Source organism: Dipodomys spectabilis, unplaced genomic scaffold (genome assembly GCF_019054845.1).
Source record: "Dipodomys spectabilis isolate Male_0828 unplaced genomic scaffold, ASM1905484v1 ptg000136l, whole genome shotgun sequence".
Lineage (NCBI taxonomy): Eukaryota > Metazoa > Chordata > Mammalia > Rodentia > Heteromyidae > Dipodomys > Dipodomys spectabilis.
Genome location: NW_024870813.1, coordinates 1,101,102 through 1,323,188, shown reverse-complemented (window position 1 = coordinate 1,323,188; position 222,087 = coordinate 1,101,102). Strand labels below are relative to the sequence as shown.

Sequence of the window (222,087 nt, the reverse complement as noted above, 5' to 3'; positions counted from 1 at the left end):
GTCACAGCTTTCTAGGTTTCTTCTGAAATCTCTTTAAGCAAATGACCAGAAGAGTTTATATAGGAATATTCTCTGATTGCAGTCTACCTTACCATCTTAATTTGCAACATTTCAGCAATACTTAGCACCCACAGGAGTCTTTTGAAATGAGGGGAGAAGGAGGGAGCTATCCCAAACTCATTCTACGAAGCCAATATCACACTCATCCCCAAACCAGGCAAAGACCCAACCAAAAAGGAGAATTACAGGCCAATTTCCTTGATGAACACAGATGCAAAGATCCTTAACAAGATTCTAGCTAACAGAATCCAGAAACACATAAAAAAAATAATACACTGTGATCAGGTAGGCTTCATCCCAGAGACACAGGGATGGTTTAACATACGTAAGTCAATAAATGTAATCCAGCATATCAACAGAGCCAAGGTCAAGAATCACATGATTATCGCCACAGATGCAGAAAAGGCCTTTGATAAAATTCAACATTCATTCATGCTAAAAGCTCTGGAGAAAATAGGAATAGAAGGAACATTTCTAAAAACAATAAAAGCCATTTATGACAGACCAATAGCCAATATTATACTTAATGGGGAAAAGCTACAACCAATCCTCCTAAAAACAGGAACAAGGCAAGGATGTCCACTGTCTCCACTCCTCTTCAACATAGTCCTAGAACCCTTAGCCAGGGCAATAAGGCAAGAAAAAGACATTAAAGGGATCCGCATAGGGAAAGAAGAAGTGAAACTATCCCTTTTTGCAGATGACATGATACTATACCTCCACGATCCCAAAAACTCCATCCCCAAACTTTTAGAAATCATAAGTCACTTCGGCAAAATAGCAGGATACAAAATAAACCCACAAAAATCAGTTGCCTTCCTATACACTGATAACACACAGGAAGAGAGGGAAATAAAGGGAGCAACCCCATTCACAATAACCTCCCAAAAAATAAAATATTTAGGAATTAACCTAACCAAAGATGTAAAAGAACTATTTAATGAGAACTATAAAAAGTTAAAGAAAGAAATTGCAGAAGACACTAGGAAATGGAAAGACCTCCCATGCTCCTGGATAGGCCGACTTAATATAGTAAAGATGGTGATACTTCCAAAACTAATATACAAATTCAATGCAATTCCTATTAAAATCCCAATGACGTACATCACTGAAATACAGAAAACAGTCCAAAAACTTGTATGGAACAACAAAAGACCTAGAATAGCCAAAACAATTCTAGGGGATAAAGACAATATGGGAGGGCTATCCATGCCGAACTTCAAACTCTACTACAGAGCTATAATCACAAAGACAGCATGGTACTGGCACAAAAACAGACCCGAAGACCAATGGAACAGAATAGAAGATCCAGATATAAATCCACAGGCCTACAGCCAGCTGATATTTGACAAAGGAGCCAAAGACATACAATGGAAGAAACACAGCCTCTTCAACCGCTGGTGCTGGGAAAACTGGGCAGCCACATGCAGAAAACTAAAAGTGGACCCCAGCCTATCACCATGCACCAACATCAACTCAAAATGGATTAAAGACCTTAACATTAAACCTGAATCTCTGAAACTACTGCAGGACAGAGTAGGAGAGACACTTGAACTAATAGGCACAGGAAGGAACTTCCTGAACAGAGTCCCAGGGTCACAACAAGTTGGAGAGAGACTCGACAAATGGGACTACCTTAAAATAAAAAGCTTCTGCACAGCTAAATCTATCGCAACTAAGCTAGAAAGACAACCAACTAATTGGGAAAAAATATTTACCAGCAATATATCAGACAAGGGGTTAACATCCTGTATATACAGGGAACTCAAGAAACTAATCCCTCCCAAACCTAACAAACCAATTACTAAATGGGCAAGGGAGCTAAAGAGGGACTTCTCAAATGAAGAAATAAAAATGGCAAAGAAACACATGAGGAAATGTTCATCATCCCTGGTGGTGAAGGAAATGCAAATAAAGACAACCCTGAGATACCACCTTACCCCAGTCAGAATGTCCCACATCCACAAATCAGCCAACGACAAATGCTGGAGGGGATGTGGAGAAAGAGGAACCCTATTACACTGCTGGTGGGAATGTACACTTATACAACCACTTTGGAAAGCAGTCTGGAGGGTCCTTAGAAAGCTAAAGATTGACCTCCCTTACGACCCAGTCATACCACTTCTAGGCATCTACCCTGAACAACAGGAACCAATATACAAGGACACGTGCATCTCCATGTTTATTGCAGCACTGTTCGCAATAGCTAGGATATGGAAACAACCTAGGTGCCCCACCACAGATGAATGGATCCAAAAATTGTGGTATCTATACACAATGGAATATTATGCAGCCATTAGAAATGACAAAATAATGGCATTTGCAGGGAAATGGATGGAGCTAGAAGGAATCATGTTGAGCGAGGTAAGCCAAGAACGAAGAGACAAACGGTACATGGTCTCCCTCATAAGTGGATGCTAAATCCAAAAGGTTAGGTGATACGACAAAACTAACAGGACTTAAGAAACAAAGAACTCCCGCTCATCTGGTTGAACCACTACTAAATATCCTCATGCTGCTGATCACAAATATGGTATATAACATGTGAACACTGTTATATATTACAGACTGTGGTAGACAATTTGCTCCAGGGAAGTTAGAATGAACTTGTGACTTTGAAATTATGTAATCATTTAATCACAATCAAAAAAAAAAAGAACCTCAGGGAAAGGAGGGAGGGAGGGGATGGTAGGGGGAAAACAAAAAAAAAAAAAAAAAAAAAGATAATCTATAATTTACCATATTAAAGATCACTTGAAATAAAAAAAAAAAAAAAAAAAAAGAAATGAGGGGCCTTGAAGCTTATTAGCTTCTTTCTTTTCTTCCTCTTTCTTTTCTTCTTTCTTTCTCTTTCTTTCTTTCTTTCTCTCTCTCTTTCTTTCTTTCTCTCTCCCTCTCTTTTCCTTCCTTCCTTCCTTTCTTTCTTTCCTTCTTTCTTTTTTTTTTTCTTTCTTTTTTGTTGGCTGTGGAGCCAGAACTCTGGGCCTGGGCACTGTCCCTCAGCTCTTCAGGTCAAGGCTAGTGCTCTACCATTTGAGTCACAGGGCTCACAAGCTCTACCATTTGAGCCACAGTGCTCATAAGCACTGCTTATGTGGTGCTGAGGAATTGAACCCAGGGCCTCATGAATGCAAGCAAACACTCGACCACTGAGCCACCTTCCCAGCCCCTTATTAGTTTCTTGATAAAGCTACTCTGAATCCAGAAAAGTAGCACGAAGGACACAACTACTTTGAGGACCTGATTCTCTGGTTCATGCTGCTAGAATCTGGCAACATTTGTTCAGGGCTGACCCAGCATCAGGACTAATACATACCCTGGAGTTGAGAGGGACAGCACACACTAGGCTCCCACTACCTAGCAAGTACCATTCTCTACCTTCTAGATGATGTATTCCTATCTTACAAACTCAGGTATGGTGTGAGAGTAACTCTAACAATAAGTAACTGTTGTATTATATGGTAATATCACTTGGAGGTTTAAGAGGCAGAACAAGTATGTAGTGGAAGCCCCAGGCAGTAGCTCAACTCTGAACTACACAAAGCAGGTCCTTGCTGAGTTTCTGGGGATGACTAAAATGGCTAGAAGCATCTCATAGGTTGTAGGTCCAGAACCACAAAGTGACTTCAGAGGAAAAGAAACAAGTGTCTTATTTATTTGCTTGTTTATTTAATTTTCAAGAGAAGGTATTGCTATGTCATCAACCTGGCTTCAGGCTCCTATACTTAAGCAGTCCTCCCACCTCAGCTTGTCTAGTAGCTGAGACTATAGACACATATCACTGTGTCCAGCTGAGTGAAATCAATGATTTTGTTCAGGGTTAGGCTTTATTTATTTAATTTTGTCGGTCTGTGGGGCTTGAACTCTGGACCTGGGTGCTGTACCTCAGCTCTTCAGCTCAAGTCTAGTGCTCTACCATTTGAGCCACAGTGCCACTTCGGGTTTTCTAGTGGTTTACAGGAGATAAGTTTCACAGACGTTTCCTTCCTGGGCTGGCTTTGAACTGCGATCCTCAGCTCTCAGCCTCCTGAGTAGCTAGGATTACAGGCATGAGCCACCAGTGCCTGGCTTAGGCTTTATTTTTATATTTGAACTGAGACCTAGGCAGTCCCTGGGCCTTTTTTTTTTTTTGTCATAGGGCTTGAACTCTGGGCCTGGGCACTGCCCTCAGTTCTTCACTCAAGGCTAGTGCTCTACCTTTTGAGCCACAGTATCACTTCTGGTTTTCTGGTTGTTTATTGGAGATAAGAGTCTCATGGACTTTCCTGTCTGGGCTGGCTTTGAACCGTGATCCTCAGATCTCAGCTACCACAGCCTGGTTTCCTGAGCTTTTTTTTTTTTTTTTTTTTTTTTTAACTCATGGCTAGTACTCTACCATTTGAGCCACATTTCTACTTCTAGCTTTTGGTGGTTAGTTGGATATGAGTCTCACAGACTTTCCTGCCCCAGCTGGCTTTGAACTGTATCCCTCAGATCCCAGCTTCCAGAGCAGCTAGCATTACAAGTGTGATACACCAGCACCTGGCTTACTTTATTTTGTGCCAATACTGTGGCTTGTGCTTTTATTTAACTTTTTGCTTGAGGCTGGCACTATACCACTTGAATCATATCTCCACTTTCACTTTTTTGGTGGTTAATTGGGGATATTTTGTTTCGTGTCTGCCTAGGTGACTTTGAATGGGGATCCTCATATCTCAGCCTCCTGAGTAGCAGAAGTTAGAATTATAGGTGTGAGCACTCGGTGCCTGGCTTGCTTTGTTTTGAGGAAAGATTTTACTATGTCTGGCCTGGGAATGTGGCTCAGTGATAGAGTGCTCGTCTAGCATCCATGAAGCCTGGGTCTGATTCCTCAGTACCACATAAACAGAAAAAGCCACAAGTGGTGCTGTGGTTCAAGTGGTGGAGTGCTAGCCTTGAGCAAAAGAAGCCCAGGGACAGTGAGCTCCAGGACTGGCAAAAATAAAAATAAAAAAAGCATGAAAATAACTATTATATATATATATATATATATATATATATTTTTTTTTTTTTTGTCAGTAGTGGGGCTTGAACTCTGGGCTTGGGCACTGTCTCCCAGCTCTTCAGCTCAAGGCGAGTGCTCTACCGCTTGAGCCACAGCCACTTCTGGTTTACTGGAGATAAGAGTCTCACGGACTTTCCTGCCCGGGCTGGCTTTGAACCTTGATCCTCAAATCTCAGCCTCTTGAGTAGCTAGGATTACAGGCGTGAGCCATCGGCCCCTGGCTAACTATATATATATATATATATATATATATATATATATATATATATATTTTTTTTTTTTTTTTTTTTTTTTTTTTTTTTGTCGGTCATGGGGCTTGAACTCTTGGCCTGGGCACTGTCCCTCAGCTCTTCAGCTCAAGGCGAGCGCTCTACCACTTGAGCTACAGCGCCACTTCCGGTTTTCTGGTGGTTTATTGGAGATAGGAGTCTCACGGTCTTTCCTGCCCGGGCTGGCTTTGAACCGCGATCCTCAGATCTCAGCCTCCTGAGTAGCTAGGATTACAGGCGTGAGCCACCAGTGCCCGGCTAACTATATTTTTTTTAAAAAAGATTTTACTATGTCCAAGCAGAACTTGAAGTAAAAAATCCTCCTGCCTTTGTCTCCCAAGTGCTGAGATCATAGGCCAGGGGTTGGCACTTTATATGTTTTTTCTCTTGGAATCTCTATCAGCCAACCAGGTAGGAAAGCAATGTTCAGACAGGTTTAATATCTCTCCCTAAACTACTTCTCTCCATTAGGTACTCAAACTGAAGTCCTGTAACCAGTTCTTCTCCAGGAAGGAAAGAAAGAAGAAAGGGAGGAAGGAAGGAAAGATAGGAGAGAGGAAGGGAGAGAAGGAAAGGAGAAGGTAGGGAGGCAGAGGAGGGAAGGGAAAGGGACAACTCATAGAACCTTTACTATTGAAGTAGGACTTATGATTAGTAGCCAATGCATGGGAATGCAGCTCAGTGGCATAACATTTGCTTAGCATGCACAAGAACCTGGGTTCAATCCCTAGCATTAAAAAGAAAGAAAACAAACAAACAGAAAAGGTCAGGATAAGAGGCTGAATATTGTGAATCTGAAATGAATGAGACACAAGCCCTGCCTCATAAAACTCATACTCTGATAAAGAAAATAAAGTTATTGCATAATTTAATTATCAAATGGCAACAAATAGTTCTCCAACTTTTTACTAAATGCAAGACAGTGACATGCTTTTTTTTAAAAAAATGCCTTACTGTTTTAAGTAAAACAAAACAAAATGCTTTTTATGTTACTTACTATTGAAAAAAGTTTTGTTTTGTAGGTGTTCTGTAATATTGTACTCTGTGCTCAATGTTAGGTACCCTGGTTTGTATAGCAGGCCAGGTGAGTGCTGCTAGTCAGGAAGGCCTCAAAGCCAGCCTAGGAATAAGCAGCCAAAGTTTTCTAGAGAAGGAAATTCCAAACCCAAGAACGGGAGCCTGGGCTACGCTGAAACAGAAGTCATATACTAATTACTTCACTGTTCTGTGCTGTATTTGAAGTAAGGCTCATTAAGAGTTTCATAGTTGTTTTCTCTTCTCTTCAATATAAACACTAAAGGACGAATAACTTTCTAGAAGGCAAAAGGAAGATAGCTAAAATTGAGCACTGACTCTGCTAATCACTTTGTATATATACCCTGAGTTATTCTGTTTTTTTTTTTGTTTTTTTTTTTTTCTGGTCCTGGGGCCTGAACTCTATCCCTCAGCTATTCAGCTCAAGGCTAGTGCTCTACCACTTGAGCCACAGCACCACTTCCAGCTTTTTCTGCTTATGTGATGATGAGGAATCAAACCTAGGGCCTCATGCATGTGAGGCAAGCACTCTACCACTGAGGCACCTTCCCAGCCTCCCTGAGTTAATTCTTACATCTGTTCTATTAGATGGTATTATTTATTTCTTTTTCATAGATGTAGCAACTGGGATTCTGTGAGGTTGAGAAACTTTGTCTAAGGTCAGCAGCTAGGACATACAGCCAAGATTTTGAGTCCACAAAGTTTATATTCTTTCCACAACATTATGCTTCTAAGCCTGTTTCTGGACAGTCTCTTTGCTGGAAGGAAGCAGAAACAGAAAAGAAAATGGGGGATTGGCTTCAGATTTCAAGGAAGTAAGAAAGGAAAAACAGGAGAACTTTTCATGAGCTCGTTGGCCACGTCTTTGGGTCTTAGAAAGCTCTGGAAAAAAATTTCTGGGATGCTCCTTTGGCTGGCACCACAGCACCCTAGCCCCACTAAGCCAAATCTGCTGAATCTGAACTAGGAAAGGGAAGGGTTCATGGGACATCCGTTGGGAGTGTCCACTGAGGTCTGCTTTATACAGTTTATAATTTGCTGTAAACAGCTTGCAGTTCCTAATTAAACCTGTATGATCATGTCTGAACTTTTAGGAAACAGGATTTCTCAGTGGTAAAACCAGAGCCCTCTTCAAACCCTATGGGTCTTTCTTTTCTTCTTCTTCTTTTTTTTTTTTAAGGCCAGCCCTGGAGCTTAGACTCAGGGCCTGGTCACTATCTTTAGTGCTAGTGTTCTACTACCTAAGACACAGCTCCACTTCCAGCTTTTTCATAGCTAATTGGAAATAAGAGTAGAATGGATTTTGCTGTCTGGCTGGCAGACAGCTACTTAGCCTCCTGAGTAGCTAGGATTACAGGTGTGACCTACTGGCACTGGGCTTCCATGGGTCTTTTTTTTCCCCCCACTGTTGGCCCTTTACTCTGAGACTCAACTGTATTCTAGAAATAGTTGTGTTGTATTTTGACAATACACCTGTTAAATACCTTGGCTAGGGGACTGCTAGCAATTATATACCAGCTTTTCCAGAAGGTAGTTTTTTATTCTATTTAGCAGTGCTCTAAGACACCCCAAATACACTTCTCTGGTGTTGTTCATGCTAAGATGAAAGAAAGTTCATCTCTTTCAACTAAAAGGTACTTTTGAGACTAGTTTTTGAAGAAACCGGAGGTCAGAATGAAGTCATTCCACTTAGAGAAAGAGGCTGGATGTAACCACTCAGGTCTGGATTTGGGAATAAAAGAAATAAATGACTTTAGGTACCTTTAATTTTTACTCATTGAGAAAGAGATATGTGCTTATTATTAAATTCTGAAAAACATGTAAGCAGAAAGAAGATAAAAATGATCACAGATCATTTCTCTGCTAGCTAGAGACAACTACAATTTAGCATTTGGGCAGTTTTCTATTATTAACAAATGTGGTGGCTGAATACCAGTAGCTCATGCCTGTAATCCTAGCTACTCAGGAGGCTAAGATCTGAGGATCATGGTTTGAAGCCATGGGCAGAAAAGTCCATGAAACTCTGATTCCAATCAATTAGCAAAAAGCAAGAAGTGGAGGTGTGGCTCAAATGAGTCAGGCTTACGAAAAAAAAAAAAAAAAGAAGCAGAAGGACCTGAGTTCAAGCTCCAAAAACAAATTATTGAAAAAGACTCTCAGGCCTGAGCCACTGGCACCTGGCTTAAACTGAGGATTTTTTTTTTTGGCCAGTCCTGGGCATTGTCCTGAGCTTCTTTTGCTCAATGCTAACTACTCTACCATTTGAACCACGGTGCCACTTTTCTGTTTATATGGTACTGAGGAATCAAACCCAGGGCTTCATGCATGCTAGGCAAGCACTCTACCACTGACCCACATTCCCAGCCCTATCTCCCTTTTTTTTAAAAACATGAGTTTTTGTTGTTGTTTTGCCAGTCCCTGAGCTTCTTTTGCTCTCTACCACTTGACCTATAGCACCACTTCCAGCTTTTTGTGTTTATGTGGTACTGAGGAATTGAACCCAGGACTTCATGCATGCTAGGCAAGCACTTTACAACTAAGCCACATTCCTAGCCCAACACTGAGGATTTTTGGAAGAGTTAGTTGCAGATCTCTAAATATATATTGTTGGCAAGGATTGAAAGCTGTGATTGAAAATGCAGCAAGGTGTTGGTGGCTGATGCCTGTAATCCTAGCTACTCAGTAGGCTGAGATCTGAGGATTGTGGTGCATAGCTAACCTGGCAGGAAAGTCTGAGACTCTTGTTTCCAATTAACCCCTGAAATCTGTAAGTAGAGCTATGGTTCAAGTGGTACAGCACCAGCCTTGAGTGAAAAAACTAAGAGACAGTGCCTGGGCCCTGAGTTCAAGCCCCAGGACTGTCACTAAAAAGTAAAAAGAAGGAAAGAAAGAAAGAGAATGAAAGAAAGAGAAAAGAAAGAACGAAGATGCAGCATCTGTCATTTCAAATAGTGAGGGAACCTGGAATATTTCACAGCAATGAGAAATGCCACTCCAGGAAAAAAAATGTGGAGATGGATTCACAATTAGCCTCTGAAAAGGAAGTCAGTCATTAGTCACCTTCTGACATCCTAGCAATTAGCCAGGCTTGGGAGAAGAGCAGGTATCTCCAGAGGTGCCAAATAAATAGGAGATAAGAGACTATAAAAATGAAAAGCCTTGTGGTCTTTCATCACAGGATAATCCAATGCATGTGAATTAATGGCAAAAGGCTCAGTAATAGCCTTTGTAAGGAAATAGAAGCTGTGTAGCAGGATATCCTTTTTCCGCACTAAAGCACCCAATTCTTTCAATTTTATATACAGCGGAAGCAATTAATTGTACTAGAAAGAAATCCACAGCTGGCTTTTCCTGATGGCCCCATAAGCAACAAGCACTATTGTTCAGCTTCCGGGACAGAGTAAAGGCATTCTACTGTGACATAGATTTTTTTTCTTTCTGACTATTTAGTTTTACTTTTCCAAAGATAAAAACATGCGATAACATCTAAAATTTAATCCTTGTTATCACATTATTTTTACTGTAGGCCACTGTTAAAAAGTTAAATTTTTAAAATTCAATATAATCCAAACATGTGACAATTTCTTCTAAGTGTTATGTGACTGAATCATAAGTTATTCACTTTTCTTTGTTTTCTATGTTTATATACAGCTGAATTGTGCTGCCTTTGCTTTTGTGGCTAACATTCATAGTGTGGCTATCCAGGGATCTTGCTAAACAAATAAAATTATACACTAAGATAGTAGATACTCAACATTTCAAACTATGTCCTGAATGACATCCTTTTGTCTTGCATTGAAACACACTATATTTTATCAGTTTGTAGATTCACATTTTCTTTGACATTTTAACTGGTCTGAAACTATGATGTCTTAGATATGATAATCTGCACAGTTTGTTGATGTTTTTCTTTCTTAGTTGTATCTAAAATAATGCAGCATCCTATAATCAACTTTGTTCTAGTTTTGATGAAATATATTATCTATAGTTAAAATCCGATTAGTATGGTGCACTATTGCAAGCATAACAAGAGTAACTTTGGTTATAAAGAAAAACATCAATTATCTAAATGAAAATTTCAATTACACATCTTATATGGGATTCTAATTGACTTCATTCTGACCAAAATGCATCTTGCCATTTTCATTTTCCTCCCCAATATCTCTCTTCTCTCTCTTTCTCTCTCTCTCTCTCTCTCTGTCTATCTCCAATACTAGAGTTGAACTCAGGGCCTGTGTGCATGCAAGGCAAGTACTATACCACCTGTACTATTCCCTAACCATTTGTGTGTGAGTGTGTGTGTGTGTGCGTGCGTGTGCGCCCACGCGCACTGCTACCAGGGCTTGAACTCAAGTTTTTATACTCTTGTTTAGTTCATATGTGCAAGGCTGGCAGTCTAACACTTCAGCAACAGCTCAACTTCTGGATTTTTGGTGGTTAATTGGAGTTAAATAGTCTCTTAGATTTATCTCCTTGGCTGGCTTTGAACCCAGAACCTCAGATCTCAGCCTCCTGAGTAGCTAGGATTACACATGTGTGCCACCAGTACCTAGCAGCATTTTGTTTTTCAAACAGAATGTTGCTGCTACCCTTGCCTCGGGCACCTTTGAGTATCCACTCTTCTATCTGTTTGTGGAATTATAGGCCTAGACCTAGGCCTCAAGTCTTGGCTTCTCCCCAGTCTTTCAATCCACTAATCAATCAATCAGTTTTCTTTTCTTTTTTAAGTAACCTTGAATTCTTTTCTCAGTGATTCTGGGGATAAAAACCAGGGTCTTGTTGGGTAATGGTGGCTCATACTTGAAATCCTAGCTACTCAGGAGGCTGAGAGCTGAGCACTATAGTTCAAAGTTCATGACATTCTCATCTCCAATTAGCAAAAAGCTGAAAGTAGAGCTGTAGTTCAAGTGGTAGAGCACCAGCTTTTAGCAAAAAAGCTAAAGGACTAAGCCCTAGGACAGAAGAAAGAAAAGAAAGAGAAAGAGAGAGACGGAGGGAGGGAGGGAGGAAGGAAGGAGGGAAGAAGGTAGAAAGGAAGGAAAGAAGGAGGGTAGGAAGGGAGGGAGGGAAGTAGGAAGGGAGGGAGGGAAGTAGGAAGGGAGGGAGGGAAGGAGGAAGAGAAGAAAAGAAAGGGAAAGAACAGCAAAGAAAACCAGGGTCTTTCTGGACTAGAGGTGTGGCTCAAGTGAAAGAGCACCTGTCTATCAATGGTGAGGCACTGAGTTCAAGTCTAGAACTACCAAAAAAAAAAAAAAAAGGAAAAAAAAGATAAATATATTTGTGCACTTGCACGTGTGTGCACAAGCACATACACACACAAACAGGGCTTTGTACAATCTATGCAAATACTTCACCGGAGTGAGCTACACTCCCAGCTCCAGTTTTTCTGGTTATAAAGCAATATTATGCTGGGTGTGGTGGCATATGCCTGTAATTCCAGCACATAGAGGTTGAAGGAGGCTAGCCTGGGCTACATAAAGAAACTGGTCTCAAAACAAATGAATAAAAAACAACAAAAAGCCTTGTGTGGAGGTGAAGCTTATAGAACAATAGTCATTAGGGTACCACTTGAAATATTGCCAACATTTGGTCTCTAGCTTCTTTTGCTCTATTTATTTATATCTATACATATTTTGTAATACAGAATTAACAAATAATTATATCTTCCCAATGCCCTAAAAGGTACAAAATGTGGGCTGGGAAAGTGGCTCAGTGGTAGAGTGCTTACCTTGTATGAATGAGGCCCTGGGTTCAATTCCTTAGCATCACATAAGCAAAAAAAGCTGGAAGTGGCACTGTGGCTCTAGTGGTAGAGTGCTAGCCTTGAGCTGAAGAGCTCCAGGACAGTGCCCAGGCCCAGAGTTCAGGCCCCACCAGTAAAAATTGGTTATGCTGGGCGCTGGTGACTCATAACTATAATCCTAGCTCCTTAGGAGGCTGAGATCTGAGGTTCAAAGCCAGCATAGACAAGAAAGTCTTAAGCAACTCATCGCCAAGTAACCACCAAAAAAGCCTTGAGCAAAAAAAGCTCAGGGAAAGCACCCAGGACCTATGTTCAAGCCCCAGTACCAGCATAAAATAAAAGTTGGTTATATGTAATAATTGCACATACTTATGGGGTACAATATAGTATCTCAATACATGAATACAATACATACTGATTAGATTAGGGTAACCAGATCAGGGTAATCACTGTTTGAAAACTTCCAGCAATTTTCTTCAAGTTCATAAAACACATAGGTAGGTTCCACATATACATACATTCCCCAACATCACATATGCACACACACAAATATACTCAAACATCATAGGTAACTGTTAGTTATGGTCACCTTACTATGTTGTAGAATGCTAGAATTCAAAGGGTTGGTTCTTTAAGCAAGCCAGGGATTAGGCTCTCTGTAACTATACTAGCACTCTGGTGATGTTTGGTAGGATACAAAGTACCACTCCATTGAGTACCAATTACACCAAGCAGGACACAAATGAGGCCCCACCCCTTGAGTTGTAACCTACCAACCTTGGTGTTCAGCATAGTAGCAAGTGAGGGAAGGAGTAGATATGAGGGAGGACAGGACAGTATAACAGATACATCTTTGTGATTACACCCCTTCTCCAGGGAACCTTGAAAACACTGAATTAGCAGAGGCAAGTATTTTGATATCATGTGTACTTTGATACTCCTTAACTGTCCTTCTGCAGTAGGGAAGGCTAAGAAACTTCTATTCATGTGTAAGTGAATAAAGACACAAAATCTATTTCAGAGGAAAATAAAGGAACAGCTAATCTATACAAAAAAAAGGTCAAGGATATAGATTATAGAAGAGCTAAGGAGTGTAGGATGGAGAAGTGAAAAAACGACTTCCTGGCAAAGCGGTACTGGGGCACTGCAGGCAGGTAAATGGCATTAAAAGGAGAATGAGCCTGGTGCTAGTGGCTCAAACCTGCAAATCCTAGCTACTCAGGAGTATGAGATCTGAAGATAGTGGTTTGAAGCTAGCCAGGGAAGGAAAGTCCATGAGGCTTTTATCTCACCACAAAAGTGCAAAGTGGTAGAGCACTAGTCTTGAGCAAAAGAGCTCAGGAACAATACCCAGGCCCTGAGTTTAAGCCCCAAGACCAACAAAAACAAAAAACAAAAGGCAAAATACCAAGGATTATGAGCCAGATGCCGTGTCTCACTCCTTTATTCCCAGCTACTAGGAAGGCACAGATTGGGAGATTCCTGGTTCAAGGCCAGCCCAGACAAAAAAAAAAAAAATTAGACTTTATCTCAAACAGTAAGTGTTGGTAACTGAGACAGTTCATGCCTGTGATTTCAGCTACAGCAGAGGAGTTGCAGGTAGGAGTGTGGTTTCAGGCAAAATGTGAAACCTTATCTAACAAATAACCTAAAGCAAAAAGGGCTAGAAGTATGACTCAAAAGGTAAAACATTTGCTTAGCAAGTATAAGGCCCTGAATTGAAATCCCAGTACTGGGGTGGATGGTGGGGGAGGAAAATGAACGTGATCCTTTCTCAGAAACCAGAGAGATCAGTCTAACAGACCACTGCCATATGGCAGCAGTTTCTAGACATGATGGAAGTGGTGTTTTATTAAGGGAAACCTGGAAAAACCGGGCAAGATTATTTGAAATAAGGAATGACTAGTTAGGAGAGCTAGTACAACCTAGGTAGGTATACAGTGTGGAATATAGCTTTAAGGCAGAAAAGAAATCAAATGAAAGCTAATCTGTACTTTAAAAGAAATATTGGGGCTGGGAATGTGCCTTAGTGGTAAAGTGCTTGTCTAGCATGCATGAAATCCTGGGTTCGATTCCTCAGTACCACATAAACAGAAAGAGCCCAGGGACAGTGCTGAGCCCCTGAGTTCAAGGCCCACAACCAGCAAAAATAAAAATAAAAAATAAAAGAAATATTTACAGATATGGGTTACTGGTTAAACATATGCTTATATTTCTCTGTGAAAAGAGTGAGGAAGTTGTTTTAAAGAACAAATGGAACCTTGTGTGTTCTTTGTTGGAAATGAGCTGTTAGAGTTTAGTGAATGATAGTTTTTATCCAGGGGTGGGGAATGTCCAGCCTATGGGCTGTAAAAGGATCACAAAATCATTCTGTAATTTGGGTCAGACACATAAAGCTTCTCATCATCTGCCTGTGGCCTGTCTGTATTGATAATTTTGTATGAATTATAACAATGTTCAAAATATCCATATGACTCCTGGCAGAAAAATGATTCCCCATCCTTGGATTTGTTAGTAGATTCTCAAAATCAGTGAGATTGAAAGTCTCACTTAATGAGTATTTTTTTTTTTTTGGTTGTGGGGCTTGAACTCAGGGCCTGGCTGTCCCTGAGCTCTTTTGCTCAAGGTGAGTGCTCTACTACTTTGAGCCACAGTGCCACTTCCTGAAGGTCTCATTTAAGTGGTAGATTCAAGGTAGGTGTGTTGTCAGTAATATACCAAACAAACAAACAAACAGAAACAATGCAAACACTGCATTGTCTGATGGACATTTAAAGAAATGAGCAAAGATGGGAGATCAACAGGGAGCAGAATGGAAGTTGAACCCGGGTCTCACATGTGTTAGAATAATAGTCTACTACTGAGCTATATTTGTATCCTGCAACTACTTTAATCAATAAATCTTAACTCCAAATCAGACTATCTAATACAGGAATCATAAACTAGCTTTAAGAAAGAGAGGAGAGAGACATCGCCCCATTTGTTAGGAAATGGAAAGACTTAGAAAAAATTATAATAAGCAAGCCAGGTCCAAAGAAACATAGGTCCCATGGTTTCCCTTATTTGCAAACAAGTAGTATAAGTCTAGGACAAGCAGAAAAGGTCAAAAGCTATGTACTTATGACCATTTAAGATGATGTTAAGTGAAATGAACCCTAAGATGATAGGGACACAACTTGGTTTTTTTTTCTTGCTATTGTTTTTAACATATTTAAAATGTACCATGTGATTTTTTTGTTTCTTTTATATGTTCTTCTCTCATGGTATAACCCCTGTTTTCACTGTATTTGATGTTGGTGCCTTGCATCTTGTATACACATTTTTCTAATTTGGGCAGGGGAAGAAAATAACAAAATGCTGATATAAGGATATAGGTTACCCATTGTAACAATAAGATGTACAAGACACTATGTTGAAAATGAACTTTACAACTTGGGGGGGCGGTGGTGGGGAGGGATGGGATAGTAGGGGAAAAACAAAGGAGGAGGTAACAATGCTCAATAGGAAATGTACTCATTACCTTGCTCATGTAACTGTAACCTCTCTGTACACTATTTTTACAATAAAAAACATAATAACAAAAAAAGAAAGAGGAGAGAAGGGAGAGGGGAGAGAGAAGAGGGAGAGAGGGAGAGGGAAAGGAAGAGTGAGAGGGGGAGAGAGAGAAGGGGGAGGGAGAGTGAAAGGAAGAGTGAGAGGGCAGAGAGAGAGAGAGAGAAAGAGAGAGAGAACAGACAGACAGACAGACAGACAGACAGAGGAGGGAGAGATACTTCCTAGTATCCTAGTATCCTATGAACTTGGGACACGTCCTATGAAACTTGAGACTCCAGTCCAAGGACAGGCACTGTCAATATATCTTGTAGCTATACTAGATTCTTGGTCACAGTGACATTACTACCACAACAAGGAACAACGTGGGTCCATTCGCAGTAAGCACAGCGTGGTTGATAATAGTTCTCCTCTCCTGATCTAGGATTTTATCTCACATTATCTCAACCTGAATCTTTATCATGGACCTAGTCTTGCTATGACTAGCCACTCATCAGGTAGTCACACTGAGGCCCAGATGCTAGGATTACTAGACTATCACCTCCAAAGTAGTACTACTAGTACACACTGAGCAGAGTTAGTGTTTAGTAATAGTATGTGGAATCAGATATGGGTCTTTCATGTCTGCAAAATTATATACATCTATTATATAGTTAAATATAATATATATATAGCTATATATAATATTTTAAAAGAATATACTGGGAATCTTTTCAAATGTGTTTATTACAATTGATGCTTACTTTTCTTTGGTTCTGGGGACTGAACCCAGTTTCTCAATCATGCTAAACACACATGCTACTACTGAGCTACATACTGGTCTAGGAATATCTTTTCATCAGATAAAAACTATTTATAAAATTATTATATATTTATTACACACACACATATATATATATAATTTTATGCAGTGCTAGAGACTGAATCCAGTATCTTGGTAGGCAATCACTCTAGCATTGAGCTATATTACCAACCTCACACACATCTTTTCTCTATATAAAATTTTATACTTCAGATTATTATATATAATAGTTATATATCATATGTATGTGCATTGTGTATTATAGTTTTTTCTGTTTAAAAATGATCCAAGGGCTGGGAAGATGGCTCAGTGGTAGAGCACTTGCCTTGCATGCCAGAGGCCCTGGGTTCAATTCCTCAGCACCACATAAGCAAAAAGAAAAAAGCCGGAAGTGGCACTGTGGCTCAAGTGGTAGAGCGCTAGCCTTGAGCTGAAGAGCTGAGGGACAGTGCCCAGGCCCAGAGTTCAGGCCCCATGACCGGACCCAAAAAAAAAAAAAAAAGATCCAAGTGTAATAGATTATAAACTCACTGCTCTCCGAACAAGGAAAGATGGAGCCATGAGCTAGAGTATGATGAAAAACAAGATTTACCCTAGGCTGAGTAGGTGCTGGGATGGAAGGAAGTACAGTCTTCTAGGCAGTGCATGATAAGCCAGAGTGTCAGCAAACAACAGAACAGGTGGTTAGTTAGTCCAGGAGAACAATAGGCATCAGGATGTGCAGCCTGAAATAATGGAGACAAGGAGTGCTAGTAGGTGGGTAGAATATACAGGTATAGGTGATGTACAGCAAGGAGCTGGCAGTATGTTAGACAGGTATGATGGTATATGCCTGTAGTTCCAGCACCAGGAAGGATGATGTAGGAGAAGAGTTCAGGGTCAGATTTGGTTTATGATGGGAGGTGGGGGTGTGAAGAACTGAAGGCAAAACACTGTGGTCAGTCTGTGCCGCAGGGGCTAAGTCTACATAATAGATAGGAGAAAATTCAATTGTAGATTAACAAGGCCAGGTTTTAACTAAGAAAATATAAAAGGGTTGCAGGTCAGTTCTTAGAAAGGGGTCAAGGTTAAGGCTTACCCTAACCAGTAAAGGCATAGGTCTAGCCTTGGGCTTGAGACTGAAGCTCTATGAATTGTTCTGTCTCAGGACCCAGGAAAGAACTCGCTTCTGCGGGAAGGAAACCAAGGACCATGTAGGACCAAATGATGGCTATATTATAACAATAGTCCCAGAAGCCAGTCTTCAATCTTAGTAAACAGGTGCTTTGAAGCAAAGCAAAATTAAAATGAAGAGAAGGGAAGGAAAAGGTTGTGTGATTATAAATAACAAATTCAGGTTTTCAAGTTTTTCTCTATTTTGTGCAATGAATTATTCTTATATTCATTCTTCTTTCCTCATCCTCCCCCTCCACCCTCTTTCCTTTCCCCCTGCCCTCCTGTTGCTGCTTGAACTGAGGGCCTGGGCACTGTCCCCAACCTTCTTTTGCTCAAGGATAGCCACTCCACCACTTGAACCACAGTGCCTCTTCTGGTCTTTTCTGTTTATGTGGTACTGAGGATTCCGGAACCCAGGGCTTCATGCATGCTAGGCAAGCACTCTACCACTAAACCACATTCTCAGCCCTCCATCCTTTAAAACACAATTTCTGTCCTGGCTGGGTCCTAAACCTTGGTGGAGTGCCATTAAGCAATAAAATGAAACAATAATGTGCATGCTGAAAAAGGAAGCTATTTCCTCCACTTTACACACAGTGCTTTTAGTCACTTAATATTGGGAATAAAACCAACCAAAGTGTCACCTACTAAGGACATCCTTTCACTAGTCCTTACTGAGCTCTAACTTATCTCATACCCACAAAGACTCAGTGCTTTCTTTTGCCTCATAAAATCTTTACAACAGGAAAATGACTTTGGACGGATTAACTTGGATTAATCTATTGAACTTGGATCCCTGAAGGCAGACGTCCCCATTTGACTGAAGATGATGTAATCCACAAATTTCCTGGCCAGTCCTCATCCTTTCCCATATCACTGTGCTACTTTCTAACATTGGAAGGGTCTTAGTGACAAGGTTCAGAAATGCTCAGGGGAAATTCTAGGCTTATCTAGGTCATTCACTTAGCAAATACTGAGCACTTGTTGCCAAGCACTCTGAGAGAGTGGAGAAGAGACTGACTGAGTATTGCTCTATTGAGTTTACATTGTAGTGAGGCAGTGAGGCTCAGATTATAAATTAAATAATTTCAGACAATGAAAAGTAGTATGGCCAACTGCTGGTGGCTCAGGCCTGTAATCTGAGCTACACACAAAGAAGGCTGAGCTCTGAGGATGGAAGTTCAAAGCCAGCCCTTGCAGAAAGGTTCATGAGATGCTTATCTCCAATTAACCACCAAAAAACTAGAAGGCGAGATGTGGCTCAAATGGTAGAGTGGAATCTTGAGTAAAAAAATTAAGGGACAGCACCCAGGCCTTGAATTCAAGACTTACTACCAGTAGGCATAAATGCATGCACGTGCGTACACACAGACAGACAGACAGACAGACACACACACACACACACACACACACACACACACGAAATTGGCTGTGATGGGCTGTTAATATAAGATAGGTCATTAAGGAAAGTGTCCTTGATGAGCTGAGAACTGTAAAGGTCATTTCCATTCCAAATGAATGCTTTGTGATTTGGACATGAAGTAACCAACATTTTCGGGACTGGAGTTAAAACTGTGCAAAGAAAAAGGTTCATTTCCAGTTCTATAAACCTACTACCACATCACAGAATGTTAAATGGGACTTTGAGGTGTTGCCTTTGACTTTGGGGGCCAGACTATACGTGCCCAGATGTCTCCTTGGGCGTTCTAGCTGTTCTGTTCATTTAGTGGGCAGGCAAACCGGAGAAACAGGCTGGCATGCACATACATGCCAGGAACCAGAGACAACACCATAGCCAGCTCAACTCAGTTCAGTTGTCTGGAAGCAGGTTGCCTACTGTGATACACTAAGGATTTATGTCTGTGCAGAAAGTAGGCCTTATCAAAGAAGAGCAAAAGGATGTCAGTTTATATTCTCAAATATTTAAAAGGAGATCTTTTGGCAGAAACTCAAACATACAGCTTCAAATTTGATATTTCATTTTGTTCTCCCTTCAATGGCATCTAACATAAGCCAAGCAACACGTTTGTACATTTCAAAAACCTGAGGCTGCATTAAAGTTCTAATCTGAGATTCTTGGCTATTTTATAGACTGATTCATTAAAACAAAATCCAACTAGGCTGCAGAGGTGATGATAAACCACATGCTTTTCTCTGTTTAGCATAGGATCTTGGGCCAGTAAATCTGATTGTCTTTGAGGAAAACTAGCTCACGGTTTACCTAAAATTTAAGCAGAATAATATGTAGGAAACTCGAGAAAGAATAGTGACAGATTTGAATTGATGCAAAAAGTCTCTGGTATCATATTCCTGGGCCAGGGCAAGATACTATTATAGATGACACTCAAATCTGAGACAATTAAGGAGCTCAGAAAAAAAGTTCAGCATAGAAAGCAGAACTGAAAAACAATTTGGAATTACCAAGGGTATCTGTGGCTCTTAAAGACAAAGGTGAAAGGGGGGACAAAAATAAAAGAATATAAGGGAATTTAAATATGTACACCAAAATTATTATTAGAGAATACTTTGGAATCTAGACATCTCTTTGGGGCAAAATGTGTGTAAATACAACTTACCAGCACTTGGCACATTCTTTTTTTTTTAAACCGTTTTAATATTGATATTTTACAAAGAGACTTGAATTACCTTATGTAAAGTGACTTAATTGTTGACATAATTATGAACGAGGTTGTTAAGGTCACATTTGGTTAAAAGGGGAGGGCCCGTCTCTTTCTTCTTTTACGTACAGGCCATCTTAGACTTTGTACAGTATTTTGCACATACCTTCAGGAGAAATGGAAGCCAAGAGAGGTACTGACAATTATCTGCATTTTTTCCAAATGGAAGGACTGATACTCAGGAGGGTATTCGAGGTCACTTGGAGAGAGGGAGCCCACGGTAGATTGAGAGCAGTATTTATAGAGCGCTGACTTCAGTTCCGCTGGGCTCCCGCCGTTCGTTCCTTTCTTATCTTATGCCTCTGGAATTCACAGGATCGCAGATCACAGCAATCAGTGCGCGCCCGGGATCTGCCGCAGCGACCGGGAAACGCCTAGCTTTTCCCTGCATCCCTCCCTGCGCGCCCTCCACCTCCACCTCCCAGACTGCGCCTCCTCCGCTCGCTGGCCCGGAGCCCAGCGCCAGAACCCGGGAGCGGTGGGTGGGTGCACAATGAATGCGGCGTGACTACATTTTTCTATCCTTTGTCGTGACGACTACTACCACGACGGGGCCGTTCCCCACCTTGGTGCCGTCTAGAGGCTCCGGTGGCTCGGACCCGCTACCTGGCGCTGAGGCGGAGAGTGAGCATGGACAAGAAGGGTCCGAGGGTCCCAGGGTCGGGGCTGGGCGTGAGGCGAGGGGGGGGGGGGAGAGGGCCCCGGCCACACCCCGTCGTCGGCGCTCCGCGTCCGCCTGCCCGACTCGCCTTCCTTAGAGAGGGCCTACCACCATGAGAGGGGCCGGAGGGCCGGCGCAGAGGAGAAGCCCCCCTCCTCACAGCCGCCCGGCGCCCCCTTGCCGGCGACTGGCTCTTTTCCCCGGCAGCGGGGCGCCGGGCTTCGTGGATGCCCTCCTCCCGCTCACCACCCCCCCCTCACCTTCGGGAGCTTCCGCCGCACGCTCGGCTCCTTTCGCGTCCGGGGAGAGGTGGGGGCGGGGCGGAGCCGGCGCGCGAGTCGGGAGCGCGCGTGCGCGCGGCGCGTGCGGGCGCCCATCTCCGCGCGCGCGCTCGCGCGCGCGGGCCGCGCCGACTCTCCTCAGAGGCCGCCCCTCCCCCCGGCCCCTGCACCCGCGCGGCCCCTCCCCCGCGTGCGAGCGTCGGCGGCGGCTGAGGCGGCGACGGCTGCCGAGATTGGAACCCGTCGGCCGGCCTAGTGCAGGAGGAGGAGGAGGAGGAGGAGGAGGAGGAGAGGGAGGAGAGTGAGGAGGAGGAGGAGGAGGAGGAGGAGGACGGGCTGGCAGCAAGGCTTCGGCTCCTGCGCTTCGGGCCGCGCGAGACGAGGATCGCACGGCCTCGCGAGGGGCGACCGGGCCACTGCACGCTGAGGGCGGAGGCCGAGCCGGGGCCCCCGCCGCGCCCCCGAGGCTCGCCGCGCCCGCCCGTCCGGTGCCGAGGGCTGGAGGATGAGTTCCCCGGGTTCCCGGTGAGTTGGGCGGTCGGAAAGTGCGTGCGTGAGGCGAGGCCGGCCGCGGCGGGGCGGCAGGCCGGAGCGGGTCGGGGAAGTTTCGAGAAGGGGGCAAAGCGGGCCGGCCCGTGAGGCCGCGCGATCCCGGCGCCCGGCGTCGATCGGGTCCCGCCGCTCGGCCCCTCTTTGTTTCCTCGCCTGGTCCTGGGGCTCGGCCGAGTTTGGGGAAAGGCGGTGGAGGGCGAAAGCCGCTCCATGGACGCTTCTGGAATCCTGCCATGGGAAGGGCGCCCCACAGCCGCGAGCCTGGTAGTCGGGACTTGTCTCGGGGTGCTTTGGCAAGAAAGGAAAAGGAACGGAGTGTGCGGCGTGCGGTGGTCGGGCCGGAGCTGTCTCCGGTCCGCCCTCCGGGTTGGCCCCGGGGACCGTGCCGGGCTTCTCCCGAGGTCCCCGAGTGTCGGCTCACCTGTTGTCCGGCGCGGCCTCCGCTGCCATGTCTGTCTGTTGTGATTCTGCACTTCAGTTTCGGAAAACTTTGTGTGCTCGGTTGCATGTCCCCCTTCCTCCCCCCCCCCCCCCACCCCCTTTCCAGACTCCTAGTGGAAAGGTTTGGCATGAAAAAAAAATGCACTTGCGTCAGGAAAGAAAAATAATACGCTATGTGTTAGGGTCTGGCGTTCTGTGATTTGCACCATTTCGAGTTTTAATCTGGTTCAAGTGCGGTAGGTTTTTTGTTTGTTTGCTTGCTTTTTTTTTTTTTTAATAAAGGGTTAACCAACTGTCCTGAGTACCTCAATACGAAGTTGACACCTGTGTCACGTCATTTACCAATCCTGGTTATTTGCATTCCTCGTTGTTTTAAGAAGAGTAAACCAGAGAGGTTAAATCACATAGATCAGTGAGCTGGGATTTGAACCCAGAACATCGTAGTCATGAGTGTTTTCAAACAAGCAAACTCTGCAAAGGAGTGATTTCCAGTGATTCTAACTTGAACTATTCTATTGCTTGAAAACTCCGTGGTGTGTTTACTTGTGAGAAGAGATTAACTTTGAATTAAAAGAAGGTAACTTAATGCTTATCATTGTTTTCAGTTGAAATAAAAACAGATGGTGAACCAGAATTATTTAGAATTTTAAGTTTAAAGCTACAGTATGGGCAGTAGAGAATAGGCTGAGAATATAAAAAGCTGATTGAAATTTGGAATGCATTTTTAAAAGAACCAGTACTTTTTTTTGTTTTTTACTCAACATTTTTTCCTATTCACAGTCTCTCTGGAGTCCATTTCAAACCTTTTTAACTTTCTTCACTTAACTCTCACCCTTTATTGAAAATATTAAAGTATCCAGTGGGGGTTTCTTTTACTGAATTCCTTTTTCCATCTGCTTCTTTACTTTCAGGGAAAGAGACACACAATTCATACATAATAGAAAATATAAAAATATAATATATAACATATTTGGTCCACTTATTACCTAACACCTTGCTTCATTTTTTTTCTGCTTTCCTCACTACGTGGAACCTTATTCTCTATTCTCTTTGGCTTCTGTCAGTTACAAATATACTTAAGATTTTTTTCAGTTTACAAAAAACCTTACCTTAAGTTTTGTTATTCTCTCAAGTTGTGTTGCTTTTTCTTTTCAAATCATATTAACATTTTAAAAAGTTTTTATTTCCTTATAAAAGTAATTCATGGTCAATAAAGAAAAATCGCAAAGTAGAAGAGTTGAAATAAAATTAAAAATTAAATAAGTAAAAATTAAATAAAATTAAAAACATTAAAATTCATTCATATCCTTTCTGTACAGACTGTCAAAGTACTTTTCCTCTCTGAACTAGGTGGCCATCTATTGGCTTCTTATTTGTTGATTGAAGTCATCTTCATAAAGGAAATATATTCTAATTAACATCCTTTCTCAGTTCTCTTATTGAACTGTGTGATATAACAGTTTTCAGTCCTCTGGCCAAACTCTTCGTCTGTGTATGGAAGGTAGTGGTGTTGGTGGTGGTTGAGATTGAACCCAGGGCCTTGAACATACTAAACACTCACTGTACTACAGTGCATTCCTAGCCAGACCTCACATTCTTGAAGTACTTTTCCTTGGCTTTCATTTATGTATACGTTTCATTTGAGGAATACTTGCTGAATTCCAACACACTGTGCAAAGCCTAAGGATGCTTTTACAGATATTGTTCTTGCCTTCATGGAGCTTAAAGTCTAATCTGGGAGACATATGGAAGACAAGTAGCGTAGATAGGGGAAATGGGAGCATTTGTGTTTTGTTAAGTTTATTCTTCAACCCTTTCCAGCCTTCTGTTCTTCCCTCTTAAGAGTTTTTTTTTTTTTAATGGCTTTGTTTTTATTTATTTTTATGATTTTTTAATGGTGAAAATACTGTACAGAGGAGTTACAATTACATGGGCAAGATAATGAGTACATTTCTTATCAAGCATTGTTGCCTCCTTCTTTGTTTCCCCTTCCTATCCCTTCCCATCTCCTCCTCCCCCTTGAGTTTTTTAAGTTTCACTTTTCAGGTTACTTTTTTTTTTTTTTTAAATGTCTCTAGGCCCTTGAGATTATTGATCAGATCTTTCTTTCTGAATATTTCTCTAAGAGCTCTGTTTTTTATTTTCTTTCTGTATATGAGTCTTACTTTTCAGTTGCTTTCTGGGTAACTACTTGGTTTTTCTAGTTCTGACTGAGCGCTTTCTTACCAGATTGGCTTCTCTGATGTTTCTATTTCTGTTGATGTTGTACCAAACCCAAACTTTTCCCCATTCCATCATGACTTGTCTGCAGCCAGCATCTGTTGATTCTGCTTTAAAATATTGTAACTCTTCTTTATTCCTGCTGATTCTGGGACAGTATTTGTGTTGGTAGCAGTTTATAACAGAATCATAAAATGAGTTGGGCAACTTTCCTTTTCTTCTTTTCAAAAGCAGTTGAGATTGGTTTGCAGGCTTTATTCATAACAACATTTAGGCCTAGATTTTTCTGGAGAGGATTTTTAATGTCGTTTCAATGTATTTAATAAAGTATTGTGGCCTCCTTCCTGTGCCACGAACACTCTGGCAATGTAAATGTATGCCATTTTCAATTAATTTATATACATTGTAAGTTAGCAGTAGAAAATGGTATTGGAAGAGCAATGCAAAGCCAGTTGTCTTCTAATGAGAACTGGTTTAGCAAATCCTAGACAAATGTATAGTGAGGAATACAAGCTACTAAACATGTGGTAATTCTCAATAAAAATAGACAAAAATGTCACTGCTAAAAAAATTATTGTAAGTTTTCTGTTTTTTGGTCTGAATTTTAATGTTATTTTTTTTCTAGAAATTTATTTCTTATATTTTCTTACAATTTTGAGTTTGATTTTCAGATTTTTTTTCTTTAATTTCTACAATTTTAGGGTTCCCCCCCCCCCCCTCCATCTCTCATTTTCTCTTATTTTTGTGCTGCTCCTGGGGCTTGAATTCAGGGCCTGAACATTGTTCCTGAGCTTTTTTATTGTTATTGTTGTTCAGAGCTAGCACTCTACCATTTGAGGCTCAGCTCCATTTCTGGCTTTTTTTGGATACTAACTGGAGGTTATGAGTCTCATGGACTTTGCTGCCCAAGCTGGCTTCAAACTGCGATCCTCAGATCTCATCCTCCTGAGTAGCTAGTATTACAGGTGTGAACCACCGGCACCTAGCTATAGTTTTCTTTTTAACGTAGTATTGTTAAACTTATTTGCCTTTGGAAAAGTCAACTTTGTTGAGGTATAATTTATGTACAATAATAGGTGCAAGTTAAGTGTGCAGTCTCTGAGTCATTTAGTTTTTTTTTTTTATAGCAGTTTTTATACAAATATTAGTTCCACTACTAGATCCAAGTCAGGTCTGCAACTGACTTTGTTGTGTATTAAAATATATACATGAGAAAAGCAACTATTCTAGCAGTGCTGTTGCACTGTTTTGACCTGACTTCTGGATCTTTGGAGTAGGGAAGCTGTGGAGAGAAAGGAAAATGGCTTTTGTCTGAATTTAGAAGTAGAAACCCTTTACTTTCCTTTTACTGATCTTGTGTTTTTATAATGCCTTCTTTAATATTGCAAGCCTTGTATTTACAAGGTCAGTTCTACTCTTAAAATTTAGAAGATTAAGCAAGGTGCTGTTGGCTCATGCCTGTAATCCTAGCTACTCAGGAGGCTGAGAGCTGAGAATTGCAGTTCAAAGCCAACCTGGGAAAGTCCAAGAGATTCTTAATCTCCAATTAATCACATAATAGCCAGAAGTAAAGCCGTGGCCCAACTGGTAGAGTCCCAGCCAAAAACCTCAGGGATAGCACCCAACCCTGAGTTCAAGCCCCAGGACTGCCACCAAAACAAAAAAAAGTTTCTAGCTATAAAGAGTCATGTGTTGTAAGGTGCATCTTAATTTTAGAGATGTTAATGAAAAATATAAGCATCTTAGAGTTGATGACTAAAGGTTTCTCTTCCTAAACCCAAACTCTTGTCCTTTAGGTGTTGGAGAGAATTTAAACTCATGAGCAAGTGACTTAGATCTCTGCTGTTACTGTGAAAAGTTATTTAATTTTTAAAATGTTATTTTTACTGGGATTTGAGCTCAGGCCCTCAGGCTCCACGAGTTGAGCTAGCCTCTGGCCCTGCCTGTTGCTAGTTACTTTTGCGGTATGTTTTCATTCCTGCTGGGGGGCATGTCTTTGCTGAAATCTGCTTACTTTAGATTTGATTGTATCATGGGCATGCACGATCATACCTGGTTTCTCTCTGTGTGGTTGGATCCTTTTGGGTTTTTCTGCCAAGGCTAGCCTGACAACTAAGCTCTTCCCAATCTCAGACCACTGGTGCTCAGCTAAAAAGTTATTAAAAATTTTTTTAAATCTCTTTAACAAATGAAAAGTATTAGGCAGTACAGTGGAATATTGTTTTTGAATGGAGTCTCTCATCACAACTTAGTAGGCAAGTCTGGTTGGAATGTACTTGATCCTTACCTCTTTTATATTTCCCTCCTAATTACTTTTGCTTGCTTTCTTAAACATTTTGAAAGAGCTGGTAATTTTCATAAAATGGCAGAGACTATGTATGTAAGGGTAGAATTTTGGGAGAGGTGTGATGGCCAGTTGAACAGATTATTTAAAAATTGAAGGAGTTGGGAAGGTGGCTCAGTGGTAGAGTGTTTGCCTAGCATTCATGAAGCCCTGGGTTAGCATTCATGAAGCCCTGGGTTCGATTGTTCATACACAGTAAAAACCAGAAGTGGAGTTGTGGATCAAGTGGCAGAGTGCTAGCCATGAGTAAAAGAAGCTCGGGGACAGTGCCCCAGGACCTGAGTTCAGCCCCAAGACTGGCCAAAAAAACATTTTTTTTTTTTTTTTTGCAGTGGCTAATGCCTGTGGCCCTAGCTACTCAGGATGATTGCAGTTGGAAGCCAACCTAGGCAGGAAGGTCTGTGAGACTCTTTTATCTTTAGTTAACCACTAACTAAATAAATAAAGCTGGAAATAGAGTTATGGCCCATGTAGTAGAACACTAGCCTTGAGGACAAAAGCCCAGAGATAGCATCCAAGCCCTGAGTTCAAGCCCCAGGACCAGAACAACAACAATAAAAATTTTTAGTAGTTATATATTATCATTAATATTAATAATTGTGATAAATGTTCCTCCATGGGGATTGGTTCCAGGATCCTAGTGGATACCAAAATTTTGGGATACACATGTTGCTTGTATTTGGCCTCATATTTTGAATATGACCTTTGTACATGTTGTATACTTGTCATGTCTAGATTACTTACACTAATGCAATGTAAATAGTATGTAAGTGGCTGTTATACTGTATTGTTTAGAGGATTGCTTTTAAGTCCATATGTATTCGATACTGTTTCCCTCTCCCCCCGCCCCCCAATACTTTTTACCCATAGATGATGGATGGGTAGTGGTATCCCAGATTGGGAGAATTGACTATTTATTTTAAATGTGTTTATTTTTGTGCATCTGATAATATAAAATGTTTATCCAAATGAACGCCAAGAAGTGGAAACAAGAGGTTTTTCTTTGTTGTTTTTATTTTTTCTTTTTGTCTTGTTTGTTTGCTTATTTTGGGGAGGATAAGAGGGCATAGAAATGGAGCAAAGAGTAAACAAATGCAACAGTGGTACTCACTAAACATTATGTTGAAAACCAGCTATAGAACTTGTGGGTTGTGATGGGAGGGAAAAACAGAGAGCAAGGAAAGGGATCACATTGTCCAAAAAGAAATGTACTCTTGCTGGATACTGGTGGCTTACACCTGAAATCCTAGCTGATAATCAGGAGAATGAGATCTGAGGATCACAGTTTGAACCCAGCCTAGGCAGGAAAGTTCATGAGACTTATTTCTAGTTCCACCTGAAAACTGGAAGTAGAGCTGTGGCTCAAAGTGGTAGAGTGTTAGCCTTGAGAAAAAAAACAAAAACAACAAAAAACAAACAAACAAAAAAAACTTCAGGCAAAAAGCAGCCAGGCCCTGAGTTCAAGCCCCAGGACTGACTCCCCTTCCCCCACCCAAAAAAGGTACTTTTTACCTGACTTATGTAGTCTTTTAAAGAGATGAGGTCTTGCTATGTTGCCTATTCTGGTCCCATTTTTTTTTTTTTTTTTGGTTGGTCATGGGGCTTGGGTGCTCAATCCCTAAGCTCTTCAGCTCAAAGTGAGTGCTCTACTGCTTGAGCCACAGCGCCACTTCCGGTTTTCCGGTGGTTAATTGGAGAGTCCCACAGACTTTCCTGCTCGGGCTGGCTTTGAACCTTGATCCTCAGATCTTAGCTTTCTGAGTAGCTAGCATTACAGGCAAGAACCTTTGGCACCCAGCTGGCTCTGATTTTTTTGTCTCAGTATCCCAAGTAGCTGTGAAAACAGGCTCAATGTCACTACATCCAGCTTGTGTTTTAAACTCAGGGCTTCTGAGCTTGTTTTGTTCAAGGCTAGTGCTTTACTACTTGAGCCACAGCTCCACTTCCAGCTTTTTGCTGGTTAATTGAAGGTATGAGTCTTATGGACTTTCTTGACTGAGCTGGCTTCGAACTGTGATCCTCAGATTTCAGTCTCCTAGTTGCTAGGATTACTGATGTGAGCCACCAGCACCCAGCTAAAGTGATATGCAGGAAATACTTTTTTTTTTTTTAAGTAAATACAAAGCAGATGTGTGTTTGAATATTTTAGTAAATCAGTATTTTAAAGACTCCTCTTTCTTAAAAATAAAAGCAGGTGTATGTACACCTGTAATCTATAATTCTAGCATTTGGGAAGTTGTGCCTGAGGGATTGAATCTGAGGCCAGCCTGGGCTACTGAGACCTTAGTTATTTATTTAAAAATCTGTCTTCCCAGTTCTTTCTTTTTTTCTCATGTGTAGCCATTTTCCAAGCCTTGTCCATTCCAGGTCCTAATTCTCTTTAACCATTCTAGTGGAATGAGCCTCCCACAAATGATTTTCTCAGAGGTCCTGGAGAAATGTTTTTTGAGGAGTACTGTAGTTATGGGCTTAAGAAGATAGGTTGTCTGTGGAATTCATCTAAGCTGGACTTAGTTAAGTTCCTAAACCAAGTTTGTCTGGTCAGTTGTAGAACTAATGAATAGACATTGGATAGGTATGAAGTTATTTTTGAGTGTCTTATTTTTTTTAATGTTGTGGACTTTGTTACTCTTCATTTTATATGTTTGTGCATCTGATGAATCTTATTTTCTTATTATGTAAGTTTGTTGTACTAGTAATGTCTGAGTGAAGCTTGGCTGTTACATAATTGCTGTTGGTGAATGTATACCAGGTGTACAAATAATATTACATGTGCAGTTTGGGAGATTAGATATTGCAGAAACATTTTGAAGGAAGCAGATTGAAAATACTGGAACTTTTAGGGAGTCTTTTCTATCTTGGCTCAGAGTAGGATGATAGAAGATACGGAGGGCCTGGAATGGACTTGGTACTACATAGGAAATAAGAAGGAACCTGTTGGTAAGAATGACTCCTGGGCTGCTTCTTGGGAAACAGGGTAGGTGCATGTTATTGACTGAGGTGTGAAAGATGGAGATGTTGACTGATTTATGGAAGAAAATAGTATTTTGTTGTTGTTGCTGCATTTCTGAGGTATGAACTCAGGGTATAGCACTTGCTTGATTTGCTTGCTTGGTTGGCACTGTACCACTTGAGCCTGGCAGGCAGCCGACTTTTTGCTGTTTATTTTGGAAATTGAGTCTCAAGGATTTTTGTGCTTGAACTGTTTTCAAGTCTCGATCCTCTAGATCTTAGCCTCTTGTGTAGTTAGAATTACAGATGTGAGTAATTGGTCCCTGGCCGTAGTATGGTTTTAATTGTAAGGAATTTGAAGTGTCCCTGAAACAACCACATAGAGATTTTGGGGGCTGAGTATTTCAGTGGTGGAGTGTGTATTTAGTATGCATAAGGCCCTGTGTTCTGTCCCTAGCCTAGCATCCAAAACAAAACAAGACAAAACAACAACAAAAAGAAAGAAAAAACACCTTCCAGAACAAGATTTCTATTTGACAATTGTTTATATGGATCTGGAGTTAGACCAGAGGTCTTGGCTGGAGGAATTCATTTGGGTGTGGTTTCCATATAGGCTGTGCATTTGAACAATGGAAATTGGATTGTACTATGGATCTCTTGTCAGAAACTCCTGGTATGTTCAACCAGAAGCCTAGAACAGATCACACCAAACCCCCAATTTCGGGCTTGGGTAAAGATAGATAAACTAGACATTAAACAATGATCTAATTGTAGTTAGGTTAAATTCTACATAATGGAAATTCAGGGAACTTTTAAGAGTATGTGATGTGATAAGAGAACCTGGCCTGTCTAGGATATGAGACTTAAGGCAAGCAAGGAAAAGGAGAATGTTGTGCTAGAAGAATTACATATATAGTGCCTGTCCAGGGCTTGGATGCTGTTCCTGAAATACTATTTTGCTTAAGGCTAGTGCACTACCACTTGAGTCAGTGCTCCACTTCCAGCTGTTTTTGGTATTTAACTGGAGATAAGAGTCCACGGACTTTACTTGCCCAGGCTGGCTGGATTTGAACCGTGATACTTATATCCTCGATATGCAATTCTTGTATCTCAACCTCCTGAGTAGCTAGCCACAAGCAATTATCAGTATTTAATAGTTTACAAGCTAACATTTTTAACCTACATTTTAAAAATAGTAAAAGTAATACACATACATATTGTGGATAATTTGAGAATAATTACAGAGAAACAACAGCATGATTAAGCTTAGCTTCTAGTTTTATTTTTAAAAGTCTAGTGCTAGTTCCACTACAAAGTAGATGTGCAGTCTTGGTTACCACACAAAAACCCATCTAGAGCTTCGCTATTTGTCATAAAAAGTAAAGGGGAATTGGTTAACTTTAATATTTTTTTCTGCTAAAAAAATTCATTAATGTGAAGCAGTTGCTGAAATTGCAGGACATTTTATGCTTTTGGTCCTGATGACATCACTGAATTTCTGACTTTTGGCTGAGAAGTCACTCTTCCAGACTTGGCAGTCCTAGCAAGGAACAAAGAGACTGGATCATGACCAGTGGGGTTCTTCTTCTGCCCTGCTTTCTTGTTTCCTTTTTTGAGCAATTTTTTTTTAAGGCTTACATAGAATATCTGAAATGTTGCAAGTATAGACATTTTTGTTAATACTGGGGAACAAAAGTAGAGTTTAAGTTTTGAAGTTAGGAGTTCATACTTGTGATACTGTTGCATGTGTGTTAAATTTTTTTAGTAGTTTTTTAGCAATTGAAACTCTGTACTATGCTTTCGGAATATACAGACAAGTTGTTGTTGTTTTTAATAAAAAGGTTAGTTCCAGAAACTTAGTTTCTATTTAAAAAATATACTAAAGCATAAGCTACACAAATTTGGGGTGAGCATAGTTATAATAGAGTATTTTAAGTTTGTATTGAATTGAAATATTTTAGATTTCTAGCTGAAGGAAGTTCTTGGGTAGAAATGATAAAAGATTGCTATTTTTTTCTGGTTATTAATGTGTTTCCTCTAAAGGGGGAAATTTTGGTAAAGTTCTTAATGTGTGTACATTTTTAAAAAGGGTTAGGCAATAAAACGCTATGAAGAACTGTTGCCAATGGCTCACACCTGTAATCTTACCTTCCTCAGTAGGCTAAGATCTGAGGATCACTGTTCAGAGCCAGCCACCTGGGCAGAAAAGTCTTTGAGACTCTTATCTCCAGTTAGCCACCAGAAAACTGGAAATGGCACTGTGGCTCAAAGTGGTAGAGTGCTAGCCTTGAGAAAAAAAAGCTCAAGGACAGTGCCCAGGCCCTGAGTTCAGCCCAGAACTGGCCAAAAATAAATAAATAAAAATAACTAGAGGAAACTCTGTGTGTGTGTGTGTGTGTGTGTGTGTGTGTGTGTGTGTGTGTGTCTGTCTGTCTGTCTGTCTGTCTGTCTGTCTGTCTGTCAGTTGGTCGTGGGGCCTTCAGCTCAAGGCTAGTACTCTACCACTTGAGCCACAGCACCACTTCTGGCTTTTTCTGCTTATGTGGTTCTGAGGAATCGAACACGGGGCCTCATGCATGCAAGGCAGCACTGAGCCACCATCCCAGTCTCTAGAAGAATCTTAAATATACAACAAATTAACAAATTATTCACTTGATGATTTCTTTTTTTGTACAACAGACCTGCCTTATTTGTGGATTTATATTACACATTTTTTTTGACAAAGTATGGAAATAAGTATATAAAAATTAAAAAAAAAACATTTTAAATCCCTGTGCCTGAATTATGCAACTTAGTTAATGGGGTTTTCAGTCCCATGTTATCACTTTTGTTTAAATTGTTGTATGATCTGTTTACTAACTTTAATTTTGTGAAAATATGCCCCCCCCCAAACAACTGGTACCCAAAAAAGCAAGGTAAAAGTTAATGTGCTTAATTGAAGTGATAAAGTGAAAAATTTGGATTTGTTGAAAGACAACATTGTGGGAAAAATGAACCAAACACCTTCAGTACCGTGCTGAATAGTATGCATTCTGAACATTTGTTGTTTCCTTGGTGGTGATCTTCTTGGAACCTTATACCCATGGATCCCAAGTGTTTGTCTTATTTATTTATTTACTTACCTACCTATTACCTACTTACTTATTTTTCTCCATCGTGGGAGTTTGAACTCAGGGCCTAGGCACTGTCCCTAAACTTTTCACTCAAGGCTAATGCACTTTGAGCCAAAGTGCCATTTTGTTTTTCTAGTGGCTAATTGGAGATGAGTCTTATGGACTTTCCTGCCTGAGCTGGGTTAAAACTGATCCTCAGATCTCAACCTCCTGAGTAGCTGGATTACAGGTGTGAGCCACTGGTGCCTAGCTAAGCCTTCATTTGTTTTAAGGCTATTCTATTTTTTTTTTTTTTTTGTAGCATCTTATTAATTTGCATGGAAAATAGTTTGTACAGGTTCTTCTGGGCACATCATTGAGGAGAAATGTTGAGATAAAAGTCATTCATTTAGCACTGATGGCTCATGCCTGTGATCCTAGCTACTCAGGAGGCTGAGAGCTTGAGGATCAAGGTTTGAAGCTAGCCTGTGCAGAAAAGTTCATGAGACTCATATCTCCAATAAACTACTCAGAAAAAGCTGGAAAGTGGTGCTGTGGCTCAAGTGGTAGAGTGCTAGCGTTGAGCACAAAGAGGCTCAGGGACAGTGTCCAGTCCAAGTTTAAATCCCAGGACTGGAAAAAAAGTAACTTAAGTTAATTTTTATACGAAGAGGTACACATTTCTTATTTTTCTTTTTTTGCCAGTCCTAGGGCTTCAACTCAGGACCTGGGCACTGTCCCCTGCACTTCTTTTGCTCAGGGATAGTACTATACCACTTAAGCCACAATGCCACTTCTGGCTTTTTCCATGTATGTGATACTGAGGAATTGAATCCAGGGCTTCATGCATGCTAGGCAAGCACTCTACCACTAAGCCACATTCCCAGGTCTTATTTTATTTTTCTATACAAGTTCTAGGGCTTGAACTCAGGGCCTAGGCACCCACTCTGTGCTTTTATAAAGTCTGGGCTCTTACCACTTGTGTGATGAGATATTTGGAGAGTAATTGGAAATAAGAGTTTCAGGGACTTCCCTGTAAGGGCTAGTTTCTAACCATGATTCTTAGATCTCAGCCCTCTATTTAGGTAGGATTACAGGTATGAGTCACTGGTCCCTGGCTGTTTACTCATTTCTTAAAAGAATAAAGAAATCCTAGTAATGATTGAAGTGATTTTCCATTAATCTGGATATGAAATACCTAAAAGGGTTAATTAAATCTTGGCTATTTGTGTTTTGTCTACTATATGCTTACTGTACTATGTACCTTGTACTGTTTACTAGGTTTGTGACTTTCAACAGAGTAAACTCTAAACTTCATTTCTGATATGGAAATGGGGATAATAATGGTCCTCTTTCACAGGGCACTCTGAGTAGAAGAGTGAGTGTAGTTGAGCGTTTAACAGTGCTTGCTATGTAATAGCTTAATGCTAGTTATAACAGATGCTTATGATAGAAATAGCTTGGGTAGAGTTTTATCCTTAAAATTTAAACTTCTTCTAAAATGTGCATCACTTTTGTTTACATTATTAATAATCTATTTGCAAAGTACTTTTAGTATATTATCAAGCACTGGCAACTTGACATAAAGTATTTTGTTGCTTGTCCTATTTTGTACACCAAGTTTCTGAGTCTAATGAAGGTTGTCTTACCAGGTCAAGTATAAGAAGTAAACAGATTTCATTTATTACCTCAGAATGGGTGACTAGGACCTCAAAGGAAAGTATAAAGTGAAGTACATGAGTCCATATCCTAAAGAAAGCCCCTGTCATTTAGTGGGCAGAATGCTTTTCAGAGCTTAGTTAGTAAGGTGGCAGAATCACCGTACAGTGGCTGGTTTGCCTGATGGAAAGTGATACAGATACTTCTCCCTTTTCTTGCCCTTGGGGGCAAAAGATTCCCTTAGAATCTCGGTGTGAGAAGATGTAAGAAAGCCCCAGTCCTGGAGGACTAGCAAAAAATGAAGTGGGACATCTTGTTACCATTCCAATAATCACTGTGCTGCTGACTGGTTTGTGTCTGTTTGAGCAAGAAACAAAAGAAACTAGATAGAAATGTGAGTGTAGACAGGGAATGGTAGTGGATAGCAATATGTATTTCGTTTGAATTTCATTTAGTTCAGAAACAGGCTTTAGCCTCTTGAGGATCCCTCTATTGGAAAAGGGAGCAAAAAATAGAAGAGGTTGAAACTGACACCATTGGCTCAGGTCTGTAGTTTCTAGTGACTCCAGAGGCTGAGAGCTGAAGCACCACACTTTGAAGCTAGCTAAGGCAGATAACTCCCTCTCCAAAAACCAGCAACAAACTTGGTTGGAAGTGTGGGTCAAGTGGTAGAGCACCAGCTGAGTGAGCAGGCCCAACAAGAGTGAAACTCTGAGTTCAAACCCTGTACTGGCAAAATAAATAAATAGGAGGGAGGATTGAGCTGAAGAAAATATTTTTGTTGTTGTTGTTGTGTTTTTGTTGTTTTTTTTTTTGCCGGTCCCTTGGGCTTGAACTCAGGGCCTGGGCACTGTCCTCGGGCCTCTCTTTGTTCAAAACAAGCGCTCTACCACTTGAGACGACGCCACTTCTAACTTTTTCTTTTTAGTGTGTGTGGTACTTAGGAATCAAACTCAGGGTCTCATGCATGCTAGGCAAGCACTCTACCACTAAGTCACATTCCCAGCCTGCTGAAGAAGATCTTTAGGTGGAGAAAATGGCAGTGGCCCATGCCTCTCAGTTATTAAAGAACTGTTCTAATCTCCAGAAGAAAAGCCATCATCTGGTTGTCTTTAACACTGAAAATAGAGTCAGTATTACCCAGGAAAGTGGCAACAACCACAAGGAAAAAGTGCTTGGCTGTTAAGACAGCTCATTGTAGTCTCCCTCATCCCTCCCTTGGACCTGGTGAGCTCCCTTGGACCATAGACCAAGCCTGATCATATTTTATATATTTATGTATGTATATATATATGTATATATATAGTCCTCAGAAATATTCAGTGTAGATGGGCACCAGTTGCTCATGCCTGTAATCCTAGCTACTCAGGAAGCTGAGATCTGAGGATTGCAGTTTGAAGCCACCTGGGATAGGAAAGTTCCTGAGACTTTATCTCCAATAAATTATGAAAAAATGAAGCTAACCTGGAACAAAAGAAGCTCAGGGATAGTGCTCAGGCCCTGAGTTCAAGCCCCAGTACCTGCATCAAAAAACAACAAAAACAACTCACCAAAGAAAGAAATAGTGATATAGGTACTGTTATCAGTTCTTTTTTACACATGAGGTAACAGGTTAGGTAGCTTGTCAACAGTTGTACAGCTAGACAGTCAGTGATAGAGCTGGAATTCAAATGCAGGCCAACCCATTTTAGAGTCTATGCTCTTAACCATTGAATTACATTAGTTCTCAAATGAAATAAGGTAATTTTAAGATGAAAATGCATACTACATTCACGTATATATTTTTCTTTACTTTTGCCTGTTCTTATTGCGTGTTTTTTACATAGAGTAAGGCAACTTGCTTGTGTTAGCTGGAGTATCTAAGGTACTTGGTAAAACATCGTCACTCAGTTTAAATGTATATGATGGGAGGGCTGGGAAGGTGGCTCAGTGGTAGAGTGCTTGCCTTGTATGCATGAGGCCCTGGGTTCAATTCCTCAGCACCACATAAGTAAAAATATGCTGGATGTGGCTCAAGTGGTAGAATGCTAGCCTTGAGCTGAAGAGCTAAGGGACAGCATTCAGGACCCATGACTGACAAAAAACAAAACAAAACCCGGATTTCTTTTTGATAATTAACTCCCATTTTTCAAATATTTTAGAATGTACTGGAATGTTTTTGTAGGTAACTTTTTTGATTGATATTTAGAATGTATTAGAATGTTTTAGTAACTGTATTTCTTTTGTTGTTGTTGTTAGTCGTGGGACTTGAACTCAGAGGGCCTGGGTGCTGTTCCTGAGCTCTGTTTGCTCTAGGCTAGCCATCTACCACTTTGAGCCACAGCTCCACTTACGGTTTTCTGGTGGTTAAAGAGATAAAGAGTCTCACAGACTTTCCTGCCTGGGCTGTCTTTGAACAGCAGTCCTCACATCTCAGCCTCCTGAGTAGCTAGGATTACAGGCATGAGCCATCAGTACTCAGCTTTTGTAGCTAACTTTTTGATTGGTATTCTTTTTTTTTTTTCTTCTTTACATCAATACTTGCATTTTTAAGAGTTAAGGTGTTTTTCTTAAACTCTTTCTGTTTTTTATAGTTTTAAAAATAGTTTAAAAAGTTTTATGAATTTGTTCCTGAGCTCTATATATATTTAGTTTTTATTTTTTGTTGTTGGTCATGGGGCTTGAATCAGGGCTTGGTGTATATGTTCAGTTGATGGTGATCATGTAGACAGGCATTTTCCTGCAACTTTATCATGAATATCTATTCAATACTCAATTACTCAATATTACTTAATATTACTCAATATTACTGGGTAGATGTTTATATAACATGTTATTTGTATTGTTTTTAAAATATGCACTTAAAATATACTCTGAGAGAGCACAAGAAAATGAAAGAGCACCACTGAAAATGAAGTGATTAAGCCCATTTATGGGCAGTTTTTAGAGTGAGATAGATTGAAGAATGGAGCCTGATTTTTTTTCTTATTATTGATGTTGAATGCATATTTGGATATTGTAAATTATTTGTTTTATAAAAGCTGCTAAAAACTTTTTTCATGTAGGCATTTAAAAATCACTCTTAGTTTTGGAAAGTTTTTCTCCTCAAAAGTCAAGCTGGGCACCACATGTCTCATATCTATAACCCTAGCCACTCAGGAGGCTAAAACCTGGAGGAACAGTGTTTAAAACCAGCTGCAAAATGACAGGACTAAGGGTGAATAATGCAGCAGTGGTACTCACTAGATACTATTTTGAAAATTAACTATATAATTTGTGGGAATAAGAGGGAAAAATTGGGTTGGGGAAATGGCTCAGTGGTAGAGTGTTTGCCTTGCATGCATGGGGCCCTGGATTCGATTCCTCAGCACCACATAAACAGAAAAAGCTAGAAGTGGCACTGTGGCTCAAGTGGTAGAGTGCTAGCCTTGAGCTGAAGAGCTGAGGGATAGCGCCCAGGCCCAGAGTTTAAGCCCTATGACCCGTGGGGGTCAAAAAAAAAAAAAAAAAAAGAGGGAAAAATTGTGAGAGAGCAACAGAAGCGGTACCATTGTCTAAAAAGAAATGTATTTTTTGCCTGACTTTCATATAACCCCTTTGTATAGTAGCTTTATAATAACAATTTTTTTTTTTTAAGTAAAGAAAAAAGACAACAAAAACAACAACAAAACCAGCCCAGGCAGAAAAGTGTGAGACTCCATTTCCAGTTAACGAGCAAAATGCTGACTGAAAATCAAGTGATAAAAGTACTAACCTTAGCCGGCACTGGTAGCTCATTCGTGTAATCCTGGCTTCTCAGGAGCCGAGATCTGAGGATTGAAGTTTGAAGCCAGCCCAGGCAGAAAAGTCTTGTCGAGACTTTTTATTTTTTTTAAGTAATTTTTTTAATTGAGATTAAGTGATTATGTAAGTTTCACAAATTTCACAGTATTGTGGGATAGTGATACTTGAAGTCACAAACACATTTTAACTTTCACAAGGCAAATTGTCATCATATTCTATAAAGTTTGTGAATGAATTCTATGAGCTTTGACAATACAACTATTACTCCATATAGGGTGATATGCAAATTTCTTCCCTTGTGTTTAGTGTAAGCTGTTCCCTTGCCCTCTCATTACCTCTGTCCCATCGCTGCCCTTGAGGCGGTGAGACTCAACTCCAATTAACCTCTCAAAAACCAGAAGTGGCGTTTTGCCTTAAGTGGTAGAACGCTAGCTTTGAGTACAAAGAGGCTCAGGGTCAGCGCTCAGGCCCTGTTCAAGCTCCAACACCAACCAAAAAAAAAAAAAAAATTACCTTTAGTACTAACAAGAGGAAGAGTCCCTGAATTCAAGTCCCAGTACTGGTATAAAAGAGAAAAAAATGTTTTCTGGTAACAGAACAAATTGAAAACAATCAAATCCCAAGGAAAAAGTAAAATCCCTCATACACTACTTAAAAATACATCTGTAAATACTTCAGTAAAAACAAGTTTTTTAAAAACTTTTTAAAAATGTTTCTACTGCTAGATAAGAATTTGAGAAAATAAGGTGAGTAAAGCTGAACGTTTATTCACACATTATGTCTGAATATCTGACATGTAAGAAACTTGAATTAAGAAACTTGAAATTAAGGGATATTGTCTAAATAGAAAAATTTCAAACTGTGGGTGCCAGTTCTACTTAGCCAGTGGGTTTTTTTTTAACCCCCCCCCCCCCAACTTATGTGCCTTCTTCCTTTCCTTCTCAGATGTGCAAGTTTCAGGAGTTAAGTAAGATGTTTCAGATTTGATGTGTTGTTATGTAATAATGGTCTAAAATGGAATAAGATGTGGTGGGACTAGAACCTGAGCTGATGAAGGTCAACAACCAGATGGAAATGAAAATCTAAAACCTTTAGCAAAAGGAAACTAGAAAGAGGAAATTCTACATACTGAAATAATACATCTGCTAGGCAGCTGTGCATTTCTTACTCATAAGTTCTGTTGCAGAAATAGCAAAAGGAAAACATTTTTAAATGAATTGAGCATCTGTTCTAATCAATAATTATATGTACATTTTAAATTGTGTAATACGCATTTGATTCATATTTTAAATGTATTCCCATTTCCTAGGAGCTTCTCAGCTTCTTTGTTGAAAATAACATCCTTTTTTGGGGTTATATTTAGATTTCCAGTTTATATCTTCAAAGCTGAATCAATATCTTATTAAATTATACATCAGAAGTGGTAGTAGTAAAAGTGGTAGTAAAACGTGTGATGCTGTTGCTGTAGCAGCAGTGTCATTGCTTTCATCTTTGTCAGTATTACGTGATCATCAGCCGTTGGCCTAGACTGATTGTCAGTAGAAGTGGAAAAGCTTTAGTTTACCAAGTAGTTGGTAAAGAAGTAGAAAAAAAATGGTCAAAGGTAACCCTTTAAAAGGGCCAGTTGTGGGGTTGGAAAAGTGGCTCAGTGGTAGAGTACTTGCCTTGCATGCCTGAGGCCCTGGGTTTGATTCCTCAGCACCACATAAGCAAAAAGAAAAAAGCTGGAAGTGGCACTGTGGCTCAAGTGGTAGAGTACTAGCCTTGAGCTGAAGAGCTGAGGGACAGTGCCCAGGCCCAGAGTTCAGGCCCCATGACCGGACACCCCCCCCCCCCCCCAAAAAAAAAAAAAAAAAGGGCCAGTTGTTTTTATAAGAATTTAAAATAATGGGTGTTTCTTATCTCACACAGATTTGCAAAGGAAAGAAAGATTTTTTTCTTTTATTGTGAAAATACCTACAGAGGGGTTACAATTACATGGGCAAGGTACTGAGTACATTTCTTATCAAGTATTGTTGCCTCCTCCTTTGGAAAGATGTTTTTTGAAGCTAGTGATAATCATTCTGGTAAAATCAGATCAGGAGAGCATTCCCACCTTCCTCCCCCCACTAAAAAAATAAACAACCAACTAAACAAGAGAAAAGAAAACATGTTATTTTTATTTATTATCTAATTTTAAAATCCAAAGTAAGATATTGCAAGTTTAATCAAATAATTTTTTTTTTTTTTTTTGTCGGCCGTGGGGCTTGAACTCTGGGCCTGGGCGCTGTCCCTCAGCTCTTCAGCTCAAGGCAAGCGCTCTACCACTTGAGCTACAGCGCCACTTCCAGTTTTCTGGTGGTTTATTGGAGATAGGAGTCTCACGGTCTCTCCTGCCCGGGCTGGCTTTGAACCGCGATCCTCAGATCTCAGCCTCCTGAGTAGCTAGGATTACAGGCGTGAGCCACCAGCGCCCGGCTCAAATAATTTTTAAACTAAGCTTACTTAGAGTTTTAAGGATGATTTGATCTTCAGAAACCTATATTAAGTTAGGAAAAGAAAAAAGAAAACTTTCTTACTTTATTAACCTGATAAAATGTGCCCCCTAAATGGTAACACAAACCCAACTAGTAAAATATTTCCCATGACTAAAAGAAAAATACTAGCTGGGCACCAGGTGCTCACACCTGTAATCCTGTCTACTCAGGAGACTGATATCTGTGGATCATGGTTCAAAGCCATCCCAGGCAGGAAAGTTGGGAGACTCTTATCTCCAGTTAATCAGCAAAAAAAAAAAACAAAAAAACGTGAAGTGGAATTGTGGCTCAAGTGGTATAGAGCTAGCCTTGAGCAAAAAAAGTTCAGAGACTTCACTTAGGCTCTGGAATCAAGCCCCAGGATCAGGATACACACACAAAAAATTTACCCATTAGATGATGCCTCTAGTTTTCTTCATACTTCAAAAGTCCAATTTCTGAAGTGGTAAGATTTTGTCCCCCCTCGTCTCCCCCCCCCCCCCCCCCCAGGTTTCATACTTGCTAAGCAGGTGCTTGTACTGCTTATCTCCTCCAGCCCCAAGGTGTTTTTTGTGATATACTGAGGATTCCAGTTAACATAGGTCAGGTAATGAGTACATTTCTTTCTGAACAGTGTTACCTCTTCCCCTCCCAATTTTTTCCCTTTCAAACCCCCTCTCCAAGTTGTATAGCTCATTTTCAATGTAATATCTAGTGAGTATCACTGCTAAATTAGTTTACCTTTTGTTCCATTATTTTTGTGCTTGCTTTTATCCTCCCCCAAACAGATCAATTTATATAGAAGACAAAAAGTACAGAACTCAAAAACAGTGACAAAAGGGGAAAAACAAAAACAAATTACAAAAAGTAAAATAAAAGTCCTCTTGTTTCCATTTTTTGGAGTTCATTTTGATAACATCATTTTATATGATTATATACAAATAGCTATTGAGCCTTTGTGCTCCTCTCCGGAAGACTATCCTCCTTTGGTCTCACTGTGTGAATTTTGAGTCCTGTTTAACTTATTTCAACGTGTAATTTTTTTTGTCTTTTACCATCCATTGTGTTTACTTGTAAATTTATAGGCACAGTCTAATTGCTACAAATGAGGGAAACCGTGCACCCTATGTTTCTTTGGGCCTGGTTTTCTTCACTTAATATAATTTTTTCCAAGTCTTTCCATTTCCTTACAAATGGGTCAGTATCATTCTTTCAGATAGGAGTATAGAATTCCACTGTGTATTTATACCACATTTTCTTGATCCATTTGTCCTCTGAGGGGCATCTGGATTAATTCCATATCTTGGCTGTGGTAAAAATACTGCAATGAACATGGTTGTAGTGATAGTTTTAGTGTGGCCTGGTTTGTGGTCAATGGGAAAATGCCCAAGAGTAGAATTGCTGGGTCTTGTGAACCTCCATACTGCTTTCCAGAGTGGTTGAACAAGTGTATATTCCCACTAACAGTGTAGTAGCATTCTCTTTTGGCCACACCCCATCAGCATCTGTTATTGTTAACTGTTTTCTTGATAATGGCCATTCTAACTGGCGTGAGGTGGAATTTTAGTATTGTTTTGATTTGCATTTCTTTTATGGCCAGAGATGTGGAACATCTCTTCATGTGACTATTTGCAATTTTTACTTCTTCTGAGAAGTCTTAAGTCCTTAGCCCATTTATTAATTGGGTTGTTGTTTCTTTGAGGATTTGTTTTTTTGGGGCTTAATTTCTTAAGCTCTAAATATATTTTAGATATGAGATCTTAGTCTGATGCTTAGCTAGTAAAGATCTTCCTCCCATTCTGTGGGCTTTTCTCCCATTCTATTATCTTGCTAGCTATGTCCTTTGCCATGCAGAGACTCTTCAGTTTAATGCAGTCCCATTTATCCAGTCTTTCTTTAAAATTTCAACCTGTGGGGCTGGGAAGGTGACTCAGTGGTAGAGTGCTTGCCTTGCATGCATGAGGCCCTGGGTTCGATTCCCCAGCACCACATAAACAAAAAGAAAAAAAGCTGGAAGTGGCGCTGTGGCTCAAGTGGTAGAGTGCTAGCCTTGAGCTGAAGAGCTGAGGGACAGTGCCCAGGCCCAGAGTTTAGGCCCCACAACCAGACCCTCCCCCCCCCCCAAAAAAAATTCAACCTGTGCCAAGGAGCCTAGTGTTTCCCTTATCCCTTCCTGTGACATTTTCATGGTATTTGGCATTACATTGAGGTTTTTTGATCCGTTTGGAATTGATTCTGGTGCAGGGTGATAGCATCTAAGGCTCTAGCTTCAGTTTTCTGCATCTAGATAGCCAATTCTGCGAGCACCATTTGTTGAAAAGGCTGTCTTTCTTCCATCCTGTGTTTTTGACTCCCTTATCAAATATTAGGTGGCTATAAATCCGTGGGTTCATTTCTGGGTCTTCTATTCCATTGGTCAGGCCTATTTTTGTGCCAGTACCAAACTGTTTTTATTACTACAGTTTTGTAATGGAGTTTGAAGTTTGGTATTGATATTCCTCCAGCATTGTTCTTCCTGCTAAGGATTTTTTGCTATTTGGGGTCTTCTATTATTCCACATGAATGTTTGGATTGCTTCTTCTGTATCTTTAAAGAATGTTGTTGGGATTTTGATGGGTAGTGCATTAAATTTGTAGAAGCTTTGCAGCCCTGAATTTTACAAAGTTTTTTTTGAGTCTTCCTTACTCCTCAGGGTGCTATATTAGGCTTCCCATAGCTAGGATAACAGATGTGTGCCCCTACATTCAGCTCTTTGAGAAGGAGTTTTGTGCCCCCATCCCCACCCTGGCCTTAAAGGGTAATCAGAACAGTCTCAGGTACCCAGGTATCTAGGATTACAGGCAGGATTACTGGCTGTTTCTGAGTGTCCTTAGAATCTAAAACTTCCCTCTGATGCCTCTCTCACTCTTCTATAAGAAACTTATTTTGGACCAGCTAAGGAGGCATAAAATAGGATTTTAGTCAGATCAACCTGGGCAAAAATGTAATTATTCTATTCTGTTCCACTCCTACTCTGACCCCCTACCCGACTCCCACACAATCCATTCACCAGTTGTAAGGCATCTGGTCTATTTCTATAACTTGGATATTGTGAATAGTGATACAAGGAACAGGGATGTAAAGGTAATTTTTATTAAATCCTGTCTTGCAGTCTTTCAGATAAATGCCCAGATGGTAGCTCAATTTTTAGTCTTTTGAGGAATCTCCACACTGGAATATCTGATTTCTTTGGTCACAAAATCACAGGAATTGTTAATGCTATTGTAAACCCTGCCTACTCTCATAATTAAAGAAGTTTAAAGTTTAGTTAAGGTCAGTAAAAGTAAAGATGAATTTTTTTTCCATCTAAGTTTAAGGACCTCCTTGAATTTTTGAGGCCACAGGCCCTAATTAATAATCTCTACCAGGGCACTTGATTCACATAAGAAGATACTAGTTCTTTTGTACTTTAAAGGGTAGGATTTTCCTTCCAAACTCCTTTTTGTTTAGGTCTGGAAGTGCGTTATCTTCCTTTTGCCTCTGTTTTCTACCTTTAGGACACTCCTTTTCACTGTCCTTGGTTTTCAAACAAAAATAGTTTTTTAGTGTCATGCCATCACATAGTAAAAACCAGTTTTTACTTCTTGCAGTTTTTGTGAAACCTTGCTTTACTTATCTCTGTTCTATGAAGATTTTATTTTGTATGGCTCTGTCTTCACTATTACTTTTGTCTGTTTCTTGATTATCTCAGAATATCAACCTCTTCTGATATTTTATACTTTATCTTAGCCACCTGTGGTCTTGCCCTAGATCTATCATGCAATATTATAACTGTAATCTTCCTCCATAATTTTATTTTCAACTATCTTTGATGATCACATTCTGTCTTCTCAGTTTACTCCTTGTAGTATCAACAATATGTTTGCCTTGTTGGATTCTTTTCACTTTTCCCCATCACACTTTCTCTACATTTCCTTACATTCCTATTCAGTTTAATTTCTGTTGTAAGTTATAATTGTGCAGTTACAAGTTCTCTCATCTCCTTTGCCTACAGTTGCTCTATTGCTTAGTTGGGAAACCCTTATATTGGTTAAATCTGTGTGTCTTACTCTCAGCTTTTTAAAAATATGGTAAAAAATTACTGTGTTAACAATTTTAGGTGTACAACACAGTGTTGCTAGTTATATACACATCTTTGTATAACAGATTATAAAATTTTTCATCTTGTCTGACTGAAACTTAGTATCTATTAAATAGTTTTGTATTTCCCTCTCCTCCTTACACCTGGCAGCCACCGTTCTATTTTCTGTGTTTGAGTTTGATTACTTTAGATACCTCGTTTAAGGCCCTCCTGGGTCATCCATGTTGTAGCATATGACAAGATTTTCTTTTTTAAAGACTTGATATTTCTTTATGTGTGCTTATAATTCATTTGTTGATGGGCCTTTATTTTGGTTCTACATCTTCTCTATTGAGCATAATGCTGTACGGAGTACAAATACATCTTTGAGATCCTGTTTTCAATTATCTATTTTTTGGCAGTCCTGGAGTTTGAATTCAGGGTTTTGCTTGCTAGGTAGGCACTCTACCACATGAACATGGCTCCAACCCTCTTCTGCTTTAGTTATTTCTTTCAGGTCGCTAGAGGGCTCAGGTAGTAGAGTACTTGCCTAAGAATTACAAGGTCTTGAGTTCAAACCCCAGTCCTACTAGGAAAACTGATTTACTTTTAGCAGTTCACAGTGGTTCATGGCTATAGCTCTATTCAGGAGGTATGGGTAGGAGGATAGTAGTCCAAGGCCAGCCTCAGGGAAAAATGTGATCAACAGCTTACTATATATCCTTAGAATGACCTCCCCTTGATCAAAAATATTACAAACCAGGAAGGGGAGTGGTGGTGGTGAGAATGTTGAAAGGGGTGACATGATCAACATGCATTGTATTCATAAACTGCTTTATTAAATGGCAACTCCTTTTATAACTGAAGATAATAAAAGAATATTAAAAACCAAGCTGGGTATTAGTGGCTCATATCTATAATCCTAATTGCTCAGGAGATCTGAGAAATATGGTTTGAAGCCACCCTGGGCAGGAAAATCTGTGAGACTCTATCTCCAATTAATCGTCAACAAGTTGGAAGTGGAATTGTGTCTCAAGTGGTAAAGTACTAGTCTTGAACAAGAGAGCTTAGGGACAACTCTGAGGCCCTGAGTTTAAGCCTCAGAACTGGTGAGTGCGCAACCCCCTCCCCCAGAATATTAAAAAACAAAAACAAAAAACGAACTTTCTTTTACTTTGACTATCTTTTTAATCTTCATATGAGTTTTGGTTTAAAGCATGTGATAAGGCTTCCTAAAAGTATTTATATAGTTTCTCAACACTGTTGACCGACAATCAGCTTTTGGTGAATTAAACTGAATGTTAGAATTTAAATGAGGGTCTGGGGAGGTGGTTAAGTGGTAGAATGCTTGCCTTGCATGCATGAGGCCCTGAGTTCAATTCCTCAGCACCACATAAGCAGAAAAAGCTGGAAGTAGCTCTGTGGCTCAAGTGGTAGAGCACTAGCCTTGAGCTCAGGGACAGTGCCAAGGCCCAGAGTTCAGGCCCCACCACAGAGCAAAAAAAAAAAAAAGAACTTAAATGAAATGATTTGCTGTTTGCATTATTGATTTCACCCTTTATTTAAACCATTGTCTCAATTCAGAGCACAATTATGTGAAGTAGAATGGTTGATATTGTATTAAAAGATTTAAGTTGAGTAAGAACATGGGAACAAAGTCAGCCTTTAAATTTGGTGATTAATAGACCAGGGGCTACATAGCAGTGCAGAAAGAGATTACTAATATTGGATACTTAGATTTTAGTTTGAGGAAGAATAAACTTTTACATACAAAAAACAATAAAATAAACATAGAATACAACAACAGAGTGTGAAATATGGCCATATAGATGGCAGCTTTCATCTAAAGTAAAAGTTATATAGTAGAGCAATTATTTAGGAATAAAAGGTAGAAGTAGTAAAATCAAAACATGCAGGAGTGCTCTGTGTATGTAAGCCCAGTTAAAGACATGGAAGCCCTATAGCAGTGCCTCCTTATTATCATTCAGTCAGGAGGCTGAAGTGAGAGAATTGTGAGTTCAAGGCCAGTCTGGGCTGCTTAGTGAGATCCAATCAACAAATAACATGGAAAATATAATCCTCAGGTTATATGGCATATGTACTTACTAACAATATGTGACATGAGGACATTGCACATCTATTTTGCAGGTATTATAAATTGGCTCAATCTTGAGGTAAAAGAATTTGACTGAAAACATTTTAGAGGAAAGTGAAGTACTGTTGGACTAGGAGGGTTGATTTAAAATTTTTTATCCATGGACACACATTGTATTTCTAATCCAGGACTGGTTTAAAGGGAGATAGATATGAGGGAGTACACTAGTGTCCCCAAGGCTAAATGAATACTTTTAATTATTATTCTTGCAGTAAAAGTTTTCAAAGCATTCCATTCTGTTTAAACATATATTGAATTAACTATGCTGTTAAATGAGTTGAAAATGAGTTTTCCTGTTTGGCTAAATGATTCAGGCTGAAAAATCTGTAGGCTTCTTCTTTCCTCCAAATTCATCTTAAGCCTTGTCCCTTTACTTATGCAGTTGAAGTATTAAGAAAAGTTCATAAGTGAAACTCTTCTAGAATTGAGGAAGTAGTGAGTTGAACAGTATTCAACACTTATTCAACACTGGTCTTGGAGCTAGAGAAGAGACAACTCCTAGAAATACATTAGTACACTGGTAGTTTCAAGTAAATTAGTTTTCAGATCCCGAACTTTAACCTGTGCTGTTTCCTAAAATTGTTCTTCCAAGTTTCTCCCGCAATTTCTCATATTGCTTTCCATCATGGCTTTTTACATAATATAGAAAAATGGCATATTTCTCCCCTAGTCTCTGTTCTTAATTGAATGCATTCACATGCTCTGTAGTGAAAAAAAAAATCTCAAGATAAAAAGGGCCTCAAAAACCAAGAGAACAATCCCGGAACAACTGGATATCCAATCGCAAAAGAATTAAGTTGGACTTCTGCCTCATATCAAATAGAAAATGGACCAAAGACCTAAATATAAGAGCTACAACTATAAAACTCATAGCAGAAAAGGGTAGGCATAAATCTTTGTGATCTTGTATTAGTTTCTTAGGTAGGACATCAGAAGCATAAGCCATCAAAGAAGAAAGGATATAAAAAGTGGACTTCATCAAAATTAGAAACTTGTATTCAGCAAAGGACACTTATCAAGATATTCTGACAACTTCCCTCTTGTTTGAACAGTTTTCTCTGTATCATTTGTCTCTGAACAGTTTTATATAAAGTTAGCCACAAATTAGTCATAAGGGTCTTTTCCTGGATTGCCAGAATGGGATGTTCCAATTAGTTTGATTTAATTCCACATTGGAGGAAGAATGACAAACTAGTGGGGTGGGATTCAGTGTCCCACTGAGACCCTTGTGGCCAAATTTAAACAACAAAGTTTAGAAGAAGTTCCTTTTAGGCTGGGCTAACTTGGAGTCCCTTCCCTTCCCTTCCCCTTCCTTCTGTTTGTTCCTTTCTTTGTTCCTTCTTTATTTCTTTCTCTCTCTCTCTCTTTCTTTCTTTCTCTTTCTCTTTCCCTCCCTCCCTTCCCTCCCTCCCTCCCTCCCTCCCTCCCTCCCTCCTTCCTTCCTTCCTCCATCCCTCCCTCCCTCCCTCTCTTCCTCCATCTCTCCCTCCTTCCCTCCCTCCCCCCCCCCCCACTTTCTTTTTTTTTTTGTCGGTCATGGGGCTTGAACTCAGGGCTTGGGCACTGTCCCTGTGCTCTTCAGCTCAAGGCGAGCTACAGCGCCACTTCTGGTTTCTAGTGGTTTATTAGAGATAAGAGTCTCACGGACTTTCCTGCCCACGCTGGCTTTGAACTGATCCTCAGATCTCAGCCTCCTGAGTAGCTAGGATTACAGTTGTGAGCCACCGGCGCCCGGCTCCTTCCTTCCTCCTCCCTCCCTCCCTTCCTTCCTGATTCTGGGTATTGAACTTTGGTGGGCCTGGACACACTGTCCCTGTGCTTTAGTGCTCAAGGCCAGCTCTCTATCACTTGAGCCATAGCTCCATTTCTGGCTTTCTTTTGGGTGGTTAATTGGAGATATCAGCTGGGCGCTGGTGGGTCATGCCTGTAATCCTAGCTACTCAGGAGGCTGAGCTCTGAGGATCACGGTTGAAAGCCAGCCCAGGCAGGAAAGTACCAGTGAGACTCTTTATCTCCAATTAAATTAACCACTCAAAAACTGGAAGTGGAGCTGTGGTTCAAAGTGGTAGAGCACTAGCCTTGAGCAAAAGAGCTCAGGGACAGCACCGAGGGCCTGAGTTCAAGTCCAACAACCAGCAAAGAAATAAAGTCTCACAAACTTTCCTGCCTGGGCTGCTATTGAACTGTCATCTGATCTCGGCCTCCTGAGTAGCTAGGATTATAGGTGTGAGCCACTGGTGCGCCCTCCCCTCCCCCACCCCCCCTCCCCTCCCCCCCAGGTTGGAGTACACTTTTAAATCTATTTTGTGGGTCATCTTCTAGCATGGAAAAATGTTGCTCATGTTGCTATAAGGTTGTATTTACACAAAATGTCAACAGACAACAAAGTTTTACAAAGAAAATATAAAACAAACCCAACAGAAACAAATATTTAAAAGTTCACTTGTTTGAGAAATACTTATAGGAGTCATCTCTATAAGCGGCACGGAAAATACTTCAGAGAGAATCAAAACTGCAGTGACAAAAACCAGAATAGCCTTGTAATATTGAAAAATAATTTAGCAGTCTCAGAAGCTTCTAGTTATCTCTATTGCATATAGCACTTTAGGATAGTAATTATGACTGACCACATTACCAGCACTGTCAACCTCTCCTTGTTACAAATAGGAACACATGTACATAAGCTTGCACTGGGCTAGTGTTATCAGTTTTAATTTTGTGGACACTTGCTTGACGACAAAGTTTTCCAAGCATTCTAACTCAGAAGATTTAAATATTTGGGGGAATCTCCAACCATTAGTATCACAGCTAAACAGATATCATCTATACATACTTAGTTTTTACCTTTGGGATAAAATTTTGACTTTTTGGCTGGGTAAAAAAATAGCTATACAGCTGCTGATTAAAATTAAAACTTTAGATCTTTTACAGGTTAGGAAACAGTGCCTGTGACCCCAATAATACTATTATTATAGTATTATTGCAGTGTATATAATTACTAGTATTATTTCCTTATCTATCTCTCATATAATATATAGTAATTCTTACTTAGGTAAGTTCTGTCAGTGTAAGCCAGTTTTAAATAGCAGGGCTACCCAAATAACAGGTTTGGGGTTTTATTTTATCTAAATGTATTCCTGTTTTGAATTAAAGAGCTAAAAAAGAAGGCTTATTATTTTCTGTAGAACAACAACTGGTGAAGTGAACCAGTTATGAAGCCCAAACATCTGGGTTGAAATATTTGTTTAACTTAATCAATTTATTTAAATTAATTTTGCAGTTACTGGGGATTGAAACTGGGTTGAGTTCTGGCCTTGCCACTTCTTAGCTGTGTGATTTTGCTCAATTATGTAACCATTGTCATGTATTAATGGAATTACAGTAGTACCTAAATCAAGGATTATCATATTCATTAATATTTCATCTAGTTCCTTAGCAAATATTTAAACTACACAGAGTTGCACATTCTGTTCAACAGCCCACTGTGCTTTTACCTTATTTTAAGTATTCTGTCCCTCCTTACTAATTCCATTCTTTTTACTGTAGTCTTTTATCCAGCTGTCTATGTGCTTTCATCTTTCTGTTAATTTATACATACAAACACACAGACATAGACACAGATACCAGTTAGCCAGTTCTGTTTTGGAATTTCAGTGTTTTGTATTTTCATTTGACTTGCTAGAAGAGGGGAAAGGAGAGTTTAAAAAAGCGTAGCAGTGGGCCAGAATATTTTTAAGCAACAAGTCACAATTCAATTATTACAGTGAAAGGTCATCTGTATTTTCATTTTATTTGTATAGGGAACAGGATTTCTAATGTTTGGATTATATATTTTCTTATTGACAGATTGGTTTTTAAATATTGTAGGATAGTAATTAGTTAATTTAAAATAACAAGCAGCAGTCAATTACTTATACAGTTAGTATATGAATTTTCTTCTGCTGCTGTAACAAATTAACACAAACTATAGTGGTTTAAAGAGTACAAATTTATTTCCTTACAGTTTTGCATGTGAGCAGTCCACCAGGATAAGATGAAGGTGTCTTCAGGGCTGCATTCCTTTCTGGAAGTTCCAGGGGACTGTGGTTCTTTGACCTTTTCCACTTTTATAGGTCTGCCACATTCTTGGTTTGTGACCACCTATCTGCTTATCTTCATGGTCAATGAGGTCTTATTTCTGTGACCTTTTGTCACTTCCTTCTCACTCTTTCTCTCTAAACATAGCGGAGAAAAGATCTCTGCTTTTAGAGACTCATTCTGTTAGATTGGGCCCAACAGGATAATAAATCCATCCCAAAATTTGTGCTCTTTATAGTACACGTAGTAATATTTACAAGCTCCTTTTTTTTTTTGCCATTTAAAGTAATAGGTTTACAGGTTCAAGGATAAGAATATGGACAGCTTTGTAGTTACTGTTATACTACCTCTTGTAGGCTTTTAGTCAGCTACATAAGTCTAAACTGTTCATTTTATTTATTTAGATAAATGAAAGGACTAGAATTGGACCAGATTGAATCTTGTTTTGCTGTATATCAGCACTGTGACTTTAGTCAAATTCTCTGAACTCTGATGAAGGGATGATACTGCTTACTGCTGTTTATGGAGATTAATAAATTTAAGGATAAATTAATAAATTTAAGGAAATATCTAGGGCCAGGAGATTTCCAACAGCTGCTTTGTTGTGAAAATCAGATTAAGTCATGCATGAAAAAGTGCTTTGAAATATATAAAAATTATATAAAGTTTTGTTGGTATTTTAGGGTACATTTAAGAATTTTTGTCAGTGGGACAAAGTTCATTATATTCTTCAGTATTTAGCTAAAAATCTGTTCTCTTCCAGATAGTCAGATGAAAATATTTCTTTTAAAAGGGAAAGTGAAAAGATAATATAAGAATTAAAAGTCTTGACTTTCATACAAGAGTTAAATCTTGACGTGACTAGCCACTAGCAATTAGAATTCATATGTGTCTAGATTATTGTTATACTAATTTTTATAACTATCTACTGTCCTTTGTTGTAAATTCAAAATACTAAATCCACCTTGGATTAACAAGGCTAATTTTTATAAAATTTTAGCTGCATTTTATTGAATCTTACTCAGTTCATTTAGAATTGGTTTTGTTTATGTACCCCATGTTTGATACTCTCTTAAAAAATACTACCTAACAAAATAATTTTTTTTTGTTTTAAGTGACTCAATTTCTTTTTTCTTTAATTTTCTTTTCTTTTTTGGGGGGGGCCACGGAGGAGGGAATCATTGCACTATAGTAGTGAATAGATCTTTTTTCCCTGTTAGCATCAGAAAGATGCCATTTTGAGAGGCTAAGAGGAAAGAAGGAAAAGAGATTAAGTTACAAGTTCTTTGTTTCAGAGCCTACTCTTGCACTAGAGGAGTTTTGGAGAGGTTAGCATGTGTATAAGCCACAGTTAATCTTCCACCCTGCCTCCACTTGGGGAACAAGAGACTTAGTTTTTCTAAGTCTAGTTTTTCTGAGTTGGTCCCAAATGAGGGCCATTTAAAATTCAATATTTGTAAAAGTTGCTAAAGACCATTTATATAATTTAACATTTCAAGTAAGCCAAAGATTATTTCTTTGTATACTCAGATGTACTTCTTAAAAATGGTTTTTTGAGAAGTCTAAAAGTTACATTTTAATAATGCAGTTAGATGTAAAAATATCGCTAGTTAATATTGAGTAAATTTAAAGCATTTTAAATTATCTTTTGAAGAAAAAAATGCCATTTGGCATAACATGAAATGCATTAGATTACTTATGTGTTTCAAAACTGATAAAATTCCCTAAAGTGGTTACAGTATTTCCTTTGTTCTATGTCCTTGCTGCTCTTATATAAATTAAGACTTTTAGATAAATACTTTTAGATAAATGAAGAGTTTTCAGCTCTGTGCCTTTGGCTCAAACCTATAATCCTACCTACTTAGGTCTCAGCTCTAAGGATCTGGATTTAGGGTGGGCAGGAAAGTCCATGAGACTCTATCTCCAATTAACCACCAAAAAAACTGTAAATGGAACTGTAACTCAAGTGCTAGTCTTGAACAAAAAAAAAACTCAGGGACAGCCCAGGTCCTGAATTTAAGCCCCAGGACCTGTACCAAAACTTTAAAATTTTCACATAAAGATTTCCATAAAAAGTTGCAATTTCATATATTGTAAATGCTAATTGACTTTCCCCCCCAGGACAGCATTAATTAAAACATGATTTTTTTTTTTTAAATCAGTTATGGGGCTTGAACTCAGGGCCTGGGTGCTGTTTCTGAGTTTTTTTTCACAGGCTAGCACTGTGCCACCTGGAGCCACAGCTGTACTTCAGTTTTTTTTGGTGATTAATTGGAGCTAAGAGTTGCATGGACTTTCCTGCCCAGGTTGGCTTTGAACCGTGATTCTTGGATCTCAGCCTCCTGTGTAGATAGGATTACAAGCCTGAGCCACCAGTGCCCCACTTAAGTTTATACTTTTAGGACAGTTTTTGAAAGGGGTGAGAGAAACAATATGTTAGAGTTTGAAAACATTTTTTTTTCTTCAAGTTGTATAACATAGTCACATACCACACTGGCTTTTCTTCTTTTTTTAAAAAATTTAAATTGTTACTATAAATGTGATATATAGAGGGATTACAGTTACATAAGTTATGTGAAGAACTTATTTCTTTTTGGACAGTGTCACTCCTTCCCTTGCTCTTTCCTAGTTCCCCAGCCACAAGTTGTATAGTTCATTTTCAGCTTAGTACCTAGTAAATACCACTGCTGCATTGTTCATTCGTTGTCCCTCCATTTCTTTTCTTTTTTTTGGGGGGGGGGGGGTTCTGGTCGTGGGGCCTGAACTCTGGGCCTGGGCACTGTCCCTCAGCTCTTCAGCTCAAGGCTAGCGCTCTACCACCTGAGCCACAGCGTCAATTCCGGCTTTTTTTCTTTTTGCTTATGTGGTGCTGAGGAATCGAACCCAGGGCCTCATGCATGCAAGGCAAGCGCTCTACCACTGAGCCACCTTCCCAGCCCTGTCCCTCCATTTCTGTGTCCCACCTTACCCTCCCAAGACAGATCAACAAGGCAAAAAGAAAAGAAAAAGCAGCAACAAAGAAAAAAAACCCACATTTTCATTTTCTGGAGTTCATTTCAATAAATACTATTTTATATGATCAGATATACATAGCCATTGTGTCTTTGTGTTCCTTCCTCTCCCGAGAGTATCCTCCTTTGGTCTGAATATGTGTGAATGCCTAGACCCCTGTAATAATTTATCATGACCCAGTGTATTTTAGATCTAGCTTTTGCGTATGAGAGAAAACAGGTGCTGCTGTGTTTCTGAGCTTGGCTTACCTCACTTAACATTATCACATAACACACTAGCTTTTCTTCTTAATTTATGTGTCTTAATGTGTACTTATTTTAAAAAGATTGATGTGTAGTTCCCTGTCAAAACAAGAAATCTATACACTGTATTATGTAATATTACTGATCAGCAGGTTGAGGTCCTTTTATACTATCCAAATAGGAATTGATCCTGGGCCCATGACAGTTTTTATAATCTTTGTGAGTGGCAGAAACAGTAGTGAACAGTAGCAGGAGGCATCCTATAATGTTATTGCTCTTATAAGAGGCCTGAGTGCTGGGACTTTTAGCTCTACAAACAGGTGTTACAGCTCTCATGCTTGGCATACCTAGAACTTCAGCCCTTGAGAAAGGTGGTGTTAAGTTGGGATCCTCAGCCCTTAACAGTAACAGAGAAAATATTACAGCTCTCAGGCCTTTCCCAGCATTCAGGGCCCTATGGTTTCTCTTCTGTCAGGTTATTTTCAGCCTCTGTCTTACTTTAGCCTCAGAACTGCTTTTTACTGTTGGTCTCTGCTGTTGCTCTATTACCATCCTTAATAGTGCTGGTGTAAGGGCTCTGTTGACCACCATCGTCACTGTTGCTACCATGGCTGTTGCTTCCTCTAGATCAATAGCTACGTTGCTGGCCCAGTGCTGGCTTTACTGCTGCATCTACAGCTGCTGGTTTCACTGTCACTGCTGTTTCTGAGCTGCTGCTACTGTAGGGAGACTACTGCTACCCACTGCTGCTGCTGTTGTTGCTCTGTGCACAGTCTGTGTATGTATATGTGTGTGTGTATGTGTGTGTGTACGTGTATACGTGTATGTGTATAAGTACATGCACACATGCTAGTCCTGGGGCTTGAGTTTCGGGCCTGGCCACTGATCCTGAACTTTCTTTCTTACTTGAGGCTAGTGTTCTACCACAAGAGCAACAGCTTCAGTTTTGGCTCTTTGGTGATTAATGGAAGATGAGTCTCATGGACTTTCCTGCTTGGCTGTCTTCAAACCATGATCTCAGCTGTCAGCCTCCTGAGTAGCTAGGATTACAGGTGTGTGCCACTGGCACCTGGCTTCTTGCTTTCTTTCCCCTTCCCCTTCCCGTCCCTCCTCCCTTTTCCTCTTTTCTTTTCTTTCTCTTTCTTTACCAGATCAGCTGCTCTTGAAAATCAAAACTTGGCAAGAAAAGACAACTTGAGAGAAGTCTATTGGCCTAATATTGCAGTACAGGGTGGGGCGGGGGAGGGTAGCATAGGCAGTGTTTTCCTGATTGGCTTTTAAGTGAGCTGAACAGCTAGAAAGGGTTTGACAAATTTATGTACACCAATTTTGGAAGTCCAAAAAATAAAGAATTGTATTTACACCAGTTACAGAGCTTCTGTTGGGCCAGCAGGGCAACTGCATCCCCTCTGGCCTGGGTGGAAATGGCTGCAGTGTCATTTAGAGTTTGACAAGAACTGTGATGACCAAGTTTGGTGTACGCTATTAATTGGGCAGTGCTTTCCGGGGCCGGCGTTGTGCTTCTGCACTACCAAACTGTGCTTATAGTGTAGCTTCTTTATGGAGTCTGTGTAGTGTGCTAAGCAACTGGTGCTGGTATGAATGCTGTTGGCTGGTTGTATGGCTGATACCTTCATTCAAGGCTGCCAGGGCACCTGGGAAAGGTCTAACATAGGCTTATCAGTGGTATTAACAGTGCTTTAACTATGCTTAACTCCTGTCCTTTCCTGTGATCAGGGAATAGTGGGTCCCTATCATTTTAAACATATATCCTCTTAATCATTTAGGCTGCAATATCCAACAACACAAAACTTATTCTCAATTATCTCCTTCAAATACCTTCTAATGCCAGGCACTGGTGGCTCACACCTGTAATCTTAGCTACTCAGGAGGCTAACATCTGCAGATCATGGTTCAAACCTAGCCTGGATAGTAAAGTTCATGAGACTCTTATGTCCAGTGAACCACTAGAAAACCAGAAGTGGCGCTGTGGCTCAAAGTGGTAGATATATGTTTAAAAATCAAACGTAGGTAAAACTCAAAGACGAATGAGAAAATGGGAAAAATCTCAGGGCTGAATCTTAAATTTTTGGATCTTTAACTTATACTTTGTTCCAAAACTTGGCATGTTTGCTGTTGTTTTGGATTAAAAATTATTACTTGAGCTGGGTTCTGGTGGCTCACGCCTGTGATCCTACCTACTCAGGAGACTGAGATCTGAGGATCACAGTTCAAAACCAGCCCGGGAAGGAACATCCGTGAAACTCTTATCTCCAATTAACCATCAGAAAACTGGAAGTAGCGCTGTGGCTCAAGTGGTAGGGCACTTGCCTTGAGCTGAATTGCTCAGGGACAGTGCTCAGGCAAGTTCAAGCCCTACAACCAACTCCCCCCCCCCCAAAAAAAAATAATTAATTGATAGATTTGAGATACATTTTGTCCACATTACTTGACACATTTTCTTGTTCTTCATTTAAGATCATGTGTGCTTTACATTATATGTAAAGTGCACAAACAGTTTTTGGTAGTAGGAGGATTGAACTTAGGGCTTCATGGTTGCCAGCCAGGTGTTCTGCCATTTGACCCATTCTCCCAGCCCCTTAGTGCCCCTTAGTGCACTCAAGAGAAGGTGTTACTTTATTCCCTGGGTTAGCCTGGGCTAGCCTACTTGTGCTTCCCCATATTGCTGGGGAAGACAGGCACATGTCTTGTACCCAGCCATTAGTTGAGTTGAAGTCTTGAGAACCTTTTATGTCCAAACTGGTTTTGAACCACAATCCACCATACCTTCCTCTCAGGTAGCTAGGATTACAGGCTTGAGGACACCAAGCCTGGGCCTTGTGTAGTGTAATATATTTTTATAATTTCAGATTTTTTTTTTCTGAAGAGCAAACCCTTACTTTGCATTTTTGTAAGATGGTTGTACTTACTCCTGGTTGATACCTGTCAAAAGGTAAGATGAAGCAATGACTTCTGCTGGATTCAGAATGCTAGGAAATAAGAATGGAACTTTGTGAACTCTTGTAAACATTTCTGGGGCTGCCATATAACTTGTAGAGTACTTGTCTAGTAAGTGCAAGGTCATGAAGTTTGATCCTCAGCTAGGTACCACAAAAAAAAAAGGAGGAGTGAGAGAAAGAAGGAAAGGAGAGACAGGAAAGGGAAAAGAGGAAGAAAGAAGCATTTCTACTTGTATCTGTAAGAAGTCATATTTCTTAGGACTTAATTCATAATAGCTATGATTAATGTGATCTATAGAAAATATACGTTATGAAAAACAAACTAAAACAATTTTTTTTTACATGAAACTAAAATAAAATGCTGCTGTGAGAGGGAAAAAAAGCTTTAAACTTCTTGGATATGTTTAAAGAGAAATTTCCAGAGTGTCTGGATAGAATAAGGAAATTCATATATGTTGAATAATTTACAAACACTAGCCTATCTAGAATAATGTTGTGTAAGTGTTTATAGGGATGGCAACTATATAAAAATGTTATTTAATTTCCATTGGTTGATAAAATCTTAGAAATAAATATTACCTGTTAGCTTTGTTTGTTCATGGAATCTATGATAATTTCGACAATTTATTTCGTCTGTTTAGTCTTGCCTGTTCTGTGGTCCACTCCTATCAGTAGTGTCTAATTGAGACCAGCAAGGAAAACAAAGCATTCCTTTACATCAGGCACAGTATTTGAAGACTATGATGTAAAGGAAAGGGAGAAAAAAAATAAGGAATTTGGAATGGAATATCACATTTAAATATAACTTGCCTCCTCTATGTCCTGCAGAATAAACATTAGTTTTTATTAGGTGATTGAACCTGTTAATGTTCAAATATCACAGATCCAGTGGTCCAAGCTTAAGGGAGTTGAAAGAAATTCTTTAAAAAAAATTTTTTTATTGTGAAAATACTGTACAGAGGAGTTACAATTACATGAAAGAAATTCTTATAGTTGCTTCTCATTTCTTAACTTTAATTCCTTATCTTTTAATAAAAATTTTTGTACTTTTTAGGTGGTGTATTGTGTGTGTATACATGTGCATGTGTGCATGCTGTGTACAGGGGCACTGGGGCTTGAACTAAGGGCCTTTCTCACTTGGCTTTTTCACTCAAAGCTTTCTGCCACTTGAGACATACCTTTACTTTGTGAGACTTTAAATTTCTGAATACCAACTTGTCAGAAATTAACTGGATTTTTGACTTTTTTTTTAAATTGCAATTGGAGATAGCAAAAAAAAACGGGAGGGCGAGTTTTTTTATTTTTTAAACCTCAATAATTTCCTAACCATTATAGGAAAAGCCAGTTGTCATATCAGAGTAAAAATTTGTTCTCTTTAAAAATGAAGTCAGATGAGTAGAATAAAATACTGACTTTATTGCTCTAACTGCAAATCAAAAATACAACATGATTATAATAATGTCATAGGCTTAGTAAGAAGAAAATTATATTCAGTGTTAACTTTAATAATAGTTTATATTAGTCTTCAAACTTAGAAATTCAGTCTTCATTTCAAACTTAGAAATTCCTTCTCCATTTCAATACTGCTTTCAAGTTCTTGTGTAATTATACATTTAACTTTTGAATCTTTTATTTATGAGTAGGCTGACCTCTTAGCCTTACCATGGGTAAGATTTGTTTGTGCGCACATGTGCGTGTGCTGATCTGGGGGCTTGAACTCAGGCTCTGGGCACCATCCCTGAGCATTTTTGCTCAATTCTAATGATCTACCACTTGAGCCACAGCTCTACTTGCAACTTTTTGGTGGTTAATTGGAGATAAGAGTGTTGGAGACTTTACTGCATGGGCTGGCTTTGAATCTACATCCTCAGATCTCAGCCTCCGGAGTAGCTAGGATTACAGGCGTGAGACACGAGTGCCCTTAAATGTATCTTAAAACTCTTCTAAGAAGTGATGATACTGTCTAATGTAACTTTCAAAAACACCCTGTTAAACTGTTGGAATAGGAATGGACAGAGTTGACATCCACAAAGAGAAGAAATGATGCTTCTAGATAGAGTATATTAGAATCTTGAAATTTGGTTGGGTATAATGGGTCACACCTGTAACTACAGATACTTGGGAGGAAGAGATGGAAGAATTATAGTTCCAGGCCAGCCTGGGCAAAAAGTGAGACTCAATCTCAAAGAACAAGCCAGGCCTGGTGGTTTATATCTTTAATCCTATTGACTTTGAAGGCTGGGGATTCCAGTCCAAGGCTTATCCCAATCAGAAGTGAATAAAGAAGGCTGAAGTAAATAAGCAAAGCAAAGAGGGCTAAGTAAGGTATGGCTCAAGTGGTAGAACACTTGCCTAAGCAGCACATGGTTGAGTTCAAACCCTAGTTCTGAGAAATAAACAAATCTTTGAACTTACTATAGCTTACTGTAAAACTGGATCAATAATCTTTACAGGAGAGAAGAAATGACTAAAAGGGAGGGGAAAAAAGATGAATTAGCAGTTTAAACTTTTTGTGGGAATATACTGAATGAGAGACAGTTTTTGTACTGTAAGATTTCAAAATGAACTATGTTTGTTTAAGGATCTTTTTTTTTTTTGTCAGTTGTGGGGCTTGAACTCTTGGCCTCAGCTCTTCAGCTCAAAGCAAGCACTCTACCACTTGAGCCACAATGCCACTTCCGGTTTTCTGAGTGGTTTATTGAGATAGGAGTGGTTTATAGAGGTAAGAGTCTCAAGGAGTTTCCTGCATGGGCAGGCTTTGAACTGTGATCCTCAGATCTCAGCCTCCAGAGTAGCTAGGATTACAGGCATGAGCCACTGATGCTTGACTTGTTTAAATATCTTAAAAAGCCTCTTAATAGCTTTATAGATCTTCTGGGAGGTGCTACCTGTGAAAGAGGCATGGAGGCAATTAAGACAGCTGCTAATATACCTACAGGTTGTGCACAGGATGGTTCTTCACATATATATCCAAGAGCCTTCATGTCTAAGTATAGTTAGGAAGAATATCTAACAAAGTAAGGGATACATAAGATAAAGGTGGTGAATCATATAGCAGCATTGAAGTTGAATATATTGAAAACATTACTTGAACTGGTAGCTTAATTAGAAGTCAGTTGGCTAATGAAAACCTCACATTACATCTAAGTGAATATGAAAAACATTTAGCTGATAGTATTGGCAAACTCACCTAAGTTTTGAAATAAAATTATGCTGTTAAATGTATTTCATGAAGTTTAAAATGTATTTATCTGTGTAATCCATAGTATGGAGATGTACTATTTATGAATGATGATGAAAAATGCCAATTAAATAATATGATGCTAATTTTAAGATGCATTCTGACTTTATAGTTGTTAAAATGTTAGTATATCAAGAATTGAATATATTAGGATTGAATTATATTAAGAATCAATAAAGTGGAAAAATGCACCTGTGAGATAGATGAAATGACCATCAAGTACCCACACATATACACACAACTATGTATTACATACACCTAAGTGATTTAATTTTATTTATTTATTTATTTATTTATTTATTTATTTATTTATTTATTTATTTATTTATTTATTTATGCCAATCCTGGGGCTTGAACTCAGTGCCTGAGAACTGTCCCTGAGCTTCTTTTGCTCAAGGCTAGCACTCTATCACTTGAGCCACAGCTCTACTTCTGGCCTTTTCTGTTTATGTCGTACTACGGAATTGAACCTAGGGCTTCACACATGTTAGGAAAGCACTCTACCACTAAGCCATTTGTTTTTTAGAACAGTTTTAAGTTTAAAAGTAAAATTGAACAGCATTGAGTAATACGAAATATCCCCATATATCCAGACTTTCACAAACTCAAATTAGTCTATTATCAACATCTGTACTAGAATGGCATGTTCATTACAATTGATTGTCCTATATTATGGTTTCCTTTTTCTCTACTTTTTCAATCCTCTTTCCTCCCCTCCCAATAGATCCTGCTTTACTTTCCTCTCATTCATTTTTTTTTTTCTTCATTTTGAGGAAGAGTTTCTCTAACTTTTTGCCCAGGCTGTCTCCCAACCACAATCCTATCTGCCTTCTGAGTAGCTGACATCTACCATGATTTCCTGCCCTATAATTCACTCTTAACAATGAACATTCTGTGTATTTTGATAACTATATAAGACACATGTAATTTCACTGTTGTAGTATGTATGATGCAGCATAATTTCAATAGTCTAAAAATTCTCTGGGCTCTGTTGTTCACTCCTTCCTACCTCAGACTTGTAACTTGATCTCTTTTGCTGTGTGCATAATTTTTCTATTTCCAAAATTTCACATAGACTAACACAATATACAGCCTTTTCAAATTGGCTTTTCACATAAAGATATGTATTTAAGTTTCTTCCATGTCTTTTTGTGACTTGATAGTGTGTTTCTTTTTAGTGCTGAATAATATTTCATTGTCTAGATAAATTATAATAACATTGCTGTCTGTGGGCAGGTATTTATATAGTTATTTTCAACTCCTTTATGATAAATATTAAGGAGTGAAATTGCTGGATCAAATGGGAAGAATGTGTTTAGTATTTTAAAACTGTCAAACTGTTCCTTCAAAGTAGCTATACCATTTGCATTCTCCTTTTGTGTCATATTCTTCATTTGGTATTGTCAGTGTTGGGTTTTGGTTATCTGAATATGTGTCTAGTGGTATCTAGTTTTAATTTACACATGATTTATGGAATTTCTTTTCTTTTTTTTTAGGGAACTGATTTATGGTTTATAAAAGCCACATTTTTTATAGCAGTTTTTAAAAATTGTGATTAAGTGAATACATAAATTTCACAATTTTCACAGTATTGTGGGATAGTGATACTTAAAGTCACTAACATATTCTAACCTTCATGCGGCAAATTGTCTTTATCATGGCCCATAAAGTTTGAGTTCTATGAGCTTTAATAACATAGTTATTTCTCCCATATGCTTACTTGCTGTTTGTATATATTCTTTGGCAAAGGGTGTTTTAAGGTTTTGATCCCATGTTTTGTGTTATTTTCTTTGGATGTATATATATATATATATATATATATTTTTTTTTTTTTTTTTTTGGTCAGTCGTGGGACTTGAACTCTAGGCCTGGGGCACTGTCCCTGAGCTCTTCAACTCAAGGCTAGCACTCTACCACTTGAGCCACAGAGCCACTTCAGCCTTTTCTGCTTATGTTGGGCTGAGGAATCAAATGCAGGGCCTCATGCATGCAAAGCAAGCACTCTACCGCTGAGCCACCTTCCCAGCCCGGATGTATAACTTTTTTAAGTCCGGTCGTGGGGCCTGAACTCTGGGCCTGGGCGCTGTCCCTCAGCTCTTCAGCTCAAGGCTAGCACTCTACCGCTTGAGCCACAGCACCACTTCCGGCTTTTTTTTTCTGCTTATGTGGTGCTTAGAAATCGAAACCAGGGCCTCATGCATGTAAGGCAAGCGTTCTACCACTGAGCCACCTTCCCAGCCCCAACATTTTTTTGATTATATCTTTTGAAAATACTTTTTCTGAGTTTGTTGATTGACTTCTCATTCTCTTGAAGGTATCTTTCACAGAACAAAAATTCATAATTTTATTCTACTTGAATTTATCAGTTGTATCTCATGAATTGTGCTTCCCATATATGTATAATCTTTTTACTTCCTTTTATTTTGATTTTTGGTTGTGGTATAGATTTGAACTCAGAACCTCATGCTTGCTAAGCATACACTCTACCACTTGAGCCATGCCTCTAGCCCCTTTTGACCAGATGGGCTGCTATCTGCCTACCTGCACTTTTCCATATTTCTGGAGATGACAGGCACATGCCATATTTCTCAACTATTGGCTGAGATGGAGTCTCTACCTTTTATGTCAAGTCTGGCCTCCAGTTTAGATCCCTTATCTCTGTCTCCCAAGTAGCTATTATAGGTTTGAGACACCATTCTCAACTACTTCCTTTTCTTTTTCAAAGAGTTGTGATACTATATTTAAGACAACATAGAATGGATTTGATGTATGTTAACAAACTATTGTTTTTACAATGTCAAAAAATGTAAAAAAAAATCACAAAGGTATTAGAGCACAGAATCAACGAGAATGTTCTACTACTTTTCTTATTAGCTCAGCCTTACAGTCTGATGTTGGAAAGGAGTGATAAAAGGTGATATCTTTGCCTTGTTCCTGATGTCACTGAAAAGTATTTTAATTTTCCACCATTTTAGTTTGTTAGCTGTGACTTTTTAAAAATTTTTATTTATTTATTTTTTATTGTGAAAATACTGTACAGAGGAGTTACAATTACATAGGCAAGATAATGAGTACATTTCTTATCAAGCATTGTAGCCTCCTCCTTTGTTTCCCCTTCCCATCCCTTCCCATCCTCCCCCCAACCCCCTAGCTGTGGCTTCTTAATAAACATACATTATTTGGTTGAGAAAATTCTCCTCTATAGATAGTTTTCTGTGATTGTTTTCATGAATGGGTGTTGGATTTTATCAAATGCTTTTTTATTTTTTTAACAATATTTTGCTTTGTTGGGTAGGCCTGTCTTGTCAAATGCTTTTTCTGCATCTATTGAGATCATCATGTTTTTATTTTTTAACTTGTTGGTATGTACTGTATTATGTTGATTGGTTTTTGAATGCTGAGCCATCCTTGAAAAATGCGGACAATAGTACTTGATTTTGTTTTACCATTTTTTAAAATAGCTTTTTGGATTTAATTGGCTAATATTTTGTTGAGCATTTTTGCATTTGTAGTCATGAGACAAAGGGTCTCTAATGTTCTTATTTTGGCAGTCTTGATCTGTTTTGGGTATTAGAGTAATGCTGGCCTCATGGAATATGTTAAGTTTTCCTTTTGCTTCTGTCTTCTGAAAGATTAGAGCCTTGGCATAAGTGGTTTGTGCCTGATATCTGTAGGGGGTGAGATTCGGAATTTGAGACAAGGCTGGGTTTACATACATGTATATGAAAAAAAAAGGAGAATTGGCTTAATTTCTCCTTTAAATGTTTGGTAAAATTTACCAGCAGCCCCACCTGACCAGATTGTATATATCTTCTGTGAGTTTTGAGAGTATGTCTATTAAAGAATTATTTCATATCATAAAAAAATTAACAAATTTGTGGGCAGAAGAATTATTCATAGACTGTGATGAATATCATTTATCCAAAGTGCTTGGGACTGAAAGTATTGTGCATTTTAGGATATGTACATATACATAATGAGAGATCTTTAGGATGAGACTGAAGGTTCAACACAGATTTTGTGTTTCATGTGTACTTTCTTACTCTTTTGAATATTTTTGGACTGTGGAATATTTTCATAAATACATGAAATTCATTTGCATTTGTTGAAACACAAAAGATTTTATTTCTTCATGCCTATAATCCTAGCTAGTCAGGAGGCTGAGATTTGATATTCATGGCTCAAAACTGGCCTGGGCAGGAAAGTCCATGAGACGCTTATCTCCAGTTAATCATAGAAAAAGCCAGAAGTGGTGCTGTGGTTCTAGTCGTAGTGTACCAGCCTTGAGTAAAAGGAGCTCAGGAACAGTGCCCAGGTCTAGAGTTGAAGGTATTTGTCTCATGACTACAAATGCAAATATGCTGAAGGTAACTAAACTTTATTGGTGTACATGTATTTTGGTGGTACTTAGGTTTGAACTCAGTGCTTTATATGTTTGTTGGGTAGGCACCACATTGCTTGACTGACATCTTCAGCTCTTTTTGTGTTGCTTAATTTGAAGATAAGGCCTAGTTTTCTTTGCCTGTGCTTGCTTAGACAGAACTCCTGCTGTTTATGCTTCCTTCATAGCTGGGATGACCATCACATTCTGCTTTTTATTTGAAATGGGTTCTCAAAAACTTTCTGGCTGGCAGTGATCTCTCACCTGAGTTCCAGTGGAAATTTTTTCCTTTTCCTTTTTCCTTTCCCTTTTCCCTTTCCCTCTTTCCTTTTACTTTCCCTTTCCACCAGTCATGGGGCTTGAATACAGGGCCTGGGCACTGTCCTTGAGCTTCTTTTGCTCAAGGCTAGTGCTCTACCACTTGAGCCACAGGGCCACTTCTGGCCTTTTCTGTTTATGTGGTACTGAGGAATGGAACCCAGGGCTTCATGCATGCTAAGGCAAGAACTCTACCACTGAGCCACATTCCCAGCCTGGCCAGTGGAATTTTCTACTGTGACATGCCAGCACTGAAAAAATGTCAGATTTGAAGACATTTTATATTTTAAATTTTGGGGCTAGGGGTGCTTAACCTGTTCTGATTTATTATTCTGAAAAATGTACATTTAGAGACGGCCCTTAGTGATGTACCCTTTTTTGAATCACCTTTTTTTCCTTAGTCTAGCTGACCATACAAGCTATCCAAAAGACCAAAAAACAAAAACCAACTAAATTTAGATTTAGGGCTTTAAATCTGTATTAAGATAACAAAAGTAGCTAAAATTCGTTAAAAACATGGCAAAAATAAATCACTCATAATTTCACAGTAAGTGGTTATTTTCATCCAGTCTACTTCAGTGAACATATATATTTTTTAACCTTACCTAGTTTTAATGCATATCATTGATATCTGCTGCATCATATGCTACAAAAATGAAAAGCAAAAAAAAAGATAAATTTTATTGATCATAAGTACCACAAAAAGTAACTAAAAAGCAAAAACAGAATGGGAATGTGGCTGTAGGGTAGGATACCTGCCTAATAAGCAGGAGGCTGTGGGTTCAAACCCCACAACAAAAGCAAACAAAAAGACCTATTTCATAGTTCACAAAAATATCTCTTAATAACACAGTATTCCTAATTCCTTCCTCCCATCTCTATCATTGATGTGGTTCATTTCACCCTGCATTAGTATATGTAATACACTGTTGACATTATTTGGAGATTTTATATTAGATCAATAAAGAATAAAAAATACTTTATTTACCATTAATTCCCTCATTAATGTGTAAATATTTTTAAAAAATGTAAACTTAGCGGCTGAGCCCTTGTGTTTCACCTGTAATTCTAGGAGTCTGAGACCTGGATGATTGAGATTTGAAGGGAGCATGATCACAAAAGTCCATTTTCAGTTAACCAGCAGAATGCCAGAATGGAGGTGTGGCTTAAGTGGTAGAGGGCCACCTCTGAGCAAGCCAATTGATCTAGAGCTCTGTCCCTCACTTCAATGCATACATACATTATATACATACTACTTGACTTTCTATCAGTTCCCTCCTGTATGAATGACTTTTTAAAAAAAGATTCCTTGCATTATTTCCTTAAGTACTTATTTAGGAAGGTTTCCTCCTCCCCACTTCGCTCTTCCCCAATCTCCACTTTGCTCTTCCTTCTCCCTCTCCTCCTCCGACCTTTGGAGACAAGATCTTTTTCTGTAGTCTAGATAAGTAGGCTGACCTTAAACTCACAGACCTCCTGCCTCAGCCTCTTCAGTGCTGAGACAAAAAGCATGTCACAATGCATGGCTTCCACTTTTTTTTTTAAAGGATAATTGGGAGATGTAAGAAGTTTTTCTTTATTTCCCCTTTTTCCTCAATACTTTATGGTGTTTTTTTTTTTTTTTTTTGTCGGTTGTGCGGCTTGAACTCTGGGCTTGAGTGCTGTCCCCCAGCTCTTCAGCTCAAGCGAGCACTCTACTGCTTGAGCCACAGCGCCATTTCCGGTTTTCTAGTGGTTTATTGGAGATAAGAGTCTCACAGATTTTCCTTGCCTGGGCTGGCTTTGAACTGTGATCCTCAGATCTCAGCCTTTTGAGTAGCTAGGATTATAGGCATGAGCCACCAGCGCCCGACTTCCTCAATACTTTAAAATATTGTACCTTACTCTTGTTTCCATGGGTTTTGAGATGATATTGAAAGTATTTCTTATCTTTTTCAATAGTAGGGTGTATTTTCCTCCTTCTATGTACATTTTTTTCCTTCTTCTTCTGCCTGTTTTGAGGCTTGAACTCTGGGCCTTGTTGCTGTCCCTGAGCTCCTTTTGCTTAAGGTTAGCACTCTACTATGTGAGCACAGCGCCACTTCTGGCTTTTTCTGTGATTAATTGGGGCCAAGAGTCTTACTGACTGGGCTGGCTTTGAACTGTGATCCTCAGGTCTCAACCTCCTGAGTAGTTATAATTACAAGTATGAACTACCTACCAGCACCTGGCTTTATCTACCTTTAAGAGAAGTTAATCTTTAATTTCTTTAGATTGAACAGGATATGCTTTGGTGTAATGAAGGGAATTTATCCTGCCTGGTGTTCTTGGATCTGTGGTTTGGTGTCTGATAACAATTTGGGAAATTCTAAGTACTTTTACTTCAAATCTTATGTGTCCCTTTTTTCCTTCTTATTTACATTATGTGTATCTTACATGTGTATAGTGTGCCACTGTTGTAAAGGGAACTCAATCATGAGAAACAGAGAAGCCACCACTTCTGAGATGGAATTGATAGTCTTCATTGGAGAGCCGTGACTCTTGTGTCAAAGACTAGCAGCCGTTAATTCAGCTAGCACAAAGTCTATATAGGTCCAAACCACATTAGGTGTGAGGAATTTATCCTAACAAAGTGCTATATGAGGACACTTAAACTTAATAAAGGTGTTAAAAATAAGCAAAGCAAATCAGATTAGACTCTTAAACTTAATAAAGGTGTTAAATATAAACACAGCAACCCATCTAAGGGAACAATCCAGGGAAATTAAGGGCCAGTTATCTAAGGGAAGTGAGACTTTCCTGGAGTTTAACAACTCAGGATACGTTTGTAATTTGAAGAATGTCCTCTAGTACCTCTAGAGTTTTTCAGAGCTATGTGGAAAGCCCCGCTCTACTCAGCAAAGCACCAAAATGGTTGTAAGGACAGGGCATATTGCTCAGACCCAGTCTCCTTACTTCACAGTACCCAAGAATTTCAGAAATTCTATTCTGTTCAGGTTTTTTTATCCTTTCTTTCCCCCCCAGAATATTTTTATTAGCCTTTCAGTTTGGAATATTTCTTCTTGGAGATAGGCTTGAGCTCAGATGTTATATATAACATTTGTATGAGGCCATCAAAGTTGTTTTTTTTTTTTTAATTTATATTTATTTTTGCCAGTCCTAGGGCTTGAACTCAGGGCCTGAGCACTGTTCCTGAGCTGCTTTTTGCTCAAGGCTAGCCCTCTACCACCTGAGCCACAGCGCCACTTCTAGCCTCTTCTGTTTTTGTGGTACTGAAATCGAACCCAGGGCTTCATGCATGCTAGGCAAACACTGTACCACAAAGCCATATTCCCAGTCCTTATTTTTATTTTTTGTAGGTCGTGGGACTTGAATTCAGGGCCTGGATGTTGTCCCTGAGCTTTTTCACTCAAGACTAGAGCTCTACCACTTGGAGCCACAGAACCACTTCCTGTTCTGTTAGTTTTAATCTTCAGCTTTGCGTGCCTGTGTGTGCGAACGCATGTGTACGTGTTGGTTTCAGGATTTGGGTATGGTCTCTGAGCTTTTTTTGTATTCAAGGCTAGCACTCTACCACTGAACTCCACTTCCAGCTTTTTTGGGCGGAGGTGGGGGGTTGTTAACTGGCGGTAAGAGTCTCATGAACTTTCCTGCCCAGGCTGTCTTTGAACTGTGATCTTTAGATCTCAGCTTCCTGAGTAGGATTATAGGCTTGAACCAGATATCTGCCTGCCCCCCCACCCTTCTGTTGTACAAAGGGATTTTAATTCAACATACCAGTTTAGGAGTACAATGAATCTTGATTAGTGTTGCCCCTCCCATCCTTCTCCTCCATCTCTCCCAACCCTTCAAGTTACCTGGTTCTGTTTTCATATATGTACATAGAATATTATGACTACATTTGCCTACCTTTTTCTCCATTTGCCTGTTTTCCCTCCACGTGACTTCCCTCCCTCTGAGCAACAGATTTCAGCTTCTTCAGCAATTCCTTTTGATTCTCTCTTAAAATTTCTGTTTCTGTTTACAGTTTGCATCTGTTCGTTCTTGTATATTATCTATCCATTAGAGACTTTAGTATGTTGATCATCATGCTTTAAATTCTTGGTCTGATTGTTTCAGCACCTTTGCCAGGTCTGAGTCTGTTTTTGATTTTTTTTTTCCTAATTTGAGTATCTCTTTGAGTTTGCTTTGTAAATTTTTTTGATAGGCAGATAGATACATTGTACCAGGCAAAAGGGATTAATGTAGTTAAGGCCTGTGGGGAAGTCCTGATGAAATCTTTCTGTTTTAGTGAATTTTGTGTCCCTGGACACTGTGCAGTTAAACAGTGCTTCTTAAGTTTTTTGTCCCTCCTCCTACACAGAAGACTGGAGTTGGGTACTTAGTCATGTCTAGAGAAAGCTGGAACTGGCTATTTCCCTTTTTCCAGATCATTTAGACAATACAACCCCCAGTGAGTTAGTCTCTAGCTAAGTAGTTTTCCTGAAGGCAACTCTTATTAAAAGGAAAACAGTGTTTTGGTATGTACAGAATGGTTTCTTTTGTCCCTTTTGGAAGCATAGGATATTTTATAATTCAGATTTCCCTAAGCCAGCACTAATTCCTAAGAACTTTTATTTATGCTTTCTGTTTGATCACCTTTTTACTTAAGTCTAAGTGGTTTCTAAGCAAATTAAATGACTGACTAGATCTCAAAGTTGATGCCTCTCCCTCTCCCTCTCCCTCTCCCTCTCCCTCTCCCTCTCCCTCTCTCCCTCTCCCTCTCTCCTTCTCTCTCCCTCCCCCTCCCCCTCTCCCCCTCCCCCTCCCCCCCTCCCCCTCCCCCACCTGTGATCCTGGGGTTTGAATTCAGGACCTGGAGCTGTACCTGAACTTTTTTTTTTTGGTCCGTCGTGGGCTTGAACTCTGGGCCTGGGCACTGTCCCTCAGCTCTTGAGCTCAAGGCTAGTGCTCTACCACTTGAGCCACAGCGACACTTCCAGCTTTTCCTGTTTATGTGGTGCTGAGGAATTGAATTCAGGGCCTCATGCATGCAAAGCAAGCACTGAGCCACCTTCCCAGTCCCCGTCCCTGAACTTTTTGCTCAAGACTAGAGTTCTGCCACTTGAGCCACAGCTCCACTTCCCGCTTTTTACTAGTTAATTGGAGATAAGAGTCTCAGACATTCCTGATAGGGCTAGCTAGCTTTGACTAGCCATCCTCAGATTTCAGCCTCCTGAGTATAGATAGATTACATGTAAGAGCTACCTATGCCTGGCTTGATCTTTCCTTTCCCTTTCTTTCCTTTTTTCTTTTTAAAAAAATAATTTGTAGTACTTGGAGATTTTATAATAGAAAATTTAAGGCTTTCTCATCAACATCTGTCTTATATTAAGGTTCTTTTATATTTGGAATTGAATTACTGGCTTAAGAGACAGGAATTACTTTGAAAAGTATTTTTTGGATCTAAAACAGATTTTGTCTTGCTTTTTAACAATATTCTGTAGTCAGGTGCTGTTGGCTTAGGCCTGTAATCCTAGGTATTCAGGTGGCTGAGATAGGAGGTTCCAAACTAGCATAGGCAGAAAAGCCAGAGAGACTCTTGCCTACAATTAACCAGAAAAAATAAAAGTTAAAAAAACAAAACACTGGAAGTGGAGGTGTGGCTCAAGTGGTAGAGGGCCAGCCTTTGAAGGGAAGAAAAAAAGCCAAGGTTAAAGTCCCAGTACCAGAACAAAAACAAATAGTATATATGTAATCTGTGGCTGTGTATTGCCATTCAGAAATGTATATATTTTCCCCTATAATGTGCACACGTGCGTGTGTGTGTGTGTGTGCGCGCGCGCACATGTGCGTATGCATGCGCATGCATGCGTGCACCTGTTAGTTCTGAGCTTTCAGGGTCTGGGTGCTGTCCCTGAGCTTCTTTTGCTCAGGGCTAGTGCTCTCCCACTTGAGTCCAAACTTCACTTCCAGCATTTTTAGTAATTATTTGGACTTAAGAGTCTGTTACAGACTTTCTACTTAGGCTGGCTTCCAGCCGAGATCATAAGATCTCAGCCTCCTGAGTAGCTAGGATTATAGGCATGAGCCCCAGCGTCTAGCATTTTCCCTAAAATTTTGATGAAGAATTTCAACATAAAAATTTTTTATCATGAATCCTTTATATTCATCAAATGCTTATCCATCTGTCATCTTTCATTGCTTCATTAATCAGGCTTACTTTTAATTATTTTGCTACCTTGCTAGGCCAGATGAACTCCTAGACACAAGTGAGGCTCCTGCAGTGTTTCCCAAGTTTGCTGGACTATAGGTGTATGCAACTAAGTCTGTGTTGCAAAGTTGCCCCATAGCAGAGCAGTTACCACTAAATACTTCAGCATTCATTAATTGGAGTTCAGTATTTTTTACATCTTTATGGAAGACCCAACTTATTATTTTATAGCTGTTTGGTTAAGTTAAAGAAGGCATGCATTTATTCTTGACATTTTAAAATACATTTTTTATTGTAAAAATACTATACAGAGGTGTTACAGTTACATGAGCAAGGTAGTGAGTACATTTCCCATTAAGCATTGTTATCTCCTCCTTTGTTTTTCCCCTACCCTTCCTTCCCGCCCACCTCCACAACTATACTTCCCCGCTCCCCTCATTCCCTATTTAAGCATTTTGTATTCTTGACATTTTTATTTCCTAGAAAACCAAATAATAGTGGAAATATAAGCATCCCTTTATAAAGTATCCTCTATCTTATTGCTAGATATTTTCCTACTTAAAACTTAGGCTTGCATAAAAACTTAAATGTGGATTTACATTGAGCTTCTATTTACAGTTGTTCCAAACTGGATGTAAGCTGTGTATTTGGTAGGTGAGGAGTTTAAAAAGTGCACATCCATACCATAGAATATTATTTAGCATTAAAATGGAATGAATTATTGGTACTTGTAACAACATGGATGAATTAAAGACATAATGAAGTAGAATTGAGAGTTTAGGGATTTGAAACTACTTAAGTAGTAATGTTCACCATGTTTTCATGTCCTTGTTCATTTGCATATATTTTTGAAGAAGTCTCTTCAGATCCTTTACTCATTCTTTATGTAACCTTTTTACTATTGATCTGTAATGATTCTAATACAGCCCTTATCAGATACATTAGCTGCAAAATTTGTCTTCTGTGGATGTCTTTTCACATTTCCTTTTGGTGGTACTAGGGTTTGAACTCAGGTTTTCATACTTGTTAGGCAGGTGCTGTGCTTCTTGAACCATACCACCAATTCCCCCCCTCGTGTGTGTGTGTGTGTGTGTGTGTGTGTGTGTGTGTGTGTGTGTGTGTGTGTGTGTGTGTGTGTGTGTGTGTGTGTGTGTGTGTGTGTGTGTGTGTGTGTGTGTGTGTGTGTGTGTGTGTGTGTGTGTGTGTGTGTGTGTGTGTGTGTGTTGAGTCTCTCTGTAGTCCAGGCTGGCCTCAGCTCTCAATCATCCTTGCTCAGTCTTCGGTGTGTTGGGATTCCTGGTGTGCAAGATCACAACCACTGATCTTTAAAAAAAAAAATACAACTTGTATTGTTATTAACAAGTTGTAATAGAAGAGTTACATTCCATAAGTCAGGTAATGAGTACTTTTTCTTGGACAGTGTCACGCCTTCCTTTATTTACCCCATTTCGCCCTTTTGCCTCTGCCCACAAGTTGCATAGTTCATTTTTTACATACCATGACTGCATGTGTTGTTCACTCTCCTATTTCTGTGCCCCCTATGACTCCACAAAAAGACAAAAGAAAAAGCAAAGACAAAAACAATACCAAAAATAACAGCAACAACAAAAACTATATTTCCATTTCTTGTAACCATCCATCTTTTTAATGTATTATTTGTATTTTTAATGGTTTATTTTTTAAATCATTATTTAAAAAGTGATATACAGAATGGTTACTTTTTACTTTCTTGATGGTGCTCTTTGGGGGAGAGGGTACTGGTACAGGGCCTTGACTCAGGACCTCTTGCTCAGTTTATTGCTCACAGCTGGTTCTCTACCACTTGAGCAATATCTCCAGTCAGGCTTTTTCTTTTTTTCTGAGCTTGTTAATTGGAGATAGGCTTTCTTGGACTTTTTCTAAAGTGGTTTCAAACTGTGATACTCAGATCTCAGTCTCTTGAGTAGCTGAGATTATAGGTGTATTTTCATGCATTTTTACTTGTCTTTTTATTTCCTTTAACCTACTAATTCTTCTCCCTCATTTTCCATCTCTTCCCACCTCAATTTATTTGTTGTAGAATTGTGTCTGTATGACCTACAGAGTTTCCTGGGTCTAGATTTTTCTGATAATGCTTCCATGATGCATACAGTTCAGTTTTCCCCTCTTCTGTTCTTTTTGCAAATTGGCTTTTAAAGATCACACAAACCATGTTTATGAACTTGCTTGATGAACTTGCATTCTACCACTTAAGCTATACTCCTATCCCTGCTTTTTGATAACTGTTTTGGAGATGGAGGCTCATGGACTTTTTCTGCTTGAGTTGACTTTGAACCTTGACCCTTCTACTCTCAACCTTCTTAGATTATAGGCATGAGCCACTGGCATCTGGCATTGTCTTAACCATTTTTAAATGTACAATTGAGTTGTATTAAATACATTGACAGTGTTTTGCATCCATCTTCAGAAATCTTAATCTTGTAAAACACTATACTCATCAAACAATTACTTCGTCTTTTCCTGGTCTTGACAACCAACTTTGGTCTGTAAATGTCTCATGTTAGTGTAATCATTCAGTAGTTTTTCTTTTGGGGACTGGTTTATTTCACTTGGCATAGACATAATATCTTGTGACTCATTCATGGTGTAGCACATGTCAGGATCTCCTTCATTTTAAAAACTTAATAATACTCCATTCTAACTTTGTTTCACGGTTTGGTTATAGAACTTTTGCTCTTTTGTTGTGTTAATTTTCTTACTATTTGCTTCTTAAATGGGTGGTACATAAATTTCAGGCATTTTGGTTGCTAGAGATTCTACAGTGGAAGTACTGTGAGGTCTTTAATGCTTGTTGAGGAACTGCAGTGAATATGAATGTCTGTTGTGGGCATCAGCCTCAGAGTTGTATTTTCTTACCTGTGCCAAAACATACACTGATGATTCTGTGCCACCAGCTGAGAATCTAGATCCTGAGTGGAATCTATGCTAGTCCTACTCCTACTTCTTGGCCACATTCTTCCCAGTAGAATGTCCATGTTAACCTAAATCACTCCCTCCCTGTATGCTATATCAAATCCTGCCAGTCCTTCAGTCCTTTGAATCACCTTAATTTACTTTTCTGGACTCAACTGAACCGATTATCTTTTTACTTGTAAAAGGTAGTCCTTAACTAATCACCATGTATGGTGATATGATAACCTTTGAATGGTCATCTATTACTACTTAAATATAAAAATATTTCTGTCTTGGTTCCTCATGCTGATTAAATGTTTTTTGCAGGCAGGAAACAATGTCTTAAATGTTTTAAAATTCCCTAGAGTATTCCTGGAAATATTAAATGGTATATATTTCTATTTTAATCTCATTTTCCCATTGCTAAGCTATGCAAATATACAGAGTCACATGTTTTGCCAAAAAGGTGGGTAAAGTTGGGCACTGGTGTCTCACATCTGTAATCCTACCAACTAAGAAGGCTGAGATCTGAGCATCAAGGTTTTTAGCCAGCTGGGGCAGGACTCTTTATTTTCAATAAACTATTCAGAAAAAGGCAGAAGTGGAACTGTGGCTCAAGTGGCTAGCCTTGAGCTCAGGGACAGCACTCAGGCTGAGTTCAAGTCCCAGGACCCACATAAAAAAAAACAAACAAAAAACGGGAGTAGTTCCCAGGCAAACTGATGGATTATGTGCATTTCTTTGGGATAGTTGCTTATAATTGTCTGTCTGAACTGCCTACAGATCTGTTGTTTCCATTTGAAATCTTCCTTGATTGTCCTAGTTGCTGCTTGTCCTGTATACAGGCTCCTCCTCTAGGCAATTGACTCACTGTTTTAAAAGCCAGCACAGTATATTAACTACCTACCTCTCATCACACTGAGATGAGAACTTAAATGTAGGCTTCCCTAACACTTTCTTCCTCAAGTGTTTACTCTTCTATTGAAATGGAACAACACTGTTCCTGACTTGCTTTTCCAGGTCTATTTTCCTGACTGTTTCCTCTTCCCATGCAAGGGATGGGTTTCACATGACAACTATTAACTGAAAATAATTTTAGTTTCTGTAATTTTTAGAATGTTACTAATTTATTGATATGTACATCGCAAAATGGTGACAATTGAATTTTTAATGAAGGTAATTTTAAGTTTTTACTAAGTAATTAGTTGAATTAAAGTAATTGAACTCTGACATAACCAGTATGTCCTTAAGGTGATAGATATTTATCCAGTATTCATGAAGTATAATTAGTCTTTTAGGAAACTATATCTGTGTAAAAGAATTCATCATACCTTTATTATCTTGCTTTGGCAATCTTGAAAAAAATATTTAAACTATAATCTCAGAGTGTGTATCACTAGAGAGTAAATCTATTCTGAAAAGGAAGTGGTTTTTACTTGCTAATCAGGACATGTAGAAATACTGTTTTAATGTGTCAATTTTGTTGTATCTGTTTCAGGACTATCAAATAAAATTTTTATAAGTTAAACAATATAATTGAATTGCAGGAAATGAAATCTTTTTCCTTAGATTGCTTATAATACTCTTTCTGAAACATTAACAGCTTGATGTTTTTGGTAGTATTGGGGTTTGGGCTATGGACCTTGATCTTGCTTGGCAAGTGTTTTACCACTTAAGCTATAATTCCAGCCTATTTTTTACCTTAAAGTAGGTTAATCTTTCTGTGTCCTTATCTACTTCTTTCCCAAACAAGGGAGAGGTCTTGAGCTGAAATCCCAGTATAGCAAAACAGAACAACCAAAAAACAAACAAAAAATTTCCACCAAGGTTTGTAATACAGTGCCCTTAAATTTCAGAATGTAATTTTGTAATGCTTTACTCTAATTTTTTGTGTTTCTTGTTGTTGTTGGTCGTGGGGCTTGACCTCTAGGCTTCGGTGCTGTGAGCACTCTACCACTTGAACCATAATTCTACTTCTAGTTTTCTGGTGTTTAACTGGTGATAAGAGTCTAATGGACTTTCCTGCCTGGGCTGGCTTTGAACTGAGGTCCTCAGATCTCAGCATCCTGAGTAGCTAGGACTACAGGTGTGAGCCACCAGCATGCGGCTTACTCTAAGTTTTTTAGTTGTGAAATGTTCTGATCATTTAAGAGGTGATGAAATAAAACATGTGTGTGCCTCATAACCAGATTTAAAAACTATTACTACTTAACTGTTTTTGTGTCAGATTAAAATAGAACTTTTTTTATTCTAAAAGCTGTACCACATAAAAATGTGTGTGTGTAATAAAGATGTACATTTTAAATAATAACACTAAAAATCTTTCCCAGTCCTCTAAGAAATGTAATGGTAGTCTTAAACCTGCACAGCTCTTTCCTCTGCAGAGGTAACAACCATCCTAAATTTGATGATACTCTCTTTTCCCCCCCACTTTTGCCACACTAATATTGTCCCTTTAATAATAATGGTACAATTATATATGTATTAGTTTTTCCTATGTTTCAGCTATATATGAATTGAAATATGTATATGTATATATACACATCCACACATATTAACATACATATATTACTGAACTTGTTTTACACTCAACATAATTGTGAGATTTTATTTATGTTGATATACTAAAGTTCTTTCACTTCTGTAATGATTCCATTTGTGATTATACTACAGTTTATTTTATTGTTGTTACAGATTTGTGCTTTCTTTGTTTTTGGTATTAAGAAAATACTGCTATAAATATGTGTGCCTGTGGTAGTTATATACACACATTTTTGTAGGTTATAATCTAGCGTTTTTGAGTCTCCAGAAATGTACGAAGACAACTTAGCTTGGGACAGTGTTGTCTCCTCCATGGTGTGTAAGTATATATATGTATATGTATATGTTTTCTTTATTCAGTGGTTATTAAATATTTTTGCTGATTCTACAATTTGGCTATTATGAAAAGGGCTATGATAAACATGGGTATGCAGTATTTTTCTTTCTTTCTTTCTTATTTTTTTTTTTTTGCCAGTCATGGAGCCTGAACTCTGGGTCTGAGCGCTGTCCCTCAGCTCTTCAGCTCAAGGCTAGCGCTCTACCACTGAAGCCACAGCGCCACTTCCGGCTTTTTCTGTTTATGTGGTGCTGAGGAATCGAACCCAGGGCCTCATGCTTGCAAGGCATGCACTCTACCGCTGAGCTACCTTCCCAGCCCCTGCAGTATTTTTCTTATGTATTGATATACAGTCTTTCAGATACATGCCCAAGAGTGGTGTGGCAGAGTCATGCGGTAGCCTTTCTTTTATGGGGGGAACTTGCATCTCCTGTCTCACCATCATTAAAAAAATTTACTGTGTGTGTGTGTGTGTGTGTGTGTGTGTGTGCGCGTGTGTGCGCGCACGTGTGCATGTTCTTGATAATTGCCATTCTAACATTTGTGAGATGGAACCTTAGTATAGTCTTGGTTTCCATTTCCTTTATGGCTAAGGATGTTGAACATTTTTTTTTAATGAGGCATTTGAACAGCTTCTGAGAACTGTTTCATTTTCTTGCCCATTTATTATCTAGATTATGTATTCTTTGGTTGTTTAATCTTTTGAGACCTTTGGATATTCATCCTGTATTTGTTGAATAGCTGGCAAAGATTTTCTCCCATTTTGTGGGTTGTTTCTTTGTTCTGATATGAGTAGAGAAACTCTTTAGTGTTTTCTTTTAGACTGTTACAGATTGAACCAAATAAGGAATTCAGGAGGTGCAGATTTGTGAGAGTATGGAAAGTCAAGAGAAATGAATTCTGTTCTGTGTTCTTTAAGTGTTAACACACTGTTGTAGTGTTGACTAGGCATTTGAGCTGTGTTTGTTTTTTAGCTCCACCTATCTTTGTTTTTTCCTGGGCTGACTCATTCAGGTGTGTCATCTTTCCCTTCTTAAAGTGTGGTATTCTTTTTTGAATTATGCTATCACTGCATAAAAAGTACTTTATCATAATAGTAGTTAAGTTCTTCTGCTCTCAGTCTCAAGCTATCACATGCTATCACCTTTTTTATAGGCCCCAAACCACCTTACTACATTGAGATAGTTTTCTGGTATCCATGGATTGTGTAAATCGTAAGTGGGAAGAGGACGGTGTCATTAGCAAGTGTACACTTTTAGAAAGGTGGAGAAAATATAACCATAAGGATAGAGGTATAGTCTAAAACAAATATATAAGTAAATAGGCAAATAACAGTAGCATTCTTGGAGTCATTTTGAGCTAGAGGACATAGCATTGTTTTCTTTTTGCTATTTGTTTATTAGCTAGGAGTACAGTGAGTTTGCAACATTTCCACATGTATATACAGTGTATCCCAACCAATCATATGTCGTCTATCACTGTCCTCTTCTATTAGTCTTTACCTCTTTATCTTTTGCCTTGCCAAAATAATTTCAACAAGTTTCATTGTTCTATTGTCATATATGCAAACAAACTGCTTAGACCATTTTCATCCTAATACATCTTCCTCATTAGCTCTGGGGAGAGCTGGCCCCCATTCCTTCAACAGAGCCTGCCCCACTTTCTGATGTTTATTAAAAAAATTTTTTTAATAACATGTTTTAATTGCACCAAGAGACTCCACCATGGTGTTTCTGATATGCTTATTTTGGTCAGAACAACAGTCTCAATTTCTTTCTCCCTCTCCACCTTGCTTAAGCCCCTATAAATCAACAACTTCCATTGAAACTCGTCATTGAGACTTCATTTTGAAGTTTTTACGATCTTTTTTTTTCTCTCCCCCCTACTAAACAGTCTCAGAATCAAGATTTCTCTATATGAATGCATATACATATCTGTATTTTAGGTCTAGCTTCCACGTGTTAACAAAAACATATGATATTCAGTTTTTTGGGCTTGTTTTATCTGTCTTAACAGTATGTTCTCCAATACCATTGATTTTCCTGTGAATGACATGATTTTGTTCTTCTTTACAACTGTGTAATATTCCATGGTGTGTGTATGTGTTTATATGTATATGTGTATCTGCTTCATTCATCTGTTATTGGATACCTTGACTGAGTCTGTTCTTTGCTATTATCAACAATGCTGCAATAAACATAGGTATCCTGATGTGGGTTTTTTTTTTTTTTTGTATTTTGATTTATGTTCCTTCAGATATATGCCCAGTAGGTAGGTCTATTTTAGTTTTTTGAGAAACCTTTGTAAGTGATTTCCATAGTGATTATACCAGTTTATGATGTCACAACAGGGTATAAGGATTCATTTTTCCCATTATCCTCACATCATTTTATTGCTTGTTTTCTTGATAATTCCCATTCTTACTGGGGGAAGTGGAATCCTCATATAAGTTTGCATTTCCTTTATTGCTAAGGATGTTAAACATTTTTGCATATATCATCTGAGAACTGTTCAGTTCCCTTGCTCATTTATTAGCTGGATTATTTGTTCTTCAGTTAACTTTTTGAGCTCTTTATATATTGTGGATATTGGTCATTTATTGTTGAATAGCTGGCAAAGATTTTCTCCTATTTCATGGGTCGTCTCTTGGTTCTGGTAATTGTATCTTTTGCAGTGGCAAAACTTTAATTTGATGCAGTTCTATTGGTCAACTCTAGTTCTTGTTTTCTGGGAAGTTGGGAGTACTTACTTGTTCCTGTTACTTCTGGGATATTCCCTCTTTTTGTAATAGATTTAAAGTTTCAGGTCTGTCTTTGAGTTCTTGGATCCATTTGGAGTTGATTTTTGTACACATGAAAAATAGAGGTCAAATTTCAGTGTCCTTAGTATAACCAGTTTTCTTAGTACTGTTGATTGAAGAGACTGACTTTTCTCCAGTGTATATTTTTGGCTCTATTGTCAAAATGTAGGTGGCTATTGCTGTATGATTTTATTTCTGGGTTTTCTGTTTTGTACTATTGGTCTTCATGTCTGTTTTTGTGTCTGCCAGTACCTAACTGTTTTTGTTACTCTGGTTCTGTAATATAAGTTGATGTCTGATATTATGATACCTCCAGTATTGTTCTTTTTGGTATGGATTGCTTTTGCTATTAGGGGCCTGTTAATGCATCCATTTCATTTTTTTATTGTTATTACAAAGGTGATGTACAAAGGGGTTACAATTCCATAAGTCAGGTAAAGAGTACATTTCTTTCTGGACAATGTCACCCCTCCCCCTCATTCTCTCCCTTCCATATCATTTATTATTATTACTAGTATTATTGTTACTGTTATTTATGCTGGTCCTGCCGCTTGAACTCATGGCCTGGGTGATGTCCCTGAGCTTTTGTGTTCAAGGCTGGTGCTCTACTAGTTGAGCTACAGCTCTGCTTCTGATTTTTTTGTGCTTAATTGGAGATAAGAGTCTCACAGACTTTACTGCCCCTTTTTGTGTCAAACTGTAATCCTCAGAGCTTAGCCTCCTGAGTAGCTAGGATTAAAGGCATGAGCCACTGGTACCTGGTACCCATATGGATTTTTAAATTGAAAATTGTCTATTTCTGTGAAGAATGACATTGGCATTTTGATGGGTATTGTATTGAGTCATGTAGATTGCTCTTGGTAGTATGGCCATTTTCACAGTATTAATTCTGCTAATCCATGAGTATGTCTTTCTGTCTAATGCAGTTTCTTTTTTCAAGGTTTCATCATTTTTGTTAATACTGAGGTATTTTATTGTTTGTGAAGATATTGCATGGAATTATTTTCCTTTCTTTATCAGCCTGTTCCTTGTTGGTATGTAGAAAAGCTAGGTTTTTTTTCTTTTGTTTGTTTGTTGCCAGTTCTGGGGTTTGAACTTAGGGGCAGGCACCATCTTGGGACTTTTTTTTTCCTTCTCCAACCTAGTTCTCTAATACTTGAGCCACAGCTTTACTTCTGGCTTTTTGGTGGTTAATTAAAGATGAGTATCTCACTGACTTTCCTACCCAAACTAGCTTTGAACTATGACCCTCAGATCTCAGCCTCCTGAAGCAGCTAAGTTTACCCGTATGAGACATGGTATCTGGCTGAAAAGCTACTGTTCGTTGTTTTTATATCCTGCTACATTTCTTTACCTTCCTTTTTTCTTTTATTATAAAGGTGATGTACAGAAGTGTTACAGTTACATAAGTCAGATGACTACTTACCTTTTATTCTGATACATTTCTGAAGCTATTTATCAGATCTGGTTTTTTGGAGTATCTGTAGTGTCCATTGAGTATAGAATTATACCTGCAAATTAGGATATTTTGACTTCTCCCTTGCCTCTTTGAAGCCCTTCCTTCCCCCCTCTCTTCCTTCTTTCTTTCTTTCTTTCTTTCTTTCTTTCTTTCTTTCTTTCTTTCTTTCTTTCTTTCTTTCTTTCTTTCTTTCTTTCTTTCTTTCTTTCTTTCTTTCTCTCTCTCTCTCTCTTTCCTTCCTTCCTTCCTTCCTTCCTTCCTTCCTTCCTTCCTTCCTTCCTTCCTTCCTACCTACCTACCTACCTTTCTTTCTTTTCTTTCTTCTTTCTTTCCTTTCTTTGTTGTGGGGCCTCAATTCTGGGCCTGGGCACTGTCCCTCAGCTCTTCAGCTCAAGGCTAGCACTCTACCACTTAAGCCACAGTGCCACTTCTGGCTTTTTCTGCTTATGTGGTGCTGAGGAATCGAACCCAGGGCCTCATGCACGCAAGGCAAGCACTCTACCAAAGTGCCACCTTCCCAGCCCTGAAGTCCTTTTTTTTCTTTCTTCTGCCTTATTGCACTGACTAGGGATTACTCTATAGAACCATATTGAATAGGAATGGGGAGAGTGGATACCATTGTCTGGTTCTTAACTTTAGGGGAATGATTTCAGTTATTTCCCACTTAATGTGATGTTGGCTATACATTTGCCTTTATTCAAGCCAGATGCTGGTGTCACATGCCTATAATCTTAGCTACTTAGGAATATGAGATCTGAACATTGTTGTTTGAAGCCAGCCTGGGCAGAAAACTGTGAGACTCTTATCTCCAGTTAGCTAGTGAAAAGTTAGAAATAGAGGCATAGCTCAAGTGGTAGAGAACCAGACTTGAGAGAAAAATCAAAGTTGGAGTTTGAGGCCCTGTGTTAAAGCCTCAGTACCAGCCTCTATTCAATTCATTTTACATTCCCTCCAGTCTTAGTTTTATCAGAGCTTTTATCAAAAAAGATGTTAAATTTTGTCAAGAGTCTTTTCTCTGACAGCTGAGGTGATCATATGATTTTTGTTCTTGATCCTGTTTGTGATGTATTACATTTATTGATTTACCTATGTTGAACCATCCACCTGTCCCTGGGATGAAATCAACATGATCATGGTATATTAGTTTTTTTATATATTGCTAGCCTTAAGTATTAGTTATCCTTGATCAGTTCACTATATTATAGTGAATTGCTGTAGCTAATATTTGCAATGTTGTAATTTTTTAGATGCTGAAAAGATGCAACAATGTGCAATTTAATTAATTAAAATTAATTAATTAATTTATTGTTGGTCCTGGGGCTTGAACTCCAGGCCTGGGCGCTGTCCCTGGGCTCTTTTGCTCAAGGCTAGTGCTCTACCACTTTGAGCCACAGCGCCACTTCTGGTTTTCTGGTGGTTAATTGGAGAAAGAATCACGGACTTTCCTGCCCAGGCTGGCATTAAACCTTAGCCTCCTGAGTAGCTAGGATTACAGGTGTGAGCCAACAGTGCCCAGCTAACAATGTGTATATTAGAAGAATTGCTGAACATTTAGCAATCTAAAATTATTTTCTGACAGTTCCTGATGGTAGAAATTTTACTATTTTTGTAGAAATTATTCAAAATATGATACTCATATTATTTAATACATTTTCCCTTTTCAAGCAAACCTAGCCAACAGAAATAAATGTATTCTTTTTTTTTTTTTTTTTGTGAAAATACCGTACAGAGGGGTTACAATTACATGGGCAAGATAATGAGTACATTTCTTATCAAGCATTGTTGCCTCCTCCTGTTTCCCCTTCCCACCCTCCCCCAATCCCCTCTCCACCAACGTTGTAAATGTATTCTTGTCTTTTCACCTTCTTCACAGTCATTTGCAGAGCAAATATTTTAAATTTTAATTTTCACTGTAATTTGGCTGACCTCCAATCCTACTGCCTCAGCCTTTTGTGCTAGGACTACAGGCATGTACCTCCATATCTACCTTTGAAATGTTGTGCTTTAGTTTTCTTTTTGCTCTCATGAATGATGGCTCTTGGTGTCATTCCCCATTTCCACTCAAACTAGATTGCCACTAACCTTTTTGTTTGTGTAGGTGTATCTTCTTTAGGATATTTCATATAAATGGAGCCATATAATGTGTGGCCCTTTGTGTCTGCTTTCATATAACATGTTTATAAGATTCATCCCTGTGTATCATACACATATCAGTTCTATTTATGGCTTTGCTTATTTTCATTTTTAATACCAATACTGGGAATTGAACTCAGGGCCTCTTGCATAACTTCCCCACTTTTTACCCCAATAGCCGTCACTCTATTATTTGAACCATGCCTCCAGTTCTGGCTTTTTTACTGGCTAATTAGAGGTAAGAGTTTCTTAGATTTGTCTGCCCTGGCTGTCTCTAAACCAAGATCCTCAGATCTCAGCTTCCTAAGTAGCTAGGATCATAGGTATTGAGCCACTGGCTCCTAGCGTATTTTTATTGCCAAATAATACTCCATAGTAATATTATGAATAGACCACTTGTTACTTAACCATTTGTCCGTTTGTCTTTTAGTTGGCATTTGGATTATTTCCACTTTCCTACCAACACCAGAAGAGTTACATCTGTAAACTTCTGTATGTATGTGCCAGTCAGGGCTTGGGAGGCTAGCACTCTACCACTTTAAGCCACAGCTCTACTTCTGGCTTTTTCTGTGGTTAATTGGAGATAAGAGTCTCACAGACTTTACTGCCCTGGAGGGCTTTGAACCTCAGTCCTCAGATCTCATACTCCTGAGTAGCTTGGATTTCAGGTGTGAGCTACCAGTACCCAGCTATCTATAAACTTTTTTTCTCATACATGATGTATGCATGCTTCTGTTTGTGTGTATAGTTTCCTTTTTAAGTACTGTGTTGTATCTCATATTTTAAAATGAGTTTAGTGTTCATTGTGACTAATTGATCTCATACTCATAAATGTTTAAGTGATATTGAATGACTTCTTTTACTGTCTTACAAAACAGTAGGACTAAAGATGCTTTAGTGTCTTTTCTATGTGGAGTTCATTTATTTATTTATTTATTTATTTTTTGTGTGTGTGTCCGGTTGTGGGGCCTGAGCTCTGGGCCTGGGCGCTGTCCCTCAGCTCTTCAGCTCAAGGCGAGCACCCTGCCACTTGAGTCACAGCGCCATTCTGGCTTTTTTTTGTTTTTGCTTATGTGGTGCTGAGGAATCGAACCCAGGGCAAGTACTCTACCCCTGAGCCACCTTCCCAGCTCCTCATTTATTTTTTTTTTCTCCAGTGTTATTCACATTCTTTAAACTGAGTGAGTATAAAAACTAGTAGTATGTTATTACTATTATATTTAAGTTCTATTTATGAAAAAAGATATACATAAATAATTGTATGTCACTGTTGTAAACACACAATGTGTTATTACTTCCTAGAATTCTGTAGACCAAGCAATAGCTTAAAGGAATGGGGAGGATTTGACAAGAGGATTTCTGATAAGACAAATGGAAGTTCAGGAAAAAGATAAAGATAACACATTTTGACTTTTGAATGAGAAAAATATGTAGAAAGGTGGAAGCAATAAATAGCCCGCTAAATTTAGGAAATAGCCAACAGATAGTTTAATACAACCTGCAAGTAGTGATTACTGGTAAGAAAAGGTAGATCAGATAGATTGAAAGCAGATTGCAGTTGTTTGTTCATTTCTCCTAAGGAATCTTGAAATAATGTCATATATAATTGAGAGTCATTTAAAAAGTTTTAAGTATATTTGCTTTTTGTTTGTTTTTTTGTTTTTTGGGGGGGAGGGAGGGTTCCTTGAACTCTGGGCCTGGGTACTGTCCCTGAGCTCTTCAGCTCAAGGCGAGCACTATACTACTTGAGCCACAGCTCCACTTCTGGTTTTCTGGTGGTTAATTGGAGATGGGAATCTTGGGGACTTTGCCGCCCTGGCTGGCTTTGAACTGTGATCCTCAGATCTCAGCCTCCCGAGTAGCTAGGATTACAGGTATGAGCCACCAGTGCCCAGCTATAGATTTGTATTTTTAAAATTTTTGGTAAGTAGAATTGGGCTATGAATATTTTAGTTTACTTCCATCACATCATCCAATCACTGACTTCCATCTTTTGTTCTAAGCAACCATTCCTTGACTTCTTGTCTCTAACTTAGCCTTTTCTAAGTATTTCATATATATGGAATGTGGTATTTTGCATTTGGTTTATTTCACCTAGCATGTTTTTGAAGTTCATTCACATTGTGATATGTGTTAGCATTTTATTCCTTTTTATTGCCATTGTGGTTTATGGCATACTTTGTGTACCCATTCAGCAGGTGATGGACATTTGAATTGTGTCTGGTTTTTGGATATGAAGAATAACACTGAGTGGGAAGGGAAGGGATGATGGGGGGAAAAATGAGGGTAACAATGCTCGATAGGAAATGGACTCATTACTCATGTAACTGTAACCCCTTTGTACAGTATCTTTACAATAAAAAATATATATTAAAAAAAAGAAAACTGCTCTTAGTATTTGTACTACATACATGCACATATATATTTATTTAGGTAGTCCCCATAGAGAAAAAATCTTGACTCATATGAATTTCAGTTTATATTTAAGAAATTGACAAAGTATTTCCTAGTTATTAAATCATTTTACCTTTCATCAATGTATGACAGTTATAATTTCTTCATATCTTAACACTTAAAATTAACTTTTTTATTATAACTATTCTAATGCCTATTGAGTGGCATCTTACTGTTTTAATTTGCTTTTTCTCATAAAGTAAAGTTATATTTGGAAACAAGGAGAGTCCCTAAAAGATGATAGCATGCTCTAGATGATGTGTTGGGGAAGACAGATTTTAATCCACCTGTTATTTAGCCATTGCCTAAATGTAGTACATGAAAGCAGAGAAAGGTTCGACTTAGTGATCCCAAGACTTTAGACCATTGTGGGGCACTGGTTGCTCAGACCTATAATCCTAGCTATTTCTTAGGATCAAGGTTCAAAGCCAGGCTGCATGGAATTAACCATCAAAAAAGCCAGAACTAGAGGTGTAGGTTCAAGTGGTAGAATGCCAGCCTTAAGCAAAAATGGCCAAAGGAGAGTATGAGTCACTGAGTTCAGGTTTCAGTAGCAGCTTGTAGCAGCTCTTGCTCAATGCCTGCGTGCATTCCTGTGCGCGTGTGCTCGTGCACACACCCACCCACCCACACTCAATTTCTAATGTTTGACAGTTGGGTTGATGATGCTAGCATTAGCTTAACAGTGACTGCACATGGCTGGGAAGGTGGCTCAGTGGTAGAGTGCTTGCCTTACATGCATGAGGCCCTGGGTTTGATTCCTCAGCACCACATAAGCAGAAAAAGCTGGAAGTGTCACTGTGGTAGAGTGCTAGCCTTGAGCTGAAGAGCTGAGGGACAGCACCCAGGCCCAGAGTTCAGGCCCCACAACCGGCAAAAATAAAAGTGACTGCACGTGCATTAGCAGTTTTGTACTCATAAATCATGGCTTTTATATTGATCCTGTTCTCTTTATGTTCCATTGGAATAAATATTTAATAGAGTTGTTTGGTAGTTTAGAAACATGTATCTAGTTTGAAAGATAAATCTGAGCTGAGATCTAAATTTAGTAGTTATCATTGAGTAGACAATAATTCATGGAAATAAATGGTTCATCTGTTCCTAAAAGTCTTATCTTTTGGGTTACTTTGAGCAACTAAAAATTGCCTAAACAGTGGAGGGTTTAATATAACATAACAATATAATTTAATATAACATAACAATCCAAGTTAAGATGGCCCTAGGTTATTTAGAATGACATTAAAGACTATTACCAGCTGCCCAGTTCTTTCCATCTTCTAATGTTGCTGCCTTTCTTCACCTGCTGGGTTGTCATTGTAGGTAGTCCCCTTCCTCATGATCCTGTAGTGGCTGCCTTGGATTTTATATTTCTAATCTAGAGTTGTATACAAAGTGGGAGTGAGAGGGGGTTGTTTCTATCTGACTTTTTCCTTTAAGCTAGCAAATCCATTACCAGAAGTTCCCTAGCCAGCATATTCTTGTCTTACTGCAAAAAAATTACAATTAAGCTTTTGCCAATTGGTAGGGGGAATGGAAATTACCCCATTTGGCTAGCCCAAGAATCTTTTTCTGATAATCTCTTCTGGAATAAGCCTTTCTTTCATAGTTTAGATAAGCTAGATTTTCTGAACAACTCAATCTCATATCACTGAGTCATTACCATTTAGTGATCTGAATCCTACTGTAATCTTTATGCTAGATTCTATGATGTACAAATAAATCTTTAAGAACTTAGTTTCAGCTCTGCACCAGGGCTCACATCTGTAATCTTAGCTACTGAGGAGGCTGAGATCTGAGGATCATGGTTTGAAGCCAGCTTACATAGCAAAAGCCATGAGATTCTTAACCTCCAATTAACCACCAAAATGCTGGAAGTGAAGATGTGGCTCAACTGCTAGAGCACTAACCTTGAGCTAAAAAGCTTAGAGACAGAGTGGATGCTGAGTTCAAGCCCCAGAAAGAGCACCCCCCTCCCTCAAAAAAAGTTTGATATGGAGGAAATAACCTTAAACATAATTGTGCACTAAAGTTTGTTTTTTGCATTACTGCAGTTTGAACTTAAGGTTTCTTCAGCCATGTATCCAGCCCCCCCCCCCCCTTTTTTTGCTTTATATCTTGAGTTTTTGCATGGGTTCAGCTTGGACCACAGTCTTTCTGTCTACATTGGTACATACCAGCATACCTAGTATATTTTGTTTAGGGTGGAGTCTTGATAAACTTCTTGCTCTGACTGGCCTTGAACTAGGATCCTTCTTGTTTTCTACCTCCCAAACACCTGGAATTACAGCTGTGAGCCAGTGCACTTGGCTGCATTTTGAGATTCAAAATCAATCTTACATTAAACATAAACTTTTAGAACATTAACACTACAGATTGTTTTGGTGTAGTAAACTAATTTAAATTACATTTTTTTAGTTACTCGTAGTTATGTTTTTCTGTAGCATAATATCTGTTTTAGTATACTGAGAGTTTTTAATAGTACTATCTTTTGATTAAGATCCCAACTAAAATTTCTGAAATTTGGTGTGTGTGTCTGTCTGTCTGTCTGTGTCTGTGTCTGTGTCTGCTGATACTAGCTTGAAATCAGGGCCTGGACACTGTTCTAGAGCTCTTTTTGCTTAAGTGCTCTACCACTTGAGTTGTAGATCCACTTCTAGCTTTTTGGTGGTTAATTGGAGAGCAGAGTCTCCTCAGGTTGGCTTTTGAACTGTGATTCTCAGACCTGAGCCTTCTGAGTGGCTAGGATTACAGACATGTATGGCTCAAGTGTTTGTATATATGAGAGAGAGAGAGTGCACGGGCACATACACGCGCGCGCGCGCGCGAGAGAGAGAGAGAGAGAGAGAGAGAGATTAATCTGGAGTTGTGAACTTAGAGGATTATTTTGGTTATATGCTTTCCTTTTTAAAAATTAACTTTTTGGATTTAGTCTGAAGTTTTTAACCTGTAGAAAGAATAATTACTTTTAGTTTTTTATTTTATTTTATTTTTGTTGGTCATGGGGCTTGAACTCAGGGTCTGGGCCTGGCCTTGATCAAGGTTAGTGCTCTACCACTTTGAGCCACAACTCCATTTCCAGTTTTCTGGTGGTTAATTAGAAATAAGAGTCATAGCCTTTCCTCCCCAGGCAGCTTTGAATTGTGATCCTTGGGTCTTAGCCTCCTGAATAGCTAGGATTACAAGTATGAGCCATCTAGTACTTGGCTCAATAATTACAATTATACTGAACAGTAGTTGAAAATGGTTTATATGTTATTATTTGATCCATTAAAAATATCTGGTAGAATTATATTTTATTATAATAACATATTACACATATTATTATAATATATTATTATTATATTTTAAGAAAAGGAACATTATGGACTTAGATGAACTTGACCTTTATTTTTTTGTTTGGGTTTTTTAAAAACTGTGTATACAATTACACACACACACACACACACACACACACACACACACACACACACACACACACACACACACACACACACACACACACCTTTTCTTTTTTGGTACTGGTGATCGAACCCAGGACATTGCATTTGCTAGGCAAGCACATTGCCACTGAGTTACACACACACACACACACACACACACACACACACACACACACACACACACACACACACACACACACACACACACACACACACACACACACACACACACACACACACACACACACACACACACACACACACACACACCCCTTTTCTTTTTTGGTACTGGTGATCGAACCCAGGACATTGCATTTGCTAGGCAAGCACATTGCCACTGAGTTACAGCCCAGCCCTTGATCTTTACTTAATACTGTAATTGTCTTCTCTCTCTCCTTCCTCATATGCCTCTAGGGAGGAATATTACTGTTGGCAAAGAATGACTTTGGAGGAAAATCTTTAGGCCATCCCTTATGTAGAAAACAATGCGTTTTATCTTTTTATGGCAATTCTTTAAGATTATGAAGGTCTCAAGAAACAATCAAACCTACCATTCTTGCCCTCTTATTTCTCTTAGTGACAATCCGAGATTTATATAATCATAGAAGTTCTGAAAAATATTAGAGACTGGTTAAACAGAAAAAGCACAGCTAATTGCTTTCAAGGTCAGGCTGGCTTTACTTGGACCATGAAAGATTTAGCATGGCCCTGTGGCAGCCTGTTTGCTGAGTGGAGACTTTTGTCTTTTAAGGAAGACTGTATTTGGTATGTTTGACCATTGTAGATTGGCCTTGTTTACATAAATATAGTCATTATTGCCAACACTGTTAAGCCTCAGTGTGACACAAATGATGCTTCTAAATGGTCTTGAAATCAAAGGCATTTAATTGCAATGGAATGAAAATAATATAGCTTTTGAAATTTCCTTTTGAAGTAATAAAAAACATTTCATTATTTGAAATTTCAGCTAAGAATACACTGCAATTATCAGGATCTGTAAACATGACATTTACCTTTAAATTTTATTTTGTTTATTTTTATTTTTTTTTTGTCAGTTGTGGGGCTTGAACTCAGGGCCTGGATGCTATTCCTAAGCCTCAGGCTAGAGCTCTACCTCTTGCGCCCCACAGCTCCACTTCTGGCCTTTTTGATAGTTAATTGGAGATAAAGAGTATCATGGGCATTTCTGCCCAGGCTGGCTTTGAACAGTGATCTTCAGAGCTCAGCCTCCTGAGTAGCTGGGAATACAGGCATAAACTACTAGCACCCAGCTTCAAATATATTTTTGTTCATGTTAAACATACGAATACAGTATAATTGTATAAGTAGTACTTTTCCAGCAGTTCTTATTTTCAAATTAAGATTTTTGATCCTCAAAACCTTAAGCTAACATGGAACATAATAAACAGGGTTTTTCCCCCCACAGAATTAACTTTATAGACTTACTTGGTCATTGGTTAGGAAAATAATAATTAGAATTTTTCATTGACTGTAAAAATACATAACTTTACACAATATATTTTTATTGCTCTTACATGTATTATTTTAACAAATAAAAGTTGTCTTTTTTCTCTTTCCCTGTGAACAGATTTGTGAAAATATGCATTCGTTTAATACTGTCTTGGAATTCATGAGATGGAAGCATAGGTCAAAGCTGTTTGGAGAAAATTGGAAGCTCAGTTTTATCTAGCCACATCTCCAAGGTAAGAAAAACACTTTTAAGAAAATAAAGTATGGGGCTGGGAAGGTGGCTTAGTAGTAGAGTGCTTGCTTTGCATGCATGAAGCCCTGAGTTCGATTCCTCAGCACCACATAAGCAGAAAAACCCGGAAGTGGTGCTGTGGCTCAAGTGGTAGAGCACTAGCCTTGAGCTGAAGAGCTCAGGGACAGTGCCCAGGCCCAGAGTTCAGACCCACAACTGACAAAAAAAAAAAAAAAGAAAATAAAGTATTATGAAAATTGTCCTTTATAGGCCTACATCTTTGAGCTTTTTTTTTTTAACTTCAGTTATCTTAACATAGTTGTACAAAATAGTTAACATTCAGTGAATCAGTTTATGAATAAAATGCCTTTTAATAGATGTCACCCCTTTCATCATTATCTTTCCCAATCCCATCCTTCCCCTCAATTTTCTGATTTTGAAAAGACATGCATTCAATAGTATGACTGCTTTCCTCCCTTCCTCTCTTCATTTATTTATTTCCCTCCCCTTAGTCTCCCACTCCATCTCTATTACTAATTTCCTGGTATTCATTTTATTGGACTGTGAGTTCATTTTTCTATGGAATTACACCATTTTAATTTTTCCATGCAAAAATACTAGAATGGTTCCTAACAGATATTCCCACATCTCAGCCTCTTCATTTGTTAGGATTATAGTGAACCAGTAGTGTCTCACAGTTCTCGTTTAAAAAAAAAAATAACTGGGTGCTAGGGGCTCAACTTTGTAATCCTAGCTACTGAGTATTGCCATCCCAGGCACAAAAGTCCATGAGGATCTTATCTCCAGTTAGCCACCAAAAAGCCAGAAATTGGGCTATGATGACAATGACTTCATCATAGGAAGCTGGTACTCTTCTTTCCTTTCATGTCTTACTTTGTGTCATGGACCAGCAGGCTGCAGTAGCTCAGAAATCACAAACAACAGGTATATATGGGATTTCTAACAACCATCCCCAGTAAAATAAACAGAACCAGAAGCAATGAGTTTAATGTGATATTTTATTCAAGGAAAAAAGTATCCAACATATATCTCTTTGATAGGTTTCAAAAAACTCTTGAGACATTTTATACAATATAGACATGCTGTCTATAAGTCTATATAGGAGGGCTGGGAAGGTGGCTCAGTGGTAGAATGCTTTACATGCATGAGGCCCTGGGTTCGATTCCTCAGCACCACATAAGCAAAAGGAAAAAAGCCGGAAGTGGCGCTGTGGCTCAAGTGGTAGAGTGCTAACCTAGAGCTGAAGGACAGCTCCCAGGCCCAGAGTTCAGGCCCCATGACCAGACCCCCCCAAAAAACACGACCGGACCCCCTCCCCAAAAAAAGTCTATATAGGATTCTTATTTTTGTATTCCATGAAGTTCTATTAGTATATATTTTACAGTTACAGTACACCTCCATCTGGACTATTCACATTTTTACACATTTTTTTTAATGTTTTTTATTGTGAAAATACTGTACAGAGGGGTTATAATTACATGAGCAAGGTAATGAATACATTTCTTATCAGGCATTGTTGCCTCCTTTGTTTTTCCCCTATCATCCCTTCCCTCTCACCTCCACAAGTACATTCCCCCTCTCCCTCCCCCCCCCCCCCTGCCCCTGGCCTAAATTGTAAAGTTCATTTTTCAACATAGTGTCTGTACTTCTCATTGTTACAATGGGTCAACCTGTATCCCCATTTAAACATTTTGTTTTATACATTTTTTTCAATTGAGAAACTGTTTTGTCTGTGTTAAGATTTTATGATGCTTTTTCTCTCTTCAATATGCTTATGACAGTTGAACATAAAAATTATATAATTCAATATTGAAAATGTACATTAATATACAATACTATAGTATAAGCAATGTATATATAACAAATAATGCAAAACTACTGCATAAAGTTAAACATATAACAACATAAAACATTCCAACCCTTCCAGATTTGATTTTAGATTGGCCTTTCCCTTCAAACTTTCATCTTTACTCATTTTTCTGATCTTTACTCATGTTTCAAATGTTATTCTAAAGTCTTTGAACAAACATTGAAACTCATTATTGCATTTCAATGCTTTTTGACCAAGACAGACATATGAATATACTGAAATAGAGTATGAAATACTAAATATTGTAAATATAGTCATGCAAACTACTCTATAAGCTAATAAATTTAATGTGTAAATCTATTCCATAAAATAATTAAAAAACACATCATGAACCTTTGCCATAAAATAATTTGGAAAACAAATTAATAATTTGAAACTATTTCCCCTTCTCCTCCCTCAGTTTCCATTGTATAAAATTTTCTCTTTTGTAGTAACCTTCACTTGGACACATTCCTTCCCTGGCAACCAATGATCTGCTGATGCCACCTCCTAGGAGCCTTTGCCTTCTCAGGCTTGAATTAACTCCCTCCAGCCCCCACCCAGTAATTATAAGGCCTGAGAGAATGCTCTCTGGCTACTGTACCCTAATGTGCATGTAAGAGGAGAGAAGCCCATTAGACTTGCTGTGTCCACTTTGCCTTCTACTGGTTAGGGATTGGGGTGCAGAGAAAGAGGGTCAGGGATAGAGTAGTAAAGACAGGAGTAGCAGGTACAGTGTGGTGCAGAGATTACCTGTCAGGATTGGAGAGGCAAGGACAGGGGGCAGGGACAGAGTAGCCAATTTTAAAGTAGCAGGAGTAGAGGTTACAGCCAGAAGGGTGGGCTAGATCTCTGGTCTCACCTTCCCAAGTTTGTCTGTTGGATCGTTAGGTAACAACTACTACTTGAACGAGTTCATAGGCCTCATTTTTGAGGGAAACAGTGGCTGTTTAAGGCTGCCCGCTGGTGTTCTACCATCTCGGGTAGCACCTCTCACTGAGAGAGTCAGAATCAAATCCCCTCCAAGGCTGTGGGACAGGCTGCACATCCACATAATGAGGGTACCTCACCTCTTTCAGCTCCTTTTTTTGGGGGGAGGGTTTGGTCGGGGGCCTGAACTCTGGGCCTGGGCGCTGTCCCTCAGCTCTTCAGCTCAAGGCTAGCGCTCTTATCACTTGAGCCACAGAGCCACTTCTGGTTTTTTTCTTCTTATGTGGTGCTGAGGAATCGAACCCAGGGCCTCATGCATGCAAGGCAAGCGCTCTACCACCTTAATGCTTCCCTCTCATTGGTCAGTTCAAAAGAAGAAATAAGAAAGGGGTGTGGCCAGCCATCCCCATCCCAGCCCCCAATTTAGGAGGAGTATCTTGGAGTCACAATATAATAACCTGACAATTACTCCTCCAAGGCACTAGCCCTACCCTGTCTGGGTGTGAGGCATTACCAACTCTAGTTGGGAGCAAGCCTGGCTTTCTAGGTAAACTGTCATGGTGAAACTGAAAGGCCTCTCCCAGTCCTGGACTTCTGTGTGCTGCAGACCTCATGACTGGGGTTAAGAACACAACTGTGAACTCAGGAAATGGATTAGAAAGGTGCTGCATGGGGCAGTGTATCACTAAAAGTCTCTTTCCTGATTCCACTTTTCAGCACCTATACTTTCATGTTTTAGCAATTGCCTCCAGGGAAATTTCACATCCAGTCAATCCCTTCTTCTCTCCTCTTTATTCATTTTTCCTCCAGTGTCCCTAATCCTGGTGGAGAATCAGCTTTTCTCCCAGCACCATCCATCTGGGCTCTCCTATTTGCCCAGAGCTGGTGCTCCTGAACTCTGTAAATTAGATCAGCCATTCTCCTGGGATTGCCTTTCTGAACTAAACCAGAAATGAACCTAAGTAGCTATGGGCTTGTGAGACCCAGTAAGTGTGCCTGGACTCTTTCCCCGCCACCCCCCCTGCACCCCTCCTCCTTTCCACACCCTTTCCCCTACTTCTGAGATCTCACTTACAGCCTCCCCATCTCAGCTCTCTTCAAGGTCTTCCTCTAGTATACCCAATATACCAATCCCCTCCTATACATTTTCAGCGATTAATAAGCACATTTGCCTTACTAGTGCCTACACAGTTCAGGACTAGATATTACATTTGTTTTACTTTTAGTGGAAGTTGATAAAGCAGAACTGGCTTGTACCAAGGCGTATATTTTGAGTGGAGTTGCCAGTGTAAATATGGAAATCCATTAAATACTCAGAAAGTACATTAGATGTAATAAAAGCTCACTTAACTTGCTTCTCTTCCATTGTTTATGTGAATTTTGTTGCAGGAATAGGTACTCCTCAGCTTGGTCAAATGAAGTTCCATCTTTCTTGAGCTATTAAGCAAGTTTTTTTTTTTTTTTTTTCTCATCTTCCTGGCATTTCCATTTCTCTGTGTATCTGCTATACTTTCTTTTCCCTACTGGCCAGCATAGCTCATAGGTCTCCATGGCTAACCAAGCCTTTCATTGTGCAAGAAAGTTGAGTTCTTCACATGTTCCAGTCAGCTTCCACCAAACAAAACCAGATTGCCCTAGCATGTGATCACCTAAATATAGGAAATCCCTTTCCTGTGGTTCTCACTATGGTCACATAGATATCAGGTAGGTAAGTGAGTGCTTCCTCCTAGAAAAGTCAGCAAGACAGATACTGATTCTTACTCAGATTCTCTGTTTTCTTCTCTCACTGAGATTTCTAAACTGAGCTCATGGGTCTGAGCCATAAAGAAGGAAAGATTCCTCCCTTGCCTTCCTTTCATGTGACCACCAGGATACCCCACCTGACTTAACAGCAGTACATATGTGATTGTTGAAAGAATATAAGGTAGCAGAACTGCTCAACAGTATAAAGAAAAAACTTGGTATCATCTGTCTGAAATTCAGGAGAATTCCAGATGGGGTGGCTCAGGCCTCCATACTCAGCTACTAGGGAGGCAAAGATGAGAATCCTGCTTTGAGTATACTCAGGGCATTCACATAGAACTAGCAGGGTTGCTGGTGTGGTCTTGTTGTCTCAACTACCTGGGAGGCTGAGAAGGGAAGGATTCCATATCTGAGCCAATCCAGGCTGAAAAATCTGCAAGACTTCACCCAGTGGAAGAAGACTTGTATGGTGACCTACATCTGTCATCCTTAGATGAGAAGTAAACATCAGGAGGAAAAGATATACTACTGTAACCACAACAAGTACAAATAATTCTGGCAAACTGGTCCATGTAGTGATCATCTGCCCAGCATGTCCCATGCACTGAGTTTAAAGCCAATACTCAATTAAGAAATTCTTAAGAAATGTTCTTGACCCACATGTTGTCAAGACAGATTGGTGTAATCACTTCCATTGCCCTTAGTCCCATAAATCATTGTTTGTTTGGTGCCAAGTATTGAATCCAGGGTGTCATGCATACTAAACACACATTCTAGCATTTATTTATACTCCCATGTCCAAGGAGATCTATCTATCTATCTATCTATCTATCTATCTATCTATCTATCTATCTATCTATCTATCTATCTATCTATCTATCTATCTATCTATCTAATCTAATCTATCGTTTATGTGACTTGTTGCATTAGAGTCCATAGTTCTACCTTCAGGCCTAAGGAGCAGAGATCCAAAAGGATCTGCTGTTCTATAAGCTCCAAAGACAGTAAGTTTGAGTAGTTTCTTTTGTTTTCTTTTTGTAGGTCATGGGTTTGAACTCACGGCCTGGGTGTTGTCCCTCAGCTCTTCAACTCAAGGCTAATGCTCTACCACTTGAGCAACAAAGCCACTTCTGTTTTCTGAGTAGTTCATTGGAGATAGAAGTCTCGCAGACTTTACTGCCCAGGCTGGCTTTGAACTGTGATCCTCAGATCTCAGCCTCCTGAGTAGCTATGATTATAGGCATGAGCCACTGGTGCCTGGAAAGTTTGAGTAGTATGATATTTCTCCTGCATTAATATCACATTATACTGCCTCTAGATTTCAGAAGAATTCTTTAGTTCACCTACCTGACTTGTGGAACCTAGAATTTTTCTGGAACTTAACCATGTGTTCTCTGATCTACCCATATATCTCTAGAGTAGGATATATGAAGGAATAAAAGGTTTGGCCACCATCCTCATGACACACCTAATTCAAGAAGGGATCACCAGACTGCCCTGACTTGACATTTCCTATGGGATGGCAAAAGGATTTACCTGGTAATTCTTGTATCATGAATCAGCTCAGACTCCCAGGCACTTGCCGATTCACAACTCAATCAGATAAACCAAAGAGTTGTATGGACAGTAGATCAGTGTTTGCCTTAGGCCAGTGACTGATCCAAGGGGAGAAAAAGGGTTGTCAAAGCTAAAGGATGCTCTATGTAAAGAAGACCTGGATCCTTTTCTGTTTCTGCTTCAACCCTGCCAAGAAATTACTCATCACTTATTTTTCTTTCCTTTCCATTCCCCCCCCTTTCCCTTTCCTTTTCTCTCCTTCCCTCTCCTCTCTCTTCTATCTCTCCCTCTCCTCTCTCTGCTCTCCCCTCTCCTCTCATACTGAGGTTAGAACTCAAGACTTCATGCTTGCTAGGCAGGTGCTCTACCAGTTAGCTACACTGTCAATCCCTTTTTGCACTGGCTGTTTTTTTAAGTAGAGTCTCATTTTAAGCCTAGACTGGCCTGGACTTTGATTCTCTTATTTGTGCCTCTCTGAATTACTGGGATTACAAGTATATGCCAACTTACCCAGCCATTGTGCTGCTCCTGTAGCTTGGATGATAGTCACATATCATTGTGCCCAACCATTGGTTGAAATGGGAGTCTCATGAACTTTTTTCTTTTGCCTTTAAACTTCAGTCCACTGATTCATTTTTGGCTTTCATCTGTTAACTAGGTTCCCAGTTTTTCTTTTTTGTTACGAGTCACCATGAATATACTATGAAGTTATTTGTATGAGCAGAAATAAGACATCAGTGTAATAGGGGTTAGTTACATGAGATTCTGGTTCACCTCCTATGGTTTATTAGTGCTTTGTAGACCTATAAAAGACTATTCTAAACATACTATTTCTGTAAAGTGATTGCTGCTGTGCCTTGTGACTTATGATGGTAACTCCAGTTATAAAATCCTTGATGGTCTGTCTCTATGTGTGTTAGAAGCTCATCTTCATGTGAAGAGGTTCTTTTCCAACAGTACCACAGAAGGTTTAACTTGAGAAAACCTAGAAGTCTGAGCTTCAGTTCTCCCATATGGACAGGCTAGAAAACTCACTCTCATCCCAGTCTAACACTGCCTCTAGTAGTTTTGAGACTGTTGAGCCTGGCTTAATGGAGTTGGGTAGCTTGCTCTAGAACTTGATTTGCTGAGAGCCTCTTTTTTCTTGGTCCTAATTAAAACTGATCAGCTGGTCTCTTGTATTAATTCTGTTTAAGTAATTCTAATTTTAAGCTCACTTTTCTTCTTGGAGTTGGTCTCACACTTAGAGGCATCTCTTGTTCAGCGTTTGAGTCAGCATGGAAGTCAGAATTGTCCCCTGTAGACTGGCAACAAAGGAGAAACTACACAACAGAGTTCTATCTTGTTAACTGTAGTGCGTATTCAAATCATATATATAATTTATGTTCTTTTAATGTATCCTTTCATATTATGTATTAGCTGCTTACATAAAATGGTTAATATTTAAACTTGGAGTTGGAAGCGCTCACTAGGACTGAAGAAAAAATTTTGGTGGGGCTAGGGGAACTAACAAAAAGAGTCATCTCTTGTGATAAGCAACAGTACCCTCAAATTATTATTATCTCAGCCTTTTCAGTATATCCATTGGAAGATACTTCCAGAAGGAGTTAGGAAAAAGTGGTATTCAAAAGAGTCAAATGCTTCTAATGTTTCAAGTTGATTAAATATAAAAAGTAGCCAGAATCTTACCCATAAAAAGTACCCAGAATCTACCCACCCTTCGCCAAATTGTCTGAATCCATTTGATATATCACTTAAAAAGCAACTTGTAGAAGTCTTTTGAAAACAAATTCTGTTATCAAATGTTCCCAGACCCTAGTCAAATAGCAATGGTATTGCAGACATGACTTTTCCATTAAGTACTAATCTACCCATTAATTTTAGCCAATTACATTTAAAGAAATGGTAACTCAAATCAATTACCTATGTTCTAGGTAATAGGAACAATAGGCATTTATTTTAGCATTCCCATTGCTTTATTCACGCATTTTTATAGTAAAAAGATTTACTCAAACAGAATGTTTGGAACAAGAAGATCCTTCAGTAAAATATTTGATTCTAGAAAAATGAAGAGATAGTATAATTTTCAAAGTAACAGAATGTTTGGGAGTTTAGAAAAACAAATGGTGCTTCTCCTTTGGAAATGCCATAAGAAGCTTACAACTGCTAACACTCATATTTTTATTAAAAAAAATTAGAGTTCCGGTAAGCTCTCTAAAGAAAAACTCATTGTAATTTGTTAAAATAATACAAGCTGGACACCAGTGGCTCAAGCCTGTAATCCTAGCTATTCAGGAGGCTGAGATTTGAGGATTGTGGTTCAAAGCCAGCCCAGGCAAGAAAGTCCAGAATATTCTTATCTCCAATTAGCCACCAGAAAACTGGAAGTGGCACTGTGGCTCAAAGTGGTAGAGCACTTGCCTTGAGTTGAAGAGTTCAGGGACAGAACCCACACCTAAAGTTCAAATCCCAAGACCAACAAAAAATAAAATAAAACATGGTACAAAGTATCACTTTAAAGCTTTTGACTATCCAAGAAAAGGAATATGAAGGGATTGTAAATAATGAAATGATAAACCATCATCATCAATTAGAATTAGTGTATAAAATATGGTAATTCGTTGAGTTGTTTCAGTATTTTGTATGCCTTAGATTTCCGTTAAAAACATAATTTTTTGAGCTTGTGGTTTCTTACACATGTAAGTATGTGATTAAGGGATTGTTTATTGTTTCAAATGCTTCAATAAGATATTTACTAGTATTAGATATTTACTCATATTACTAAGAATACACCATTGTGATGTTACTATTTAGATTTTAGGCCTTATCTCCCATTAGAAATAGTTTCTGCACCATATTTAATGAATAAAAGCTGGACCTTTTAGTCAACCCACCTATCCAGTCCTCCAGTGCACACTTACTCAATGCCTGTGAAATTCAGGTATTGATTTTGTTTTCCCCTGAGTCAACTCCTATGTCACAGTAAACCTGAAATTTTGAATCTTGAATGACTCCTTTGCAAATATATATAGTTTTTGTTGTTCTTTGGGTTTGAACTCAGGACCTAGCCACTGTCCCTGAACTTTTGCACTCAAGGCTAGTGCTCTACCACTTTGAGCCACAGTTCTACTTTCAGTTTTCTGGTGGTTAATTGGAGATAAGAGTCTCATGGACTTTGTCCTGCCTGGGCTGGCTTTGAACTATAATTCTCAGATCCCAGCCTTATGAGTAGCTAGGATTACAGGCGTTAGCTACCAGCGCCCAGCTTTTGCAAATAGTTTTTAAAGAAATAGCACATTGAACTGTGCGCAGGTGGCTCACACCTGTAATCCTAGCTACTCAGGAGTCTGAGGTCTGTGAGACTCATCTCCAGTTAATCACAGAAAAAGCTGGAAGTGGCAAGTGGCTCAGGTAGTTAGAGTGCTAGCCTTAAGCAAAAGGAGATCATTGATAATACCTAGGCCCAGAGTTCAAGCCCCAGAACTGGAGGAAAGAAAGGAAAGAGAGAGCAAATTACTTTCAAAACAATTCCTGAATATACATGCAGTAAAGTGAAACCAGTGTGTTTTTGAATTTAAATAACTTTCTTAAAAGCTAAACTTTAAACAACAGTGTTGATTAATGAGACTACTGCAATTTGTGAAGCTAGTTGGAGTTTACCAAAACAAATATATTAAAATACCAGTATCAACTGAAATGTTTCCATTGCATTTCTGTAATTAACATAATGAGTGGACTACTTAAGCCAATAATCCCACTATGAGAACTACAATCTATTCTGATTTTGCTGGACTCTAGTTTCTGAATGAGTCGTTTACCTATATTGACTGTACTGCTTTAATACAGTTCTTTCTCATGAAGCAAGAAAATAAATTGATTTGAAATGACAAAAACAAAACAACAAAATAAGGACATAGCCCATCTTCTGTTAAGCCTGGGATTATGCTACATTGCTGTAGAGCCTTAAAAGGCTGCTATGTCTAGCAAATCTAAGCAGACTTACAGGCAGTCCTCACCAGGCTACACTGCTAAAGAATTTTGCATTGGGAGCAGTGTGGAAACATTGAGGACTCCCAGAGCTTCAAGGAATTGGTTTCTTCTTGAAAATTTAGCCACGTACTTTACTCACTTTTGAAGGTAGCTCAATAGAATATTTACCTTGTGTATGGCCTGGGTTCAATCAAGGAGGGCGAGGGAAAAAAGAAAATGTGATGCTTCTTCTGTTTTTGTTTTGGCAATACTTGAGTTTTCAGCTCAGGTCCTGGTACTTACTAGGCAGGTGCTCTACTTGAGTTACATCCCTAGTCCTTTGTGCTTTTAGTTGGTTTTCACATAAGGCTTATTACATTTTTTGCCCAGGGCTGGCTTAAAACCATGATCCTCCCAATCTTTGCCTCTTGAGTATGTGGGATTACAGATAAAAGCCACTTGGGCTGGGCATGCAATGTATCTTGTTTTTCAGATTTACAAAATGCATAATTAAAAACCTGCCTTACAAAGGTAGTGTGAAGGTGAAGTAAATTAATGTATGTTAAATATTTAGAATAGTTCCAGGTCCAAAGTTAGAACTCTTCATTTTATCTACTATTAATATAATTTTATTATAATTGAATAATAATTATTACTAAGCCTCATACTTAATATTATTTGTTTTTTTTTTATGCAATAAAACTTCCTAGATATATACATCTTTTCAGAGCACAAGCATTTGATTTTATACTTTAACACTACTTTCTGTGGGTATACATTTAATAATTTCTACTTTTAACATTTGTCTTCTACTTTGTTTACTACCCTTTCTTAATTTCCAGCTCTGTAACACACACTTCTTTTTTTTGGTGTGGCATAACAGGCGTTTGAACTCAGCCTTACTTTGCTAAGCAGGCTCTCTACCACTTGGGTCTCTTTACTGGCCACATATACATCCTTTGATAACTAGTTAGTTAGACCTTTTTTTCCTGTGATTAAATAACTAACAAATACCTTAAAGGAGAAAGGATTTATTTTGGTAACGGTTTCAGAGATTTCAGTCCATAGGTCTTAGCTCTGTTGATTCCAGGCCTGTGGTAAGACAAAACCACATGGAGGTTCTTTCCTCATAGCAGGAAGACGAAGGAAGAAGGGACCAGGTTTAATTGCCAAAGGCATACTTCTTGGAACCCACTTCTTCCAGCAGTACTGCTAAAGTTTCTAGAGCCTTCCAAAATAACATCATCAACTGACGAATAGCCTATAAGGGGACATTTTATGTGTCGAAACCATAAGCTTATCTCTGTCATTTCTAGGAATTTTGAATATTAAGTGCATCTTTATTGTTTCAGTCTGATTTAGAACTTCTCATAGGTTTAAAAGCATCTTTCAAATATATCTTTTAATGGTTTATAATCCCTCCAGCAACTGAAAATTTAAGCCTTGGAATTATGTTTTGGTATCTTCATCCATATCTCAAATTTAGATGTTACCTGACCTTGCCACCCACTTCTACAGTAGTTTTCTTATTTCTTTGTTCCTATTGTCTCTCAAGCAGGCTAACTGCTTCTTTTTAAACTATTGTAATTATACTTCAAATTCTGTTTCACTCCACTCCCTTCAAAGCCATAATGAACTTACATCTTTGCTTAAAAACCTGCAGTGATTTCTCGTTGCCCATTGAGTAAAGTTCAGCTACTTTATTCTCCTATTTGAGGATCTCCTTAACTTAATTTCTACCTTATGTTTAATAATTTTTAACCTCTCTGAATTTAAAAGATCATATTTACTAATATAAACCAAATAGAAAATGTTCTGTTATAGTCTTTTCAGTCTTACTGATTTTTCTATATCTTTATCATACTTTTACAAATGAGTCCAGTCTGGAGTGCCTCCTTCACATCCTTTATTCTGAAATATGCCCATTAAGTGTGAGTTTAGATGTCACTGCCTTCATAAATGCTATCTTGGTCCTATCTCCTAGAGTTGATCTTATTTTCCCATGATTTGGGGTTTGAGTTTAGCTCTTGTGCTTTCATACTGAACATAAAACTTTCAACTGTCTACAATAACTTCTAAACCTTAGTTCTCCTTTTATACCCAGTGGCCCATTGAGTTGAAAATTAGTATTTAATATAGTTATTAGCCATAAATACTAGCCATATGATAAGGTGTCAGCAGCTGTATACAGTTACTGGATACCTATTGAATACCCTAGAGACATTTTTATGATTGTGGAAAAGTTATTTTGAGCAGCATCTAGAACACAGCAAATAATAGACACTGGTGGCAATAGTTTCAGAATAACACACCCTGTAGTAGAAATTTACCAGTATTTAACGTTTCACTAGAGTTCCTTAACAGTATACCCCAGGCCATTTAAAAGGTATTAAAAAATATATCTTTATCCCTAAGGATATATTGACACATTATTGATTGGTTGAATGAGTAAATTCTAAGAAATATTCGAAGTGGTATTTCTTGTTCTGTTAGGAGAGTTGGGAAGAGGAAGTAAAAAATGAAAAAAAAATCTCACCATTCAACCACATGCTGTTGGCTCATGCCTGTAATCATACCGACTTGGGAAATTAAGAGTGGAAGGACACAGTTTCAGGCTAGCCCAGGCTGAACAGTTTAAGACCCTATCTTGCAAAACCCAGCAAAAAACAGGGCTGGAGTTACAGCTCAAGTGATGGTAGAGCTCCAACCCAGCAAGCATGTGATCCTGAGTTCAAACCACAGTACCATCAAAAACATCATCACTCAACAAGTGAATGTTTTTAGGATAGTTTAATGAAGTATAGTGTAGATTAAACAAATGAAGATAGAAGACAGTATTCTCATCTAGTAATTCCTAAACTTAATGGACAAACATAACCACCTGAAGTGGTTTTTTGTTGTTTTAAATAAGGTCTAAAGTACAGCCTGAGAGTCTACATCTCTTTTAGGAATCAGCCTGGGTTTGGTTTGAAATGTTATCCTCAGATCTTAGCCTCCTGAGACATTAGGGTTAAAGATGTGAGCCACCAGGACCCAGCTTCAGTAATCATTTTCTTTTTTTCTTGCATGTACATGTGCATGTGCATGCATGCGCTGCTTGGAAGGCTTGAGCGTGGCCTAAGTGGTATAGAGCTCTAGCCTTGAGCACAAAAGCTCAGAGACACTGCCAACATCCTGAGTTCAAGCTCTAGGACTGGCATTTTAAAAATAGAAAAAGAAATTAGGGCTGGAAGTGGTTGTGACACATACCTGCAGTCACAACACCCAAGAGGTGGAGGCAGGAAGGAAAATTGTGAACTTGAGGCAAGTCTATTGCTCCTTAGTGAAATCAAGGCTACCCTGGGCTACATGTATAATACCATTCTGCCTCAAAAAATTCAATTTTAAAAAGAAAAGTTAATAAGTGCTTATGTATCTCAGAAAAAATGAAAAGTTACCTGAACTTACAGAAAGATACTAAAAAGGAAAAAAAGGACAAGGTAATGTCCTGGCCATCCATTGTCACTAAACTGTCATGAAAATCCCAAAATGAGCATGCCTGGGAAAACAGCCCTTTCCTGCTTCTTCATCACCTGCCTGAAACCACCATCACCTGACTGTCAATCACCTGACTGAGTCAGCAAAGGATCTCAGGCTCTGAGATCACTTCCTCATTCACTGAGGTCATTTCCTAAACTGTTCTGTTCATGTCTCCCTTGGACAGTGAGAGATTCCCTCGGGCAGACCTAACAGAGCACATCTTAGCCTGATGAGATGTACTGACAGAATGACAGAGATAAAATTAGATAGTCTATCCACAAGAAGGAAAATTCTTAGGCTTTGCTTGAAATTCATAGAGTAGGAATTTGTAGTTTTAAAGCTGTTTGTTTGTAGTCTTCCAGGTTTGTGAGGTGTTAAGTTTCCTATATAGCATCCTATATAATCTTGCTGATCAGGAGAGAGTTACTGAATATCTAATTTTAATACCCCTGCTCTTATTCTGGGTAATTGGGGGCTTAGAGTATATATATATATATCCATTTGACCTTTTCCTTGTGTCTGCTTGCCACAAGGTTGTTGTTGAATTTAAATAGTACTTCAAAGTTCCCTTTGTCAGATATATATTGTTTGTACTGAAGAAAGGACTGTATTTTCTTTTTGTCTGTGATTATTTCCGCATTATTTAACTTTGTATAACTACGTGATAGTTAAAAAAAAAAAGCATTATTTGTCTTAAACAAAATTGTATATTTGGGGAATTTATGTTTGCATGTATAAGTCTTTCTTCAAACCTGAGGATGTATCTGAAAATAGTGGAAATGTTTTCTCACCAGATCTTGACATAAGTCAAGATAAATGAGCAAAAGGAAGAAAATCGTATTTGTATCAGGAAAAAAATGCATTATTCCTTGCCTCTCTCTGGGAGAGTCTGATTTGTATTGAGCAAAAGCTGACATAACATTACCATTCTTTCTGTACTCTATTTACTTGTCTTGGTTCTAGTTACATGCTAAAACAAGGTTCTAGATGCCAGAGGTAGGAAGTGAACAGCACAGACACTTGTAACTTTCCAGAGTGAAACAGGTTGCAGGAAGGAAACAGAATAAAGAGTGAGGGACACACATATAATCCCAGCATTTGGGAGGCTAAGGCAGGAGGACCACAAGTTTGAGTTCAGTCTGGGCTGCATTAGGAGATTTTTTTTCTAAAACAAAAAAAGAGTAATAACATATATAATTATAACATGCCAAACACTGAAGATAAAAAATTGAGGGAGGATAGGATAACCCACAATAGTGGTATGATTCCAATTTAATCTAAGTGGGTGGATCACTAAATAAAAAGGATATTTCAAGTAAACTCAGAAGAGGTAAGGCAGTAGGTGATTTCTGGTGTCCTTGGGAACAGTATTAGAGCGCTCTGCATATGTAGCAGTCAGTCTTGCAGAAGGACTTGTTTAGGGAGCAGCTGTTGGGCCAGTGCACCTGGTGGAGTTTGGTGGACCTTTGTAGATGTTACTTTTTATTCTGAATAAGTTTGGCACCATTCGTGGATTGTTAACACAAGTGTGATGTAGTTTAATAGGCTTTTTATGAGAATGGCTCTGGCTGTTGTGTTGAGAATAAATGATGAGTAAGGGTGGATAGAAGACCAGTTAGGGGCTGTTTTAATAATCCAAAGGATTCAATTCTAGTAGCTTGGATCAGAGATAGCAGTGAAAGTGATGAGAAGTGTGTTGATTCAGGGTATATTTTGAAGATAAAATGTACTTGATGGCTCCTAGAATAGGGAAGTCCATGAGACTTATCTCCAATAAACCACTCAGAAAACAGGAAGTGGTGCTGCTATGGTTCAGTGGTAGAAGTGCTAGCCTTGAACTGAGATGCTGAGGGATAGCACCCAGGTCCAGAGTTCAAGCCCCACGACCAAATTAGGAAAAAAAAAAAAGAATGATCAAGGTTTTTAGCATGGGGGAATGAAAAGAGTAAGAGGCTGATAGCAAAGATTGGAAAAACCAGACTGAGAGGAAATAATACATGTGATGAATTACATGGCTGCTGATGATAATATTATTAGTCACTTTTAATAATACATGAGTCATCTTAAAAATTATTTGCACTTTGTGAATATAGTGGCTCACAGCTGTAATCCCATCTACTCAGTACAGAGAGCTTGGGAGACTGGGGGTGTAAATAATCCTAGGCAAAAAGTTAGTAAGACTTCATCTAATCAATAAGATTGGCATAGTGGCACACATCTGTCCCTGTTATCCCATCTGTGCATGAGGCATAAATAGAATTGTTGTCCGTACTAGTAAAAATGTAAGACTCTGTTTTAAAAATAACAAGCAAAAAGAGATGTTGGTATGCATCAAGACATAAAGTCCCTGCCTAGCAAGTGCAAGGCCCGGAGTTCAAACTCCAGTTGTTCTCTCTCTCTTTCTCTCGCTCTCTGTCTTTCTATCTGTCTCTGTGTGTCTCCCTCTGTCTCTCTGTCTTTCTGTCTCTCTGTCTCTCACTCACTCTGTCTCTCTCTTTCTCTCTCTCTCACAAACACAGCTCTTATAACCAGCCTATGTTTTCTTTACATATGTTATCAAGTTTTTTGCTTTGAAGTTAGAGTTGCTAATTTTAAGCTAATGTAACCTAGAACATGCAAATGCTTGTTCTTTTAATCTTTATCTGTTGGAATTATTTTGGTGGTCATAGACATAAGATGTTTACTGGCTCTTAATGGAAAAGGCCCCGAGTAAGTCAAGATTCAGACAAGATTGCTCTAGCAGTCATGCCTCCAAGGATCTAACTTTGGACATAACATAGCTGCCAGCAGCTTCTGGGATTTGGATTTAGTCTGAAGAAGTGACTTTATCCTTGCAGGCCCAACAGCAGTCCTGAGAATCTGTTAGACCAGTTTACGCTGGATGTTTCCCTATGACATAGAAGACAATGTGTGGGTTGTTTAGTGTAGGATAGAGCCTCTGTTCCTTAGAGAGGTTTTTTTTTTTTTTTAAATTGAAAATGTAAAAAAGTAGAGAAAAGTTTAAAATCACCTTTTTTGTTGTTGGGGGAGGCGGGGGTCGGTAGTGGGGCCTGAACTCTGAGCCTGGGTGCTGTCCCTGAGCTCTTCAGCTCAAGGCTAGCGCTCTACCACTTGAGCCAAAGCTCCACTTCTGGCTTTTTCTGCTTATGTGGTGCTGAGGAATTGAACCCAGGGCCTCATGCATGCTAGGCAAGCACTCTACCACTTGAGCTACCTTCCCAGTCCTAAAATCATTTTTGTATTATATAAACATGATGGTTAACCTAGCAAGAGTATAGGGCGGGGGGGGGGGGGGGGAGGAGGAAAGTGGGAGAAAAACGAGAGAGAGAATAACAATGTTCGACAAGAAATACATTTGTTGGTTTACTTATGTAACTAACCCCTGTACAACACCTTTACAATAATGTTTTTAAAAACCTTAGCGAGAGTGATTCCATTTTAAAAGATCAGGTGAAGAAACAATAAGCCCTCTGCATATTGCCTTTATATAACAATAAAAAGTTTAATAAAAAAGGTGAGAAATATTTTTGATCAAAAATAAAAGATTATTTTGATCAAAATTTTTGATCAAAAATAGTTTGATCAAAATAATTTTTATAATATAATAATGATCATTTTTTATTGTCGGGCATAGTATATGCCTGAGGAGGTTGAGACAAGAGGAACAGGAATTCCAAGTCATCCTGGAGTTTGAGGCTAGATTGGGCTGGCCCTGAGACCATCTTAAACAAAAACAAAAAACCGGCTGTGTACCAGTGGCTCACACCTGTAATTCCAGCTACTCAGGAGGCTGAGATCTGACGATCAAGGTTCAAAACCAGCCCAGGCAGTAAAGACCGTGAGACTCTTATCTCCAATTAACCACCAGAAAACCAGAAGTGGCCATGTGGCTTAAGTGATAGAGTGCTAGTCTTAAGCTGAATTGCTTAGGGACAGTACCCAGGCCCATAGTTCAAGCCCTATGACTGACCAAAAAAAAAAAAAAAACACCTGTGCTGGGTGCTGGTGGCTCTCGCCTGTAATCCTAGCTACTCAGGACGCTGAGTGAGATCTGAGATTTGAGGATCGGTTCAAAGCCAGCCTGGGCAGGAAAAGTCTATGAGACTCTTATCTTCAATTAACCACCAGAAAACCGGAAGTGTCTCTGTGGCTCACATGGAAGGACAGTCTCTACTCAAGCCCAGAGTTCAAGCCCCATGATTGACCCCAAAAAAAAAACAAAAACCTGTGTTTTAAATATTTTGGTCCTTTCTGATCAACTAAAGGAACTCTCATGTCCATATTGGAAGGACTGCAGATCCCTGTCTCACTAGAGTCCTTTGGACAGCTGCCCAACTGCAGAGGGACATAGCCACGACTCTCCAATAATGGTTTTAATGGAGTCAAATCCTTTTGGTTCCTTAATTTTTTCCTTTAATCCTGGGGATTTTGTTCTCTTTCTGGGAACATAACTTGAAACACTACAGAGCAAGTAATACTACAAAGAAAATGTCCTTAGCCAGGTGCTGGTAGATCACATCTGTAATCCTAGCTACTACTCAAGAGACTAAGATCTGAGAATCATGGTTGAAGCCAGTCTGGGGAGAAAAGTCTGTGAGACTGAAGTAGTACAGCACTAGCTGACAGCAGGAAAGCAAGACCGAGCATGAACTCCTAAGTTCAGGCCCTGTACTTGGACCTCGAAAAAAATATGTCTATAAATGCTGTTTGCATTAATAGCTTAATGTAACTCACAATGTACATTTCTTGCCTTCTATATAATTTCTTTTGTAACACATTACCATATTATAGTTGTAAATACCTTGTACTAGATCATTTTGTTATGTGATAAAATAATTTTTAAAAGAAAATTTTTTTAGTGGCTGAATACTATTCCCACTTAAACAGCTGGAACTGTAGAAGAACCATTAGGCAATAGTAAAATATGGTACTTATCTGTCAAAAACCAGTATTTCTCAGGAGGAACACTGTTAGCATTTAAGTTGAGACAGTTCTTTGTTTTGAGGGATTGCATTGCATTTTCCATTTTGGTCTCTGGTCTCTGCATGTCTTATTCTGTCTCAGAAAAAAGCCACTGGCACCTTCCTAGATCCTCATAGGAAAGGATTGCACCAATTTCTTTCACACTGACATTTGGTTTCCTAAGTAAAATACAGGGTTTAAAAAATTACTTTATTTTTGAAGTTCTGCTTTATTTTCCTAGTTCTAAAGCTAAGAACTGACCTAACATTTGAATTAATTTTTTTAGCCACAGGAATTTATAGAGATAATCTGAAAAAGGTTTTGATTGAATGTTGTATATATGAGGAAAAGAGAAATCTTTTTTGATGGCCAAATTTTGGTACTTTCTCATTTTTGACTTGGTTCATGTACTTTAGAGTAGGAAAGTTTCTAACATTTCTAACTTTGATAAGTTAAAAATACTTCATTTGTGGTGAGAAAAAGGAAGTGTCCTGAATCTGGAAGAACTCCTGAAGTCAGAATATCTTTGACACACTAAACAAGCTTTATGAACTGGATTTGGCGATGCACACCCAATCCCAGCTTCTTGGGAAGCGGAAGCAGGAAGATGAGTTTGAGAATAGCCAAGACAAAATATCTATTTGGTCTCAAAAACAAAATAAAAAAAATTGAAGGCATAACATAAGAAGTAGAGTGCTTACCTGTCAAATGTAAGGCCTTGGGTTCAATCCTTTAGTACCACAGAAATATAAAGCCACACATATATACTTTAGATGTTTATTTGTTCTAATTCCCTCTATATAAAAATAGATAAGTGGTGCAAATACAGTCAGTCTTTCTCACACTTATTGTCAGAATATATTTGTATCAGTCAAGTTCCAGTTAAGGAAGCTGAACCACATGGTTATTTTAAGAGAGTTTTCATTCAGAGAATTGATTACACTTGTATTAGAAGCTAAGAGAACACAAAAATTAAGCAGAAATAGTAATTGTGGGAAGTGGCGCCTAAGAGTTTCAGTTTTTAGAATTAAAAATCTTACGTGTCCCCATAAAGTTCTGAGCCCAACTACTCCTGTGACTAAGGAATTTATTGGGTTATTGAAGAGCTGGGACTCAAATCTAGAAGAATAGACAGCAATGTGTCCAAAGTGGTGCCAATGCCATGTGGCTGGTTCTGGGAGTACAGAAAGAAACTAGGAACCCAGCCAACAGCTGCTGCCAGTTGGGAAGGGTGTTGGTTTGGTGAATTTGACAGAAACAACAAAACAAACTAGAAAGAAAGCAGACCTTCTTACCTCTTCCAATTCTCTATTAGTTAGCCAGCTGGTGAAGGATACATTTTTAACAGAATCTCAATTTAGCATCATGAAGTAGAGAATACAGATAGAAAAGGAAGGTATGTTTTGTTTTATTTTCTAACTGAAAATAAATAGTATAATTATGGACACGGTTCTGTTTTCTTTTTAATCTCATTACTTTTATTTGCTGTCTAGTAATGAGTACAATTTGGGCTTTGCCAATGACATTCTTATTTTTACTGGCTGTGCAAACTTGGGCAGGTTTCTTAACCTTGCCAAACTCCACTTTTGCTTACAGAGTTGTGAAGATGAAATGAAACCTTACATGGCTCAATTAAAAAAATAACATCCTTAGCCAGGCACCGGTGGCTCATGCCTGTAATCCTACTCAGGAGGCTGAGATCTGAGGATTGCGGTTCAAAGCCAGCCCTGGCAGCAAAGTTCATGAGACTCTTATCTCCAATTAACCACCAGAAAACTGGAAGTGGCAGCACTGTGGCTCAAGTGGTAGAGTACTTGCCTTGAGCTGAAGAGTTCAGGGACAGCTCCCAGGCCCAGAGTTCAAGTCACATGACCCCCCCCCCCAATATATATATATATATATATATATATATATATATATATATATGTATGTATGTATGTATGTATGTATGTATGTAAAACATCCTTTATGGAATTGTAACCCCTTTGTGCAACTAAATAATAATCATAATCATGATAATGACAATTATAAATTCAAAAAACAGCATCCTACTTATCTTTTAATAATATATTGGACCAAATATCATATATGTAGATGATTATACATTACTAGTTTGTCATTCTATGACTAGCTCTATGAAATGCACCAGGCTATTTATCTGCCTTAACATATCTTTTCTCTATAAAAGTAGGAATAATTCTACTTATCATGTCATATGGATAGGCTGTACATGCAAAACTAATTTGCACATTATAAAGAAGACAAAGATTATATATAGTGTGCTAACATAATTACCATCAAATACTATATTTGAATTACTCACATTTAATGTATACAAAAGTGCTAGATGTGTCTTCTGCCACACTCTGAATTCTTTATCATCATATTGATTACTAATTATTATTCTTAATGCACCTAGAGGGGAGGCTGGCCTCTCTTACTTGTGCAACCAGATTCACTCCACCTGTTTCTTGGTTATTGTGCTTACTCCAGAGAAGAGACAGAAGAGTAACACTCAGACCTTTTTAATTAACAGTTGGCAAGCACTAAAAATTCCTTCTGGTAGGGAACTGGTGGTTCATGCCTGTAATCCTAGCTACTCAGGAGGCTGAGATCTGAGGATTGGGGCTTGAACCAGCCAGGGTAAGAAAGTCTGTGAGACTCTTATCTCCAGTTAACCACCAGAGTAACAGAAGAGGCACTGGGGCTCAATTTTGGTAGAGCAATAAATAGCCTTGAGCAAAAGAGCTCCGAGACAGTGCCCAAGCCCTGAGTTCCCATGACCAGGCCCCCAAAAAGATGTCCTTCCTTCTGTGCACAGATGTACCAAAGATTAGTGTATGGTGTAATCTATTTATGTTGTTTTTTAATTTATTGTTCAATATAGTGAAACAAAAAGACTGGTGTACAAGCAGAAAGGGAAATAAAGGGAGCAACCCCATTCACAATAACCTCCCAAAAAATAAAATATTTAGGAATTAACCTAACCAAAGATATAAAAGAACTACTTAATGAAAACTATAAAAAGTTAAAGAAAGAAATTGCAGAAGACACTAGGAAATGGAAAGACCTCCCATACTCTTGGATAGGCAGACTTAATATAGTGAAAATGGCAATACTGCCAAAATTAATATACAAATTCAATGCAATTCCTATTAAAATCCCAATGACGTACATCTCTGAAATACAGAAAACAGTCCAAAAATTCATATGAAACAACAAAAGACCCAGAATAGCCAAAACAATTCTAGGGAATAAAGACAACATGGGAGGGATATCCATGCCGAACTTCAAACTCTACTATAGAGCTATAATAACAAAGATAGCATGGAACTGGCACAAAAACAGACCCGAAGACCAATGGAACAGAATAGAAGATCCAGAAATAAATCCACAGGCCTACAGTCAGCTGATATATGACAAAGGAGCCAAAGACATACAATGGAAGAAACACAGCCTCTTCAGCCACTGGTGCTGGGAAAACTACGCATCCACATGCAGAAGACTAAAAGTGGACCCCAGCCTATCACCATGCACCAACATCAACTCAACATGGATTAAAGACCTTAACATTAAACCTGAATCTCTGAAACTACTGCAGGACAGAGTAGGAGAGACACTTGAACTTATAGGCCAGGGAAGAACTTCCTGAACAGAGTCCCAGGGTCACAACAAATTGGAGGGAGACTCGACAAATGGGACTACCTTAAAATTAAAAGCTTCTGCACAGCTAAAGCTATCTCGACCAAGCTGGAAAGACAACCAACTAATTGGGAAAAAATATTTATCAGCAATATATCAGACAAGGGATTAATATCCAGTATATACAGGGAACTCAAGAAATTAATCCCTCCCAAACCTTACAAACCAATTACTAAATGGACAAAGGAACTAAAGAGAGACTTTTCAGATGAAGAAATAAAAATGGCAAAGAAACACATCATCCCTGGTGGTGAAGGAAATGCAAATAAAGACAACCCTGAGATACCACCTTACCCCAGTCAGAATGTCCCACATCCACAAGTCAGCCAACAACAAATGCTGGAGGGGATGCGGAGAAAGAGGAACCCTATTACACTGCTGGTGGGAATGTGCACTTAAACAACCACTTTGGAAAGCAGTCTGGAGGGTCCTCAGAAAGCTAAATATTGACCTCCCTTATGATGCAATCATACCACTTCTAGGCATCTACCCTGAACAACAGGAACCAATATACAAGGACACATGCACCTCCATGTTTATTGCAGCACTGTTCACAATAGCTAGGATATGGAAACAACCCAGATGCCCTACCACAGATGAATGGATCCAAAAATTGTGGTATCTGTACACAATGGAATATTATGTAGCCATTAGAAATGTCAAAACAATGGCATTTGCAGGGAAATGGATGGAGCTAGAAGAAATCATGTTGAGCGAGGTAAGCCAAGAGCAAAGAGACAAGCGGTACATGGTCTCCCTGATAAGTGGATGTTAAATCCAAAATGTTAGATGATACGACAAAATTAACAGGACTTAAGAAACAAAAAACTTCCACTCATCTGGTCAAACCATGCTGCTGATCACATGTATGGTGTATATGTGTACGCTGTTACATGTTATAGACCGTGATAGACAATTTGCTCCAGGAAAGTTAGAATGAGTTTGTGACTTTAAAAGAGCATCACTGTCCCACAATACTGTGAAATTTGGGAAATTATGTAATCACTTAATCACAATTTAAAAAAACAACAACAGATTATTAAAAAAAAAAAAGACTGGTGTATACTGTAGGGTATTTGTAATATATCTACTAGGCCCTTGGTAAGGGATACAAAACCCACAAATGTTGCTGTTCGTGGTAATCCCGGTAATGTAACCTCAGCACTGGAGAGGCTGAGGTCCTAGAGCCAGTTTGGCCTACCATATCAGACCCTACCAATCCCCCCAAAAAACTAAACAAAACATAGAAACATGTCTACTATATCTTAACACCTACTAGCTTGTCTTGATTCTCTGGCTCTAGGAAGAATTTATACAGCTGTTGGGGAGATTTTGGCACTGAAGACTTCATAAAGTAGAACCTCCCCATCCCTATTTTAAGTTAGAATTCAGCTTCTCTTGGCTGCTGCCTGTGGGCTGTGAAAAATGTTTTTATGTGTGTCTCACATAGATTCCAAGGCAGGTTTGTTTTTTGTGTCTCTCACATAAATTCCAAGGCAGGTTTGTTTCTAAGGTTCCTGTGTAATGCCGCAGAAAAACACAACTCTATAAGTAAGTTATTTTCTACTGGAGTTGTTTAGAATTTGGTGAAATTGGTTTTTTACACTGAATCAAAATAACCATGACTAGAGTTGGTCCCATTATACTTGTGTGTATACTAAGGATTGGTGAGGAGAGGGTTTCAAATGGTGGAAGGAGTAGATGGATTGCTTGTTAAGGGAAAAGATGATATTCTTATGCTAATCTAGGCTCTGGATAAGGAGCAATGCAGCCATGCAAACAATGACTATGGAGCCAGAAAGTCTGCTGCCAGCTATTCCTTCTCAGAAGGCTTGTCAGACCCGGCGCCTGGAGCTGCCTGGGGGAGGGACCCCTGGAAAGAGAAGTTTTTTCCTTGCCACTTTATGGAACTGGCAGCCAGCCAGCTTGTTGGAAATTCTCAAACCTTTTCAGTAGAAAGTAAAAATTAAGGGTGGGGGTCTTTAACGGGAATAGGAAAGAATGACTTCAGTCTGTTTTTTCAGCTGACTTCAGCTTTTTCCTGTTTTGTTTTGAGTTTTCTTTTTTCTTCTTTTGGTTGAACTATTAGTTCAGTCCTTTTTTTGTTGTTTGTGAAGCCTTACACTTGTTTTTGAAATACATTATTTATATTTTTTTACAGTTTTGTCTTCATGTTATTTTCCAGAAAAAGAAACCGCACCAATCTGTGTTTGGTAAAGTAAATTTATTTGTATTTAGATGCTTATTTGGCTTAACCATTTAATAGATTTTAAAAATGGCCAACATCATTTTACAATTTTGATCATGTATTTTGAATGTCTTATGTTCTTGTCATTGCAAGATTAATTTTTAATATCAATATTCTTATTGGGGCTGGGAATGTGGCTTAGTGGTGAAGCCCTGGGTTCAATTCCTCAGTACCACATGTACAGAAAAAGCTGAAAGTGGCACTGAGGTTCAAGTGGTAGAGCACTAACCTTGAGCAAAAAGAAGCTCAGAACAGTGCCCAGGCCCTGAGTTCAAGCCCCAGGACTGGCCAAAAAAAAAAAAATTCTTACAGGAATTTAAAAACACGCACATTTTATTCTTGGATGTTAGACTCATTTCTAATATGATTATAAGATGAAATTAGTATTTTATACTATCATAATTATAGAAAAGTTAATATGATGGGATAAGGAGGAAGTCCTCAGTATTTTTATCATTAACAATTATAACAATAATAACTGGACATCTATTTTTATTGGTTGTGTGGTAATACAGATCCAACACACTAACGCAGCTGAGTTGGTGACATCACTCTCATTTTGTGACGAAGGAAAACTGATGCCTCAGCTGAAGTAACTTTCCCCAAGTCACACAGCAAAGTAGTTATATACTGGAACTGATATTTGAGACAAAGCAGACTGACATCATATTCACTCTCATAAAATTGCTCCCTAGAATATGATATGAAAAGTACCTGAAACAAAGCTGATGTCATTTTTATAGAGCCTTTTTGTCTGTAATGACTTATGATTAGGCTCTTACTATTTCGGCAAGTTTCCTATAATGATATTGAGGCCCAGCAAATTACCCCCAAGACCTAGCAGCTTAAAAAAATTATCACATAAATTTTCTGAATGTCAAGGATCCTCTAGAGATAGAGTGATTCTAACTTAGGGTTCTCATGAAACTTGTAGGTAAGCTGGGCGCTGGTGGCTCAAGCCTGTAATCCTAGCTACTTAAGAGGCTGAGATCTGAAGATCTTGGCTCAAAGCCAACCCAGGCACAAAAGTCCATGAGACTCTTATCTCCAATAAACTGCTCAGAAAAACCAGAAGTGGCACTGTGGCTCAAATGGTAGAGCGCTAGCCTTGAGCTGTAGAGCTTAGGGACAGCGCCCAGGTCCAGAGTTCAAGCCCCATGACTGACCAAGAAAAAAAAAAAAGAAATTTGTAGGTAAGGTATGTGAAAAGCTACAATCACCTAAAAGGATCTACTGCCCAGGTAGCTAATTTGAGTGGCTTTTGTAGGAGGCTCTGGGTGTCCCTATAATGTGGCTGCTGTCTTTCCTCAAGTGAGAGCAAAGCTGAAGTTCTGAATACTTTATGCTTAGTTGCAGAGGTCACACTATTGTTTCCATCTTTATAAGAAATGAGTCACTAAATCCAATCCACACTCAAAGTTGGGAATCAAGCTTTAGCATTTCAAGGGCATATCAAAGTATTTGTGGACATATTTTAGGTATATCACAAGAGTCTTTTGATTAAGAAAAGGGTTAAGGCAAGGTCTTATACTCTGTAATTTTAGAAGACAGTTGCCCTTGAACCTTTGATTCTCCTTTTTCAGCTTCTCTAGTACTGGGATTACAGGTATGCACCAACATGCCTGTCTGTTAATGTAATTTTTTATTTTTATTTTTATTTTTTGGTACTGGTCCTGAGGTTTGAATGTAGCACCTAGGTGCTATACTTGAGCTCTTTCACTCAAGGCTAGTGCTCTAGCACTTGAGCTACAGCTCCACTCCCAGCTTTTCTGCTGATTAATTGGGGATAAGAATCTCATGAAGGAACTGGGAATGTGGCTTAGTGGTAGAGTCCTTGCCTAGCATGCATGAAGCCCTGGGTTCCATTCCTCAGTACCACATAAACAGAAAAAGGCGTAAGTGGTACTGTGGCCCAAGTGGTAGAGCTCTAGCCTTGAGCATAGAGAGGCTCAGGGACAGAGCCCAAGCCCTGAGTTCAAGGCCTAAGACCTGAGGGGAGGGGTGGGGGGGGGGAATCTCATGGACATTCTTGTCTAGCCTGTCTTAGAACCACCATCCTCAGATCTCAGCTTCCTGAGTAGCTAGGATTATAGGCATGAGCCACTGGTGCCTGGCTGTTAATGCAATTTTTTTTTTTTTGGGGGGGGGGGTGTCCGGTTGTGGGCCTGTACTCTGGGCCTGGATGCTGTCCCTCAGCTCTTCAGCTCAAGGCTAGCACTCTACCACTTGAGCCACAGCACCACTTCCAGCTTTTTTCTTTTGCTTATGTGGTACTGAGGAATCGAACCCAGGGCCTCAGGCATGCAAGGCAAGCGCTCTACCACTGAGCCACCTTCCCAGCCCAATGCAATTTTTAAACAGTGCTCTGTCCTCAACAAGGGCCTTAGCTTTGAATATCTATATTCTGTTGACATCACAGATTTATATCTGCAGCACCAGAAATCTCCTTTAAGCTTCAGAACCAAATATCTATTAGATATTTCCTTTAGGTAATCTCATATGTCAAAATCTGTTCTTTTGAACTCTTACCTTTACTCCTTCCATAATCCACTTATTCTCATTTTAGTAACTTCTCATACCAGAAATGCGAGCCATCACTTTCCCTGCTGCTACATCTGCTCTAATATCAAGTACTATTGAGTCTATTTTTTCAGTATGTCATTTCAGTGAACCATCACCACTACTCTTGTAGCTTTCCTACATTTCTGAAATATACTTCTTACTAGTCTTTTGCTTCTGTTCTTGTCCCTTCTAGTCTATTAAATAGAAACCATTAAATAGAAAGCACTTGTTTTTGTTTTTGGTCAGTTGTGGGGCTTGAACACTGGGCCTGGGCGCTGTCCCTCAGCTCTTCAGCTCAAGGTGAGAGCTCTACCACTTAAGCCATAGCCCCACTTCTGGCTTTCTGATGGTTTATTGGAGATAAGAATCTCATGGACTTTTCCTGCCCGGGCTGGCTTTGAACCGTGATACTCAGATCTCAGCCTCCTGAGTAGCTAGGGTTACAGGCATGAGCCATTGGCGCCTGGCTCCCACTTGGTTTTAAATCACAAGTTTTTGGTAGAATCTTCACGGATCTGATCCTTTTCTATATCTTCAATTCCTGACACACAGTCTTTGTTTTTTTAATATTTTTTATTGCAAAGATACTGTATAGAGGGATTATAGTTACAAGACTAAGGTAATGAGTACATTTTCTATCAAGCATTGTTACCCACTCCTTTGTTTTCCCCTACTATCCCTTCCCTCCCACCTCCTACTTCCCCATCTCCTCCCTCCTTCCAACCTCCAAGTTGTAAAGTTTATTTTCAGCATAGTGTCTTATACGTCTCATTGCTGTCTTTGGGTTTTTTCTTTTGTTTTTATTTACTGGATCTTGAACTTCAGACCTTGTACACTCTTCACTGGTGCTCTACCACTTGAGTCACACCCCCACGTTAGGCTTTGTGCTGGTCAATTTATAGCTGGGAATATAGGCATGAACCACTTGCACCCAGTTATCACATTATCATTTATTTTGAACACTTCTGTCTTCCTCAAGATCTTTGCACAGGCTGTAGCCTATGCCAGGAACTCTGTTTGTGCTTCCCCCACTTTTATGAGGCAGTTTGTTCTAATGATTATGAATTCCATGAAGGCCTGGTCTGTTTAGATAATTATTACTGTATTCTTGATATCTAATAGAATAATGCATAAATTAGGCATTTAATAAGTAATAAATTAATAGTTAAGGCAAGAACACTTTACAAACTTCAGCACTGGAAAGGATCTAAGATGTCAGTCATTTAATTAGTATAGTCTCCCTTTCTATCATGTACTCCTTTTATATTCTAGTAAGGACTCTGGATTATTTCACAGAATAACTTCTGAGTCCTTTGCATTCCTGTCATTCTTCTCTCAGAGGTCTGACCAAGTGGAATAAAATAAGTTGATTATCCCCAGAGTATAGCAGTGTGTTTCTGTTAATGCTCGATAAGGATCTTAGTTATTGCAAGGGCTTTTAATCATCTAATATTTGGTGACTTTTCTCCATATAAGTTAGCACACATTTTTAGTCTGTAAGAATTTCTTACAGCTGAGGTTTGTTTTTTTTTTTGAAAGCACCCATGCTTCCCATGTGCTCTTTCACAAGTATATTACAAACATATTTCAGAGGAGAAAAATGTTGTTGAATACCTACTATATTCCAACACAATCCTAAATATTTTATAATACAGAAATAATATACCTAAAATACACAACAGGGTCATGAAGTGTGTAGCAAGCAGTTAATACATGGAATCTAGAAACAGACTTCTTTTTAAATATTACCCTATTGCTTACCAGTTGTGTGATCTTTGATAATTTCCTCAAATCTTGTTTGAATTGTACCTTCCTTATGAAGTAGTTGTGATGATACAATAAATTAACAAGATAGTACAATGAAGCTAGCACATAGAGGTAAACAGTCCTGTAATTATCTGTGGGTTAATAAATATTTTGATTATAAAGATGGATGAGAAAACTGATACAGAGAGGTTAGGTTAGGTTAAGACAGAGCTTGAATTTGAACTTGTGTTAGGGTAAAAGGATCATGGATGTTTATCTGGTAAGAGTTATGCACAGACACTGTTCTGTGGTGTGGCAATACTTAACACTTTCCAGGATTGCTCTGTAGGGTGCCCTGATTGTAGCTCTACCTAGCCAAGCCCAGCTTCAAATAAACTAATTGGAGGAACAGTGACACTGACAGAACAGGTCATAAAAATCAGTCCCCTGCCCAAGACTATAAGATCTTTGAAGCAAAAGGTGGCATATTTATGAGCCAGGTGTGGTGGTACACACCTGTAATCCCAGCACTCAGGAGGATCTTGCTATACCTAACATACCCTGAAACTCAGTGATCCTCTTAATTCGGCCTCTTGAGTGTTGAGATTTATAATATATGCTATCACACCCAGCCGGAATTTTGCTTAGTAATTACTTTAGAGCAACCAGAAACCCCTATTGAAGTTTGTTCACTTGCCTTTTTTTCCTTGGAAGTAGAGTTCTTACTGTGTTGCTCAGTTTTGTCTGCAACTTCTAGACGTAAGCAATATTCCTGTCTTAGCCTGTAATAGCTGGAACTGCACATGTTAACATCAACCCGTCTATTGAAATTTATTTAGTGTATTTCTTTTGGCTGGTCAGACAGAGAGGTCAGATGTCACAACTTGTTACTAAGTCATTAGGAATTATAATGTCTTGTTTTCTTGGAAAGCAAGGATTGCTTTAATCTTTTTAAAATGTATTTCAACATTGAAAGGTATATTTAGGCATTTATTTTCTGCTCTTAGTTTTTGAAAAACTTTGCAACATTTAGTTACATTTATTACCTTGCTAATATTTTTGTCTTTCAGGAGTCCCAGGAAAGAAGGTGGTGAAGTCATTGTCAAGTGATCTCAGACTTGTACAAGGAAATCGCTTTCAGCAAAGTCATTTAAATTAGTGAACTAGTGGACTAGTGTATAGGAAACATTAAAATTGAACAATGACTCAACCATATATTTATATCAGATTATTGGGAGCCTGTTTGTTCATCGTTTCTCATGTTCAAGGTAAATCTGTGGGTTTTTTGTTTGTTTGTTTTGTCAGTCTTGGGGCTTGAACTCTGGGCTTGGGCTCTGTCCTTGAACTCTTCAGCTCAAGGTGAGCGCTCTACCGCTTGAGCCACAGTGCCACTTAGTTTTCTGGTGGTTAATTGGAGTTGAGAGTCTCACATATTAAGTTATTTCTGTATATAAAAAACACCTTTTCGTGTTTTCTTTCAGCTATGTCCCTTTCTAAGCAACTCTGTTATATCAGCACAGCTTTTAAAGACACAAAGAAGAGACATAGGCCAAACAATTTGTTTAACTTGATTGTGATACAAACTTTTTTAAGTATTTTTAAAATTTTAGCCTTTCTTTATTTTATTTTATTTTGTTTTTTTAATTGTGAAAATACTGTACAGAGGGGTTAGAATTACATGGGCAAGATAATGAGTACATTTCTTATCAAGCATTGTAGCCTCCTCCTTTGTTTCCCCTTCCCATCCCTTCCCATCCTCCCTCCATTCCCCCTACCCAATGCTCCTTCCCCCCACCAAAGTTGTAAATTTTAGCCTTTCTTAACCTGTTTTCTCATCTATAACTTAGGCAGTATACACAGCGTGTGAAGGACAAAATGAAATAAAGTTATCAAGAGTACAGCTTAGTGCCTGAAAAACAAGTGCTCAAGGCTGAGCTTTAAAATGCCTATCTCCTTTGTAAGACCATAAAAAAAAACAAAGATGATAATTTTAAATCATTGTCATTATAGGTCTTAAAAATATGAGTGCCAAAAAAATAAAAAAATATGAGTGCCACTTGGCTATACTAAATACTAAGATTTCTCCATAGAATATTAAAATATGACCAGCATTGTAATTTGACCTATGTGTTAATTGTAATATGAGCTATGTACTCATACTTTGGAACTCCCAAACAGGAAGTTATTTCAAGGACTCAGATGGAGTATTTTTGTGCATGAGTCTTTTTCTCAATGCCTTAATTAGGGTAATATTTATACTGAAAAGATAATGCTTTTTACAAAGGAAATTTAGATAGAACTTATTGATCTATTCATTTTCTTAAGTTTTTTACTTTATAGGCTGCACTTTGATGTTTTATTTATAGTGATAAGGATTACTATTTACCCACAAGGAGAAACATGTATAGCAGTGTGTCTTTTTTTTTTTTTTTTTTGGTTTACCCTTCCTTCCCTCCACTTCTCTCTTTTGTTCCCCTAAAGAGACAACAATAAAAAGCAGTAACAACAACAAAATGCTTCCATTTCCTATAATTTGTTTTGATAAATAGTACTTTATTTTTTGGGGGGGGTTCGGTCGTGGGACTGAACTCTGGGCCTGGGCGCTGTCCTTCAGTTCTTCAGCTCAAGGCTAGTGCTCTACCACTTGAGCCACAGCGCCACTTCCGGCTTTTTTTTTTCTTTTTGCTTATGTGGTGCTGAGGAATCGAACCCAGGGCCTCAGGCATGCAAGACAAGCGCTCTACCACTGAGCCACCTTCCCAGCCCCGATAAATAGTACTTTAGATGTTCAGAGTAATTCACCTTTTAGGTTCTTCCCCAAGTGTATCCTATTTTAGTCTTTCTGTTTCTGTGTAAATGCATAGAGCCTTGAATATGTTATGTCCAATTGTATTTTAGATCTAGCTTCCACATAGGCAAGAAAACGTGCCATTTATCTCTCTGAGCTTGGTAAATCTTATGTTTCTCTGTTAATGCACAAGCACAGAATGAAGCCTGGAGCTTGCTGTATTTTGTCTTAATACAACAATAGGTATATCATTACCTTGCTCAAATATAGAGCCTTCTTATAAAAGCCACTTTTATCTGTGTGACACCAAATTATATGATGTAAAACTTAAACTTACATTGTTGTAAGTTTTGATCAGTATTAGCCAAAGCTGTCATGGTTGTGAAATGAAAGTTAATAGTCATGTATATTTTCTACCTCATTCTGAAGGCTTGACTTCCAGTCCTCAAGCTTGCTGGGCTTGCTTGTTTACCCTTTGAGCCACACTTCCAGCCTAGCTTTTTAATGGTTAATTGGAGACAGAGTCTCCTAGATTTCCTGCTTGGGCTGGCTTCAAACTGAGATCCTCCAGATCTTAACCTCTTCAATAGCTAGGATTACAGGCATCAGCAACCAGTACCCAGCATGGAAATAACTTTTGACTGTAGCTTTATCTTGATTTGTGTCTTAAGAAAGCAGATGTCTTCCTACTTTGATTTTTTTGTGATAAAATAGAAATAATAACACTTCATTTAGTTATGCACATACTTTTGAGCATCAGATGTTACAATATAGAATATTGTAACTTTATGCTACACCCAAAAGTCATCACGACAAAAAAGCTAGACAGAGTGGCACAAGTCACCTACAAGTCACCTACTATCGGTCAGTTGGTGCTTAGGCACACCTCTAAACAGGAAGCAAGACCCTGAAAAAAAACAGTGCTGGAAGCCTGGTTCAAGTGTCAGAGTATCTATCTGCCTACAAACTGGAAGGCCCTGAGTTCAAACCTCAGTGCCACCAAAAAAAAATACAAAAACATATTTAAGTCCATAAGTTCATGTTGTCACTTAAAAATAGCTAATTGAGCCAGGCACTGGTGGCCCACACCTGTAATTCTAACTACTCAGGAGGCTGAGATCTGAGGATCACAATTCAAAGCCAGCCTGGACAGGAAAGTTCCTGAGACTGTTATCTTGGAAGAACCACCAGAATACCAGAAGTGATGTGGCTTAAAGTGGTAGAGCGCTAGCTAGCTTTGAGCAAAAGTGCTCAGGGACAGTGCCCAGACCCTATGTTCAAGCCCCACAACTGACAAAAACAACAACAACAACAACAACAAAAAAACAGATTAATATTGAAGGATACTGATGAACTCATTAACTTTGGAAACCAGTAAATTAAGGGGGGAAGCAAGCACTAATCCTGCCTTTTATGATATGTACTTCTCATACCCAACTTAGATAAGGAAACCATCTCATTATGGAGCTATTTAATATAGGTCATAAATACAAGGAAATGCTCTAATTGGAATACTGCATTTTTCATTACCCCGATTGAATTAATCAATCTAGTCCTTAAAATTAGAGATAAGGGGGGCTGGGAAGGTAGCTCAGTGGTAGAGTGCTTGCCTTGCATGCATGAGGCCCTGGGTTCGATTCCTCAGCACCACATAAGCAAAAAGAAAAAAGCCGGAAGTGGCACTGTGGCTCAAGTGGTAGAGCACTAGTCTTGAGCTGAAGAGCTGAGGGACAGTGCCCAGGCCCAGAGTTAAGGCCCCACGACTGGACCAAAAAAAAAAAAAAATTAGAGATGAGGAGACATTTCTGTTTCTCTTTACCACAACTTGGAAAAGTAGCCTCATTTCAGGTTCTCAGAAGCCACAGGTCACTAGTGGCTGGCATACTGGACAGCTAGCTCCTGATCTTAACTACCATTTAAAACTGTAGGGGCAAAGGAATATGTTACAGTGATGCCAAAAGAATACAGTTAGAAAATCCAGATACTATAGAACACAAGCAACCTTATATAGGTGTGCACCACTATTCCCATTACTATCCCTGCCTGTTGTTTTGTGTGGTGTGTGGTGGTGTGTGTGTGTGTTTGTGTGTGTGTGTGTGTGTGTGTGTGTGTGTGTGTGTGTGTGTGTGTGTGTGTGTGTTTGCTGTTCTTGATGATTTTTCCCAAGCAGTTCTTAAACTGCAATCCTTCTGTCTCACTTCCCAATTGGCTAGAATTTCAGGCAAGAACCACCACATGTGGGTCCTCTATAAAATATTCTTTATGTTTGTTTACTTTGAAGCATGACATATCCCACTAGACCATTATAGGCCTCACAATTGTAGGCTTTTGTTAGCTTGGGTTTAAAGGAGGGCTGGTGCTCTAAAGTAATGATGGAAAGGTGTGCAGGATCCAGACCATGCTAGGCCTTGGCAGGACAGATAAAGAAGGCTGGATTTTCTTCTGTGTATTTTGAAGCCTGTAGTACATTGATCAGATTGATGTGCATTAATTGGCAGCTCTGTGGAAAATGGATTCGAAGGGCCAACAGCAGAAGTATAGCCAGTTTGGAGATTTTTTACTTAACTGTGGGTAGAACATGATATGGTAAGAGCAGTGGATTTGTAGAAAAATAGGGGGAAATGAAGTACACTTTGGAGACAAGTCAAGAGTTCCATTTAAGACAAACTGATTTTGAGGTATCTAAGCAAGTGGTAGCTTAAGGGGTAAATTAAGAAACCATCAATATAGAGATGGGTGATAGGGTTGGAGGTGGGTAATATTGCCTAGGAGAGACTACAGAGAGGCTCTGGCAACTATTGTTTTCCTGAGTTTTGAATGATGGAACCCTCAACAATTCTCTCCCTCCCTCCCTCACTCCCCTCTCCCCTCTCCCCCCTCTCTCCTCTCCCCTCTCTCCCTTCTCCCTTCTCTCCCCCCCAACCTCTCCCTCACCCATTCTCCCTCACCCCCCCCCCTTTTTTTTTGGTGCTGGCACTGGTGGTTGAACTCAGGATCTTAATTGCTTTCTTGGCTTTTTCTGCTCATGGTTGTCACTCTTGTCTCTTGAGCCACACCCCAGTTTTTCAGGCCTTTTGCTGGTTAATTGGAGATAAAGAGTTTCTGGGATTTATCTGCCCCAATTGGCTCAAACCTCTGTCTTCAGATCTCAGCCTCTTGAGTAGCTAGGATTATAAATGTGAGCTACTGGGGACTGGCAGGATCATCAACTTTTCTTGGCAGCTCTATGAAATACAATCAGTAAACAGAGTTTACTGTCTTGGCTCTTCATCACCTCTTGCTTTAGTCTTCAGTCTCTGCTCCCAGCAGCTCTCTGGTTCTCTTCAGTTACTTTAGTTGTTAACTGAGCCAGAGGCTCTACAGCCCTGGGAGTCCCAGAGGTACAGCTTCAGGAATAATTCTCTAGTTTCCTTATAGCTGCTGGAAGCCTGAAGCAAGAAACTCAGGGTTTCATCTGCTACTTAGTGTTAGTTGCCAGCCTAGCCTGCTTTATATGTGATAAGGAAATAAACAATAGGTGAACATTCTAGTTGAAGCCTCCTATACCAACCTGACAGAACTCCAAGATAGCCTAGAAAAAATGCATGCCGCACTTGTCAATCACAAACTTCTTTAGGAACCAATTATAATCTTTGTAGAACATCAGTCACAGCAGAAAGCTGGGACACTAGCAAGGGTTCTCCCCCATCTGGTCCTTAAAGTAGCTGCAGAGTAAGCAGGTTTTTGTAGACCTGGGCTTACCTTGCCTAGAGTGCTTTCCTACAGGTTGCCTTGAGCAGTTGTGACTGGAGGAGGGCCTCCTGAAATAGAACTGACCTTAGTATCCCACTAGTAGCAGTGGCCCATTAAGCTAGAATGGAGTTTTCTCAGTAGAATTGCAGAGTGTTCAAACTGCCAGACTGCCATGAGGATTTTCATGCTCAGTTCCAAAAAATGAGTTATTTATTTAACAGCTCCTTGCTCTAAACAACCAGGCACTAGGGAAGGGTCTGTCAGTTGTTAATCAGTTAGCTGTGGGTCTCCTATCCCATAGTTGAACTTGTTTAAAGGTGGGGCAAAGGGCAGGCACTAAAGGGTTCTTCAGGCAAGAATCTGTTGTGGAATTAACATCTCCAACTGTATTTAACAGTACTTAACTGCTGGCCATTGACATTTAGTTGGGTCCCTCTACCTGTGTCTTTCATTAGTGCAAAGCTTGTGACATAGCCATGTCTGGATAGCCCACAATACTTAGTATTAGTCTTGTGCATAAGTTTATAAATAACTGTTAATTATATGAATTAAATTATCTTAATGAGATACATTAGCAGCAATTGTTACAATAAAGAAACTTAGAAACTTAACTGTTGAGAATGGTAAGCAATTAGGTTTTCAGAGATGACTTATTTACAAATTCCATTTTTGAATACAGGGCAGAACCTAGACAGTATGCTCCATGGCACTGGAATGAAATCAGACTCTGATCAAAAGAAGTCAGAAAATGGAGTGACCTTAGCACCAGAGGATACCTTACCTTTTTTAAAGTGTTATTGTTCAGGACATTGCCCAGATGATGCTATTAATAACACATGCATGTAAGTATTTGGTGTAATCCTTAAGAGTTTGGAGAAGAAAGGTACATTTAGTACTACAATTAATAATATTGTTTGGGTATGGGTTTTTTTTTTTAAATCTCTGGCATCTTTCCTAAGAACTAACAGTTTCCTGTGTTAAATATAGGAACTTTGTTACCATTAAATAATTAATGTTAATTTTATTATGACATGGTATAGCCTTTTACTTTTTTCTGCAATGCTAAAGCATAAACCAAGGACCTTTTGCATGATAGGTAAGTTGCTCTACCACTTAACTGAGCTACATTTACAGTAGGTACCACTGTTGCATTTGTCATTTATGCAAATTTTTTAAAATTCATGATTCAAAACTTTTCCCTGGTTGCCTACGAAGCTAGCCTGGGCAAGAAAGTCTGTGAGACTCTTTATCTCCAATTAACGACCAGAAAACCTGAAGTGGCACTATGGCTCAAAGTGGTAGAGCACTAGTCGAGCAAAAGAGCTCAGGAACAGCTCTAAGGCCCTGAGTTCAAGCCCCAAGACTGAAACAAACAACAATAAAAATCCCTATCAGTAAAAAATGACGTTCAAATTCTTGGTAATATGTCCTTTCCAAAGATGTTTGTCATAATGTTGACTACAAAATTTTATAAATTAGCTTTCTATGATCATGTGACTGATTAACAAAGAAGATACATATCAATTTGGCACATTTAGAGGATTTATTTAATAGAACATTTTTCCACTTAACATAGGTTACTCGTTGGCTCTTTAGATTTTAGTTCAGACCCAACAGTTTTAATTTATCTTAAAACCTGCTTGGCAGCTGAGTACAATGACGTCTGTCATCCTACCTACTCAGGAAAGCAAAGGTGGAAGGGTGCTAATTGAGGCTAGTCTTGACAGAAGACCCTTATCTCAGCATAAAAAGCTGGGTGTGGTGGTATAATACACTTGTCATCCCAGCAGTGGCAGGAGGCATAAAAGAGATCATCATTTAAGCTGACCTGGGCAAAAAGTAAGATCCTGTATCAAAAATAACCAGAACAACAACAACAAAATGAGGTTCAAGCAGTGAAGTACCTGGCTTAGCAAGTACAAAGCCTCCGGTTTAAATCCTAGTGTCATCAGAAAAAAAAAAATTGTTTGGGGACTTGTGGTATAGCTTAGGTAGAAGACCACAGGTTCAATCCCTAGTACCATTGGAGCCAGGGATTCCTATTTGGTAATTTGAATTAAAAAATAAGATACTGAAAAGTCATATTTAAACTGATTTCTTGTTCTTTGGTATTTTGAGGGGAAGAATGGGGGAACAAGGTCTTCCTCTGTAGCCAAGGATGGCTTGGAACTCATGATGCAATTACAATATGTACTATTATACCTACCTGACCCTTCAGTACTTTCTGATGTGAAATTACATTTTTTTCCCCTCTCTTTTAGAACTAATGGGCATTGCTTTGCCATCATAGAAGAAGATGACCAGGGAGAAACAACATTAGCTTCTGGGTGTATGAAATACGAAGGATCTGATTTTCAATGCAAGGTGAGATCTCAATGGAACCCATGAAGAATGAGGCAGAGCTGTGTGGACAACATTAAGTGCCCTGGGAGTGGTGTGCCAACTCTACACACTGCTATGTGTTCACATTACCAAATATCCTGGAAGAACCAAATTCTTCAAGTAATATGACTATGCTAGTTAAGTTCCCAATTACTTTACTTGAAAAAAGTTTTAAATCATTCCAGGGTATCAGTACTGCAAAAAAATGATATTGTCACACCTATTTGTAAATGATACTGTTTACTGAATGCTTTAATAAGATGATGAACAGTAAGCTTTTTGCCATCAAGACAGCTTAGAAATGTTAAGATCTCATGAAAGAGGTATGTATCTAGAGTTATCTGAGCCAAGCATCTGTGGCTCAAACCTGTAATCCTCGTTGCTCATGAGGCTGAGATCTGAAGGTCACAGTTCAAAGCCAGCCCAGGCAGGAAAGTCCATGAGACTCTTGTTTCCAGTTAACCTCGGGAAAGCTGGAAGTGAAACTATGGCTCAAGTGATAGATCACTAGCTTTGGGCAAAGAAAGCTAAGGGACAGCACCCATTTCCTGAATTCAAGCCTAACATGAAGTAGATTTGAGAGAAAAAGAAAAAAAAAAAAAGAAAAAGAAAAGGCAGGGCTGGGAATGTGTCTTAGTGGTATAGTGCTTCCCTAGAATGCATGAAGCCCGGGCTAGGAAGGTGGCTCAGTGATAGAGCGCTTGCCTTGCATGCCTGAGGCCCTGGGTTCGATTCCTCAGCACCACATAAGCAAAAAGAAAAAAGCCGGAAGTGGAGCTGTGGCTCAAGTGGTAGAGTGCTAGCCTTGAGCTGAAGAGCTGAGGGACAGCATCCAGGCCCAGAGTTCAGGCCCCATGACCGGACCCAAAAAAAAAAAAAAAAAAAAAAGAATGCATGAAGCCCTGGGTTAGATTCCTCAGTACCACACAAACAGAAAAGCCAGAAGTGGTACTGTGGCTCAAGTGGTAGAGTTCTAGCTTGAGCAAAAGAAGCTCAAGGGCAGTGCCCAGGCTCTGAGTTCAAGCCCCAGGACTGGCAAAAAAAAAAAAGACATAACGGAGGTAAGCACTGGAAACTAATGGCTTGTAGTCCTAACTACTCAGTTGGCTAGACCTAAAGGATTAAAGTTTAAAACCAGCCAGGACAGAAAAGTCTATGGAGACTCTTGTCTCCAAAACAACCAACAAAAAAGCAGGTCTGAGGGCATAGCTCAAGTGCTAGAGTGCCAGCCAAGCAAGGAAGCAAAGTGAGTATGAGGCCCTGAGTTCAAACCTCAGTACCACTTAAATAAAAAAAACAATACAATGAACCCTAAGATATGTACTCAAATGTTTTTTTCTTTCATGCGATTGTTTCTAACACATAAGATTATTTCTTTGTTGCTTTGTATGTCCCTCCCTCACAGTTTAACCCCTGCTTTCACTGTATTTGATGTCTGTATAATTTGTGGAGGGGAAGGGAAAAAGCAAATCATTTAAATAGGGATACAGGTGGACCCATTGCAACAATGAGATGTACAAGTCGAAAACAAACTTTACAACTTTGGTGGGGGGAGAGGAGCATTGGGTAGGGGGGACAGGGGGAAGATGGGAAGTGATGGGAAGGGAAAACAAAGAAGGAGGCCATGATGCTTGATAAGAAATGTACTCATTTTCTTGCCCATGTAATTGTAACCCCTCTGTACAGTATTTTCACAATAAAAAAAAACCACCATCATGTGTTTTAGGAATCAGAGGTTTGGTAATAGTTATGAATGTCTTCACACCTCTGGTTATATACCTAATCTATCCAAAATTTTGTGTAACCATTTCCCAAGAGATTCTGCCAGTTTTTTGAAAAACAGCCCCAGTTAGAAATATATATAATTTAAGTCTTAGCTATGCAAGAAAAATTATTATTATTTAGAAATTCATAAGATCAGTGGAAACCTTCAAGGTTATGTATGTCCACCTTTCTGTGCTTAGTGTCACCCATTGGGCAAATGCCTGCAAATATGCCTTACTCTCTTTGGATCATAGAAAACAAATCTTGGTTGGGAATGAGGCTTAGTGGTAGAGTCCTTGCTTAGTATGCATGAAGCCCTGGGTTCAGTTTCTCAGTACCACATAAACAGAAAAAGCCAAAAGGGGCATTGTGGCTCAAGTGGTAGAGTGCTTACCCTTGAGCAAAAGAAGCTCAGGAACAGTGCCCAAGCCCTGAGTAGCCTCAGGACTGGCCAAAAGAAAAAAAAAAAGAAGAAATCTAATTGCTCCTCCTGATGATAGCATTTTATTCACTATCCAAAAAGGTTATTTGTAGTCTACTTTTCTTTTCATATCCTCTTTGCCAAGTGAAAAAGAAGAGTTCATAGTAACCTCAATTGCTTCTTATGTGTTCAACTTGTGATTCAGGGTTAGCCTCTCCCCCAACTCCAAAAAAAAAAAAGTCCAACAGACCCCAATCTCCCCATCTCATCCAAGAATTGTAAATGTGATGCTGATAGTCCATACCATCCCAAGCAGAAATCAAGACTCTATTGCAAAATTAACCTGAATCAAAAGGCCTACACTTGAGGCATGGCTCAAGCTATAGAGCACCTGCCTAACAAACACAAATCCTTGAGTTCAAACTCGAGTACAGAAAAAAAAAGTTTTCTTCACTTACCTGTTTTATGTGATAAAGTGATAACAGTTGGCATCAAATTTTGCATCAATTTCTGTGGCATTGAGTAAAGAATGATGTGACAGTCCTATTTTAGAGTGTCATTATAAATAGTAAGCCAGAAATTTTGTTTAGACTTGGCACTGTTGTCTCATACCTGCAGTCCTAGCTACTTACAAGGCTGAGATCTGAGGATCATGGTTCTAAGCCAGCCTGGGCAGGAAAGACTGAGAGACTTTTACCTCCAGTTAACCACCAGAAAACTGGAAGTGGAGTGAGCTATGGCTTAATGTTGTGGAGCACTAACCTTGAGCAGAAAAGCTCAGGGACATCAACCAAGCCCTGAGTTGAAGCCCTACAACCAACCAAAAAAAAAACAAATTAAAAAAAAAACAACACTTTATTTAGGAAAAAAAAAATTCCAACACTTTTTGCACATTTTGGTAGACATCCCTTCTGTTAAACCCAGCACCTAACCCAGGAGAGCATCTTTTGATCTTCCCTAAGCCTTCTTTTTTAAATTTAATTTTATTTATTAATTTTTCATTGTGACAATACCATCCAGAGGACTTACAATTACGTGGGCAAGATAATGAGTACATTTCTTATCAAGCATTGTGGCCTCCTCTTTGTTTCCTCTTCCTCTCTCTTCCCATACTCCCCTCACCTCCCCCCTTCCCACCAAAGTTGTGAAGTTCGTTTTTCCTCGACATAATGACTTGTACATCTCATTGTTGCAATGGGTCTACCTGTATCCTTAGTTAAACGATTTGTTTTTGCCCTTCCCCTCCACAAATCATACCAACATCAAATACAGTGAAAGCAGGGGTTTATAACGTGGGGGAGGGACATACAAAGCAACATAGAAATCATCTTATAAATATGTTAGAAACAATTGCATGAAAGAAAACAAAACACTTGAATACTTATCTTGGGGTTCATTCCCCTAACATCAACTTATCTGACCTTTTCTGCTGGACTCAGACATATACTAGTTATCGCATAAGCCTTTATCTCAGTATTTACACAACTTACTAAGTGTGGATCAAAACAGATGCCAGTGATTACACTTCACAGTCCCGTTCTTTGCTGCCCTCTGCTGGTAAATTATCTTGTTACATGTCTTCCTGTGATGAATTGTTTCTCTGAAAACTCATTGCTGCTATTCCATGTAATTTGGTTTCAGTTCCTTCCTCATGTCCTAACTCCTGTCCTACACACAAAATGTTTGCTTATGCTAGAATCGCCCACTTCATAATTTCCAAGTAATTTTTTCCCACAAGGATTTTTAATTCCTAGATAAATCTGGAGATTCAGTGACAGGTAGAGGATGGGGAAAGAGAAGGTTTATATCACCCTGTTCCACAGTCTGCACACTACTTTGCCCCTTAACCAGATATATCAGTAATCTGTGAAAGAAAGACATGTGGTTAGTCAGCTGATGTTTATTTTTGTTGAAGACATGGTATACCATGTCTTCCAGGGCTGCCTCGTGTATTTCAGCAAAAGGAACTAGATAGAAGAAACCAGATAAGACAAATTAGAAGTTGAAGGCCACAAAGGGAATAGCTGGCAAAGCTACAATTTAAAGTGTTTGATTCTAAACTCCTACTTTTTCCATGATACCATGCTGCCAGCCTTTAGTGTAGCTAGGATTACAAGTGTGAGCCACTGGCACATGGCCATACCTGTCTTTTAAGCCATCACACTGACACTGTCCTCATCTTTCTAGACTGTTAACTTATTTAGGTTAAAATTTATGAACTCATGTAGAATACAGACACATTGTAAGATCTCTTCGTACCTCTTGGTTGTCAGTGCCCACTGCCTAGTGGTTAGTTTGCACAAAACAGCAGTTAAGGAATTGTATCTCTTTACCTTGCATTCTACTGGTATATGAACAAAATATATAGCCATCCTGCCATATGAAAATCTAAGTCATGGACTCATATCCTTTTTAAGGTAATACCTGATTTTCTTACTAATCATCTGACACTCAAGAATGAACTGGTTAATTTCTGCTTATATATTCTTCTTACTCTCATAAACAACAATTTGTCTATTAAGATTTTAGCCTAGAATCGCATTTCTTCCAGGTAGTGCTTAATTAAATGTTAGCATTGAACTGGTCTTCTATAGAACTGTTACAGAAAATGTCAACATATAGAACTGTTACAGAAAATGTCAACATGTAATTGCTGATATCTCTTCTTAGGACTACGGTTTTTTTTCTCTACTTGTTTTCTGATCTGTTAGGGACACATCTTCTATATGGTTGATAGTCTCTAAAAACCCTTAAGTAATATTCTTTTTTCACCTACATGCTTCAACTTGTTTCTACTTCAAGTTCATTAGTTTCAACATAGCTGCCAAATGCAGAATCATAGTATCATTTACTTAATGGCATCTCTGTAGACTACCCTTCAATTTTTTAGTTTGATATTCAGCCTCTGCCCAAGTCTCAGTACTACTCTGAGATTATATTTTCTATAAATAATAATATTAATAATAATAATAGAATAATAATAAAATAAAATAATAATAATAATAAAATTACTATCCATGATTTCTAGGACAAGATGTAATAACTACTTTTTTCTTTTCAACTAAAAACAATTATAGTTTATTAAAATTTATCAAAGTTTGGGATAAAATAATTTGGTTCATCTACAGTTAAACTATAGTCTAGTGTTCTAATATGCCATTCACATGTTTGTTCTCCTTAAAAACCATTTTAGTCAAGTTGCCAGTGGCTCATGCCTATAATCCTAGCTACTCAAGAGATTGAGAGATAAGGATAGTAGTTAAAAGCCAATCCAGACAGGAAAGTCTGATCTCCAATTAACCACTTAAAAACCAGAGTGGTAGAGCTCTATCTTTGAGCTCAGGGACAGCACCTAGGCCCTGAATTCAAGCCTCACAACAAAAGACAAATTAGGAGTTGGAGGTATGGTTCAAGTGGTAGAGCATCAGCCAGTAAGCAAAAGCATCAGATACCAAGTTTGAATCTTGGTCATAGACTTAAAACTAATAAAACCATTCACAGTAATATTTCAGCATAAATTTTAATTTTTCAGTATTTTCACACATAAAATTGAAAAATTCCTCTCATTTTATTGAATTAGAAATTATATTTTATAAGTACAAAAGATTCAATATTAATTTACTATATCAAGCCAGTTCTCATTGTTATGAATACTCTTCTTCCAGGATTCACCAAAAGCCCAGCTACGCCGGACAATAGAATGTTGTCGGACCAATTTATGTAACCAGTATTTGCAACCTACACTGCCTCCTGTTGTTATAGGTAGGTTAGCACATGCTTCTCTGCAAAATTTTCTGTTTTTAACTATAAAAAAGCTGCATAGAGTTCTAAGGCTTTTGTTTTTTGTTGTTGTTCTTTTTCTGCCTTTTAACAGGATATGATAGAAAGAGCCTATGTTCATATGTTTTATGTCTTTCCACTATCAGGCCCATTCTTTGATGGCAGCGTCCGATGGCTAGTCGTGCTCATTTCTATGGCTGTCTGCATAATTGCTATGATCATCTTCTCCAGCTGCTTTTGTTACAAGTAAGATATCTGTGGGTTCTTCAGATTTCTCATTGTTATTATAAAGGTGATGCACAGAGGGGTTACAGTTACATAAGTCAAGTAGTGAGTACATTTCTTTTTGGATAATGTCACCCCTTCCCTTGGTCTCCCAGTTTTTCTTTCCCAACCCCACCCATAAGTTGTATATAGTTCATTTTCCACATGGTGTCCAGTGAGTACCATTGCTGCAATTGTTCATCCTTTGCCCTTCTACTTTTGTGCCTCTCCTAACAATCCCAAACACATATAAGCAAACAAACAGAACAAAAAGGAAAGAAAACAAAAATAGAAAAAAATCTTGCTTTTATTTCCTGTACTTTATTTTGATAAATACTATTTTATATGATCAGATACACATAGGTATTGTGTCTTTCTGTTCCTCTCCTAAGAGTATTCACCTTTGGTCTCACTATTTGTGAATGCCTAGAGACCTGTATAATTTATTACATTCCTGTATCTTAGATTTAGCTTCCATATACAAGAGGAAGCATATATTGTTTGTCTTTCTGAGTTTGGCTTGTCTCACTTAACATGATTTGTTTTAGGTCCATCTATTTCCCTGCAAATGAAATATTATTCTTCCTGATGGTAAAATTTCATTATGTATAGGTACCATATTTTTCAGATACACTCAAAATATTTTGTTCAATAAAGCCAGTTGGCAGAAAGCATTAACTGCTATGTACTGTTCAGAAATTGTTAATTTATATTCTCTAATTACATAGTTACTTAAATTAGTATATACTTGAAGAGAAAAAATTACCAATTAAATGGACACAATGTCATATTTCTTTTTTTGGGTGGGGGGGTCTGGTTGTGGGGCCTGAACTTTGGGCCTGGGCACTGTCCCTCAGCTCTTCAGCTCAAGGCTAGCGCTCTGCCACTTGAGCCACAGCGCCACTTCCGGCTTTTTTCTTTTTGCTCATGTGGTGTTGAGAGGAATCAAACCCAGGGCTTCAGGCATGCAAGACAAGCGCTCTACCACTGAGCCAACTTCCCAGCCCACAATGTCATATTTCTATGTTCAAGAATACTCCTGATTTCCCCCCCTTATTTGTAGAGTGGTTAGTTTCTTAATGACTGAATTTTTGTAGCTTGTCTCCAGAAACCAACTTGCTTATACTTTGGAGCTTCTAAAGTATTTGTACAGAAAGCAGTCATTAGAACAAAGACAGCCCCTGGTGAATATAAACTTCAATACTAAAACATTGTCATAATGGGATAATATTAGATACCAGTGGAGCCATAAATAAAATCTAAGTACATGAAGAAATTTATTATATGGTAAAGGTAACATTTCAGATCACTCAGGAAATTCTTTTAAGGTAAATGGATTTGAGACTAGCTATATAGGATAAATGAATTTGGAAAAACTCTCTATACTGAAATAGATTAGAAACAGACAAAATTATTCTTAGAGAAATCTGCAACCTGAAGAAAAGACCTAAAAATACTGCCATTAGGGTCCAGTAAAATAGCCTAGACAGACATCTTACAACGAGACCTATAATTAATCAGCCCTACAAATACAGTAACAGCTGCCAGAGAGAACATCCGTGCTAAATACTAATTGTGAGAAACAGGAGCTGTAAGATTGCCTATGTTACTACCTTCAAAGAGTTTGTCTGCAGAACACAGAAAGCACACAGTCATACTCCAGCTTCTATAAAATCTTCCCTTATCCCTCAGTACATTTAAGATTTTTCTCCTTTTATCACTGATTTTAAACAATCCAATTATACCGTAATGTGTTTTCTTCGTTGTTTTTTTTTTGTTTGTTTATTTGGTAGTGAGGCTTGAACTCTGGCCTAGGACTGTCCCTGAGCTCTTCAGCTCAAAGCTAGCACTCTACCACTTGAGCCACAGGGCTCACAGGTTTTCTGGTGGTTAATTGGAGATAAGAGTCTCATAGACTTTCTTGGCTGGGCCGGCTTTGAACTGCGATCCTCAGATAGCAGCCTACTGAGTAGCTAGGATTATAGGCGTGAGCCACTGGCACCTGGCTTTTCTTTGTAATTTTTAATACTTAGAGAGTTTGGTAAGTTTTTTAGATTTAGGGGTTCCTGATTTTCATTCAGTTTGGAAAATTTTTGGTCTTCCCTCCCCCATCCACCTTGCTGGGGCTTGAACTCAGGGCCTTGAACTCTTTCTGGGTCTTTTCCTCTCAAAGCTGGTACTCTGCCACTTGTGCCAGAGCTACACACCTCCAGTTCCTGCTTTTATCTGATTATTTGGAGATAGGGATTCTTGGATTTGTCTACCCAGGCTGGCTTTGAACCAAAATCCTCAGATCTCAGCCTCCTGAAAAGCTAGGATTATAGATAGCATGAGTTCCTGCTGCCCAGCGGTGCTGAACAATTTCTGGTTGGTGCTGAGTAGCAGTTTCCTGCCCTCCCCTAGAAGTAGGTTACTTCTTGTGGCAGGGCCTTATGTCCATAAGACTTTGATACCTTCCCGTCCCCCTTTTTTCATCTTCCTTCTCCAGAACAGACAGCATTGCTAACACATCCCCCTGAAGCAGAGAAATTTCAGTTCTGTTCCCTCAGAAGTGATAGTTCCTTGCCTGGAAGAAGTAATACTGGAAAAATAAATCATTGTGTGTAATGAGGCCATATGTTAATATATATATAATCATCATAATGTAAACAGGGATGTTGATCTAAATAAATGATATGTTACAGCTATGTTGGGACAATTCAAGGATATAATTGTTTGTTCTTTAGGAAAGCATACAAGAGTGTTAAATGAGTTATATATTCATTTTCCAAAGTGTGAGGTCAATGGTTAAGAGCCCAAGATTGGAAAGACTGAAAGTACCAATGCAAAAATGTTACTTAGAAATGATGAGGCCAGAAGTAAAGAATTAAACCTCAAGAAGCTAATTGTTTTCAGGTATAATAATGCATACTTAAAATCCCAGCACTGGGGAGGATGAGACAGGAGGACCAGGAGTTTTAAGTCTAGCCCTGGTTATAGAAGAGATTACCCTTCCAACTCCCTATCCCCAACCCCCAAAAAGAAAGCTTAATGCAGTGGCTTAAGCCTATAATCCTAGTTGCTTGGAAGGCAGAGATGAAGAGATTACAGTTTAAAGCCAGATGGGCAAAAAATTCAAGAAAGTCATGTGACTGGGCACAGTGGCACGCAGATGTCATTGTTGTCCACATCATCTCAGAGAAGAATAAGTAGGATCACAGCCCAAAGCAGTCCAAACACGGATACAAGATTATAGCAGTAGAAAAAGTATCTAGAGGCATGACTCAAGTGGTAGAGTGCCTGCTTAGCAAGTTTGATCCCCTGAGTTCAATAACCAGAAACAAAAAGAAATGTGTGGTTCTGAAATAGGTAGAAGGAAAGAAGACAGGAGTGATGTTTTGTTGCTAAGCTAACAACAACTATGTGATATTTAAAAGTAGAAGCTGGCGTCGGTGCGTCATACCTGTAATCCTAGCTACCTAGGAGGCTAAGATCTGAGGATCACAGTTCAAAGCCATCCAGGGCAGGAAAGTCCATGAGACTCTTATCTCCAATAAACTACTCAGAAAAGGCTGGAAGTGGGGCTGTGGTTCAAGTGGTAGAGTGCTAACCTTGTGCACAAAGAGGCTCAGGGACAGCATCCAAAGCTCTTGAGTTCAAGCCCCAGGACCAGCAAAATATAAGATAAATGTAGATGAACAAAGAACTCTGATAAATATTAAATACTAAGTTTTATAAACAAAATTTGATAGGAAGAAATGAAAACTTATATGATAGTAGAAGGATTGTACCTGAGACAGCCTTTAAGGAAGCCAGTGGAGCTTTTCATAGAATTCCAGATTCAGCTCTAACTTCCAGAAAGTAATACCAGAGAAATGTTCCATTTCACATTTGGATGTAATGAGATAGAAACAGTCTACCTGGAGAGTAGTAGACAGCCACACAGTAGATTGCTGTATAAAATTCTAGGTGCATTACTAAGTGAAAAGCAGTGTGGTCTGGGAGTGTAGCTTAGTGGTAGAGTGCTTACCTAGCATGAAGCCCTGGGTTTGATTCCTTAGTACCACATACACAGAAAACGCCAGAAGGGGCGCTGTGGCTCAAGTGGTAGGGTTCTAGCCTTGAGCAAAAGAAGCTCAGAGACGGTGCCGAGGCCTTGAGTTCAAGCTCCACTACTGGCAAAAGAAAAAAAAGAGAAAAAGCAATGTGCAGGGCAGTGCATACTGTATACAGCCACTTCTGGAAGAAAGAGTAAAGCAGAGGAAGTTACCAACAGTATGCATTGTTCTGTTTGAATATGCATAATTTATAGTCACTAGTTTACTCAGGAATGAGAAATATTTCCATTTCTTCAGAAAAAAAAGGGAAATAGTTGCTTTCCAAAGAAGTGATTTGATGACTTAGGGATGGGTGTGAGAGGAAGATTTTTCACTGTACATCCTTTTGTGCCTTTGAATTTCAAGCCATTTGAGTCAATTTCCTATGTATTTTTTTTCCTTATGATTATTTGTTTAGAGACACATAAATAAAGTTACACTATAGAACCCAGGTTGGCCAGGTCCTGTGATCTTTCTGCTTTACTTAGCCTCCTGAATGCTTGGCTTACAGGTGTGCCCAATTGTACCAGGCAAGTCTATGTAAAGTTTTAAAAATGAAAATAAAACTGTAAATATGGAAGTGGAGCTGTGGCTCAAGTGGTAGAATACCAGTCTTGAGTGAAAAAGCTAAGGGACTACACCCAAGCTGTGAGTTGAAGACCCATTTCTGGTGCATGCGTGCACACACACAACATGCACAGAACCATGTAAATATGGCTACCTAATATTGGAAACATCTATTTTGGTTTGTTCTCTCATTTCCATTGCATGATACAAATTCCAAATAGATTAAAGGACTAAATGAGAAAATCAAAAAATTTAAACATTGAGAGAATGATTTATTACATTAGAGTTAGAAAGATTGAAAGGAGATCAGTCACTTTACTACATTAAAATTAAAAATTGACATAAAATACCATAAACTGGAAAGTCATCACAATCACAGACTGAGAGAACATTATGGTAACATACAAGTATTAGAGACTAAGTTGGTTAATGTCCAGGTTATATAAAGGAGTCTTGTGAACCAATAGAAGAAAATATGAAACCTTAATTGAGTAGGCCATTGAGGGAAAGAAACTGAGAAGGAAAATAATTCAGACTCATTAATAATTAGAGGAAAGATAATTAAATCATACTCATCCAAAAATATGACACTTCAGGGTTTAGGGAAAGAGGAAATAGATATTGTGATGTTTTTCTTTTGATAGGAGTATAATTTTACTTTGGAAAGCAGCTTGGTGTAGTATGTATAAAATTGGATTTGTGTATGTCATCAGGAAAATTACACATCAGCACCTAAGGGAAAAGCACAGAAATGTTTATTAAAACACCAATTACATTAGTAAACTTTGAGGAATAAATGTAGTCTCAGGCCAAGTCATGGCAAATTCTTTCCCTTTTCAAAATGAAATATATATTTTTTAATTTATTTTTTTATTTTTATTTATTTTTAATTGTGAAAATACTGTACAGAGGGGTTACAATTACATGGGCAAGATAATGAGTACATTTCTTATAAAGCATTGTAGCCTCCTCCTTTGTTTCCCCTTCCCATCCCATCCTCCCTCCCCACCAAAGTTGTAAAGTTCATTTTAGACATAACGACTTGTACATCTCATTGTTGCAGTGGGTCCACCTGTATCCCTATTTAAACGATTTGGTTTTTTTCCCTTCCCCTCCATAGATTATAATGGCATCAAATACAGCGAAAGCAGGGGTTGTACTATGGGGGAGGGACATACAAAGCAACAAAGAACTAATCTTATAAATGTGTTAGAAACAATCGCATGAAAAAAAATTTGAATACATATCTTAAGGTTCATTTCCCTAATATCAACTTATCTGACCTTTTCTGCTTGACTCAGACATATACTAGTTCTTACAAATAAGGGAAACCATGGGACCTATGTTTCTTTGGGCCTGGCTGAAATATATTTTTTCATTTAACTTAAAAATGCAGTTAGAATCATAAATGGATAAATATGAAGTTGAAAGCAAATACACTGCCTATCCTTTCTCATCTTTTTAAATTTTGACATGACAGAATTTTAAAATTAAGTACTTTTTACAGGTGGGATGCCACTTACATGTTTTTGTTTTGTTTTTAAGACAAGCTCTTGCTAGCTCTGGTTATCCTTAAATTGAGGATCTTTCTGTGTCTCTCAGTTCTGGCATTACAGATATACATCACCATGCCTAGCTTTCTTTTCAGTTTGTTTTTTTTTTTCTAATCTACCAGTGCTCTGTAGACATCTCTCCATTTTTACAACACAGCGTTTTACTTTCTAAATTCCCATTTCTAGTCATACTGTAACAGCCTATTTTCCTGTGACAAGACAGCTTTGGATATGATTCTATCTGAAGGAAGGTGATGGTATTGAGAACCTCAAGGTTTTTCTTATCTCAAAATTTTATAGTTTTTCAATGTTAATACAGATTTTTCTGCTTTATTTGAAAGACATTATTGCAAGACCATTTCAAGCAGACGTCGTTATAATCGTGATTTGGAACAGGATGAAGCATTTATTCCAGTAGGAGAATCATTAAAAGACCTTATTGACCAGTCACAAAGCTCTGGTAGTGGATCGGGACTACCTTTATTGGTAAGTTATAAAGATAAGACATGTGAACTTATGTGTGTGTGTGTGTGTGTGTGTGTGTGTGTGTGTGTGTGTGTGTGTGTATACAAATACACACACATATATATAGATATACACATATGAGACAAATAAGAGCCATAGTAAGAAAGAAATGTGATTGAAGGTTGGCTTTTGTGTTTTTGAAACAGGGTCTTATACCTTTCCCTAGGCTGGCCTCAAATTCATGATCTTCCTGCTCCACATCCTGATTAGATTGAATTAAAAATATGTGGGCTGGGGTGCTGGGAAGCTAGCTTAGTGGTAGAGCACTTGCCTTCCATGTATGAGGCCCTGGGTTCGATTCCTTAGCACCACATAAGCAGAAAAGGCTGGAAGTGGCGCTGTAGCTCAAGTGGTAGTGCTTGCCTGTGGTGCTGTGGCTCAAGTGGTAGAGTGCTAGCCTTGAGCAAAAGAAGCTCAGGGACAACACCTAGTATCTCTTACTAGATTCTATTTATCAAGATTCAAAACTTTTTACTTTTTTCTGTAAAGGTTCAACGTACTATTGCCAAACAAATTCAGATGGTTCGACAAGTTGGTAAAGGCCGATATGGAGAAGTGTGGATGGGAAAATGGCGTGGTGAAAAAGTGGCAGTCAAAGTATTTTTTACCACTGAAGAAGCTAGCTGGTTTCGAGAAACAGAAATCTATCAAACAGTGCTCATGCGCCATGAAAATATACTTGGTGAGTACTCAGTCTGCTCTGTATTCTGACAGGGTTAAAGCTGCAGGTGGAAACCTGCATAATGTATCTACATGAATTCAACTTCATAAGTTTGGCTATCAGAAATTCATTAAAACTATACTCAGGCCCTTCATTTATTTACTGCCTACCTGAAGAAATAGCAGTGCATTTCAAATGGACAATAAATGTTATTTCAGTGGACTTACTCATATAGTAATGTGGAAACCAAGTCTTTATAGAAATAAGGTGTTTCTGGGGTATCTGTGGCTATCTGTTGCTATATTTACTTTCATCTTCTTTAGCTTAACAAGCCAACATGCAGCTTCATTGTATGTTCTGTACTTAGCCTGTGTTCTGCTTCCCATCTCATTCACACAATATGAAGTAATTTAAGCATTATCTGATCAGCAGGGTTTATAGCTTTTTTGAGTTTTCTTTTCAGCAACTGTTTTACTGATTTGAAGAGTACATAGCTTGTTGCCAGGCATAAAACAGGCACTTAACTTGGTTTTCTATTTGTAGTATAACAAATTACCATGAACTAGAAGGCTGAAAACAACAGAAGTGTATTTATTGCTTTGTAGTTCTAGAGAGGCTGGAAGTTGGAAATCAAGCTGTTTTCAGGGCCATGCTCTCTCAGAAAACACTACAGTGGGCATCCTTTCTTATCCTTTGGTGTTTTCTGACCTTTAGACAGCACTCCAATCTCTTTTCTGTTGTCCCCATGGCCTTTTTTTTATTCATTTTTTTATTGTGAAAATACTGTAGCAGAGGAGTTACAATAACATGAGCAAGGTAATGAGTACATTTCTTTTTTTTTTTATTGTGAAAATACTGTACAGAGGAGTTACAATTACATGGGCAAGATAATGAGTGTATTTCTTATCAAGTATTGTTGCGTTCTCCTTTATTTCCCCTTACGATCCCTGACCTCCCATTTCTCCCACCCCCCACCTCTTGTCCCCCACCCCATCCTCCCCGGCCAAAGTTGTACAGTTCGTTTTTAGACATAATGTCTTGTACATCTCATCATTGCAGTGGGTCCACCTGTATCCCTATTTAAACAATTTGTTTTTTCCCTTCCCCTCCCCAAATTATACCAACATCAAAAACAGTGAAAACAGGGGTTATACCAAGAAAGAAAAACCATTTGAGTCCTTATCTTGGGATTCATTTCGCCTAACATCAACTTATCTGACCGTTTCTGCTTGTCTCAGACATACACTAGTTATTGCAAATCAGGGAAACCATGGGACCTATGTTTCTTTGAGCCTGGCTTATTTCACTTAGCATAATTTTTTCCAAGTCTTTCCATTTCCTAACAAATGGGGAGATGTCATTCTTTCTGATGAAGGCATAGAATTCCATTGTGTGTATATACCACATTTTCTTGATCCATTCATCTATTGAGGGGCATCTGGGTTGGTTCCATATCTTAGCTATGGTAAATAATGCTGCAATAAACATAGTTGTGCTGGTAGCTTTAGTATGGTCTTGTTTATGATTGTTTGGGTAAATGCCCAAAAGTGGGATTGCTGGGTCATAGGGGAGCTCTATGTGGAGTCTTTTGAGGAACCTCCATACTACTTTCCAAAGTGGTTGAACAGGTTTACACTCCCACAAACAATGCAGTAGGGTTCCCTTCTGTCCACATCCCCTCCAGCATCTGTTGTTATTAGAGTTCTTGATTCTAGCCATTCTAACTGGGGTGAGGTGGTATCTCAATGTTGTTTTGATTTGCATTTCTTTTATGGCTAGGGAGGATGAGCATTTCTTCATGTGTCTGTTGCCCATGGCCTTCTTTCCTATATGTCTACAATCACACTTCTATCTTAGTCCTACCCTAATCCACCATGACCTCATCTTAATGTGATTCCATCTATACAGACCCTGTTCCCAAATAAGGTTACATTTATAAGTTCCAGGTAGACAAGATGGCAGGGGAGGGGTATGACACTATTCAACCCAGAATAGCTCCCCCGTCACCACTTTGTTAAGGAAAAGAGGAAGAGAGAAGGTGAAGATAAGTGAAGGGTATGGGTATGGCAACATTGTGGCCACTATGTAAACAAGGCAGCTATGGGGTGGTGCGTTATGGGTAAATTAGGAGTTGCTTTAGTTAGGATTTAAACATTTCAGCCTTAAACATTTTTCACATTATCAAAGTGAATTGAGACCCTTTCCAATAGAGAGCCATACAGATTTATCTTTTGAATTGTTAGACATTATATAATCTTGGTTATGTTATTGAGATTACTGCAAATTTATTGCAAAGGAAATGATAGAAATACAATTTTTGATAAAAATATTCAAATGATTTTGCCAAGCAAATTAAGTTAGCTGCATATAATGCACATAATACCTAAATTGTTCTTAGTATTCTGAATAAGCATTTATAACTATTCAGGGCGATCTCTGATAGCTAACTTTTTTAACATAACTGAACAGGTTTTATAGCAGCAGACATTAAAGGCACAGGTTCCTGGACTCAACTTTATTTGATTACTGATTACCATGAAAATGGATCTCTCTACGACTTTCTAAAGTGTGCCACACTAGATACCAGAGCCCTGCTCAAGTTGGCTTATTCAGCTGCCTGCGGTCTGTGCCACCTCCATACAGAAATATATGGCACTCAAGGAAAGCCTGCGATTGCTCATCGAGACCTAAAGAGCAAAAACATCCTTATCAAGAAAAATGGAAGTTGTTGCATTGCTGACCTGGGCCTTGCTGTTAAATTCAACAGGTACATCATGGTTCTTTGCCCACTGTTTTGAAATCATGTTTATTTTCATTCATTAAGATAGGGGGTGGAAAGGTTTCTTTTTAAAAAAAAAAAAAACTATTCTGTCATACTTCTTTATTTTCTTTTTGATCCTTGGGGATTGAATTTGAGGCCTGCACTATGCAAGCATACAGTCTTTCTACTGAGTGACATCCTCAGCCTATACACAGTTCTTGACTTCCTGCTGTAGAATTCCTCCTACTTCAGTTTGTGTACAGCTACTTCATCCTTTTTACGGGTACAGTTTTTATGAAATAGAAGTTTTTCCATATTACAAAACATTAAAGTTGTTTGAAGTTTGTATTTCTTAAAAAGAGAAGACATTGTTGTATTTTACCCACATATATTATATCCTTGAGGATTTCTGCAAGTGTTTTTTGATGATGGACCTCTATAGAAGAGGGGCTACTAAAAGTTTGCATAGCCGGGCACCAGTGGCTCACACTTGTAATCCTAGCTACTCAGGAGGCTCAAATCTGAGGATGGCAGTTCAAAGCCAGCCTGGGCAGGAAAGTCCATGAGACTCTGATCTCCAGTTAACCACCAGAAAACTGGAAGTGATGCTGTGACTCAAAGTGGTAGAGCACTAGCCTTGAGCTAAAGAGCTCAGGGACAGTGCCCAGGCCCGGAGTTTAAGCCCCATGACCAACCTCCCTCCCCCCCCCAAAAAAAAAAGTTGTTTTTTTTTCATATACTTAATTGTGGCATACTGTGTATTATCCCTTCAGAAAGGGTTTCAGTTTATACCCATAAATATATGGAGATAAGTATACTGTTTTTTATTACTACTTGGTATATCATTGTTAATTTTTTAAAATGAGAATTACAAAGTTTTAGGAACTGTTGAAGCCCTATATAACAAAAATACATTTGTTATTTCAGAATTCATTTTAGACCATAAAATTACTAATGAATAAAACTATAATCACCATCTAAATCTTTCTCCCTAATTAGTGTTCTAAGTTGATCTAGGTATAAGTAGCATATGTTAGAATAAATGCCCACTAGATGCTATTTTCAAAAATACAAGATATTATATTGATCTCTGCTTGAAGATAATTTCCAGAACCTACCAGGCCTCAAGGCACAAGCAACAAAGTATTCATGTATTTAACTCTAAAATTCAGTCCAAAACTTGTAAAACTGATCAGCAATTTATTAACATCAAGATGTGTATGAAAACATTGCTAACATAACTAAATTCATAGGACCCATGAAGGAAAAAATGTAATCCAGTCTCTTGAAGGCTGAGACTAACCTGTGAGAATGGAAAAGAAAATTATTCCTCTTTATTTTCATGTTCACTTCTCACATATAGTTATCTACCCTCTCTTAAAGAGGCACCAAACTCAATGGCAAAAGCTGACCTGAACAGTGAACACAGATACCTTGTATAAGTAAAGTGTTTATTGTCTTAATGGCTTCGGTGTGAAGTCATTAGTGTTTACTGCAGGCAGAGCACTAAGGTTAAGATACTGCTGTAACCCCCACTAGGGTATTAAGTATATAGTACATATTGAAAGGTATATGATTTTCTACTCTAAAGATGCTAAATTTCATAATATATCTGGCCCCAATGATTTCTGACAAGGAAGGTGAAATGAATATGTATTTAGGCAGAAATTTTGATATATTTGAGAAAAATAGGACAACTACTTTTTTCTTGACTCTCAGCCTATGCATTTTCTTCCTTCTGTTGCAGTGATACAAATGAAGTTGATGTACCCTTGAATACCAGAGTTGGCACTAAACGCTACATGGCTCCCGAAGTGCTAGATGAAAGCCTAAATAAAAACCATTTCCAGCCCTACATAATGGCAGACATCTATAGCTTTGGCCTAATCATTTGGGAAATGGCTCGTCGTTGTATCACAGGAGGTAAGAGTTGGAGTATTATTTTCAGGGTTCTGCCCTCCCCCCCTTAGCCCCCCCACGGTTGTGGGATCTGAACTCTGGGCCTGGGTGCTGTCCCTCAGTTCTAGTGGTAGAGCTAGTGCTCTACCACTTTGAGCGACAGGGGCCACTTCCGGCTTTTTCTACTTATGTGGTGCTGAGGAATTGAACCCAGGGCCTCATGCATGCAAGGCAAGCACTCTACCACTGAGCCACCTTCCTAGCCCTATTTTCAGGTTTTATATGTATGTTTTGTCTAAATAAAAATTTTATGGCCAGGCATGGTGTCATATGTCTATAATCTCAACTACTTGGGGGGTGGACATCAGGAAGATCACAGTTTAAGGCCATCTTGAACAAAAAGTTAGTGAGACCTTGTCTCAAACATCAAGCTGGGAATGTGTGATTCACATGCGTAATCCCAGCCAGAGAGCAAAAATCAGGAATAACTGTCTAAAAACAATGCTAAAAGGAGATAAGGATATGGCTTAAGTGGTAGAACACCTGCCTCGTGAGGCCTTGAGTTTAGTATTACCTTCCCCCACAAAGGTCCATTTATGTTATTTAGATGTTTTGTATGTTGGGTCCACAATCTTATTTTGGTAGCACTCATAGAACTCATGTAATCATCCTCACTGCTCAGATTTATTATAGTATAAGGATGAAAGTCAGAGTCAGCTAAGGTGCCTGCAGCAAAATCAGAGAAAACCAAGACACTCTTCTGAAAGTCCTCTCCCAGGGGAGCCTCTCAGGTTGAGATTCATTCTTCCCTCAATGAAGTGTGACATATGTGAAGTGTTGCCATACAGAGCTCAGTAGAGACCCTGCCAGCATGTGTGTGCATGTGTGCGTGTGTGTGTGTGTGTGTTGGTGTGTTGGTCCTGGGGTTTGAACTCAGGCCTTGAGCTTGTTTGGCTCAAGACTACCCCTCTTTGAGCCACAGCTCCACATCTAGCTTTTTGGGAGTTAATTGGAGCTAAAGAGTTTCATGGATTTTCCTGCCCACTCTGGCTTTGAACCTTGATCCTCAGATCTCAGCCTTCTGAGTAGCAAGGATTATAGGTGTGAACCACTGACTCCCAGCTTTTTGTTTTTTCCCCCTACTTTTTAATTTTAAAAAAGAAAAGCAACATTTCATGAGTTTGCATGTGATCCTTGCTTGGAGCCATTGCTAGTCTTCTTTGCATCAATCAGTTTTAGTATATGTGCTGCTGAGGGGAAATCTTTGTTTTGGGAGTTCAAATTCAGGGCCTCACACTTACCAGGCTGCTCCTCTGCCACTTGAGCCATGCTCTTGAACCCTTTTTTGCTTTAGTTTTTTTTTCAGAGAGAGTCTGACATTTTTCCCAGGTCTGCTCAGACTGGGATGCTCCTTTCTCCAGCCTGCTGGCTACTTGGGATCACAGGCACATACCACCACACCCAGCTTATGGGTTGAAACTGACTTTCACTTTATTCCTGGGCTGGCCTTGAATATGATCCTCCTGAAGGCTGCCTCCCAGGATGACATGTGTAAACACTTGAGATTATAACATGAGCCATCACACCCACATCCTCTTTTCCTTCTTTATGGAGGGATCTGTTGCAGTTCTGTAACTCAGTGAGAGATCCCGCATTTTGTTTGCCATGTTTGTGCTGTGTTTGTGCTTATCATGTTTTCTCATTCCCTGCAGGGATAGTGGAAGAGTACCAGTTGCCATACTACAACATGGTGCCCAGTGACCCTTCCTATGAAGACATGCGAGAGGTTGTCTGTGTCAAACGTTTGCGGCCAATTGTGTCTAACCGATGGAACAGTGATGAAGTAAGTGGAGCTGAACCCCTATAACAAGTGATTCGCGAATGTTACCACAGGTATACCGTCTTCTCATTCACATTCTCTTTGCTTTTCAGTGTCTACGAGCAGTGTTGAAGCTAATGTCAGAATGCTGGGCCCACAATCCAGCCTCCAGACTTACAGCACTGAGAATCAAGAAGACACTTGCCAAGATGGTTGAGTCCCAAGATGTAAAGATTTGACAGTGAAATAGTTGTGAGGAGGAATTCTAGACTGCCAGATCCTCTGGCACCAAAGGAATGGAGGAATTAGCATGGACCAAGGATGGTCCTTGGTTCTCAGACTCCTCACTACACCTTCACAGGCTGCTAACAAACTTCTCAGTACTCTGTAGAAGACAAGCTGGGAACTTCTAAACACTTCATTCTTTATATGTGGACAGCTTTATTTTAAATATAGTTTCTGATGCCTTTTTTTTTTTTAATTGGGTTTTATGAACTACATCAAGACTGCAATCCTGATTATAAGTCTCCAGTCAAACTTTGGGTACTGAATTGCCTGTTCATAGAATGGTGCTTTCTGTGAAAGCCTTAGGAGATAAATGAAAATGAGTTGAGCAGAGTGAAGAAATACACACTTTTGCCTTCTGCCTAAGAAAATGTAATGTTTGTGTTCTAACTTTGTAAAATAGCCTCTGGATTGTCTCTCTAGGATACAGCTTACTAATGTTAGTCCGCCATGCCTTCTTTCTAATGGACTATCTGCAAGTGCACGTCAGGACCCTCTGTTGCCATTGGAATTAGAAGAAAATTACTTATGAATGCACAGAAAGATATTGGTGGCCAATGGTTTTGTGCTTTAAAAAATGCAATATCCGACCAAGGTTCACCAATCTGTTAAAAGCCATGCCTCACCTTGAAAACGAGGTAGCTTCTCCACCAAGTTTATTTTTAACATACTTGTTGCTATAAGGCCAAAAGAAGTTAGAAGTATCCATAAATGTGGATTGTTTTCCTTCTACCACCATTTGTTTTTTAAATTGTTATTTTTACCATGGAAAGCCTCCTATCCAAAGTTGGAGCTTCCTATGCCACGAACCATGCTTGTAAAGAAAATACTTCTTACTGAAGCAAATTACCATATTGGATAGCAATGTAAGTGCCTATATTTCTCCTGCATTCTGTATGCTCAGTAACTTTTAAAAGGGAAGTTATTTATATTTTGTGTGTAATGTGCTTTACTTGCAAATATCCTCTCCTTTACAACCATATTTTATATATGTACATAGATTCATATGAATATTAATATATTCATATGTACGTTCATCCTATAGAACCAGCTCATATGTACCTCACATCCCATCCTTAGGGAAAAAAAATTGTTTGAAAGTAGAACTACATAATGAGTTTTCAGAATCCATATATATTCAAAGTAATACATCAAATCCAGGACTTTTCTAATTTTAGGCAAAAACTTCGTTAAGATAATACCATCTCAGTTTTTCTTTATGAAAGGATTCTATAATTATAAATTTATCAGAGCTGATATAAATTTATCAATGACTGTTAATGTGTTTTAGACATCTGAATCATTTGAGATCTTTGGGTTTATGATTTCTGGTTCTAACTTGTAAAGACTGTGAGGAGTCGAGCAGTATCTGTATCTACAACTAGTAGTTGTCTCTATAGCTGTATCTAGTCAGTATCTGTACAACTGTATATAGCTATTATTCAATCAAATTATACATATTTTACAGAAGACTTTTTATCTCTAAGAACAGTTCTGATTTACTTAACCATAGTACACTCCTGTCATGCTTTTTAAATACTATAGCTATGCTGAGCACACAAGTCATGAGAACATCAAGTGAGACAGTTTCCTTTCATAAAACATAAAGTCAATGTGACTGCATCACCATACAGCCAAAAAAGTTTAAGTGGGAAGAAATCAGAGCATATATTCATCTAGCACCAAAAACATGACTGCCAATTGAGGCTGAAACATAGCTTACTCTCTACACATCTTATTTCACAAATTTGAGTACTTGAGCTGCTTTCCTAAGTTTTCATTAACATAATTAGAATGTCAGGTGTTCATTAAGAGCAGCATATTTGTCTATTGGTAATACTCAACTTGCTTTTTTCAGAATATGTTCCCCACCTGCTTCCTGAGAAAGACAGATAAGTTCATAAGAATTACTGTGATTTGAGAACACTTAGAAAATATGGCATACTGAGTCTAAGTTAACTTTGATGTGTTTTTGACTTGTCAAAATATAAATCTTTAAAATTACATGTCATCATCCATAGGAAAGGCAAAATTTTTTTAGAAATATTTTTAATGGTGTGTTGAGGCAAAAATGGACAGTTATGTGAGGCTACTGTAATGATTTTAAAATTAACTTGGTCTTAGTGCTGTCAATAATCTTAGAAACTTGATTAGTAAAAACATTTTACAGAATAATGTGTTCTTTAAAAGAAGCAGCTGCTACTTCATCTGGAATCCTAAAATATAAAGAAGGTATCTAAAACTGTCCCCCCTGCCCCCCCCATCTTACGTTTGAAAATTCATCCAGTAAGTCAAATATAGAAAGAATATGTGAAACCAGTAAGAGGAAGTATCTATCATGTACTTCCTTAGTTCCTAATCTTGGAATCTATGATTTGGTCCCATATACAATGTAGTGTTTTTAAAGTTTGTGGTGTCAAGCCAGGAACTGGTAGTTCACATCTGTAATACTAGCTGCTTAGGAGGCTGAGATCTGAGGATCATGGTTCAAAGCCATCCTGAGCAGGAAAGTCCATGAGACTTTTATCTCCAATTAACTACCAAAAAGCAAGAAGGGGAACTGTGACTTGGGTAGAACTTAGCCTTGAGCAAAAAAGTTCAGGGACAGCACTCATTTCAAGCCCCAGGACTAAAAAAGCCTATGGTTTCACTCAGTCTCTTTAAATATTTAATGCATGAAAACAAACCAGCAAAAATACCCTGAATAGAAGCAGTAAAATTCTCAAAGAAATTTCTCATTGCATTTGTTTGCACTGTTAAGTAATTTTGTAGGGCGTATTTAGATTTGCTTCAGTGATCACTCTAAGCTTTAACTCATTATGACTTCATTTCTGAATAGAAAATTTGAATTTCTCTGGAAATACTTTTACAAAAGCTTTTTTCATCAGCATTTTATGTTGCCTTTCCAATGTCTAGAAGTGTTTGTAAACCTAGAAAGTGACCTTTTTGTTTTCATAAACTGTTGTGTTAAAATGTGCCAGATTTTTTATTTATTCACTCTGACAATATTCAAGAATTTTTTTCCAATGTTGTTTTGTTTTCTGTTAAGAACCAAAATGGAATACAGATTTTTTAAAATCTCCAAATTGACCGAGGATCAAATTTGACACCATTTATTCCAGGGCAGATTATTTTTTAAAACTACAGTGCATTTCACTTTATTTTGAATTGTTTCTGACTAACCAGGTTTCAACAGAATATTCACTAGGGTAACATAACATAGGGACTCATCTTCCTGCCTCCATGTAGAAGACAATGAGAGCCACAAAGGGGACTCATGTTCATAAGAACCAATCTTAAGTCCTGGACAGCGTAGGAACGAACCCACATGTGATAATCATCCCACAAGGAAAGTGTGAATACAGCTTTTGCAAAAGATTAAACATTAATGCAATTTTAGATTGTGCTCTGTACTCTGCTTTCCATGAAGTTATTTAAGCCCTCTTGTGATCTTTGTCCTTCCCACTTAAAAATTAAAATGTAGTATAAATTGTATAAAATGGAAGTATTATAGCTTACTTAGAAAAACTGTATATAGGAGTTGACAAAAGGGTAAAAACAACAGTTTCATTATGCAATTGTAAAACACCAAAACTAGAGATTCGTCTTTGATATGTAACACACTAAATGTATTTTGTATAGCATCTGGTTTAAAAGGTGCCTTATTAAGTTTACCATTAATTGCTTTGTTCTATATACAGATTATGTCCAATGTATCATTTTTAAGTAAATAACCTTATTTTAGTATACTTTAGTGATGTGTGTTTTGTGGTATTGTTCTTAAGTTGTATATCAGTAGTCATCAGTTGAGATTTTTTATGTGCATGTTATGTGTGTGTTTATAGTTGGGCTTGAACTCAGGTCCTCACACTCACCTTTTTTTTTCTTTTTTGTGCCTGTCCTGGGACTTTAACTCAGGACCTGGCCAGTGTCCTAAGCCTCTTTGTGCTCAAGGCTAGTGCTTTACCACTTGAGCCCCATCACTACTTCCTGCTTTTTCTGAGTAGTTTATTGGAGATTAGGGTCCATTGGACTTTGTTGCCTGCACTGGCTTCAAACCACAATCCTCAATCTCAACCTCCTGAGTAGCTAGGATTATAGGTGTGCCACTGACATTCTGCTTCATTGTCTTTTTTTTTGAAGGCTGATACTCTTCCAGTCAGCTGAACCATACCTCCACCTCTGGGTTTTTGCTGGTTAGTTGAAGATAAGAGTCTCACAGATGTTTCTGCCTAGACTAGCTTCAAACCATGATCAGCAGATCTCAGCCTTCTAGTAGGTGAGATCACCTAGTTGTGGTGTGAGTACCAGCGCTCAGCTATTGATTGCAATTTTGTAACAAGTAAGTTAGTGCCACATATATGAGGTGTGTATGACAGTGACCAGAAAACCAGCCTAGAGCACGTTGACCCATTTTCTTTTCTGTCTGTTCAAGAACCAAACCTACTGTAATAAAGGCTTTTTTTTTTCCTTTATTAAAAAAAAAATGGCCAGACACTGGTAGCTTATGTCTGTTATCCTAGCTACTCAAGAGGCTGAGATCTGAGGACTGTGATTCAAGGCCAGCCTGGGCAAGAAAGTCCATGAAACTGTTATCCAAAAGCCAGAAGTGGAGTTTTCAACCTGGAGAGCACTAACTTTGAGCTCAAGAGCAGCACCCAGACCCTGAGTTCAAGCCCCAAGACTGGGACACACAAAAATGATCAGAGTGTGTACTTGTTATGCGTAAACCCATGCACATGTGATTTTCATATCACACAACGCACGCACGCACGCACGCACATGCACACAAATAACAGCATGGTGGCTCCTATCTGTAATCCAAGCATTTGGGAGACTGAGGCAGAAGGATAGAAAGTTCGAGGGCCACCTGGGCTACATAGCAAGAGCCTAAAAAAACAAAATAGTAACAAACAGTGGAAGTAACTGAAGTATGGAAAAGGACATCTGTCTTTAGCAATGTATGTGGTAGATTATAAAGCACTTGAGAAAAGTTTCATTTTTAGTCAGGCATGGTGGTGTGCACATGTAGTTCTAGTTACTTAGGAGGTTGAAGGAGATAGGCCACTAGATTACTGTTTTTCCAGCCCCTTAATGGTTAGAAAATATAAATGGTATCTTGGACATCCTTATGTATAAATATTTTCCTATATTACATTTCTACAAAGGGCACTAGGGGATTTGAACTTTAAAGAGTTATTTTCAATGAAACAGCCTAACATTCTTGATAAATAGTGTCTTACTGCTACTCAAAAACATTTTCAGCCAGTGGCTCATGCCTGTAATCCTAGCTACTCAGGAGGCTGAGATCTGAGGATCATGGTTCGAAGCCAACCCCGGGCAGAAAAGTTGCTGAGAAACTTACCTCCAGTTAACTACTCAAAAATCAGAAGTGGAACTTTGGCTCAAAGTGATAGCCTTGAAGAAAAGAACTCAGGGACAGCACCTAGACCCTGATTTCAAGCCCCATGACGAACCATCCCCCACTCCCTGCACCGCCCCCACCCCCGCCAAAAAAAAAAAAAAAATGTTTTCAAGCCCAGTACCTGTGGCTTACACTTGTAATCCTAGCTACTCTGGAGGCTGAGAGCTGAGATCATGGTTTGCAGCCAATCCAGGCAGGAAAGTCTCTGAGACTCTTTATCTCCACTAAACTGCCAAAAACCAGAAGTCGAGCTGTGGCTCAAAGTGTTAGAGTGCTAGCTTTGAGCAAAACAAGCTCAGGGAAGAGCCTAAGCCGTGAGTTTGAGACCCAGGACCAGCACACAACAACAACAACAAAAATTATTTACACTCTCATTTCAAGAGAGTCCTTTCCTCACTAACATGTGCAGCTTGCTTGCCTCCTGCTCCTGCAGTGGGATGGGGGGCTTCAATAGGTTCCACTACTATTGAGGCTTGGCATCTGCCAGTCACTTGTTTCCAGGCCCTAAATTCCTGTTGGTACCTTCTGATGGGCCTCCTTTAGGGAGCTGAGCACATTGGCATCGTAAGATTGGTCACTGTTGTGTGTTCCTCAAGAGCTTGTTTGGTTGGGTGCCAGTGGCTCACACCAATAGTCTAGCTATATGAAAGAGGTTGAGATCTAGCCGGGCGCTGGTGGCTCACACCTGTAATCCTAGCTACTCAGGAGGCTGATATCTGAGGATCGCGGTTCAAAGCCGGCCTGGGCAGGAGAGACAGTGAGACTCCTATCTCCAATAAACCACCAGAAAACCAGAAGTGGCGCTGTAGCTCAAGTGGTAGAGCGCTTGCCTTGAGCTGAAGAGCTGAGGGGCAGCGCCCAGGCCCAGAGTTCAAGACCCACGACCGACAAAAAAAAAAAAAAAAGGCTGAGATCTGAGAATCTCATTTTGTTGTTGTTGTTGGTCCTGGGGCTTAAACTCTGGGCCTGAACGCTGTCCCTCAGCTCTTCATCTCAAGGCTAGCACTCCAGACCACTTGAGCGCCACTTCTGGCTTTTTCTGTTTATGTGGTGCTGAGGAATCAAACCCAGCGCCTCATGCATGTGAGGTAAGCACTCTACCACTGAGCCACCTTCCCAGCCCAGGATCTCATTTTAAAGCCAACCAAAGCAGACAAATCTGAGAGACTTGGATTAACCAGCCCAATGCCAGAAGTGGTGTGGCTCAAGTGGTAGAGTACTAGCCTTGAGTAAAAAAGTCAAGCCAGAGTGAGGCTCTAAATAAAAGCCCCAATACCAGCATATACACACCATTTTGGAAATTAGGTACAGGAACCCTCAGTTAATACACATTTTAAGAGAACATCTCAAAAGTAATGCAGCATGACAAAAAAAAAATCCCTGATATTTCCAGGCTAATCAAATACCTCCTTTCCTTCCATATGTGTAAGTTGGATAAAATACATTGATTTTTTCCTTCAGGCACTGTCATGCTCACCACTTTTTTGGAAAAGGGACTATTTCCAAGTCTATAATATTACCACTAGACTTAATAAAGCGGACATTAGGATGCAGACATTTTTGCTCTTCCTGGTCTAATATTTGTGGGTAATTTCAAGCAAATGCTAACTGGATCAGTAAATCTTCATTCACTTGGAGAAATATTGTTGCTGGTGCATTAGCCATGTCTGGTATCTTTCTGTGTGTTGGCATCCTCCTGTCCTGGGCAGAGCAGATCCATGACAGGTGGGTACAGCCTGTTGAAGGTGGCCACCCAGCAGCATAGTCTATGGTCACCTGGAGTCAGGTCTTGGGGAGTTCAAAACTTCAGTATCATTTCCTGGAGGCCCTTTTGCTTTCTTTACTTTTAAGATTGGGTCTTGGTTTTTGCCTGCACTGGCCTGAACCATGTGTTTCCTATTTATACTTCCCCAGTGGCTGAGATGACAGGCATATACTAATAGTCTGGATTTTTTCTAATGTTTATTGGGGATCTCACTAACTTTTTGTCCAGAAGGGCCTCAAACTGGGATACTCCTGATCTCTGCCTCTCTGGTAGTTTGGTTTAGAGTGTGAGCCAATACACAGGATTTGTTTATATTAGGACAGTAACTGAAGTTAAGTAAGCTTTGATAATACTGTTGTGTTTGCTGTTGCTCATCTTGGGGGTTTAATGATGGTATTTTTTTGGGGGGGGAGGGTTGGTCATGGGGCTTGAACTCTGGGCCTGGGCACTGTCCCTGAGCTCTTCAGCTCAAGGTGAGTGCTCTACTACTTGATCCACAGTGCCACTTCCAGTTTTCTGGCGGTTAATTGGAGATAAGAGTCTCATGGACTTTCCTGCCCAGGCTGGCTTTGAGCTGCCATCCCCAGATCTCAGCCTCCTGAGTAGCTAGGGTTACAGGCATGAGCTATCAGCACCTGGCTAACAGTGGGATTTGAACACTGCGCCCCATGCTTGGCAGAAAGGCACTCATCACTTAAGCCACTTCCCCATTCCTAAAAAGTAAGTTTGTAATACTTAGATCCTGTCCTCACACTTGGCCATTTGCTACATGAGGGGACAGACAGGTAATGAACTCTTCATCAGCTGATGGGTCCGTTTGCCAATATTGATAATTTCGGTATAGCCCACGATGTCACAAGTAACCAACAAGTGAATGTCACAAATATCCAAATGATTAGAAGAAAAAAATCCAAATGGCCTTTGGTAGAATATAGGCTCCCCACCCCTAATCATTGAAGAATCCCAGGTCTTTCACAACCCCTTATTCCTAACTTGTGATATATCAGGTCATTTATCTTGGTCAGTTAACTTTTTCTTTTTTCATTCAAGAACCAGGATTTGAGCAAGGGACGTATAGCTCAAATGGAAGAGCAACTGCCTAGCAAGCAAGAGGCCTTGACTTCAAATCCCAGAATGACCGTTATAAATATGCTTTTCAAGAACAATTGGAGTTACAACAATTGACATAAAAATAAAGAATTGCCCCAGCAAGGGAAAATTTACTTCTTCCCGGAAGGGTGTGCCATCAGCCAAAAATCTGGCAAACAAGCACACTGAGCAAATCAGGCTGCTCCTCTATTCCTAACACAGCAGGCCCTGCCCCTTTGCTCGATTGGTTGAGCTCAGGGTCACAATCTGCTTGTGATTGGCTAGTTTCAATAAGGTAAAATGTATTTACATAAGGTGATTTTGAAATAAGAATAACCATCTGAGGCATGTCTGTCATAATTCCATCTTGAAAAGAAATCAGTGTATGACCAAAACTTGCATTTCAAAAATCCTTTCTTACCCAAAAGCAGTTTCTCTTTTCCTTCACAAGAGCCAAGCCATCAGTCCAAAGCAGGAACTTTTAAGTAATACACTTTGATGGAAAAGACATCACACTATGAAAAAGAAAAATGGAGAGTAGAGGGGGGAAGGGAAGAAAAGACTTTTTTTCCCTTTAGTGTTTTAAAGTTTAAACTTTGCCAGTCTTGATATACTCTCTTGTATCTTTTAGAGGTGACAGGTAAAGTCATTTCCAGTAGGTGTCCTGTACTGGGCTTGGGACTAGCCACATGGTTCTGGTTCTGTTCCACAATTCCAGGTATATTTTGGGCCCATTTTAATATGGAGTCCCCTGAGATCACCCCATCTCTCCAGCAATCCCAAATACTTGGCTTATGATATCATGTTGCTATCTCATTCTACACTTGATATCTTCTGTTTTGTTTTGTTTTGTTTTGGTCAGTTGTGGGGCTTGAACTCTGGGACTGGGTGCTGTCCCTAGGCTCTTCAGCTCAATACTTGAGCCACCGCGCCACTCCTGGTTTTCTGGTGGTTTATTGGAGAGAAGGTTTTCCTGCCCTGGCTGGCTTTGAACCACGACCCTCAAATCTCAGCCTCCTGAGTAGCCGGCGCCTGGCTTTCTTTCTCCTTTTTTAAAGAGTTAGTTGTTCAAATGTCCTGATGAGTTTATGGTACCTTTTCATAGTTTCGAATATGTTTGCGGCTTATTTTACCTCAAGGTTCGGAGAGGTCTACTGTGTGGCTGTCATCTGCATTGTTCTGGGATCCTGGGGAAAAGTCAGTCACAGGGTCACTTGGACGACACTGAATGTCTCCATCTGAAGTAATTAGTTGCCTCAGTAGAGATGAGAAATCTGTAGAACATTTAGGATTTGTGTGTGTGTGTGTATGTGTGCATGTGTGCACATGCACATGCTGGGGCTTGAACTCAGTGCCTAAGTGTTGTCTCTGAGCTTTTTTTGCTCAAGACTAATGACCTACCACTTGAGCCATAACTCCACTATAAGCTTTCCTTTTTTTTTTATTGTGAAAATACTGTACAGAGGGGTTACAATTACATGGGCAAGATAATGAGTACATTTCTTATCAAGCATTGTAGCCTCCTCCTTTGTTTCCCCTTCCCATAAGCTTTCCTTTTTGAACTTGAAAAATCAGATTTATTTGGAGAAAACAAAAAACACAGGATGGGAGTTTTATATTTCAAGACATCTCCCAGGTAGTAATTCTACAGATTACAAATCATTTGCATAGAAGATATATTTGTGAATATATCAACCCGTTTTATTTCTCTACCAGCTTTTTTGATACTTCACTGGAGATGAGTGTCACAGCAGGCTGGGCGCTGGTGGCTCACACCGGTAATCCTAGCTACTCAGGAGGCTGAGATCTGAGGATCGCGGTTCAAAGCCAGCCGGGGCAGGAAAGTCTGTGAAACTATCTCCAATAAACCACTAGAAAACTGGAGGTGGCGCTGTGGCTCAAGCAGTAAAGCGCTCTCGAGCTGAAAAGCTGAGGGATAGCGCCCAAGCCCAGAGTTCAAGCCCCATGACTGGAAAAAAAAAAAAAAAAAGTGTCACAGACTTTCCTGCCAAGGCTGGCTTTGAACCATGATCTTCAGATCTCAGCCCCCTAAGTAGCTAGGATTATAGGCTTGAGCCATTGGCCCCTGGCCATAGAATTTTTGATACAATGATACAACTGTCTAATAATACAAATGAGCAGGAAAGTTGTGCTTGAACTTGACATTAAGGCTTTGTGAAATGTAACTAGATTTGTTCTTTGCATTGAAAGCACCCTGGTTATAAAAACAAAACAAGCTCAGAACTGAATGTAATCCTAGCTATCCAGGAAACTAAAATCTGAGGATCACACTTACAAGCCAGCCTGGGAAGGAAAATCTTTGAGACTCTCATCTCCAATTAGCCACCAAAAGGCTAAAAGTAGAGCTATGGCTAATGTAGTAGAGTATCAGCCTTCAGCAACAGAGCTAAGCGGAGTATCAGCCTTCAGCAACAGAGCTAAGCGCCGTGAGTTCAAGCCCTAATACAGTCACAAAAACAGACATAATTCCTTTCTCCGGTTCTCTTGCTCTAGAAACTTCTAGAGTCTCTCATATAAGGCTACTGGTACAGTTGATTAGTGAGTGCTTTTACTTCAAAGCCTCCTCTTCAAGATCTTCATTCATATATAAACTCACTACCACATGCAATAAGTTCCTAGAGAAAGAGCCCAGGGATGCGCCTGATCCTAATGTCCCAGTGCTGTGGTCAGCAGGCCCCAACTGTAACAGCAGGAGAGCACACAAGCAGCCAGCCGAGGCTGCTGGCAGCAAGGGCCTCCGTCAGCTTCAAACTTCCTGGTTTCAAGTTTGGCAACTGACAGCTGTGTTGGGCCAGTGGAGATTCAAAACTGTGGTCAAGATCATGAAGTCGTAGAATACTGGAATACTTAATAAGTATTATGTGTCCAGCACACCACAGATGGATATGGTTTAGGAGAGCTGTGAGTTACCCCAAAGTCAAACCAGCAGCAGTGGCCAGGGCGCCTAGCATAATCTTCATTTTAATCTTTACACATTAAGCGCACAAAGCTTTAGTGGCAAACACATTGCCGGGGGCAGGGGCAGGGGGTAATTTAAGTTAATGACTTTTTTTTTTTTTCCAGTCATAGGGCTTGAACTCAGGGCATCACTTTCTTGCCTAGCTTTTCTTGCTCAAGACTAGTATTCTACCACTTGAATCACAGCTCCACTTCCAGGTCTTTAGTGGTTAATTGGAGATAAGAGTCTCATGGATTTTCCTGCCCAGGCTGGCTTTGAATCACAACTCAGCCTCTTGTATAGCTAGGATTACAGATGTGGGCTGCTGGCACCCAGCCCAGTGTGATTTTTTTTTTAATAGACAAAAGTGTATTCAAGCAATGTTGGACAGTTCTCCCTAAGCCCCCTTTTTTCCTAATGGCTGGATGGCTGCTTTCTCAAGCCTGCTTGCTCTAGGATCTGAAACCTTGTTGCAAACCACCTGTTGCTATTCTGTTCTGAGCCCTACGACCTGCCATTGACATCATCGCTCTGTGTGGAGACCTCTGGACACTCCATGTGGAACCAGCTACATTGCTGCAGTCAGATACAGCCTTAGATGAGACAGGTCCCCCATGTGCCAATCCCAGATTCCTGTGGACTTTACTAATGTTTTGTCTCCCTAGAAGTAAATGAGGCAGAGTGAAAAGACATCACTTTATTCCAAAGCTGATCATTTGGGAGAAAGATGTTTACAGTAGCCCCTCCTTCAGCTCCCTCCACACTTTGAGGGACCAACAAAAATCAGGCTGTTCACAACCCCAGGCAGGAAGTCCTGATACTCTGACTAACCACCTAAAGAGCCAGAAGTGGAGCTGTGGCTCAAGAGGTAAAGTGCTAGCCTTGAGCAAAGAGAAAACCTCAGGGACAGCACATAGGCCCCAAGTTCAAGCCTCAGGACTAACACACACGAAAAAGAATAACATTGCTCATAAGATGGGTTTATGGCTTAGGGCTGGGAAGGTGGCTCAGTGGAAGAGTGCTTGCCTTACATGCATGAGGCCCTGGGTTCGATTCCTCAGCACCAAATACACCGAAAAAGCTGGAAGTGGCACTGTGGCTCAAGTGGTAGAGTGTTAACCTTGAGCTGAAGAGCTGAGGGACAGCACCCAGGCCCAGAGTTCAAGCCCCACGACTGATCAAAAGAAAAAATAAAAAGATACTGTCTTAGCTTTAATGCGAATGAGACAAGAACAAAACACATTAAAATTATTGATCTAGATTAAAGGCAAGGAATGACTGAAATTTAAAGAGATGACTAATTCCATTTTTCTCAAGCTCCAGCAGGCCTTTGCTCTGTGTGTGTGTGTGTGTGTGTGTGTGTGTGTGTGTGTGCGCGCGCGCGCGCGCGTGCCTGTACTTGCTCAAGGCTGGAGTTCTACCACTTGAGCCACTCCTCTACATATGGGTTTTTTTTGGCTGTTTAATTGGAGATAAGACTCCCTTGAATTTATCTGCCTGAACTGGCTTGAGGCCCAGAGTCTCATATCTCAGCCTCCTGAGTAGGTAGCTAGGACTACAGGTGTAAGCCACTGGTGCCTGCCTTTTCTCCATGTTTCACTGACAGAGACAAAATGAGTCTCTAGTGACCAGAGATCAGTACCCAGTTTTCACTTAACACATCACCTCTTTTTTTTACTTGGTGCTGGGAATGGAACTGGGGGCCTCACACATGCCAGGCGGTGAGTTTTACCCCCTGGCCCATCACCTCCATTTTAAACAATCCTTCTAAGAAAAGATCTTCTAAGCCTACAATTAGGAGGAAGAGGAAGCCAAAGAACAGTTCAAATACTCTACAGATGTTTCCAACCACAGGAGGAGCAAAATGCCAAAAATTTGTAGAATTAAAGTGTGGCAGAGGCTAAGTCATAGGGGAGAGGAAGGCATGTGGAGGCCAACTGAGTTCACTCATTTCGGAGGCCAAACCCAGCCCAGAGAACCATATTCCAGTCCTGATGGGGTGATGCCTCCAGCCAGGGGACGAGCTGGGACTGGGGGCTCTCCAAACCATCACTGAGCAGAGCCCCAGTCTAAAAGACAGCAGGCAAGCCCACATCATCTGATGAGAGTTGGGGCCAAAGTTCAGGTCTGGAACATCAGGAAGCCCCCAAAAGCAGTGCTGGGGGCGCTTTTCTTGGTTACTGAGCCATGGGTCAATTCAAACCACACCCTCTCACCCTTTTGCAACTCTGCCATAGAAAAGGTTGTAACAGTGCTCCCCCCGCTCAGCTCTGTGCTGTAGACTGGGGTTCGATGATGGCCCCCAAACACCAGTTGCCCCATGCCTGGGCCAGGGCCGAATTCAATGCTCACTGCAAAAAGGTAGACACCACGCTTTGGGGCTTGGAAGTGGCCATGTTCAGGGAAGTAGCTGCCACCAGTGTTGATGGCTGGGATGTTGAACTTCACCCTCTGGGGGGCAGTTATCCCTTCTGAAAAGCTGGCGTAGAAAGCCACAGGGGAGCCTGGAAAACAGAGGGGAAATGCTTGGTGAGTTCATTATCTATTCCCTGAATGAGGAATTAAATGCAGAGAGACCTGCCTTTATCATCCTATGAACATTGGAGTCAGAGCCCAGCACTGGTGGCTCATGCTTATAACCACCAAAAAGCCTATTTAGGAGGCTGAGAACTGAGAATTGAAGTTTGAAGTCAGCCTGGGCAGAAAAATGGGTGCGATCTCTAATTAACCAGCCCAAAGTCAGAAATGGAAGCTCAAGTGGTAGAGCACCAGTCTTGAGAAGGAAGAGTCAAGTGAGAGTGCCAGGCCCGAAGGCTTGAAGTGGCACAAAGGAAAAAAAATAGAAATAGGACATTATTTCTTGATAACCTACCTATTGCCAATACAGTGTGATCTCAAAGGGTAAATATAAACTTGTATCTCATGGAGATACATTTCCAAAGAGCATATTCTCAACCCTTTAGTTAGGACTTTCTCAAGACCTAAGTGTCCCTGGCTGTCGAATGGCTGTGTGACTAATAATGGCAGGCTGAGACAGGCTGGGAACCCAGATTTCCAACTTCCAGACATTTGCAACTTGCTAAGAATTTTCTTTTTCAGTGCCAAGGATCGAACCCAAGACCTCATGAATGCTCAGCTAGATCTTTATCACTGAGGACTCATGCCCAGACCATACCCAACTATCTTTAGACAGCTGGGGAAAGAGAATTTGTCTATCTTCCAGGTAACAATGTTAACCCTGGGAAATAACTGAGGAATGGAGAAGATGGTTCCTATTAGAGGTGAGCACTGGACCTTAGAGAAACAAGGAAAGAAAGGCCCCTCCAAGCTAGATGCAGTGCTGCACCCCTTCTCAGCTCTCTACCAGAGCCAGGAGTATTGTGAGTTCAAGACCAGCCTGGATAACATAGTGAGCCCTGCATAGTGAGCACCAATCCAGCTAGGTCTGGAAGCTACATGAAGCTTCCAAATATTGCTCTGAACTCTGGGATTACATCTGGGGAAACTGAGTCCCAGAAAGGCATAGCTTATTGCTCCAGACCACACAGCCAACCAATTACTAAACAGGGAGCAGACCTTGGATCTCCTGATTTTTGGGTGCTCTTCTGGCCCTCAGTTGCAGAAATGCTACCTCGGGCCTTAGGACAATCTCCCACAGGACAAGAGAGGAGGTGTCATGTATACAGACAGGAGAGGCTGCAGGGGCAAACAGGTCACAGCATAGGATCAGTAGGATGGTCCTCCTGAGTTCAGGACCTGACACTGACTTTGTCACCATCAAGGTAAAGTTCTTGTGAGTTCTGTCAAAATGCCGTTTTAGTGGAGGGAGGGGTCTTGAGGCTAGGGGGCAAGTTTCTTGGGAATAGAATTAGGCCCTCAAGGAGAAGATTTCACAACGGTCAGTCACTTTAGGTCCCAGAGTGAGAGCCAGGATCATTGATCTCCGGTCCATAAATAGCCTTGTGAATGCCAAAGTTTTGTTTTTCTCTGATTCTAGTAGGTTTTACGAGAATGAGATTGTTGGATTAAGGCAAAAAGCTGGGTGTTGGTGATGCAGTTCTCACAATTCCCAGCAGATGGCGCTCTAGCCCTGCTAAAGAAAGTCTGTCCAATAGCGCCCTCTGTGGGTACTTAGTCCTCTCCACCCTGCCTGCACCTGACCTTAAAGAGAGACCACACCCAGCCAGTGTGCCAAACCTGTGCTTTAGAAAGGAAAGCAAGGTGCAAACTGAAGATTGCACTCTTTGCAGTGCACAAATTCAAGCTCTACAATCTTCCACAAGACAAATAAGAGGAATATTTTAAAGGACAAATACTTCTGAATAATAAAATGTTGCAGTGGTAAACAGATGCCTAATTCTGAAAGTCATCAGGAAAATTCTGAAAGTCATCAGCAAATGGAGATCTTATGTGAGTCACAACATGGGAAAAAAGACAGCTGGGTGTTGGGAGAACCTGTTCCTTGGTGCCTCACACTGCCCCCTAGGTCATCATGAAGTATCATCAAGGCCAGGGTGGGGCCTTTCAGCAAGACTCCGAAAAACCCACATGCCAGTTTGCACCAGCAAACCCACCTTGTCCACAGCTCTGTGTCTGGAGACAAAGCAGTCCCAGCCCCAAGGTCACCTTTCCAGGGAGAAAATTGCTTGAGACCCAGAGCAGCATGAAGGGAAGAGATGGAAAGGTTGACTCCACATAACTTCAACCTCAAAGCCAGCTCCTAAGCCTGGGACATGGGACCCCGTAGAGACCAGCCATGGATGCACTTGTTAAAGAGGAGAGCCAACATTCTAGAGACAGCCCCTCTCTGCTGCTCACTGGCTGGGTGAACAGGTTCTTCCCTGGGTAAGATGGTAATGATGATGAATATGCGGATAAGCAGCTGTGATGACTCATCATGACAAAGCCCATGAATGGTACTGAAGGTAGGATGGCCAGACAGGACAACGGTAGGGTGTTACCATGATAGGTTTCCCCAGCCCTTGGAGCACAGGGCCTGGGGATGGGGAGAAAAAATGACAGGGAGGAGTTAAAGGGTGCACTTTCCTTCTCTGCTCTGTAGCTAGGGCAGCAGGCAGCCAGCAATGTGTATAGAAGCCTGTGAAAGTAACAGGAAGTACTTCTGCCAGCTTATGGGCTGTGGCACTACCATTCACTTTGCTTATTTATTTGCCAGTCTTGGACTTGAACTCAGGGTCTCATGCTCTCACAAGCTCACTTGGCTTTTTTCAATCACGTTTTTTCTCTATTCTCTCTCTCTCTCTCTCTCTCTCTCTCTCTCTCTCTCTTTCTTTTTGTAGTTGTTGTTGTTGTTGGTGGTGGTGGTGGTGGTGGTGGTAGTAGTAGTTGCAGGGCTTGAACTCAGGGTCTGGGCATTGTTCCTGAGATTTTGTGTTCAAAACTATAGCTCTGCCACATGAGCCATACCTCCACTTATGTATTTTTGCTGGTTAGTTGGACCTACAAGTCCTTCTCAGGCTGGCTTTGAACTGTGATCCTCAGATCTCAGCCTCCTGAGTAGCTAGGATTACAGGTATGAGCCACCAGCACCTAGCTTTGCTTGGCTTTTTTGTTCAAAGCTGGTTCATCACTTGAGCCATAGCTTCACTTCTGATTTTTTGCTGGTTAATTGGAGGTAAGAGTCTCATGGACTTGGCTGTGTAGGTGGACTTCAAAACATGATTCCTCAGATATTAGCCTCCTGAGTAGCTAAGATTATAGGCATGAACTACCAGTGCTCAACCCTCCAACAATCTTGACTTCTGCCTCCCTAAAATCCAGGTATACCCCTGAAAAGGGGAGTCAAGGGGAAATGGACCTTGAGTAGCGATGACCCAGGACCATACTACCAAGCTGGGGACTGTATTATCCTCCCACACCCGCTCAGTCCTCCTGGCCCAGCCACTTACCTGCCTCCCAGAGCTCTGCATTCAGGGCACCTTGCTCTAACCGTTTGGCATGGGCATCTGTCAAAGATTCCACTTGTTTTTTGTCCCTTTTCCTGGAAGCTTCCAGGCCTTTCTTCTGCTTCTTTCCTTTCCTGCTCATCATGGCCTGCAGTTTCCCCAGGTCTAGACTGACATTGGCTGCCACCAGTGCTTGGACATTCCCAAAGAGGCTGTGGAAGAAGTGCTGGTGCTGCTCCAGGCCTTGCTGGGTGGCAGAGAGTGCACTGCGAAGCGCCTCCAGGGAGCCATTGTTGGAGGAAGCCCAAGACTCGCAGCACTGCCCAAGGTGCTTGACGTCAAAGCGCAGGCGCTGGACCTCCTGCTCCAGCCCTTCCAGGACAGTGGCTCTGGCCTCCTCTGGCCCTGCATCATGGCTGGGCTCCAGATGCTCTGCCAGCCTTGGTAGCTCTACTCGACCATCCAGAGTCTGCTCCAGGGTAGTCACCCGGGCAGCCAGCTCATCCCAGCCAAGCGCTTGCTCCTGCAGCCCACTGGCAGCGTCCTGCAGGGCATTGCGGATCTCCTCATAACGTAGGGGCAGCAAACCAGGCGCCTCCTCAGACATCTTCTCCATTGTCTCCTCCCCAAAAAGCGCAGCCAGCACAGCCTCGTGCCGCAGCGCATCCTCCAGCAGGGCGGCAAAGGAGCTGTGCAGCTGTCGCATCTCCCGATGAGTGTCATTTGCAAATGCCTTCAGCTCTCCCACCGAACGCTCCAGTGCCTGCAGCTGGCTCCGGATCCTGGCTCTCTCTGCCCGGGCCCACTGGCCCTCTTCCTGGTGCAAATCCATTGCCAATGACAAGGTGTCCACGGTGCTCCTCAGGGCCTGCAGGGAGGAGCCGTCTAGTTGACGTCGCTCATCCAGGCTCACTTGAGTCTCCTCCAAAGCACGTGTGGCGTCCTTCTGCCCCTCCCGGATGGCATCCAGGTCATAGTAGAGCTTCTGGCAGTTACAGTCCTTGACGTACTTGATGAGGTCGGCATGGCCACCTTGCAGGTGCTGGAGGGTGAGGTTGAGCTCCAGGAGCTGCCGTTCCATCTCCTCCTTGTTCTCCTCCATGATAAGAGACTTCTCCATCAGGATCACCCGGAGTTCTCGCAGGCCGGTGTGATTCACCTGCAGCTCCTGCACCTGCCGCTCCACCTTGCTGATCTGATCAAACGTCTCATCAGATTCTGAGTACAGCTCCTTGATCTCATCCACATGCTGGGCTAGGGTGGCCCTCATGTCCTCAAGGGTGCCCTGCAACTCTTCTTCTCTATGGCTGGTGGCCACATGCAGGGCCGACAGATTCCTCTGTAGCTGACTCAGCCTGGCCTGCAGGCTGTCGGGCTCAGATCTTGGCGTTGCCATCACCAGGCTGACATTTGTCCCAGGGATCTCCTGAGCTTTGCTCAGCCGCTTTAACTTGGTGTCCACTTCAGCCTGGACCTCAGCCAGGGCATGGTGCAGGGACTGGCGCTGGGTGTGTAGACGCTCAGCCACATCCTGCTCAAGCTGGCCCATTCTGTAGCTGTTCTCCTCTACCTTCGTCTCAAACTTGGCTCCAAGCTCCTGGATGTCGGCCCTGGCCACCATGTCCTCCTGGACCCTCTTGATGGCCTGCCGATTGGCTTCCACGTCAAGGGACAGATTTCTTACAGCCTGGGAAAGGCTATGCAGGCTCTCGTTGAAGCTCCTCCAGATGGGGCTGAGGTGTGTTTCTAAGAAGTTGTCCATGTGCAGGGGCAACACGTGCTCCAAAGACCTGCCAGGAAACTCTGCAACAGACACCATGTTCACGCATGCCCATGGTCGCGGACACCCTTCCCGACTGAGGGAGCAAGGCCTCCGGGGTCTGGGGCCTCCTCCGGAATCCTCTACTCACCAAACTCCGTTTGATTGGTCTCTGTGGCAGCAGCAGTGAGGTTACTGGCCAGGGCATTCCACAGGCCTGGGAGGCCATCTGCAGCCTGGTGGATGTCATTCTGAAGGTCTCCCAGCAGGCGCTCTTGTTGTTTCTGCTGCTCCTCGACCCCACTGAGCTCCAAAGCAGGGTGACCTAAAGATACACAAGACATAGAGGTATTGAGGGACAGCTCGTCAGCCTAGGCAGGTCCTGGCATCCAGAGAAGATTTGGAAGCCAAAGACACGGGAGATGCATGCTGGCACCATCTGGGCTGGAGCTTCGATACCTTAGTTCCAGCAGGACACAGGCATGGCCTCTGTACCATCACCCTCCCTCCCACACCTTTGGCAGACATGACTAATCGATCACAGCACATTTCCTTCTGAAGCTACATCTTCACAGTTGGCAACCTTTGTTAATCGGAATTTTATCTTATGATAAAAACTCATTTCCCACTGGGCATGGTGTCTCACACCTATGATCCTAGCTACTCAGGAGGGTGAGATCTGAGGATCATAATTCAAAGGCAGACCCTGAGTTCAAGTCCACAACCAACAACAACAACAACTCACTTCCCATCCCAGCTGTGGGCTCAATTATTGTCTCTCGGTGATTCTCCTGTGATGATTCTAAGAACAAGAATGTCATAACTTTCTAGCCCTAGTAGATGAAAGACTTCTTGTAGGCCTGGGAGCTTTGTGTGGGTTCAGGCTCAAATTAGTCCTTGTCAGAAAATGGGGTCAAGGAAAAGGGCTGTGTGCTCAACCCCAGACAGACAGCTGAGGAAACCTGGCCCTTGGAGGGATGGTAGGGCCACTAAAAGAGTCCCTGGCTGTTTCAAGGGGCAAGATTTTCCTAAAATGGCATTGCCAATCATAGGAGAAAGGACAAGGGACCTGGGGCCTACCCCTCCCACACCTTTCCAGGGAAGCAACGCACCAAGTTCAAAGTCAACCAGCTGGTCCCACGGCTCATAGAGGACATCACTTGGCTCTGCAGGCACAGGAGTCATTGTGGGATCTGCAGAAGAAAACATTAGATGTTGACCCCAGAGGGGAGATGAATGGTATGACCTCTGGGGTCAGAGGTCAAGAGGAGGGGCTTCCAGGATCCCTACCATGATGCTGGCAGTTGGGACCTTGGAAGCCAGGACAGCACCTCCAGGCCGTGGAGGTCAGTACCTTCTGCTTGACTTGGTACACAGGCTTGTGGGCCACTCGGTACCTGGGGGGAGGAGAGGGATTTAGTGACTCCAGGGTGAGCCCACAGAGCCTGAGCAAATAGTCTGCCCACCCCACTCACATGACTTTGGCCTTCTGGCAGCCCAGAGCCTGCTGGGGACAGGGCTGCTGGGAATGGATGACGAATTTCTCTGTTTTACAAACGGCTATGAAGGTGACCAGCCTGGACTTCTGGTATGCACACCAGTTCCTGGAAAACAAACCAGAAGACAGAGCTGCAGATTAGCAGCCAGCAGCTTCGCCCCAGCTCCCCTTCCTGGAGGCCCAAAGGGGTGGCTGGTGTAGGGTACCAGCCTCTGCCCCACCCACCCAGCACCAGGACTCTGGAATCCATTAGCCTGAGAAGGGATGTGTATTATTCATCCCTGGGCTGTCTCTCCACAAACCTGGCTATTGGGGAACCTGAACTACCTACTGCCTTCCTGAAGCCTTCCCCAGAGCTGGCTCAGAGAGGGAGAGGAGCCCTCTGACGTCACACAGCCAAATTACCCATACAGCCAGGCATCAGCAGCTCATGCCTGTAATCCTAGCTAATCAAGGGGCTGAGATCTGAGGATGAAAGTTCAAAGTCAGCCTGGGCAGGCAAGCCCATGAGACTCTTCTCTTCAATTAACCACTAAAACACTGAACATGGAGTTGTGGCTCCGTGGTAGAACATTAGCCTTGAACAAAATAGCTAAGGGTCAGCGCCCAGGTCCTGAGCCTAAGCCCCCCACTATGGAAAAAAAATCAAATAAATAAAATAAAAATACCCATAGAGCCAGAAGAGCCCTCATTGTTCCCTGGTGACAGGGAGGCAGCACCGGGCAGCTGGCAGGGAGAGTCCTGGGTTGAATGCTTTCTACTTTCTGACTGTGATCTTGATCAAGGCCCTTAGGGAGTTTCCACTTCCCCATTCAACAGGAGGGAGTAGTGGTGCTTTCTTCTAAGTACCCAGTATCTCAGATAAGTACTCTCAGCTGCTGTAGTAAGCCCCTCCTGGCTGTCCTGGAAGCTCCCCAACTCTCATATCTTCCTCTCCAGAAATCCCGGCACAGCCAGGGCTCCTGTTCCTTGGTGGTATCCCATCAGGACCATGATAGAAGTGAGCTTTCCAACCCAGTGCTGGGCGCTCCTACCTGTGATCCTAGCTCCTCAGGAGGCTGAGATCTGAAGATCACACTTCAAAACCAGCCCAGGCAGGAAAGTCTGCAAGACTGATCTCCAATTAACCAGCAAAAAGCCAGAAGTGGAGCGGTGGCTCAAGTAGTAAAGTGCTGGACTTGAGTTAAAAAGCTTAGGAACAGTGCCCAGGTCCTGAGTTCAAACCCCAGTACACACACACACACACACACACACACACACACACACACACACAGGGGCCAAAGCTCAGCACTGGCAGTGACTATGCAAAGGTACAGATCTTCCCTTCAGAGTCCCCAGCCAGGACAGTCTCAGCATGGAGTATTAGGGCCAGGACCTGCAGTGGGTCTCAGGAACACAGGCTGTGGTGTGTGTGTGTGTGTGTGTGTGTGTGTGTGTGTCTGCGCGCGCACGTGTGTGGTGTGCGCATGTGCATGCAAGTGCCAGTACTGGGGCTTAAACTCAGGACCTTGCACTCTGGCTGGGCTTTCTCTTTTGCTCAAGGCTGAAGCTCTACCACTTGAACCACATCTCTACTGGCTTTTTGCTGGTTAATTAGCATAGGAGTCTCATGGACTTTTCCTCATAACCTGGGTGGTGTTGCTTAGCTTCCTCCCAACAAGGCTGGTGTTCTACCACTTAAACACACCTCCACTTCTGGCTTTTTTGCTGGTTATTTGGCTTTTTTCTTTTTGCTTATGTGGTGCTGAGGAATCGAACCCAGGGCCTCCTGCATGCAAGGCAAGCGCTCTACCACTGAGCCACTTTCCCAGCTTTGCTGGTTATTTGGAAATTATCCAGTCACTTAGACTTTGCTGCATGAGCTGGCTTCAAATCTCAATCTTCAGATCCCAGCCTCCTGAGTAGCTAGGATTACGGGCGTAGTGCCTGGCTCATGGGCTGTGTCTTGAGAAGAGATCAGAAGGGGCAGCAGGAAGCAGGGCAGAGTTATGGTGTGGCAAGGAGCTGCAGCGGGAGGCGGGTAGGTGCGGAGGTATGGCACTGGCAATGAAGCTGGACCATTTGCTGAGGCCATGGGAAGTCCCAGAGAAGTTTCCAGCCAGAAAGTACTATGAAAGCCATCCTGGTTCCTGGGCACCCGCAGGAAAGGAGTGGGTAAGGGATCCCAGGTGTAGGTGTTGATCCAGGGCAGGCATTATGGGAGACATGATCGCATCTGAAATGTTAGAAGGCCATGGTCAGGGATGCTGGTGATTGAAAACTACTGATGACTGAGGTTTTTGTTGTGGAAGATGCTGCAGGGACTGAAGGTCATCAGGTGACCACATCACACTAATTAAGAGTCTATGACTCTCACTCTGTCCCCTGGACAGAGAGCCTGAAAAGCTTTGTAGGAAATTGAACCAACCCCAGAGGAAGAGACCCAAGATGCTGTCATTATTAAACTCCCCCCCCCCCTCACTGGTGAAGCAGCCCAGCCAGAGCATCCTGTAACCAGACAGTCATGTCCATACACCTCATGTCCATTCAGCTTCTCAATCTACTCATCAGAGAGCAGACGGCCAAGGGGCACCTCGGAGGAAAGTCTGTTACAGAAGAGAGAAGTGAAGCCAGGCACCTGTGGCTCACGCCTGTCATCCTAGCTACTCAGGAGGCTGAGATCTGAGGATTGCAGTTCAAAGCCAGATTAAGCAGGAGACTTATTTCCAATTAATCACCAAAAAGCTGGAAGTAGAGCTGTGGCTCAATTGGTGGAGGACTAGTCTTAAGCACAAAAGCTCAAGGACAGTGCCCAGGCCCTGAGTTCAAGCCCCAGGACTAGCAAAAAAAAACAACAACAAAGAGGGAAGTGAGCTGTGGGCGTAGCTTGGTGATGGAGCACATGTGAAGACCATGTGAGACCCTGAATTCAATCCCCAGGACTAAGAGAAACAAAGAAAAAGAAAACAGCAGAGGGAGGTCAAAATGGTCAAAGGGTAGAAAAACCAGTTTGGAGAGAACCAAGACTATAGAGAGAAGAGAACTTTCCAAAAATGTGAACTCAAGATTCCCCAGATTGATAAGAGAAGTTACTGGATTCACACACACACACACACACACACACACACACACACACACACACACACGAAGCTCTGAAGTGCTTGAAATTCCAGCTGATCCAGAGTGGAGAACAGGGAGAAAAACTTTTGAGGCCAGTCTGGGCAAAGGTTATTGAGACTTTCATCTTAACCAATAAGCGGTCCCAGCTACTCAGGAGACCACAGAAAGCAGGATCCTGGTTTGAGGCCTGCTCCAGGCCAAATAAATAACTAAATAAATAAAATAGGGGAGTCTATCTGAAAAATAAGTAAAAGTTAAAAAAAAAGCACTGGACACAGCTCAAATGGTAGAGTACAAGCTGGACTCTAAGTTCAAATCCTAGTACCACTAAAAGAGAAAGGAAGGAGGGGAAGAAGGAAGGAAGGAAGGAAGGAAGGAAGGAAGGAAGGAAGGAAGGAAGGAAGGAAGGAAGAAGGAGGGAGGAAGGTTGTTTGATTCACTCAGTGCTGAAACTCTGAAACTGATTTTCCAGGCCTGTAGCTTAGGGGCTGTGGGTAAGATGTCTACCTGCAAGAGATACCAGCTCTGGGCTCAATGAAAATCCCTAGAACATGAAATTGGCCCCAGGAAACAATCTCTATGAACCACTGGTAGTGGGGACATTCCCTAGGTACATTTGGCCATGTCCGATGGCATGTATGTCATCTTGTGGTGCTGTGGATGTGTCATGGCTATCCCCATAGGTGAAGAATGTTACTAGATTCCCCATGACACACAGGATTCCCCATGCAGGCATTACCCAGGCGGGGATCACCTGTGCAAAGAGCTATGTAAGCAAGCACCACACTTCACACTCCAGTGGCCTCTGCCAGTGGGCTTGGTGCTCCCAGCCGAGTGCATCCTGCCAGGACTGACCAAAACCCTTCACCTTGAAGCCCTAGAACCGGAAACAGTGCCGCCCCGCCTTCCTGCCCGGGAACTTTCTCCTCTGACATGCCCAAACCTTGACCTTTAGCAAGCTGTCCACGCTCCCCACCCTTTGCAGCTCCTTCTTTGGCACAGAGCAGGCAGCTGGCCCAGAAGCCCTGGGAACATTCCTGACCTTTGCTTTGGTTTCCTACAGTGCCTGGCAGCTCCTAGCTGGCCCCCAGCACTCTTGCCCCAGGCTCCACATGCTAAAGCATTCTATTGTCCTCACTACCCCCTCTATCTCCTGCTGCTCCCTCTTCTTTTTTTTCACCTAGGGGAGGGGTCTTCTGGGCACCCCCATCTTCTCAAAAGCCTACTGAGGGGACAGGTGCCAGCACTGAGTGAGGGTATGATACCCCAGGCAGGACCCGAGGGCCAAATGCAGTGGACTTGACCCAGACAAGAGGGGCGGCTGACCCCCTTCCTTCAACATGTCAGGAGACCTTGAACAAAGTACCCCCCTCTCCCCCCTCCCCGCCCCCACTCTTCTGGAAATGTGGAGAAGCTGTGTCCCTGGGGACACAGAGGAGGGAAGGGAAAGCTGATGGCTCTGTCAGCCAGTGCTTTCTGCATAATAGATCGGTAGCTACCGGTTGGCCAGAGTCCTTAAGTGCCTCTCAGCCTGTCAATAAATCTGCCTTGGGCAGCGCCTTAACGCCTCCTGGGGTGGGGGTGGGAGAGTCCACAGCAGCCTTGCTCTCTAAGGCCTGCATCCAGCCATTAGCATGACAACCCCAAGGCAAACACACCCATAGTTTTGGTCCCTGAGCCTGAGAGAACTTGGCAAAGAAACCCGAGGCCCACTTTGTGGCCAGCCCAGATCCGGGCTTCCCTGAATGTGGGGAGGCTCCTGTGGCTGGGAGCCTTGGCCTCAGCTCTTCTCTAATGACACTCTGGGCCCCACAGCCAGGACAAAAATAAGTTCAGGAGCAGAGCATGGCCCAAACATCATGGCCTGGGCTCCATCCTGTTTCTGTGTGACCTCTAGTGACACGCTGGACTCCTCTGACCGAGAGGCTCCCTGAAGCAAACATCCCAAACGCTCCTCCCATTAAAAGAACCCAGGCTGGGGACTGATGGCTCCTGCCTGTAATCCTAGCTACTCCGGAGGCTGAGATCTGAGGATCATAGTTTCAAGCCAGCCTGGGCAGTCAAATCTGACAGACTCTTATCTCTAACCAGCATAAAGCTGAAAGGAGAGCTATGGCTTACATGGGAGAGCATCAGCCTTGAGCAAAATAATAGCTAAGGGACAGTGCCTAGGCCCTGAGTTCTAGCCCTAGCACAAAAAACAAAGCCTGGTGCTGATGACTGGGAACAGTATCAACTATACGCCCTCCCCCCCACCCCCGCCCCCACTGAGCTGTCAATCATAACAACAAGGGAATGGGACACCTTCCCCAGACTCTGCTTCCTCTCCATCAGGTCCAAATATTCAGGCTTCCTAGATAGAGCTTTGAGGGGTCTCCAGGGGGGACAGGGGGCTCGGAAGCAGCTAATTATATCCCTTCTTTACCCTGATACCTGACAATCTGGAGACACAGGGCACCTAGCACCCTGTTTTGTTCAAGCTTATCCTTCCAAAGGCTCGTGTGCAGGAGGACTAGGACTTCCCTGTCTCTTGGATATAGGTTGAAGAGCAAATTCATGGAAGAAGCCTGGCTGGGGCCCCTGTTAGGTGTACTGGCCCATCCTGCCCCCTTCCCCCTGTGGCTGGAGCAGCATTTCTGCCTCACCAGCCCAAGGAGCAGGGGAAGTTATCAGCCCAGGAAACGGCAGTGTTTCCTTCCTTTCTCAGCAGCCCCTCCGGATGCTTTGACATTGTGGGCTTGGCCTATGGAGTTCTCCACAGTTTCTGGCGCTGTGGGAAAGAGACTTTCGTAGGCAGGGGTGGCAGCCTTTGAATATCTGGGGATTCCTGGGCCAAGGATACAAGTGGGCAGATCTTCTTGAGTGGAGATCACCCAGAGAAAGGCAGAGAAACCCTAGGTTCCTGGGGCAAAGAGAATGTCCAATTTATCTCTACAACCAAGTGAGGAGGGAGACACAGGAGCAAGGGTCCTTCCTCTTATCCTCTGTGGCCCCCTCAAACTCCAGATGTCTGGTGGCTCACGCCTGTAATCTTAGCCACTCAAAGACGGAGATCTGAGGATCACAGTTTGAAGCCAGCCCCAGTAGAAAAGTCCATGAGACTCTTATCTCCAGTTAGCCACCAAAACGTCAGAAGTGGAGCTGTGGCTCAAGTGGTAGGGCAATAACCTTGAATGGGGGGAAAAAAGCTAAGAAATGGCACCCAGACCCTGAGTTCAAGCCCCAGTACTAGCACACACACAGAAAGCAAAGGGGGGCTGGGAGAGAGAGAGGTGCCCAGGGCCTGGGCCACAGAGCCGATGGCTTTGGGGAGGGAAGTTAGGTCTTTGGTCCTGAAATCAGAGCTCATGGCTTGATTGCCTCCACTGAATTAACTGTGTGTCAGAACTGGGCACAGGGCAGGATGGATTTCTCCACTCCTACCCACTCCACCAGGTCCTTCTTTGTGAAGAGTGGGTATGTACTGTTCATTCTCCTCTCTTACTTTTCCCTGGTCAAACCTACTTTCAGAAAAATGCCCAAGCCAGGCAAAGGTAGCTCATACCTGTAATCCTAGCTACTCAAGAGGCTGAGATCTGAGAATTACAGTAAAGTTTGGGAGACTTATCTCCAATTAATCACCAGAAAGCTGGAAGTGGAGCTATGGGTCAAGTGGTAGAGTGCTAGCCTTGAGTGACAGCTAAAAGACAGCACTCAGGCCCTGAGTTCAAGCCCCAGTTCTGGCATAGGAAAAGGAGAAGTAGGAAGAGGAGGAGGAGAAAGAAGTGGAGAAGGAGGAGGAAGAAGAGGAGGCGAAGGCAGAGGAGGAGGAAGAGGAAGAGGAGGAGGAGGAAGAGGAGAAGGAGGAGGAGAAGCATACACAAGGGGCCTTCATGTGGAAGAACTGGAAGCTGAATGAAGCCTCACACAGACAGGTGCTCCTTGGAGCCCAGGATGGTCCCTGTCGGGGCCCCAGTGTGGAGACTGTGGGTGAGCATGAATCTCAGTTCTCTCCATATCTAAATGCTTCTTTCTGAGGGCTAGTTGTAAACTCACTCAGCCTCAGAGCCAGTCCCAGCTCTCCTCAGCGGTGTGACCTACATCAAGTTACTCAGCCTCTCTAAACCATTTTTTTTTTTTTTTGGTCCGAGACCAGGACTAGAACTTGATATTTGATGCTCACTGGCAAGCACTCTACCCAGCCGAGCCATCCTCCAACCCCTACACCTCCAAGTCCTCCATGAATGGGGTTGCTGAGGAGATTTACAGAGCAAACACTTGGCAAGATGCCAGGCTTGGAGGCCAGCTCACAGGCACCTGCTGCTCTGATGATGACGCATGGCTCCAGAGTGGCTGCAGATCCTGAGAGGAACCTGCACCCCAGAACCTATCGGCAGAGTGGGGGTCCCCGGCCCCGCTTGAATTCAGGAAAATGGTGTCCAAGTCCCTACAGAAAGACAATCTTGAGTGTTGGGACTGTGGCTTCATGGTAGAGTGCTTGCCTAGCATGCAAGAAGCCCTGGGTTCGATTCCTCAGTGCCACATAAATAGAAAAAGCCGGAAGTGGCGCTATGGCTCAAGTGGTAGCTAGCCTTGAGCAAAAGAAGCTCAGGGGCAGTGCTCAGGCCCTGAGTTCAAGCCCTAGGACTGGCAAAAAAAAAAAAAAAAAGACCACTTTGCCCATTTCCAGAGGGTCCCTAGAGCACTGCCCCACTGGACCCCCTGTCTTCTGAGGATCGGGGGTCCTCTCAGCCATCACAGCCAGGCTTCTGGGCACTCAGACCACAACCCCAGACTGAAGGGTAGCTGTCCCCCAAGACCTGGGCTGGGTCAGCCTCGCTGGGGCTCAGCTTTCAGACCTGGAGCCAGAGCCTCCCCAACTGGAAGCATCCAGAACTACAGTCTCTGAGCCCCCCATGCTGGGTGTCAGCTGGTAAACACAATTCCTCCCTGCCCGCCCCCCCCCCCCCACTCCCTCTCCCTGCCCAAGCTCTATCCCCTGCTATGGGTTATGTAAGGCTCTTTGTGTTACTCTCCGGTCAGGCCTGGAATGCCCAACTGACATCTGAGACCTTGCTCAGCCGCACAACTGGCCTAGCAGCTAGCCTGGCCCATTTCATGGATGGGTAACTGAGGCCCAGAGAGGCTGTGCTCCAGTTGGGCTGTACTGAGACTCAAATGCCCCATGATCTTGGCCAAACTCCAAGCCCTCCTTACCGTCCAAGGGGGACCCTGCTGGGGTCCTCAGCTTCTGCCCCTGAGACTCCAGAGGATCTGGGGTCATGTGGATCAGAGAATCTGGTTCCAGGGGCCTGGGCCCAGGCTCCTGTCAGTCCCCAGCTCAGGGCTCCCCCGAGGCCCAGCAGCAGCGTCAGGATCATCTTGGCTTCAAGAGCAGACTTCGGACTGGTTCCGCTCAGGCTCAGCCTGGTCATAGACTCTCAAAACTGTCAGTGACGTGGTCCTCAAGTTGAATCTCAGAAGGAAAAGAAAACACAAGAATAACAAAGAGAGGAAGTGGCCCGGGCCAGCCCACCCCAGTGGGCCTCGTCCGGCCCCCCTCTCCATCCCCCGCCTGGCTCCCACGGAGGCCGCCAACCATGCAGGCCAGTTCCTGTACCTCAAGAGGACTTGGCTCAGGAACATGAGGAAGGTGGGAGACACGTGGGCAGGTTGGTCGCCACCAAACCTGTCCTTCTTGGAACCTTTTCCCTGGGAGTCAGGAAAAAAGACACAGGCTTTTAGCTGGAGTATTGGGAAGTGGTCTTCTGGGCTCAGGGGACTTGCTGCCCACACATGTGGCTGTTCAGGAAGTGGGCATGGGAGGTACATGGTGCCTCTTCAGCCTTTTTAGGCACTGGGTGGTGGGGACCAGCAGGTGGGTGGAGGCTCAGAGAAGGAAAGAACCACCTTGGGTCACACAGCAAAGCAGCCAAACCCAGCTCTTTGTGTACTCTTCCCCCCCAACTTCTCCAACTAGGTACCAGGATGCTGGGGTGGGGGGTGGGGGAGTCAGGTTTGCCTGAGAGGTTGGTCATTCTCTCACTGGACTGACTGGCATGATTCTGATCCCTACCCTACCTGAGACACTGGGGGCCACTGGCCAAGATGCCTACCCTCTCTGCCCAGACACACCACCCTAGGCCTGACATATGGAAGTCAGGCTAGGAATGAGCAGGGCAGCGATGGATTGCCATGTGTTCAATCTCTCCTATCCCCATGGGGAGAACAAGGTCAGCAGGTCAGGTCCGAGCCAGCTGGGGGCCCTGGGCTCAGCTCTCTGCTGTCCCACTAGAGGGAAAGACTCCCTCTTGCCCTCCCTGCCCCCACCCTGCCCAGCGCTGGCTGGGCTCCCAGCAGCCACCACAGCATCAATATTTCATCCACGTCAATAAGAGAGAGCGGCAGGGCGAGAGGCTGCAGCAGTACTCCGCCCGGTCCAGCCTGAAGCTCCGGGGAGCCTCCAGCCCCATCTTCACTCCCACCATGGACGTCTTTAAGAAGGGGTTCTCCATTGCCAAGGAGGGCGTGGTGGGTGCCGTGGAAAAGACCAAGCAGGGGGTGACAGAAGCGGCTGAGAAGACCAAGGAGGGAGTCATGTATGTGGGTGAGTGTGGCAGGGCGGGGCAGGGGGGAGGGCAGGAAGGCCAGGCGGCCAAAGAGGGTGAGCAGAATGTCAGCTCCCTGGCCCTGACTTCCCTCCTCAGCCCCAGGCAGCGATGTAGACAGAGGTGAGACCCTAGCTGTTGAAGTCCAGGTCCCCAGATCCTGGAATAACCAGAGCATTGGGCACATACCAGTGTCTGCTTGCCTCTGGCTTCCTCAGGGACTCCAGATCAGAGTGTCCCTGAGAGCCACTTGGGTCTCAGACACACCTGACCACCTGGCTGCTCATGCACAAAAGGCACTCACGAGCCTGCAGGGGTCCCCTGAGCCTCCAGACCCTGCAACTGTGAGGAGCCCGGTATTCGGGTAGACCACACCCTCTTCCATAGGAGCTGCTGTAGCCAGGCCAGGCCACAGGTTACTACCCTCACCAAAGTCCCTTGTCCGGATTCTACCCAAAGGGGGATGGAAAAGGAGGGGAGGACAAATCCATGGCTCAGCTCTGCATTGCTCTGCTGCCATGCCCCAGGCTCGGGCCATGCCCAGGCAGGGTCTGTATCCGTGGTCCACCAGGGTCCCTTCCCCCACCCCAAGCCTTGGGCTCCTTTGTCCCTTCATCCTGTCTGTCTCGTTCTTATCCGTCCCCGTCCTCCCAAACCAACAGGAAGTGGCTCTTTGAAGGGGTTGTTGTCCCCCGAGCTATCCGTCCCCCCAGCTGGTCCAGCTGCTCAGGGATAGATGTGCCCTGACACTTCCATTTCCTCCTCAGGCGCCAAGACCAAGGAGAACGTGGTGCAGAGTGTGACCTCAGGTAAGCAGCATGCCCCCTGTCCCCCGCAAACTGGCAGAGTCCTGGTGCTGAGACCCCTCCAAGTCTAGAATCCTCTTTACAGTGCATGCCTTTACTTCTTACATAGCCCCTGGCCACTGCAGCTGCCAAAGCAAGACAAGGGCGTGGCTCTGGGTCCCCTCGATCAATGGCAGAGCTCCCCTAGAGTCAGGAAGCAGGCAGGGGAGGGTCGTAAGGAGAGTCAGAACCCCTCCCCTGGAGACATCCATGCCTACATTCCTACTAAGGGCAGTGGGGAGTAGACTGGGGTGGGGGTGGGGGCTGGGGGCACAGCTTCCAGAGAACCAGAGTGTCCCCATACCTGATCCCCTCCATGGGCAGAGCCAGAGCCTGCCCTAGGGCACCCTCAGGTGGGGTTCATGAGCGAGGGCCCAGCACAGAGGAGCCATAGCTGTGGGGTAGAAAGAACTCTGCCTAACTCCTGCCAGCCAGGCACGGGGACCAACCAGAGTCCTCCCACAGTGGCTGAGAAGACCAAGGAGCAGGCCAATGTGGTCAGCGAGGCCGTGGTCACCAGTGTCAACACAGTGGCCACCAAGACCGTGGAGGAAGCAGAGAACATCGTGGTCACCACTGGGGTGGTGCGCAAGGTGAGGTGAGGGGCTCGTGTCTCCCCTGGGCTTTGGAGGCCAGCTGGCAGGAGGCGGCCCCCACACACGCGGGCACAGAGAGTCAGGCCCTGGGTTTGCTTTACAGTCAACACCCAGTAGAGGGGGTGTGTATGAGTGAGTGTGTGTGTGTGTGTATGCACACGTATACGTGCGCAGAGGGGTTATCCTTGGAGTGGAGAGTTCAGGGTCATTTTATAGACAAAGAAACTGAGACTCAAACCAAGTCTGCTCCATGGCTCTCAGTATAGAAGATGCCCCCATGTTTTATAAGTGAATGGTGGACCCCAGGCAGTGAACACCAGGCCAGAGCTGCCTAGTCATTACTGTCATCCCTGATCCAGCCTGGCTGCTGCCTTCTCCCGGAGCAGCAGGGAAGTAGTGCCCCCTGGTGGTGGAAAAATATCAAGGGCTTCAGCCCCACCCTCCACTGCGGTCTTTGTGTGAGCACGTGTGTGTGAGCATATACGTGTGCCTGTATGCATGCGTATCTGCAGTGTGTGTGTGTGTGTGTGTGTGTGTGTGTGTGTGTGTGTGTGAATGGTGCATGCATGTGTGTGGCTGTCAATAACAGCATTTATTGGACCAGACACTGATGGCTCACACCTGTGATCCTAGCTATTTAGGAGGCTGAGTTCTAAGGATTGTGGTTTGAAAACAGCCTGGATGTGGAAAGGAAGGCCCAGAGATTTGTCCATGTGTCCCCTGGCCTTGGCTAATCCATGTGGCTGTGGAGGTCCCTGCTGTGCTCAGAGACAGTGATGTTAGGTGGTATCAGAGAGTGGGGACTTGAGCCTAGAAGTGGGGTAAGAGCTATTTTCAGCCCCTATACCTGTCACAGATGGTATCTGAAGGTCCAGCATAACCAGCACTGTGAGGTCCCGCTCTCAGAGAGGGTGGGAACAAGGGTAGGGGACACCTGGAGAGTAGTCACTGGATGTCTGATTCTAAGACCAGCACAGAGTGTTCTTGTCATTGGAGCGAGCAGCTGCTCCCCCTCTACTCATTCCTAGCCCTGCCCCTTCCTAGTATGTGACTTTTGAGAAGCTATCTAATGTCTGTGGATCTCTATTTCTTATATATTTTTTCTTTATGTTGATCATGGAGCTTGAACTCAGGACCTGGGTACTGTTCCACAGCTTTTGTACTTAAGGCTAGTGCTCTACCATTTCGAGCCACAGCTCCACTTTGGTTTTCTGCTGGTTAATTGGAGATAAGAGTCTCACAGTTTTTCTTGCCTGGGCTGGCTTTGAACTACAATTCTCAGCCTCCTGAGTAGCTAGTATTACAGTTGTGAGCTACCAGTGACTGGCTTCCGTTTCTTTTTTTTTTTATTGGGTTGTGGGAGATGACAAACAAATGGCCCTAGGAAGCAGTTCTGCCTGACCTATAATGAGCACTTAGCAAATCACCACCTTCACCACCACCTCCACCATCATCACCCTGGCAGAACCCACTAGCTCCCCAGGAAGACTCCTCCCCACCTCCTACTAAAAGAGGACTAGGGCTGATGTCAAGTACCCCTTTGCTTGATGATCCTAGAGTAAGGCTGGCAAAAGCCCTGCCCCAAAAGAGACTTTTCTAGGGATCTCTCAAAAGCAATCCTCAGACCTTCTTCCCTCCCGCCAAGCCCGGGGGGTACATGCCCTGGCGGTACAGCGGTCGACCAGTTGTCTTTTGTGTGTTGTAATCATGACGATGGGGAGGAGGGTGGGGTTTTAGGAGGGAAGGGAAGGGGAAGGGAGGGAGAGTCGGTACTCTAGTTACCTGGCCATTTACACCATAGGATTCCTATGCTAATCTTGAGGTGCAGCAGGACTAACAAGATGGCTCACTTGCCCTACACCTAGAGAACCTGGCCCACCCTTTTATACATAATTCTACCAAAGGTTAAGGGCCCTGTAAGCTGGGTGCTGGTGGCTCACACCTGTAATCCTAACTACTCAGGAAGCTGAGATCTGAAGATCACGGTTTGAAGCTGGAGCAGAAAAGCCCCCATGGGACTTATCTCTAACCACTCAAAGACTAGAAGTAGTTCTGTGGCTTAAAGTGATAGAGTGCTAGTCTTCAGCAAAGGAGCTCAGGGACAGCACCCAGGCCCTGAGTTCAAGCCCTATGACCAACTCCTCTCCTCCAAAAGAAAAGAAACCACAGAGGATCCTGGAGCAAGCTGGACCTGATGCCAGCAAGTATTTCTACTATAAAGCCTGAGTCACTGAGTTTAATGCCTCTTCTCTCCAGCCTCAAGGTCAGGTGAAAAGTGATGACACAGCCCTGCACCTAGAATTACATTGGGGGCTGGTGATTCAGGGGCCTCTGCCCACCTCCTCTGCCATACCCACTGTCACCACACACACCCCAGGCTCCCATATCAAGAGACCCAAACAGACAGTGCTCATTGCTTGAGATCAGTGTGTTTGTGTGTGTGTCGGGGGTGGGGGGTACTTGTTACCCGCAAAAGGCTCAGCACTGTGAGATTACTCCAGCTATGGATCTCCACACCTCCTACACCTGTAGCTTCTCCAAGTAGAGCAGGGCCTCTGCCCATCTGTGAGGCCAGTGCAGACCAGGCCCTGGTGGCCACTAGACAGGCAGCTCTGAGTCCTCTCAGCCTCATGTGCCTTTGCCCCTTGCAGGAGGACTTGGAGCAACCTACCCCACCACAGGAGGACCAGGCAGCCAAAGAAGAGGTGGCTGAGGAGGTAAGGAGCTGGGAGGGCGTCCCCAGGGCTTACCAGGAGGCTCCTGGATGGGGATCTTGCATCCTTCTCAGAGCCCTGGAGCCTGTTAGGAGAGCCTCAGAGGGACTTAGCAGTAGAGCCAGCCCTGGGCCTGAGGATGAGATCTCCTAGGGCAGCCACTGAGGGTTGAGGGCCTGGAGGGGGCTGTGAGGGTCATTCTTTCTTCCAGGTTAAGAGTGGAGGAGACTAGAAGGCTGCCAGCTGGCTGTGGAGATACCCCCCAGACACGCCCCTCTGCCTTAGAGCCCACCCCCACACAGCATAAGAAGTGCCCAGTGTGGAATGCCCAGCAGGCTGCCCATGCTTCCGCGCCATCCCTGAGCCTCCACCTCCCACGGGCCCCACCCGCTCCTGTCCTTCTGACCCCGTAAGACCAGATGCTGCTGTGAACTTCCATTCCCTTTTTAAACATGATTTCAAATAAAACGAGCTCCAACCTTCAGCCATGTTTCCTGTCTGCTCTGCCACTGCTCATGAAGCCCCCAGAGACAGGAAGGAACTGGCTCAGCCTGTGCTGGGGACCAGGTACCCTATGGGAATACACTGGTGCTCTAGACCCTCCCCAACACATATAGCCAACCCACCAATGAATGCCCTTAGTAGCAGCACGGGCCTGTATGTCCCCACATTGTGTGTGTGTGTGTGTGTGTGTGTGTGTACTGGGGCTTAAACTCAGAGCTTGACTGTTGTTTCTATACTTTTTTCACTCAGGGCTAGTGCTCTACCACTTGAGCCACAGTTCCACTTCTGGCATTTTTTTTTTGTTGGCCAAGAGGCTTGAACTCAGGGCCTAGGCTCTGTCCCTGGGCTTTTCTGCTCAAGGCTAGTGCTCTACCACTTTGATCCAAAGCTCCACTTCCACTTTTCTGGTGGTTAATTGGAGAAAAGAGTCTCATGGACATTCCTGCCTGGGCTGGCCACAAACCATGATTCTCAGCTCTCAGCCTCTTGTGCAATTATAGGTGGGAGCCATTAGCACCTGGCTTGTCCCCAGGTTTGCGCTCAGCTACTGTTTGGAATGGACCCCACTGGAGTGAACGTTGAGGGGGTCCGCACTGTCCTCTGAGGAGTCTGAGGTGGGCAGGGTGAGGATACTGTGCACATCTTCAGCTCTGGTGACATCTTTGGAGACCAGGGATATCCTCCCTACAGCAGGAAGTAACTTGCAAACATGGCAAAGCCTAAACCCACAGCAGGACAGGGCATATTCACCCCAGCAGAGACGAGGTGACCCCAAGCTCCTTCCACCTCTCAGAGGCGGGCCTTTCATTCCTGCTCCTGGAAGCCTGTTGGGGTTGTAGAACATGACAAGGTTAAGTGCTGGTGGCACCCACCTGTAATCCTAGCTACTCAAGAGGCTGAGATGTGAGGATCTTGGTTCAAAGCCAGCCCAGGTAGTCAAGTCTATGGGATTCTTAGCTCCAATTAACCAGCAAAAGCCAGGAGGTTTGGCTCAAGTGGGAGAGCACCAGCCTTGAGTGAAAAAGCTAAGGGACAGTGCCTAGGCCTTGAGTTCAAGCCCCAATATGGGAAGGGGGAATGTGGTAGGTAAGAGTGATTCAGGGGTAAGAGTGATCTGATACATTGTATAAATACGTGGAAATGTCATAAGAAGACACGCTCCCCCTATGCAAGTAATGTATGCTAAAAATTACAAAAAAAAATAAATAACTCACCCAAGGGCACAGAACTAAGAAACATCAGAACTGAGCAGAGTGGGCACCAATGACCACACCTGTAATCCTAGCTATTCAGGAGGCTGATATCTGAGGTTGGAAGTTCAAAGCCAGCCAGGGCAGAAAAAAAATCCTTGACTCTTATCTCCAATTAACCACCACAAAGGCAGAAGCAAAGCTGTGGTTCAAGTGATAGAATGCCAGCCTTGAGTGAAAAATCTAAAGCCTCAATACAGGTACATAGACAGACAGAGAGAGAGAGAGAGAAACTGGGCACAAACTTTTCACTCAGTTGAATCCATGCCATGCCCACCCCCAAAATTTCAAACTATCCCTGACACTAGCCAGGCCAGTGTCCAGCACGAGGACTCTTCGTTTTGCTCTTGGAATATTGTTCCCTGGACACCCCCACCCTCACCTTTGATGTCCAGTTTGGGGACAGAGCTTTGAAGGGACTTGCTGCAGGCTGCCAGCAAGTCCTAAGTCCTAAGTGCCAGCACCAATGCCTGAATCCACATATGACTCCAGAAACTGCCCTGCCCCCACTGCAGTGAAAAGCAGAGGTCAAGGGCAGCCCAGAGGCTGGGAGTCCAGTCAGGTATAGCAGAGAGTCCAGTCAGGTATAGCGGAGCTGGGTGTGCCCTAGTAGCCTGCCAATGGGTATCTACTGTTGGGAAGACAGGAAGATGCCAGGGACTGCTGGTCTCCTGGGAAGGAATGAAGGCACCAGAGGACACTCAGGGCAGTCAGGGCTCTCCTGTCCCCAACACCAACACATCAGCAGGCTGTGCATGCCCAGAAGAAGCCACTGCTAAGAAAAAGCAAAGAGAAGAAAGTCAACCTGGTGGCTAAGAGCTCAGAGAGAGGGCTCCTAGTCCTGGCTCCTGTGGATATTTAGCAGGCTCCTAGAGTTCTCTGCCTCCACTAAAAGAGGCTGTAAGGGTCCTTGATGCACCTCCCTCTACTATTTATTTTTTTTGGGTCCGATCGTTGGGCCTGAACTCTGGGCCTGGGCACTGTCCCTCAGCTCTTCAGCTCAAGGCTAGCGCTCTACCGCTTGAGCCATAGCGCCACTTCCGGCTTTTTTCTTTTTGCTTATGTGGTGCTGAGGAATCAAACCCAGGGCCTCAGGCTTGCAAGGCAAGCGCTCTACCACTGAGCCACCTTCCCAGCCCCGCTCCCTCTACTATTAAGCACATACTCAAGACCTATGCTGAGCCTGGTGTTTATGGCTCACACCTGTAATCCTTCCTTCTTAGGAGGCTGAGATCTGAGGATCAAGATTCAAAACCAGACTGGCAAAAGAAATCACTAATATTAAGGTGTTGCATGCCTATAATCCAGGCACTCAGAGGATTGAAGCAAGAGGATCTTGAGGTCAAGGCCAATCTAGGCTATATAGTGAGAACTTATCTTAAAATAAAACAATAAAAGCTGGGTGCTGGTAGCTAGAGTTAGTCCTAGCTATTCAGGAGACTGAGCTCTGAGGATGGAAGTTCAAAGCCAGCCCAGATAGGAAAGTCTGTGAGACTCTTCAGTGAACCTACAAAAAGCGGGAAGTGGAGCTGTGGCTTAATTGGTAGAGTGCTAGCCTTAAGCACAAGCTTAGAGAGAATGCATAAGCACTGAATTCAAGTTCTAGGATAAGTACTAAAAAATGAAATAAAACATAGGAGAAAAATAAAATAAAACGGGCTAGGATGGTGGCTCATTGGTGGAGTGCTTGCCTCGCATGCATGAGGCCCTGGGTTCTATTCCTCAGCACCACACAAGCAGAAAAAAGCCAGAAGTGGCGCTGTTGCTCAAGTGGTAGGGCGCTAGCCTTGAACTGAAGAGCTGAGGGACAGCACCCAGGCCCAGAGTTCAGCCCCCACGACCAACCAAAAAATAAAAAAATAAAATAAAACAGAGACAATGTGGCTCCAGTGATAGAATGCTTTCCTAGCAAGTCAGTAACTAGAGTTCAAATCTTAGTATCACCAAACAAAACAATAATTAGCTAAGCTGGATACCAGCGGCTTACACCTGTAATCTTAGCTACTCAGGAGGTTGAGATCTGAAGACCACTGTTCCAAACCAGCCTGGGTAGAAAACTTTGTGTGAGACTCTTATATCCAATTAACCAGTTAAAAGCCAGATATGGGCATGTTGCTCAAGTGATAGAAAGCAAGTCTTGAGCAAAAAGCACTAAGCAAGGGCATAAGGCCTGAGTTCAAATCCCAGATCTGGCATTCCCCTCCAAAAAAAATTAATCAAAACACTGATTTTAGAGGTCACATCACTAAAGAACTTATCATTAGTCTTCACTAGTTTTTCCATCAACAGCACTTCTGCTGATTCTTTTTCAGAAGGGCCATAAGGCTGTGTTTGCTGCAAGTTCACTTGAGTCTGTGAAAATATCCAATGGATGACTAACACAGACTGACAAAGCCTGGCATCTCTACTGCCATCTCCTATCTCTCTCCTTTGGCGCCCTAACCTCTGGGTCAGCCTTTAACTCTGTTGGTAGGAATGTTTGTCTAGGACTGGTCATAAAAACAGATTTGTCTGAAACTCACCTGATCTCTCTCCTATCCCTCTAGGCTGGAAGTCACCAAGATAAGAATGTTTAAGATTTATAGGTTCTTCATGGCCTTGTGATTGCCTGTGAACCACTACCAGGGTTCACATCAGTTCCAGATCACCGGAGAGGCGCCCAAAAGTCTCCAGCCAGCCATCCTTTCCTACCCTAAGCCCTCTTTCTCCTCCCCAACCTTCTGGCTTTAGGCCAGAAGGAGCTTGAAACATCTGCCCAGTGAAGACGATTCTTGCCAGGGTCTTGCAGGCAGTTCCAGTAAATCTTTGTGCTACCCCAACAACTTGACGGGCCAGTAAATAGATGGGTCTTCATTGACAGTTACCTGCAGTCCACTTAATCCTTACAAAAAATACACTGGAAGCCAGGTGCTGGTGGTTCACACCTGTAATCCTAGCCACACAGGAGGCTGAGATCTGAGGACTGTGGTTCAAAGCCAGCTCAGGCAGATAAGTCCTTGTCTTTTATCTCCAATTAACTAGCAAAATGCCAGAAGTGGTGTGGCTCAAGTGGTGGAGCATCAGCCTTGAGTAAAAAGGTCAAGCAAAATTGTAAGTCCTTTGAGTTCAAACCCCTGTTAGTGTCTTCCTTAAAGTTGGGGACACCAGGGCTGGGAAGGTGGCTAAGTGGTAGAGCGCTTGCCTTGCATGCCTGAGGCCCTGGGTTTGATTCCTCAACACCACATAAGCAAGAAGAAACAAGCCGGAAGTGGTGCTGTGGCTCAAGTGGTAGAGCGCTAGCCTTGAGCTAGCCTTGAGCTGAGGGACAGCGCCTAGGCCCAGTGTTCAGGGCCCACGACTGGACCCAAAAAAAAAAAAAGTTGGGGAAACCAAGGCTCAGAGAAATAAACTTGAATGTCTTGGGGGTATCAGAATTCAAAATACTAGTTTAACTCCAGTGTCTGCTGCTGTTTGGCCATACTGAGCTGTCCCTACCATTATCTCTCAGAGCTGGCTGTCCCTCCATGCAGAGGTTCCTGCCTTCTGGTCTTGCTTACTGATCTTGGGCCCTGGTACCAACTAGTACCAACAGCTGTGACATGAACTGAAGCAGTGGCAGAGGCCTTCCTGGATGGGCATGATGCTAACTAATGGGATTTCAGGAGGATTGGCAGGGCTGAGACAGGGGCTGGGCTGGGCTGGGCTCCTGGAAGTCCTGTAGTAGGCAGACAGCAGCCAAGCCTCCCTGCAGTGCTGCTGCTGGTGCTAGGAGGGAGTTTTGTATGTCTGTGCCTGCACTCATTCTGTCCCTCACCTAACCTCACCACCTGCTCCTTCCTCTTACCCAGGGTTGCCCAGCACATACCTGGGTTTCTAGAAAGTCCAAGCTAAGGGCTGACTATCTACTAACAAACCAGGGGACATAGGCCAGCAGACAGGGCCTGGGCAGAGACTCCCCGAAACTCTAGAATAAGAGAGACTCTGAGAGGGGCAGAGAATGAATGAAAAAAAAAATTGCAAAGCCAGGTGCCAGTGGCTCACACCTCCTAGCTACTCAGGAGGCCAAGATTTGAGCATGGTAGTTTGAAGCTAGCCTAAGCAAACAAACCTGGGAATTTTTATTTTTATTTTTTTGCTGCTTCTAGAGCTTGAACTCTGGGTCTTAGCAATGTCCCAAAGCTTTGCACTCTACCACTTGAGCCACAGCTCCACTTCCTTCCTTCCTACATTCCTTCCTTCCTTTCTTTCTTTCTTCCTACCTTCCTTCCTTCCTTCCCTCCTTCTTTCCTTTCTGTGGTTAATTGGAAATAAGTCTCTTGGACTTTTCTGCATGAGCTGGCTTCAGATGTCAGCCTCCTGAGTAGCTAAGATTACAGGCTCTCTCTCTCTCTCTCTCTCTCTCTCTCTATATATATATATATATATACACACACATACATACATACATATGAACTAGCAAAAAAGCTTGAGCCATAGCTTGAGGCCCAGAATTCAAAGCCCAGTATCAGTCCAAAGATAGATAGATGGTAGACAGACAGACAGACAGACAGACAGACAGACAGACAGATAGATAGGATGGACAGACAACAATGAGCAATGCTGGGCCTGGAGACACAGAGGGGTATGTGGTAAGGCTAATAGCAAGGGGCCTTACACTCTCACCTTGAGCGGTAGCAGGAGGTGCTGCTGTTGCTAGAATCCCTAGCTCCCCCACCAAGCCCCTAACTGCCCTTCTAGTGCCTCTTGATTGTCTCAAGCCCCAGAATTACTCCTTTGGGGGAAAGAAAAGTTAGCATCCCCTGAGCACGTCTGCCCTCTCTGAACTGTCCCTCCTGTCCAACTAGCTGGGCTTTGGTGACATGTGCAGTCATTGTCCCCTGCCTCGTTCAGGGGACAGCTTCCTCGTTTCTATTTGGGGCTGTCATACCAGGTTCTCATCTTCTTTAGGGTCTTTACCTAGTACTCCCTTCCTCCTACCCAGGTCCCAGTGGCCATGGCACAGATAGCCAGTCTGCAGGGCCAACTGGACACAGGAGGACTAAAGGTTCTGTAGTTGCCAGGGCCCTCTGGTTCACAGCCCACAGTGGCCAATTTATTTTATTTTACTTATTTATATATTTATTTTTATTGTTATTATGAAGGTGATGTGCAGAGGGATTACAATTACATAAGTCAAATAAAGAGTACATTTTTTTTGGGGGGGGGTGTCCGGTCGTGGGGCCTGAACTCGGCCTGGGCGCTGTCCCTCAGCTCTTCAGCTCAAGGCTAGCGCTCTACCTCTTCAGCCACAGCGCCACTTCCGGCTTTTTTCTTTTTTTGCTTATGTGGTGCTGAGGAATCGAACCCAGGGCCTCATGCAGGCAAGGCAAGCGCTCTACCACTGAGCTACCTTTCCAGCCCCAAGAGTACATTTCTTTTGGGACAGTGTCACCCCTTCTGTCAGTTTCTCTCCCAGTTTTTTTCCTCCCATCCCCACTGATAAGTTGTATATAGTTCATTTGCAACATAGTGTCTAATGAGTGCCACTCAGTGGCCAATTTAATCCTAACTCACTTGCCTCTGTTTCCTCCTATAAATGGATGCTAAATAATAACACTCATTCACTAGGTGATTGTAAACATTATATCAGAGACTATAAAGCATCAGCGAAGCACCTAGCATATGATAAATGATCAATAAGCAACAACTGCAAAGCTGGGCGCTGGGGGCTCACACCTGTAGTCCTAGCTACTTAGGGGGCTGAGAGCTGAGGATCAAGGTTCCACACCAGCCTGGCAAAGAAAGGTGGTGACACTCTTTATCTCCAATTAACTATCAAAAAAGCCACAAGTGGAGTTGTGGCACAAGAGGCAGAATATTAGTCTTGAGCAAAAACAGCTCAGGGACAGCACCCAGGTTCTGAGTGTAAGCCCAAGGACTGGCATACACACACACACACACACACACACACACACACACACACACAAAGTGTGTACAGGTATATGTGTGTGTTATTATCTTTAAATAGCTGTACAAAGGGGTTTCAATTCAACATATCAATTTATGAGTACAGTGCATCTGATCAATATCACCTCTTCCATTGTTCTCCCCCATCTCTCCCAACTCTACCCATCCCTTCAAGTTATCTGGTTCCATCTCCCTCCCTCCCTCCCTCCCTCCCTCCCCACTCTTTCTCTCCCTCCCTCCCTCTCTCCCTCCCACCCCCTCTCTCACACACATACATGATACGTGTCATGTGTGTGTGTGTGCTGGTCTTGGGGCTTGAACTCAGGGCCTAAGATGTCTCTGAGCTTTTGTGTTCAATGCTAGCACTCTACCACTTGAGCCAAATGTTCACTTTTTTGGTAGTTAATTGGATAACAGTCTCACATGCCTGCCCTCACCTGGCTTTAAACATTGATTCTCAGACCTCAGCCTCCTGAGGAGCTAGAATTACAGTAGTGAACCATTGGCACCAGGCTGTATACTGAATATTAACTGCTAGTATTTAATAACAATTTCAGCTCTGAGCTCCCAACCTAACACTGACCTCAGATCACCAGGGGATCCTCAAAGTAGAGGAGGAAGACATTGGTTGGGTTGGCTAGGTGAGGGAAGATATCTCTGTCCCTAGTCTCTTTCAGGACCCTAATCCCAGACCTCTGCACACCTCAGCCCTCTCTCTCCCTCCTGCTGAAGGTCTCACTTTCTCAGTATGAGCCCTCTAGGGGCCAGCAAAACACACATACACACACACACACACACACACACACACACCACACCCTTGAGGCAGTCAAGTGGAACCGCCCTCCTGTAGGGTGGGCCTGCCTTGGCTTTTGGGAATGCCTTAAAAAACCCAGGTGGACAGAGTCAGCAGGATCCAACAGTGTCTTGCAGCCCTGAGCACTCATTGAAGCTATGGCCAGCAAGGGTAGCAAGGACCTGAAGCCCCAGGTGGAAGGCACTGTCCCAGAAGCAGGTAAGTCTAGAGCTGTCCCTTGGCACCAGCAGGTGCGTTCACCTGGGCATCGTGGCAATTGTGAGGGTCTGAGCATTCTGGAAGTCCTTGGGCCTCATCTTCTTGAGATGAGGAGCCACAGAACACCCACCTGGACCAGAAGAGGGGTGATGGCTGAGGGAGACCCAAGCTAAGCTTTGGGTATTGCTGGTGTCCGCTCTAGCCCTCAGGCCAGGCAAAACCCAGGCAGACATGGAAAGCAGGCTGTGGCTACCTCTTCATGGACCTATATTTGCTGGGGTCTCCTGGAATAAGATAGGGTAAATATTGGGAGGGGTGTTGTTTTTACCCTCTCTAAAAAAATCCTTTCTTTACTTTGAATACCTCAACAGGGGCTGGGAAGGTGGCTTAGTGGTAGAGTGCTTGCCTAGCATGCATGAAGCCCTGGGTTTGATTCCTCAGTATCACATAAACAGAAAAGGCTGGAAGTGGTGTTATGGCACAAGTGGTAGAGTGCTAGCCTTGAGCAAAAGAAGCTCAGGGGCAGTGACCAAGCCCTGAGTTCAAGCCCCAGGACTAGCACAAAAAAAAAAAAAAAAGAAGAAGAAGAAGAAAGGAGGAAGAAGAGAAGAAAGAAGAAGAGGAGGAGCAGGAAGAGATACTATCCAAGCCAACTCCCTCTTTCCCCAGCACCCCAGCAACAAGCAACAGATTAAAATTTCCCCAAGAATGCTCTGTCTTTCTTCTGGGTCTCACTTTTCCAATCTGGAAGTTGAGTGCAAAGACTCCTACTCTGTGGCTTCTTATGGGGGTGCATAATCAATATTGAGGCTTGAACTCAGGGCCTGGGCACTGTCCTTTAGCTTACACTCAAGCCACAGCTCTACCTCCAGCTTTTTGCTGGTGCATTGGAGATAAGAGTCTCAGACTCTGTGGCCTAGGTTAGCTTGGAACCATGATCCTCTGATCTCAGCCTCTTGAGTAGCTAAGATTATAAGCATGGGCAGCACCTTGCCTCTGACTTGTTTTTTTGTTTCTGGTAAGGATGGGGGCACTAGGGAGCAAACCTAGGGCCTTATGCATGCTAAGCAAGGTATCTGTCACTGAGCTACATACCCAGCAGCCCGGGGTCAAGTCAGATACTTGCTAGCTTGCTGAGCATGTTGATCCATGTGAGCCCCTGAAAACTCCACTCGCCACAGCGGAAAAACTGTGGTCTAGGGGAGATGGCTAGATCCTGGAAGTTTCTTTCCCTTCTACATTTCTTCTCTTCATACCTTAAGTTGGCTGGTGAGTGACAACAACTGCCATTTGGGCCTGTATGACCTTTTAGAAGGGAGCCACTGAGTGGGGGATGGGACGTAGTAAGAGGCCATGGTAAAAGTAAAAGATAAAGGCCAAGTGCACTCAAGGTAGGAACTGAGCCCCCTTTATGTCCAGCAGCAGCCACAGCCGATAGGAGCTCTCTTCTGATCCTTGGTGATGAGGAGGAAAACAGGACAGAAGGGGCTTACAAGTTAGTAAGAACACCTAAAGAAGCCAGATGTGCCTGTGGCTCATGCCTGTAATCCTAGCTACTCAGGTGGCTGAGATCTGAGTATCTGAGGGTTCAAAGCCAGCACAGGCAGGAAAGTCTGTGAGACTCATCTCCAATTAACCAGCAAAAAGGCAGAAGTAGAGCTGTGGCTCAAGTGGTAGAGTTTAGCCTAGAGTGAAAAAGCTAAAGGGACAGTACCCAGGCTCTGAGTTCAAGGTCTAGTACACACACACACACACACACACACACACACACACACGCACACACACATGCACACACACACGCACACCATCCAAAGACATGGAAAAGAGCTGATGCCTCTCACTTCCTCACTGGCTGGCTGGAAGACTTCATCTCAAACTCAACTCTCCCTGAAGAACTAGGGGAAAGAGCAACGGAGGAGCTCCTTAGTCAGTGGTGTCTAAAGACTCTTATCTTTGTGTTACAGTGGCAACAGCTGGCGCAGCAGTTCAAGAACCATCCACTGAGGGAGGACAGAAAGGTCTGGTGGTGGTGCCCCAGGGTGGGAGGCTCAGGGCACCCTCTCTTTCCTCCCCCCCCCTCCACACACACACACACACACACACACACACACACACACACACACAGATCAGAAGTGGTTGCCAGGTGCCAGCTAGGATTACACCTGTAATCCTAGCTACTCAGGAGGCTGAGATCTGGAGATCAAGTTTGGAAGCCATCCCTGGCAGATAGAAAAGCCCTTGAAATTCTTATGTCCAACAAAAAGCACTTAGTAGAAGTGTGGGTTCAGTGGCAGAGTGCCACCCTTGAGCAGAAAAGCTAAGGGAAAGCACTTAGGCCCTGAGCTCAAGCCCCAGTACCATATAAATTATATATAGATATATAGACACATATTATATATGTATGTTATATATGTTAGGTATTTATATTATATATGTATATATGTATTATAGATAGATAGATAGATAATGGGCTTCCTGAGGAGACGCTTAACAGGACAACTAAGTCTGAAGGACAATGGCTCCCCAGGGCCCTGGCCTTACCTGGCCTCTCTCCTCCCCTCCCCTCCCCTTCCCTCCTCTAGGCACGGCAGCTTCCCGGGCTGGCCCTGTCCCCGCTGGCCCCACCACTGCCCCGGCCGCAGCCCCCGCCGCAGACCAAGGCAAGCTTGGTCCCCAGAAGTGATGGCAAAACTGGACACTTCCCTCCAGGCGCGTTCAACAGAACTTGACCCTGACCCCCTGTTGCCTGCTACTTCCTTGATCTGCCCTTAATTAAAGTTCGTATTTCCGGGGGTTGGGGGCGCGGCTCAGGGGGGGTAGAGCGCCAACCAATGAACCTGCGTCAGGCACTGAGTTCAAGTCCTGGTCTTGGACCAAAAATGACATAAATTTCCTCTTTCCAGTTTCTTGTCCACTGTGATGATTCTCTCCACATCAGACCCGGGCCTCTCGGGCCCAGGGCTGAACTCCCCCGACAGGAGCTCCCCATCAAATTCCGCACTCTTGTATCCGCCCCCCCCCCCCCCCAGAAACCAACGCTGTTCCTCTTGCTCCTAGGATGAGGGGGTCCTTGGTCCCCTGTGCCTCGCGGGGTCTGGAGAGGGGCGAGGGGAACAGGGGAACAGAGGAGGACGACCAAGCCCAGCGCCTGCGAGGCCCTCCGGGTTGGGCCGAGGTGGCGGGGCGCACCCGCCAGTGACTCACGGGACACCACGGCCAGGGTTTGGGGGCGTGTTTGGGGGCGATCTGCGCAGCCGCCGGTGAAGCCCCGCCCCACCCAGAGATGCGGGAGGGGGGGGGGGTGGGGGGGGAGTGTAAGGCGGGGCCGGGCGGGGTTGGTTTGGGGACTAATAGGTTGGAGGTAGGGAGCTCGGGACGCGTGCCCCAGCTGCTCTCCCCCTCGGTCCACGTCCTCCCTAAAGCTACTTGTTGGGGTGTGTGCACGTCCTGGGGCTTGAACTCAGGGCCTTGCACTCTCCCTTGGCTTTCGGTGGTCATTCAAACCTGGCGCTCTGCTACTTGCACTACCCCTTCACTTCCAGCTTCTTGCTGCCGGGGCTGGCTTCGAACCTCAGTCCTCAGATCTCAGCCTCCGGAGTAGCTAGGATCACAGCGCGCGCACCCGCGTGGGTCATCTGGGGGACGAGGAACCCTAACTTCTGTCCCTGGACGAAGCCAGCTATATCTGCCCCGAGAACTCTATTTCATGCTCCCTCCGCCTCCTCCCCTCCTTGCCTCTCCCCGGCACGTGTCCGCGCAGGCGACCGCTGCCCTGGGTGTGCCGGGCGGCTGAGTGACTCAGCCGTGCCGCAGGATGTGGCCCAGCTCGGCCGCTGGCGTGCGGCCGCGGCCCGGTCTTCCATTGTTTGGAAGGAGGGATTTCCCGCGCTTCCCTTTTCCCATCCCCACGCCTTAGCCTCGTTATTCCCAGCCCGGGTCTGCGGATGGGCGCACACCCAGCTTACCGTTCCAGTTCACAGAAACTTGACCGTGGACCCCTGCCCCGTTCGGGGGGAGCTGTCGAGAGACACAGAGGTTGCACCCCACGCCTGTCCCCCGGCCTGCCAGCAGGGGGCGGGGGCTCCTCTCTCTCTGTTCCTTCCCTGGTCTAGTTAAGACTAGAGGCTTGGGGGAAACAAGAGATGGTTTTTCTTCGTGACTGTGTTTTCTTCTTCTTTTGCTTTTTTGTCTTGTTTGCTCATTTGTATGTCTTTGGGAGGATAAGGGAGGGCAAAGAAATGGAAGGACAAAGGATGAATAAATACAGCAGTGGTATCATTAGATTCAATGTTGAAAATGAACCACACAACTTGTGGGTGAGGATGGTAGGGAGATGAGCGTTAGGAAAAGAGGAACACTGTCTAAAAAGAAATGTACTTTTTACCTGACATATGTAACTGTACATCACCTTTATAATAACTATTAAAAATTTTAGAAAAGAAACACAGTAGAGGGCTGGGAATGTGGCTTAGTGGTAGAATGCTTCTAGCATGCATGAAGCCCTGGGTTGGGTTCCCCAGTACCACATAAACAGAAAAGCCAGAAGTGGTGCTGTGGCTCAAGGGGTAGAGTGCTAGCCTTGAGCAAAAGAAGCTCGGGGACAGTGTCCCCAGGACTGGCAAAGAGAAGAAAAGAAAAAAGAAAAGAAAAGGGGAAAAAAACCAATAGAGGCCTTTCCTTCATACTTAGCTCTCCCCAACTCTCACTCCAGGGACTGAGCCTGTGCCAGGGTCCGTGAGGCACCCTAAGGTCCCTTGTTTCTCCACAAAGGAGCCTCCAAGTATGCACAATGTGGTAAAGCTTCCTGTTCAAAGGGCTGGCCCCCACAGAGCTCACAACTGTTAGCTCCTCAGGAAACTGAGATCTGAGAATTGTGATTTGAAGCCAGTCCAAGCAGGAAAGTCTGTGAGACTCTTATCTCCAATTAGCCTCCAGAAAACCAGAAGTGGAACTGTGGCTCAAGTGGTAGAGTGCTAGCCTTGACCACAAAAGTTCAGGGACAGCACACGGGTCCTGTGCTGTCTCCCATGACAGATGAGAAAAAGGGATGGCCCTGGAAGTGACACACAGTGAAGTCTGAGGAAGCACCCAGCAATTCCAGGGGCACCTCACCTGCAGAAGCAGGTGCTGCGTCAGAGAAGGCTGGCGAGGCTGGATCTGCTGGGCCCCATCATCATTCTTGCCCTGTGTGCGTCAGGGATTCAGGGATAAACCCTGGTAGGCCTGGCATCTCCTACTCACCTGTTCTCCTCCCACACAAGCTACTGCCTGGAAAGGCAGAGGGCGAGCTGAGTGCCAGGCGGCTTATCCTAGCTACTCAGAAGGCTGAGATTTGAGGATCACAGTTTAAAGCCAGGCTGGATAGGCAAGTCTTCTTGATACTCCAATTAACCATCTTAAGAAGCAGAAAGTGAGCTGGGCGGTGGTGGCTCATGCCTGTAATCCTAGCAACTCAGGAGGCTGAGATCTGTGGATAGTGGTTCAAAGCCATCCTGGGCAGGAAAGTCCATGAGACTTTCCTCCAACAAACTACCAGAAAACTGGAAAAGGCAGAATGGCTCAAAGTGGTAGAGCACTAGCCTTGAGCAAAAAGAGCTCAGGGACAGTGTCCAAGCCCTGAGCTCAAGCCCCACGACCCACAACAACAACAAAAAGCAGAACTTGGAGGTATGAGAGTTCAAGGACCTGATTTGCAAACCCCTGGAATGACACACAAAAAAAAATAAAATTCTACATGACTGAAAGAACCTAACTTGTTGTCTGATCTGAGCAGCCAAGAGAAATAGCAGTCAACTTTCTCAGTAGGCTAGTTTCAATGCATAAACCCTGAAGACCTCCCTGTTATAATCCTGATTCTAAAAGCAATCTGCCAAAAGCCAGTGGCTTATGCCAGTTTACTTGGGAGATGGTGATGGAAAGATGGAGGTTCCAGGCCAGCCCAAGGGAAGAAAAGTCTAAGAGACTCCTTCTCCATGGAAGAAACTAGGGGTGGTGGCCTTTGCATGTGTCAACCAGTTATGGTAGACAGCCTAAAATATGGTTATACTTCAGGTATTTGCCTGGAAAGGAAGTATCCCCAAAACAACCAGCACAGAAAAATTGTTGAGTTGCCAAAAGGAGACTACCACATGGTTCAGGCAGAAAAGAGTTTGTTTGGGAGAGCCAAACTGCTGGGCCACACTTAAGAGTAGGGTGTAGTGTGTGGCAGCTCAAACTAATGGCGGAGAGAGATTATATAGAGAAGGGCAAGACTGGAGCGGATGAGGAAGTGACCTCAGAGCCTCAGGAACCTCCTACTTCCCACAGATGTGCCAGCAACCGGTTACCTAGGTGACAGATGCTGGGTAGGGACTTCTAGGGAGGCTGAGTACAGTCTTGCATGGAAAGAGAACAAAGAAGGGACCTACATGCAATTTTGCACAGAGAGAAAACAAAGAGAAGAGGCCATTTTTCTTCTGGGTGGACCTAACATAGATACAATTCAGTAACAGAGAACTTGCCTACTAAGCATGAGGTTTTGATACTTACAAAATATCAGTCTGAGCTAACCTGATGTTAGCCAGCTCTTTTTCTGTCTCCTTCTTGTAAGGAAAGTAGCTGAAATAATCAAGCTACTTTTGTTTTATCCTCTGAGACTTTTTCGATCTATAAAATGTACTTTCTTTTCATTGGATTGTTTATGGACTAAAGTGTTGCTTTATTCTAGAATTAAAAGTAAGGCCAATTACAATCTTCAAGATGGGTGTGGAACTCATATCTATCCATAATCCCAGCACTCAAGAGACTGAGAAGTGAGTCTCTGACAGGTCTTCCTCCCTCCTCTTTTTTATTTTATCTTTTTTTAAATTTTAATTTAATTTTATTTTTTGGGGGGTCCGGTTGTGGGGCCTGAACTCTGGGCCTGGGCACTGTCCCTCAGCTCTTCAGCTCAAGGCTAGCACTCTACCACTTGAGCCACAGCGCCACTTCTGGCTTTTTGGTGCTTAATTGGAAAAAAAGAGTCTCACAGATTTTCCTGCTTGGGTTGGCTTCAAACTGTGATCATCAGATCTGTAAGTAGCTAGGATGACAGGCATGAGCCACTGGTGCCTGAATCTCCTTCCTCTTTTTTTGCCAGCCATTTTCAGTCAGTTGGATAGTTCTTTCTTAATATTTATCTCTGTATTCCTGCACAAACTGAAACATTGACCACTTTGGTTTCTGGGTTAACTGTCATCAGACAGAGGGAAGTGCAGAATTTCCTACACCCATTTTCTCTTCCATTCACTATTATAATTACTTATCTCCCCCACCTTCCTCCTTCTCCACCTCCTCCTCATAATCATCATCATCATTTTGGAAGTTGTCTGCTTTCTACTTTGCCAGAACTTGCAGCATTTACATCCATTGCTCCATTCTCAGCCACACCTTTGTTTTTGTCTTAGATCTGCAGTTGAAGATACTAAAAGCTCTGCTGTTCCTTCGGCTGAAGTGTTTCTTGATATTTCTTGGATGGTTAGAGTTAACCCTCCAGATGTTTTCTCAAGAATGAAACATTTACAGATGCACAGATCTGGGATCTGACTTCATCATATTTGTTTGTGCCAGTCCTGAGATGAACTCACAGCCTGGGAGCTGTCTCTGAGTCTCTTTGCTCAAGGCTAGCCCTCTATTGAAAAACAGATACAGGGCCTCAGTAATGCTACCTTGTCATCACCACCATCATGGCATCTTAATAGATGATGGGGACTTTACACCCAGTTCTGAAAGACACAGATGGGTCAAGGGTTGTAAAGCTCTAGGAAAGTCTTGCACCAGGGAATTCTTGCCCTACGCTCCAGGAAAGTCTTGCTCCAGGGAATTCTTGCCTTTGATTGCCCGATTGTTCCCCCTAGCTTGCTTTGTTTCTATTAACATGCTTTTGCTAAGTTTAGTTCCTCATACTAATCATGTAGATTTTTTTTTTGCCTTTATAAACTTTGTATTAACTGTATTTGAGGCTTCAAGTTCTTTTGGGACAAGACTCTGCTCTCAGTCGCCGGCTTTGTAATAAAGACACCAAACTGGACCTCTCAAAGTGTGGCTTCTCTGTATCTTGCTGACTGAATTCCTGTATAACACTGCCACTTAAGCCACAGTTCAGTTTCCAGCATTTTTTGGTGCTTAACTGGAGATAAGAGTCTCACAGACTTTCTTGCGTGGGCTAACCTCCAACCATGATCCTCAGATCTTAGCCTCTTGAGTAGCTAGGATTATAGGTTTCTACCACCAGTTTCTGCTTGCTAAGTGTTTTTTGTTCAAGGCTATCCCTCTACCTTTGAGCTGCAACCCCACTTCTGGCTTTTGTGGGTTAATTGGAGATGAGAATCACACAGACTTTCCTGTCCCAGCCAGCTTTGAATCATGATCCTCAAATCTCAGCCTCCTGAGTAGCTAGGATTACAGATGTGAGCCACTTCAGGTTTATACTATTCAGCTTTTCTGTATAACGTTTTCTATTTTACAAAAGGCAAGAAAGTTAAATAAAGACTGAAAATGAAGGGTTTAAGCATAAACAACCTCTAAGAAAGTTGTTGGTCCATAGGGAGAGGAGGATATGTGAGAGAAATAGACTGCCAGGAAAAGGGAACTAACAGGAGGAGGCTGGGCTAACAAGGAGCTTGAATTCCATTGGAAGAGACTACTTGCAACTATGATCATAGAACAATGAAACCTGTTGGAATTGTTTGGGAAAGAGAGAAGAGAGACAAGGAGACTGATGGGGGGCATTATTAGAATACAGTGTAAATATGAGTGGAAAGGTAACAGAAATCTCCCCCTTGTACAAATAATGCAAGTTAATTTAACAACAACAAAAAATAACTTTATGTGAATAGTCTTTTGAATTCCTAAGTGTTTGGACAATACTTTTGACCTTGTTAAAAATTATAAGAACCGAACTTTAATGGCTCATGCCTGTAATCCTAGCTACTCAGGAGACTGAGATCTGAGGATTGAATATTGAAGCCAGCCTGGGCAGGAAAGTCTGTGAGACCTTTATCTCTAATAAACAACTTAGAAAATGCTGGAAGTGACGATGTGATTCAAATGGTAGAGCTAGGCTAGCCTTGAGCAAAAAGAATTTCAGGGACAGTGCCCAGGCTCTGAGTTCAAGCCCAGGACCAGTACTATATAAAAAATATATATTATATAATAGACACTAGACACTATATTATATAATTTATATTACAATATGTTATATATAAAATAATATAATAATATATGTAATATATAAAATAATATTATATGTACATACCAGCCCCAGATTGGCTTTGAACCATGATTCTCAGATCTCAGCCTCTGAGTAGCTAGGATTACAGGTGAGAGTCACTGGCACACAGCCCACGAGACTCTTATCTTCAGTTAACTACCAAAAAGCCAGAAATGGCATGGTGGTTCAACTGGTACAATACTCATTTTGAGCAAACAAGCTCAGGGACAGTGCCCAAGCCCTGAATTCAAGTCTACAGAATGGTGTGTGTGGGTGCACTTGCACCCACACCCACACCCACACCCACACACACACACACACACACACACACACACGCCAGTATTGAGGTTTCTGGCTCCTGCTTAGCTATTTCTTCTTAAGGCTGGAGCTCTATCACTTATGCCATATCTCCACATCTAGCTTTTTGATGGTTAGTTGAAGTCTCTTGGATTTTTATGCCCAGGCTGGCTTTGAACTATGATCCCCAGATCTCAGCCTCCTTAGCTAGAATTACAGATGTGAGCTACCAGCACCTGACTTCATTTTGTTTTAATTAGTACAATTGCTGTTTTAATTTTGTTATAAATATGCTCTCCATGAACCATTAGAATCACAATGATAGACACAAAAATAAAGAATTGTCTCAGCAAGGCAAAATTTACTTCTGCAGAAAGGTTGTGCCATCAGCCACAAATCTGGCAAGCAAGCACACAGAGCAGGCAGGCTGCTCCCCTATTTATCCCTAAGGCAACAGGTTCTGCCCTTCTGCTCAGATTGGTTGAGCTCAGGTTCACAATCTGCTTATGATTGGTTAGTGTGAATAAGGGTAAAATGTATTTACATAAGATGATTTGAAATCAGATGAACAGTACACTCAAGTAATCTTAAAATACACTCACATCTTTTGCTATTTCTTGAACACTATAAAGCATTTCTTAATTCTATCCTGAAACGTATCCAGTCTAAGACAAAGCCTTATACTTCAAAAACCCTTCCTTAGGGATGGGAAGGGGAAACAAAGGAGGAGGCTACAATGCTTGATAAGAAATGTACTCATTGGGCTGGGAAGTTGGCTCAGTGGTAGAGCGCTTGCCTTGCATGCTCGAGGCCCTGGGTTCGATTCCTCAGCACCACATAAGCAAAAAGAAAAAAAAAAGCCGGAAGTGGTGCTGTGGCTCAAGTGGTAGAGTGCTAGCCTTGAGCTGAAGAGCTGAGGGACAGTGCCCAGGCCCAGAGTTCAGGCCCTACGACCGGACCCCCCCCCCCAAAAAAAAAAAGAAATGTACTCATTATCTTGCCCATGTAATTGTAACCCCTCTGTACAGTATTTTCACAATAAAAATAAAAAAAAAACCCTTCCTTATCTCAGAGCAGTTCATGTTTTGTTTAATAAGAACCAAGCCCTTAGGCCAAAGTAGGAACTTTAAAGCAACACACTTTGATTAAAAAAAAAAAAAAGACAGTTTTTCTCACTATTTTTCCACATCTATGCAATTTACTTATACAGTGATTGGTTGTCCTTGTTTTTTTTCCTTTTTTAAATAACTTTTTATTGAGATGAAGTGATTACATAAATTTTACAAGTTTCAGGGGATTGTGGCATAGTAATACTTAAAGTCACAAATGCATTTTAACCTTCACAAGACAAATTGTCATTATCATGATCTATAAAGTTTGTGAAGTCTATAAACTTCAACAATACCACTATTTCTTTCAAATTGGGTGATATGTACATTTCTTTCCCCTTGCTTAGTGTAAGTTGTGTGGGTTGCTGTTGTTTTGCAACACTGGGGTTTGAACTCAGGACCTTGCCTTTGCTAGATAAGTACTCTTCCACCTGAGGCACAACCCAGCTTATTGTTTTACATTATAGGAAATCAACCAAGGGCTTCCTTCAGGCTTGAAACTGAACTACATTCTCTAGCCTAGTGTGATCTTTTGATGTACACACATATATCATGATATCTTGTCATGTCATAGATCTGTGGGGCTCATTACTGCACTTGAGCTAATTAATAAATCCTTTTCTGCAAATACTCAGAATTCTTTTTGTGTTTTATTCCTGACTTATGGCAAGTTCCTGTTTTGTTTTTCCTATTATCTGGCCATCTTGTCACTCTGTGAGTACACTGAGATGATCTGAGTTTCTGCCCCACTCTAATCTTGTTTGTATTTATTTATTTATTTATGTTGTGGGTCATGGGGCTTGAACTCTGGGCTTGGGTGCTATCCCTCAGCTCTTCAGCTCAAGGCAAATAAATGCTCTATTGCTTGAGCCACAGCGCCACTTCTGGTTTTCTAGTGGTTTATTGGAGATAAGAGTCTCACGGACTTTCCTACCCAAGCTGGCTTTGAACTGTGATCCTCAGATCTCAGCCTCCTGAGTAGCTAGAATTATAGGCGTGAGCCACCGGCCCCCTGGCTATTTTTTATTTTTAAAATTTTATTGTCAAGGTAATATACAGCAGAGTTGCAGTTATGTAAGTAAGGTAGTAAGAACATTTCTTGTTGAACTTGCTTTTTTTTTTTTTTTTTTTTTGCCAGTGTTGGGGCTTGAACTCAGAGCCTGGGCACTGTCCCTTAGCTTTTTCACTCAAGGTATTTGTGCTCTACCACTTGAGCCACAGCACCACTTCTGGCTTTTTGGTAGTGATTTAGAGCTGAAACTTTCACAGACTTTCTTGCCCAGGCTGGCTTTGAGCTGTGATCCTCAGATCTCAGCCTCCTGAGTAGCTAGGATTATGGGCCTGAGCTACTGCCGCTAGTCTAAGGATCACAGCTGGGGCAGAGAAGTCTGAGTAGACTCCTATCTCCCATTAACCACCAAAAAAAACCTTGAAGTAGAGCTGTGGCTCAAGTGGTAGAGCACCAATACCTTGAGTGAAAAAAGCTAAGGGACAGTGCCCAGGCTCTGAATACAAGCCCCCCTCCCCCAACTGTAGAGCAATCTGAAGCAAAATAAAGCCCATATCAACCCATATCACACTTAACCTCAGAAAAATTAGGTCTTAGAAGATGTGTAAACCCCAAAGCAGGTGAGACTGAGCTGAACCCAAGTAAGAAGGACCGGAAATGGGAGGGCAGGACCAGATGGAGGAATATCCACATTGCAAGCAACCACTCCCAGGAAGGGAGTGAATGACAGCTCTCTGGGCTGACCCAAGGAACTATGAACCAAACAAACTATGGAAGAGTAGATGATATGCACAGCAGCCAGAGTCAGATGTCAAAGAGATGTATCTTCCAGGAAATGAGGCCACTCTTGAGAACACAAGGGCTGAGTCCCTGGAGGGTGCAATGGTGGGAGGACAGGGGGAAGAGAGAAGACTAGCAGGAAAGATCTGAGAGGCAGAACACTTTGTGAAGTGACTGTCTTTTTAAAGTTTTTGTCTAAGACTTTCTATCTGTCACTTTCTTTTGCTTATTGTCTGGCATTCAACCACCTGAGCCATGCCTCCAACCCAACATGACTGTTTTGAGTCTAATCCTTTGTGAATGAAGATCACCTCCCTGTCTCCAATTCTCATCATAGGATTCTCCCACTGATGTCTGAGAAATTCCACTCCATATTTTGTTTTACATGTCTGCCAGGACTTGGGCTTGAACTCAGGGCTTCATGGTCTCACTTAGCTTTTTCTGCTCAAGGTTGGGGCTTTTATTACTTAACCAGCACCTTCAATTCTGGCTTTTTGCTGGTTTATGGAAGATAATGTCTCTTAGATTTGTCTGTCCAGGCTTTGACCTGCAGTCCTCAGATCTCAGCCTACTGAGTAGTTAGGATTACAAGTGTGAGCTACCAAGGCCCAGTTCCACTTAATATTTGAACCCAGATCCCTGACAGCTTTTTTTTTTTTTGGTCATGGGGCTTGAAGTCTGGGCCTGGGCATGTCCCTGAGCTCTTTAGCTCAAGGCGAGCACTCTATCACTTGAGCCACAGCACCATTTCCAGTTTCTTGGTAGTTAACTGGAGATAAGAGTCTCATGGACTTTGCTGCCTGAGCTGGCTTTGAACTGCCATTCTCAGATCTCAGCCTCCTGAGTAGCTAGGATTATGGTGTGAGCCACCAGCACCTGGCTCCTGACAGCTTTTAATATACCATAAACACAAAGGTTTCATGACCAACAGAATAAATACCTCTCTGCCATTCCTACTACAGTTTCTATGTATTCCTCCCTAGCCTTTTGAAAGATTGCTTTGGGGGCTGGGAAGGTGGCTCAGTGGTAGAGCGCTTGCCTTGCATGCATGAGGCTCTGGGTTCGATACCTCAGCACCACATAAGCAAAAAGAAAAAAGCTGGAAGTGGCGCTGTGGCTCAAGTGGTAGAGCGTTACCCTTGAGCTGAATTGCTGAGGGACAGTGCCCAGGCCCAGAGTTCAGGCCCCACGACTGGACCCCCCCCCCAAAAAAAATGAAAGATTGCTTTGTGTGTGGGGGTGGGGGAGGGGTGTACACGTACATGCATGAATGCATGCACACATGTGTGCTAGTCTTAGGGCCTGGGAACTGTCCCTAAGCTTTTTTGCTCAAGTGCTCTACTACCTTGTGACACAGCTCCACTTCCAGCTTTTTTTAGTTAATTGGGGATGAGGATCTCACAGACTTTTCTGGCTGGGCTGGCTTTGACCCTCAGTCATCAGATTCCAACCACCCAAGTAGCTAGGATTACGGGAGTGAGCCACCGGGCTGGGAAGGTGGCTCAGTGGTAGAGTGTTTGCTTTGCATGCATGAGGCCCTGGCTTCCATTCCTCAGCACATAAGCAGAAAAAGCTGGAAGTGGCGCTGTGGCCTAAGTGGTAGAGCACTAGCCTTGAGCTGAAGAGCTGAGGGACAGCACCCAGGCCCAGAGTTAAGGCCCCACGACCAGCAAAAAAAAAAAAAAAAAGGAGTGAGCCACCAGTGCCTAGATTGAAAGTTCACATCTTAAATAACCATAGGACATGGAGCTGGGAAGGTGGCTCAGTGGTAGAGTGCTTGCCTGGCATGCATGAGGCCCTGGGTTTGACTCCTCAGCACCACACAAACAGAAAAAGCCAGAAGTGGCACTGTGGTTCAAGTGGTAGAGCGCTAGCCTTCAGCTGAAGAGCTCAGTGACAGTGCCCAGGCTCAGAGTTCAAGCCCCACCACTGACAATAAATAAATAAATAGAATAGAATAGAATAGCCATAGAACAGTGATCAGATTCAGGAAATGAACATAAGTGAATCTGACTACAGTGATTTTTTAAAGTTATTCACAAATAATCAAATTTATTAGGTTAATCAAGTGAATTTTAAGTTACTCAGTTCAGGAAATAGATGATACTATGCAATAGAAAATGTATTTATTATTTGATATATGTAAAGGTAATCCCATTATATATCACTTTTAAGACAACAATGAAGTTATTTAGTAAAAAAATCTAGTTACTAGATTCAGTACTAAAGTTAAATGAGTTTAAGTTAGTGTGAAGTAGACATAGTTACCCCTCTCTAGCAATTCTGTTCCTCGCAAAATCTATTTTGCCCGAATGTGGCCACATGAGGCTGTCTGTGGGAACATGTGCTTTGGGCAGACCTGGGTGGGGCTATCTGGATCGGTAAGAGAAAGACCACAAGGTAACTGCACACCTCGACTGGAGTTGGTCACTCCCACCTGACCTTTGCCTTTCTGATTAACAACTTGGTGTGTGTGTGTGTGTGTGTGTGTGTGTGTGTGTGTGCATGCGTGCGTGCACGTGCGTGCATGCACGTGCATGCACAGACCAGCTAAGATCAAGACCACTTTTTAGAGAGGATAAAGGAGTTTATTGCCTGCAATCTGAAGCAGGCTAGTGGTAGAAAGAAGTTTGGATCTGGAGAGAGGAGAGACTCTGGGCTTTAATATAAGCTGGTTACACAATAGGCATTAATCAGATAGATAAAAGGTCAGGCAGGCTGTCATCACCTTCTGACCAGGTGGTCAATTCCTTTCTAGTTGTGCAGGAATCATGACATCCTGTTTCTAACTCTTCTGTATTGCTATGTTTAAAAATGCCTGTGGGCTTCCGCTATTGATTCACATGGCCCTACCTCGTCTTCCCCCAGCTTCCAGCAACAGCCCCACCAGGCCATATTCCCATAACTGCGTGTGGGGGGCCAGATTCTGGCAACTGGATGCTGGAAAGTGCCTTTGCCAGGAGGGGTAACTTTTGTCTACTTAATTCCCTCCTCTAGTACATAACTCATTTCATTTAGACTTAAGTACTACTATCATTGCAGACAAGTGGATCTTATAAGGAAGCACAGGCCATGTGTGAGAAGGAGTAGAATTCAGTAATTCCACTAATTAAGGGTGTTAACCTTGAGTTCCAATTAAAAAGATTTTCATACCAATTTGATGTCTCATTTATTTGGTGTAAAATCAGCTTGCTTCCCTAAGTGTTGCACGTAGTCCTCCGGTGCATAGAACATAAGGTCCAGGCCACATCAGTTTTTTTTTTCTTTTTTTTTGGGTCCAGTCGTGGGGCCTGAACTCTGGGCCTGGGCGCTGTCCCTCAGCTCCTCAGCTCAAGGCTAGCGCTCTACCACTTGAGCCACAGCGCCACTTCCGGCTTTTTTTCTTTTTGCTTATGTGGTGCTGAGGAATCGAACCCAGGGCCTCATGCATGCAAGGCAAGCGCTCTACCACTGAGCCATCTTCTCAACCTTGGCCACATCAGTTTTGGAGGGCAACTTTAGCCAGGGAGTTGTGCTGAGTGTATAGGTCTGACGGCCATCTCCAATCTCTGCAGGTTCAGGTCGATGGTCTTGCTCAGTGTCTTGGGGTCAACATCTCCTTTCATGAGAGCAGTGGTCCCAATGGCAGAGGCCCCAGTGATCCTGTGCCAACCAGGGCTGGTATCACAGCCCTCTTGGTGTGGGTCAGATGGGGCACCATGAGGCTGAGACCTGCTTCCTCTCCATATACTCAGACCTGTGTCAGCACAACTACAAAAAATGCACAGGTCATTTGCAAAGACCCATCAATACATGATTTTAGGTCATCAGCACTCACAAAATCAGTTTCCCCTCAGGGGCATATAAACAATATTGTTTTGTAGGGTAACATTACCCATGCATGCTGAAAGCATGTGAGTAATTGATAAATGAGCCCTTAAAGAAATAGGAGGCCAAAAGGGATTTTTGAGATCAGCCAAGGCCCCATTTGCACAGGTGGCCAGGACTACAGGAGGCTCAGGATGATAAAAGAGACCCCTGGGTCTCTGTCAGTGACCCAGAATCTCATTCTTCAGACTTTGACCGTTGGAGCGTCTATTCCTATTTCCTGGACAGACATAGAAGCTTTGGGCCTGTGACTATTTCTCATAAGTGAGGTCTCCACTCCAAGAGGGTCATTACTTGTCACCACTGCTCTTTCATGACTATTTTTATGATCTATTCTGCCTCATTTTCCCCTAAAAATTACTTCAGTTCCTCCATCTTAAGGGAAGTTGATGAGTGAAGATCCATCTTCTGTAATTGTTTCAAGCTGAATAAAGGTGTTGGCCTTGCATAGCTAAGGATTCTAAGTCTTGTCTTTAGCAAGGGTGACATGGGAAATTTAGTTGTCAGATTAATGGGCTATCATTAGGAACACTAATTACAAACTGAAAAGGAAGCTATTTGAGAAGGAAGGGAGGATAATAAGCCACAAAAATAATATAAGGAACAACAAATTAATATCTCCCAAATACTAGTACCATAAAGATGAACAGCATTTTTTAAAATCTAAATAGATCCAAAGAACCATGAGGTAAGGAGCTCATTAAAGCTAAGAGCAGTAATTGAAGGACTGAGGAGACATTCTCTGAGTTTCTGGAATATACACATAACATTTAACATTTAACTAATAGATCTATTAGATCCAAAAGGCCAGGTGTCTTTATTGTGAGCCTCCAAAAGAGTGCCTTGATTTATTCATGCTCAGCCTTCCCTCTTTCCCTAAGCACATGAACTCATATGGCTGGTGCCAGACCAAATTTACCGTGAATTAGGGCCTTGAGCAGACATTAAGGATAGGATTTTTCCCTACTACCTGTTGGGACATCTTTGTCACTTTTAAACCATTTTTTTCCCAGACCTAGGGCTTAAACTCAGCCTTGGCACTGTCCCTGAGCCTCTTTGTGTTCAAGTAAAGCATTCTACCACTTGAGCCACAGTGCCACTTCAGGCATTTTCTGTTTATAGGTACTGAAGAATTGAACCCAGGGCTTCATACATGTTAGGCAAGCACTCTACCATGAAGCCATATTCCCAGCCCTTAAATCAATTTTTTTTAGACAGCCTTAGCATTTTAACTACCCACTATAATTAGAAATAGGTGACAGATAGGCAAGAATGTAAGTTCTTGCCCAGTTATAAAGTAGATGGGTCTGGACATTAGATAGATCTGCTTATGGACTATTTTCTTTTATTATTTATTTATTTATTTGTCAGTCGTGGGGCTTGAACTCTGGGCCTGGGTACTGTCCCTCAGCTCTTCAGCTCAAGGTTAGTGCTCTACCACTTGAGTCACAGCGCCACTTCCAGCTTTTTCTGCTTATGTGGTGCTGAGGAATCGAACCCAGGGTCCCTTGTCACCAGGATGAACTTTGTCATGGTAGGTCTGGTTAATTGTCTTCTTGCTGGGATAATGTCCCAGTTGGCATTTTTGCTCTTTGGTGGGATGATGTGTCCTTGTTGGCCAAATCGTATGTTGGAGGGATGTGACTGACAGGTCAGGTAAGGGTCAGTGCTGATAGACCCTTTTATTTCCAATTTAAGAGGCAAGGAGATCAGTAGAAATAGTTTACACACAGGAACTTATTTTATTTCAGTTTTTGCAGGTCCTGGGGTTTGAACTCAGGGCCTGGATGCTGTCACTAAGCCTGTTTGTGCTCAAGGCTAACACTCTACCACTGAGCCACAGAGCCACTTTTGGCTTTTTCTGAGTAGTTTCTTTTTTTTTTGTTTCTTTTTTTTTATAGTCCAGTCGTGGGGCCTGAACTCTGGGCCTGGGCGCTGTCCCTCAGCTCTTCAGCTCAAGGCTAGCGCTCTACCACTTGAGCCACAGTGCCACTTCTGGCTTTTTTCTTTTTGCTTATGTGGTGCTGAGGAATCGAACCCAGGGCCTCGAGCATGCAAGACAAGCGCTCTACCACTGAGCCACCTTCCTAGCCCCTCTGAGTAGTTTCTTGAAGATAAGAGTCTTTCTGGGGGCTGGGAATGTGTCTTAGCAGTAGAGTTCTTGCCTAGCATGCATGAAGCCCTGGGTTCGATTTCTCAGTACCACATAAACAGAAAAAGTTGGAAGTGGAATTGTGACTCACATGGTAGAGTGCTAGCCTTAAGCAAAAGTAGCTCAGACACAGTGCACAAGCCCTGAGTTCAAGCCCCAGGACTAACAAAACAAAACAATACAAAAAAACAAACAAACAGAGTCTTTCTGCTTGAACTCAGCCTTGTGAGTAGCTAGGATTATAAGTGTGAGCCACTGGCACCAAGCTCTGGAATTTATTAAGAATCAAGTTTAACAAGTCGTTGATCTCTCTGTGAGTCTGACTATATTTGGGACAGAGGATCAAATCTGTAATAGCAAAACATAAGAGTAGTCATGAAAATTTTGAAATAGCATCGGATTAGAGTATCTAGTTATTCTTAATTTTATATAGCACTTTAGGATACTAATTAAGATAAAAACCATTGTAGATATAACTAAGCCTTTTTTTAATTACAATGAGGAATGCAGAAACACAGGCCTCCTTGGGTCCTTTTTAGTTCTGTATCCAAGGTGGCTTAAATATTCAGGAAACAGAAATAGCTTTTTAGTTTTAAATATTATTTAAAAGCTCATCATTTGAAGGCTCATGACATAGCAAACACTTAAATGGACTTTGGTTTAGTTACTACTTATTTATTTAATTAATTAATTTATTTTTTGGCCAGTTCTGGGGCTTGAACTCAGGGCTTGGGCATTGTCACTGAGCTTTTTTTTTTTGCTCAAGGCTAGCACTCTACCACTTGAGCCACAGTGCCACCCTGGTTTTTCCTGTTAATGTGATACTGAGGAATCAAACCCAGGGCTTCATGCATGCTAGACAAGCACTCTACCACTAAGCCCATTACTTAGTTTTTTTATCATTAAAAACTTGACAAGTTTAATAGTATAAAGCGACTACTTTCATAAAAGGACATAAAGAATAAGTTGCTAGTTTTACATCAATGTATTAATCCTGACCTTAGGAAAAAGTTCTTTAGATTAGTTTTTAAATCATAACAACCTTAATCACATACCAACATTACTAATAAGCTCTATCTTACAATATTCAAGACATACCATCTGCTACTTACTGGAACGTTCTGTAGTAATTCTTAATTTCTCTCTCCATTTTGAAACAAACATCTAAGACAATTCTTACTTCCCAAATTGTTTCTCTCCAAAGAAACCATTCTTTTTGTTTCCTCAATTTCCTTTCAATGTCTTCCTTTATAAACTTCCCTTTTCTTGACACTTCCTTGTCTTAACTGATTTTTCTTTAATTGGCATTTAAAAATAACCCTTATAAAACCTTTGAACTCAAATAGCATAGTTACTCTTTTTTCCAATGCAATAACCCTTAGACACATCTGTTACTACCCAAATCTGACAACCCTCTTTGCAGTTTGAGTTTAAAACTGCCTGTTTTTTTCCCCCCCATTTTGCCTGGGGAACCAGATGACTCTTAGTTACAGTGATGGTAGTTTTTATGCATTAAAGTATCTGGACTATATTCACATATACATACACAGTTGTGCACAAAGGTCTTAAGGTGTGCTTAGGTTTTAAAAAATGAAAATCTGCTCTAAGTTTTCTGGAATTCCAGTGGCAAATAACATTATTGCCCATAGCATAATAGAACCATATGATCAGTACAAGAAAAACAAAGACTAAAACAATATAAAACTTTTGCCAACAACAAATAGAATCTCTACTCTTAAACACAGTTGAAGATTAAAAAATTTGGAATAATTTTGTGAGGAAGGCACTCTAGCAGATGAATTGACTTTTGAACATTCCTTTGATGGGTCTTAATTTTAAGGAGGGGAAGGGTGCTCAAACCAGATTACAGAAGGGAGAGGGAGACACCTTTCTCAAATTATTATTGTTATTTATCATTATTATTATATTTATTTTTTTTGTCGGTCATGGGGCTTGAACTCTGGGCTGTTCCTGAGCTCTTCAAGTCAAGGCTAGTGCTCTACTACTTGAGCCACAGTGCCATCCGGTTTCCTGGTGGTTTATTGGAGATAAAAGTCTCATGGACTTTCCTGCTCAGGCTGGCTTTGAACCGTAATCCTCAGATCTCAGCCTCTTGAGTAGCTAGGATTACAGGCATAAGCCACCAGCCCAAATTATTTTATAAACTTTATAGAAGTTTAAGATGGGTCTAATGACCCCCCCATCCTACACCAAAATTGAGCTATTTTGGCTCTCAAAGGTCTCTGAATTTGCTAATAGTTAATTTTACAGTCTCCACAAAAAAAATCTATTTAAAAATTTTTAATTATGTATTTTAAGCAGTGGCCTTACTCTGTTTTTAACCCATTTTTAGATCAGAGAACTTTACATGCCCATTTATATTGAGTCCAAACTATATTACCCAGAGAGATTAACTTTTTATAGGGGGGAGGCGTGTCTTCAGGCAGAGTCTAGAGGACTGGTGGTTCTTTCTAGTGTCCATTCTGGTTGTGAGGACGTTAGCATTCACATTATAGGCACATCCCCCCAGTCAGAGGGACATGGCCTGGGACACAGTGAGCCAGGAACTGATAAGTTTCCTGGGCTCATGTGACTCCCAGCCTCCCCAGAATCCCCAATTCAAGTTCCTAAGCATACATGAAAGGACAGTGAGCTTGCTTTTGGAAAAATCCATGCTTCTAGAGACTGAGCCAAGTGCAGTGGGTGCAGGCGCTAGGTAAGGGAACCCCAGACAAAGTGAGACAAAGAATGCCTTGAGCCACTGCCCCGACACAACCTAGAGAGAGAAGGATTACATAAGACAGCACACTTACTGTTAGGAAACTGAGTCGTGAATGTTAGGAAAGATCAGTAAACAAAAGGAGAGAAAGAAGGCAGAGACCTCAGCAGACCAGAACAGGCTTTGATCATGGCTGCAGAGGGCCTCCATGTAACACTGAGCAGGGTCAGAGAAACAAAGAGTGGGAAGTCTGGGGGTTGTAGGTTTTCATACACTCTAGGGTGAGCTTCTTCTTTGGAATTTCTTTGTCCTGTTCTATTGGGGATTTATTGTCTGAACTGTCCTGTTTGGGACTTAAGGGGCAAACCATCCCATTTGGTGTTTTATGGTAGGGCTATCCTCCTGATGCCTGCAATCCGGCACTTTCAGCTAAGGTAAGGGGTGAGGTTTTCTTGAGAACCAGGAGGGGTCCTCAGTAGGGGAGGGTGGTCAGTGAGCCATGGGAGTAACATGGGGTTATGAGAACAAGGCAGATTCCCATCACTTGCAGACAGACAAAATGACAACCAATGTCTTCTGAGGCCAAATGGCTGTTCTTGTCAGGACCAATTCTGACAAGGAACAATTCAAACAACTAGAGTCATGGCCGAGGCCAGTCAAAACCAAAACATGTCAGACTTCAGATTTGCATCCAGATAGGCCATTACTCAGTCACCCAACTCAGGAAGCCCCAATGAGTTAACTCACCTAAATATAGAACAGATCTTGTTCAGCACTCTTGCATAGTCTCTGAGGGGCAGGTCCTGGAACATCATCAGGTAGCACCTCTTCTCCTCCCAGAATCCATAGGTATCATAGGGAGCCTACAGGGAGAGGGCCTCAAACAGCGATGGGTGGGTAGAAGTGATCTGGCTGGTGCCTCCAAATGTTGTGGATTACAGACTAGCTAAGATCAAGACCACTTTTTAGAGAGGATAAAGGAGTTTATTGCCTGCGATCTGAACCACGCTAGTGCCAGAAAGAAGTTTGGATCCCGAGGGAGGGGATAACTTGGGTTTTATATAAGCTGGTTACACACAAAATAGGCATCAATCAGATATACAAAAAGTCAGGCAGACTGTCATTAACTTCTGACCAGGTGGTCAGTTCCTTTCTAGTTGTGCAGGAATCTTGACATCGTGTTGTGGGTTTCCATTTTTTATTCAAATGACCCTACCTAGTCTTCCTCAACCCACATTCCAGCAGTAATCCTACCAGGCCACATTCCCACAACTATATAGAGGCCATATTCCAGCAACTGAATGCTAGAAAGTGCCTTTTCCTGGAGGGGTAATGTTTCTACTTCATAACCAGCTTGTATGAAACCCAAGGTCTCCTCCCTCATCAGCTAAACTTTTTTGTTTTTATTTTAGTTTTGTTTTTAATTTTTTTTTTTTTTTTTGGTCAGTCATGGGGCTTGAACTCTGGGCCTGGGACCTGTCCCTCAGCTCTTCAGCTCAAGGCTAGCACCCTACCACTTGAGCCACAGTGCTACTTCTGACTTTTTCTGTTTATGTGGTGCTGAGAAATTGAACCCAGGGCCTCATGCATGCAAGGCAGTCGACCACTGAGCCACTTTCCCAGTCCCCTATTTTTTTGGTCATAGGCCTGGGTTCTATCCCTGAGCTTTTTTGCTCAAGGCAAACACTGTCATTTTGAGCCACAGTGCCACTTCTAGTTAACTGCAGATTAGAGTCTCATAGACTTTCCTGCCCGGGCTAGCTCTGAACTGTGATTCTCAGATCTCAGCCTCCTGAGTAGCTAGGATTATAGGCATGGACTACTAGCACCCAGCTTCTGACTACTAGTGCCAGCTTCTGGCTCTAATCTTGATCTTGGCTGGTCTGTACTTTTGTAACAAGTTAACTAAATAAATGAACTTATTAGTTAAACACCTTATTGGAATTTCATCAGTTTTTCCCACTAGTGTCTTTTTGTTTCCAGGATTCCATCCAAGATCCCAAAGTGCATTTTATAGTTATTCCTTCCTAGTCTCCTGAAGTTTCACAGGACTGTAATCACATTTGTTCACCTTTCTTGTTCTTTCACAATCTTGACAATTTTATTTTGTCTGCATCTGTGTTTGTCAAATGTGCTTTGGTTTGGGTTTGTCTGATATTTTCACATGTTGGACAGAGGTTATAGAAGTTTGGTAGGAATATCTCAGAAATGGCCAAGAGCCAATGGCTCATGCCTTTAATACTAGCTATACAGAAAACTGGGATTTGAAGATCACAGTTTGAAGTTCGACTGGGCAGACAAATCCAACAGCCTCTTATTTTCAATTAAGCAGCAAAAAGCCAGAAGTGGAATTGTGATTCAAGTAAAGCACCTGCTCTCTGTGTGTGTGTGTGTGTGTGTGTGTGTGTGTGTGTGTGTGTGTGTGTGTGTGTTGGTTCTGGGGCTTAATCTCAGTGTCTGGGTACTGTCTCTGAGCTTTACAACTTGAGTCACAGCTCCACTTCCAGCGTTTTTTGTTTTTGTTCTGTTTTTTTTTTTTTTTTATTGTTGTTTTGTCTTTTCCTCTTTGGTAATGGGGATTGAACCCAGCACATTGCACTTGCTAGGCAAGCACTTTACCACTGAGCTAGATGCCAGGGCCAGTTTTTTTTTTTTTAACGTTTAATTGGAGATAACAGTCTTAACAGATTTTCTTGCCCAGGCTGGCTTTGAACTGTGATCCTTGTATCTCAGCCTCCTGAGTAGCTAGGATTATGAAGTGAGCCACTGGTGCCCCACTGAGCACTGGTTTTGGGCAAAAATGTTAAGGGACAGTACCCAGGCCCTGAGTTCAATCCATAGTACTAACACACACACAAAAGAAACAATGTTATTTTCTTTTCTATGTTTTGTATCCCAGGGTTCATGTTGATGATTCATTATTGATGATGTGTTGAACTTCACATTTTGGCAAAGGTCATTTATGTTTATGCATAATAAGCTTGATTGTAGTTGGGGTCAGTCAACAGGGGCTATTGGTAGGAAATTGAGAGGAGAGAGCTCCCTCCTTACTATGTATGGTTTGACAATGGTGGTATTCCTCGGAGGAAGGCTCTAAGCCACAGCTCTCTCTTCTGCTCCTCCAGATCCAGGGAGATAATTAGTAGCTAGGCACAGGTGGCTCACACCTGTAATCCTAGCTACTTGGGAGACTGAGATCAATGGGTTGAGGTTCAAAGCAAGCCCCAACAGAAAAGTTTGTGAGACTCTTATCTCTAATTAAGGACCAATAAGCTGGAAGGGGTGGTGTGGCTCATGTAATGTCTACCACTTAGTGAAAGAGCCAAGCAAGAGAGTGAGGTCCCGAGTTCAAGCCCTGGTACTGGTACATCCACAGAAAGAATTGCCACTGTTGCTAGTCATCAGCATTCCATCAACTCTCACGGGTCCTTCATATCTATCTGAAAGCTCTCAGGTACTCATTTGCTGTGTCCCCTGACTGCCATCAGGTGTCTGGATGACATTCACAGATGCAGGCAAGTCTGACAGCTCATTTCAAACCATACAAGGAATTGTCCTACGTCAGCCCTACGTATTTTGCTGTGCAATACAAACATTTTAACAAGAGCATTGGTAATTACTAAGTTGGCAAATTGCTATTTGAAATATTGGTTCTTCTTGACTGATGATTCAGCCAGCTGGGTGTTTGCCAAACAGAGAGCAAATTCCCCTTGGAAAATGGGTTTACTCCTGGCAAAACCAGATTGTCCCTATCCCAGAGGAGGTTGGACTTGACCTTTTGACTCAGGATATGCTGGCATGGGCACCTGTGTTCAAGGGCTACTCTGGGGGCCCTTCTTCTAAGATGAGGTGATGGTGGGTGGGACCCACCTGAGTCATCTTCAACTTTGAGTAATCCGGTAAAGTAGCTCCCTCCAGGAGGGTCTGGAGCCTGTGTTTTAGACTGGAGCCATCTGGAGCCTAAATGTGGTTAGGAGGGACTAGAAAATGCAAGAAACATACTCATTTGGCCAAGCTAAAAAAAAAAAGAAGGGGGGGGGGGACTTGGAGACACAAAGTACAACAAAACTAAGACTTTAATGAAAATCTTATAAGATCAGGTGTCTGCTGGGCAGAGATACCGGAGAGTTTATACTAAACAACTTTGTTCCCCAATTTGAAATTTAAATACATTGCCAGACATTGCAGATTCACACCTGTAATCCTAGCTACTCAGGAGGCTGAGATGTGAGGATCAAGGTTCGAAACCACTCTTGTGTCTAATTAACCACCCAAAAGTCAGGAGTGCAGTTGTGGCTCAAATAGTAGAGTGTCAGCCTTGAGCACCAAACCTCAGGGAAAGTGCCAAAGGCCCTGAGTTCAAGCCCTAAGACCAGCACGCACACACACACACACACACACACACACACACACACACACACACACTCCAACAGGAAAACAAATGCACTTTTGGAGGTTGAATGAATTTTAGAAGATAATCTTTTCTTCATCTTTTTTTTTTTTTGCATTCTGAACAGGGGAGTTCTTTTGGTCTGTGCTTTCTGGCATGTGTCATTTTATGAGGATTCACCCTTCTCCCTACTGATTGATTCTCTCCTCTACCACTGCTTGTGATGTTCTATTCGCCACTCAGTTCTGGGCTTTATGGTTATCTCATCAATCAGTCAGCTGCTAAGTCATCCTATAAGCAGCTTTTCACTCAGAGTCAGATGTCTTGTCCATCAACGACTTGGTGCATCATTTACTTTATTTCCCACAAAAGGGGTCAAGGAGCCTGGTGCCAGTGGTTCATGCCCGTCATTCTAGCTAATCAGGAAGCTGAGATCTGAGGACTGAGGTTAGATGCCAGCCTGGGCAGATAAATCAGAGAGACTAGTACCTCCAATTTACCAGCAAAAAATCCAGAAGTGAAGCTGTGGCTCAGTGGTAGAGCATCAGCCTTGAGCAGAAAAAGATAAAGAAGAGTGAGTACCCAGAGCTGAGTGCTTGGTGGCTCATGCTTATAATCCTAGGAGGCTGAGATCTGAGGATCACAGTTAGAAGCTAGCTGGGGCAGGAAAGTCGATGAGACTCATCTTCAATAAACTAAAAGTGGTAGTACTCAGAGAAAAGCTGGAAGTGGCACTACAGCTCAAGTGGCAGAGTGCTAACCTTGAGACAAAGAAGCTCAGGGACAGCAGCCAGGTCCTGAGTTCAAGCCCCAAACACACAAAAAGAATGTCCAGACACATATACACCCATACATACAAATAGAGGGTAACAGGAAAAGAAGAAAAGAAAAAGAAAGAAAGGAGTCCAGAATGAGGCATATTTCTGAGAGGAATACGGAAGCTGGTCTGGGCACACAGGCTGATCCAGGAGGACAGGAAACTGGTCACAGCTGGAGCCAGAAGATCAGATGGGACTGGATCTAATCAGAGCAGAAGGGTCAGAGGCCCAAGTCCAGTCCTGGGCATTTTGGCTTCTCCTGGCCTCTTGCCTTCATCCTGCCAGGCATTTAGGACTTGTTTCTGGACACAAGGTAATTTATAGTAAGATGGCATTTGGAGTCACAGTGCTCACCCCAGGTTCATCCCAGGGCAGAGTCTCATAGGAAGGGGACTTGTACAGGGGCAGCATTTGCGTCTGGGGTCAGGGTTTCTGGGCTGGACTTTGCGCCTAGCACTAGAGCCAGAGTCCTGCCATGGGGCTAAGCTCTGGTAGAAGCCTATTTCTGAGGGCAGGTGAGCTGTAGTGAGGGGAATTAGGACAAGCACCCCTAGTCTGGGGTCCATGAGAGAGGAGTTTAGTGGGTGTAAAAGCTTTCTGTAACTGTTGTGTGTCTCCTGTCAAAAGAATGGACAAAGGGGATCCATATGGGAGTAGGGGTCATACCCATGCACAGGGGAGATGGGAAGGTCTTTGACCAGTCCAGGGAATGCTCCCATGCTTCATTCAGTGCTCTTCTCATCAGCAGTCCTCTCCTTTCTGACACTGAGTAGAATATTCTGGAACAAGAGGAAAACAGGGTTGACTCACTGGGCTTGTTTGAGTACCAGGACCTGCCTCTCCCCCCCCCCCTCCCAAACCCGCCACCCCTTTTTTCCAGTCCCTTCCAGGTTCACAGGGTAGCAAGAATCATATGCATATTGCATATATATGATATGTATGTATATGTGTGTGTGTGTCTGTGTGTCTGTGTCTGTGTATGTGTGTGCTCTCTTACTGAGATGTGAACTCAGGGCCTTAAACTCAGTGACTGTCCCTTAGCATTTTCACTCAAGGCTGGTGCTCTTTCTCTACAGCTCCACTTCTGACTATTTTTTTTTTTTTGCCAGTCCTGGGGCTTGAACTCAGGGCCTGGGCTCTGTCAGGCAGAGCCAATCTGTACTCAAGGCTATCACTCTACCACTTGAGCCATAGTGCCACTTCTGGCCTCTTCTGTTTATACGTACTGAGGAATCAAACTCAGGGCTTCATGCAGGCTAGGCAAGCACTCTACTAATAAGCCATATTCCCAGCCCTCTGGCTTAAAAAAATAGTTAATTGGAGATAAGAGTTTACTGCACATGCTGGTTTTGAACTCTAATCCTCACATCTCAGTCTTCTATCCTGCCAGTCAGTGCCTAACTTTCAGCTTTTTTGGTGGTGAATTGGAAATAAGAACCTCATGGACTTTCCTGCCCAGGCTGGCTTCTAACCAAATTCTCAGCTCTCAGCATCCTGAGTAGCTAGGATTACAAGAGGGAGCCACCAGCATTTGGCTCCATCCCTTTTTTCAAAGATGGCTTCCTTGGATCCACCTCTGCCCCGAGAACATGAAAATGACAGGTGTGCCCTTGTGACTCAGTGGTCTTGTTTCTCAAAGCCCCACTCTGGCCATAGCCCTAGGCCTACCATCACTGAGCAGGAATGGGAGAGGGCCTCACTTTGAAGAGCTCTGAAGAGCTTGGGCTGTGAAGGCCCACGATCTTAATAAACACTAATTAGATCTGGCCACACCTAGAAGCCTAAGGGAGAGCCTGCCTCCAGACTGGACCACGTGAGCAAGAATCTGAAGCTCTCTCCTCAACTCCTGACTAGCAGAACCTCTGGCTCCCAAATATTCTAACCCCACCTTGGCCCCACCCTGCTACTGGTTAGGCAGGGTTCACTGCCAAGGATCCTCCTTAATTACAGGTAGGTGTGTGTGTGTGTGTGTGTGTGTATGTGTGTGTGTGTGCATACACAAGTGCAGATGCATGCACCAGTACTGCTTGAACTCAAGCTCTGGGCACTGTCCCTTAGCTTTTTCTGATCAGAGCCAGTGCTCTACCACTTGAGCTACAGCTCCACTTCTGGCTTTTTGGTGGCCGTTGAAGGTAAGAGCCTCACAGATTTTCCTGGCTGGCTGGCTTTGAACTGAGATCTTCAGATTTCAACCTCCTGAGTAGCTAGGATTATAGATATAAGTCACCAGTGCCCATCCTTAATGAAGAGGAGAAAATAGGTATTAGCCAAGAGTTTGCATGCTATTGGTGACATAGCCAGGAAGGCAAAGCTGTCCCTATTTTATAGATGAGGAAACTGCAGCTCAAGTTGGGCCAATGACTAAGGAAGGCAGAATGCTACACATGACTCGAGACATCTCTGTCCTGCTGAGTAACTAGGGAGGCAACGTGACCTTTGCTGCATGCAGGCCAAGCCCAAAGGTACAGAGAAGGCCAGGGTCCCTATGTGCTGGCTGCCTCCACACTGGGCTACGCAGGAGTTGGGAGAGGGAATCAGCTGACTGGTGAGCCATGGTGACTTGCATCTGAACAATGCTATGTTCTCTCTTGTGAAAAGGCAGCACCTGTCTAATAAGGTTGCAAAGCTGCTCTTCAGAGCCAGTGTCCTTGTCATGGCAAGAACTGGGGTATCCCCTCCATGGTGTGCCTGACCTCAGTAGCTGTCCCCGGTTTCAGGCCCATAGTGCAAAAGCAACTTCAAAGATGTGTTTGCTGGGTGGCAGTAGCTCATGCCTGTAATCGTAACTACTCAAGAGGCTGAGAACTGAGGATCATAGTTCAAAGCCAGCTTGGGCAGGAAAATGAGACTCATATCTCTAATAAACTACCCCCTCTTCAATAAAAAGCAAGAAGTGTAGCTGTGGCCTAAGTGGTGGAATGCTAGCTTGAACAAGAGAATCTTAGGGACAGTGCCCCTGCTCTGAGTAAAGCCCCAGGACTGACACACATACACAAAAATTGTCTTTGCTGGACACTGATGGCTCATACCTGTAATCCTAGCTGTTCAGGAGCCTGAGATCTGAGGATTATGGTTATTCAAAGACAGCTAAGACAAGAAAATCTGTGAGACTCTTATCTTCAATTAACCACCAAAAACTTAGAGGTGGGGCTCAAGTGGTAGTACTCCAGCCTTGATGAGAAGAACCAAATGACAACTTGAGGCCTCAAGTTCAAGCCCCAGTACCAACACACACACACACACACACACACACACACACACACACACACACACACACACACACACACACACACACACACACCCTGTTTTTACTAAGATCTTTGAATTAATCAAAATGCCCTGCCAAGCACCAGTGGCTCATACTTCAATCCTAGCTACTGAGGAGGCTGAGATCTGAGACTTTCAATTTGAAGCCAGCAGAGGTAGGAAAATCCATGAGACCCTTAATCTCCAATAAATTACAAAAAAT

General features: G+C 41.6%; 4 protein-coding genes and 1 long non-coding RNA gene across 6 annotated transcripts in view; 4 read left to right on the top strand and 1 right to left on the bottom strand.

The window, feature by feature from the left end:
- Window positions 1-21,609: 21,609 nt before the first annotated feature.
- On the top strand, window positions 21,610-152,071 carry Bmpr1a (bone morphogenetic protein receptor type 1A). 2 transcript variants are annotated; one of them, XM_042690164.1, is made up of 13 exons: window positions 21,610-21,784; window positions 91,117-91,231; window positions 121,109-121,306; window positions 127,238-127,400; window positions 128,820-128,922; window positions 134,791-134,887; window positions 135,052-135,151; window positions 141,707-141,851; window positions 142,380-142,572; window positions 145,021-145,318; window positions 147,060-147,235; window positions 148,924-149,054; window positions 149,144-152,071. In XM_042690164.1, the coding sequence occupies exons 3-13, from the start codon at window positions 121,240-121,242 to the stop codon at window positions 149,267-149,269; spliced, it is 1,599 nt and encodes a 532-aa protein (XP_042546098.1). In that variant the 5' UTR covers window positions 21,610-21,784; window positions 91,117-91,231; window positions 121,109-121,239; the 3' UTR covers window positions 149,270-152,071. The 2 variants fall into 2 exon arrangements, with proteins under 2 accessions (XP_042546098.1, XP_042546099.1); XM_042690165.1 differs by lacking the exon at window positions 21,610-21,784 and adding an exon at window positions 58,152-58,171.
- A 10,269-nt stretch (window positions 152,072-162,340) lies between these two features.
- Mmrn2 (multimerin 2) lies at window positions 162,341-178,283 on the bottom strand. Its single transcript, XM_042690163.1, has 7 exons — window positions 178,012-178,283; window positions 169,694-169,822; window positions 169,509-169,615; window positions 169,331-169,411; window positions 168,370-168,543; window positions 166,463-168,262; window positions 162,341-163,057 (listed from the first exon to the last, which is right to left on the bottom strand). The coding sequence occupies exons 1-7, from the start codon at window positions 178,227-178,229 to the stop codon at window positions 162,675-162,677; spliced, it is 2,892 nt and encodes a 963-aa protein (XP_042546097.1). The 5' UTR covers window positions 178,230-178,283; the 3' UTR covers window positions 162,341-162,674.
- A 907-nt stretch (window positions 178,284-179,190) lies between these two features.
- On the top strand, window positions 179,191-184,041 carry Sncg (synuclein gamma). The gene is made up of 5 exons (XM_042690283.1): window positions 179,191-179,401; window positions 180,170-180,211; window positions 180,713-180,840; window positions 183,495-183,560; window positions 183,769-184,041. Exons 1-5 carry the CDS (start codon window positions 179,281-179,283, stop codon window positions 183,787-183,789), a joined length of 378 nt encoding a protein of 125 aa, XP_042546217.1. The 5' UTR covers window positions 179,191-179,280; the 3' UTR covers window positions 183,790-184,041.
- Window positions 184,042-192,146: 8,105 nt separating this feature from the next.
- On the top strand, window positions 192,147-195,150 carry LOC122116552. The gene is made up of 3 exons (XR_006148989.1): window positions 192,147-192,248; window positions 194,213-194,266; window positions 194,831-195,150. It is a non-coding gene; the product is annotated as an uncharacterized LOC122116552 (long non-coding RNA).
- A 23,721-nt stretch (window positions 195,151-218,871) lies between these two features.
- Fam25a (family with sequence similarity 25 member A) overlaps window positions 218,872-222,087 on the top strand; it is an 8,608-nt gene continuing 5,392 nt past the window's right edge. The window contains exon 1 of the mRNA XM_042690349.1: window positions 218,872-218,931. The gene's annotated coding sequence lies outside the window, so the exon portion shown is untranslated. The remainder of the gene's footprint in view (window positions 218,932-222,087) is intronic.

Bases quoted from the DNA above. Each gene is read 5' to 3' on its own strand.
- Bmpr1a (XM_042690164.1), top strand. From the start codon at position 121,240: ATGACTCAACCATATATTTATATCAGATTATTGGGAGCCTGTTTGTTC. The intron at 127,401-128,819 runs GTAAGTATTTGG...CCTCTCTTTTAG, and splicing joins GCTATTAATAACACATGCAT to AACTAATGGGCATTGCTTTG. The intron at 141,852-142,379 runs GTAAGTTATAAA...TTTTCTGTAAAG, and splicing joins GATCGGGACTACCTTTATTG to GTTCAACGTACTATTGCCAA.
- Mmrn2 (XM_042690163.1), bottom strand. From the start codon at position 178,229: ATGACCAGGCTGAGCCTGAGCGGAACCAGTCCGAAGTCTGCTCTTGAA. The intron at 169,616-169,693 runs GTGAGTGGGGTG...TCCTCCCCCCAG, and splicing joins TGCCAGAAGGCCAAAGTCAT to GTACCGAGTGGCCCACAAGC. The intron at 168,263-168,369 runs GTGAGTAGAGGA...TGTCTGTTGCAG, and splicing joins GACCAATCAAACGGAGTTTG to AGTTTCCTGGCAGGTCTTTG.
- Sncg (XM_042690283.1), top strand. From the start codon at position 179,281: ATGGACGTCTTTAAGAAGGGGTTCTCCATTGCCAAGGAGGGCGTGGTG. The intron at 180,212-180,712 runs GTAAGCAGCATG...GTCCTCCCACAG, and splicing joins GGTGCAGAGTGTGACCTCAG to TGGCTGAGAAGACCAAGGAG. The intron at 183,561-183,768 runs GTAAGGAGCTGG...TCTTTCTTCCAG, and splicing joins AAGAAGAGGTGGCTGAGGAG to GTTAAGAGTGGAGGAGACTA.